At 40.4% G+C, this 273,049-nt stretch overlaps 6 protein-coding genes across 8 annotated transcripts; 2 read left to right on the forward strand and 4 right to left on the reverse strand.

Annotated features, from left to right (window-relative positions):
- Positions 1–41,912: 41,912 nt before the first annotated feature.
- FGGY (FGGY carbohydrate kinase domain containing) lies at positions 41,913–130,504 on the forward strand. Of its 2 annotated transcripts, none has more exons than XM_053469541.1 (16): positions 41,913–42,120; positions 47,829–48,041; positions 49,411–49,522; positions 53,095–53,246; positions 57,488–57,576; positions 67,080–67,195; positions 78,596–78,724; positions 81,452–81,555; positions 93,475–93,582; positions 93,944–94,005; positions 97,493–97,640; positions 99,722–99,796; positions 100,285–100,405; positions 104,167–104,261; positions 118,288–118,349; positions 130,440–130,504. In XM_053469541.1, the coding sequence occupies exons 2-16, from the start codon at positions 47,841–47,843 to the stop codon at positions 130,468–130,470; spliced, it is 1,605 nt and encodes a 534-aa protein (XP_053325516.1). In that variant the 5' UTR covers positions 41,913–42,120; positions 47,829–47,840; the 3' UTR covers positions 130,471–130,504. The 2 variants fall into 2 exon arrangements, with proteins under 2 accessions (XP_053325516.1, XP_053325515.1); XM_053469540.1 differs by lacking the exon at positions 130,440–130,504 and adding an exon at positions 119,202–119,446 and having other exon boundaries at positions 41,919–42,120.
- Positions 121,041–130,710, reverse strand: LOC128500406 (E3 ubiquitin-protein ligase RNF170-like). Its single transcript, XM_053469554.1, has 6 exons — positions 130,615–130,710; positions 126,219–126,294; positions 125,946–126,054; positions 122,077–122,150; positions 121,797–121,907; positions 121,041–121,449 (listed from the first exon to the last, which is right to left on the reverse strand). The coding sequence occupies exons 1-6, from the start codon at positions 130,650–130,652 to the stop codon at positions 121,144–121,146; spliced, it is 714 nt and encodes a 237-aa protein (XP_053325529.1). The 5' UTR covers positions 130,653–130,710; the 3' UTR covers positions 121,041–121,143.
- Positions 130,711–137,157: 6,447 nt separating this feature from the next.
- On the forward strand, positions 137,158–160,051 carry HOOK1 (hook microtubule tethering protein 1). The gene is made up of 22 exons (XM_053469539.1): positions 137,158–137,360; positions 142,110–142,195; positions 142,823–142,895; positions 143,671–143,721; positions 144,239–144,371; positions 144,826–144,893; positions 146,421–146,483; positions 148,279–148,362; positions 152,392–152,555; positions 153,193–153,333; positions 154,000–154,201; positions 154,726–154,836; positions 155,049–155,136; positions 155,377–155,437; positions 155,820–155,960; positions 156,327–156,417; positions 157,127–157,161; positions 157,243–157,325; positions 157,469–157,569; positions 158,364–158,465; positions 158,705–158,773; positions 159,187–160,051. Exons 1-22 carry the CDS (start codon positions 137,316–137,318, stop codon positions 159,349–159,351), a joined length of 2,157 nt encoding a protein of 718 aa, XP_053325514.1. The 5' UTR covers positions 137,158–137,315; the 3' UTR covers positions 159,352–160,051.
- Positions 160,052–164,636: 4,585 nt separating this feature from the next.
- On the reverse strand, positions 164,637–169,614 carry PSMA4 (proteasome 20S subunit alpha 4). 2 transcript variants are annotated; one of them, XM_053469551.1, is made up of 9 exons: positions 169,497–169,614; positions 168,637–168,661; positions 168,034–168,076; positions 167,419–167,581; positions 166,790–166,867; positions 165,996–166,084; positions 165,736–165,866; positions 165,384–165,507; positions 164,637–164,894 (listed from the first exon to the last, which is right to left on the reverse strand). In XM_053469551.1, the coding sequence occupies exons 2-9, from the start codon at positions 168,637–168,639 to the stop codon at positions 164,740–164,742; spliced, it is 786 nt and encodes a 261-aa protein (XP_053325526.1). In that variant the 5' UTR covers positions 168,640–168,661; positions 169,497–169,614; the 3' UTR covers positions 164,637–164,739. The 2 variants fall into 2 exon arrangements, with proteins under 2 accessions (XP_053325526.1, XP_053325527.1); XM_053469552.1 differs by having other exon boundaries at positions 168,637–168,681; positions 169,497–169,602.
- Positions 169,615–170,351: 737 nt separating this feature from the next.
- On the reverse strand, positions 170,352–175,161 carry C6H1orf87 (chromosome 6 C1orf87 homolog). The gene is made up of 7 exons (XM_053470343.1): positions 174,719–175,161; positions 174,195–174,336; positions 173,407–173,504; positions 173,261–173,322; positions 171,301–171,365; positions 170,921–171,101; positions 170,352–170,512 (listed from the first exon to the last, which is right to left on the reverse strand). The coding sequence occupies exons 1-7, from the start codon at positions 174,829–174,831 to the stop codon at positions 170,352–170,354; spliced, it is 822 nt and encodes a 273-aa protein (XP_053326318.1). The 5' UTR covers positions 174,832–175,161.
- A 3,374-nt stretch (positions 175,162–178,535) lies between these two features.
- On the reverse strand, positions 178,536–232,294 carry LOC128500391 (FRAS1-related extracellular matrix protein 1-like). The gene is made up of 34 exons (XM_053469524.1): positions 231,948–232,294; positions 231,527–231,621; positions 228,422–228,735; positions 227,623–227,822; positions 226,592–226,915; positions 226,251–226,359; positions 225,947–226,078; positions 223,641–223,985; positions 221,110–221,252; positions 219,089–219,282; positions 218,917–219,007; positions 217,738–217,905; positions 217,346–217,554; positions 216,265–216,358; positions 213,910–214,162; positions 212,395–212,589; positions 211,672–211,857; positions 209,450–209,646; positions 206,397–206,622; positions 205,366–205,510; positions 204,242–204,383; positions 202,072–202,267; positions 197,821–198,085; positions 192,375–192,789; positions 188,714–188,915; positions 187,852–187,996; positions 187,140–187,269; positions 184,783–184,855; positions 182,774–182,923; positions 181,540–181,775; positions 180,737–180,901; positions 179,634–179,749; positions 179,437–179,522; positions 178,536–178,768 (listed from the first exon to the last, which is right to left on the reverse strand). Exons 1-34 carry the CDS (start codon positions 232,185–232,187, stop codon positions 178,557–178,559), a joined length of 6,393 nt encoding a protein of 2,130 aa, XP_053325499.1. The 5' UTR covers positions 232,188–232,294; the 3' UTR covers positions 178,536–178,556.
- Between the last annotated feature and the right edge of the window lie 40,755 nt (positions 232,295–273,049).

The raw sequence follows: 273,049 nt of genomic DNA on the forward strand, positions 1-273,049 counted from the left end.
GTGGATCGGTTACGGGCGCTCATTCATGGATTGCAAAATTCATACATTCATGATTCCCCCCCCCTTGTTTTTATTGGGCGAGGCTGGCAGGGTTGTTAATTTGCCCCTTTAAAGGGGCAAATTCTTTTTGAAGAGGTCAGTGAAGCAAACTGCGCTTGCTTCACTGACTCCTGTATTGACATAAACGAGTCGTTTGATTGGTCCTCCCAGTGTATTGATCCTGCTACTAATATCGGCTATCCAATAGCATTAGAGAGACACTCCAGGGTCCCAGGGTCCTTAAGAAAAGGGCCGGAATGACGTGGTGGCCCCTAGCACTTTAAGGCCAGGGCCTCCTCATGGTGTAAGTGCGACCGTAGGCTCGATATGCGCATCAGCATGCTTCGTTTTTCTGTTCACATAGCGTGTGGCCGGGTACATCCAGCTACTGGCCGCATGTCGTGGCATTCTCAGCCAGCGGCCCACCAGGCACCTGCCAAATAAATGACTTCCCTTCAAGACAAGCTGCAGCTCCAGTGCTGCGCTCCAAAGCCTCCTCCGTCGTCCAACGTTGAGCACCATTGATTGGCTGCTTGAAGCACATGTTTATGGGGGTCTCATTAGAACCCCCCAGAACCCTCACAGAGCCAATGCTGGAGCTGACAGGGGGTAAGTATATCATGTGCATACCTGGGAAGTCTCTGGAGCCCCCCTTGGGTGATGAGGGTAGGAGGTCCTGTTGAGGTCCTATAGATTGTAAGCTTGCGAGCCGAGCCATCTTTACCAAATGTATCGGTTTGTCTTTGTCAGTTCTAGCTTCGTCAGACCCAGTAAGAATCACTGCGGGAATTTTTGGCGCCATATCATTATTATTGATGCGACATCATATAAATAAATAATTTAATAATAGAAATAATAATAATAAAAATAATAATATAAAATACCTGATTATTCTCACAGTCTGTGGCTGTTTGCCGCTTGTATATATTATATAGGCTTGGCTATAATACAATAGGTTGGCCACAATGTGGCATAACTTGGCACGCGCCGATGTGGCTGTCTGCGGGGTTAGGCGGAGAATCCGCATCGACTCGCAGCAGCCGGGATACGTCTTTTGCCCGGTCGGGTTTAATGTATTACTCAGCTGTGTCGGTGAAGACAGACGGCACACCATGAGTCAGCCCCCGTGCGATGCGCCGGCAGTGAAAGTGTTTGCCGGCGGGTCTGGAAGAAAGGAGCACGTTTAGAGCGTTCAGACATGATAGGGGGGTAAAAGTAGTCATCGATGAGTCGTTCGCATCAAAGTACTTCATTTCCCAGGAGACGTGGCTGCTAAATACAAACTTATGGTTCCCACACGAGGTTATGGAGTCTTCAGCCGAATCTGATACCTTTTATTGGGCCGCATTAAAAAATGTAAAGTTACATAAGCTTTTGGAACCTCAGAGGTCTCTTCTTCAGGTGGAATCATTCCGCCATAGGTTAATGTGTATTTCACATGGCGGAAAACAGCTTGGCTATGTGCCATTATATATATATATATATATATATATATATACACAATTTAGTTAGGACCCTGTGAAAAATTCCATAATTTATTTTTTATATTTCCACATTTTATATTATGAAAAATAATAATATTTAAAATAAGATATACCGACTAATACATAATAATAATAATAATAATAATAATAATAATAATAATATATGCAGATCCTGAGAACAGGAACTTATTATTGCTGTTCTCATGCTATTATTATTATTATTAATTTTATTATTATTATTATTTGATTTATATAGCACCATCACATACTGTAGTGATGTACAATGTTATATGCAGAAAGTGTGCTTCTAATACATGTATAAATATTGTTTATTTATTTTCACAACATACACCGCTTAATTTAATATATAGAACTTTATAAAATGTAAAATTGATCTGTAAAAAAAAATAGCACTTTTTCACTGCTTAAAATAAAACTATAAAAACACACCACTTTCTCCATTAAGTAATTAAGACCCCCTGCTCTTTAGTCTGCCGCTCCATCTGAAGAAGAGACCTCTGAGGTCCGCAAGCTTCTGTAACTTTTAATTCTTTTTATACGTAGGCTTTGTATTCCATTAGTCCATGGCTGGTTTGTGAGTGATGCGGACCACCTTGGATGATCTCCTTTCATGTCACCCCCCAGACACCTTTGACCCGTGAGTCACATCCATCAGTAGCATTGCCAGGAAATCCTGATACCTGCAAAGATTTAAACCCCAGTCTATTTGTTGTGGATGTTCGTTGACACATACAAGAGTTCAGCATGGATCCTGCTTTCATTTTCTTTCAACAGGGTGAACATTCCTGGCGTGCCGGTCTGCAGTCATCAGCACAAGATCACTTTCATTTACAGGAAAAGCCAGCCCACCCTGGGGCGCATTCCCACAAGGCAAAGGGGCAAAATCTGCATGTGTGTCCTCGTTAGCCCCTTACATTCCGAACTGAAGTCTCCGCTTAATAGATTCAAACATTATTATTATTTGTATTATTATTTTTATTATTATTATTATTATTATTACATCAATAACAATAATACATTATTAATACATTTATCAGTTTTATTTTATTAAAAATAATAATAAAAAAACATAGAATATTTTCTAAATAATAATAATTAATAACAACAGCATGGGGCAGCCATAATAACTTTCTGTTCTAAGGATAATGCATATATTATTATTGTTATTATTATTATTATTAAACATCAACAACAATAATACATTATTAATATATTTATCAGTGTTTTATTTGATTAAAAATAATAATAAAAAACAGAATATTTTCTAAATAATAATAATTAATAACAACGGCATGGGGGCAGCCATAATAACTTCCTGTTCTAAGGATAATGCATTTATTATTATTATTATTAGTAGTAGTAGTAGTATTATTAAACATCAACAACAATAATACATTATTAATATATTTATCATAGTTTTATTTTACTAAAAATAATAATAATAATAAAACATAGCATAATTTCTAAATAATAATTATAATAATAATTAATAACAACGGCATGGGGGCAGCCATAATAACTTTCTGTTCTAAGGATAATGCATATATTATTATTATTATTATTATACAACATCAACAACAATAATACATTATTAATATATGTATCATAGTTTTATTTCATTACAAATAATAATAAGAAAACAGAACAATTTCTAAATAATAATTATGATAATAATTACCGTAATAACAACGGCATGGGGGCAGCCATAATAACTTTCGGTTCTAATAATAATGCATATATTATTATTATTATCATTATTATTATTATTATTATTATACAACATCAACAACAATAATACATAGGGAATGGGGGAGGCAGGTAATGAATGATTAATAATTCCTAGTTCATAAGCACATACAAATCTTGAATAAACACCAACATTATGAAGAGTGTTCTAGAACACGAAGCAGTTAACCCTTAATCATTCCCACTGTTGGGGAACAATAACTCCAATAGTAACTCCACACAGAGACTTTTGTTCCGGAGGCCGCACAATGCCCGTGACCTTCTTTGAAGTCGAGCTTCAGAGAAATTCATTTTCACAACACTTTTTGTGGTTTTTACTTCTTCACCTCTAATTATTTTTTTTCCCTGCATTTTTTTAAGGTTTCTTTGCAGGGTTGTTATGCAATTGAGGTTAAGTGACAGTTCTGAAAATGAAAAAGAAATCTGTTTGATCTTTATAGTTTTTTTTTTACCAACTATAATTTGCTTGTTTGCCCTTTTTTTTTTTTTATTCCGCCTTCGCAAATTGAAAAAACAAAGACTTGCGCTAATCGCAGGGTAAACAAATATTGAGAAATTTTTGTTTAAAGGTTAAACAAATGAATCTTGGCCTTTGGAGTAAAGGAGGTTTAAAAGAAGCCTTGCATATTCGTAACACTCTCAAAGGTTGGTACAGATTACCTGGTGTGGACCGATGACATCACAACCTGACGCCTCATAGGTCATTGTTATTTCTTCTACCGCACTCTCTAGTGATGTTAAGCAAATGGACCTGAGCAGACCAGTCATTCGATCATTTTTTTTTCTGTTTATATGGCAACATCCTATCAATGCCCTGCTTCTGTGTCACATGATAATTAACCTTTTCAGGCAAAAAGTATGAATAAGAAAAAAAATGCACTTGGTTGAAAAAATATTTGTGGAAAGGGTTTGGAAAGAGTTGGAAAGCTTTGAGTGTGACTGAGCGAGGCGTTTTGTATGATAGGTGTGATGAAAGTCATTAGAAGTGCTTAATGGTTACTCGCCTTCTGTCACAGAAGGAAAAAAGCTTATTTTAGATGCATTCCATTTTAATTCATAATCTGGGGAAAATGTCTATGTGGAACGGCCCCTTTAAACATGATAGAAGTGGAACAGCACCTTTAAGGATTAAGGTACGGTCTTCTTATGTTACTATGCCTTATAGGATATGCATCCCTACCAACGAAAGAGTAAATCAAACTTTTCATAATATCTTGAGTGTTATTAATTGGGTGGCAGTTTAAAACATAACAATTTAAGGGGGTATTCCCTTACAAAAAATTACTGCAGTTTTTCTGAAGTAATACTGCAGTTTTTTGGACATGAAAAAAACTGCAATAGTGCACATTTCCCGCACTTTTTTTTTTATATTGCAAACCTACAGTTGTAATTCAATGTACTGCAACTTTATTGCATTTGTACTTCCGTACAAAAATAACTGCAGTACAGTGAAGTATACAAAAAACAAAATACTGTCTGCGCTTCTCACCCTAATAAAGTTGGCAACAAATACATAAACATAATATAAATGAGAGGTTTTGGTTATATGAATTGGCCAAAGCATAATTAAGCTCACCCGCCACGTCAAGGCACACTCTCAATAGGAGATGCTCACACTGTTTGGTAGGCCTCATATTATACATTTGTATTAGTTGAGCCTGAGACTAGCTTAGCGCACCGACATCTTTTCTTTTCCCTGTTTGTACAGTGAAGTACAAATGCAGTAAAACTGCAGTAAATGTGCAGTAAAAGTGCAGTATTGCAGTTTTTTCATGTCCAAAAAACTGCAGTATTACTTCAGAAAAACTGCAGTAATTTTTTTGTAAGGGTTGGGTCCCATTTGTCCCTTTTTGAGTAGAAATATTGGTGAATATGCTGATGTGCTCACGACGCTGTCAATTTTCTAAAATGTTTCAGAAGTTTAAAAGGACAATGGAAGGTCTCAGAAATAAATGCTCAACTATTAAAATGAAAAAAAAATAAAGATTTAGCAAATTGATGTGAAATCCTACACATGCGACGTGAATCATTTCCCCCTTTTATTCTTTTGACATGTTATTACGGCCTATTGTCTGCTAACATGTTTGACAAATGTGAGCATGACATTTTAATGTAGTTTAGAATTTGAAAAAAAAAAAGTCAAATAACGGATAAATGGTGCCGTGACTCAACAATGAAGTAAACCGCGCGCTCGTTAAAAAAAAAAAAAGTTAGAATTACAAAGCGACAGTGAGGATAATTATAACCAGCAAAATAATGACTTTTGACAAGTCTTTGCCTTAATTGGCCCGACATTTACGAAATTATAACCAGCTGTCACTAAAAAGTTTAAGGGACAATTTGAAAATTCTTCCAATACGCTTAGATTAATAGAATGATAGCTTTGGATGGTTCTAGAATCCCCTTCAATCAATCGCTTCCCATTAAGGTGTTGGTTAGAAGGCAAACCAAGACCTCCAGGTACGGTGAGTGAAGCTCAGAAGTGGTTGAGCTACAACTAAGTCGAACTCACAACCGGATACATACTCGCCCTTGCAAGCGTCCTTCTGGATGTCCGTGAGGTCCCAAAGCGCCCCATGAGCCACGTTCTAAACCAGTTCCGCTTTCTCCATTTCTGAGAAGCTGGTCAAATTGGTGTGATGGACCTGAGTTGACACCAGTTTGACCAACTCTAGTAACACTAGTTGGCAATACAGAAGGCTGAGTACAGCTCAAAAAATACTACATACATGTCAGGCGCCTACACGCCTAGGTTGCCTTGTGATTGATGGATGAGAGGAAAGCGAGGATGGAGTGTGGGGTCTATGGAGTGTGAGTAGACTTGGATCTAAATACTTTGCATCAAGAGAGACGGTCACTTAAATTATGTGAAGCCAGATGACATATTACTTGGTTGGCCAATAGAAAAACAACACTGGTACCCACTTCCAATCAGAAAAGGTTGGCCATAGTATCTTCTCCTGTGTGTTAAGCAATTGTATGAATAGAACTCTACTAGGATGAGAGAGTCCTACATGTGGACCTCACCCTTGACCATGTAGACGAGCAGAAGGGGCTGTAGACTGGTACCATGGAATCCAAATATTTTCTGGTATCCTTGGTCCATGATAGGCCTCTTACAGGTGGCTTTCTCTTAAACGTTGGTCTCCTATAACTAGACACCATGCTGATAATCATTTCATGTCAAGACCAGACACTTGGAAACACTGAGATCTCATGAGCCAGATTTTCTACCTTACTAACCCCAAAGAGTAAATATTTGGGGAAGATAAAACAATGAACAAGCTTAGAAGTCTGTCAATATTTTTTTTTATTATAATCTCTATAAGTAAAAAGACTTAAACCCGCATATGTTCCAGGTGCTCAGTTTCCCAGTTCTTAATATGAACCATGATTTATTTATTATTTTAAACATGTTACGTGCGATATAAAGGGTGACATACAATCCTTATCTACCCAAAGTAAAAATCGTTGGAGAAGAATTGGGGTGCAGGAGGGCAGGATATGTTTATAAAGGGGGGGTAATATGACATTTTGGTTATACAGTAGAGAGAGAGAGGGAGCCTTAAAGGGCCACAGCTGCCTGGTCATCCCAAAGTCTGGCCATTACTGGATCAATTCCGGTGCAAAGTTCTACATCTGGAACTACGAGTCGGCGCTGGACCAGGATGCCGTCAGTCGGCCCAGAACTCTCCTATAGTGCTATTATTTCAAAGGAGCCCCTGGAGGCAAACGACCGCGTCTCGGTCCCGCATGAGCTGCCAGCGCTCAGCTGTATTACGTTACAGAGAAGCATCCAGTTTTTGTAAATACGGACTAGACTGCACTCAGGATGAACATTAAGTATAAAGTATAAAAAAAAACTACTTTAGTGCAAGATTTTAAAAGTGATCTAATCAACATGTCAGTTTAAAGAAAATTTCTGTATGCAGTATGTAATTGTGGGTATGTAGTATGTGATTGTGGGTATGTAGTATGTGATTGTGGGTATGTAGTATGTGATTGGGAGTATGTAGTATGTGATTGGGAGTATGTAGTATGTGATAGAGTATGCATTCTTCTATAGTGGGGCTGTCAGGGACGTCTATGGTTCCTCTCTAAATTAAAAGTGGATTTTAGACTAAAATGGCCTAAAAAAGTTTTACTGATATGAAAAATTTCAGAAAATTATTATTTTACCCATCTTTATTTTTAAAACAGAATAAATGAGAAAATGAAATGCAATTTCTGCGGCACATAGCTGTGAATCTGTTCTCCCGCGCGCTATCGGTGAGTAATGCTCCTGTGATTCACAAGCTTTCCGAGCACGTAGGGACCCATCGCTAAGGTGACCCGAAAAATATTAATGATGTTTCCAGTTCAAATAATATTTTTTTTCTTAAGTGAATGTCAGATGAGATGTAATAAAATGTGATTCAGTACGTTCCGTCTGGCTCTGTGCGAGACAGCCAAGGTTCTACATGTATATATAAGTATGTGGCTCGTGTTCAGTTCTTTACTTGGAATTTACAGGATAAAAAAAAAATGAAAAAAAAGTGAAAGTGAAATATATATTCTCTGTCATACCCAATAAACTTGGATGACTCCTGAAAATACATGTTCTGAAGGTTACTTATTTTTGCTCTTTTCAAAGTAGCCACGTAATGCTCATAGAAATTAATTTAACATTATTATTATTATTAGTGTTATTATTATTAGTGTTATTATTATTAGTGTTATTATTATCATCATCAGTCATATTAATGTCTAGGTATTTAGAATATGATGTCATCAAAGTCCCTGTTGATGTAATGGTCAGGTGTCCCAATACTTTTGTCCATATAGTGTATGTACAGCATATATATATATATATATATATATATATATATATATATATATATATATATATATATATATATATATATGTAGTAGAAGTATTGTTATACACTCATCTACAGACACCAGACAGGCCAGAAGGCTTGTTTTTTCCCCAGAAATCCCATGGTGCTGCCACAGCCACAGGGGATTCTGGGTAGGCGCATGCAAATAAGGTCAACAATGATCATATTATATTATATATAATATTATTTATAATATAATATATTATACTCCCAGTATGCCTCCGGACCACAAACTTATATAAAAAGAGACCCTTCGTAAAACTAATGCCTGCGGATCCAAATGTGGAATAATTTCTGTATCTCATAATTTAAAAAAAACACTGGCATCTTAATTTTTTTTGCTAAGTAGAATGATACTAATTAACAGGAATATTTACAGGTATTTTTTTTTGTAAGTTTTTCTACGTATAAAAAGTTGACACTTCCAGTAAAAAGCCATTTTCACTTCTCCAATTCAGTAAATCCACCGTGTATTAAATAATTTAAATAAAAACGAAAAAAACATTTTTTTTTTTGACTGCGTTTACATATTATGAATTACTTTTCCTGGATCTGACTTGGCTGCCTCTCATGAATATTAAAAATGTTCACTAATTCAAAACGACAGTAGTTTAAAAAAAAAAAACAGTTATAACTTAGCTAAATTCACCTAAAAATGTCTGAAATGAGGAAATCTGCTTTGTCAAAGTACCTAAAAAATACCCTGTACTCTCGTCTGCAAAAACTATGGGAATTACAGTAACTGCCACCCACTCCAGGAAAGGCATGAGTGGTTTTATTTTACTGAGAGGGTGGTAGATAAGCGGAACAGCCTCCCAGCAGAAGTGGTACAGGGTAATACAGTGAGGGTATTAAACATGCATGGGATAGACATACGGCTCCTGAATCTAAGACGAGACCAACGACTGATTAAGGTTTGAGTCTTTACACCATGTGATCGGCCCCTTTATATATTCATGGTGTCCCTTTGCATGGCGGGGATTCTGTAGATATAAAAAGCGGATCTCAGATTAGCCAGAATTCTGATATTTAATATTATTTGACTTTGATTAATAATTAAATTCTGTATAGTAACACTCAGTGTATTATTTTTATTATTTTTATTATTTTTATTAAATGATTTCTATAAAACGTAACACTTTGTGGGTTACGGTAACTTTGTAAAGGGCGTTTCAGCTCACAGAGCACTTTATAGCGGGGCTTCGGAATCCCCCGACCACGAGCCTGAACGCTCACTAGGTGATACTTTCATTTTTGTCATAAAGGTGATATATGTAACCTGAATATTATTACATATTACAAAAAGATGCAAAAAAATACATTTTTCCAGTTTTTGTGAAATCGCTTTTTATGGAAATGTACTTATTTCTTAATATTTCCATATATGCCGTCTAGACAGATATTCCGGCGGTAAAAGGCTTGGTACAGAGAGAGCTCAGCAGTCTCCTAAGGAAATAAATACCCGCTCATACTCTAAATTGTTTTTGGGGCTTAGATGGGGTTTATGCGTTGCGCAGATCCACAGTCTTCTATGCGACGTTGCAGAATGGATTATGGAAACGGGGTCATTTGCCATACTTACAGTTTTTATTTCTAAATTCTTTAAGGTGTATAAATGGAACGGCCTCCTTGAAGAAGTAGTAGAGTTTATTTCAGTGACCCAATTATTTACTGGTATACAACACTGTATACAGCGCTGGGGGTTATATTACTGTATACAGCGCTGGGGGTTATATTACTGTATACAGCGCTGGGGGTTATATTACTGTATACAGCGCTGGGGGTTATATTACTGTATACAGCGCTGGGGGGGTATTACTGTATATAGCGCTGGGGGTTATATTACTGTATACAGCTCTGGGGGTTATATTACTGTATACAGCGCTGGGGGTATATTACTGTATACAGCGCTGGGGGGTTATATTACTGTATACAGCGCTGGGAGGGTATATTACTGTATACAGCGCTGGGGGTTATATTACTGTATACAGCGCTAGGGGGTATATTACTGTAAACAGCACTGGGGGGTTATATTACTGTATACAGCGCTGGGAGGGTATATTACTGTATACAGCGCTGGGGGTTATATTACTGTATACAGCGCTAGGGGTTATATTATTGTATACAGCGCTAGGGGTAATATTACTGTATACAGTGCTGGGGGGTTATTACTGTATACAGCACTGGGGGTTATATTACTGTATACAGCGCTGGGGGTTATATTACTATATACAGCGCTGGGGGTTATATTACTGTATACAGTTTTGGGGGTTATATTACTGTATACAGCGCTGGGGGTTATATTACTGTATACAGCACTGGGGGTTATTACTGTATAGAGCGCTGGGGATTGTTACTGAATACAGCGCTGGGGGTTATTACTGTATATACAACACGGGGGGGTATTTTTCCCTTTAAATTATAAGCAAATGTATCATAAAATGCATGAAGTTCCATTTATCAGACAAGAGGATTTCCAGTTAAGATGTTAATTTAATAGCTCGTTACCTTAAATCCATCTTTTGTTCTAGAATAATACTAGTAAGGGGTTGGCTGTAACGCAGTAGTAATTAATGATGTCAGAGTAAGGTGTTAAGTTTCTAATGCCCCCCCCCGGGTATGTTTAATACCCCTTTCCCACCTCTGATGTCTCTTGGGCAATTGTCTTACAAGCAGACTTTAACGTTCACCGGATGAGATCAGAATACACCGAAGGTCATGTGTCCAGAAAGACATTCATCTTGACTTCTTCTCATGAAGATCTATAGTGGGCAAAAGTTATTGTATGGCTACGAATCTAGACCCTGATTTCCTACCAAAATGCCGCTATAAACAATGAGCCATAAGGTTGGAGATTGGGGGCTTTCACAGCCCACCCACCCTTAGAAAAGCCGGTAACATTAATCACATGGAAGCCGAGCCTTTGTTGGGTTTTAAGTCTTTGGGTCTTGGCGTAAGTTGGCCAACAGTTTACCATGGGGGGGCATTTAGCACCCTCAAACATCTGACTTGCCCTGTGGCCAATTGATCATGATCAAATACACCATGTTGGGGCATAAACACTCATTTAGGTACCCCCCCCACTATCCTTTGGTGTGGATATTCAAAGACCGCGCCTAATAATGGTTTAAAGTAGGGCAATTACAGCATTAACATTGTGTCTTGGAGATCGACACCGGCGCTCGATGATCTTTTTTACATTTCGGGCTACTAAAAGCCGTGGTTTATTAAGAATTCCAGTAGAGCCTCGCCGGGGACTCCAGACCCGGTAGTCTGTGGGTTGTACGTTTCGCTCCGGGCTCCGAGTTCAGCTGTTGGTGGCTTCAGATGTTTGGTCTAATCCGATTTCATGAACACCCTACAGATCTCCAGCGTGGTGGCTTTATCTCACGGATGCCTTTGAAGTTCACTTATCTGAGGCGCAGGTGGCCACTTAGCCTCTCCTCTGTAATTCAATCAATGGCTCGCCCTCACTCTACTTCTTCGCAGTTTGATAATGAAGTTTAAATAAATCATGTCCCCGGGATAATAGAAGAAAGCGTCAAGAACAAGACGGGGAAAGCGATACAAGTCTCTCTGCTAAAATAACAGGATTTCTCCCTTGAAACCAGCAGAATGTGTTAATTTAACCCCTTGGCAGCAGAGAAAAGAATTCTTTTAGGAGTAAGAAAAGTGTTCTGTTGATGGAAAATCATGCAAAAACATTATTTAGAGTAAAGCAATGGTATAAAGAAGACAAACAGATAACCAATCAGAATTGGTCTATAATAACAGCATTTAAGATTACTTAGATCCATCAGGACCCATTTGTAGATCTAATGGAACCCCATTGGGCACCACGTTCTTCTTCAAACTTTATAGGGTTAATATAAAAGAACATTTCGCTTTCTACAGAAATAGCTTTAACTTTGGGGAATTTTGGAGATGGTTAATACTCCGGTCCTTTATAATAAACTTTCTTGGCGAGGAGTAATATTTCTTGGGAAGGGGCAAAACCTGAAAAGTACGTTAATGGAGAAAAAAGATGGTGTTGGAGCAAATGATCATTTTATGATAAGGTGTGAAGTGTAGGTTCTAGCAGAAGCAAGTGGATAACGATTCTTAAACACGGTCAAGAAGCCACCTTGTTTTGCCCCCTCCGGCACCATTCCATGATGAAATTAGGGCTCATTGTTGATGGTTTACTGGAAGAAGAGCAGTGATCTGTACTCTGACCCGTGCCAAGTCCATCACAGGACAAATTCTTACTTAACATACGTAGCTGTACCCTTTGCCAGATATACTCTGCCTATTTTTGCCTTCTTCTCATCCCCCCCGCCCCCGATCCCTATATTTTGCTTGCTTATTTTAATACATGTGTTACCTCTGAATATCACATCAATAAAGAAACCAAGGAAGAGACAATGGTATCATCAGAGCGAGAGACCAATTAACTATGCTGGGAGAAAGGACACATTCAGGGCATCTACTAAAAATCTCTTAAAAGGTACAATTTACATCCCCCTGCATCCCCACCAATGAAGAATGTATATAAAAGTGCCTTATATGAGACCCCCCTCCCCGCAAATCTTGCGCAAGCTAACACTTCGTCTATCTATCTATCTATCTATCTATCTATCTATCTATCTATCTATCTATCTATCTATCTATCTATCTCTCTCTCTCTCTCTCTCTCTCTCTATCTATCCATCATATGCATCAAAATATGTTCATTTCAGGTTGTTCAGGTTAGACTGTCCTTTTATTCTGATTGTAGCTGTCTAAGACCCTTAAACCACCTCGAGAGAAATAGAAACCTAGAATCGGCCCTATTCGGCGAGTCTAGTCTTAGATTCAGGAACCATATGCTTATCTCATGCATGTTTAGATTCCATAACTGTATTTAGAATCAACATATCATGACCGTTTGGCCCATCTAGTTCTAATCAGGTCCCAGAGACGCATGTTCAAAAAAATGAAAACAAAAAATAGTTTAAAATGCACCATTGGCTGACTTTAATGTGACAAGCCCAAGAAATCCAAAGTCCAATGCATCTAAGACTTCAATGGTCATAGAAACAGAATATGCTTCTACTCACTCAAAGTGTCAAGAATGTCCTTCAACAGTTCTAACAGAACAAAGCAAGAGTGGTTTGTGGAGGAAGAGCGAGAGATTTCATATATCTAAATTACTATCATAATCTCAGGAAATGGTAAAAATGTTTCTGTATCGTCCAGAAATGAATGAAACCGGATACGTTGTATCGACTCGCTGGGTTAGCCGCTATCTTCTCTGGACACATTTGAACACACGCCATCAGAAGAAAGTCTCAGACTGCTTCATGTTTTACTTGGCTCATTATACGGACGAGCCACATCATCACAAAGATGTCACCACAAATAATTTCATTAAGGAGGAACCTCCAACCATTCTTGTAGCTGACATGAACGTCCTACTCGGACCCTTGGACTCAAACACTCGGGCATCTCCATTACTATCGTAAGAACGTCATCCAGTGTCTCGTGTATGGACAACATCACCAAGACCTTTAACTCCAGTTAGATGGTTCTTTGATGGTTCACATGATCTCCTAAAGTCCATGCTCTAGCTGGTTGTCCCCTTTTGTAAAGATGGTCTGAATAAAAATCAGTAAATAAATGTAGCTGTTAACGTTGTCTTTGGCTTTGTTTCTGAAGTGACACAGATTCTGATAATTGGAACGTTTAGTTTTTTTTCTCGAATAGATAAAAATGTTACAAATTTTCCAAACAATTTCCAGAAATGAAACAATCAGCATTAATATATCAAGAGTTTTTAAGATTTAAAGTTCTAACAATAGTTAACTGGTAACCTAACTTTATCTGTTCTTTAGTTATACATCCGGTAGACTAAAGTACCCCACTTTAAGAACAGGACAGTTTTCCATCACTTGAGGTATCAGTAAAGTCATAATAACTCCTCTAGATTGTGACTTTATCTCATGTATCGGTCCGTCTTAGTCTGTCAGTTTTGTCAGACTCTTTGATGGGGTTTTAGGGTGATGGGGTTTTGGGATGATGGGGTTTTAGGATGATGGGGCTTTAGGGTGATGGGGTTTTGGGATGATGGGGCTTTAGGATGATGGGGCTTTAGGATGATGGGGTTTTAGAATGATGATGGGGCTTTAGGATGATGGGGCTTTGGGGTGATGGGGCTTTAGGATGATAGGTTTTTGGGGTGATGGGGCTTTATGATAATGGGGTTTTGGAATGATGGGGTTTTAGGATGATGGGGCTTTAGGATAATGGGACTTTAGGGTGATGGGGTTTTGGGATGATGGGGTTTTGGGATGATGGGGCTTTAGGATGATGGGGTTTTAGGATGATGGGGTTTTAGGATGATGGGGCGATGTTACATACATCAACCTAAAATTAACATACTGATTCCCAGGATGTTAATTTCAGGTTGATGTACTGGACGGACTCGTGCTCATAGTGGGATACTGTGACTTTGCTGCGTTCCTATAGCTCTATAATGAAGGGTTTGTATAATCCAGCCAGCTGTGCCTAATTTTAACTGGATTTTTACTATAGCAAATATGACAGCATAAAGCGCAGGCGGCCTCGGGAGGAGAAAGAGACGCTAACAGCACACCTAGAAGAGGGTCCTGACACCCCCCCAAAATCCAAACCAGATGTATGGACTATAAAAGAGGATTTGTATGTTAAAATATACAGTGAAACAGCCCAGGAGATCAAAATAAGCAAAAACAGACCCGCAACTAAGCAACGGAGCAAACGCAACAAACCGCGGATCAACTGGCATCAGGCGGGTCAGGATCTGTTTTATTTAGTGAAAAGAAAGGTACTTTGGAAATTGCAGAATATCTCGGGGATAGAGAAATAATCCCAAAAAAAATCATGTCACTTTAACCTTTTCAATACCAGAGGGCTGTGGTAGATAAGTGGAACAGCCTCCCAGCAGAAGCGGTAAAGGTTAATAAAGTGAGGGGATTAAACATGGATGGGATAGACATACGGCTCCTGAATCTAAGACGAGACCAACGACCGATTATGGTCTGAGTCTTTACAGCAGGAGAAACCGGCGACTAGATGGGGGCCGAATGGGGCCGATCTGCCATTAAATTCTTTGTTTCTATGGATGGGTAGCGTTGTTTCCAGATGGGTGGTATTTGTGGCTTTTGAAGTGGTAAATCACCTTATCTGCTCCAATGGAAGCTCGCGGTACAGGCGCGTTTATTGGAAAATGACTCATTTGTAAAAATATATATAAATAGATTGTTAGTTATTTGGCTACGAACCAGAAACAGATTAAACCCTAAGATGCCCTAAAGCCCTGTTTTCCAGGCACGCCTTTTTGGTGAAGTCTTGAGGTTTATCGCTTTCTTGAATATGGAGCTTAATGGTGAACTGATCTAAAACTAGAGGGTCAGACGCTTGGATGTAATGTAGGGAACAGCCTCCCAGCAGAGGTGGTAGTGGGTAATACAGTGAGGGTATTAAACATGCATGGGATAGACATACGGCTCCTGAATCTAAGACGAGACCAGCGACTGATTAAGGTTTCAGTCTTTAAAGCAGGAAAACTGGGCAGACCAGACGGGCCAAATAGGGCCGGTCTGCTGTCAATCACTCCAGATTTGCTGTGTTTCATGGCTTGTCCAAAAACGGGTAACTTTTTTAGCCTTTATTGCATTTTTTATGCGTCCCAAAATATCAGCCAAATGAGCAACAGCGAAAAAAGTGTATTTATTTTCTGACCATATCGCTGAAATCGAAATGTTATCCGTAACCTTTAAATATCGTGCCCGGCCCGGCTCGGGGGGGGGCGTTTGGGTGGATATATATATATATATAACTCACGAAAAGAAAAATCAACAGATTCCTCTAATTAACGAGCGATGAGATTGTATTATTTCGTGGTGAGTAACAGGCAGATTTCGGAGCGATATTAGTAAAGTGGAATAATTAGCAGCGATTATTGGGTGAAGAAAGACGATTCTGATCTAACGAGTGATTCAGAGGCTGCAGATGGCGGATTCCGCACAAAGTGAGCGTTTTAGGAGCTACTTGGGACCAATTCCCAAAAAATACTCTTTATGGGGCAGGGAGGGAGAGGACAGCCCGATATAATTGCTGTAGTTGCATTGCGCGGCTACCCGGTACCCACCACCCCGGTGTAACGCCATACTGCGGACTGAAACAAAACATATTATACATTGGCACCGATATTGTATGTTTTCTGACATGTTTGCACCTGAAGCAGTTTCATCCCTCTATGTGATTAAACTGAGCACCTCTACTGCGTTTGGTATCAGCACTTAATCCCCTAAACTATCTCCCACCATAACCCCCCCTTAATAATAATTACTATAACAACATTAAAAATACATTTTCACAAATATTCCGCTGTTTTCTTTATTAAACCACTTGTAGTTGTCGCCCCGTAATATAATGTTCTCAGGCAGCTGCATATCAGCCGTTTGTATGATTCTCGCTCTGTTATCTGACCCCCGATCTACTAAACACCCCGACTCATCATACTGCCTGTGTGGGAACAATAGAATGGCTCAGTCTTAATTACCTAACCAGATACTCTACTAATAAAGGTCTATGGATACATATGTATACAGCGTTGGGGGGGTTATATTACTGTATACAGCGCTGGAGGGGTTATATTACTGTATACAGCGTTGGGGGGGTTATATTACTGTATACAGTGCTGGGGGTTATATTACTGTATACAGTGCTGGGGGTTATATTACTGTATACAGAGCTGGGGGTTATATTACTGTATACAGCGCTGGAGGGGTTATATTACTGTATACAGCGTTGGGGGGTTATATTACTGTATACAGCGCTGGGGGTTATATTACTGTATACAGCGCTGGGGTTATATTACTGTATACAGTGCTGGGGGTTATATTACTGTATACAGCGCTGGGGGGGTTATATTACTGTATACAGCGCTGGGGGCGTTATATTACTGTATACAGCGCTGGGGGTTATATTACTGTATACAGCGCTGGGGGTTATATTACTGTATACAGTGCTGGGAGTTATATTACTGTATACAGCGCTGGGGGGTTATATTACTGTATACAGCGCTGGGGGGTTATATTACTGTATACAGCGCTGGGGGCGTTATGTTACTGTATACAGCGCTGGGGGTTATATTACTGTATACAGCGCTGGGGGTTATTACTGTATACAGCGCTGGGGTTATATTACTGTATACAGCGCTGGGGGCGTTATATTACTGTATACAGTGCTGGGGGTTATATTACTGTATACAGCGCTGGGGGTTATATTACTGTATACAGCGCTGGGGGTTATTACTGTATACAGCGCTGGGGTTATATTACTGTATACAGCGCTGGGGTTTGTGCTCATGTAGAAAAATATTTTTGTGAATTCCCCTTTATTATTGGGAATAATAAGAAATAAGGAAGCTCTTTTTGGGTCAGGTTTCCATTTCTCAGGGACCCCTTGTGGTTGATACTTTCTGTAACCTGAGCGTTTTTTATGTTTTTGGAAGTTTTTTTACAAAAAAAAGCCAGAAACCGGCTTGGGGTTTCACATCTCCTCGGTAGAAAACCCTCGACAAGAAAGAAGAGAAATGGGAGACATTCATTGCTGATACAGCGCTATGGAATATGATGGCGCTATATAAAACAATAAATTATATTTTAATTAGCATTATTATTAGTTTGTATAAAAAAAACAGCCTATATACATAAAATAAGAGAGTTTATTAAAATTTGAATTAAAACAAAATTAATTAAAATTCGAGATTTAAAGCCACTGCCGGCAGGTCGGCCCCATTCGGCCCCCGTCTAGTCGCCCGTTTCTCCTGCTGTAAAGCCTCAAACCTTAATCAGTCGTTGGTCTCGTCTTAGATTCAGGAGCCGTATGTCTATCCCATGCATGTTTAATACCCGCACTGTATTACCCTCTACCACTTCTGCTGGGAGGCTGTTCCACTTATCTACTACCCTCTCAGGAAAGTAAAAAAGCAATTCAGGAAATGTATATTTTCTCCAAAGCATTCTATGGTTGATGATTTATTTCATTCCCAGGAGCTGTTCTGGCCAAGCTGCTCCAATGAAATAATATCAGAGCTTAGAGAGACTGATCTGCCCACTGGACCCTCGCTGGCATCGTACCCCCCCCCCGGCACTAAAATTTAAGTTTTTTTTTTTTTTTAAAGTCTGAAAGAAATCCATTTCATTTCATGCGATGTCAGCAGGTTTTTTTCGCTGCCGTTTTTTTCCTGCTCTCTGCCAAAACGATACTTTGGCTCCTAAAATGATTACAATGTCTTCCTGCAAACGGCCGCGGAAATCTACGGATACTTTTATTTTATTACTTTCTGGAATCAGAACAGATTTACTTTTGATATAAGAGCCAATAAAACCGTCCCAATGTTTTTTGTGACTGTTACTAATTGCTGGATTTTTTTATTACACATTTTAAGATTTTTATTGAGATTTTAATGGCAAAAAAGACAATTATTATTATTTTTATTATTATTATTTATTGTTTTATATAGCGCCATCATATTCCGTAGCGCTGTACAATGGGTAGACAGGACATAACAAGTAATATATAACACAACGATTTGACTTACAGAAACAACAGGTAAGGCGGGCCCGGCTCATATGAGCTTACAATCTATTATTATTTACTAAGATCTGTTCTCTGGCGTCATTGGTGACGTTCTCAGAATCTCAGAATTTATCAAAAACATAAAAGTTTAACAGAGAGACATAGAAGCTGCCGGCAGATCAGAAAAAAAGAATTCACTATATTAATCTCTACCCCTTCTGCTGGGAGGCTGTTCCACTTATCTACCACCCTGAGCAAAGGATGAAAGTGATTATTTTCCCCCCCGCAAGATAAAAACAAGATCCTGAGTCCTGCCACGGGACAGACGGACATTTTTGTTCTCCATGCATGCTTTTTATACAAGCTGTGCCGGCAAGAGAGGAGAATTACAGAGATTCAGAGAACTATCGGAAAGTTGGTTTGTGGGGGTCACCCCTGAACCAACTGCACCACATATTATGTTACCCCCCAGTATATGGTTTTCAGGCAGTGAAAGGGTTACTCGGATGACTCCCCAGGCCTTTAAAACCTGGACTGTTCCTTTCCTTTCATTATAAACATCTTTTACTTTGTGTGAATCATCTGAACATCAAAGAAACTGGGACTCCCCCCTATAGGTTTACAACAGGCAGTAAGAGATCGGCCTCTGGGGGCTTTCCGAGGCGCATCATCGAGATTCAAATTCTTGAGGTTTCTGTAGCTTGGTAATTTAATTTCCTGAGAGGGCGGTAGATGAGTGGAACAGCCACTCAGCAGAGGTGGTAGAGGGTAATACAGTGAGGGTATTAAACTTGCATGGGATAGACATACGGCTCCTGAATCTAAGACGAGACCAACGACTGATTAAGGTTTGAGTCTTTACAGCAGGAGAAACGGGTAGAGTAGACGGGGGCCGAATGGGGCCGATCTCTGGCAAATTCTATTTTATACCTGTGATTATTATTATTATTATTATTAGTGAATACTGATAATAATGCATACAATATGTGTTTATTTCACTCTTTACCTTTCCAATAGGTTACTAACTAAATTAATAATTTAACCCTTTGGTTTCCAGGAGCACTGTGTACGCAGGATGCACTCACTTTTTTTTGGGGGGGGGTGGCAGGGAATCATTAGGGAACGTCCGCCGGCAATCCCCAGAGATTCTTTCAAATGTTTTTGCATAAATATGACGACGTCTTTAATGAAAATGTTGAAAATCACATGAAATTCCCTGCCCCCCCCCCTTCCCGGGTATTTCTAGTTTGTGTGAAAACGCTCGCTGTCTGCGAAGGAGCCGAATTTGTTACATTTCAGATTTGGAGGAAATGCACGGCCCATTTTCCGGCCCGCGGCAGCCATTAGGGGGTGTCTGTTTTGGGCCAGTGAGTTATGATTTATACTGATTCGGGGTTCTATTAAGATCGATTACGTTCCAACTCAGTATCTGACCCGAGGGGGACCTGGGAGGCCACCTTTGGCTGAAGTGACCGCCTTTGGGAACTCGTCCGTCCTGTTATGGAGCCTCCAAAAATCTGGGGTCTCCACAAGCCCCAGGGCGGGCTGACAGTCACCTAAAATCCATTAAAAATCAGCACTTTCCAGCATAATGCACTTTTTTATAAGCAGTTAAAGGATCCTTCTGCTCCACCCCCTTTACAATTTATCGACTCGCCATATCCCGAGGAAGCATTAATACTGGGCTCTAGAGAGATACAATACTTATCAACTGTCCTGACGTTTACTGCCGCTTCCTCGGGCTCTGAAGGGAATCCTCAGTTAAAACCAGACTTTGGAGTTTTGAGACTATTCATTTTTTTCTCTTTTTTACTAATCACGGATATTTGGCTGTTTTGCTGAGTACTGATCTGTTATGATCTGTGACATCATTTCACATAAAAAATATAATTATTATTTAGTGTTTTATATAGCGCCATCATATTCCATAGCGCTGTACAATGGGTAGACAGGACATAACAAGTAGTACCGGTATATAACATAATAATATGACTCACAGAAACAACAGATGAGGAGCTTACAATCTAGAGGGCCACACTTAACCATTAAAGCGCCCCAGGGTTATAGTGTATATATTTATATATTATTATTATTTATTTATTTTATTTATATATATATATTTTTTATTTATTTAATTTATATATATATATATATATATATCTTATTTATTTTATTTTTATATATATATATATATATATATATAATTTATTTATTTTATTTGATTTATATATATATACATTATATTATTTAAAGTATTGTCATTTTTAATACAAATGCTACATTTTAAAATATGAAAATTATATCCGGGATCCTTCTTGGATTAAACGCTTCCGCTTTATGTTTGATGACGGCAAAGCGGTAAAAGTGAAGTAATCGCCATAGCAACCAATTGAATGTTACTGTATAAACCTGTATCCCATGCCCTCAACTGTCCCGATTTAGGCGGTACAGTCCCGATTCTGGGTCCCTGTCCCGCCATCCCGCCTATCCCTTCCTGTCCCGCTTTTTGAAATGTTGGGAGTTATGGTATCTCACATATCATTGTGGACCTTGCGGAGTTAAATAAAGTGCCTCCAACCTCTCGCCAGTCCCTGCTCCTTTCCCCGTCCAAACAATGATCGCACTCTTGGGTGTGGGTGAGTCAAGCGTTCATTTTATCTTTGACATGCGCATGTTTAATGTTGGCGTCCAGCTCCTCGGAGCTCCTTTGTATACGCTCTATTTATAAACCCATGCCTGGATGGTACGCGTCGCCGTCTTCCTGCCAAGAGAAAAGCTTCATGTAAACTTTAGAGAGCTTTAATGTTTTGGAGCGGAGCGTCGATCACCTCGGGAAGTCCAGATCCCCCAGAAATCTTTTAGAAATCCGTCGGATGATACATTGTGTTGTTTGAAATCTGATTTGCCGTTTCTAGATGGTCTGCTACCTAAAATCCAGCCGGAAGCCAATTACTGCTTTCCAAGTAAGCAACGAGGGGCAAGAAAGTCGCACAATGTATATATGATGCTTGCGAAGCAGGCAGTGGCAGAAAGCCGTCTCACTGACTTAAACGGGCGCTCCAGCAAGTTAATGTACATGATAGCCGAGAGGTCCCTTTACATCAGCTTTCTGTTCCCCTTACCTATACATGCGCAGGGGGGGGATTTGGCACGCTATCTACTTGACTACCAGTGAGCTCCAGCGCTGACCACCAGAACGTCATAGGAGGGGGTCTATCAAGACCCTTCCGTGCTCACGCTCACACAGTGTTCCCATTGATATCAAGGGGAGCGCTTTCCTGCCAAGCTTCAAGCAGCTAATCAGTAGTAACTAAGAACCATTGGACCATAAAGGAGGCAGATGTCTGCAGCTCCAGAGCTGCAGCCTCTACCTAAAGTAAGTCTTTTCATTTCAAGGGAAGCGCTTTCCTGCCAAGCTTCCAGCAGCTAATCAATAGTGAGAACCAGTGGACCATACAGGAGGCTGTGCCTGCTCCAGAGCTGCAGCTTCTACATAAAATGGGTATTTTCATTAGAAGGCATATTAATGCTTGGTGACCATCTAAACCTTGAGGAAGTGTCGAGGGTTGTTATCGCAGACGGGGGGCCAGTTGATGGACGGACCTGTAAGCAGCTGCATAAGGTAATTGTACAGTAGCCCAGACAATGGCCGATTATTCTTCTTTATCTTGGTTCACCGTCTCGTTACTTCGTTGCCAAAATCCTGCGCTGAAAAAATACCTTTGACCACAAAAGGTGTCTCCGGTCTCTTGATCAAAGCAGCCATTGTTGAGAAACTATTTGGAAGGAATTCGCCCATCGAAGAGCGTCATAAAAAAGGAATGATGCTTAGCGGACTGTAAATTGATAAATGCTGATAAACAACGGTAAAGGTAAAGTCATAACGCAGGTGAAAAGGACGAGGAGAGCTAATGAGTCGTAAAACTTCAAAACAAGGAGTCAGAGTTATTAAAACGATAACCCGCAAGTATACGAGCGATAAAATCCGGCCTAAAGTCTCCTAAAGCAAAGAAAAATAGATTTCCTTAAGATTTCTTTAAACATTAACCATACATACCAAGAGATCTGATGGGGCAATAACAAAATCACTGATTCCTTTATCTGATTAAGATAAATCAGTATCCCTGTTGCGTGTGACCAGTCCTTCTTTGGGTTCCTGTACCCCCTTGTTCCTTCCCTGACACACCTATTACCTGATGCTTCTTGATCCTCCCCTGATACCCCTCTTCCTTCCCTGATGTCCTTGGTTCCTCCCCTGATACCCCTCTTCCTTCCCTGATGCCCCTTGAACCTCCCCTTATACCTCTCTTCCTTTCCCTTAGGTCCTTTTCCCTCCCCTGATATCTCTCTTCCTTCTCTTGATGTCCTTGGTTCCTCCCCTGATATCCCTCTTCCTTCCCCTGATGCCTCCTTTTCATCCCCCGATACCCCTCTTCCTTCCCCTGATGCCCTTGGTTCCTCCCCTGATACCCCTCTTCCTTCCGTTGATGCCCCTTGTTCCTCCCTTGATGCCCCTCTTTTCTAGGAGCCCAGAAAGTTTGTTAGGAAAGGATATCATGCTGTGGGATTCGATCCAGGAAGGACAGCTGATTGAAATGTAACCAGTTTTGGAACTCCAGGTAGTCAAACGCTCGAGCCAAGAGTATGAGTCTTAGATAGCTGGCTAAAAGAGTTCCTGGACAGGAGACTGTTTACTGTATCACGTAGGTCTGTTCACTAACGTTCAGGTTGTCCGATGGGTTAGAGCGATAACACAACCGATCTAACTTTAAATTACTCGACTAAGTCACCTTGAATGAAGTCAACTATCCAGGAAGAGTTGATGACCCTCAGGTTTGGCATTGGGAGTCACTGTGTAGCTGCCAACAAGCAATCTTCAGCTGAGTCTTATTTTTTTTAGACATCTGTTGAGTTCCACTTGAATTCTGTGGCGTTCGACTTTTGAGTTTGTCATTCGAGTTGGCCATGAGTCAAATCTCTGCCATACAAATTGGTCTTCAAGTTTCATGTTGAGTTTAAAAGGAAGTTCTGAGTCAACTTGGCTTCCACCGTAACTTTATTTTGTTACGTTGGAGCCCTTTATCAACAGAACTACTCAACTCAAGTCCGTTTTCTGTGTACAGATGATCTGTGTGAGCCCCGGGAAGCCTAAGAGGAGCAGAGTAAGGTTATAAGGGACCATGTGTCCATAATGTGTCCATAATGTGTCCATAATGTGTCCATAATGTGTCTATAATGTGTCCATAATGTGTCCATAATGTGTCTATGATCTCCCCAAACAGCCCAAGGAGATATGGTTCCCCGGAAGCCTGATCACCCAATAGGGCAACCTGAACCCGGCTTCTGGAGCTGCAGCCCTAGACTAGAATATGCCACTGGCTCGTAGCTTAATTACATGTTAATTCTAAAAATTCTCTAAACATTAACCCATGAACAGAAGTATTTAATGGCGAGTGTGGCTTTGGTCAAATGGCCTTTGATGCGGACTTGGAATTCTGGGCAATTTGATACATATTAATGTAACCTTAAAGGGACAGTAGCAAAAACGATGGCTGTTCTATGGAATATGGAATATTTTTCTCTTTATAATGTAAGTTGAAAGTAGTATTTTCTGTTTCATTAACCCCTTCTGTCCCACAGGACAAGTTATTAGAATACCCCATTTTAGGGACCAGTTTATCAGTTTTTTTTTTGACAAATGATATTTTTGAGGATAGATTGTCAGCGTTGTGACTCATGCTTTGAAGTTTTGTGTAAAGGGTTTCCCTTGAGAGTGTCCAATAAAGATAAAGATCTTCTCTGCTCCTTCTCACTTTTATACTCAGTGAGGGTTCGGATTAACTTTCTCAGCAGATGGCACAAAGAGCACTCAGTGTAATCACAGTACGAACAGACAGAACATTTATCACTCTCCCTAGAGGAATCTCTGCCCCCTGAGCTCTTTGATTTGGGGCCGGAAGCCTTATCTGTGCGCTTTATTTGCAGTTCCACATATAACCACTAGGGTGTCAAAAGTAACATATAATAAAGACATAGAATTGTCTCCTGCTGTAAAGACTCAAACCTTAATCAGTCGTTGGTCTCGTCTTAGATTCAGGAGCCGTATGTCTATCCCATGCATGTTTAATACCCTCACTGTATTAGCCTCTATCCCTTCTGCTGGGAGGCTGTTCCACTTATCTACCACCCTCTCAAGATCAGTGTCTCCATGTAAAAATGATGTGCTGGTTTGTTTTTGTTTTTTTTGGGGGGGGGGGTTCTCTCTATTTTGGGTTTCATTAGGGTTAAGTTTGAAAACCCATTAAGTACTTTTCCACTCTTTTTGTGTATGACAAATATGATAAACCTCTCCTTTTAATTCAAAGAGAAGTGAGTTAAATGACCTTGTGCATTGGAGACGTCAGGCGCTGCTGAACTTTAAATGATTTTCAATTTATTTAATCATGTTATGGAAAGAGGAGGATAATTGCTGCATTGAGATTGGCAGACATTGTGGAGCAAGGACAGTTCGGAGCTGCTTAACAAAAGTGGATATTGACAGACGCCAGCTGTGGGATTCAGAAAACAACCACATATGCACAGCATTGAATACCGAGTAGTTCCAGGTTTATATAAAAACGCATGCCAATAATGATGTAACTGAACATTATTTACTGAGAGGGTGGAAGATATGGGGAACAGTCTCCCAGCAGAAGTGGTAGAGGGTAATACAGTGAGGGTATTAAACATGCGTGGGAAAGATATACGGCTCCTGAATCTAAGACGAGACCAACGACTGATTAAGGTTTGAGTCGTTACAGCAGGAGAAACGGGTAGACTAGACGTGGGCCGAATGGGGCCGATCTGCCGGCAGGTTGTATGTTTCTATTATTAAGATAATCTGTGAGTGTCCGGATCTCGTTAAGTAGCAACGGCTTTAAATGTAGCAGGAATTGGGGAAGAAAAGCCTCAGCAAAACACGTGGCAAATACTGGAACTATACCAAGCAAGACAAGTTCCCAGAATCTAATGTGGGATTCCATTCTTGCAGCTGCAACGGCCAACTATTATTCTTTGAATGTTGACATTTATTATTATTTATTGATTTATATAGCACCATCATATTCCACAGCGCTGTACATTTACTTAATGGGATACAAACACTTTATTTCCTGCTCCATGGCTGAATACTTTCACCAATTCTGCTGGACGACTATTCCATGCATCCACAACTCTTAAAAAGTCCTATTCTAGGTCGTAAGCTTGTGGCAGGACCTGTCAGTTCTAGTTTTGTCAGACCCCTTGAATATATGGACTGTATGTACTATATAAATATTTAAAATATAGTATTATTATTATTATTATTATTATTATCTGTTTTAATATCATTTACTATATAAAAATTGTTTTTGCGCTTCTATCTTTTAATCCTCTGAGTGCCTTCTCAGCGCACATATCATTTTATTCCTTTTTTTTAAACCTTTCCCTAGCTTAGTGCCAACAATTAGCTTTTTCTAATAACTGGGGGGGTGGTGGTGAAAATGCTGTGTAATTTTAGAAATGTCTGCTTAAATTTTAAACATGGGTATGCGAAGCTGCAAACAGATGCAAATATACCCACGGCGGAGAATGGCCGTGATGTGTCATAGTGTGGGAATGAGGGATGCGTTAGAATGAACGCGGAAAAAGGGTCAGGAACAAAGCTGCATCTTCCCACCGAGTTCCGTCCCCGGCCTCCATCACACTGGACCTCTGTACTTGTCAAACCTCGTTTCAATCTGTTCTTTCGCAAACGCCTCCTTTAGCAGCGGAAGGTCAGAAACAATTATATTACGGCCCCCGGGGACTTTTTCCTTTTGTCTGAGAAAGCTTACAATAAGATTTTTGTTAGTCTCTTTTACTTTTATTGCATTTTTTTTTTTGTTGTTCCTTTTTGGTCATGCAGATTTCTAACAGAATTAAGCCCGAAAATAAACTCCATATGGATATTTGGAGATTGGAAATGTAATTTTGTTCAGGGACTTTCCAGATGAAAGTTCAGCCAGTCACCGGGCGCAATCCAAGGATGGAAAACCCCTATTTTTCCTCTCGTTTTTCTCAGACTTAAAGCTGCACTCGCTTTGTTATTTTGTTATCGTTATCGGGATGTTTATAAACATTGAGACTTTCGAAACAATGTATCAAGATCATGACTTCTTAAAGGGAACACGTCGCTTTATTTCATTTAAGAATGTTCAGCCTTTTTAGAGAAAGAATAGATTTTAGTTACTGAGTTACTTTATAGTCAGTTTTTAACCGCAATATGTCCGGCTTGGGGAGAGAAGAGAGGGAGGGGGGATGGGATAGAAACATTTAAATACATAAAGGGGTTTAAGTACAGGAGGGAAGTTTATTTCAAAGGAGGAGAAATGTTAGAATAAAGAGGCCATAATCTAAAACTGGAGGGCCAGAGGTTTAGATGGAATGTAAGGATGTTTTACTTTACTGAGAGGGTGGTAGATAAGTGGAACAGCCTCCCAGCAGAAGTGGTAGAGGGTAAGTTAAACACGCATGGGATAGTCATATGGCTCCTGAATCTAAGATGAGACCCACGGCTGGTTAAGGTTTGAGTCTATGAGACCAGATGGGCGGAATGGGTCCGATGTGCTGGCAGCGAGTACAATACGGGTTATTGTTTAGCGATTCTGTGCAGGCCGGTGTCCTAGCCGTGTGTTTCTGAACGCGGGGTCGGGAGCAGCTGTCGGACGCGGCCCCTGGTACACGCTTTACTAACCCGCTGTGAATCAGCACATTGTCATGTGACCGCAGAGCGCTCGGAGCTGAGTCACACAAATGCCTGGAATCACGGCTCACCGGAGATTATTCCCAGAAGCCCCGCGGCGAGCGGGCGCAGGAACACTTTACCTGAAACACCATTTATCCTACAACCGTAACAACGCATAACGGTTCGTATTTACTAATTCATTGCCAGAGAGGATGCGTCAGTCACTAAAATACCTTTTCCCAAATACATTTTATACATCAAATGATTCTACTTAAGAAAACGGTACATAATTCATTCTCGCACCCTCCCTTAATACCCTTATGATTAATAATAACCCCCAACAATTCGCCCCGAATCTTTCATTTCATTTTCGTTGTGAGGTTTGAAGGGTTAACTTGGTATCTTCAAGTTGTTCCCAGTTTGCCCCCAGCTTAGCTTCCGCGCCGAGTCCCATTAGAGATCCGTACTCACTCAGTTTAGCAAAGTGTTTCAAAACTGGGATTATGCATACCTCCCAACTGTCCCATATTCCATGAGCTAGTACCTCATTGGGCATCAAGAATGCTGGGGGTATGGATTATGTTAAAAAAATAGGGAGTTTGACCTCGTTAAGTCATTTATACGTAAATAATGAACTCTGCCGCACTAAAAAAGCAATGAGTAAGTGCTAGGAGGCGCGAAACGCATCAGACAGCATTTTGGCCCCTCTTTTGCCCTCTGTGATCTTCTTATAATAAACGAACAATCTGACACGACTGCCTTTTTTAAAGAAATAGTGATATTTCTCTAGTTACTCACTCCCCCGCAGAGCCTTTCTATGTGAAACTCTCTGCAGCAAACCTAAACACCATCATTTTAATATAAAGGCATGTTAATGTTTACAGCATGGGTGGGGGTGGGGGTTGAGTGTCTGGTTGTGTTAGTGTGAGTGTCTGTGTGTGTTTATATGTGTGTGTGTTAGTATGGGTGCTTGGGCATGTTAGTGTGAGTGTCTGGGCATGTATGTGTGTTCCTGTGTGTTAGTGTCTGGATGTGTGTGTGAATGCCTGGTGCATATATGTTAGTGTGAGTGTCTGTGCGTGTGCGTGTGTGTTTCTGCATGTGTGTGTAAGTGTCTGGGTGTGTGTGTTAGTGTGAGTGCCCTTCCTGAGGCCAGGCTCTGGATCTGCCCCATGGTCTACAGCAGAGTTTGACCCAACAAACAGTAATCCACCTTATATCAAACATTAATATAGAGAATATGATATAAATAATATTGAATATAATAATTAATAATATAGAATATAAATCACATTTCAAAGTAAGAGAGAGAAGTAAACGGGGAGCAGACCTCCTGGTTTGTCAGAAAGTCAATGTCTTGGATTGTACTGGAAACCAGCTCTGCAAAATCCTCCTCATACTGGTTTAGCGAGCTGGGTGCGTTTAATTGCGAGACCTTCCTATTCCACGGACAATCCTGCCTCCCGTGTAAAATATTCATAGGCATGTCCGCTGAGTGATTAGGAGGGAGAACGTGTAATCGATGCTCGACTTGATTATGTGCCATAAAATGCCTTCAAACTGCTTTTAAGAACCTGCGTTGAATCCGCAAGGTATTGGATTTCTGGCGTAAACCTGCGCTGTAGGGCATCGTGAAGGCCTGCGGTCGGTGTCAGTGCGCCGATTCTGTGAAATGATATCACACGCCAGAGACGAGAAGCACTCCATAAACACGAGGAGAGGATTTCACTCGCGATTTAAAAAAATAAATAAAAAATGGGGGGCGCACGGAAATATTTGTTAAAAATAATTTTAGGTTTTTGAGACATTCTCTGAACCGACATTCTAGATTCTTCCGCCGATATACAAAACATTCATCATATTCTTTACAGCTCTAAATAAATAAATAATATAAATAAATAAAAAAATCACGTATCTGAGGTAGAAGCTGCAGCCCTCCAGCTGCAGTGCCCTCTTCTTCCATTCCGCAAACCCATATAAGTTGATCCCGAAGAGGGGAAAAACCCTACCAGTCGGACTCTCCCGGGATCAACGTTCCCGTGTCTGCTTTTACTCGTGATAACCCCCCGCATGCATTTCATATCCAGACAAACATCCAAACGGTTTATGAATAGATTGATCGAATTGGCCAAAAACGACTTCACAAAGTAACCGCCTGACAGTAAAAAGTCATTCGGCGGTTTATTTATGGGGGTCGCAGTAATTACAACACCCCCTAGAACGTACCCCACATGCGTCACGTGTCCCGAACATTGGAATATGAGGTCATATCCCGGTACCCGGCCTCTAAAGGGACACAAGTGCTAAGGAGGCCATGTCAGGTAAGGGCACAGACCTCCGTGGTCCAAACATCAGGGAGCCGGCCATTTCCCAAGGATGCGATCCACCCTTTCTCTGCCGCCGCCCCGGGTCGCGCTGGGGGGGAGAACGTCAGAACGCGCCGCTGAATATGTTTTCTTGCTCGCGCATCACACCTGCCCCCAACACACCCGCATCGTCTCCCGAAATACCTCAATAAAAAGTGCAATTATAGGTGTTAAGTTTACAATATGTTTTTATTAGCGCCGGCTTACGGGTCCCTTTTTTAAGACCAACATCTGGAAAGAATATAAGAAAAGGATTTTTTAGGCTTTTTTTTTCTTTGTGCACCAGAAATCTATACTTTTGGGGGGGGGGATGCTCGATTTGTTGCTTCTGTTTTTGCGGAATGATAACGCGGCGCGTCAACTTTGAGTCGCGTTTCTGTTGAACGTGCCGGAAGCTATTACCATAGTAACGAGGGACACCGTAATGAACAGAGCCAACGGAATGGCAGCAGCTTCCATGAAAGTAAATATGAGGGTTCAATTAGAAACAAAATGGACAGAACGTTTGAGTGTTTATCTAACATCTAGTAACGTTCTCGCATATTGGTTTAAAATATAAGGAAAGTTCCAGAACCTCAGAGGTCTTTTCTTCGTTAAATCCCTTTAAGTGTTTAAATGTCTCTAAACTTTTTCTGTGGCCCACTTTGTGTGCAGGAAGCGGAGCCATCATGTTAACTTCCTGTGAGAGAGCAGCTATCTTCCCTGCTGCTCCCTCACTTCCTGTTCTTAGGCCTCTTGATTGGATTATTTCTCTTCTGTTCTTTAATTGCTGATTGGTCACTCTTTGTAAGTGTGTGAGAATAAAGAAGGAGCTGCAGCTTCTCTTAAAGACAGGTGGAGAAAAAATCATTTAAAGCGGACACTCGGCTACCATATGTATTAAAATTAAGATGTCCCTTCAGTGATCAATCAGCTCCACTAACACCCCGCTGTCTCCTTTTTTTCCAAGCAAGAGGCCATAATCTAAAACTAGAGGGTCCGAGGCTTACATAGAACAACATTTTACTTTACTGAAAGGGTGGTGGATAAGTGGAATGGCCTCCCAGCAGAAGTGGTAGAGGCTCATACAGATCCTTTCATCACAGTTTTTAATGTTGCTTTATCGGCTACAAGGTGACCTTTGCCGAGGGTGTTACTGTGTACGGAGTCGTGGGGTCACGTTACCGGGCGATGTGAAATGATAGCGCCGCATACACTGGATCTAATTCTGCTTTCTTCCAGAACACTATGTACCCAGCCTGCTCTAATCCCCAAAGCTTCTGCATCAAATGGGTTAACGGGTAGAAGCGAGAGATTAGCGGGACTGGAGTCCGGGATGGAGGGCTCAGCTCTCGAAGATCTAAGTGTGGGGGGGGGTTAAATGCCTGGTTCTGAGATTAGAGGATCCCCAAACACTTCAGACATGCTTAAAAGAATTATTCATACATGCGCAGCTGTTTATTCCCACTTAATTATTTTCATAGAGTATTAAAAACACTTGTGCAAAGATACTAAAACATCTGTATGAGCGATCATCGTCCGCCTTGGAAATTGGGGGGCATTACAACATTTTTAGGGACCCCAAGTGAAAATTAAAGGGACAGTCTCCTCTTCCGTGGTTCAAGAATTCTTAGTGCTGATTGGCTGCTTGGAGCAGGGAAGGGTCCTGCAGGATCCCCCACATGCATGCATGGGGCCACACAGCTATCATACGCATTAAAGTGCATTTCATGGCTGGAGTGTCCATTTTAAGCAGAAATTACTTTAAAAAATTAAATATATTGAAAAAAAAACAAAAAAAACAAGTTGTTAAAACTTCCATATCCAAAATTACACACTCTGATCAGAATTTTAAGGGTAAAAGTTTTTTTTTTGGAGGGGGTTTTTGTCTCCATATCACCCCCTACCCTTGTAATTTCTGCATAATGAGGGTGACACCCAATATAAACATGTTTATTTTGGGCTGATTGATTATTTAAAAAAAAAAACATTATTACATAAAAAATAAATGAAAAATAATTTTTAATAGATGGGTAAACTAGTTTGGAGGTGCTTTACGGAGAATAGAAAATACAACTATTTAAGAATGTTATGGATGTTAGTGGGAGTGGCTTCATGGTAGCCCCACCCACTCCCTACCCAATTGTTTGAGTTAAAAAAAAAAACAAAAAAAACTATTTTTTAATAGACGAGTAAACAAGTTTGCCCGGCTTTACAGACAGTAGAGACTACAACTCTTTTAGAGTGTTATGGATGTTAGAGGGAGTGGCTTGAGGCTAGCCCCACCCACTTCCTACCCGTTTTACCCGTGATTCGCCCACTTCCTGAGGATTGTGCAGCTGAAAAGCCTTTTAGCATTTCTTAGCAGCTTGGGTGGTATCGATAGTAATGAAAGGGGTTCTAACAGGAGCACCTCTGTATTTTGGGGGGCCCTAAGTGAAAAGATTTAGGGGGCCTTGTCTCTAAGTGATGAAAATAATAATTTTATCTAAGCAAAGTAAAAACACCATTACACACAGGGAACGCCCATCAACCAATGGGGACCCTAAGCATCTGCTTTGCCATTTTACATGGTGGCGCCACCTATTGGTGTAAATGTGATCTTGCTGGTGGATATTGTTTTTTAAATAACTAACTTGCCTTCCCACCTACATTGTCCAGTAAAACTCTTTATACGTTATCAGCAAAGTCAATACTCAGGGCTGGACTTCAATCCCGGCACTTTAAGGTCAGCCGTCACTAATTTACATACCCAATAGAGACTAATTCTGTTGCCATTGAGTCGAAACCAAAGATCAGTTTGGGGCAGCAAATTTCTAAAAGGTTTTCCCCAAAAATGATGATGGAGGGACAACAGATCCTTCTACACCCATTGTTATGCCATTAACCCCTTAAGGACAATGGGCGGTCCCTAAACCCATTGAAAACAATGCACTTTGTCATTAAGGGGTTAATATCATATGATACGACCTCCCTAAAATGAAACAAGGAACATTTTAATCCACAATAACACAAGAAAGTATACAGATTTGTTTGAAAAGTGCAAATGTGATGTTCTCGTTAGCGTAACATAATCTACGGCTACCACGACCATGGAAATATGATATATGAGCGTTATTCTAAAAGCCTAAAAATAATAAAACAGAAAATATATATTTAAGCCGCAGATTGTTGGAACAAAAGACGAAGGGAATGGACCACGTAGGGTGGAAAAGCAAAGCAGCTGGTTTACTTACTCAGACTGGTTGGATCTCTGCCACGTTCCCTCTCCCACCCAGAAAACCATCTGGATTTTTAAACATTTCTTCTCATTATACCGGTATATTGATAACTGTTTATCGTGTTTGGTGTCTAAGAATTCATTTGGAAGGAACCCCATATTGTGAAGCCATGAAAAAAATTAAAAAAAAAAAAGCCCAGACTTACAGAGATAGCATATGGAAACGTCACTCTGAAATAAACAAGCTGATTTTAATCCTAAATACTTATTATTGTCGTTTTATTTAGGCTAACGAAGAAGAAGAAGAAGAAGAAGAAGAAGAAGAAGAAGAAGAAGAAGAAGAAGAAGAAAAAAAAACCAGTAACAGGTTGTCAAGAAGGATTTTTATCTGCTTGGGAATTACTACTCATACAAGGATAGTGTGTAAAGATGGGCTGCTATGTGTGTTTTGTAAGACAAACAGGCTTGGTTGCAGACAGGCTGGAACACGATATGCAAGCTGCAAAGATAACATAATCTAGGGGACACTCCCAGGTACTTATCCGATTGTTTGCTTCATCAGCATTTCTTCTAGGATGAACACCAGCTTCAGAGGGAGTGCAAGAGAATTTTATTAAAAGGTTAGCGCTTCGTCGTGACTTGAGCCGGGTGTAAATGGCAAAAACATTCTATATATATATTTATTATGACAAGTTTCCACTCCATTGGAGCTCCCAAGTGGTTACCGCATCCCAGTCTGCAGCTGAGAGTCTCTTTGGGTATCAAATTGAGTGGGCTTTTTCCTCTCCTGGGTGCGATATGCATCTCTATTCCTCTAGCCACACTCCCAACACAGGCGGCTGTCTTTGGACACCTGAATTGTTGAGGGGTATGTCAAGGTTAATGGCTAGAGCTCGTTTTTAACCCCTTAATGACAAAGCCCGTACATGTATGAAATGCATTGTTTTCAATGGGTTTAGGGACCGCCCATTGTCCTTAAGGGGTTAATAAAGCCACTACCAGGTATCATTTTACCCTTAAGGGATTTAGAAAAATAATAATTGCTTTTGTTTATGCAGTTTCATTTATAAAGCCATTTCCCTGCTGTTTGTATACACATTATCGGGGCTTTTAGGGCTGTAGAACCCTGTGATACCCTCATACCCAGCAAACATTCTGACCTCCTAGAAAAGAGGGACAAAGAGGAAAGAGGGACTGACCAAACTAAACAGGGACACATTGGAGGTATGGGTATATCAGGGAAAATCAAGGTTTCCATCAATTCTTGGAACGTTCCCATTTAATTTGTCGAGCTCCGGATCTGATTGGTCTGTTAACTTGGTGTTTGTGCTAAAACTCTCTGGTAGTCTTTCCCGACAGTATGTCTATATAACCTAAAAACCTATTCAGAACCCTCCAGACGTCCAGTGTTTGGGAAAGACCGAGAACTACAGTCTTTGTGTGAAGTAGAAGTCTATGTGCCAAAAAAAGTTTTTTGTATTTTGTTAAAAAAAAAAAAAAATCTTCCGTTATTAAAAAAAATAAAATAATAATGTTAACAAAAATATCTTGGATTTCATATGTTTTGCACAGGCAGGAAGAAGCAGGAAATGTTACAAGTCTCTTGTTGAAAGGGTTAAATGAATTCTTATTTCGCTTAGAAAATTTGGTTTGCACCTGTACGACCCGGTATAATATATAATATATAATATATAATATAGTATAACTTTTATATTTTAATATTTTATATATTGGGCATAATATAGCTAGAATTTACAAAAATAATACAGAAATAAATACTAGTTTAGGTTTAATACATATGATAGCTGAGAGCTGAGAGAATTGTGCCCCCCCCCCCCCCGGAAATGCTAGAATCCCCCCTCGATATGCATTAGCCACACTGTCCTGCCACTGATTGGCTGCTTCTCCACTTGTTTAAAACTGAACCTCATGGAGGTTGTGATTGGTGGCAGCCTGTGGCAAGGCCAGCGTTATCCAATGAATTTCCTGTTATAGCTTTCTCCATAGGGGAGATAACTTAATGGGGAGGAATAATCACATAGTACACGTTAAGACGGCTGCTCCAGTGGTATACAGATAAATACAGTGTGTATTCCTTATTTTAATTTATAAACCCGGCTACACAATGAAGGATTTGTGAAAGTGACAGAACGGCTTTAGGTTTTCAATGCCCCAAGTCTTCTTCCAACCTGATACTTCTTTCCATTATATTCACGCTATCACACTTATTTTTATTAACATATTATGACATCATTTTCTGGATACATTTTAGTTTATTTATCTTTTTTTTGTTGCCCCGTGGCTATTATTATGCAAATTCAACCAATTTTCCCATCTATTCTCACATCCCGAAATGATCTCACCCTTCGTGATCCAACAGTCACCTCTCTTCAAACCGAACACGAGTCGAGATTTCCGGTTTCTGTTGTTTTTTTTTTTTACCTGTTAACTGTTTTCTTGATCGATTTCTTTCCTGATTTCATTTTTTTTGTGTACTCAGGATTTGCTCCAGGTCTCCAGGTTTCTACCCCATTTTCAGGGCCATTCTTAGGGTCACACTGTCTGGAGCCGACACACAGTTTATTTTACTCTGATTTAATGATGTCTGAACATCCCAACTGGTGCTCCTCTTACTCCTGTATCACAGATCGGATCCCTGCTTGAACACAGGTGACTTCATTCAGAATATCTTTACCTAGTCATGGTTTGCATAAGGAACAGTAGTAGAATTATTTGGTTTCCTCCATTAGAGAGGTGCCACAATAACATACCAGATTACATTTCATGCCCATCTGGGCCTTTCTCAAGCTTGATACAATAGACACAGTTTGGGTATAAATAGATTAGTTGTGATAGGAGGTATGTACACACACGTGTGCACAGCACCCAGGCTCTGTGGTAGTTAAGAATGTGGAGGTGTGTGAGTGACATGGTTGATCAGAGAGTGTGTGTGTGCATGGATGTATAAGGTGTTAGAGTGAGTGTGTGTATGTGTGTATGAGCATATAGTATTAGCACGAGTGTGTGTGTTACTGTATAGGATACGATTCAAGTGTATGGTGTTATTGTGCGTATGAGTATATGGTGTTAGCATGTGTGTGTGTGTGCGCATGTTACTGTATGATGTTAAAGTGTGTGTTTTTGTACGATGTTAGCATCAGTGTGTTTGTGTTAGTGTAGGTGTTAGCATGAGTGTTTGTGTGCATGTATGGTGTTAGAGTAGGTGGATATTTAGATAAAATAAACACTTCTAGAATAACTTGATGCTTTTGTAGGTGATTTTATGTATTTATAATAAAATTGCTTCAGTTTGCCCCGGTAATTGTATCAAAGCTGTCTAATGACATAAAGACATAGGGGGGGATTGTAATTGCCCCTCCAAACATCTGTCTGCCACTGGCACTCCAGACTTCCATTTACGCCTCAACTACTCACCGAAATAGTTACTTTTTTTTTTAAAGCGGGTTGGGTGTGAAACGCTGATGGATTTTTACCACGAGCCTAAATTCTAACAAGTGACAAAACCTGACAGTCCACACCCTGAAATGTCTTAAGGCTAGAACTGTTCTTATTAAATAGGACAAACATTTAATCCGAATTTCTAGGTACACTGAAATGCCAAGTTTTTTTTTTTTTTATTTTATTTAATATTTAATAAGGTTTTGGAACCAGACTCACGAGGCTTTGCCAACGTACACTGGCACCAGACGGCCCTCCAACGGGTCCCTTCACCAGATACAATGTTTCTGTTTCCACAAATTCCGACGTTTTCGGCGCTCAATTATTTCCATCTTATTCTTGCCCTTTCACAATGTATTCATCATAGAATCCTCCGGAAAATCAGCCCCATTCGGCCCCCGTCTAGTCGCCCATTTCTCCTGCTGTAAAGACTCGAACCTTAATCAGTCGTTGGTCTCGTCTTAGATTCAGGAGCCGTATGTCTATCCCATGCATGTTTAATACCCCCGCTGTATTACCCTCTACCACTTCTGCTGGGAGGCTGCTCCACTTATCTATCACCCTATCAGTACCATAAAAATGTATTAAATTACTTATAAGCCTCTGGCCATCTAGTTTTAAGTTATGACCTCTTGTTCTAACAATATATCGCCCCCAAAGATAGATCAGGCTTTTTTTTCTGAAGTGTGGCCTATAATTAGGATGAAGGACTCACCGAAGGAAATGCTGCTCGGGGCTCTCTAACTTCTTGTGTTCCCTGAATGTCCATGCAGAGCGCGCCCTCAAAGTCAGCTACAGGAGACAGTGAGTTTTTAAGACTTTAAGCTAGTTTGCCATTTTTTGCCGTAGACCTCAATTTACCTGAAGGAGAAATTTCATTTACTGGGGAACCTCTGCTGGTATCAGATTAAAAATACTTTATTGAAATATATTAAGCTGTTTTCATTTTTAAACCCGTTTGGTTTTCTGGTAGCTGCATATTAGCCATTTGTATGAGTTCTCACTCATACACCCCGACTCCTGTGGGAAACAATAGAATGACTCAGTCTTAATCTCCCACCCAGACACTCTGACTAATAAAAATCTATGGAGGAATAGACTCCATTAGCATTGCCATAAAGCATCAGCTCAGTGTGGTGTTTGAGCCGGGAAAGTCACCCAAAATATCTCATGACTGACAGCACCGGCGGCTCCAGATCTGCAGATAAAGGGAGTTTATTGGAAAAAATGAGATAAAACCAGGTTTTTGTCAACATTGACATTCATTACTGTATACAGCGCTGGGGGTTATATTACTGTATACAGCGCTGGGGGTTATATTACTGTATACAGGGCTGGGGGTTATTACTGTATACAGCGCTGGGGGTTATATTACTGTATACAGCGCTGGGGGATTATTACTGTATACAGCGCTGGGGGTTATATTACTGTATAGAGCGCTGGGGGGTTATGTTACTGTATACAGCGCAGGAGGTTATTACTGTATACAGCACTGGGGGGGTTATTACTGTATACAGCGCTGGGGGGTTATATTAATGTATACAGCGCTGGGGGGTTATTACTGTATACAGCGCTGGGGGTTATATTACTGCATACAGTGCTGGGGGTTATATTACTGTATACAGCGCTGGGGGGTTATATTACTGCATACAGTGCTGGGGGTTATATTACTGTATACAGTGCTGGGGGTTATATTACTGTATACAGCGCTGGGGGTTATATTACTGTATACAGTGCTGGGGGGTTATATTACTGTATATGGCGCTGGGGGTTATATTACTGTATACAGTGCTGGGGGTTATATTACTGTATACAGCGCTGGGGGTTATATTACTGTATACAGCGCTGGGGGTTATTACTGTATACAGCACTGGGGGGTTATATTACTGCATACAGTGCTGGGGGTTATATTACTGTATACAGTGCTGGGGGTTATATTACTGTATACAGCGCTGGGGGTTATATTACTGTATACAGCGCTGGGGGGTTATATTACTGTATACAGTGCTGGGGGGTTATATTACTGTATATGGCGCTGGGGGTTATATTACTGTATACAGTGCTGGGGGTTATATTACTGTATACAGCGCTGGGGGTTATATTACTGTATACAGCGCTGGGGGTTATTACTGTATACAGCACTGGGGGTTATATTACTGTATACAGTGCTGGGGGGTTATTACTGTATACAGCGCTGGGGGTTATATTACTGTATACAGCGCTGGGGGTTATATTACTGTATACAGTGCTGGGGGGTTATTACTGTATACAGCGCTGGGAGTTATATTACTGTATACAGCGCTGGGGGTTATTACTGTATACAGCGCTGGGTTTTTTGCTCCACAAGAAAAATATTGTTCAACATTTATCGGCAAAACAATTATATTTGCTGAAAAACAAAAATCACACACTACAGTTCGGGGAAATTAGTGATGGTAGAAGGTGGCGCGGTGAGGTTTCCCATGAATGTAATGGCGCTGAAAGTTGTCAGTGTGAAGGAATGACAGATATTCCGGCTGAGGACAACGTTCTCCGGCTGCAAACATTAATAGGTAGGATTACGAAATGAGAAAAACATGATTATAAAATCTCCTTTAATCCTCACCTGTCGGGATTAGAGGATAAAGAGCCGTCTGGAGAAACAGAAAAAGCAATTAAGTTCCGTCTTGTTTTAACTAATTGCGCTCGGGTCAAACAAATCCATAATTTTTTTCATTGTTGTCTTTGCTTCAGACAACACCAGAGGGCCCTGGAAATAAAACTGATTTCTATTCCGTGTCTGATTAACGAGCTGCCGCTTTGTAGCTAATTGATAATTAATATCGTTGATGCGCAGCTTTTGTGTAGCTGATTTATTGCGTATCTTGACCACAGAAAAAGAACATTTCAAGTAGAAAAAATGTGTTACCTGGGAAAAATATCAGAAAAAAACAATTCCAGGATTTCTGCAAAAGGACAGACGCTCCCCTTTTCATCCAATCAGGGAAGAGGGTTTGCCCAGAGGCTCCGCCCTTTTTGCAGAAGTGCTCCGAGATGGCCTGGTTAACAGGGCGGATGGCGGGGAGAAGCGGACCAAGAACGAAGACAGAAGAACAAGAAGAAGCAAGAGAAGAAGCTGAGCTGCGGAAAAGGAGACAAGGGCACACAGAAGGGAGAGAGGCATTGAGAGAGAACATGAGAGAGAGTGAATGAGAGTGTTAGACAGCCTGAGTGAATGAGATTGTTAGAGAGCCTGATTGAATGAGAGTGAAAAAAACCCCAAAGAAATTAAAATTCTCGGCTCTCTCTGAATTTTTTGTTTGTTTAGTTGGGGGTCCGCTTCTTTTCGGACATTCGTACAAATTTTTAAAAAATTTCAAATTTCATTAAAATTTAATATGAATCCGAATGCACAATTCTACTCTCCAGCTTCTTCTCTGATACGACTGACCTCCGTGCAAAGGCTGTCCAGAAGACTACAAAGACTCCCGACCGCCAGACTACGCTTGGCGACTTTTTTTTGCATTGGACGTTAATTGTAACTTAAATATGTCACCAAAACAATAAGATTTACTGAAAACCAGAAACCTCAAGTTACACGTAGTTTAGATAAGGGGGTTTTATTTTATTAAATTATTACTCATATAGGTGGTTTTAGTCAGAAACACCCAGGGGAACAAAATGTTCATATTTCGCCAACATCTCCCAATAACATTGCGTGAAGAAATCAGATTTTTTATGCCCCAAGGGTAAAAAAAAAGCACTAGGACAAGAAAAATCCTCAAATAATGTAAAACTATTTCACTATTTTAAGACTGACACATTTTTGGTCCATTTTATTCTTCCCAGACTTGTATCGATTTGTATCTCCATCTCTACCGAGTTCATGAGATAATGATTGATGTCTTCCATCATTTAATGTATCGTTGTATAAAATAACACGGAAAATATATTTCAAATACTTTTATTTTTTAAAGGGTCTGGGCAAATATTTAAGTCTGTTTTCCTATGAATCAAGGTGGATTATGCTGCTGCTACACTGCGTTCATTCATCATTCATTTGCCGTGACAAGAAAAAAAAATGTATATTTCCACCTAGGTCATTCCATTACAAATAATATGGGTCAGCGGAATTCTTGGGTCTTTGATTTCTAATGAGACTGTGGGACTTTCTTTTGAAGCCGAGGCCCATGCTTGGAGACTTCTCAGGACTGGGCAAAAATTGGGGCGGAAAAATGTATAATGTGATGTTTCAACTGACTTGCGACAGGTGAGTGATTCAATTGAAGAAAGACCATCCATAAGGGTTGTAGTTATGGCCCAGAGGTTTGGAAGAGAGTTGAACGTTCGATTCAGAGTTTTCTACCTGTAGCTCTCCCTCCCCTGGGGAAGTGGCTCCATTAGGGTGCAGGGATAGCCGCGCATGAGGGGTATGATAGCCATGGGAGGGCACTGCTAGCCTCGGGCAAGGTTATGTCTATCCCCAGATAGCATTAAATGGGTCGGGAGTGGAAATCCATGTGGGAGGGGCTCGGCTATACACCATTCCCTTGCCCCGGAGAAAGAGGAGAGTGACCCAGAGACCCAGGGAAGCAGAGATTTATCTGGAGGCTCCAGGTCAAACCCGGAGAGTTCCCAGGTACGACGGGGGGCAAGACTTTAAGTACAAACCTTCTGCCACCCAAGGAGCTTGGGGGGGGGGCAAAAGCACAGAGGGGGTGCTGCGGAACAATAAAGAGGGAGCAATCACTTAAATGGCCCAGAGCTACTAGATGCATTAAAGTGTATATGACGGCTGGCGCGCCCCTTTTACTGAAAGTCGGGGTAGAATGATTTTCAGTACTTTGATAATTAAATTTAGAATTTCAGGTTCTTTTCAGTTTTTTTTTATTATTTTATTATTTTCAGGGTTTTTTTTTTTTTCTCTGCCCCTAGGGTGGTGATTAACAGCATACACTGTTTCTCAAGTAATGATTCCACTCTCGATAACGTGCAAACAATATGTCACATGACGGATTTTAAATAATGTTTAACTGCAAAACAAACATCATTCCGCCGGGTCTTTGCCAAGTTTCATCAAATTTCGTTGTCAAAGCAATTTTCGGGCGCGATTTTACATTTTCGCTTAATTAAACAATTAAACAACCTCGTACTGCGACCGGGATATCTGAATGCGCTAAGTGTAAGCGTGAAAATCTGGTTTTCTTGCTGTGTTTATTTAAGGAACCATTCAGGTTTCGAACAAGATAATACAGGTTTGTTCTCAAAAACCCTTTATAAAAAAAACAAACAAAAGAGTTAAAGCTAAGCGTAGATTAAAATATATCTGTTTTTTTTTTATTTATTTTTTTAGGCATTTCAAGAAATTTTAAGGGTTTTTTTTTTTTTAAAGAAAAAAAAAGATGCAACTTGAGAACCCTGGATTATAGAGTAACTTCGGTTTGCAGGAAAAGAGAATCAGAGCCAATCGGTGATTTCGTAAAGTTGACCAATCAGAGGCAATCTTACAGAAAAAAAAGAGCAAAATCTCCAAGTCTTCAGAACAAACACTGGAACCCAGGCAGTGATACATTGTTACTTTTGCCTCCTAAAGATAGTAAGATTTCTGTACCGGCAAGTAAGTGTTTGTGATACGGTGACAGCTACTTAACTGATTCACGATAATTTAAATTTTACGGTAATTTTATTTTTTTTTTTTTCTGAATCACAACAAAAACTGAATCATTTATTTACGGGCGGGTTTCCAAAAACTGTAAATAACAGAAATTAGATTCTAATATTTTTTAAAAAAAAGATAGTAAAATCATTTTTGTTTACTTACCAAGAATAAGAATTTTTAACCCTTAAATGCCAGATACGTATTCGAGAACAAAAGAGCTAAAGTACTCTTAACAGTGCTGCGGAGAAAACATGTTTGTAGGGTAATGGAGGCTGCTCATCGCCTCCTGTGTCGACCAACAGCCATTTTACCCGCGTTTCACGTGCACGAGAGACGTATGTTAAAGAGGGAAGATGCCCGCTTACACCCTGGCTTCCTCTGAACATAAGAGGACGATGCAGATTGGTCACAGACCGATCAGCGGCTTCTCTTAGAATACAAAAAACTATATTTCCAATACGGCTGCTTGCTACAATGGTAACACAAATTACTTAAAAGTGCCCGCTCCATTCCCACCCAACTGTAAACCCCCCATACCTCAATTTATAAATAATTTTTTTTAAAAAAATTGAAATAAAAACACAGGCAGACAATGTATTTTTTATTTTCTTGAACAAAAAAAATATAGCTGATGAGCGTTTGTTGACTGTAACACTCATCACTCTCAGCCAGGGCATTGATGATAGTGGTGGGAGTCATAGTCCTTAAAAGCAGATATGCCAGATAAGTGCAAAAAAAAAAAAGGTATTGTATACCTACAATTTGTGCTTTTAGTACAACTACGGAATTTAACCCCTTCCAGTATGAGCCTGGCCAGCTCAGCACAGCCTCCGCGAACCGCTGCGCCCCCATTAAGACACGGAGAGCCGGGATATGAGGTCACACCCTGGCGCTCCGTGTCATAAAGACACGGCGCATCTTTTTAATGCAGGGATAAACGGGGACGGCTGGGGGCTCCGCACATCTCTGCCCTGACAGAACCTATTAGGAGGTTACATACCAGAAACGTGCCCTCTGTGGTGATAACTAAAGGGTCAATGTCCTCCATGGCAAGTGGAAAAGAAAAACATTCTGGATTTGGGTGACCGGGTCGCATGCGCTTCTCCTTTCTGTGTTCCTAAGACCGGTCTGAAAACAATATGAGACTGCGTGGACTCCATTAGTCGTTAACGTATGTTCGTCTAAGCAAAGCACATGTTTCTCGCAGAATCTGTTTTTAACTTGGGCAGAAACACCGAAAAATAAATAGTTAGTAAACTTACACCCCCCCCCGACCAATCTGTAAATCAATCTGTTTAATTGCTTTAATGAGCGTTGGCTTTCATTCTTCTCCTATCAGCCAAAATTAATTGTCGGCATCTTGACCACCCAACACGTGCATTCCGACGCTCGGAACGGAACATCGTGCCAATCCATTGTGCAAAGTATTGTTACCATTTGGGTCTTAAAAGTTTTACACAGCGGGTATTCTGTCGTCGGGACTTCGGGGGTATTTGACCGGTGCTCCGAAGCACAGCATGGGCAGGTTTACGAGAGAAGGTGGACTTTATAATTAATAGGATTTAATTGCATGATTTCATCGCTGAAGGCGAGGTTCTGCAAATTAAAAGTAGTATTTTTGAATCTGATACTAGTAGCAAAAAACCGATTGAAGTTCCGCTTTAAGAGGACCTCTGTGGAACATCTACTTAACCCGAGCTGTCCAAGATAATAAAATGATTAATAGAGGGTGTGGTATTAACAGTCGAGACGGAGAAGCCACTGGATCTTTCTAATTTCTATCCGTACCGTGTTACGGGCGCTTGGAAGAAGGGCGCCGTCGGATTTAATCATTTTGAGTGCTAATATATTTTATTGGCTCTTTTCCTGCAGGAGATAATGCTTGGGGTCAGTAGATTTTAGTCCCCCGTGGAACGTCTTTTGCAGACATAATAATTAGGCATATTTGACCCTTTCACCGACGGAGAAAACCGAGAGTGATGAAGATCTCAATGTCATCGCTCGAGTTTCTCGACAAATTGTTATTGAGGCAAAAAGATGTCATCTGATTTATTTCTGCGAAATAGAGAGATATATTTAAACGGTGGACCCTTAATCGCTGGGATAGAATATTAAAGAGATATCATTCCTTTTAACTATTAATTAATTAATTAATATATTAATATATCTATTTAAAGGCCAAAAACCAGTACTTATATTAGATGTTGGAACTTTAGCAAAGCGCAGTTTGTTAAGATCTGGTTCCAGGCTAACCTGACCCGTTCTTAAACCTATTATATAATTATTATAATAATTAATGAGGTTTAAAAATGTAAATATGGCAAGTATGTTAAATTATGAATATATTTAATTGAGGAAATTGGTACTTTTTTGACTTCCCTCTCAGTCCCTTAGTATAAAGATTAAATATAATTAAAGGTCCAATTTTCATGGTAAATGTATATTGGAGTCTATTTTGCATTTTGCTGCATGCAGATTGGTGCAAGTATTCATTAGTTATTAGAGCTAGAAAATTAGATGCCTGTTGCATTTAACTCCTCCCCCGGCTCCATCTACTGGAAGTAGGGAGCATACCTCAGTATGCTTCTTCCACAGGGCACATTTTAACCAATGGGAGCTCAGCTTCCATTGAAATCAAATGGAGGAAGCAACAGCAGCAGTTTTTTTACATAGTATGAACACTCACACTATATAGTATGAACATTCATGCCGATTTTGGCTTCTTGAAGCAGCCACCAACTGGAGGAAACGCACTCATTAAAGTCAATAGGAGTCCTTTCAGCGCATGTGTGCAGAAGTCTCATTAGGCTAGCTTTAAATCTCACGCAAGCCAGTGTAGTAGCCAAATGCATCTCCTACAAGACATGGAGGTGGGACCTCCCAGGGTAACCCATGCAAATGCATAAAGAGGAGGCAAATGCATAAAAAAGGTTAATTTCAAGGTGACACTCAGCCCGAGTTGGCCATCTGGCACTCCAGGCAAATGTTCTGTAGGCCACTGGCCATCAGCAACCCATACTCACCCAATCTACCGCTCCAGCAGCTGGATTTGCTCTGCCGAGCACTATTTGAGCATAAAAAAATCAGGTGGCCGCTGGCCTTAAAGTGCCAGGGTCACCCCATCGTCATATACATTAAAGTGCATGTGATGGCTAGAGTGCCCCTTTAAAGTCTAGATCTTTTATGGGACCAGGGATGAGATAATGTATTGAAACATTTGTTCTCCGCAGTAAGATTCCACAAATGATACAAATTAGTACCAAGATGGATGAAAGATATAAGACAATGGACGCGATAACGCACTGGCCCGTATTGATTGAATCGCTACAGTATCAGACGGCGTTTAGCATGCAGACGGGATTATATTCTATCTTCTGTGTCCTTTAAACAACCCCTGTGGCCCAAAATGCACTTAACATGCAAGCAAAAGAGCAGGAAAAAAATGATTAATATTCACTTCCAGTTTATTTCAATCTAACATTTTAAAAATTGCGTCTCTGGAAGGCTGACAGGTCCATCTTAATTAAGATTCATTATACAGAGAGTCTCTCTATATGGAGGTCAGCGAGGCTTGTTTTGAAGTCTGCGACCGGCCCTGTTTTCTCCTGGCTTTCAATCAAACTGAAGACGAAAGACAGGGTACATTTCCAAATTGATTTTTTTTTTTTTTTTTTTTTTTATAAATTGCACTCTGTGCCCAGGATCCTGATTTAACCCCTTAATGACAAAGCCCGTACATGTACGGGCTCAAAATGCATTGCTTTCAATGGGTTGTGGGACCGCCCATTGTCCTTAAGGGGTTAAAAAAAAAATAGATCCAGACTTTTTACGTTGGCCAATTTTCAAATGCACGCTCTGGGTGATGGATGCGTTTGGATACTAGCGGGGTTTTTTTTTTAAGCACTCAGCGCTAATGCAGTATATACACTTAGTATATTTGGCTTGCGGTGTAAAAATACATCCTGGGTATTAATAAGTCTCCAAGACATGCATGGAAAAGCTTCCAGCTTTAGAAACTGTCAACATGAGGCTTTTTTTTACTGTCATAGAATCCTACAGAATTTTAGAATACAGTGTATGGGGCTTGGAATAGCACAGCCATAACTAGGTCTCTTGGCGCTGGGGGCGGAGGTCCTGCCCAACGGTGTTGTGTGCCTGTGCTCCAAAGTGTAGGGCTACAGTGGATGCTGGGTCCCCAATCTTCTCCTTCGGGGGGGCTGAAACCATGGAAGGGCACCCCCCTAGAGGAGACCCTCTGAATTCTGAAGGTGGGGTGGTGGCCAGAGGGAACAGCCCCCCAAAAAACAGAGTCTTCGGGAACCCAGCTCCACCGTGGCCTTTTCAGTGGACCAGAATTCTGGGTCAAAAAAATCAAAATCCACAAAAACAACTGTTGGTTTCCTTCTCTTTTTGACATTTTGAGACGTATATTTTGTAACCCCTTTCCACCAAAAAGGGAATAATTCGGTATCTATAAATAACAATTTAACAAACAGATGGACAGTCATTTCCTTGTTGTGTCTCAGTGGAAATAAATTTGCTAGCCTAAGACATTTTTGTTCATAATTTGTTTCTAAAAATTACTAAAGCAAATAGAAGAACTAACAGATAATGCACTTCTTTATTGTTACAAAAACATGAATAGGAAACGCCCCGTTGTTTTATCTGGGTAAAAAGTGCTGGATTTGTGAATATGGGTGCATCAGATTTTTTTTTTCAAATAGGAAAAGTGAATGTGTGTAAGGACGTTCTACCTTACTGAGAGGGTGGTAGATACGTGGAACAGCTTCCTAGCATAAGTGGTAGAGGCTATTACAGTCCTGGAATTTAAATATGGCTTCTGAATCTGAGACGCAGAATAATTACGTATTTAAATATTGGGTTGAGCAAACCACACCCCTAAATGTAAGAATTGTATATTAATTAACAAAAATGTCCCTTAATTTAAATATATATGTATATATAGGTTTATGATAACATTAAATGCATTATTTTTTTTAATACATGATTATGACATGATTAATACATGATAGTTAAAACAACAGATATAACAATATAACAATATATAACAATATAACTATATATAACACTATAACTATATATATATAACAATATAACAATATATAACAATATAACTATATATATATATATATAACAATATATAACAATATATAACAATATAACTATATATATAACAATATAACAATATATAACAATATAACTATATATATATATATATAACAATATATAACAATATATAACAATATAACTATATATATAACAATATAACAATATATAACAATATAACTATATATATATATATATATAACAATATATAACAATATAACTATATATATAACAATATAACTATATATAACAATATAACTATATATATAACAATATAACTATATATATATATCAGATCCCATCCATGGGAAAATTTTATGGGATGAGTCAGTGTTCTTTTTATATGAAATTACCATTTCCAGACGTTGCTTATAACGCCCAAGTAAATAAGATTATTCTTTATTTTTTATTTTTTTCCCGCTGCTGCCCAGCCAAAATAAATGATAAATTATTCAAATAAATGAGAAATGACTTGGTATAAAAGATACGGCTTCAGCGGCAATTGGTTGTGAAATGCGTTTATTTATTTTTTTGTGTAGGTTTGACAGAGAATGCAGAGTGGGAAAGAGGAAGGAATCTCTTACTACGTGGGTATAGATGTGGGGACGGGTAGCGCGCGTGCGGCTTTGGTCGACCAATTTGGGACCGTGGTGCACCAGGCAGAAGAACCAATACAAATTTGGGAACCTCATGCCGACCACTATGAGCAAGCATCTAGTGACGTCTGGGCGGCTTGTTGCCACGTTGCCAAGGTAACACTCTTAAATATTACTATTGTCATCCTTATTATTATTTATTGATTTATATAGCGCCATCATACTCAGTAGCGATGTACAACAAATTAGTGAAAATGAACACTTACGGGAAATTAAGTCTTAATGTGTGCATTTAAGTTATTTTTTTGTATTTTTTTAACTTTTTTTATGTGAAATGTATTTATTTTTTGAATGTAGCTTTATGACTATAATATTAACCCTTGCATGATCACTTAGGAAGAATTAAATTCTGTTTTATAGAGTTTTACGTGAAATATGAAAAGTTATATTTTTTTTATGTGAGCAGAAAGCAATGGAGTATAAAACAAAATGTTTCTCGATGTTCCCCGGGGGGGGTCACTTTTTATAGAAATGGGGTATCAGTGACATTAAACGGTCCCTTTACCGTTTCAAGTTCAAGAGCTCAACTGGGACCCTCAGCTGCTTAGACGATAATGCCCACCATCGCTTGGGCGAGTTATTGCCCCGGACCACCGATGGGGCTGCATCTTGCCAAACCCTGATCTGTGACAATACTTAATATCTATAAGGAAGAAATATGAAAATAAGCACAAAGATTCTGCATCCCTTTAGGAAATCCGCCATTAAATAATTCATCGCCTCTCCAGTACACGGGGCAGCTCGCCATACACGCGCTATCGATTGTTCTGTTACATTTTTAATGAGTGCACTTTGTTGAAGCGAGACAGTTTGTACGTATAAGAGTGCAGAACCCGATGTTCGTTCTTCGATTCCAAGGGATGCCTATTTATATATCCGCCATTGTCGGATTTGTCCGTCTACCTATGAGGTCTCATTCTGTTAATTAATATTTTTATTCTCCCTTTTTTTTTTTATATATCCGCCATTGTCGGATTTGTCCGTCTACCTATGAGGTCTCATTCTGTTAATTAATATTTTTATTCTCCCTTTTTTTTTTTTATATATCCGCCATTGTCGGATTTATCCGTCTACTTATGAGGTCCCTTCTTCTTTCTGTTAATTAATATTTTTATTCTCCATTTTTTTTTTAATTTATTTCTATACACTAATCTCCACCCATTCCTTTAAAAAAAAACAGGCAATGGTTTATGTTGTTTTTTTTTGCTGTTTAGCCCAGTTTTTTAAAATGTTAGTACAAAAAAGACAATTTGAAATGAGAAGAAGAAGAAGAGGGACCTGCATTATCCCCTTTTTATTCTATAAAATATTTTCCTTTCTTTGCCGGTAATTTGTTGGAATCATATAATATCACGTAATGGCCTTTAATGTACTTTCAGAAATCTGGTCAATTTATATATTTATTTAAGAGCATGTATATATGGTTTATGGTAACTTTAAATACATATTTTTTTTTTTTGTACAGAAAGTTGCCCAATTTGCAGGAAGCGGACACATTCGAGGACTGGGTTTTGATGCGACCTGCTCCCTCGTGGTGTTGGATAAACAGTTCCGGCCGCTAGCGGTAAATGCTGAAGGTAACATAAATCTCATAAGAAATCATTTTAGTAACATAAACTGGCTCAGCGTCAGTTGTGAGGATGGGGAGCACTGCGAGGTGTGATGGTGAACCCGGCAGTGTTTTCTGGCCACGGCCGACCTTGTGGGCAGCGGGGAACATGGGCCGTGATCTTCCCTGACCTGCCAGCCAGGGAGCTGTATTATCGATGGTTGTCTGTGCTGCAGCTTCCATGTGACCTCCCCGCAACGCTCTGCCGCTAAGCACCACAAGGTGGATCTTCTAGTAAGGTGGGCAGGTGGTCCTGGCCCCACCAATCCTACCTCCAGACCAAACGCCACAATACAGGAGTCCCAATTTTTTTTTTTGATTGATGTTTTTTTTTTGCTCTGAAGGCAACCAGGGAAAAAAATATAATTTATTTAAAACATATTGCGATACTTTGTTAGCTATAGAAACAGTTTTTAATCAGTCAAAAAATATATAAAATTGCATACAATTTTTATTATATTATCACATAATATTCGTGACCCTCTGTCCGGTTATTTGGGAACAAAAATCTACAAAATTAACCATCCTTTGTTTTTTGAAGGTCTAACTAGAATATCTTCAATGCTGCTAATATTTAAAAAAAAAAAAAAAAAAAAAAAAAAAAAAACACTAACCATGGGATGGAATCAATTAATCATATAACTCACTAGCTTGGATACATAATTTTTTTAAAATGTTTACATTTACTGTATTTTTTTTTGTTGTTTTGTTCCAAGAATTTAGTAATTACTCTATTTCCAAAAAAAAAAAAGAAAAAAAAAAAGGAATATAAATTCCGTCAAGATATAATTAATTCTGGCGAATTCCACTAACATGCTGGTGACCTTTAATCCTGAGTTGTTTACGACGGCGTACAATTTTGTCAATTATTTAATAACGTTATGCCCTTATAATGCCTGAATCAATACTGTACTTATGGAGAAATCTATACCAGCGCTCTTAATTTATATACAATATTGCTAAAAAATGACATCAGCTGTTCTAGAAAACAAAGCGTTCTATTATCCATTAAGGGAACGTAAGATTCCCATTTCAGGGCTTTTTGCTTCTGTAATGCATTATACATGTGACAGTGACGGAGCGATGGAATATGCTACATACAGCCTGACCGCGGATACATGGCGTGGTCAGAAGAGGATTAAGATTCCATGGGACAAAATGCAGGGCATCGTTAAGGCCGCACACGCGTACACCTATCTGACACGGGATATACAGAAAGTCCCCGAGTCACAGAACTGGATCTCCTCATCATACTGCCTTCTAAACAATAGAATGGCTCAGTCTAAATTATCCTGTTGGACTCATCAAGTCTATGACTTTCATTAGCATTGCCATAAAAAATAAACATCCGTGGCCACCAAGTCTGCAGAAAAAGGGAGTTTAGGGGGGGGGTGACACCAGGTTTTTGTTACCGACCGACATTACTGTATACAGCGCTGGGGGTTATATTACTGTATACAGTGCTGGGGGTTATATTACTGTATACAGTGCTGGGGGGTTATATTACTGTATACAGCGCTAGGGGGTTATATTACTGTATACAGTGCTGGGGGGTTATATTACTGTATACAGCGCTGGGGGTTATATTACTGTATACAGCGCTGGGGTTTATATTACTGTATACAGCGCTGGGGGTTATATTACTGTATACAGCGCTGGGGTTTATATTACTGTATACAGCGCTGGGGGTTATATTACTGTATACAGCGCTGGGGTTTATATTACTGTATACAGCGCTGGGGGGCTATTACTGTATACAGTGCTAGGGGTTATATTACTGTATACAGCGCCGGGGGGTTATATTACTGTATACAGTGCTGGAGGGTTATATTACTGTATACAGCGCTGGAGGGTTATATTACTGTATACAGCGCTGGGGGGGTTATATTACTGTATACAGTGCTGGAGGGTTATATTACTGTATACAGCGCTGGGGGTTATATTACTGTATACAGCGCTGGAGGGTTATATTACTGTATACAGCGCTGGGGGGGTTATATTACTGTATACAGCGCTGGGGGGTATATTACTGTATACAGCGCTGGGGGGGGGTTATATTACTGTATACAGCGCCGGTGGGTTATATTACTGTATACAGCGCTGGGGGGTTATTACTGAATACAGCGCTGGGGGTTATATTACTGTATACAGCTCTGGGGGGTTATATTACTGTATACAGCGCTGGGGGTTATTACTGAATACAGTGCTGGGGGGTATATTACTGTATACAGCGCTGGGGGTTATATTACTGTATACACCGCTGGGGGTTATATTACTGTATACAGCGCTGGGGGGTTATATTACTGTATACAGCGCTGGGGGTTATGTTACTGTATACAGCGCTGGGGGTTATATTACTGTATACAGCGCTGGGGGTTATATTACTGTATACAGTGCCGGGGGGTTATATTACTGTATACAGCGCTGAGGGGTTATATTACTTGTATACAGCGCTGGGGGGTTATATTACTGTATACAGCACTGAGGTGTTATATTACTGTATACAGCGCTGGGGGTAATATTACTGTATACAGTGCCGGGGGGTTATATTACTGTATACAGCGCTGGGAGGTTATATTACTGTATACAGTGCTGGGGGGTTATATTACTGTATACAGTGCTGGGGGGTATATTACTGTATACAGCGCTGGGGGGTATATTACTGTATACAGCGCTGGGGGGTTATATTACTGTATACAGCGCGGGGGTTACATTACTGTATACCGTGCTGGGGGGTTATTACTGTATACAGCGCTGGGGGTTATATTACTGTATACAGCACTGGGGGTTATATTACTGTATACAGCGCTGGGGGTTATATTACTGTATACAGCACTGGGGGTTATATTACTGTATGCAGCGCTGGGGGTTATATTACTGTATACAGCGCTGGGAGGTTATATTACTGTATACAGCGCTGGGGGGTTATATTACTGTATACAGCGCGGGGGGTTACATTACTGTATACCGTGCTGGGGGGTTATTACTGTATACAGTGCTGGGGGTTATATTACTGTATACAGCACTGGGGGTTATATTATTGTATACAGCGCTGGGGGTTATATTACTGTATACAGCGCTGGGGGGTTATATTACTGTATACAGCGCCGAGGGTTATATTACTGTATACAGCGCTGGGGGTTATATTACTGTATACAGCGCTGGGGGTTATATTACTGTATACAGCGTGGAGGGGTTATATTACTGTATACAGCGCTGGGGGTTATATTACTGTATACAGCGCTGGGGGGTTATATTACTGTATACAGCGCTGGGGGTTATATTACTGTATACAGCGCTGGGGGGGTTATATTACTGTATACAGCGCTGGGGGTTATATTACTGTATACAGCGCTGGGGGTTATATTACTGTATACAGCGCTGGGGGTTATATTGCTGTATACAGCGCTGGGGGTTATATTACTGTATACAGCGCTGGGGGTTATATTACTGTATACAGCGCTGGGGGGTTATTACTGTATATAATACAAAGTATATATATATATATATATATTTCATGGTAATAATGTCTATGTTAAGGTGATCGCCGTAGAAACGTGATAATGTGGATGGACCATCGTGCCGGATCCCAGGTGAATCGGATTAACGGCACGAAACACAAGGTGTTGGATTATGTCGGAGGCGTGATGTCGGTGGAAATGCAGCCTCCTAAACTTCTCTGGTTAAAGGAAGTGAGTTTATTCATCTCTAACTTCTCAGTATTTCTCAATTTAGAACATTTAAAAAAAAATTACTAACCAGTTGAATATTTTTTTTATAAATTATTAAGTAATAATAATATGTATAATTAATTTTAAAATGTAACAATTAGAACTTTGTCTGCAACCAAGTAACTTAATAATTGGTCTGGACTCTTTGAAATTAATCAGTTTCAATAATTATTTGCATATAGGAAAGAAAATGCATAGATATATGGTACTTCCTTCATTACTATAGTGGGTGGTATATAATTTGAACAGCCTCCCAGCAGAAGTGGTAGAGGGTAATACAGTGAGGGGATTAAACATGCATGGGATAGACATACGGCTCCTGAATCTAAGACGAGACCAACGACTGATTAAGGTTCGAGTCTTTACAGCAGGAGAAACGGGCGACTAGACGGGGGGGCCAAATGGGGCCGGCAGATTCTATGCTATGTAAATCAATAAATAATAATAATTGTTCGTATAAATAAGGCTGCTCGTTATTCCGGCTGCTCGGATTTTTTTTTTTTTAGCTTTCCGCTGGCGCCTTTGTTTTTTTTTTATTCCTCCAGCCGTGGTCTTTAATGAAGGCCAAATGTAAAACAGTTTATTTTACCCTTAAACTGCTTACAATCTGCCTTTTTTAAAAAGAAAGCATGGAGCATGTAGTTAGTATGAGGTGCAGACAGGTTAAGGTCACCGGTAATCACTTCCTGAAGCCAACCCTGACAGGTTCATGTTAATGGCCCATAATTAACGCCGTTTTTTTTCTCTCTCGGAGGGTGGATATCAATTGTCTGACTCCATTTTCTCCCCGCATTACTTAGCTGGAATAAATCAGTTTTCCCTGAATGCTCGAGTGATTTATCGCATGAAGCTCCCTTTGCAGAGTAAACATATATTATATTATACGCTGGCACTCGGGTTCATTTTATTGCCAATGGCTGTAAAAGTTGTGTTTATGTGCGTTCGGTTAACCCCTTGCCTCCTAAAACAACAAAGAATTCTCCAGGGAGGTGAATAAAGTAATTTGGTATCCGCGTATCGCTCTGCCGACGCACGCAGGTTTCATGAATATCTTATAGTGGATATAGAGGCGAAAGGTGATCATTGTTGACCTTATTTGCATGCGCCTACCCAGAATCCCTTGTGGTTGTGGCAGCACCAGGAGATTTCTGAGGTAAAAACAGGCCTTCTGGCTTGTCTGGTATCTGTAGATGAGTGATTAATAATACTTCTACTACCCCCTTAATGTTAAGCGGAAGGGTTTTCCATCACCTTTACCCTCCATAACGTTGGTTATTGGTATGAATATCTAATCTCTTAATTAGTTATTTGGTATATAGAAAAACATTTTAGCGGTACTTTAGCGTTACTGAGTGGAATCGGTATTTGCCCCTTTTATAAGCAGAGGAATCCTGATGAAGGGTGTAAAGGAAAGAACGGGAGAAAATGGTGGAGAAGGATCCCCAAATACAGACTTTTTTACGTATCAGGACTTATAAAATGTAGATGGCTCATAGCCCCCAGCTTCTGCGCATGAGTAGTGACGCCACAAAGGCCTCCAAGGATTTGCAAACACCTCCCAATAGCTCCCAAGTGTCTGGTTTTCTGCAAGACAGACCTGATTTCGGGCAGTATCCCTCCGGCCTGATGGGCAGCTCCGCTTAATTTGGGCCGGTCGAGGAGATCATCTACTCGGCCTAATGAGCTGAGAAATTGATGGAGTTGCAGGCCTCAATCATAGCTCCCACGTGGCCGCCTCACCATGTAAAGTTGCGAACTTGGTTATGACATCACTAACTCGTGAGGGCGTAAGATAAGCGCCCCTGACCCCAACTATAGCCCCTGCTCGTCTATAGGCACACCCTGTTATCGGGCGGTATGAAACATTGTTCAAGGGATAGTTTAATATCCTTGACACCCCCATAACTATGGGAAAGGGGCACATGCAGAATCCCCCCCATAACTCTGCAAGGGACGCACCACCCAGATTTAAAGGGACCATGCAGTTAAAGTGCGGATGACGGCTGGAGGGTCCCTTCAAACCGGAACTGTCACTTCGGCAGATCCTGTCTATATATTATTAACATCACCCGCAAAAATGTTAACAAAAGAGACGGTAACTTTGTATCATTTTAGCGTTTAATAAATGTCCATTTGGGTAACTCGTCCTCCCTATTCTACTAAAAGTCTCCTTGGCCAAGGAGCGGAGGAAGCGCCCCGACCGTTAATAACAACCAAAGCATTTGTAAGAATCTCTAATTATGTTTCTCAGGCCGGCTTATCTCCGAAATAATAGACGTCTCATTCGTAAGACCGTCACATAATTATTTATTAAGATAAACCCCCCTACCCCCCCACACCTCCACAATGGGGCATTTTAGTTAGACAAAGAATAGCCGTGTGTTTAGGACTCCTCGTAGCAGCCGATAAAGTCCTTCTATCTCCCGTTTGGCTGACGTGGAGTCATATATAAAGATTTAAATATCTAGCAGCAGTTCCATCACTCGGAAAGCTCCAAGCTGTCAGGCCTCCTGATAACGGGGTGTTTCCATCCAAAATGATTATTTCTTTAAGACGTGGTCGCAGTTAATATCCCCTGCAGCCCCCCCCATATGCCCGACTTCTTTGAAATTTAAAGACCCTGCGCCAGACTTTTTACAGGTTACTATAGATACGTTTGCGTCTTTTAAAGATGATGTTCCACCTGCTCGCCTAATAAAACCTTCTTTTAAAACTAAATAAAGCAGCGTCTACGTCTTCTTATTTTTAATGCCTCTCGACCATTACATGCGATGCAAATCATTGCTTCGATCTCTGCATCTTCCATTACTTTTTGCATCATCTAGAAACATAGAACCTGCCAACAGATCGGCCCCCTCCGGCCCCCGTCTAGTCGCCAGTCTCTCCTGCTGTAAAGACTCAAACCTTAATCAGTCGTTGGTCTCGTCTTAGATTCAGGAGCCGTATGTCTATCCCATGCATGTTTAATACCCTCACTGTATTACCCTCTACCACTTCTGCTGGGAGGCTGTTCCACTCAACTACCACCCTGTCAGTAATGTAAAAATGGATTGCTTTAACCCCCTTGGGTACTCCAAAATTGGCAGCTCTTTATTCCAAGGATAAGGAGAATTCCATAGATTTGTGAGGCTGGAGTTCTGTTTCTTTTATAACTTGTAATAAAGCCGACGGAGTCTTCAGCTGAAGCCGATACCTTTTATTGGGCCAACAGAGAAAACATATGAGGTTACATTCATCTTCAGAAGCTCAGAAATTACTTCTTTGGAATTTCCCACTAAAATCGTCATTTTCTCTTGGGCCAATACGGCAATATGAATTTTTTTTTAATAACTAAAAGACACATATTGTGATCGGCACTATTGGCAAACATCAGCTCCTGTTGTTTGGAGTTCAGCGTTATGGGGGGAACCCAGAGATGGAAGATTATCGGTGAGATGTAAGGTCATCTCACATTCAAGTTTTACAAGATTCAGACTAAGACGCCGGAGATGTCAGCTGAAGGAATAAATAGAAACTGCCCCCCCCTTGGAGGTTTCGGTTCTCAGTACACGTGTAACTACAAAGAGATCACGGTAAGAACATGGACCGGAGGGGTAGAACACTTCTGAAGGATACCTTGAGGTTGCCGGTGGACAACCCCAGAACTTGTGTAGCATAAACCCAACGATGTAGACACAATGACAATGCGTATAATAATAATAATAATTCAGCCTATTTCACAAATGGAGACTTTCCTTATTTAATTAATTATTGGATAGAAACATTTAAATACGGGAGGGAAGTTTATTTTATCAACAAACCCTTTTATGTTTTTATTTATTTATTTATTTATTATTTTTAATTATTTTTTCTAATTATTAATATTTTTTTTTATTATTTTTTATTTATTTATTATTTTAAGGTTTGAGGAAAAAATAAAATGGAACCCCAATAGTATTGGATTAAATCCCAAGTAACAGATGTCTCTCTGGTTCTATAATTGACTTTATGCCGATTCATACTTTTTTTTTTAACTTAACCCAGAAAATGTACATTTTTCTCATCCGCAAAATATTAAAATCCAATATTTTCGACAATGTCTTTTTTTCTGGATATTTATTAAAAATGTTAGAAATTGATACATCTAACGTGATGACAAAAGTTTTTTGGATTGTCTATGTTCTGGAGTTTTTATTGAAGATTTTTTTTCCCTTTTTTAAAAGAACTTGCGCAAAGAATGTTGGGATAAATCTGGACAATTCTTTGATCTTCCCGACTTCCTAACGTGGAAAGCAACCGGGGTCCCGGCGAGGTAGGTTTTCCACAACGTCTGCATCTTTGGTTTAAACTTTACTATTACCGCGATACTGGCAAAAAGTACACTTTTTAAAGAAAAAATATCGTGGTCTTCGTTTTAATCATGTGACCCGTGTCAGCTTCCTCTCGGATCTTACGCTATAAATTGGCTTCTGTAGAATTTCTATGACAAAGTCCACTGAGTCAGGAAGCTAAGACTCGCTTACCCAATGAATCACAGCTTTACCAGTGTGAAAAGGATCAATCCATTTGTAAATAATACACCAAATTAATTAAAGTAAAGCTGTATTTAAAGGGGAAACTGCTAATACATTTTGTACCTAGTATCAGGTTAAAGGTTTTAAACATATTGGGCTGTTTCCTTTAAAAAAAATAAATTCTACTTTTTGCCCCATATGTTTTTGGGCAGCTATCTACCCCCCTTCCCCTTATCACTATCTACCCCCTATCCTTACTTACCTTGTTGCCGGAGTCCTGCGGTGGGAGCGGAAGGCGTCCGTCTTCCCGCTCTGCCGCGGTGCGCGCTTCACAGCTGAGCGCCAGAATAATTCCGGCGCTCAGCAAGGGGTGAGTGAGGGGCGCCGAGCGTTTTTTTTTTTTTTTTGTTTAACTTTATTTAACATCCTCCATGTTAAATAAAGTTTAAAAAAAACCTTTATTTACAATGGAGGATGTTAAATAAAGTTACAAAAAAAACAAACAATGTTTTAATTTAAGTCCCAGACGGTGCCCCTGTTGCCATGGCGTCCTGTGCGGCCGTACAGTTCGCACACCCCTAAGGCCGGCCCTGATGCCAACATGCCTCTGTGGGGTTATATTACTGTATACAGTGCTGGGGGTTATTACTGTATACAGTGCTGGGGGGGTTATATTACTGTATACAGCGCTGGGGGTTATATTACTGTATACAGCACTGGGGTTATATTACTGTATACAGTGCTGGGGGGTTATATTACTGTATACAGCGCTGGGGGTTATATTACTGTATACAGCGCTGGGGGTTATATTACTGTATACAGCGCTGGGGGTTATATTACTGTATACAGCACTGGGGGTTATATTACTGTATACAGCGCTGGGGGGTTATATTACTGTATACAGCACTGGGGGTTATATTACTGTATACAGTTGTGGGGGGGTTATATTACTGTATACAGCCCTGGGGGTTATATTACTGTATACAGCGCTGGGGGTTATATTACTGTATACAGCGCTGGGGGTTATATTACTGTATACAGCGCTGGGGGTTATATTACTGTATACAGCGCTGGGGGGTTATATTACTGTATACAGTGCTGGGGGGGTATATTACTGTATACAGTGCTGGGGGTTATTACTGTATACAGCGCTGAGGTTTATAATCAAGTAGATTTTCCATAGGACTTTTCCTTTAAGTTAAACAAAATCATTTTAAAAATTGAACTGTTACTTTAAGTTGGTTTGAACTGGGGAAAAAAATCATTAACGTGTTCATTTGAATTTTTGCCCAAAACCGATGAAAATCTGCATCCCTGTAATTCGATCCAGAAAACCTCTGGTCCCTTCTTTAAACCTTAAATCCAATTTTCTCTGTTTTGCTGAAACAAGATCTACTTTGTCTTAAAACTGCACAAGAGACATTTTTTCCCCTTTAAAACTAATCTTCATTTATCATTTTACTGATCTTCGTAGAATGCTTACCGTGTCTGTTATCCGAAGCCAAGAGATTAGTTGCATGGAAATAAGGAACGATTGTTTTATGAACTTGAAATTCTATTGCAGGACTCAGCTTTTGAACAGATGTCTACAAGTAACCATAATCTTCAATCATAAGAACTTCCCATTTTACTTCCTTGCACAATTCTAATCAAATTAAAGGGAGCTTGACAACCGTGATGAATACAAAACTTTTTTTTGGCATCTTTTTTCCAAAATATATTTATTCAAAGGAATCCCGATTTAATTCATGTTTCCCTCGGTCTTTTGCTTTAGTTTTTTAATAACGTTACTGTTACTGCTTAATCCATGGAGCTGAAGCAAGCATTTTGCTGACCGCAGGCAGATGGCTTATTTATTTGCCTGAAGGGTCGTGGCCACAGCCTGCTTCTAATTTTAGAAATATTTGAGCCCAAAAAGCACGTTTCAGTCCCAAAGGCTTCCATGTTTTCTTCACAGACTGGCCCTTTAATGATAACAAACTAATAAAGAGTACAGAAAGTATCCAGGAATGGCTGGGCACGGAGGAGGCAATTGAAAAAGTTTGGCCTCGGCTGGTGCTTCTGCAGTCGTTGCCACGCTCGGCCAGGACTTGGGCCAGAGCCTAATTTGAGCTTGGCTCAAAGAGAGTGGAAAAGCGCAGGTTGGAGCCGAGCTGGCCCAGACATCTCCTCCACTTGGCTGGCACCAACAATAAAATTGTAACGATAAATGGCAATGAGCCCACTGCACAATATCCATACTGCCATGAAAATAGAAATAGGCAAACTTCTTCTAGTGGCCCCACCAAGCCCAGTTGTACATGTCTCCTTGGTTCCACTCTAACCCTCACCATGACCCATGGTGATATCTCCTTCATACTGTGTGCTACACAGGGCCCAAGGGACAACTGTTGTTGGCTCCTAAAGCAAACAAGGGCCAAATAGATCTAGTAGTGGTTATTACTGCCTAAAGCCATTGTGACACCATAGTGGCCCAAGATCTTTAAATTAGGGTAACCAGTAGGGCAGACCACCCCTTCACTTCCATTGCCACTCTTACTGTGTCCGCTTTAGTATTTTGGTACATATGGACCACTGCAAGGTCTTTCCTTATGTGGAAAGTCAGTGGGGCTCAGCTTGTGGTGTCCCATTATGGTGGACTCTTCTGATCCCAGACATGGAGGAGATCCCACTCAATGCCCACGTTGTAAGTTATCCCAGATGCCTCTTGTGGCCAGATTTGGAACTGCACATTTAAAACACAAGACCATTTTTATTCTCACAATAAAGTTGTCCAGATGGTATCAAGATACCAAGATACCCCATTTATTTTTAACCACCTTTACAGTGTTATTATCTCCCAAAAATAATATGTAGCATCTGTTGCCTCCGTGTTCGTCCCTCCCATCCATCGAAATGTTTTTCCTGACACCTACTCCCTACTGTGATCCTCAACATCCCTATATGCATTTTTGAACCTCATTTCCCAAGATACCGAGCTGTTAAGTAACATTTGTTAATGGTACTCAGTGTTCAAAAGTGTTTTTAGGTGGAACAGACGGAATTGTCTCTTCCTTTGTTGGGTTGCGAAATATCTTGATACAGTGTCTTACCCTTTGATGTGGAACTGGTTATATTCATCGTATGAGTTCAGAAACTGACATAATCATATAATCTTATATTTTTGGAGCTTCAACACTCTATTAAATCTTGTCCCTTGTGAATCTCGTTCCTTTTCAACTTCTGCGTCTGTTTTATATCTGATTCGTAATAACAATAGCTGAACAGCTGGAGTCCAATTCCATCCTTACCAAGCCTATCATAGCCGGCCATTATCCTGGGGGGGAATAAGGACTCTAGATTTTGATCTGGGCTTTATCATGGTTATGTGCCTTAAAATGTGTGCGTTCTTTACGTTTTTAACGCATTTACATTATTTTCTAATATCTGTAGCTGAGAAGGTCATGTGAATGAGCTGTCCTGAGGCAGGGTGACCTTGGGAGAACAGTGTTTGTTTTTGTAAAATATAGTGGTTTTGTTTTACTGCTTTTTGCATAAAATCCCATTAAAATGCCACTAAACATTGCAAATATCTTTCTTAGTTATTGAAAACAATTTTTTTTTCAACATTTTTTTTAAATAAGCTATTAAACTTGGGATTTTAATAAAATAGCATGTACTTTAGAAGTTACAAGCTGCTTTCTTTGGATCTGATTACTAAACATCAATGAAGTCCTTAAAAAAGGTCTATGGGGAGAGGACTGACCAAGGACCATTTAAGTCCAGCCATAAAGCAATAACCTCAATGTAGCTGGTGAGTAGTGAGTCCCACTCAGCTATACCATGACAATATGAGTGGCTTTCTAAGCTCACAGACCACATATTGATTCTTTCTTTAGTGTAAAAAAAATAAATAAATGAGAAAACAAAAAAATATTTATGGTCTGAAACTATGGTTTTGTGTGTTTTTCATAAAAGTTTTGTGTGCCTTCTTAAAGGAACACTCACTGTTCCAACAGCACAGTTTACATCTTTCCCAAAAAATATATATTTTTTTATATTCCAGCTTTCTGAAGCATCTGGGTTTTATTTATTGTAACTACTTTAGATTGAATTAAAACTTTATAAAAAATAAATAAATAATAATAATAATATATATATAAAAAAAAATATATATATATATATACATACAATATATATAGATATATAATTTTTTAATATATTTGAAATATATTTTTAATATATTTAAAATATAATTTTTAAATATAATTAAACGTAAATAAATTTCATATATATAACAAATAATAATATATTTAATACAAATGTATTTGTTACATCACTGCAGCAGTAATGTCATGAAAACATTGAACACTAACCTTTTTATCTTATTTTGCAAATGCCAATCAAATCTTGCATCATATGGAAACTATTAAAAGTTACTAACTGACACAAAAAAAGTATATATTTAAAGCTTTATCAGAGGATATATGTAGTTTAAAAAAAAAAATATTCCATTAACCATTGAGTACTGAGGCAGATCATTTGCACGGAATGGGTTAAAAGGAAGAAATATTGGTGCCAGAAGCACTGGAAGAATATTTTGTATTGTACTGTTCTCCGAGTCGAAAGCCAGACAGGTCACACAGAAGATGGAGGGGGAAGCGTCTACAGATATTTCGCTGGCAGCCGGCCACCAACGCTGAACTCCGGACCAAACATGAAGTCATCATATAAGATTGGAGTCCCGCTAACTAAGCCTTGGCAACGGGGCTTCATATGAGAAACTAAAGACTACTCGATGAACGGTTACAAAGAGCGAGCGGCATTGGCCCCGTGTTTTAATATAAAGCACAGCCATGTTATATTAGAATGGATTTGTTTCTGATGGATCGTCCTCTCGCCTTAAACAGACCAGCGGAGCTTTCTTCGGCTTGTTCAGTGGAAACGTTTCCATGTCTTGTGGTGCGGTTTAGTACTTTGGGGAAAGGGCGATAGCGACTGAACGTAGTATTTTGTTAAATACGTTGATTTGTGGCTACTTCTTTAGGAGTTTTCTGCTTGGAAAACCTGTGCAGAAGTTTCAGTTGGTGCTAAAAAAAAAAATCAGCAAATTTATAACTGACATTGCCCCCCCAAAAGTATACAAATCTTAAAATCATCATTTTTTGGCTTATTTCTACAGACTGTACTTTAAAACACATAGGTACCTTTATACAATGACGGTTCATAAAGGGTGATTTCACTGTCCCATTAAATATATTTTGCGCATGTACGATGTGATTACCCCCTGGCGGATGGGAGAAGGTGTTGTCTGTCCCGGGGTCTCCCAGGAGGTTATCCGAGAAGCTGTGTTAGCCTTAATCTTCAGGTAATTAGTGTCAGACTAATAGTTTAAGTATTTACGGCAGGCTGAGCTCTCCCCCTTATTTTAATGACGCAGTGAGAGAAATCTAAAATGAAAGCGATGGGATTAATATACTGTATATCGGGTTAATATACTGTATATCGGGTTAATATACTGTATATCGGGTTAATATACTGTATATCGGGTTAATATACTGTATATCGGGTTAATATACTGTATATCGGATGAATATACTGTATATATCTGATTAATTTACTGTATATCGGGTTAATATACTGTATATACTGTATAGCCGTATGCCTACCCCATGCATGTTTAATACCCTCACTGTATTACCCTCTACCACCTCTACTGGGAGGCCGTTCTACTTATCCATCACCCTGTCAGTTGTAGAACAAAGGCAACATAAAATAATTTTATTTTCCAAACAAATGTGCTGTCATTTGTACACACATTATTGTTGTGGTGCTCTGATACATACTGTTTCTATACACATTATCGGGGCTTTTAGGGCAGTAGAACCCTGGGATACCCTCATACCCAGCAAACATTCTGACCTCCTAGAAAAGAGGGGACATCAGGGGAGGAAAGGGGGCATCATGGGAGTACAGAGGGGCAACAGGGGAGGAAAGGGGGTTTCAGGGGAGGAGAGAGGGGCAACATGGGGAGGAAAGAGGGACTGGTCCTCCTAAACAGAGACATTGGCAAGTATGCTGGTGCATTCTGAAAAATTCTACAGCAATAAGTCTGGATACATTGTTTTTGATTGTGGTTGAAATTACTAAAATAAAATCCTGGGGCCGATGCTCCTTTAACATCGCAGATCGGTTGGGGGGCTTCAGCTTTGTCCCTCCACTTGGGGGGCTTTTACTTGAATCTTTAATGAAGCCACGAAATGCCAAAACACCGTAAAGCCGTTTCCCCGACATTATGCAGAGGAGCGGATTTTATCTAATAACGGGGAATATTGAAGCTCAAACTTCAAAGCCCATTCATTCGGCGGCCGCGAACGTAATATCATTTAGCAAACCCTTTGACCTTTAAAATACGTTCTTTTTCTGATCCGTCAGAAGCTTCTAACAACAGGATCCAGGACCCCCGGCCTTAAAGAGTTCAGGTAATTGTCCGTGTATTGTGTCCATTCTTCATTTTTTTTGCTCTTAAAATAAAACTTGAAAGGCTACCTGATACAGGCGCCTCTCCGATACGCAGAGCCCTTCCACCCCCGCTGTACGGTTTAAACAATTATTAACAGAATTTGATGGCTCATTCATCTTAAAAAAAAGTCAAAATTTGGTTAAATGTCATGGCAGGTCCTCTTCTTTATTTATATATATTTTTTTTTTCTCAAACAATGTAGGTTACAGTCCGGGAATGCGATAAAAATGCATTGTGTTATATAGCGCCATCATATTCCGTAGCGCTGTACAATGGGTAGACAGGTAGTATAGGTAGTATGTGACATAACAATTTGACTTACAGGTAAGGAGGGCCCTGCTCACAGGAGCTTGCAATCTAGAGGTTTTAGTTGCAGTTTTTACAGAGGTAACAATTATATTCATTTCCTTTGAGTTCTCAAAGTCCTTTCTGAACGAGCGCCGCGTAAAAAATCAGGACTTTGTAATAACCTGCCCAAAGTACATCTTCCAGCCTTCTCAGAGCGCCAACACCCAGTGCTATTCTAATTGCTGGCACGCGCTTACGATAGCCTTTTATAAGAATATATTACGCGCCGAGTCCCCTAAACCAGACAAATCCACGGGGAAAACCATAAAAACAGGTGAAACCTCACCACATTGTCCCAGCTCTGAAGACCAGAACATTCTTTCTTAAGGGGACATTCTAGCCATGATATTATTATTATTATTATTATTTATAATATTTATTATTATTTGTTATTATTAGTATTATTATTACCTACTATGTGGCGGGGAGGTCTAAGGAAAGCCGCTGGGCAGGCGTGCGGAAAGTGCTCCTATTGGTTTTAGTAGCGCACTTTCCTGAGAGTGATTGGCTAGTGTATATGAATTTACTGGGGCAGATCGGCCCCATTCGGCCCCCGTCTAGTCGCCCGTTTCTCCTGCTGTAAAGACTCAAACCTTAATCAGTCGTTGGTCTCGTCTTAGATTCAGGAGCCGGATGTCTATCCCATGCATGTTTAATGCCCTCACTGTATTACCCTCTACCACTTCTTCTATTGGGTCTCCTTAATTAAATCAAATGTCTAATTTATATACAAGCTAAATACCAGACCATACTTTATATTATCACCTACTCACCATAATTAATGACGCTGTGACCATGCGAAAATTGGTCACGTGATTTATTCCCTAGGCAGTACCCTAAAAAAAATTTTTTTTAAAAACGCCTAAACTGAGCATGAAAGGGTTAACTATCTATAAATAACATATCACCTTTATCTAATTCACTAAAATAATACCCTCAGGCAGCCGGTCCCGCCAGACTGGGTCTCCTATGGCACATTGTAATGTCGGAGTGACAATGTATCTCTCTTTTTTTAAGTATTATGTATCTGTTGGAGAGTTACTAAGTTACTGTTAGAAATGAATAGTTTAGGAGCTCATTCTAAAAATATGGAGGGATGTCCCCATTCAGTCCCTGCCCACCTATCATGAATTCACGAGATTAGGTTTAAAAAAAAAATAAAAAATTGCTGTTAATGAAAGCAGTCGGATGTTGAGATTCAGCAATTCCTAAATTATTAAAAATAATTATTAGCATTGAGAGCGTGTTCTGAAATAGTTAATTCTTGAATGAACAGTAGATCAAACAAGCTCAGGCTGGGAGAGACCCGACACGTTTCGCCTTTCAGGCTTCTTCATAAGCAAATTGTATTAATTGTATTAAAAAAAAACAAAAAAAAGTCCATTATTCTATAAAATTTGCGTTGTGTTCCATCCCAATGAAACGTAAATTTTAATCGCGCCGGGAGTCCCGTCTCCGCAGCCCCAGGTGCTTCTGTAAATGTGTTTTGGCCTGAATAATACATTAACATATATATTTGAAATGATTCTAATTTAATTATACGTCTTACTTTCATCCACTGAAAACGCAGTGTTTGTGCGGGCGCAGCGGGGTGCCGGAGACTCGTGAGTCCCGTCTGGGACATCTAGACCATTAGCGCGTTTTAGCTGATCGCTCATTCATATTTCTCTTTATTTGCCACTTAGCCGTGCTGAAAAATTCATGAACCCAACCCGACAGACAGATCCATACCCACATAAAGTCATTCGCCGGCAGCCCCTTGTATTATCCGGATTACTCGCGGTCTGGTGACGTTTCGATAAATATACACAGAACGGAGGACCATTCCGCCTAATTCCCCCCTAAATTGGGTGCATTGGACAATCTATCAATTTTTCATGATTTTACTTTTTAAATTAAATTTAAAATATTAAGCCTAAACGTGTTTAGATAATATTTTCATACCTGGTAACTGTCCGGATTTTTTAATTTTTACCCCAGTCTCAGGGTGAAGGGGCAGATTCCCGAGGTCAGGCAATCTAGAGCTGCCTCCTTCATATTCTACTCTGAATTAATGATATCTGAGCATCCCAAATGGTGCTTTTCTTACTGCTATATCACAGCTGGAATCCCTGCTTGAATACAGGTGACTTCATTTCAAAAGACCACTATTAGAGCTATTTATTATTTAGTAAATATGATGGAATCGTCATGATGGACTATTAAATGGTTGGTGACTTACAGAGTCAACTTGTTTAGAAATCCATTGTTGTATTCAGCACCAAAGTTCCCGTCGAGCATATTGGGCAGCTTTCACTAATGGTTCCCCATTTTATGACCATCTGAGGATAGAAAGGTTTGAAACTTCTGCCCATTTGGGCTTTTGAGGATATTTTGGGGTTGGAAGCACCTGGAATAATATATATATATATATATATGAAAGTACCTTTCTGTGTTTTTTTCAATCTATAGATCTTTTTGCACGCTGGTCTGTAAATGGACCTACTCACCGGAAAAGGGCTGGGATGACACTTTTTGGAAGGAGATTGGATTAGAAGACATTCTTGAAGACAACTATGCAAAAATAGGTACGTCCATGTTTTACATGTTACAAGCCTCCTGGGTCATAGTAATTTGATTGGACCTGACACTACAACACTATGTAACGAGAATATGGTAGCCCTAGATTAAGTCTACTGCGTGCTTGATACCAGTCATGGGCTAGGGCTTCTATGAATTGACCTCTTTGGCTCCTTCATGCCCTTGAAGACTTCAGTTCTTACTCTTTCTGGAGAGGGACCAAGAAGATCCAGCACTACTTTGGTTTTACATATCCCTTTGGGAAGTGTGGCCCCAAAAGAAGAAGAAGACGGGAACCCAATGGTCACCTTACAATGGCAGAGACATCTTCAGTTGTCTTCACTAGTGTGGTTAAAGCACTTTACCTTAAATCACAATAGTTCCATAGGTAGCTCAACTGATTTCCTTGAAACCACTCAACCAAGGCAGCTTGAAAACCCATTTTAAACCCAACGCACGACCCTACTCAAGTTGACCGCAAATGAGCCAAACATAAAGTTTGGCCAAGTTGACGGCCAAGTTCTCCTACATTCCATCAATTACCAAACAATGATTTGAAAATATGCCACGGAGTGGTAACGGCCACTTGCTTCTAGATACTAATTTTTGGGGGAACGATAACATTGATGATATAATAGTCATTTTAGGGTATTCTGCATTGGTTTTAGGTGGAAATATCCATATTTTCTAATTCTGCCCATTATTCAGCGGCACATTCTGTAATTCTTTGTGAGCGTTCGACCTAAAACACGACCAGAATCTTTGGCAGTGACAATCTTAGACTTTGTGAATTGGCTGAATATGGGTCTTTGTCTACACCCTACGAAAGAACAAGGTTCAGAAAAATACGTAATCACTTCTGTTCAACATAAATTTCCAGCCTAAATCTCTGGATTTTATTCCTGTTTATGTTAGAAATTCTTAATTTCGCTACGTAGACTATTTCATAAACAAATAGCCCTTTAACCGAAGTGATATTTAAAGGGTTAACCCTGGGGGTCCTTGGACTGTTGACAACTATTTTATTATTGGCGAGTTTTTCTGGCTATATATATATTTTTTATAACCGCAATTTTTTATTTTTTTTGTAAAAAAGGAAATTTAGCAGAAATAAAAAAAAAACTGAAATACATCTGTATATGTGTAAAAATTCCAACAAAGGCCAAAAAATACAATTTTACAATTAATTATTTAAGAAGTCTCAATTAGATGACAATGATGAATTTCTACATAAAAAACTTTTGAACAGCTGGAAGACTCAGCATAGGAAACAAATAATACTTATTAATATATCTGTGATTTAAAGGTGCTGTTCCACTTGGATAAAAGATAAATTGCAGAGCAACTGAACCGTAGCCATTTAATGTTTAATTAACCTATCTGCGGAAGAACTTAAGTTTACCATGAATAGTTGGGATAGAACAGGTTAATAGTGGAACCGTTTTTTTTTTTTGTTTTTTTTTACTTTACTGAGAGAGTGGTAGATAAGTGGAGCATCTTCCCAGCAGAAGTGGTAAAAGCCAATACAGTGAGGGAATTTAAACGTGTATGAGATCGGCATATGGCTCCCGAATCCAACGACTTTTTTTTGCTATATTACTCTAATAATAAATGTTAAGGGCCTTGAAACTTCTTTATTTAGCTTGTAATTAGCCAATTAACTATAAGAGCCATAAATAATGTCCAGCGCCTGAAAATAGTATTTTAAACCCTGGGAAAGTAATAATGACCATTAAAAAAAACCACCCGGTACATTTAAACAGTGTCCCTTTAATAGTCCGTTAACAAAGGGTCCATCTAACGGGTAGAGACTCACCCAGTGCCATTATCAACCGGTTCTAAATTTAGTCCTCATGAAAACCCTAACTTGTAGTGGCTCTTAAAGACAGCATTTTTAACAAAGTGCCCCCTTTGATCTATTTCTGCACTCCCCGCAATTAATAATGACCACGGCAGAGTTGTAAACACAATCCGGACTGTGCTTCTATTGTGCGATCAGAGTTATACAAGGCCGTGTTTACCAGGCGCATTATTCTGGACAACTCGTTCTCCATGATTTCATCGTGTATCATCTCAAACCAGAAAAAAACACACAATTAAAAAAAAACAAAAAATCTTTTTTTAAAATTTTTTAATGGTTTTCCATCAGGGCAGCAGGAGTTTACTCTGGGGCAGAGAAAAATTTCAAAAAAAAATCATATTGGCGATCATCTGTCCGGATGAAAAGAAATATTAACCTTGTTTAACCAATAAAAAAAAAAAAAAAAAAAAAAATATTAGCTGAAAGCAACTAAATAATAAAATAATTTTATTTTATTTTTTTTAAATTTGCACAACATTCCGACTTTATTTTTTATACACTACTAATTAATATAACATTCTTTTGGGTCAAAGTCCCAGCTTTAATATTAATTTCTGATTGACTGCTCCTATTTTTAGTAAAAAAAAAAAAAACCCATTTTTTAAAAAGTTAAAGTTAATTTTTTTAAACCTTCTTAGAAAACCCAACAAACATAACAAAAGTTGTGTTCTATGGCAGTCAGAAAGGTGCTAAGGTGGGGCACTTAAATCTTTATTATCTGCATGTCTTATACTAAAGGTAACGGTCCAGCTATGACATCATAGTAACGATCCATTCTCATACTGGTTCCTAACCGCCTTCCTTAATGAGCTCACTAGGAGCGGTATATATTCTCAATCTTTTAGAGGTTAAAATTAAAGTTAACACAAAGTTAAACTCTATGGAGTCCACATTAACACCTCTGTTTGGAGTCGGGCGTTACTTTTATGGTCTACATTTTTAAATTGTATGAATCACATTATTTATTGCAATTTCTTTAGTGTTTTTCTTGGCTCTTTAAACTGAGGCTGGAGAACTTGTTCGTTTTTAGCTTTGTAGCATGTTTTAAACAAATGACAAAAGGGCTATTTAGAAAAGGACTTGGAAGAAGAAGCACCAGAAGGTTGGCTTTCAAGATGTCTTCTCACGTTCAGTGCCACCACTGGCTTCACGTCTTCAGAAATATATATTCTTGGAGTCTGTTCGGCAATTTGCCTCAAACAGCCCAAATGCAGCCCAATAGCACAAGCAAGAGGGGCTCGTTGGGCTGTGGAGTTTAACATCTGGCAAGAAGGTTGGTAGCTCCCAGGACTTTTCGTTTTGGAAGAAATGATCCCACTGATCCAGAGGGATGCGGAGAAAGATACAGGCCAGGCTAGGTGGGTCAAATGGTTCTGGTCTGCCATTACATTGATTAGTAATGATGATTAGTAGCGCCTACTCCATAAATTTGGGCCAATAACTGGTTTTATCCATGAAATGCCTCTTGCTGCCACAGGAAGAGCCTTAAAAACCATGCAGTTGGTCACTACTCTACTGAACATTCCCATTGTGGCTTACTGGGTTACTTCTGTGCTCCTTCTATGGACTTACTAGACCAGCAGTGTCAGTAGTGGCTACTGGCTAGTAATATTTCGATAGAACAGGCCAATATGCAATGAGACGTGAACTTTGACCCTCATAAGGTGATAGATGCCACCCTCCTAACCAACATTCGGTTTCTCATCATGGGATCATGACCACGCTGGTTGCTCTGATAATGTATGTGGGGGGGGGGTTGTGACAGCATAGCCCCATTTCTGTAGTACATACAGTTGCCAGCAGCTGTGCATTGGAAGCCATGGCTGTCGGGACTGTCCTGGCAGATTCGAGACGGCTGGCAGCTATCGTACAGCAAACGAAAAAAAAAAAACTGGCGCAAACACCCAATCCGTAGCAAATAAAACTGGAAAAAAAAGGCTTTCTTTGTACTGCGCTTTCAAGTGGTTTACCAAATCACATTTCAAAAGCATTACTGTCATTTTACTGTTCTCTGTAAAAAAGGGAGGCTCGGGATTTAATTTATGCCCATTTTTTTCCACAAGGAAAAAAAAATTTGTGTAACATTGCAAGTCTGTGGTATTACATTCATTTATTTTTTTATTGCGTTCTGTACAAAGGACTTCTGTGTTTTGGCAGACAGGTCACTGGGAACAGAACCATTTTTTTTCCTTTTTTAATTTTTTGTATTTTTTTTGTCTTTTTGGCATATTAATTTTTTTTCACAGCTACACAGCCAACTACGATTATGCTGCCCCGAAAAAAATAAGTTCATGAGGGACAGATAAAAATACTGTATTTATTTAATATGCCCCGGCGTGTATTCAGACCCCCTGCCGCGACACTTTTTATTTATTTTTTTATTTTTTTAATCTTTTTTTTAACATTCTGGCCAAATTCTATTAAATATCAGTAAATCTTCACTTCTCGTATTCCCCTCACAAAATGTAACCAATAAGTGTATTGTTGTCTGTGGGGTTTGTTACGTCTGGTAAATATCTGGTTTCCGTGACAACCACATAAAAGGTGGAGGGGGGGTCAGCGACATAAACACACTGTACTTTCTAAACACAGAGCACGGCAAATTCCAGATTAGGCTTTGAAATGCGATGAAAAGGGAGGGGGGTCCAACTGTACTTTCCTGCGGTAAATTTTGTGCCCCAATAACTCCTTTTTTGATCAAATATAAAATTGTCAGTGGAAAGAAAACACTCAATTTTAACCCAGTCTAAACTCTTGAGGCGTGAGGCTGAGCGCTAACTTCCATTTTCTTGTGCATGCTGGGTTTTCTTTTTTTACGGTTAATTGCGCGTACAATTTGCGCTTTATTGTGTTTAACCCCTTGGCTGCTAAGCCATTTCACACCCTGGTGCTAAGCTAGTTTTCGGCATTTTGGTGCAGCTCACGTTTAAACGTGTTTCAAGTAAATTTCTTGGGAATAAACTATACAAACCATATATTGTTTTTTTCAGCACACCCAGCAGATTCCAAATATACCATTTTTATATGTGTATGTCTCAATAGGTTTGCAAAATACAACCAAAAATGGGAAAAAAGTGTAATTTTTCACTTCCAACTCAATAAAAACTAGTTTGTAATGTTATTTTTCTAAACTCTAATATCAAAACCTGTGTTGCTAAATATTTGTAGTAGGTAACCGGTCTAAAATAAACAGACATTGAGAACAGAAGACTGTGTTTTTCTAATATTTTATTGCTAAAAGTTAAATTTACTAGACTATCACAAAATTCATCTTTAAATTTAATGCATGGCTGCCGTCAATTAAACAGCTCTAGCTGCCCGGGATGTTAAAATATGCCAACAAAACTATATATTTTTAGAAACTACACCCCCAGCCGCAGCAAATGAGGTCTTATTTGTATTTGTATCACAAATCTGACTTGCACAATAAATAAGTGAATATCACACAAATAAAAATAAAAAATAAATAAAATTAAAAGGGACAAGTTCATTTATGTCTTCCGCACTCCAGGTTTGTCCTAGAAACACATGCAGCCCCTCATTTGATGCGCCAAGGGGTGTAGTTTCTGAAAATATATACTTTATGTACCATAATTTAACTTCCCAGCTGTCTAGAGCTGTCTAAATGCAGCCATCACCCCTAAATGTTTTAAGACAATTTTTTAACAAGATTCTCCAATCTGCCATATCTGAAGTTAAAGTGGTCTAGACATCTGGGAAGTTAAATTAGGGTACATAAAGTACACATTTCAAGAAACTACACCCCTTGGAGCTTCAAATGAGGGGTTACATGTATTTCTAGGTTAAAAGTTAAGTTCACAGATAATGATGGAATATGTCACTTTGGCTAGAAAATATGTTTTTTTCTAACCATAGCGACATGTTCATTTGTGTCTTGCGCACTCCAGGTTTGTCCTAGAAACACACGCAGCCCCTCATTTGATGCGCCGAGGGGTGTAGTTTTTGAAAATATGTACTTTTTGTGCCATAATTTAACTTCTTACGTGAGCAGTAATTCCACGTCAAGGCTTCAACCCTAATTACTGACCATTCACACGCCTTTCATATCTCCATTCACTCACAGAAGCACACACCATACTTTCCATACATTCACTCGCAGAAGCACACACCATTCTTTCCCCTAACAATCCCAAAGAGATGATCGTAAAGGGAGAAAAAAAATCACTTTTACAGCAAAAATAAGTTTTGCAGTAAAAATGCAAGGGGCTCCAGGGATGACATGGTTAACTTACGTACTACAGGCTATACGGCTGATTCGGCCATTTTTAAAAAGGGAATGTGACTTTTTATAGCTGTATGATCGCTGTGGTAACATTGGCTACCACATTTAGCTAGAATACTTAAACTTTTTTTTTTTTTTAAGTTAAACCAGTTTATGTTTAGATAATTTAATTTGGGGGTCTCTAGGCAATTTTGATCTTTATTTATCTGCCTTTAGAGACCCCCAAATCATTTTTTTACTTTTTTTGTACATTTTTATTTTTTTAACATAATATTTTTTATTCTTTTTTTACAAGCATTATACCGTTGGAAAGGTGAGGCGATTACCTTTCCAACGGTATATGTTGGGGGTATGTAGCTGCTCAGATGCCTGAGATACGGGCATCTAAGCAGCATGCCCCCCATACCGTGAAAACTGACAATTGTCAGTTTTCAATAAAGTTGCGCGGTGACGTCATCGCGCCATTACGCGCGACGTCACCGGCCGGATCGGGTGGTCCCAGTGATGCCCTTCAAAATGAGGGGCAGATCGCCGGGGTAGGTGGTGATGGGGGTCCACAGACCCCCATCAAGGTAGGAGAGTGCTAGCGACGGCATGGTGCCGTCGTTAGCACCTGACTGGGACTGCTAGCGACGGCACCATGCCGTCGTTAGCAGTCAAGGGGTTAAAGAGAGTTTTCCACCCAGAAACGTGTATCTTGGATGAGAGCCCCCTAGGCCTGGCCTAGTCCAGCACCCCAGCTGCCCCCTATTACTTAACACAATGGTCGCTGCCTACCAAGCTCAACAGCAGGATATGATGTCATATCCCGCGTGCTCCACATGGCGTGCGGAGTAAAAACACTATGGAGGCCCTGCCGGTTGGCACACTGCTCCGTAGTATACATGGGATGGTTACAAGGGGGATCTCCGAGTGGTGGCGCCCAATAGGGCGATGTGCCCCCTGTCACTCCGCACAGGTGCTGCCTCCCCCCTGAAAATGGCACCCTAGACCAAGTCGCCCTAGATGAGAAAAGGTCACTGATTCCACCTACCCTCGTATAGTCATACACTTTTATAGGTGGATAGAACATTATAAACATTACGGAATATCGATAAGGAGCGATTCAGATACAAAGTGTTAAAAAGAGGGCAATTGTCAAGAATATTCCGTTGGTTATTATGGTGATTGCTCAACATTCACCGATTTAAACTAGAAACGCACTTTTTTTGGTCCATTTCTTCCTATTACTTTTAAATACGTAAACCCCGTCCAGAAACGATTCATCAAACACATCACAATCTTCTCCGGGAATTCTTTATGACCCGGCAGTCATGTGAGGCAAAGCGAAGGCGCCGATATGTTGAAAGGCTTTTTTCCATAGCGGAGTAAAATGGTAGCATACAATTGGGAACTAAAGATGTCTGAGGGAATGTTTTGTGTCCCTTTTACCCCCTTGGGTATTTCAGTGTGTTTCTGAGGAGCCACAAGAGACTCAGATACCCCCCCCCCATGGCCGTGACCACTGGGTTGTCTACACCTGACTTCGGAAGATGAATTAGCTGTCTATCGCGGGACAGGTAAACGTGCATAATATTTCATCACGTCTTGGGTTGACCTTTTAAACCAGATCTAAGTGGAAATCTGTGGGTTTTTTTAAGCTGATACCGTGACGTCTGAACGTTACACGGAGATGTAATCAGCATTCAGCAGCTGGGTGTCACGGACTGGGTCCAAGCTAATGGCTGGAAGGACCCAGCGCGCCCGATGTAGTTTGCAGGAGTCACGATGCAGCAGTGGAGTCTGGGGCAGGGCCTGGTTGCAGGGTGACCACACTCGCCCAGGCGTTGAGCACCTAGGAAGTGCAGCCAAACACCAGCGCCCTGATATGGCAGCAGATGGAGTCCAGAACAAAACGAATCCTGCAGGCACCCTGGAGCAGGCATGAAGCATAGCACACGGATCACGAGCAGGATGCTGCAGGCTGGGAGAATGGAAGCTAAGCAAAGGGTTAATAGAGCAGACACAAAACACAGAAAGGGAAAGGGAGACCAGGCAAGAAACATGATATGAGATGTACACAAGAAGTGGCTAGAAACATAACATGAATAGCATAAAGAATAAACAGGCACAAGACGAGGAATAAACATAACTAGACAAGACATACATAGTACAGGGCACAACAAAGGACAGGGAAGAAGGCAAGGAACACAGGGGAAGGAGTGAGGAGCCGGAACCCTCGGACGCTTCTCCTATAAGCAAGGATAGGACATATTAACAGGGACGTGGGGAGAGGAGAGAGGAACCGGAATCCTCAGATGATTCAAGGAAGAAGGGCAAAGGTACATAAAAGACACACAAACATGAATACAGAAACTAGCCTAGGACTACATGATAACTATTGGAGATTCCGTCACATTATATGGCCATAGTATGCTTAGCCCACCACTACGCCAAAGTACTCCAATGACGGTGGGTCCTAACGCTAATCCCTGCAGACAAGATACAAAACAAACCACACATGTAAACAAAACACAGCACAGAGACATACCTTAGACTGCAGACTGAGACTGAGACAAACAGAACACAGGTGGGGCACACCTAATAAAGGAAGCAGAGCTGAAGCAAAGAGCCGGAGCAGAAGCAAGGAATGGAAAATAGAACAAAGCAAAAGGAAATCCAGGAATGGATCAAAGCAAAGCAGAGAAACTAAAGCAAGACAGAAATGCAGCTCCGCAGCCAGGGCAGAACGTAACACTGGGAGTCTGCTAGCTCAAGGACAGATGGCTGACCGTGGCACAGACTCCTGCCATCAGACCATGTCCTATCTGGAAGCCTGAAGACAAAAGTGGCTAAAAAGTCTTCTTCTCCTTGGACCACAGGGAGATGCCACCCGTTCCGAGAAAAGATGGCTGCCATATTGTTTGGATAGCTGTTTCATTGTGTTGTGGGGCAACATTAATGCAAGAGAAATAGAGTTGAATAGCCCCCCAAAAATGTATGAGACGGGCATATTAGGGAAGAAACCCAATGGAAGGGGACAACTTAGAAGGGGAGAGAGGCCACAGGTGTATTGGGGCATTTTCCGCCCCGTATCAATAATGTGACCCCGGTGGACCTTGTGTAGGGCGACCATTGGGTTTGTAGTGGTCCTTATTGTGTTTCTGTTCTACCGCGTGTGTACATCCCGTGATACATGTTTATACTTCATGCAGCTGACTCCGGGAAGAAAAATGCAGAGGCAGCAAAACACGCCGTAAGCTTCTGTTAACCGCCTTCCAGCTGTACGCTCCTGGCCTGCTGGGAAAACACGAAACTCAGCTTTCGACTGTAAATAGATTTAGAATATCCTAAAAAAAAAGAGTCACAAGCGTATTCCTGCTCCAAACCCACCGGATAAGATCGGGTCACTATTTCCTCCCCTAACTGAGGCTTTTGTCTCTACTTATCCTGGAATTGCCCCCTGACACCCTCTTAAGTCTAAAATCAACTTATATTTAAAAAACAACTTTTTTGTTTTTGTTTTTTTTAAAGACCAATAAACATAATTGCAATAAATTATAACAACCCCCAAATGGCCAATATTTGTGTATACTTCCTGGAACCTGTTGAAATCATACAATATACCCCCCAACACCTTTGTTGGGGGTGTGGCTTGAGGTACGGAAGGGTGGGGCTGGAGGCAGGGCCGGCACAGGATTCTCCGCCTACCTTACCCGAAGAGCCACATGGGAACCGCGACGGAGGTGCTGCAACAACACAGAACCTCCATTAATTTTACTTAACCCTTTGTAAGACAATACAATAGGCATGTGAAAAAATACACTCTAATAAATAGCCCCACGTGCCCTTTTCTCCTCTGCTCTTTTCATGGTATGAGGGTATCACAGGGTTAAAAAGGCCTAAAAGCTATAATAATGTGTATAATTGTGTGTAAAATGTATGTTTTTTTAAAAATAATTATCAAGCACTATTTTTAATATATTTTTTCTGATCTATAATATATATATAGTCTTTATCATATTTTTTTTATAGATTTTTGAAAAATGTTTTTTTCGGGAACTGGAAGTCAAAGATAACTGGACTCCGTTGACTGTAACTTTACATTTTCATTCTGATGTATTTTTGCACCGTGGACAGGTTACGTTAGTACATATCCTTATGTCCCTTTTGCAATGTATACAATACAAATTGCATGGACGTGATTTATCCAAAAACATCTGGTTTCCAACCTCATAAGACCCTCCTGTTGCACCAGAAGTCATTCATCAATTGGGCGTATCAGTGCTAAAATATCATGTGTTTTTAGAAGGATAATCCCGTGGATTGCTCAATGATATTTCAGCTGCTCCGCTGAGTTTGTTTAAAGGGAAACTGTCACTTTTACAGATTTTTAATGATTTGACTTTTTTATTTATCAATCAGGACAACTAATTTATTGGTGTAAAAAATTCACTTTATGCAAGCCAAGATCTGTGTCTCAAAGTAGAATAAGTAACTTTATCTGATCAATTCCATATGCTGAAGTTCTCTCATTGCTCCCCATCCCACCCTTACAAAGGCTGCCTGAACCAATCAACAACAATCAGCAACTTAATAACAGGAGACAATGGCAGGGATAACCTCATTCTAATCGTTAAATATTTTTAATATAGAACTGGAAAAATTAGTCTTATTGAAACATCACATATAGCAATGTATAAATAAATACTATGTATATATTGTGCTATTAAAAAAAAGATATATTTTTAAAAAATATATATTTTCGTCTTAGTGCTGTGAAACTCACCAAAAATGTAATTATAAATATTATAGTGTAAAAAAAAAGTGATTTTTAAAAAACATTTGCGTATCCACCCATTATTTTATTTAGCAATTTAGATTTATTATTATATTTTTTTATATCCATGCTATATTTTGCACAATAAGGACATCTTGGAAAGCTTTGTAAGAAATAATGATGATTCTGCATGTGAACCTTTTGCCAATATTATAGGAAGTTCAAAAAAAAATACATGCAGCAGATAAAAATCTCAACGTTAATAAAAAATATTAAGAAACATTGACCCATTAATACATTGTTGAAAAAGCAGACAATGGTAAGCATTTTCTTATTAATAACTTCAAATTCTCGCATGCATTCCAATTTTATAGCGGTGTGTAATGCATAAAATTCAGTGAGTATAATCAATTGGAAATATGTGGTTTTGGGGCAATAAACACTTTTTTTATACGTGATGATAGATGCCAACAAAATACAGAAAAGGTCTGCGTTCCTTCTGTTTATCAGGCTGAAGAGTAGTTATTTTTAATCTGTCTGCCCAGGAAACCAAGTCCGGCTTCCAGGAGCTCCTATAGGGAACCGTCTGACATCTGAGGCTGCCAAGGATCTCGGCCTTCCCGAAGGAATCGCGGTGGCTGCTTCGCTCATCGACGCGCACGCTGGTGGGCTCGGTACGTATAAAATCTACAAAAAAAAATGGAGTTTCCATCGTCACTGCTGGAATATTTCTGCCTGTCTTTCCTTTATATAGAGTAGAGGAACTGAAAAGTTTAGGAGCCGCGCTAGAACATTTCAGGAGCCCTGGCTGCCCCTTTCAGTTTCTGCATCGTCCCCTTACCAAAAAGGTGCAAATTAACTTGTTACTGTTGGGAAAGGTACACGAAGGTCCCTTAGATGCCTTGGGTCTCTTTACATCCATTGGACCTCTTTTTAAAGCTCCCTTGCATGGCTCCGAGGGCTACAAGGTATGATGTCACAATCTGACCATGGCCCAGAGCGAGCAAGTAGAAGACGTGTCTACATCTCGTAGACTTGATAACTTCTCGCTTCCCATTTTCTAAGACACCTAATAGTGTGTGATCTCTTCGGCGAGACTTCACGGGTGGTGTGTTGACTTTGCATCACACTGCCGGCCCCCAGCCCCAACCAATTCTTTGACATCTATGCATTCCGCAACCCTGGCTACAGTAACATCGAGAAAGAAGATACAATGTTCCGCCGTATTTTCTTGTCTTCCTGTCCCAGAGGTCGTAGAGCTGGCAGTCCCATTGGGTCTGGATACTGCTGCACCTCTAATCGGTCATATTGTGTAAGAGCAAATGGCATTGGGCATCAAGCCTACACATTTCAGATGCTAGAAACAATCTACCTATAAACCTATAAGCATTTAGGCCACTGTAGGATGTTAATTCATTCCAGCAATAGAACTGTGCACACAACTAAATAATAAAACAATAAAAATAATAATAAAAACAGGCTTTTATCTTGCTTGAGATCGGATGTTAAAACCTAACAATAGAAATATAAAATCATTATTAATATTAATAAACATATTCATATATGAATATTAATTAAAAAAAATATGATTATATTTCTTATATTATATTCTTATAATATTAATATTACTAAAATATAATAATAATACAATAATAATATAAGAAATATAATAAAAATAATAATATAAGAAATATAATAAAAACAATAATATAAGAAATATAATAATAAAAATAATAAAATAAGAAATATAATAATACAAATAAGAAATATAAGAAAAGGTGGTGTTTCATTCCCTGGAGTTAACTGTGATTAGAAAACATTGCACGACTACAAAAAAAAACACAAAAAAAGATTATGTCTGTTGAAAAAAAGTACATGGGAATATGCTGAAATGATTACAATATTTTGGAAAATGAATTCCACCGAGACCCGCAGAAAGTTAAAGGTCTGCTTTGGCTAAGGAGGTGCTGACAAGCTAAGGATATACTAAAATTACAATCATTTTTCCAATAACACAAGGGGGTGAACGGGCACCCCGGCGGCGGCGGCAGGCACACACTGGGTCCATAGTTCACATCCAGCTGCATTTTAGGTATGTGTAGCAGTTAATCAGGTATTTGACCACAGCTGTTCCGCAACTGTTTCTTTAAATTAATTGGGGGGGGGGGTCCACAAGGGTCCACAAGGAATGCTTATTCAGCTGTTCTCATTAAATCCAAATCAGTTATTGTGGGAACCGAATACGATCCTGCGAGCAAAGGCCAGTAATACCGACAAGCACTTTTGTGGTAATAACACCAGGTAATATCTTCCTCTGGTTTAACTGGAGATAACTGGAAATAACACAAGAAAAATAGTCGCGCAAGATTGCGTCGGGAAGAAAAACAGAATGTTAACCTAGACGGGAAGCGGTAATATCAGGACTTGCTCGATACTAAATAGGAGATTACAGGATAAAATTAACTGTCACCGTCCCGGATTTTAGGATCAGTAAAATAATTTATTTGACTTATGTTTTCAAGTTTAAATTTTTTTTAGATTTTTTTGTCAATTTGTATTTTTTGAGATATTTTGTTTAAAGGTTAACCTTATAGAAGCTGGGATTGGAGGCAGCCTGTGGCAGGGTCAGCATTATCTAATCCATTTCCTGACCTGATGTCCTTATCCCTTTTCCCCGCCACCTTTACAAAGGCTGCCTGAGCCAATCAACAGCAATCAGCAACTTAACAGGGCGGAGATAACCTAAAGTCAGCAGTCTGCATTCATAAAACAAACACGTAAAGGTTCTTCAAGGAACGGCCCAACGTCTGGAGTTACGCTCAGGACCCCCCCCATGCTATACGTAATGAAACTTCCTAAAATGAAGGCAGGCAACAAACATAAATTCATTATCCAAGCGGACAAAGCCACGCGTTAGTAGGAATGGAATAAGCTTCACGGGGTTAAATTTGCCTGCCGTCATTTTGGGATTGATAATAGTGTGGTATTTAGTGTGGTATTTCACAGTGTCAAACTCATGGACCTCCCCCCATACTTGCACAGGTGCCATCACATTGTTCATCACATTGTGTTGGCTTTGATCGGTCACCGCCGCTATCTCTCTTTCACCCCGGCGAGAGCTTAAACCTCCGATTTAAGGGGAAAAAAGGTCACCAGAGGACGGCGGCGTCAGGTGTCCCCCCCGCTGATGGTGTCATCTCGTGCGGTTTTGCCCCCTAGTGGCGCCACTCACAATAACCCTAGCTGCCCAACTGGGCTACAACCCCCAAAGATTTAGGGACCTTGTAGCCAAAACGCACAGCCCTTGCCCTATACGAATGCTAGTTCTGCATATCAGACCCTGCCAGTTGTCCGTCTGGAGCTACGTATTGACTTCCCTTTATTATTATTATTATTACGAGGTGTGATTGGAGCAGATGTGAAAGGCCATAGCCTCGCTTGTGAAAATCAACCAATCACGTCCAGGCTGGCGCTGATCTGCGGAACATCTTCTTGTCACATGGCGGTAAGTTTTTCCTAAACAACCGCCGATTTCTATTGTTCGATACGTTCTGTCCTGAATTCACCTCGGACTTTCCTCTAAGGAAACGTCCTGTAAATTTCTGCAACATCGTATCGCATGTGAACAATAACACCGCATGCTCCGGATCGGCACTAAAATAAATGTTCCGTGTAGAGTTTGTATTTCCATTCCATGTTTTTATTTAGCATGCACATAAATATCTGGAATCAGAGAACGTTGTGAATACAAGAGGGATTTGAGCGAAACTCCCAACGCACGGACGTCTGGTTTATATTTCTCCGCGTTTGGAAATGAGAAGTGTTATTGCAGATGGAGAAAAGTCTTCACTTTTTACAAACTTTAAATGCCCACGGCGCTCTCGGCTCATATCACTCTGGCACCCAACGGGTTAAGACACGCGAACGTGACCGGCTAGGGATGGGTAAAAGTTTTGGGGGAAAAAATCATGTATTTAAAAAAAAAAAACCTCTCTTACCTCTATAAATTCCTGCGAAAAAACTGAATTACAAGGAAATAATAATTCCAATGAATAGAAAAAAAAATGTCAATATCATTTCTAAACAATAATAATAATTTTCTATATTTTTATTTGGTGCTGGAGTATAGAGGGACTGCCACTCTCATTATCTCAGCCGTCAATCGCACTAGACGTACCGATGAGAAAATAACCCCCCTCCGACCCACGTTAGGGAGCCATCCTATGTGCTTTAAAGAGGGTCTATTGATAGGACTGCTTTCCATACACTCCTTCAAGCAGCCAATCAGCGAGGACAATTCTTGGTCCACAAAGGGAATGAGAAGCTGCAGCTCTGCAGCTTTAGCTTCTCCGTATGGGATTTAAATTTATTTATTTTTTTTCTATTTTTTTCTATGAATTTACTTACAAATTCTTTTCATATGTATATTTTATTTAGGGAGTTCCCTATACGTTTTAAAGGTCCAGCCTTCTCCTGGGATATTTTAATAGTGTCTGGGTTACTTAGTCACGAACGTATTAAAACTTGATTTCGATTACACTCTGAGCACACCCCAGCCCGCCGGCGCTCATACTCTTACCAGAGGTTTTCCGTTCTGTCCGACGCTTATTTTGTCTCGCTTCAATCTGGCAAACGGACAGGACTTGTCACGTATCGATGTTTGGGAACGAGCTTCTAGACATGACTGAGAGTCACAGGAGCATGTGAGCCTTAATGCCTCGCTAATGGTAATTACAGTGGGAATATGAATGAGCGCTGTGTGAATGAATACGCATTAGGCCATTGGGAACTTTGAAGAGACGGCTGAACGTTCCAGACTGGACTATTTATTTAGCATAAACCGCGTGATGCTTATAGTCTGCAACGCAACCCTATAGATACCGATATTCCATCTCCACTTCCACGGCTGAAGCTCCGATCAATGCCTCTTCTGTACGTCCAAGCCTGCAGCCTGGTTATGGTCAGTCCCTTCATTCCGGGACGTAAAGGACCCTATTTCATACACTCATTCGGTGTTTCCTCCTTACTCCTGTGATTAATACCCTACAGATAATATATGATGTTTTTCGGGCTCAAGCGAACAGATATTTCACACCTGATGTTTCCTCAAGATCAAGGGGTCCAATAAAAGTAACTTTTATGGCTTATGTGTAACTTATTGATCCCTAAAACATATTAGATAAACTTTACTAAGAGAGTGGTAGATAAGTGGAACAGCCTCCCAGCAGAAGTGGTAGAGGTTAATACAACGAGGGGATTTAAACATGCATGGGATAGACATACGGCTCCTAAGACGAGACCGACGACTGATTAAGGTTTGAGTCTTTACAGCAGGAGAAACGGGCGACTAGATGGGGGGCCAGATGGGGCCGATCTGCCAGTAGGTTCTATATTTATATGCCTACTGACCCCCAACTATGGCTGTACTTCATATTAATACAGCGTTATAGCTAGTAGTCCCCAATATTTATACCAAGCCTCAATCGTCCCACACATGGACTATCCAGTAACTACAGGGTCCTTAGAAGAGCGGCTTCTCGTGGCACTTGTGGCTCAGACAAGCTGAGCGTCCCAAAGCCCTCAACACCCTTAAGAAATGGAACAAAAAAAGGGACTTTCTTGAAGTTTTGAACGTTAGTGTCAATTAGTTAGCAAAAGGAATATAGTGTGAGAAAGAGGAGTGGCACAGGTGGAAAACGAGCATATTTGATTTGGACTAAATAGGCTCGTTTTTAGCCAAAATACAGTCTGGTTACAATAAGAAAGTCTTTATAAGAACATAACGAGGCGATGATGTATATGGGAAGTCTTCAAAACTGACTACGGTGCAGAAGGTGTAAAGAAGATGATAAAATCCTCAGTGTGAGGCGGAAGGAAATAAAGCCCGACTTGTAGAGCCAGGTGGCGGATAGATATTGGCAGTGAAGAATGATACGTCTGGAGGACAATCTCTTAATGCTGGGGCTTGACCGCAGGTGTCCTCCGCCAATGCACTGCTAAGCCCATAGGGATGTTCAGCTTGGTCGCCAAGTCTATAACCTCGCTCCTTTTTTGGGGAAAACGGTCAAAATTAGCGTTTGAAGAACATCATTCTTTCCCTATGACCCTGATAGAGACTCTCATCAGATGTGTGGGACATCGGGGAGAAAGCCAGGAACGTAAAGTGAGGAAATGTTGGGCAACAGCCTCTAAGGTGTGACTGTCCACCAATCGAGGGGACTAGAAAAATTCAGAAATACATTATTATAAGGTTATTATATTAATAAGTGAAAACTTTCCAAAGCTAAGACAGACTGAGAGGAACAGCCTCCCAGCAGAAGTGGTAGAGGGTAATACAGTGAGGGAATTTAAATATGCATGGGATAGGCATATGGCTCCTAAACTTTACTGGAAGATGGAAAGGAGAAAAAGTATACTTTAAAAAAAAAATGTAAATTAATTGTTTTAAAAGCACTCGATTCCTTTAGTTGTGTAACAAATTATTTAACACATAAAAGATACATTTTATCTTAAATCAGTGAGCACCTGACCTGGTGTAACCTGTTACATCGCTTCTAGAATTGTGAGAGCAACAAAGTCATTTCTTATGTATCAAAAAAAAAAGAAAAGAAAAAAAAAGTTTCGTCTCTCCTTAACCCCTTAATGACAAAGACCATACACAGGCTCAAAATGCATTGTTTTTAATGGGTTTAGGGACCGCCCATTGTCCTTAAGGGGTTAAGGACCCCCAAATAAGCATTTGTTTAACGTTTTTGATGTCACTTTCCTAAGCCTGCCTAGACCCTGCCATCTTTAATGGAACTGCAGGTCGAATAATCGTATCCCTTTTTCCCCCAACCCCTCGTTTTAGGACGTTATACACAAATTAAGCATTATCTATGTTTTAGAAACCCGCCTTGAGTGTATACCATGGGAGCAGCCACAGTAACTTCCTCTCTGTGATTATTCCTCCCCGTTTAGTTATCTCTCCCCTGTGTTTAAGTCGCTGGTCGTTGTCGATTGGTTCAGGCAGCTGTCGTAACGCTCTCGCTTTCCCTCAATCTTAAATAATCCCACCGATCCACAAACAATCAACCATAAGTGATTTTGGTTGATGACAGCAGGTCCCCTTTAAGGCAGAGCGGCCCTTGAGTCCCAACAAAACCCCCTTTGTGCGATGGCCGCAGGAGACGGGGAGGGAGAAGGGGCTCGTTCCGCGAAGGAAAAAAATTAAAAAAAAAAAAACAACAATTCTGCCCTTTTTTGTAGTGGTTTTGGCAAATAAAACAGGCGGCTGTCAGAAGGAATTTCAGTAACATTAAACAAGGGTGAGATGTGGCAGCCGAGAGGTGGGAATCGTCTCCAAGGTCCTTCGCGGGAAACATCTGAGAACTCCGAGGGCCTGACGCTGGACGGGTGCCCGTTGAAATGAAACGTCCGCACAGCCTTCTGCTTCTTGTACCCAAAGTTACAGTTTGTTGTATACAGCGTGTTCTTACCTGGACTGCTCTGGGGTTATCCGTTCCAGATACAGAGAAATAGCTCTTCGGACTCTGAACTATTGATATATTTTTCACAAAATGAACAAAAGGAAGATTTTCTTTACTGAGAGGGTAGTAGATAAGTGGAACGGCCTCCCAGCAGAAGTGGTAGAGGGTAATACAGTGAGGGTATTAAACATGCATGGGATAGACATACGGCTCCTGAATCTAAGACGAGACCAACGACTGATTGAGGTTTGAGTCTTTACAGCAGGAGAAACGGGGCGACTAGACGGGGGCCGGAGGGGGCCGATCTGCCGCAGGTTCTTAAAATTATATAAAATGAGCGGCCGACCGGAAAGAAAAAGACGACCCGGTGTATGACGGGAAACGTGTTTTATTTTGCGGAGGAGATGACTGATTATATATAAATAGAATATATTAGAATTATTAGAGGGGGGGCGTGTTGGTTACCGAGTTGGTGACAGAATTTATTGAAGTTTTATTAATTTTTTTATTTTAATTACTAATAATATAAATATATATATAATTTTTATTGTCAAACTGTAACTGCTTTATAGCAACCTCAGGAGACAGGAATATTAGGGGTATAAAAAATCTTATCGCCATAGCAACCGATGGAATAATTCCTGCTGAGTGCCTTTTGAAACATCCCCCAGAATCACTTTTCATAAATAACCCCTATTAATTGATCAGGCTGATACTACTATTTATTTCATACCACTCAGGTGTCCCTGGTTAGGGCAGACAGTCCCTCCCCTGATGTCCCTCTTTCCTCCGGTGATGCCCTTCTTTCCTCCCCTGATGCCCCTCTCTGCCCTCCCCTGGTGCCCCTCTTTCCTCCCCTGATGCCCCTCTCTCCCCTCCCCTGATACCCCTCTTTTCTAGGAGGTCAGGATGTTTGTTGGGTATGAGGGGATCGCAGGGTTCTACAGCCCTAAAAGCCCCGATAATGTGTATAGAAACAGCAGTATAAATAATCTGATGTCACCTTCTTCTTCCTCGGTTCTTCTGTTCCCGCTGGCAGAAGAAATTAGCCTCCAGTGACGCGGAGGAGTAACCTAATCAGAATGAACTATTACGCACACCACGAAGAAGAGCCCTCTGAGGTTCCAGAAGCTTATGTAGCTGATCTATTTTGGTCCAATGAAATTTATCAATTTCCATTAAAGACTCGCATCATGAGACAAATAATTAAAACGTCTGCTTGCGGCACCAAACCGATGAATACATTTATACATTAATGAATCCCACTGAAAAACGTAACAAATTGGTTCTTTTTAAAAAAAACTTGTTTTATTATTATGTATTGATTTCTATAGCGCCATCATATTCCATAGCGCTGTACAATGGGTAAACCGGACATAACAAGTCGTATGTAACATACAATCCCTGGCCAAAGGAGCTTACAATCTATATATATATATAAGAAACAGTAAATTTAAAATAAATAAAATCCTCCAAAGTTTCTGACCCTTTTATATTCTCATCGCTAACATCTCTCTGAGCCAATAACATGATGTGCTTTTAATTAAAAAGTCTTTTCTGTGAAGCGGGACAGCGGGTTCTAGAAGTGGGACAAACTGTTTGCGGCATGTTTACGTCTTTTGCCAAATAGATATCAATGTTTTTGTTTTTTTTAATGAGGGCTTTTTGGCTTTAAATGTTAAAAATAATACTTGACTTTTGGAACAATGTTTCTGCTTATTTGCATGTGTCTGAATATTATATTGAGAGGCTGGTGGATAAGTGGTACCGCCTCCCAGCAGAAGTGGTAGAGGGTAATACAGTGAGTGGATGTACACATGCACGGGATAGGGGTATGGCTCCTGAATCTAAGACGAGGCCAGCGACCGTCTTTACACCATGGGCAGACTAGACGGGCCGAAGGGTTCTTATGAGCCGTCAGATTGGATGTTCCTATGAATGATAACGGTCTCCTGCGAGACAGCTGTCATTAGCCTGATTTAGACAGCCGTTGGGAAACATTGTGGGTTTGCTGCCAGCTCTTCTCAGACCGGAGACTCGGGCTGTTTACGGATCCGAGAATGAACGTTGTGAGCCATGTCTCGATTCTAGGTCACATTCAGTAAAGCCGGGGCTGGCTCGGACTACCCCTGAAATGTGATCTTTCTAATCTTACTCTCAGCCCGACCAACAAGAGCTCGGAGTGATTCTGGGCTCTCGGCGTCCCTCTCCAAAGTGTCATTTCACAAACAGGACTATTCGGCGATAAACAAAGTGATAAACACAATCATTCTGATCTCTCTCGGCAAATGAAAACAGACTGGAAACACGTTTTGGGAAAGAGCCTCCTAAAAAGGTTAAGTTTCACGTCCCATTACTTGTGATAATCGTCTGTCTAGGAACACCTTAAAGGGGAACGGCCACCATTTTTTGGTGGGATAGCTGTGTAGCCAATAGGGTACCCAAGGTGTGCTTAGCTCGTGTTTGGTGGAGCAGTGAGTTGGAGAGTTTTGAGACCTTTTAGCCATACTTAGCTTCAGTACAGGACCTGACACCACGCGTAACCTCCATACGTGTATGACGTATGATACATGTATGATGCAATGCATGCTACATTTTGTGCAGCATCACCGTTGCGGAGCTCCAAGGTCCTGGAGGCTTCTAGGTCACGAGGGAAGAGGCCGGAGAGTGCGAGAGGTGAGTGTTTTTGATAAACCTCCAAAGGACTTTAAATAAAGGGTTAAGTTTGGGCAGCCCTTTCTTGGTAATACGCCTCTTCACGCAAGGGGCATCTGACATCATTTGCGGACTCCGTACTTACGCGATGATGTCACACACTACGTCGTATGCAATGTCGTTCTTGTGGTCTTCAGAGCTCCAGGAGGCTTCTAAGTCTTAAGGAGAGGACAGAAGTGTTGCAGAGGATCATGGGTAGGTGAGTAATACCAGGCCTGCTCAGGCTACTCATAGCCCCTCCCTCTTTTTAGGGGAGTGGCTTAGCGAAAGGCAGAGCTAAGTGCCAACATAGGCAGAGCTAGCCCCAGATACCTTATATATATATGGAGTGGGAGGGGATTAGGGCGGGGAGTGGGCGTGCCCATACACCACTTCGCTACTTAGAGACAGACCACGATGACCCAGAGAAGCGACGCTTCACTCTGAGCCTCTGGGCTAAACCTGTGTATTATTATTACTATTATTATTATTATTATTTATTATTATTAAAAGAACATTGGACAGAGTGATGGGAGTTACATTTTTCCCTATAGATTTTGCTTTCGCATAATCGCTTTAACCTATTGTGAGCCAAACCGATACCCTATTCTTAATATCACGCCGGCTCTCTTGTATAACCATGTGTGCTGCAGTGCTTAGTATACCAGGCCCTGTTTTACCCGGCCACCACATCCTCACTGGCTTTGCTTTGTGCCCTCCAGGGTTAACCTTTTTTTATGACTGTTTGATTTCATATTAAATTATGGGAAGCCAATCCGGTTATTGGAGCGGCGCAGGACCAGCGCCGTAACCGGATTCCGTGAATAATTATCTCCCGTATATTTCAGACCAATAAACCCGCGGCCGGCTAGGAACCCGAGGCTTTCCAGTTAATTGATATGCCTCGTTATACCATTAATGGCCGAAATGAAATCTTCCTTTCGGGGGTCCTGTGCGGATTCCGATTGATCTTTTCAGCCCAGTAATGACTCAGATATTCTAACTGGAAAAAGGTCAGCGGACACATTAGAATCGCTGGATGTGATTCCTGCTAAGCACGTGGCTTTAAGCAGCTTGGACCGAGCAGCACATGCCACGTGAATCCCTTGGCAGAGAGTAGAGGTTCACAACGGAGAAAACATTTTTATTCTATCAGCCTCGGGATTTTTCTCAGAAGACGTCTCCGAATGTTAAGAAGTTATTGCCAGCGCAGGCTACTGTAAATTCACGTTCGCGCAAGTGGTCGCGTTTGGAAGGAGGGGGGTCCACGTTCCGCCCCCCAACAGTTCCTTTTTGATGAATGAGTTTGAAATGTGAAAGGTCGCAACTCGAGAAGACAAACGTATTCCCGAAAGCAAACTCCAAGAGGTTACGGGGAGTTCAAGGAGCATAGAATTTGCCAGCAGGTCGGACCCGTTGTGTCGCACTTTACGGCCGTACGTTGTTTAGCCGGCCACTACGTCAAAGTACCCCGATCTTTGTGACTCCGACGTAGCCCTGACATGACTGTATTGCCAGGAGCGGATGTGTGTATAGAGTTAGAGAGTGTGTTGCTGTATGGTGGTAGAGTGTGTGTGCATGTGTTAGTGTACGGTGTTAACATGACTATATTGCCAGGGGGCGCGCTAATGTGGGTGCATCCAGACACCTGGTAACCGAGACGCCGGCGGGATCACGTAATGCGTGTTACTTAACCCTGTAGTAGTGGGGTGGCAGTAGCTCCCATGGAGAGTCCGAGGTGTAGTGAGGACAGGGCTCGATACAAGGTAAGGGGAGCTTTATTAACCCCTTAATGACAAACCCCGTACATGTATGGGCTCAAAATGCATTGTTTTCAATGGGTTTAGCGACTGCCCATTGTCCTTAAGGGGTTAATGATGGGAGAGGATGTGTATATGCATGTATGTGCAAGTGTGTGGTGTCAGAGTGAGTGAATGTGTGTATGGGGTTAGTGTGTTGCTGTATGGTGGAAGAGTGTGCATGTGTAAGTGTATGGTGTTAGTGAGCGTGTTATTATATGGTGTTAGTATGTGCGTGTGAGCCTGTATGTGTGTGGTACTGTATACTGTTAGAGTATACGGTCCTAGAGTGTCAGCGTAGGGTTAGGGGTGCCGGGATGGAGATAGTATGTGTATATATGTATGTGTATGGTGTTAGAGTGGGTGTTAGCACGAGTTTCTGTGTTTGGTATGTATTTCAACAGGGCGCAAAATTAAATACTGCACCCATAATCTGTCTATTAGTGAATGAAATCACTAGATTTTAACCCTTTAGATGAGACCACTTAGTGGCCCAATGTTCAAAGAGTAAAAGGCAGAGCTGCTTAAGATCTTTCAATGCCTCGTCTTCAGATGTAACTGTGCATTATTGCAGGGACTTTTGAGGTGTTAAACCCTGTCAACATCATCCGCTAAAAGCAATCAATCTCAAGCTTCCCGAGGCAATATTCCTTAGGACCAACAGGGAAATATCCATTTGTGTTTTAACTCTTTAGTATTAGAGGAATGCACTATGTACATGTCACCAAGGTATATATCGCTCTTTCCTCTGACACATGGGAAAAGAAATGTATTTTGTACCCCCCCCCGGGGGGGGGGGCAGCAGGGTTTCGGATAACCTAATTTGTGTTGACTTTTCCAGAGTTAAGAAATATTTTTCACGTGTGAGAGACACAAAAATGTAACATAAGCAGAAACATTTCACTTGTCTTAATGTAAATAGAACGTTTTGAACGTTTACTTTAAGGACATCGCTGCAACATGAGCCTGACAAGTAAATAAGCCCTAAAAATCCAGTGTTTATAATTGCAACCATCCCTCTGATTGCATATAATTGTTCTTCAAGTCAAAAGATTTTGAGAAGGGAAAAAAAACCACCACAGAAACTATTCGGTGGGCAACCCAAGAAGACCCTGCCAGCTGTTCTACATATAGATACGTATCGGTTTGGTGGGGATGCATTCTCGACCCCATCAACGTATCGGCCCCCAAGGATGAGGCCTAGTACTTAGGCGATCAAGCGCCTCCAGTGTGCCACTGCTCCATTGGCCGGTAGGGGAGATGTCTTCTCCAAATGGACCACTGACGCTATGGAGCACAAGGATATGATGTCATATCCCGGCGGTCGGCACTAATGGCGGTTGGTGTGGAGGGGGGGCGGCTGGGGGCATTTGTCTAGGTCAAGCCAAGTATAGTTAATACTAAATACACCACTCGTCAACCCTGGCAATCCACAGATACGACTGGCGGACTCAATGACAACCCAACCGAACTTGAGAATAGACCGGGAGCCATTGGCTTGGTCCGGTGTTATTGAGTGATATCGACTTATTTCATTACCTCTTTAACTCAACAGACAACTCAAGAACTGACCTGACCTGAGGAGCTGGCTCTTAAATGTATTTAGTTTTTAATCACTGAAGGTATAATATACGGTATATATAAATATATAGTGTTTGTCGAGACAGATTCCAAAAGAAACATTGTCTTCAGAATGACAAAGCATAGGCGGCCTTTTATCTTTGTGTCTGTTACCTAAGAATTGCATTAAGTTCTGAAGTATGTTTAGATTGCTTTGAACTGATCTGTTCCAGTCATTCAGTGCCGCTTCCCCCTTTTTTTCTCTTTTCCAGAAAGCTTTTAGACATAATTGGAAGAATTGTATTTATCCAATATAAACACTTACAGATGGCATTCGCCAAACTAAACAATCATTTCAGGGATTGCCTAATTGAACTGGTTTAACAGCGATGGATCGTTCTCCTGCACATCATCACGTAAAAGAAACGCTAAAAAAAAGACAATCTGTTACATTTTCACCTGAATATAAGATATATTAAAGGGAGGCTTTACATAATTTATCATCGCCGACTTCTTTTGTGAAATCGGTGTCATTGTTTTAGAGATAAAGTAAGAGATCATTTTATTGAAGCTTCATTTTTCAGGAAATGTTGGGAAATCAGTGTTCTGTCCTGAAGTTCTCTCGTCTCTCCTCACCCGACCTTTACAAAAGCTGCTTGAACCAATCAGCAACAATCAGCAATTTAACAAGGGAAGAAACGTTGACGTAATTGATGTACCCTAGCGATTTCAAGGCTGGATTGGTGTCTGGACATTAGCCCCGGCCGCTCGTTCATCTTTGTCGTCTGGTTTTGTCTCGTTCTCTGTTACGCCTTAAGACGCATTCCTAGGCGTGTCTCGGCACACTTTGGGCATCTTGTGTGGCGCCTTGATGTGTCGCTCTGCGTACGTTCTGAAGTCTGGGCATCACAGTCTAGTATGGCTTTTCACACCCAGAGGGCTATTTAAACCAGATGCAAGATGTTTAGCGCCCATGTAGTGAGCCTTTCATAGAACTTTTGGGTGCCATTTTGTTGATTGATTTTCTAGTATTCAGGACCTTTGCTTTACTTGTGACATTGCTGGACACCCGCCTCAACCTTTTTAGCCTGATGTCAAGTTTGGGCTGGTATTCAGTCTGCTTGACCCTTTGTCCTTAGTTTTGTAGAGATTTCCTTAGCTTCTTTGTTGGGCGCACCTACTAAGTCAATGGAGGCTCAACCAAAAGGGGCTGAAGACTCTCAGGGTCTCCTAAGTAATCTCAGACCAACGATCCATTTACTGTCTTAGAGACTGTCACTATCTGTTAGCACAGTGAAAATTAAACAATGATAAGAAAATATTGCAGCGACATATTGGCTATCTCTGGCACTATAAACATGGCCAATACTCTTCAACAAACATTATAATGTGGATGATCGTTCAATGCCTGGACCATCAATGAAGGGGGTCAACGTGCTACTGGAATGTTGATGATAGGCAGGAAGATCCTTGTTGTATAAAAACATGTGTTTTTTTGTCTCATTTTCCTATTGGTTCCCTTTATCTACCTACCTTATTCTTATTGGCTCTTAAAAGTTCCAACAAGCCTTAGTTATCTACATCAGGGAGCCACAAATCTAGTCCTCGATGGCCACAAACAGGCCTAGAATTATGTGTAACTTCACCTGACAACTATGAATGTTTAATTGAGATGTGCTCAAGCTGGGATTTCCCAAAATTGTGTCGTTTTTGCATCCCTTGAGACCCAGGAGTTGTATAACATATATCGTTGAGTAGATCAGAGCAACTGATCCTTTCCGCCTTGAGGATTTCCCTTTTATATCCTGGTGTTCCTCAACCCAATACAGTTTAAGTTGCAAAAAATGTTGTATTATTAATACTAATAGCCTAATAATTGTGTTTTTTTGGTCACACATCTAGATCAGCAAGGAGCCAATCTTTGTCCGTGGGGTCTGGGGGCCATACTATTCAGCCATGGTCCCAGGGTTTTGGTTAAATGAAGGCGGTCAAAGTGCTACTGGAAAACTGGTGGGTCTTTTTTTACCTTCTTACAAAATAATACACACACTTTAGTCAAACGTAGTATTATTACCAGTTACAAAATGACGATTGTTATGTGCAAGACAGTATGTTATTACAATATATTTTAAAAAGTTAGAGTAACCCATACAGTGTTCTATTCTGCATCGATAAATTAAATCAAGTATAAAAAAAATAATAATAAATAAAGAATTTTATAAAAAAAATTATGACTCTGTTTTAACTAAAATCGCAGATGAATAAATATTTGCTGGAATAATATGGGATTACTGTTCTGTGATTAACCCCCGTGATGAATTGATAGTCATGGTGGTTAGTTTTCATACTTTAATATGCGTTTCTTTGCTAGATTGATCATGTTGTAAGGGGACACGAGGCATTCAGAGATTTACAGCAGAAAGCCGATGCCAGGTCAGTGCTGACTTTTTCCTCCTTAACGCCTGGAAAATACTTCTACTGCTACAGTGTGGAAAACATTAACAGTCGTACATTAGCTGCAACGTGCGAGGGTTGTGCTCAAGATGTTCTTGACTCTAATTACCTTTGTCTTTCACTGGTTGAAAGTTTTAAAAAAATAAAACATTGGAACAATAGATAAAAGGCATTAAAAAAACCCCAAAAAGTTTGTATTTCTAGAGTCAGGATATGTTCCTCTCCAAGTTAGAATAGAGACCTTAAAAAGCTAAGAGCCGTATTCAAGGGAGTCCTTGCACACCAGAAGTCTTCTTCACCGTGTGATTCGACCGGGAGAATCTGATTCTTGAATTTTCTCTCTTAAATCTTCAAAAGATTTTTACATTTTAAAGTCCCACCCAACTATGAGAAGTAACGCAATGTAACAGTGATAATGTTGCATGGTGTTCTTTGACTAAAGGTGAATCGTCTGCTTGGACCTTGCTATATGTGTGTTTAAATGTTTCATCTTTCTAAATTCTGATGGAAGAACGTTTAAATTCTTACACTTAATCCCACAGATTTCCCAATCTAGATACTGAATGTGGAAATAAACTCTATTTTGACGGCTAATTATTTTTCAAGGTCATCATTTTTTGGAATCATGAAACTCCAGGAACTCATCTCTGTGCCTATGTTATATTCTTCTCCATAATAGTTATCACCATAGACACCTCTATGAAATGTGATGTCGAGGATCCTCAGAAATATGACATCATACAATCCTCAAAGCCCCAAAGGCTATGAGATAACTTTATCTCCATAACTCCATTACATGATTTGTCGCCCTCTCCAACGTCCCACCTTCTATGACTTGATCATTTTAGGGTCATGGACCTGGGGTGGTCTTGGTGATGGTTCTCAAACCTCACAACGCAAAGTAAAACTCGGGTGATCCAGTTTGTTCTAGAGAAATATTAAGACATCTGATCGATGTTATGATATATATTCCTTGATGGCGCAGGCAGCGTAGGATGTGGCACAGAAACAAGATGGCAGACGCATTGAAAACGAGAGCTTGGTCTTGAGGAGGCAATGGGACCGGTTGCAGAAAACGTAGCCCCTGGAAACATCCTAACAACCAGAACCTAATGGAATGAAACATATAAATATTAGTACTGTGCTCGTATTGTTGTGCTGCTAACGTGTAACAATTATAGCATTTAATTCTAATTATTCGATTACTAAAACAGTTCATCGGGCGTCCTACGGCTCGTGTGTTTTTGTAAGCAGACTCTGCATAATGTACGGAGTTAAAATAAACCACTGGACGTGTCTAACGCCTCTCAGCTCAGTTTCGCTGGCTATACATTAAATAAACAGTTCACATACATGCGTGATTACAGAGAGGGCCGACGGACGGACCTTTAGGAAAAAAAAACCTAATTGGAAAAAAAAAAAAACAATTAGATCAATTTGGAACGTTTTAAATTAGAACAATTCAGTTCCAAGAAGGCCGAAGGTTTAAAATGATGTGAGCGGTGATGTGAATGAGTTATTTTAATGCCTTCCAAGTGATTCTGAGCGATGGACTTTGATAGGGCGCACATGTTAAGGGATAATTGAAAAAACATGTCGTTAAATGACTGTATTTAGAGAATAAATATACAGTCGCTGGAGGGAGTCAGAAGTCAGCCTGGTGAGGAGATGCCTGGTTCCCTCCGGGGGTTTCGTACAGTTTTGCTTTAAAACGAGACAACGGCCGATCAATCATCATTAAGGTTCCGTGCTGTTTTTTCTTATTTTTAAATGGCCTGGCTAGGAGTTTCCAGAATGGGCTCGTGATTATATGCTGAACCCTAAAAGGCGTGGCGAGAGAGAGCGGTAAAAACTCCGCCATGATGCTGAGGGGGTGAATGTTTCAGTAATGCTGGCAAACGACTACAAATATATAAAAAATAAAAAATAGTCTTGCATTTATTATGCCTAAACAGTTAAAAAAATAACATACATTCCTTTCAAAGTCCCAGTTTTTTTGGCGCCTGTCCCACTATCCCATGTAGCTGCCCCGCTGTCCCACTTTTACCGGTAGTGGGAATCGAGGGCCGGTTGGGGAGGTCTTCTGATCTACCCTCATCGTTATAGGGACCTCCGTCGATGTTCCCACAAGGCAACCTCGCGGCAGCTGACCATATATTATATTAATATATTATCTACAGAACACCCCCTATGTGTACTTTTTACTCCAGAAAGTTCACTCTTGAAAGGTTTGGCTTTCCGCTCTTTTGACGGTAATACTCTGAGCCGTTAGTGGACGCTCAACCTTACTGGGCAGATTGAAGCCGCAGTTTCGGTTCCTCTGTGTAAATGGGAAGTTCCGTTGTATTTTTATTTATAAATACTGCTGTTTGAACATATTCATGTTCCATGGTGTCCTGTTTAAAAATACTACTAGAGTTCTTAAATTCAGATGTCCTAATTTTTTCACTTTAAAAAATAAATAAATCTTATTTAAATCTATAATTTTACAATGTTACTTTAATGGAGATCTTTCAGTTTGATGAACTGAACTGAGATAAAACAATACTTGAACCTATATAAAACAATTAATAATAACAATAATAATATAATTCCAACAATGAAAACTATTTATTATATTATTATCTTTATTTATTGTTCCATTTTTAAGTTATTTTACTTTAATTTAATTTTAAATAAAATTTTATATCCTATTCAATTTTAAATTACATTTTTCAATCCCGCTCTGGTATCCACCAGGCACCTCGTGCTCATGTCTTTATTTCCCATGTTTCCCCCCGCCAGCGCAGACTGCATTGGAATCTTCCAAGCAGGAAGTTGTAACCCACTTCCTGTTCTCTCCCCGCATTGCGCATTAGTGTCTAGCGCTAGAGATTGTTTACAGCCGTTCAGGTCCCTCCGTAACGCTATTATCGCAAATATCTTAGACCGAGGCAGAAATGTAAACCACATGGATGGGGCAGCAAGATGGCAGCTCCTACATTCAACACAACAGTAAATAACATTATAAGGAAGAGAAAATGAAATTAACATGTAGGTGTAAGAATTAGGGATATATATATATATAATTACTAAACCCTTTACTAAAAACCACAATGATTCCAATTCCTATTAAAATTCAAAGCCACGAAGCAGCTATTTGCTTTACATTTAAATACATCTTACCCAAGAATAAATTAGTTTAATTTGAGGATCAATTAATTGCGGTCCGTTTTGTTGACCCATACTCAGCATTTTCCGAAAAGACCCTCCGTCTTGCTAGACAATAATAATAAGAAACTCCCCGGCTAGGCAATCAATGGCCCTCGCTGAACGCCGCTGATTGCTAATGAAGGCATCTTTGGGTTACGGGCTCCATGATTAAATCATCTCTCCTTTGTTGCATTTTTTTTTTTCCTTTTCCAACCCAGATGTACAAATGTTTACATTCTGCAGAATAAACTTCTTTTTCATGTTTTATTTCCAGAGGCCAGCATATATATACATACTTAAACCATCACCTGGATCAAATTAGAAAGTCTGAGCCGGTGGGATTTCTTGCTGCTAATTTACATGTTTGGCCTGATTTCCACGGTAACCGCTCTCCTTTAGCAGATCTTACGATGAAGGGCATGGTAAGGCACTTATACCATAGAAATTATTATATAATACAATGTAACAACTGATCCTTCAGACTAGCAACATGATAAATAGACAATAGACTAAAAATGAACAATTTTGCCCCAAAAAGTAGATTCCAATGTTGATTGCATAAAAGAAAGTTGTAATCATTTGGACTTCACTGATACCTTGAAGTTTATCGACTGACTTTACCTCCTTCGTCCAAAGCACTGTAGTTTGTATCATTTGTTATGGAGATTCGCCATCTTTTGTAAACATTTTGTAAACATTTTGTAAACTTTTTGTAAACTTTTTGTAAAGTGTATTTATTTAAATGTCTTTCCATTTTATTTTTATTGTCATTTTTCTATACACCAATAATTGGCCTCCCCTGGTCTACCAAGGCAAGGTCTACCAGCAGTTTTTGGTTTAATTCATAGAACACTGTTGGGGCGGGGGGGGGGTATCCCCAGGTTAACACACAACACTTTGGCCAACGTTGAATAATGCTTGGGGTATTTAGCTAAACTCCCACACTGGTGAACTTGCGCTTAACTCAGTGATAGCCCTGGGCAGCCATTGGCTTTAAAGCGCCAGGGCCACCTCGTCATCGTCAGTCCAACGTTGCCTTCAAGAAAGATACCTTAGGGTCAATTAACTGAATTAACTATTTAACTCATAAAAATGTACTCCTACATGTGTCGGTACGCAGCCTATGCCATGAAAGATATTACTGGGTCTGCGACCAGCCTCGTTCTCCTCTCCCTGCTCACCTGCTCTCTTTTTTTTAACGCCCCCTATTACAGTAGCTACGTATACTGAAAGGGTTATTGTAGAACGCATTTTGCTGAATTTTGTAACATCATGGAACCAAAACGCAAATTATCCATCCCATTTCCACTCACCGAGCTCTAGAAAAGTGGATGATTGTCTGAGCGAGATATAGCTGTGCTCCTGGCTACGTCTGAGACTGCCAGGTGCTGTCTAGAAAGTCCATTAGGATAACATGTCTAGACTCGCATGATACAAACCTGTGTGCAGCTGCCCCATAGACTGAACTGCTCTGTGAGCCCTCGGAAACAATATCAGAGGCCGGGGGCGCTCGTAGAAAGAAACGTTACAGTAAATTCAATTTGACGTGAGTCTAAATGGCGCTTTCACTCTTCTGCACGTGCTGGCCTTTCGACTACTTCAAAAGTTACAGTTATTGGTGAAAAGTAAACCAGAATTCATGCGCGGACAGATGTACTCGTTTATATATAAACATTAAAAAAAAAATAGACGTTATATATCTCCTGAGGAACTGAGATGCTTTTATTGAGTTCAAGAACTTTCTTCTGTCAACGCAACTGGTTATATCGCATTACCGTTGAGTAGAAGAGCTTCAATGCCGCTTGAGCAGTTGAGTTGTCTCGCTCGATTTGGCAGTTGGGTTCACGTTGGCAGTTAAGCTTCGCTGAACTCCGTCAAGTTGTTCAGAACTTCCCTTTTTGAGTGAATATATCTCCTTTAGATTGTAAGCCCATGAGCGGGGGCCCTCAGGAGCCCACCATTCGTGCCAGGAACTACACTAGGGCTAGATTGCAAGCTCACAGGCAGGGACCTCAACTCCTGTAGGTGTGAATGTATATTTATTATGTGCGTGTTAACCACCCCGTTTAAATTCGACGGCACTGCGGAATATGCTTAATTAATAATAAAAAATACTAAAATTAATAATAATATTAATAAAAATAAAATTATTATTAATAATAATAACATTAATAATAATTATGTTAATACCACTGTGATTTATTCATGAGAGTTCACATAACTTATTATTTTTTTAACCATGTTTTAAAATATTTACCATATGCTTGGAAATAAGGGGGTAAAAGAAAATGTATTTATTTTTTTGTCCATGGATGCCCATTTTGCCTTAAACTAGCCGTACGGTATGATCAATGTCCCATCACAAAACAAGAATCCCTCCTGAACCAGTTGAAATTTAAATAAAATAATTACAAAATAAAATAATAATGAGAATGAGAACCACTGGAGGGCAAAAAAATCCCCTTTCCAATTATTTTTTTAAATTCTTTATTTTTTTTTGCAGATAGTCGGCCTGACGTTGTCTAAAGGTCTCGATAATCTGGCTCTTCTGTATTTGGCTACAGTCCAAGGAATTGCGGTACGGTAAATTACGGTTAGCAAATGCATTTTGTTTTTTTTCTTTTGAAATGGATAACCCAAGAGGAATAGTAATATTATCCGCAACCTGACATACAAACGCCGTCACATCAAAGGGAACATTTTTCACATTACATTCCTTTTAATGCATTAGCGTATCTGTGGCGGCTGCGAGGGGTACAGCGGCTACCTAACCCCTCGTCCCAAAGAGCTCAGGAGAAATTGCCCCACACCTGCTGAGCAGTTGCGCCCCCCTTTGGAATACGTGGGATCCTCGTCTAATGCTGCTGTCCCTTTTAACGCCATAATCCGAAACATATTTGGCTCCGAGTGTTTTCCCGCTGCCGCGGTTTTCTTTGTATATATATTCAAAATAAATAAACGTCGGATACTTTCAAATCGGGAAAACAATTCTCCGCAAATGGCTGACTTGTTTGTTCTCTTTTTTGTTTTTTTGTGTTTTTTATTTTTTTTGCTCTGTTTTTCTAGTTGGGAACGAGACACATTTTAGAAGCGATGCAGGCGGCGGGACATCAGATCAGCACTTTGTTTCTCTGCGGTGGGCTCAGCAAGAACCCCCTGTTTGTGCAGATGCACGCTGACGTTACCGGTAAGCCGCGCGGACGTAAAAAACCTACATTTCTTATCCATTGTATCATTCCCCGTTCATTTCCACTCCATTTCCAAATGGTGATTGAGGCACCTCGCTCCATACCATCCAAGTGCCCCTATTTAGGAGGGATGGTTCCTCCTCGGGACCCAAGTCCTTCTGCTTCTCTCGCCTCCTCTTTGCAGTAAGTGTTACTGGCGAAAATTACAGACGAGACAACATTTTACATGATTAAAGAATTATTTCTGGGAAGGGTTGGGGCGTTCATCGGCACTGGGAGCAATGCTTCTAATGAAAAGTATTTAATTCGGCAGAGTTGGTGGAACGTAACCTTTAAGTTTTAATAGAAAACCTACCTCTGTTATGGTCTGTGAGAGGAAAGCTGATACCTTGGGTAGCATTGGGACGGCCCCTGCTTCAAAATTTTAAATGGTCCAGGAAAAATTGCCCCCCCCAAACCCCCCCCCCCCCCCCCCCCCGACGGGCCAAGTTGCCCACCTGCCCCTGGGGTAAGATTGCCTTCTTGTTTTCACATCTCATGTTTTAAATGTCTACCTAGCCCTAAGATTTTTGTTGTTAAGAGTTCCTCTTTGCGTCGGCACACAACTACTAGCGTTAGAGGCTCATGCGCGGTCTAAAAGATCAACGCAGCATTATAGCGGAAGGAACACATTTATCCAGCACTCTCCAAAACACGCTCCCCAAAAAGCGTAATAATAGCCATAGCTGACTCCTTCCTATTCTCCCCCGATGTGATCATATATAAAACTCCCAACTGGTGCTTTTGCTCCCAGTATGTTATGGTTGATATCCCTGCCTGAATGCAGGTGACTCAATTAAGTCTAACCTTAAATAATGGCAAGTCAAGGTTTCCATGAGGGCCGCTATTAAAGCCACTTAGGCCACACATTTGGTGAGTCCCTACATAGAATCTTCACGATGGGCTAATAAAGGGTTAATATTTCCATAATCTCAGGGTCAAGTAATTTATGAAGTCCCCAGGTATGGTAAAAGCGGCATACAGAAAGAACACACGACATTTTAATATACATGACGCTGACCAGAGCCGGAGATCAGTACATTCACACCGCTGGGATTTGGAGATCAGAGATACAAGGAGAAAGAGGAGAACGACGAGGTTCTGTTTTGGGTGGGGATCCTGACTTTTATCAATTCCCCATCACTTTTATCTTCCGAACACGACTCAATTCTTCACAGAACCTCTTTGACTCCCTCCGGTGGAATTTCGCCTGTGGATGTGGAAATATTTCTATTTGCTAGGAGACCGAGATAAAACGTGAGGCTATTACAGTTTAACGAGATAATTCTCAATGATTAACCAACGCAAATATGCCGGAACACCGCCGGGATTCCCCCTTCTTCCATTTAGGCTGTGAGAATTTTTTTCCAATGTGGCTTAAAATTTCTGAGCTCTTATCAGCCGTGTTGTCTGGTTTATATTATATTCTGGGAAGTGCCAGTTTCTTTATTATATATATATATATATATAATAATATAATATAATATATATATATGTAAATATATATATATATATAATATATATATATAATAAATTGTATCTATAGTCAAAGTTCTAAATTGGCTCATGATTACAGCTCCTGTTCCACCTACTCTGGTGAATGAAACACTTTTTAAACTAAAACTAAAACTTTGTCACAAATAATTATTTAACCATATAAAATCCTCCCTCATTTTTTGCCAGGAACACTTAATTGTCATGTGACACAAAAGCAGGCGCTGATAGGTGGTTGCCATACAAACAGGAGATATAATAATAATTAAAGATCTCAGATGACCAGATTTCCGGATGTAATTCACGGGAGATCATTTTACAGACTGTTTTAGTTATTATGTGTTATTTTTATTTTAAAAGTGACTATTTTAGTTATTATGTGTTATTTTTATTTTAAAAGTGACTATTTTAGTTATTATGTGTTATTTTTATTTTAAAAGTGACTATTTTAGTTATTATGTGTTGTTATTTTTTTTATTTTACAATTTACACATTTTCAAAAATGTTCAAAAAGTAACTGTTGGCTCGAACAGAGTATAATATAACATTATATATAATCAAGTTAGGGTCTCAACATCAGAATATTCTTTAGTTTGTGATTATTATACAAGTTGGAGGAGATTTTAGATTTTGTTGTACCAAATGCATTTGGTTTTACATGGCAAAATATTTTTCAGAAAAAAATGTATCTTTTCATAAAAAAACTAAAGTTTTCATGCAAATGATATGCATGTTTAGTTTTGTTTCAGGCTTCGCTATTATTATTATTATTATTATTATTATTAATAAATGTAATACAAAATTGAGAAATTCAGCAACATCAAACATATAACATTCCATTTTGATTTCTTTTATTTATTGTGATATTATTATTATTAGTAGTAGTGTTACTATCTTTTTTTATATAGCACCCACAATTCCCGAAGCGCATCTTACAGTCCCTACATTCAAAGGGTCTGACTAATCGTGATGATGATTGAATTGTCTTCTAAAAGTGAACTTGTTTTTTTTTTCCCAAGAAGCATATCAGTGATCTGAGAATGCCGTGTAGAAGCTTGTGCTCTGCTGGGTTTCATTGTATGTTCGCTACCTTTCTAAAAATAAGCAGAAAAACATGAAAAGAGAGTTTGTTGGCTCTGCTTCTTATCAGATGTCCGATTGATGAACTCATTAAGCTGCCAAACATCAAAGAGTTGGGGGGGGTCAGAAAAAGCTGGCTGGGGATAGGGGTCAACCTAGTCTAGTGTCGTTTATTCATTCAGCGCTATCAGGTTCATCTCTGTGCTTTTGTGTGATGTTATTGGTTGTGTAGATTGTATAGCAGAAGCTGCCATATGATTACAGCTATAGGCAGAAAGTATCAATTTCTAAGAAATGAATACATATTGAAATAACATTTTATTTCTTCCCTTTCTTTCTTTTTTTCTCTCTTTCCTTCTCTCCTTTGCTCTCTTTTTCTTTCTTTCTTTCTTTCTTTCTTTCTTTCTTTCTTTCTTTCTTTTTCCTTCTTTCTTTCCCTTTCCCCTTCTTTCTCTCTCTCTCGCGCTCCCTGTTCCTTTCTTTCTTTGTTCATAATTTTAACTAATCTTCAATGTAGTTGTAAATCAAGACGCTGATTCCCCTGCTTCTGTTCAGAAGTTAAGTGTCAAAAGCGATGCAGTCGCCATAGCAACCAATGGAATATTAAGACCCTGCTTTTCTCTCTCTTCCTCCACATACATTATGCCTGCGCAGCGCCCCCTTCTGGAGGGTGCAACTTCTCATTATCATTGTTGGTTTTACAATGACCTTATCTCCAGTACGCCTCTCAGATGGCTGAACAATGAGCTGGAAAACCGATAATGGTTTATTGTTTAATCGAGAACCAAACCCTGGTTCCTCCGAGGGTATAACTCTACATGTGTTTGGCTTCCTACCGGTTTATGACTTAGAGTCCCATACTGGTATGTCTTGAATTGGAAGAGGCTTCATGAGGTTAACTGGCCCACCACTTGAAAAGACCACCAGCCTTTATACATAGAGACATATGTCGTCCCTCCATGCAGGATCTCCCCAGCTGGCCCTTGGTCCCCGGTGCCCTCAAAATCTGTACAGTGAAGCAGCTACCCAGGGCTAGTGCCTGAAGATGGGGACTGTCCCATGAAAACCGGGGCTGTTGGGTGGTATGCAGCCATGTATAACACTACATTTCACCCTACTAACTGAGATGTCATTGTATCTTCTCCAGGGTTGCCAGTGGTTTTGTCCAAAGAAGTGGACTCTGTTTTAGTAGGAGCCGCCATTCTTGGAGCTTGTGCGTCTGGCGATTTTACGTCCGTCCAGGTATGACCCCCCCCTACTGGTCAGAATATTTTAATGCTTTATTTTTCAAGGCCCCTCTCGAGATGATTGACACCATAGTCAACAGAATATTAACTATTGCATGATTTGTGAAAATTGCTGCGTAGATTTTAATAGTGAGCAATTGAACTCCCTATGCGGGGAATTATTTTAGGAGAAAAAAAAGTGATAAAAAAGGGTTTTATTATATGCCTAATTATGCCTTATTCGGGAACTGATCCCCTGGAACCTATAGTCGACCATCACGGCACAAGCTCTGTTGTCAGGACTGTCCCAGCCAATTCAGGATGGTCGGCAGCTGTGTCAACAATTTTTATAAAGTGTTGTGTTTATTTCACCGTTATTTTAATGCAAGCGAGACCTTATTTTTTTTACGCCTAAAGAAAAGGAAGGCGCAATAACAACATTTGCATGGGACATTCAAGAAAGCGAGGTTTTCAAGAAGCGACAACTCCGCGTAAGCCGCACAAACCCAATTACAGTCACTTTCACGTAACAGATTGTAAAGAAAAAAAAAAAGTAAATTAAAATAAACCTTTTAATTCTAAACTTAAATCACTGGCGCTCCTACATTCCATTAGTCATATTGGCCTCAAGAGGACCATAAGTGAAGGTCATCCAAATGCTGGTTAACCTACTGCAGGCACTAACGTGATTTATGGACACTTACTCGCTTATAGCTGTTACTGATGGGAGTTGCCGTAACCCGGGATAGATTTAAGAACTAAACAGGTGCAGCAGCAGTTAAAGGGCCGCGTAACTCCTATAAAAACAGTTTGGGTACAAAATACTAAAAAAAAAAAAAAAAAAAACAAACAATAAAAACCCCACCATTATTTTAAAATATATTAAACACGTTTGGTTCAACGGCGACTTTCAGGTCAAGGACATGGGAGATTTCACGCGTTCGGTAAATTAGGTCCCGCATTCGTTATTTAATGTAACCAATAAAATGCATTATATATTTTAGGATGACGTGGATTTTGGTTCAAAGATTTTTAATTTGGGAAAAAAAACAAATAAAATACGCCATTTTTGCATCCAGGAATGTTTGAAAAAAATATTAAAGAAAAACCCCTCCTAATTCTTCACAGCAAATTCACCAGCTTTGCCCCAAATAGCTTGTAAGTTCCACCTTTGTCCCCAGCTTATCAGTGCCACATTTGTCCACAAACAGCATTTCTGTGCCATCTTTGTGCCCTAACAGCTTGTCTGTGAGAACTTTTTCCCAAAACAACCTGCCTTTGCCATCTTTGCTACCAAACAGCTTGTCAGTGTCCCCAAACAGCCTGCCTGTGCCATCTTTGCCCCCCAAACATACTGCCAGTGCCACTTACCTCTGTGCTGTGTGCAGACTGATGCAGAAAGTGGATGTGATGTCACTTCCTGCATGCTGAATCAGGCATACACTGATCATCCAATCGGATGATCTCTACGTTCTCTGTGACGCTAACTGCTGGGTATTACCCACACCTAGCGGCTTTAGAGGGGAGGACAAGTGGTCGCAGGTGCTGCCCTAACAGACAAAAATATAATTTATAGTCAATCCTAATTATTATATTTATTATTTATTGATTTACATATCGCCATCATATTTAGGGGCGCTGTACAAAGGGATTTACTTAACTATGTGGTTCACCTTTTAACTATTAAAGAGGGGAGACTATATGTAATCAAAGCCAAGGTCACGATACCCGCCCTATATTGATCTGCATTGTAAAGTTGACGTGACGATTGATGCGTTTTGTACGGTACGCGGGACACAATGTTTTCTCGCGATAATTATTTCCTGATGAATATGTACTGACCTTCGTGCAACCTCACTAATTACTCGTTTCACAACCAGAAACTCGTCCGAAGGCGACGTGTAAAGCAGGTTTCTTGCCGTGGCGGATAATTCAATTGCCCTGTAATCACTTGATAACTTCAGTAAATTGTTTGCGAGCCAAAGGTCTGTCGATCACTCGGGCCCCTCTAGCGTGATAAATGAATTTGTACTTTATGGGGCCGCCTGGCATTTATCTATAGGCTTGAGCTTGCTGAAAAAGTACCTTTGTTATCCTAAAGTAAGCAAACCAGAGCCATTTCTCCCGTCTCAGTGCTTTTTTTCCCAGCGTATTCAACTATTTGTTAAAAAAGTGTTTTTTTTCATTAAAAAGAGTATCCTTAACACATACAGGGAAGGTTATACACGTGGTTGTGAACGTGGCGGTTGGGTGAGTTGTGGTGAGCTGCAGTTTCATGCATTACCATAACTGGGAACTCTAGATTTTATCGTAGGGACTCGCTAATGGTGGCAACCATGACTTGTCAGGAGGTAAAGATACTCTGAATAAAGTCACCTGTATTCAAGCAGGGATTGTAGCTGTGATAGAGCAGCGAGAAAGGGACCAATCAGCATACTCGGTGGCCCTGAGAACCCATGAGAGGTAGACTGTGGTCGCTTGATTCGTTTAAGTCCTAAGTTTCTGTTATATCTGCATGTTTACGCCTGTAAACATTTTTGCCACTTGGCCTTTTTGACTGTGTGGACTCGGAAAAGACGCTTTTGACTTCAAATCAGGTGACCCTCTGAAGTGGCATGAAGTTTGTGTTGGATTAAGCCGGCACTCAGGGGAGAGAGTCACAAAGACAGTAGTATTCATTCCTTCTGACGGCGAGTCTAAGGGGGAAGCAATCGAGTCAAAGCAAGCAGACCACAATTACCAGTTTCTCTCCTAGAAAAGCGGACGCGTTGCCGACCCCCCCCCCCCATATTTAACAGCTACGGTTTTTAAACAAATTGCAGACGCCTTGAAAAAAAGATGGATTTAAAGCACAGAGAGTGCCAGGAAAAACGACACGCAAACCTCAGCGAATCAGGGGCAGGCACAGGTGTAACTCCCATCATGCTCAGCTGGTCATTCCTGGTTACAGGACTGCTAAACTATTTCTGGAAATAAAAGCTGAATTACTTCCCAAAACATACAGATGGAGCCGAAAAGGTAATTTACGCTGTAGGACTCGCAGCAGGAAAACTACCAAAAACCCTAAAAGAATGAGCAAATCAAGGTGATTGGTCCATATTATTCTGTTATTGGAACAGGGTTCTAGAGCAGCTCAGAGTTCTAGAGCAGCTCTGAGCTAAGGACTTTAATGTGTGCCTGGATTTGTGTCCCAAATACCCCTTTGGAGGTGTCATAAAGGTTATCTAAAGGGACATTTAGTTTTTATTCTTGAATCCCATATCAAAAGTGTTGGGAGCGTTTCTTAACCCTTTCAGCGCTACGGGATGAGGCGGTGTGCTAACAAGAAACCTTTTAGTACCAAATGATGGTGTTTTTTTCCCCATATTTTTTTTCTTGCCTTAAAATCTAATGCAGCGTAGTCTCTCCAGCCCTGGATTTACGATGGGATGCTTCTTTTCATCAGAACTAAAACTGAATCAGCAGCTTGGTCTGATTCCAAATTCTAACCGCAGAGAGAACGGAGTCCAACTTCTTCGGCTGAGACAAAGAATGTTTATCCAATCGAGTTATCGTGATGAAAGCTAAGGTTGTGCATTTGCAGAAGTAGATGCACGTGATCAGTAAGTGTAGAAGGGGTCCTTAAAATCCGTCCCCGTGGAAAATGAAGTTATATATACACATAAAACTGGTGTCTCTGTCGCAGAAAGGCTGGCTGAGAGTTGGGGGAGCTGTGTTCCCATAACAGGTGCAGAGATATAGACAGAGGCCACGCATCGAACTCATGCCAAATATCTCAATTCTCGGAGTGTCTGTATTCCCCCGGGGCAGAGACAGACGACAGCTGTACATAACCGGTCGGGTATTTGGGAAGAGACGGTATTCTGTACCGTATCTGCGTCTGCGACAGAGAAGGGCGGAGGAGAGTCCTGTGCGAGTATTGCATAAAATATCAATTTTCCAGTTACAAAATTGTACCAATATGTAACAATTTTTGGGGTCTTCCTAGTGACTTTAGACGTTTCCAAGAACCGGACAAATGATAGTATGGGTAAAAGAATTGAAGGTGATATCTGTACAGAGCTTAATAGCGACTTCTGCCGGGTGAAAACGTTGGAAAACACTAATGTGACGGTTGCCAAGGAAACCTTATGTTTTTGTCTGCTTCCGCAGCAACTCCCACATGGCCAAAGACCAGCATGATATTGGGCGGTAAACTTGGTGACATCACCATGTGCGTTTTTCCTGAAGTGTAGCGCGTGTTGTCATGAACAGTCATGTGACATAAATGCCTGAACTCGTGTTGCAAACCGTCCCTGGAACTCAACTGGAAACATGCATTTTCACACTGGAGTTTCCAAGAGGGGGAAAGTGCCACTTTTTGCCGATTTTTTGGAAATGGGCGAATGTTTTTGTGTAGCCCTACACTGGACTTCCTGTAGGCCTTAGATGAGGCTTTTTGTTGCCTAATGCATACTTCCCAGTTTTCAGCAGACAGTCCGCCGTCTCGAGTAGCTGCCCCATAGTCTAACTTTTGTGACCAGTGGTGACCAGTAGGGACCATAGGCCAACTGGGGAGATCCTCTGGTCTTCCCTGATTATCTCATGCAAAGATCCATGGAGGTCCTCCATTGCAGCTCCAACATGGCCACCTCATGATGCTCTACAGCTGACCTCCAAGAGATGGCTCTTTGGGTATGGTGGACCAGCGGCCTTGACTCTGGCCGCACTCACTCCCAACCCTACCCACTCCTGCCTCTAACCACAACCCAACACAAGTGCCCCAATTAGGACCTGAAATGACATTTTGGGGCCCCGGGGAACATATGTCTACATTTATGTAGAACTTAGAATGTTGGACCCTTTCTGTGCCATTCATGGCAATGCATCCCTCGGCTCTTGAAGAGTTAAACTATGTTTTCTCCACCACATGTTTTTCCAGGTAACAAGGGATCAAAAAAATGCACGTTTTTTTTCTTTTACAAACCAACAATTATAAATCTTACGCCCCTGACAGCTCAAACAGATGACTTGTCAGGTGTTTTCATATTTCGCTTGGGTCTCATATAATGCGTTTCAAAATAACAACTAAGTTTCCAGGGAGATCTGTTCAAAACCTGGGACTGGAAGATTTTTTTTTATGTTTTTCTTTCCAAAGCACATTAAAAGTGTAGCCTGCAATCCAAAATTATTTATTTTTTGTTCTGTAAAATTCTCCTGAGCGGTTCCTTTTTATCACAGCGCCCTCGTTTGGATGTTACGGGAATTACACTGTGTTTTTATATCTCTTCATACGGTTGTGCATATTGTTTCTGATTTGCAAAGGTAACAGAAAAGAACATCAAGTGTATCATATGAAGCGTTCTACTGATACAACAGGGTTTGTACATAAACGGGCGTTCTGGTGCAAAATTTAGTACAATTCAGAAAAAAAGCTCACTTATACCCCTTTGCACCAGGGTTATTCTTAATAAATTGGAAGAAGAAAAATACCTAAAAATCAATGTTGCAGAAATTCCACGTTTGTTACAAATTACAATCCAACATTAAGCATTAAAAAGAGCAACATATAATATTATCCTATAGCAACATAGTTACATAGTTAATTAGGTTGAAAAAGGACATAAAGTCCTTTCCATTGTGTGGAAATCTGTTGATAAACAGGACTATGCATAGGACGCGGGGTCACACGTTTAGACCGGAAGAAAGGAGATTTAGACTAAGGCAGAGGAAAGGGTTTTTTACAGTAAGGACAGTAAGGATGTGGAATTCTCTGCCTGCAGAGGTAGTTTTATCGGAGTCAGTACAGACGTTTAAACTGCAACTGGATGGATACCTGGAAAAACATAATATTCGGGGATATAATCTTTAATTATGGGGAAGCAGCTTATTGATCCAAGGAGAAACCTGACTGCCATTTTGGGGTCAAGAAGGAATTCTCTGGTTAGTGCAAAATTGGAAAGAGCGAAACTGGGGGGGGGTTGTGCCTTCTTTTGGATCAACAGCAACAAATCAACAGATATAGGAAAGGCTGAAGTTGATGGACGCATGTCTTTTTTCAGCCTATATAACTATATAACTATATAACTATGTAACTAATATATTAATGTCATCTCAAATGGGAAAAAAAATCCCTCTCGACGTCGGACTCTCCCTCGATCAACATTCCCTTATCTACTTTTACTCGTGATAACCCCGCATGCATTTCATATCCAGACAAACATCCAAACGCTTATTGAATATATTTATTGGCCAAGATGGCTTCAGATGGCGTCTATTCCACAATTTAACCCATTTGGAAACGTCTTTGTGACTAATATCCATATCTGGCGCTTTGGGTTCCATATTTTACCCCCAGTGATAGGAGCGGCCCTACCATTTTGGTGACCAAGGCCAAGGCCACCATAGAGGGGTACGAGGTGTTGCCACAGGTCTTTCTGATCACTTTAGCGTGGGAAATCACATGTTCCCGGATTATTCCTCCCTAGGAGATCACGGCCCCTGTTTTTTTTTCCGCATTGATTGCCACTGACTGCAAAGCCCTATTATTTTAAGACTTGATTCCCCGTGCACGTTCTGGCTTAGCCAGTTGTCAAGCCGAGCGTGGAGTGCCTGCATCGAGCGAAGGATAACACAGATATAACGAAGCTTTAAATGCCGTCCTCTTCACGCCAACAAGAAAAATATTTCTGCAATTTGCTGATAGAGCCCACAGGGGGGATTGAGTTCATGGAGAACTCCCCGTGATTCATATCCAAATAATTTACCCTAAATAAAGGATTAAAACGGTTTAGTGCCATCTCAAACCCCTAGTGCTCAGTCGGACTATCTGTGTTTATGCCCCGTGTCTTTTACTGCCCTGCTTTAACATGAACAGCTGATATATTCCACTTACTGCGCAAACAGCATGGCGGCGCTTAATGCCCCATGGAAAATCACCCTATTGGGTAATACACCCCCTACTGGTGGTGGATCTACTGTACCTATGACCTTTGAGGAGACCAGAAGATCTCCACTAACCGGCCCAACCGTGTTGTGAGAAGGAGCAAGAAATATGTACCCTCTGTATCTGCCCCAAAGATGCCCCTTAGACTAGTTCTGTACCAGGGGCTGCCACTGCTAATGTCTTTTGGTTGCTATGGATACTGCACCACTTTGTATTAGAACTGGTCTTCCTATATAACCACCAAAGGGTGCAGAATTTACTGCGTTATATTAAGTATGGTAATTGGAAGCATTAACCCATTTAAGGCCAGGTGAGCAACAATGCACCACCTTCTGTTATTTGAAGGGTTAAAGCCTTCAATCCGTGAAGATTCTCCATGTTTTTTTTGCACACACAGATGCATAATGGAGTCTTTGCTATTTAATACTGGTAAGAACTGGACGTGCGCTGATTAAATATTTAGGAAGACCAGGCAAAGAGCGTCTGTGCTATCGGCAGAACCGTGGGGGATAGGAATGGATTATGGGGGATGCCATATTGAATCATCACAGAAGAGAGTCCGACAATGGAAGCAGACAAGGATAATTTGTCAGGATTATAGCTGACAAACCACCGCCTGAAATCTATACAGTCAATCCATATAATCTCCGGGAGTTTTAACAGTGAACCTTTACAGCTATCAAACTGTACTCAGGCCCCGAGAACAGAACACCGAGAACCCGCCACGGATTAGACCAGAAGCCGGCAGGAACCCATTAGTCCCAAAGAAAGAACAAGACAGTATCCTGCCCGAAAAATACAGGGACTTAATGAGTATTACCCATTATGGAATTAAATTTATTGTATTACCGTCATTTTTTTATTTTAATTATTAATTAAAGGTGGATTTCCTCGGTAACGTTAATTCACTCTGACCGTTCCAACTAACGGGAAATGATCGGAGCCTACTATACGTGCGAGTTGGGAGATTTTCTTTTTAGCTGGAAATAAACTCTATCTTTTTATTTTTAAATTATTGTAATTATTAAAAAATATTTCAATTATTAAAAACACACTTTAATTGGCCTTCATCGATATTCTGGTGAATAACAGATTCATTTACCCCGGGGAAGCTGGGATATGTGGTAAAAGGCAGCAAAACTAGAATAGCAAATGAAGTACGTCTAACCCCAAATTTAAATCATGCTCATTCATGCGCCTAAACAAACATTCCGAGCTGAGTTATTATTATTTGCATAAAGGTTGTACAATATAATGAGTTTGCAAACAGGCTGGCATGCAGAGGACTTACTCTGGGAGACCCTTCAGTCTAAAAAGGAACCCGGACGAAGAGTAGAGCGGATCACCTCTGTGCCCTTTTCTTTGGGTTATCACGAAAATATTTCCCAACCAATTTAGAGCCATTTATCAAGATGCCAAAGGGAATGTTTTGTGAGGACATACATTGAACAGTCCCTTGAATGAGCAGAAGGAACATTCCGCCGGTGGGGTTATACATGCATGAAAGATGAGATACAGATTGGAAAGAAAGGGATTTTTATTAGGATAAAATAAACTGAGACTCCCCCCTCCGGCTGGACTGGGGGTATCCATCACATACCTGTCCAGAAACGCCAGTAAATCTTTAAGATTCACGTGAGAACGAGGAGCTGTCCAGAGAACATTATACCCCTCCTAGAATTCTGCCACTTTACATCTGGAATTTCTCAATCTCTACCAATTACCCTCCGCCAAATCCTTAAATCACGTCTTTTTCCCCCGTCGGCGGAGACATACGAGTACGGGAATCACCTTCGCCTCGTATACGCGGCTGTTCATTGCCAGTAGAGTCTTTCGGGGGACTTCTATCAAAGTTCTGATGTTCAACTCGCTGTATCAGATTTAATGGAAATTCACTCCATATCTGCCAGACTTTTGATTCAATTTCCTTAATATGATGAACCATCTCTTAGATATCATCTTATATAAACCCGATCTCCTTGCACGTAAAATGAGTCATATGTGAATTTTAAATGGGCTGGAAAGTTGGATAAAAATTTGGACTCAATTGTTTATAGAGAGCCAAACTGTAGCTGCTTTGTTATCCGTCTGTAAGACCAACGACTGATTGAGGTTCGAGTTTCTACAGCAGGAAAAACAGGCGGACTGATCTTCCGGCAACTTCTATGTTTCTATATATTACCTCTAGATTGTAAGCTCTTGCGAGCAGGGTCTTTGTTCCCTAGTATATTCATTATACCAATATATTGTCTTATTCGTCTTAGTGTGACAGTTGTAGTTGTGTCAGACCCTGTGAATCTATGAAGTGCTGGAATTGTTGTCGCTTTATAAATAAAATATAATAAAAAATCAAATAAAATAATAATAAAATCACAATAGATAGAAGGACCCAAAAATGTTTTGTCTTTGGGTGAAGTAGTTGTGCTGGAAGAACAAGAGCAATTTGTGATACATTATGAGCCGGGTCATTGTTTATAAGATATATTCCTGCGTAATGTCACATTTGCAGAAGTTCAATCTTTCTCTTTATTCTTCGCTACACTTTTCACACAATTTCTTTTTTTTTTTTTAAACGTTGCACGGAAAGCCTTCAGATGATTTCAAACTGTTAAATGTAGAATATGTGTGTTCTTCATAAGGCTTTTCTCTATTGGATCTGAGGAAGAGACCTACTGGACCTACTAAGAACCAACTGGGTCCCTCAACTGGGAACCTAACAAGAGAACATTTAAGGGAATTTAGACCCGAAGCAGCCCCAAAGTGCGGGAGAACTTTCTTATCCATTCTCGTAAGGAGCTCAGATAAATATTTACTTGCGCCGCTCGCTACTACGTATGCCCGTAAGATCTGTTACTTTTATTATCTATTAACCAGGCAAGACGAGAGTTTAGATTGTGAGTTTGTGACGATGGGGCTGATTTAGAATGTCTCAATAATAATTCAATCATAGGGGGGTTTCCTCCTCGAAATTAAAGCAATATATTCACAATTACAGTAAGATATGTGCCTTGTATTCATTTACATCATATAATTAGCAGTATGAAATCTGAATACAGACGCACAGAACGATGTACATGCATCTATTGCGTCTCTATAATGTCAACCATCATATGCCGTTTAATGCAAATAATAGCATTAAATAATTTTCATGTTTTGCAAATAAAATTTTCATGTTTTGCTTTTGTAAATGCTTGGGGGGGGTTCTGCAGGATCCCCCAAATGCATTTGCCATTTTCCCAAACCCCTAGCCATGCATGGCTGAACAAAGCTTCCCGCACCTCCAGTCAGCACCAGCAGTGGCATGCGTAGACATGGCCCCCATTGATTTCAATAGGAGCACTTTCCTGCTACTAATTGGCTACTAATTGGCTGATTCAAGCACCCAATCAGTAGCAAGAGTAGTCAGATGAGGAGTAGGGCAGCTGCTGCAGCAGGGCTGCCTTTTCTATGCCATAAAGTTGACTTTTATTTTTTATTATACATTCTTCTATAGCTCGGGTGCCCTTGACATTAAACTGTCCCTCGAAACCGGCCCTGCTGAGGTCTATTGTTCCTTTAACTGGATTTCTCCAACGCTGTGTACAAATATTTAAACGGAACCACTTTATATTTGAGAAATAGTTTACTTGCCAACACTCCTTAACTCCGCCAATATTTTTTTTTTATAAAAAGGTATTCGTGTTGTCGGACGCACAAACAGATTTCTCAAGCATCGGGTCTGTTTTAAATTGCCAAATATTATCGTTCCTTGTGAACTGTGTCCATTCTGTAAATCTCACATTCAGGGGAGGAACAGCGCGGATCCCGAATCCATCCCAGATGTGAAGCCGCACAGTCCACAGACATTAATCCGCCGCTGGCAGAGGGAAATGTGCTTTGTATTTGCTCAGTAACTCCCGGCAGATGCAAATATTTACGGCTCTGTATCCATGGCCTTCAATGTAAACATTTTTTTTTTTGGTTGGAAATATGTTGATACAGTGTATTGTATTACCCTTTCCCGACGCAGACTTGCCCCGGCTTGACTACAATAACAATAACAGAGCAAGGGCTGGAAAAAAAATGGCCATCTCTAAAAATGGGTGAAAAGTAGTGTAAAAAAACATTGTTGTAGCATTGTAGTTTTTGTCAGCGTATATGTCACGTGACAAGGTTTTGCCCGTCTTTAAGAAGCAGAGCGCTGGGTTATGACGCCATGTCGTGTCGCGCCGTAGCAAGGATGGGAGATGAGGCCTGGGGGGGTGCACCCAAGCCTGGAACAACCCACAAGGTAGCTACACCACTGGTTACACATAAACTTTCACTCTCTTTCTTGCTCATCAATGTGTCGGCCATGAAAGCAGCCCCAAATCTTTTTTATTATTTATTGTTTTCTAAAGCACCACCATATTCCACAGCGCTGTACAAAAATCTTTCTCATTGCGGTAAATACATGTTTTAAATAATTTGCCTAATCTATTCATATATTCACTGGTTTGCACGGCTAAAACGACTAATTGAACTTGTCACCTTAACAAAAAAAGGTAGACATTACACAGTATCAAAGGAGAGCGCAAAAGCTGGGGGATGTTTTTAATTTTGGCAGAAAACATGGATCTTGGCAGAAAATTATGCTTTATATTATTTGATACAGCTTTTTTGAAAACGTAGGTGTGATTTTACCAACCCTGATCCATATAAACTGATCTATCAATCCTTCTCTTTTGTATATGTTATTATTATTAATATTTATTGTTTTGTATAGCGCCATTGTGTTCCGTAGCGCTGTACAATGGGATAAATGTTACTGTTTGTGGTTTGTAATCAGAAATCTATAAAAGATGCTCGCCGACGGCTCTGCGAGGATGAAAAATAGTTCTTTAATCATCTCAGATTTCAGCCTACTCCCATTTTCTAAGGGAATGCATAATACAAGACTTAAGACCACAGGAGATGTCGCTGATAGGCTGGTAGGCTTTGTTGCCATAGAAGCATACAAATCTCCTAAAACACATGTGTTCTTTCTATGGGATTGAGATAATATAATAGATTTTTTTTAATAGTTTTTTCCCTGCCATTTCTATAGACATTATTGGGGCTTTTAGGGCTGTAGAACCCTGCGATCCCCTCATACCCAGCAAACATTCCGACCTCCTAGAAAAGAGGGGGCATCAGGGGAGGAAAGAGGGGCATTAGTGGAGGAAAGAGGGGCATCAGTGGAGGAAAGAGGGACATCAGGGGAGGAAAGTGGGGCATCAGGGGAAGAAAGTGGGGCATCAGGGGAAGAAAGAGGGGCATTAGCAGAAGAAAAGGAAAGAGGGGCATCAGGGGAGGAAAGAGGGACATCAGCGGAGGAAAGGGGGGCATCAGGGGAGGAAGAGCGACATCGGTGGAGGAAAGAGAGGCATAGGGATTTGGGAAGAGTCCCTGAAGAGGGACTATCCCCAGCCTCCATTTGTTCAGCAGGGTGTTTATGCCTCTGTCAGTTCCAGTGCATGCGCGCACAGTGTTATTGCCTGTATTACCAGTATTTATAAGTGAACCATCACTTGTTTACAAAAAGAAAGGCATCAATGGGACAAAAGCCATTTGCTTCACTGATGCCCGGAAAAAAACAGTCCCTTTAACCAGTCCCAGTGACAATAACCCTTTTCTTGTTAGAATTGCAGATGAATCAGGGAACGGGGTAATTATTAGAAGATATTGTGACTGAAGTAGCCGCTTACCATGGAGGTCATTGTTTACTTATTGGTATCTATTTAAATCTCGACATTACTAAAAAAAAAAAAAAGGATTTTAAATATCAAAAGGGTCTTCATTATGTACTCCGCAGCATTAACCCCACGCAGTTTTGCGGTGACCCAGGCTACATGCGCAGGCTTCAGAAATCTCAAATGGCCAGTGATTATTTTTAGTAAAGGCTTTGTGACAAAAAAAAAATGACATTAAAAAGAAAGAATATAGATATATTTTTTTCGGTAAAGAATGATGTCTTTGTATGAAAACAGTCCTTACATTCATCCTGCGGACAATGTGTTCCTATTTCAGATTTCATTTTTAACCTGTATGTGGGAGTTAATAGATCGCGTTCTGTTTAATGAAGTGTCACAAGAGAATAATAGACGATATTATCCAAAATTAAATCAGCGCGTACAAAATTAACATCTAATTATACAAGTGAAACGGCAAATTGTGAAATAATAATAATAAAATAAAAAAAACAGCTGATCAGTCCCTTGAAGAAATGTTGGAGCAAAATTTTTGTTTAAATTGTTTAAAGGGAATTGCCCGTAAAATTTAGGTGTCTTTGCAGTTATGCTCAGATGCAGCCAGTATTTTTACCCTATGGGTAATTGGAATTAACTCTTCGATGAGGCTACATTTGTGATTCTTATCTCCCCGGATCACTGCAATTAATCAACTACTCTTTAAATTACAGTTTTGTGTTTTTTGTGTTTATTTATATAAAATATATTTTTTTTTAAGGCTAATTATTTTATGGGTTTTTTTGCGTCAAAAATTTAAATGAAAACTGAAACTTGCAGGGGAGGGATGTGGATTTTTTCTTCCTCTTCGGTGATTGATTGTTATTGCACCTGTGTGTGTTTTTTGTTAATGGCTAAACCCCCTGACCTGCGAGAAGAGCTTGATGGGCTTTAGAAACGCATTGGAAAGTCAGTGAGGTTTCTTGTTCTACATTCAGGCCGAGTGCCTATGACATCATACCCGGGGCAGATCGCTTATTGGGGGAGCATTCTCCCCAGTGCGCCACCGCTCAATGGGCCAGCAATATGGCAGACTGTGCCCATTGTGTGTGTCTGGGGGAGACTACTGGATGGTGTTGTGTGTGGGGATGAGGCGCTGCCAGAAAGTATATTGTGCGCATAGAGGTGAGGGGTGCCAGTGTTGTATGAGGAGGGCAGAGTGAGGGGCTGCTGGATTGTGTTGTGTGTGTGTGGGGGGGACTCAAAAGAGACAGAGAGAGAGAAGGAGGAAAGGGGGAGAAGAGAAAAGAAAGAACTGAAGCTGGAACAGAAAATGCTGCCACCCACCATTTTTTTTTTAGACCTGGGCAGTTTTTTTTATTACATTATTAATTATTACTCTACTGTTCTAAAATATATTTTTCCGTCTACAGGAGGCTATGGAGACAATGTCCAAAGTGGGGAAGGTCATTTTTCCCAATGAACAACACAAAAGGTGAGATCAGTTTGCCGATTAGCTGCACTCCCTGTCTGCGCCTACGGAGTCGGCGGACTCAATGTTTATATCGTCTGTGTCTGTAGCGCGGGGTTCCTAGCAGGGATTTAATACACGACGGCGTACCGGTAACCTGAGGCACGCGTGTGGTTACAATGTTTACTTATCTTACGTGATACTTTGTACCGCGCTGTACGGCGAAGCATTGGTGAATCATTAGCGCCATCTTCAGGCCGACAGAACAACAGCCACGGATCTTGGAATTTTTGTCACTTTGCATCCGTCTTTCAATTTCACAAAATGCTTCTCATTAGAAACAAAAACCAGAAATAATACATTTTCATTAGTCTGAATAATAATAGAAATCATAGAATCCCAAAATGTGCCCGTTTCCCCTGCTGTAAAGACTCAAACCTTAATCAGTCGCTGGTCTCGTCTTAGATTCAGGAGCCGTATGTCTATCCCGTGCATGTTTAATACCCTCACTGTATTACCCTCTACCACTTCTGCTGGGAGGCTGTTCCACTTATCTCCCACCCTCTCAGTAAAGTAAAACTTCCATTATTACATCTAAGCCTCGGCCCTCTGTTTTTAGATGATGGCTTCTTGTCCTTAAATCCCTTTTATGTTTTTAAACGTTTCTCTCCCATCTCTCTCTTCCCTCTCCCCAAGCCGGACGTATTAAGACCCCTTAGTCGTTTTAGTCGCCTCCTCTTAACTCTCTCCAGAATCTCAATATCCTTCTGTGGATCGGGGTCTCCAGAACTGCCCCCAATACTCTAGACGAGGTGTGACCAGTGACGGCATACCCCCGGCATTAATGATCCTCGTGACCTTATCTCTTGTTTACAGGTTTTACGACAAGAAGTATCGGGTGTTCCTGAAGCTGGCGGAACACCAGCGGGAATATCGCGCTATTATGGGAGATCTTTAATCCAGGCGTGTGGCGTGTGACGTGGCCAGAATCTCATCGACACAAAGAGGACTTTTTAACCCCTTAATGCATTGTTTTCAATGGGTTTAGGGACCGCCCATTGTCCTTAAGGGGTTAATAAACCGATCGATCGGATCGCAGGATATGAATCATGTATCAGAAATACGTAAACGTTTCTTATTAAAGCTGATTTGCACAGAAATAGCGAACGCCCCGACCGATGACCGCCTCTCGTCACGCGATTGCCGGGATGGTTTGGGATTAAAGTTCTCCGTGGGACTGACTTGGCAAAGTTAACATCTTTAGCTGTCAATCAAAACATCCCCCTCTAGATATCATACCCCGGAACTTTCTATTCCTGAGTTTTATGGGAAATAATCACAACATTTGCAAGCTGCTGAGGTCACAATAAGCGCAAAACACTTTTGTTTCACGAAAAACAGAGGAACCGGCAAACGTTTCCCTCCGTCCCGTGCGCTGCCCGTTCAGACTGCATTGTCGCTCTACGTGCGAGGAGCAGGTGTCCCTGTATTGTGCTCCACAGGATTTCCAGCTCCTGATCCGGATCCCACGGGAAATCCAAAGTAAAAAAGTAAAACATAACCGTTTAACCAGCGAGCGCCCAGCAATGATGTGAATAGACCGGAGTAACGCTTCGCCTGCCGCGTTTAGTACATTTTGGAGTATTTTTTATCCCGCGGAGCATTGCTTGTACCGGAGGGTTTCCAGCCACATGTAGCTTCTGGGTTATTCTATATCAACCTATACGTTATCGTAAAAGTGCTTCGTCGGGAGTACCTGGGAAAAGGGTGAATTGTTAAGGGGGCTGCAGCTTTCCCCCTAAGATGCGTCGTCAGCACTCATTAGCACCGGGCCAATAGATGCTTGTTTTAGAAGGAACGTCCCTAACGAGCTACTCAACCTACGGATTTACGGGGTAGATTGAGGATTGAGGTGTCATTATGAGACGGCTCTCATTAGAATCATATCTATATATATATATATAATGGTAGAAAACAGTCTACCCGAGATCGCATTTAATGCACCAATTACATTTTTCAGCTATGACACAGGCGGTGATGTCATCAATATGACTGTTTGTCTCTCAGATGGAAGTTTATTTTATCGTTTCCCAGGCATATCGGATGTTGCACATTTGGCAGCGGAATTATTTTAACGACCCGTAAAACTATATTCCTAAATAATGCACTTCCGAGATGTTTTTGAGGCGGCCGTGTACGGTGACGTTCGAGCGGAACGTCGAAGTGTGAATTTATTACAAAGGCACAAAACGTCCGATATTAATATTCAAAATAAATATATTTTACACTTTGTAACATAAAATACATCCAAGAACAATGTTTGCTCTGCGGTACTGGAAGCGATATGCGATATTTACAGCTATTACATACAAAAGAAATCTGGAGTTTAATGCTAAAGTCTTTGCCTTCGAGGAGAGATTAAAGACGAGAACAAATTCAATGCACATATGGGACAAGAACATGTTCCCGGGTTCTATGATCTTGCGGTATATACTTGATCCGCTACTTCTGCCTCTTCCTATAGCTATTCACATACTTTACATTGTCTATAAGACAACCTGTTCTAATCCCATATAGCCAAGATCCCTACAAGACAATCCAATCAACCATCTTCGACTGGAGACAATACAGTATCCAGATCCAGAAGGATTCTAGGATTCTATCTCCATAAAATATACACCGAGCGTCCGTCTTGGTCCAGAGTCTGTATGTGTCTACAGGACCTAACGCTACGTGTTCCACATTGAATCTCGATGTAACGTGTTTGCCATGCAGACGTTTACAGAACGCGCTGATCGCATTGATTAGTGGATTTTGTTTAATACTCCGTTAGGTTGCTCTGGGGCGATGAGTGGATGATGTTTATCCCCTCCGACCTGAGCTGCTGTAAAATGTTGATTGTGAAGATCAGGAGAATGAAGACCACCACTAAATCATCGATGGTGCTGAGAATTCCACACAGAGGGTCCCGGATCATGTCGAAGGGAGAAGATACACACAAGATTGCGCCAAAGGAACACACAATGACTCGGAGGCAGAAGATCCAGACGAGTCCACCCAACGTGAAGAGTCTTCTCATTACAAGGTGTAGTAGGGATGGAAGATCAAACAGGTAGTCTGTGACCTACAAGAGAAAATAGGTTTTACTATCTCCGGACCGACGTTGAGTGTGCAATGTAAGGTTCTGTGTGCAAGAGCCAAGCCGAGAAACAATGTCCCACCACCTTGAAACACTCGGAGGGCCACAGGACACTTGGGAGGTATGAAAGACCATTTTTTGGGGTCAGCAAGACCCACCGTTTAGCTTGGAGAGCTGCAGCTGTACATCCCAACTAACTGCAAAAGCCAATACACCAACAATGGATAAGAAGTAAGACATGTCTGAATTGCATCGAGCATCCCCGCTAGCAGCGTCCGACTGGCAAGGGTTGCGGTGGAATAATGTAAAAGGACTCGTGAGACGTCACTTACTGGGCGCCGTTTCCCGGAGAAGCGGTTATTGTAACGCCGGATGTCCTGCACGATCTCTCTGCTCGCGTTATCCTGCTGAGAGTCGCAGAACTCTTTATAGAGGAAAACAACCTACGAGCCAAACACCGGAAAATAGATTTCACTACAAATGCGACAAATCCGCTGAACTCCCTCAGAAACACGGATATCGCGGCACACGGGATCCATTTGGACCCTCTTCATCGGCAGCTAACGCCATTCTTAGCGGATATCCCGGTATGTTTCATGAGATAACGCTCACCTTCTGTCTGCAGAGAGGGCAGCTGACGGCGCCTAACCACGGGTCGTGCTTCCAGTACTCCACGAGACACGATCCTGAAACACAGAAACGCGACCGAATCGTAAGTCAGAAGTCCGAAGAGTTTATTGATACCGCTGTGTGAATCATCGGTAACTGGTTTGGATCATTTTCAGTGAAAAAAGTGTACGTTTGAGGAATAAAGTCAGATTTTAGCATAGCAGTCATCTTGTAGTGAATAAGTACATTTTCACGTGACTTCTTCGACACTCTTGTCTCGGCATTGTGGGCGATCTACCGATTATTATTATTATTAATATGATTATTATTAATAATAATATTAATATTAATGATAATAATAATAATATTTATTCCATACGGCCCGACGTATATACATTTGTACGGCGAGTTTCCTGTGAATTTCCTGCACATGTTTTTCTTTAAGAATGTCATAATGAAGGCACAGCAGCTGGGGAGGAATTAGGACAAATTGGTTCGAACATTTCCTGTAAATTCATAATTGTTTTTTTAAGGCGCGCTCTGTAATTTGCCGTTCACCTGGCCCCTGGGCCTGTCATCACCAACGTATTATTTTAGTGAAGGAATATTTAACCTGACCCCGGGCTGTGGATGGGAACCCAGCTGGGTCAGACACGACAGTTTACCAAAACACCATTTTGTCTGTATGAAGGATTATCGTGGTAATGATGTCATCCGTCCTTAGCGTCACTGTGTATTAGAAGGACTCTTTTTAACAGGGAAGCATAAAATCTACAATGCAGGGCAGCTGATACATTTTCATTGCCCAATTCTATTTAGCATGGTGGCGACCCTAACCTGTTCTACTCAATACAAGTAGGGTGTCCACATCAGGGACATACACACACACACACTACATACACACATATACACTACATACACACACACACTACATACACACATACACACTACATACACACATATACACTACATACACACACACACATATACACTACTGCTCAAAGGCTTGGGGTCACTGAGCTGTTTTCATGGGAAACCAGGGCATTTCTGGCAGTAACATAATTACAAAAGAGGTTTTCCAATCACCAATTAGCCTTTTAAACTTAAACTTGGATCAGCAAACACAACGTGCCATTGGAACACAGGAGTGATGGGAGTGATAAAGGGCCGTTGGAACACAGGAGTGATGGGAGTGATAAAGGGCCATTGGAACACAGGAGTGATGGGAGTAATAAAGGGCCATTGGAACACAGGAGTGATGGGAGTGATAAAGGGCCGTTGGAACACAGGAGTGAGGGGAGTGATAAAGGGCCGTTGGAACACAGGAGTGATGGGAGTGATAAAGGGCCATTGGAACACAGGAGTGATGGGAGTGATAAAGGGCCATTGGAACACAGGAGTGATGGGAGTGATAAAGGGCCATAGGAACACAGGGGTGATGGGAGTGATAAAGGGCCATTGGAACACAGGAGTGATGGAGTGATAAAGGGCCACTGGAACACAGGAGTGATGGGAGTGATAAAGGGTCATTGGAACACAGGAGTGATGGGAGTGATAAGGGGCCATTGCAACACAGGAGTGATGGGAGTGATAAATGGCCACTGGAACACAGGAGTGATGAGAGTGATAAAGGGCCACTGGAACATAGGAGTGATGGGAGTGATAAAGGGCCTCCGTAGATTCCATTAAAAATCAGCCGTTTCCAGCTACAATAGTCATTTACAGCATTAACCCCGTCTGCGCTGGATTTCTGATCCATTTCATGTAATTTTAATGCACAAAATCTGCTTAGATCACAGAAGGAGGTGGGAAGCTGAAGCTCCATAAGATAAGTAATTCCATATGGGTTGTTTGTTTAGGGGGCTCCCTGGACCGTCCCTTTAGCTAATAGTTTCCGTATGATTTATTTTTTTTACTTTTTAGGGCTCCTGGAAGATGGTCACTTCGTGCAGCCCTATTGGACGACGCAAGGATCAGCGGGGTCGCTCAGTGGGATGCAGTGCGGGGCAGGGGGCAGCAGGGGGCGCTGTGCCCTGAAACTGCCCCAAGTTCCATCTACGAGCTGCCAAAAAGCTGTAAGCTGAGAGTTTATAAATAGTTATCAAGGCGAACGGGAAACTTGTTCAATCACGAGCTCTTTTTGGACTGTTTCTGGTCAGGCTTCGCCGGGCATCCTGCCATCGCCGCGCAGGCTCAGGTGATGCAAAGGAAACAAGATAAAATTTAACCCCATGAGGTGGATTTTCCCAATGACCCAATTAACGTGCCATCGTCAGTCCACAATTGACTTGCACTGTGTGTGTTGGAGAGCCCTGTTGGCCGGGTCTCAATGCTCTGTCATCGTGACAGTTCCTCTGTAACACTGACACTGTGACCTTGTGACTGACCGATGGCGGCCGCGCCAGGAATGTAGCGAGAGATATAAGCGGGTTTCTAACCCTTATCCGCTGATGGGTTATCTCAGCTGCTGCGGTCCACAACTCCCAATATGCCCAGGCAGATCTGCTGCCTGGACTTCATGGGATTCAGGATACAGAGTAACGCGGCAAACAGAGCTTCTAGCCGAAGGGTGGTCTAAAGGGCAAATGCATATGGGGGCATTCCTGCAGAATCCTCCCCGAAATGCATTTTATGAACTTAGGGTGTTCACTGTATCAAAATGCAATAAATCCTTTAAACCGATCCAAAAGAGGATGCAGCCGGGCTGATAATCTGACATTACGCTCACCGTTTCCTTCTATCGCTTTACAGATAACGGTCGCTATTTATAAAGTAATAATTCCTGGGGCGAAGTTTAATATTCAACTTTCGCCGCTTGTTTGTTTTTGTGTAACTGTAATTGGCAAATTGTTAGGGAAACAGCTCTCTGGCAGAGGTGGCCTCGGTAAAAATAACACTTGGTAAAGTAATTAGTGAAACTGGTGAAATTGAAGCGAATACAGCCGGATCCTCTATGGTCGGCGACCGGCTTCTGCGTAGGAATTAGGGTATTATTATTATTATTATTATCTTTTATTTGTATAGTATGTGGCACACTAAGATTTTTAGGATGGCGTCAGGAGCCACGACGACCCCCTATACATCACTGAAAGGCTGGAATGCAGTGTTGTGACGGGCTGGCTGGCCGTGCGGATGTTGAAACTGTTTCAGCCTCTTCCTTACTCGCAGATCATTAATGTACACACGGCGGGGGTGTGTGTCGGAGCAGCTCTGTGATTGGCTAACGGGCTCCAAATATTGCACAACGGCGACATCCGATTCAGCGGTCGCCTTTAGAATGTCACGGGACGCGAGGATTCATCGCCAAACGGGGTTACGGTGAAACAAAACCTCACGAGGAAGACAGAATTCGAGCAAAATGTATTAAGATCATAAAATCTGTCTTTAGAATCTCAGGGTAATAAAACTCTCCAGCTTTGTTGCTGACACCGGCGGTTACATAAGAGGTTCCACCAAAAACTGTATGATCACGTCTGGCCGGGTACCAACCAAGCTCATCGCCTTAAATTTGCCAAGATGGTCAAGACAACCTGACTTGAGTGACGCCTTACTTGGCAAATATCCTACTTGTTTAGACAATCAAACTGAGTGTTGTTCACAACGTAAAAAAGGAGAAGAGGAGTCGTTAGGGTGGAACGTCCCATCACCATACCTGGGAACTCTCCAGGTTTGACCCGTAGAGAAGCACAACTTCTCTGGTTCACTGGGTCAACACCCGAACCCTCCAGGTTGTGGGGTCTTGATGTGCCCCAGTCCCTGCCCCTTTCTGTTTTAATTGGGGGTGTTCCCCACGATGTCAGTATGATGTCACACGTGCTCGGGTGTCCTGGGTTGTGTGCAGATTTTTATGATACATGATTTAGATAACTTACCACAAAATAAATGGCCACAGTTGGTCTCCACGGGCAAAGCGGCCGTCTGCAGACACACGGGACAGTTTAAATCCGTGTGGAAACGGGGCTGACGGCATTTGTAGGCATCCTGGAATCAGAGACAGAAGATTTTATCCGTTAGTTTAAAAAAAGACATTTTATTATTTATTTATTTTAATATATAGTTTTCAGATCTGAAGAAAAGATATTTATTTACATTAAGGAGTTAAATCACACACACGGAATACGGCTCTAATAGGGCTTACGACTTACTTTTGGATCTGCGCAATGTAGCGTCTCCTTCTCCTTTTTTTGGAAATCCATATCGGGTTTATTCACACCGAAGAATCTAGAAAAGAGTGTGCGTGCATGAGCGACACGGTTCCGCAGAATATTCGTAATGTTATATCGCGCGCTACAGGTCTGGGTTTGTATCCGCTATTTCCCCACCAGTGCAGGGGTCAGGCTTACTGGGCTGCAGTCATTGTTAGTCTAAAAGGAAAAGCCGGAACAGTTTAACAAATCTACGTATTTACAAACAACCAGAAGAACGACTACAAAGGTCTCTTCTTCCGAACCCGGCAATTACATAGCGCCTTACATTCCAATTAGCCAATGAGGGGAAGTTTCGCTTTAGCGGGTGAGGTTAGAAGAATTTTTAGGTGACGCATTGATGCTATTTATATAATTGTTAGACGAATAATGTATTTATTTAAAGGGACACTCAAGCCATCGTATGTACTTGAATGCTGCGATAGCTGAGTGTCCCCTTAATGCCTGGAGGGACCCCCGATACCTCTCTCTCTTCTCCTGCCCTCCAGCTCCTAGGCTTGGAGGAGATGTGTATGAATGGGCATCCAGCGCTGGCTCATGTAAGAGTTCCAGTGGGGTCTAATAAGACCCCCGGAACCATGCACAGAAAGCACTCCAACTGATTTTAATGAGTGCTCTTCTCTAGCCAGTGATTGGCTGCTTCAAGCAGCCAAGACAAGCACAAAAAGTCAGTCAGCCACTCACGAGCTGCAGCTTCTCCTGAAGGCAAGCGGCTTCTTGTTATAGTTTTAATAACTGTATATTCAATTATCTACTTTAACATGCATTGTAAAAAAAATCTCTATGATAAGTAAATCGTGATAATGCATGTGAGGTAATAGCGGGAAGGGCGTGTCGTAGAAGTACAAAGGTCTGTTAACACGGATACATGTCACAAGTCACGATCAAAAGACCCTGATGACCCGTGTCTACACATGCTTAGTTTATAAACATTACAGGTTGGGCCAATGTCATGACTGGCTGCCTGAACAAAGGAAAACGGATACAGCCGGACTACTCCAAAAGAAGATGGAGTCTTTAGTTGAAGTTTCTTTTCCTATTGGCCCAATAAAAGGTATCTCTGTAGTTATACTGATGGGGAAAACCATGTTTATATTCATTCATTTAACCTGTAAAAAAAAAACTTGCCTTTGGCTAGGTTTCCACTTGGGTTTTTGTCCGGCGTTTTTTTCTTGATGAAAAACGCCAGGAAAACTGCCAAGAAAACTGCCACTGCATTTACCTGCGTTTTGGCGTTTTTTCTGCAGTTTTTTCTGGCGTTTTAGCCTTTCTGTGGAAATTGCTTTTTTTGAAAACAAATGGAAATCTAGCCTAAGGCAAGGTTTCCATTTGGTGGCGCTATTGGCGTTTTTATAGGCGTTTTTAGCAAAAAAAAAACCAAATGGAAACCTTGCCTTAGGCTAGATTTCCATTTGTTTTTTTTTTGCTAAAAACGCCTATAAAAACGCCAGTAGCGCCACCTGGCGTTTTTTTTTGTGAAAAACGGCTGCAGCCAGATGTTAGCTGTAATTCAATAGGAAATCGCAAAATGCCATTTCCACTTGGCGTTTTTCTGTCTGGCGTTTTTTCAGTCCTCTTTGGCGTTTTTCTGCTTTTTTGGGCTCTGTGGCAGTTTTTCAAAACTGCAGCATGTTGACACTCTTTTTTGCGTTTTTTGCAAGAAATCTTGGCTTTTTTTCTCCAATAGAAGTCTATGGGAGAGAAAAAACGCCATGAAAAAGCCATGTGGGTTTATTGCCTTGGCGTTTTTTATGGCGTTTTTTCCACAGTTACAATGCAGAGGATGGACCCAGTATCTGTGTGTCCTACGAGAAATAGGCTGAAAACAAACAGTTTCACACAAAACAAAGTCCTGGACTGGTTCATATTGAATTTTACACCATTTGGAACAAACATGCCATTACAAACAAACATACGCGACCGGATCCTGCGTGCCAAAAGCAACAGCAAACAATTTGCACCATCATTTGGGGCCAATCTTCCCAGAGGAGCAGACATTCGGAATAAAGCATGCCTTACAAACCACAGAAAAGAGACAAAAGGGTCTACCAAGTAAATGACATCAGGAGAGGGCAGATACTTGCCATTTATCCTAATCCCTTTTAGCTGGGTGAAACTTCTAACTTGTAAAGGCTGGAAAAACTGCCTAAGGTCAAAAAAAGCAATTTCCACAGAAAGGCTAAAACGCCAGAAAAAACTGCAGAAAAAACGCCAAAACGCAGGTAAATGCAGTGGCAGTTTTCTTGGCAGTTTTCCTGGCGTTTTTCATCAAGAAAAAAACGCCGGACAAAAACCCAAGTGGAAACCTAGCCTTAAGGAGAAGCTGCAGCTAATTGGTTGCAGAAAAGCCAACAATTAGTGGCAGGAAATCAGCCCTTACGTGGGTTTTTGTTTTGTTTGTTGTGAGCATTTGCCGAGCCAGGGCTGAAGCTGACTGGTGGTAAGTCGATCATGCGCAAGGAGATGTTCGTCAGAACAAGGGTTATAGCTGGCAGACAGGCACAGGGGCAGATGCTTATGGGGGGATACTACAGAATCCCTACCTTTAAATTCAAGGGGGACACCATGAAAATGTAAAGAGAACACTCAGCCATCGTATGGCGGTTGGCGAGTCCCAATAAAATTACTGGGTTTTTTTTATGAATAATCATTAATTTTCTAGAGTAAAAAAAATTATCAAAAAATTGATTAAAAAGTAAATTTTATATAGTGCTCAATTCGATACGTTATAAACTTCTGGAACCTCTGCAGTATCAGGTGAAGTTTACAAACGCCGGAGATATATTCCGCAAAATGTTTATTTGAATTTTGGGAATGAGGGGGAAAAATGCGCATGAATGGGAAATCCTCCTAATCTATTCTGGACAAAGGACCACATTTATTATTATTTATTGATTTCTATAGCGCCGCCGTATTCCGCAGCGCTGCACGTAAACCAGGAATGCGCCATCATGTTGACGATAGGGAACGCGCTCGGAAATATTTATTTGTTTATACAAAAGGAAATAATGCGTAATGAAACGATCGCGGGGTTTATTACTTACTAACGACACAAACATTTTATCGGTTTATTGCTAGACTGGGGGAGGCAATATTGCCTTCAAGGGCAGCTCTTCACCTGCTGCGGGACTGCAAATCTCATAATGCTCAGTCAACCACGGATCTAAGGTGGCTGAGGGTTATAGGAGTTGTAGTTCTACTGCGGCTGCCTGCTGGCTACATTTCCTACGTGTTGGTATTCCCATGAACAGGTGGCTGTAGGTGAATTATCTGTGATATACGTTGAATATCACGGCATTATCTGCGGTCTGCGGCTTTCGTGTTATCTGAACTATTCGGTGAAAGTACAATCTTACTGGTTAATGAAGAGGTTAAGCGTCAGTGACAGTTTAATTGTTTTGGAACGATGTAGCTGAGATAAGAGGCTTCAAATTGCGTGTATTTTATTTGTTATTTTAGTAAATATATATATATATTTGGAGAGGTTTTCGCGTTGGAATGCATGCGTTGGAATGCGCCACGTCTTACTGTATCTGCACCAATCAGGCGCTCTTGCATTAGATGTATAAGAAAGACTAAGAGACCTCAATATGTCCGGCTTGGAGGAGAGAAGAAGAGAGAGATACAATTAACTAAGTACAGGAGGGAAGTTTATTTCAAAGGAGGAGAAATGTTACAAGAGACCAGAATCTAAAACTAGAAGATCAGGGACTTAGATGTAATGTAAAGAAGTTTTACTTTATTGAGAGAGAGGTAGATAAGAGGAACAGCCTCCCAGCAGAAGTGGTAGAGGTTAATACAGTTAGGGGATTTAAACATGCATGGGATAGACGTACGGCTCCTGAATCTAAGACGAGACCGACGACTGATTAAGGTTTGCGTCTTTACAGCAGGAGAAACGGGCGACTAGAAGGGGCTGAAGCGGCAAATTCTAGGTTTCTAAAACAAAATCAAATTCTTCAGTTTCTATGGTATATGGAAGAATGGTACATATAGAAATGTGTATTCCAGAATGTGTGGTGGATGCATGGAATGGCTCTCCAGTGTGACTGGTAGCTTTAAATGGTCTAAGGAAATTTTCGGTTGCTTGGGATAAACAATGGGCTATGTCGATTAAGGAAATACATTAAAAATGTTTGCTTTTTTTTTTCTAATAATCAGGGTGGAAGAAGCATCTGTGTTTCCAAAATGAGTGCCAAAAAAAGATTTTGAGCACAAATGGGAAAATAATTTACATTTTAAATAAAAAAAACATGTTTCTTGTAATTGTCATAAACCGATGTGAAAAGTGGATTAGTACATAGAGACCCGTTACCGACAGACGAAATATTCCTACCTGGACTCTGATGAAGGGCAGAGAGCGTGGCTGCACATGCTGGCTTCTGTATACACTCAGACTCGCACGTCTTGCACTTACACCATCTGACAGCAAACTGTTGTAATGTAGAGTCATCGGACACAGATCTAACCGCAAGCTTTATTAATTATTAACCGGATAAACTCGTGTCAAGGTTTTAATAATAAAACAAATCCTCCAAAAATGGGTTAAGAAAAGAGCCACGTGGTAAAAAATAAACAGAATGTAGCAGTAAAGTGATTACACGCGGGAGACGCATACTTTGTTATGGGTTAAAAAAAGGTAACTTTTAACAGAATCCTGAAATATTCGATCTATCAACCATTAACGCGATCATTTTCATGTCACAAGTATTGTGATCATATGACATTTGGGAAGTTCTCCTTCTGCCCGGCAGGTAATGTGCAAGTCGGTAAACGATTGGTGAATACTTCTGGTAAATTGCTGCTGATCGCACGGAACTGATAAATCTCTCCAATTAATAAGTGTTTAAATACAAAAAAATTGCACAACATCCCTATTCCAATGAATATTTGTGTTTTCTTTCAAAAATACCTGTTTGTCAATTTCATTGTCAAGAATAAAATAGAAAAATATATATTGATTGTGATATCTGGCATCCTAAACACAGGCGAGGAAGCAAGTCCATGTTTGGACTCCCCTTTTCATTTGGGGTGGGCTCCAAGAGATTTCCCCCAAAGGGTGAAATACCATACAAAACAAATTTGAGATTAAATACGACTCTAAATTTATCTCAAACTTGCTTTGGATGGCTTTTCCCTGGATTGTAAGATCCCCGAGGCCTCATAGTTCAATCAGCTTTTTGACTTTATTCCATCTTCAGTCCCAGCTGTTCAGGGCTGCCGACACTATAGGATCCTTCCATGCATTTGGTTAGACTATGAAAATATATAGAGGCCCCTACCAGGGCCGGCCCAAGACTTAATGCCGCCTGGGGCGAAGTTTAAAATGACGCCCCCCCCCGCCGATGCCGTGGCGGCGGCATTTTAAACTTTGCCGACGCCATTATCTACCCTAACCCCCCCTGTTTAAAGGTACTTACCTTTAAACAGTCCTGCAGCGAGTCTCCCTGCTCTGCCACGGTGCCGGCTTGTAATGCTGAGCGCCGGAAATTGACGTCACTTCCGGCACTCAGCATTACAAGCCGGCACCGAGACCGAACAGGGAGACTCGCTGCAGAGGAGAGAGAGAGGGGCGCCGAGCGGGTACTGACAGCTTGGTAAGCGAAAACCACTCGGCGCCCCTCTCTCTCCTCCGCTTAAAAAAAAAAGAGCTTGGGGCGGCAAAGTGCCGCCCCTTCAAAAGTGCCGCCTGGGGCAATTGCCCCAGTCGGTTCCATTGTAGGGCCGGCCCTGGCCCCTACGTTATATGCATTAGGTGGATATGATGGCTGGGGGACACTTTAAATTCTCACAGTAAGTATCCTATTCGTGTTAATAGTCATTTTTCAAATTATTTTTTTTCTAATGAACCAATAACCTCTCTGATTCATTTTTCAAGTTAAATGCATCAAAAGACATATTGACCTTTTTTTAAAAAAAAAAAAATATGCCTGTTACCACAACAAGTTTCATGCGGTTTTCGGTGCTTCTGCACTACACGTGACCTGGTTCGCTAGCAGCATGCTCAGCGCATGCATGTACCTGATGTGAAGTGCCAGGCTTGGTTTCCTGCCCACACATTAAAGCTAAACTTGGCTGTGCTGTCAGAACTGAGCCAATTTGCTTAGCCAAAATTCTAATAATTATTAAATACCCAAATTTCTTTTTAAAAATAAAATAATATATATATATATATATATATATATATATATATATATATATATAAAAAAAATAACATAAAATCAATTAATTAATTAAATAAAATTCACGCATTACCGATTTAGCACTTTCTGATGTACACTTGGAAAATACATTAAGGTCACAGCGAGTAACTCCAAGGTGCATAGGGATTCACAGGGCCCTACTATAACTTTTGTCATCAATTCTTGACTTCATTTCCAGCCAGGTCTGTTTTCTAAATATGCTCCCTGAGACTAAATTAAACCAGTCAGACCAAGTCACTTACCCATAAGCTAGCACTTAGACGAAGGCACCTGAAAACCTGCCTCGCTGGATGGACTGGTGCAGCTGTGACCAATGCAGACATTTGTCCTGCTCTGTGGAACACCCATGAATCAATGTTTCATCGGATCCAGCTTGGTCCCCATTGCAGGTAATGCATTGGCAACTAACGTGGGGAAATTATGGTAATGAACCTTTTCAAACAATGTATCTTCTACCTTAAAAAAATGTAATTGATTGTTCCTTTCAATTTATTTATATAATGTTTCCAATTTCGGTATTTAGTTCTTTTTTTCTGTATGCAGTAGCAAAAACATACAGAACAATCATGCAAACCAGGCTGTGAATAAACTCACTGAGAATTCTGCTGGTTTAGAAACATCTGAAGTTTTAGCTCTCTGGAAAAGAAATCCCCATCAACATATCAGTGTGGTCCTATCACAAGGTCAACGTAGCACCAAACCACACAGCAAATTACCCACAAACACAGGAATACACTGTTGCCTTATTCAGCCATTTGTTGAGTCTGTCTAGCATCCTCCTAAGGATAGGATAGGAAGCAGGTCCACATCTGGGTTGAGCCCCAAAGGGTAAAATATGCAAAACAGGTATCAGGTTAACTCACTGAGGACGTAAAGCTGCTTAATAGTCAATCCTACGGTGCATCACCCCGTAAATAAAAATACATATATTTGTTTGCTTAGAGATGTTCCTGTGACCTTGGTATAAATTAACCTTCTGCTTAGGACCCCATGCGACAGGTGAAAGTGGTTCCTATAGCTGTGATGTAAAGGGATCTGCTGATGAAAACTCCCACATAGGGAGGATTAATAATTAATTAATTAATATATATATATATATATATATATATATATATAAATAAATAAATAATAAAATAAATAAATAAATGTGTATGGGCTTGTTAGTTTCCTTATACAGGGAACGTTTGCCTCACGTTTTGGTTCTAGACTGTACATTTTTCCGGGCATGTGGTAAAATCAGGCCTTTATGTCAATAAAAAGTTTTCTTCTGTAATGGCACAAATGGGATACACCATAAGACAGCCGTCTGCCCTTGATTAGTTCATCTCAAACTCTCCTGGGGCTCACCCCAAGTAAATAGATGAACATAACCCTCCTGTAGTTAGAAGCATTGCAACTAAAGCCAAAGAAGGCTGATGTGTGTGTCTGTGAATGTCGGTTTTTTTGTGCAGAGAACATTTGTCTTGTGTTTCTGTTCTGGATCACCTTTATGGTGGTATTGGACTGATATATTGATGGAATTTTTACAAAGAAGCATCAGCAATCACATCTTACAGTAAAACATTTAAATCAATCCAATATGCTTGTATCTATTGGTCGGTCTGAATGCCACATTAGTCCAAACTGTCTCTGCTGTAGCAGAGAGAAAGCCCTGGAATCTTTTCCATCACACCCTTGGCTTTGGTGAGCTTGTAGACCAGCCTAGAGGACCACAAGTCTGGTTTGATTCCCTCCAGTAAGTTTTCTTTCACAAGCTTGGGAACATCCTGGCAAAACCAGGGTGTGCATAACAATCATATAGCTAGAACTGTTCCACATATCCCATTTCAAGCTCCTCCACAAGAGAAGAAAGTAACAGTGAGACATAGGATTTCCAGAAGAGCCATTTGTGTCAACAGCTGATAAATTGGAAACACCTTTACCATTATATATTTTACTCTGTCCACTGCGGAGATCCAGATGAAGTGAGAAACTGTTCTGGTGATGATGCAAAGCAACTATAGCCAAGGGCAAAGCCATACCTCATGACACTCCATAAACTTGATAAAGTGCTTATGCAGTATATAATTCCACATTATACTGAAATACATTATTTCAATGAAAAGTTACAAAATCCTTCCCTGTACAGCAAGCAAAATAAAATATATTTATGCGAACTATGAAAAGATCATCTCCAAATTTAAGTTGCACAATGTTTCAATGCACTTTGATTAAAGGTGGAGATATGCAAATAAACGCACAAGCAACCAAATGACTGACACTTGGTCCTTTCCTTCATCAGTTTTGGGACCAAATGCAGCTATTTCTAGTGAAAATGTAAAAAAAAAAAAAAGTCAGGAACAAAATTCATGGCGCTTAATAAGAATCTACCCATCAGCCAATGGACTGCCCAACAGATAGGGACAAACATGTTGGGAAGGAAGCACCATGTGTTCCATTATGCAATTAGGCGTAAGCATCAGTTTTTCTCCACCGCCTTCAGGGACATACTACATTTGATCTTCATCTATATGGTGAGAGACTGTTTGAAGCTTCTTAGATCTTGTGTATAACGGCTTATTGGAAAACCGCTGGACAGCAACTGAGACTAACAAGGAATTATTGTTTTAACGCCCTCATTTCATTATGGAAGGCGAATTCCAACAGGTTTCTCTAGCGAGAACGGCTGAGCAGACCCTGTATAACTGAATGGGTTATGAGAAATGTGATGGACCAACCATGGACCTCAGGTTGTCCCTTTTCCGCCAAGAGTGACTTCTTCCTTCAGGGCAAAAATCCCCCCCAATCTGTCGGCAATATCCCCAAGCAAAGTAAAGGGATATCGCTATCCAGTACCCAAATAACCAGGCAAGACTAGTCTTTAGGTACAATAAGAGGAGAACTGATTTATTTTAGACACAGACGGCTGGATATATCCAGCAAAACACACATTAACATAAAACAAGATACTGGGATACAAACCGCCCCCTTAATCTGCCTCCCACAGACAACAGGGGCAGTAAAGGGATTAACAATACAAAAGGATACAGAAGCCACTAAAATAAGGAATACACATTATCTTCATTAGATTATCTCCCAGACCTTAGTGTAAATAATAAAAATAATGTTTTATTAATAACACACAAAAGGATAGCATTAACTGAGGGGTATGGTGACTCTAGGAACCATCACAGTCCCAAACTATAGGAACCTCAAATCTGCTTCCTTTAGAGGTTCTTGATTTGGATAACATGGCATTCCTTCCCAGGGCCCATAGTCTGTAAGAAGGAGGCTGGTGTTCAGTCCCTTCTGGGAGCCCATGGCATGGGGGCTTCTGTGACAAGAAACCTCGCTGATTTAATTATACAATATATGGTCCTTCATCATGTATAGATTAAAGCAAAAGTTCTCATATCAACTCTAAATTTATCTTTTGAAGCCTGAAATACTCGTCCCCAATCTTTGTCTTCTGGGATGGCACTACCTGCAACGGGAACATGCAGGCCTCTCCTGGGCCTAAGACAAAGGAGAGCTGGAGAACCCACAGAGGTTATCAAGGAAAGTTAGTGACCAAATGACAATTCCTCCTCCCAAGAAAAAAACCCGAGCCTTCAGTCACCATATCAGGTGCCCACAAAACTAAAAAAATGCTTTGTGAAAATCTTTTTACTAAATATTTATTGTCTGAATTTTAGACCATATTGTCTGATACAATACACAATGCGACACAGTGCATGAGGCATCAGGAGCCTAACCTCCCAAACCAGCCATAGGTCTCACCTTATTAAGGCTGTGGTGAGCAAAAGGTCCTGTACTTATTAGAGCGTAAAACCAAGCTTTCCCTCTCTCACGGGTACTTACTTTATCTCAGCCAAAAGACTAGGAAGCACAAACTAAATTGTTAGTACATCTGGGCAGTGAATTTGTTAGAATGGTTTTTATTTACCCCGTTTAATTTATAAAGCCATCTCCTGCTGTTTCTATACACATTATTGGGGCTTTTAGGGCTGTAGAACCCTGTGATACCCTCATACCCAACAAACATCCTGACCTCCTAGAAAAGAGGGACATCTGGGGAACATAAGAGGGACAGAGAGGGACTGTCTCCTGTGAACCCTGACACTTGGGAGGAGAAAACTTGATGTTGTCGTTTTTGTGGAGCCCTAGTAGAGACACTATTTTGAAATATGTGTCGTTATCACTAAAAAAGTAACAATCAAAGGACGGAACAGGGGCTAAAACCCGGACAGTTAGCATCCATTCCATAATAAGTTGTATAGCTTCTATATAACGCCGTCATATTAAAGACGCAGCTATAGTGAAGCAGTCCGCCCCTCAGCCCGTAGCACACGGCGGAGTAAAGGTTAAACGGATAACAGAAAAGCCAAAGCCCGTAGGAAATTATATACCGAGCCCCCCACCATTTCGCTCCCCGTTTCCCGCTCAACACTCTCACAGACGGTTAAAAATACGCAGCTCTGGTAGCACCGCCCCACACCACAGTCTATGCCACATTTCGATTGGCTCGCGAAATGTCCCACGCCCCCTTATTGGCTCAGCTCTACTATACTCGCCCGCAGAAATATTTGGGGGCGTGTACACACCTGCCAACCATTGGAGGAGGAGCGAACGCTGCGGGTTGACAGGGGGCGTGCCCACGTCCCTATTCCCCAAGTAGCTTACACTGAAATTACTGCGTAGCCCCTTGAGAAAAAGAGACCTTACGTCAAAACCAGGACGTGAATTGTGTGGGCTCCTTATGTCACCTCCCTCCTTCCTTGTTCCCAGGTAAGGTCAAGGGGACCGAGCTGACGGAGGAGGCGGAAAAGGAAGATCGACAATTCCCCAGGAAGACATGGCCGGCAAGGAGAGCGAGCTGTGCGACAGCCTCATACTCTGGGTGAGCGGGGTTCTGGCTGGGGAGCTGAGGGCTGCTGATGACGTCACACGGGGGGCAACCTGGGATGTATAGAGACACCTGTATGGGGTAATAGGGCCGGGATCAGCACCAAGGGCAGGGCTTTACGTCCCAAAGTGGGGAGTTAAAAAGAGGAAGCCTAAAATCTTGGGTATCACACGCACATGTATGTTATTTATACACATGTAATATGTACCTCTTTCTAAATGTCTTAAAGAATGGGAACATATGAGTATTTTACGTGACAGTTTATTTACTAATTTATTTATTTAACTAGAGTTTTCCCCGTATTTACTAAAGCGCCGGTTTCATCGGAGGGAACCGCAAAAAAACAAAAACAAAAAAAACATGTATAATTCCCACGCTAAATTTTAGGGGACATTTTACAATTACCTGTAATTTTTCACTTCTCAGCATCCTTAAAAAAAAAGAAGGGTCCATCTAGTCGCCCCGTTTCTCCTGCTGTAAAGACTCAAACCTTAATCAGTCGTTGGTCTCGTCTTAGATTCAGGAGCCATATGTCTATCCCATGCATGTTTAAATCCCCTCACTGTATCACCCTCTACCACTTCTGCTGGGAGGCTGTCCCACTTATCTACCACTCTCTCAGTAAAGTAAAACCTCTTAATTACATTACATCTAAGCCGCTGCTGACTCTTAGTCTGATGGTAATTTTCAGATTATACATTTTTGAAACTTTACAAATATTTTTGAAACCGTAAACATCCCTTTTTTTGGTCGTAATAGATGCATTTTCTGGTTTCATTCATTATTGACGTCACATCTTTTAATAGATGAATAGTCCGTTCACTAGAGCTTCAGAAATGTAATTGATTATTAATATATATATATATATAAACATAACATAGATACATATTTTTATCCGGGCAACACAAACTAAAAAAAATAAATACAATTGACATTTTAAGATATTTAAAATATTGCACGGATTCCAACTTTTTTGTAAAGCAATATACTAATGTTACCACAATTTTATTTTTATTTTTTTCCATGACACTGTAAATAATAGTAATAATAATAAAAATAATCATAATAATAAAATTATTAGGAATAAGTTATAATCTCTCTAAAACAGTTAAAATGTGCTTCCCAAATATTGTTGACACATCCCATTCTTGGTAATCTCTATTTGTATTTGGCATTTATTTTAAGCACAAAATTTGTTATTTTGCCAAACTGAACTACGGTGTTTATGGATCAAAGGTGACCCTGGTACTGAGTTTTTTTAAAAAAAGCGGTGTTATTGCTATAGCGACCAAAAGAATGCACATCCAGATTTTTATACATAATCTCCCATGTTTAAAAAAATGTTGCCATGTGATCTAGGAATTAAAAATAATAATAATATTTGTTAAATATGTTTCATTTTTTAGACAATAACATTTGCAATTTTTATTAAAGTTTAAACAGAAGTACTTTCCATAAATCTGGCGTAGAACGCTTACAATATTTCCCTTATTCCGGACATTGAAAAAAGTCTTATATGAATGCTCGTTATATCTGATGTTTTTGTTAAAGGTTAGTTCTTTGCAAAAGTAAAAGTAAGGCTAAAAATCTTTTTATATATAATTTTAATTCTATTATAATTATTAAATTATAATTTAATTTAATTTTAATAATAAAATAACAACTACATTTTTTTAACAGTTGCAGTTTTATTATGTCAAATCTTGTGTCCTTAATCATGCCATATATGTGTATTTTTTTTTACATTTCTGTTGTTTTAATCAAATTATATCAACTCATTATATACATTTTTTGCGTAAAAAGGCACTTGACTCCACCTCTTTGTACATTAACCAGTTCATCACCACGGGGTTCGATCCTAAACTGGACCGATACTGGGACGGTGGTAGATACATGGAAATAATGGGTCTTTAGTGGAAGGTGTCACTGTCTATTGGTGATATAGATTCACAAAAGCTTCTGAGACCTCAGAGGTCTTTTCTTCAGATGGGATGACAGTAAATCAGTAATGCGGGTCAATCGCTAACAGCTGAATTGTGGTCCATATGGTGTCTGAAGGGCCAATCTAGTTTTTCTTACGAAAGTTGGACCTTCATACCCTATACATTCAAGAGTAGGGCTTCCATGTACGCAGATAAAGCAGCTGCTTAGGGCCCCTATTGGTCTAAGGGCCCCCCATGGAAGAGGCGAGGTACAGATTCCTTTAAACATCTCATCTATCACTATAGTGTACCCCATGATTCCTTTGTTTTCATCAATTGCACTTTTCACTTGATCCCCCCACCGGTATACATTCAAGTCACTCTTGATTGAATCATCCTTTAATGGCGCCTACTCCCAGCAAGGGAGGAAAGCCTCATAACAAATAAATCATACATGAAAGGCTCTGCGCGCCAGCCGCCAGCTAATAATCCCGTCCTTCCTAATATTAATGACAAAGCTGTGATGGACCCCAGGGATGAAAACCCTAGAAGTACTTTGTGCGCTTAAATAACTCATTTATGAGAATGTGACATCATTATATCATAAAAACCGTCATCAGGAAGATTTAGCATTTTTAAGTATGACACGTTATGTACACATTTCTAAACTCAATAGCTAGTGTACACACACGCTTTAAAATATTGTGTGCAATATATTACAATTTTTACCTATTTTTTTATGTAATAATATTATTTAGGAAGCGGCAGGGCCCTCTTGACTTAATGTATTGTTTAATAATAACGTGGGGCATTATTATGGCCATCCTGACTTGTAAATGTTGGATCGTGGCATGTTCATACCTGGGAACTCTCAGGGATTAACCCAGAAAGTCTCAGGGTTTTTTGCCCTATTGCAGGCTCCCCGGGGGAAATCTCAGGGTCACGCAGTCATTGGCTAACTCATTCATACTCTTCATTGATCTGATGGTGTTGAAGGCTCCTAATTAGTGATTTTGTTTCCAGTAAGTTAAGGTTGATATCCCTGCTTGAATGCAGGTGACTCCAACAAGTTAAAAGTTCCGACGAGGACCAGCATAAGAGCCATTTGGGCAACGCATTTGGCGAGTGGCTACATAGAATCTTCACAATGGGCTATGAAAGGGTTAATATTTAAAGAGCCTCAGGGTCAGCTCGTTTAACATGCATGAAGGTGATGCTGTTGTGTGTAAATGTTTTTTTTTAACGTCTATATAAAGTTTGAAGACTTTGAACGCGTTTAATCCGAGCGCCCGACCTGCAGATCCTGTTTGAACAGGGTGTGTTCAGGATCGGAATAGTAATGAATTTTGGAAGAGACGTCTGTAACCGCGCCGGGTCCTTCCGACGTGAAATGAAATTCATGAAATATTTCTCATAGCTTTACCTCCTCACGCTTTCATTTTGGTGAATTTAGGACATTACGCAATAGTTATAGACGATCCTGGAATCCCATTCCCTGACGCAGCCGATGAAAACGAGGCTGTTTGGCATGTTACGGCAGGCGGCTTTTGCTCATTAAAAGGTTGACGTGTCTAATATAATGCTAATCATCGGCCGGTTCTGAAGAACAATAGCTGTGTATGAGGCCATCCATGTCTGAAGTTATTGTGGGTTAATATTGGGTGTTTCTCTTTTAAAATGACTATAATTGTGTTAGCATACCTCCCAACTGTCTCGGTTTTCACGCAGCTGATTTTTAGTAGCTGTTCTCCCCTGATCAGCACAGGGAGCTGTAAAATCCATGGAGGTCAGTGCTTTTATCTGATGTGGCCACCTTGCGACGCTCTGAAGCTGAGTGCCATGAGTTGGCTCTTCGGATAAGCTGGGTGGGTGGCCATGCCTCCCGCTCCAATCACCGCCATTGTTGCCCCTGCCTTATGCCACACCGCCCAGCACAGGTGTCCCAATTGTGGCTCCTGAACATTTGAGGGGGTATAGGTTAGCTTCAGCAGCGGACTTCCCTTCTTGGGAAGTCACCATTAGAAGACATGGGGCATTCACCAAGGGAAGGCGCAACACGGGTAGAGTTTGGGGTTTAGAAGGATGGTGAGTACTACAGGTTGTAGCGTTTGGAGATGCCTCACTCATTCCCACCGATTGAACGTTGTCTTCTCCAAATAGTCAATTGCAAAGCCAAATAAATGTCCCTAACAGCCGAAGTATGTGAGCACCAAAGCGCGTGATACGTTTAGCGACCTATAATAAAGCGACACGTCGGCAATGAAAGCCAAGCAAGCGAAGGAACGTTTGGAAGGCCGGAGCATCGTGGAATCATAGATGAGCGTCAGGCTGTCAGACACAATCCATGTGACTCTGAATAAGACATTTTTGTCACTTGTCTCCCCCTCGCGGTCCTTCCTTTCCGAAGAGCCGGGTCCGTGTTTAAAAGCCGTGGAGTTTACACATACGTTGATCGTCATGCTCACTATTTAGATAACGAGGGACAACTGCTTAAACTCACGGCGACAGAGTGAAGATTTTCGTTCTCTAGGGCCCTGCGAAACTCAAATTTTGGAACAATTCAAACTTTGAATCAAATTTAAATTAGAATGGAATTCTATAGATTAAACCTTTAAAAGACTGTAGAAATAGTAATTCACAATCAATTTTTTTATAAAAGAAAAAAATATATATATAACCTTCCAAAACATAACTTTCCAAACTGTTCCAAAATGCCTTTCTATTATCCTCTTTTTGCGGGGCATGCGAATAGTAAATGGCACGCGCTGTATGATCTGTCTCACCTTTGCGTCTAACGTGTCCCTTTCCTCTCCCGTGACAGCTGCAGACATTCGACACGGCAGCTCCTTGTAAGAATATCCAAGACCTCTCCAGCGGCGTCACCATGGCACAAATACTCCACGAAATGTAAGTCAAATGTCGATTTGGGTTACCGACAGGTGCTATATCGTTGTTGCAATTAGTCAACATCAGATTCCCCCCCCCATCCGCTGTACAGAGCCACAGCATATGAGGGCGCTATCTACATTTAATAAATAATCATGTCTGTGACTTACGAGGAGCCTGGGATGGCATCATATATCAATCAGTGGCAGGAAAGCGCTCCCATTGAAATCAATAAGAGCATTTTCTGTATGTGCACATGGGGGTCTTAATAGACCACACAGCATTCTCTGAGACAGCTCTGGAGCTGAATTGTGCTAAGTATATAATATACAGGGCCCAACAGGGGGGGGCGAGGAAAATGCCTATGGCGGGGATTCTGCAGAATTGCCCCATGTGTTTGAAAAAGCAACACCACAAAGATTTAAAGGGACCACGCAGCTATCATATGCAATTGTATACAACGGCAGACGCGTCCCTTTAAAAGTAATATTTTCTATATTACACCAAATATCTAAAATAGGATTTTTAGAAAAATTCTCTTAAGCACGCATAAGCTCAGTATTTAGGCAACAAGGACCCAGCCGTGGATGGAAATTCTAAATGTATGAAAATGAAAACTAAATAAGAGGTCTTTTTGTCCCGACGCAGAGACAGCGCGTGGTTTGATGAAACCTGGTTAACCCGCATTAAAGACGACGTTAAGGACAATAAAAGGATAAAGGTGTGCAGATTTTATTTTATTATTTTTATTTTATTACTCATGATGAACAAAAGCTGCTGCTTTCCACTCGCTCAGCATAAACGCGTGCGAAGTAAAGTTGTGTCTTGATGGGCGTTGTAGCCCGACTGTCAAAATGTGCCTGTGTGGTTGAGAGTGATAGGAGCAAAAGTCCCACAGAAGTTGGGGGCACACAGAATGAAGTCTTTCAGAATTTAACTACAAAAAAGCACAGTTTGTTCAGAAATGACAGGTTTCGGGTCGTAATTAGTCATTTCTACCCCCAACATTAATTTTGTTTAACCCTACATAATGGTGCTTACAGAGTCAAGGAATTAATATGTATTTGAAACCAACCTCATGCTTATATCTTGAGATCAGCCATCTTTACTTCCTGTTCCAAGGATCTGCATGATTTTTCCTCCCCATGAAGTCATCTCTCCCCAAAACATATATAGACTCAACAACAAGCACCAGGCGATAGCAGATTTAATAATAGAATTCCCGTCCAGCTTCGGGGATCGCTGCCAGAGAGTATTGCGTAACCTTTACAGGTAGAGCTCGGGCCAGGTGGCACGCGGCGCGGCACGTCGGAGACACTGAACGGGCAAATATACAGAAAATAGTCAATTCTACGCAAACTCACACATTTCTGAAAGCATATACGGCAAAAAAAAGAAACCCCTAGATCTGCGCCATAACACGTCATGCTTTATTAGGAATTAGCAAAAAAATAAATTCATACATTAAATCAGATATTTTTCCTTGTTTTGTTCAGATCAATAACCTGAAGAAGATTTTGCAGGGAATCGTCGATTATTACCGCGAGGTAAGAGTAAATCTGTCGTGTATCTTGTAATCGTGTCTTTTTATATATACAGGATCTCGAGTCATACGGCGGCTCCTCTATTCCCGTGTCACAGCTCGGTTTACACGCATGTTGTATGTCATTGCATCATCCAGGCTTTATGTGCTCGTGTCTGTAACCTTCAGATCGGCGCGATATGCAGTTGGAGTTTATCTGTGTATTATGGTGTGCGTGTGAATGAGTGTGTGCTCATGAATGTAAGTGTATGTGTGCCCCGGTGTGTATGAGTCCACTCCATGTTTACTCTTGTATCTTTGAGATCACGTCTACAATGGCCATATTTTTTACTTCCATGTATTGCTTTTGGCTTTTTTTTATACTAATTGAGTTCTTAAAAGATTGGGTTGCACATAAAGTTATTGTCGGATAGAAACGCGCTTATCAGTAGATCTTAGAACATTCCGTGTAGAATTCTTACATCAACATAAAGTCATTAAACCAGTAAGTGAACTGTCTTGTTTTTTTTTTAATTCCTCAGTTTCTAGATCAGAACATTTCGGAATATCTGCTTCCCGATCTGAATCAAATAGCAGAGCGTTCAGATCCTACAGAGATGGGACGCCTGCTCCAGCTCGTTCTAGGCTGCGCTATTAACTGCGAAAAGAAACAAGGTAACCCGTGTTCTGGATAATGGCGTCTTACCCCCCTCCGCAAGTCAAAAAAAATATCTACAAGTGGAATTACAACCTCATGTATGAACGTACCTATACCCCCTAACCTCTACCCCCGGTGAAACGTGACGCCAGGGGCAGAGCTTGGGAGGTCGAGCGTCACTCACACTGGCAGTCGGACTACTACAGGGAGGGTATTAAACATGCGCAGGATAGACATACGGCTCCTGAATCTAAGGCGAGACCAACGACTGATTAAGGTTTGAGTCTTTATAGCCGGAGAAACGGGCAACTAGACGGGGTCAGCTTGATTTGCCAGCAGATTCTGCTTCTTGTAAAACCTCATTTCTGTCCTTAACGGTTGAACCGGGATAACTTTTCCTTTTTAACTTAAAGTTAAGCGTCTTTATTACGTGGCTCTTGTTCTAATATGAACCACATTATTGTATTACAGAGCACATTCAGACAATAATGACGCTGGAGGAGTCGGTGCAGCACGTCGTAATGACCGCTATTCAGGAGGTAAGCATTATCTTAACGCCGTTTAGGAGATAAGCCGCGCAGATATTCCGCCTCTCGTCGGTTTACGTATAGTTGGCTGGTCTGAATTTTTTGAACCCTTGTTCCCGTGATTTATCTCTTATCCCACACACTCCCTTTTTTCTTACTCAACCCAAATATTCTGTGCTGTTAACAGGAACAGTACAAAGTTTAATATGTATGATGTAATATGGTGACATCATACCAAACTTTATATGCAAAAATCAACCTTAGGGCAGAGTCTGATTGCACACATGTCTGTCACTCAGAGCGCGCATTTGTAATAGAACAAAACTTGGATCAACGAACACAACGTGCCATTGGAACACAGGAGTGATGGGAGTGATAAAGGGCCATTGGAACGCAGGAGTGATGGGAGTGATAAAAGGGCCATTGGAACGCAGGAGTGATGGGAGTGATAAAGGGCCATTGGGACACAGGAGTGATGGGAGTGATAAAGGGCCATTGGAACGCAGGAGTGATGGGAGTGATAAAGGGCCATTGGGACACAGGAGTGATGGGAGTGATAAAGGGCCATTGGGACACAGGAGTGATGGGAGTGATAAAGAGCCATTGGAACACAGGAGTGATGGGAGTGATAAAGGGCCATTGGAACACAGGAGTGATGGGAGTGATAAAGGGCCTCTGTACGCATATGAAGAGATTCTATTAAAATCAGCTGTTTCCAGCTACAATAAGTCATTTACAGACCCATTTCATGTTATTTTAATGGACAGATTTTGTTTTTCTTTAAAAAAAAAAAAAAAGGAAAATTTCCCCCAACTTTTGAACGGTAGTGTAAGTTGGTATTTAGCTAATTTTGTCCCAATAAACTCCCTTTTATCTGCAGACCTGCAGCCGCCGTTGCTGTCAGTCATGTGATATTTTGGGTGACACCACACTGAGCCGATGCTAATGAAGTCCGTTCCTCCATAGACTTTCATTTGTCAAGAGTGTCCTGTTGGGTGATTAAAGCTGAGCCATTCTATTATACCCCAGAGGCACTAGATAAGGAGTCGGGGTGTTTAGTAGATCGGGGGTCAGATAACAGAGTGAGAACTCATACAAATGGCTGATATGCAGCTGCCTGAAAACATTATATTATGGGGCAAAACATACAATAATTTACTTATAAAAAACAATAAAAAACTTTCATCTGATACTAGTATCAAAAAATTGTAGGCAGTTTCCTTGTAAAGGGGGCCTGGACCTTCAATTAATTGTGGTATACAGCAGTGTAGCGAACAAATGATATTAAATCTACTGTGTCCATAGATGCTAAACACATCAATAAATAATATAATACTAATAATTTATTCCCCAACAAGCTCTACATCTCAGCTTCCTAATATGCCTGTAAGATACGTCGCGTGTCCTGTGCAGATAACGCACCGACATGTAAGGGAAGCTGCTGCGGGAGAAGCTGACGCTCCATAAACCTCCGCGAAACGGATTTAATTACGCCTTGGAACGTAATATTTATATAGCTTTCTGGAATGTGTTTTACAGCTGATGAGTAAAGACACCGTGGACTCCCCGTCTCTGGACTTATCTGGGGATCTGGAACACCAGGTACACACTCTAATGTCACGTTAACCCTTTTCATGCCACGTCGGACAGACGCTCACCCTTAACCAGTGAAGTATGGAAAAGCGCTTTCTGCAAAGATGTTTTTTTTTTTTTTTCCTTGAAAAAAGATAAGCTGTGAAATTTGTTTGGAAAAGGTGTGTTACATCACAGATACCCCCCACCCCCGGTCAGGGTTATTTTTAACCCTCAACTATACTTTCTCTTACTTTTTTTGTATTATAAAGTTTTGCTGTCCTTTTAAAAATAGACAGTTTTGTTTAAAACGATACTATTTCTGTAAAAAAAAAAAAAAAATATCTGAATAACCGGTTAAACTGTCTGAAGTCTTGTATGTAATGTATAGCTAGCATCACCGAGCCAGTGCTGGAGCTGAATGTCCGTGAGAATCCCCCCATGCATCTCTAAGGGGGAGGCCATCATAATTTAAAGGGACCCCCCAGCTACCGTTTGCATTAAAGTGCATATGATGGCTGGAGTGTCCGTATCATTTTCATCATACTAGTTCATGAATCTGCTTAGTCCTCAGAAATGCGTGCATGATGTCACTCCTGTGATGTTTATATTACCACCTCTCCCTGTCTCTCCCACACCCAGAGTTAATCCACTTCACCTTCCCAAATATACACATCAGTCACGGTAACAACATGCGGGGCTCATCATACCCGGTTACTTGGTGTCAGTTACAGCGATTATTAGTCCTTTTTATCGTATCGGGTGAAGCTGTTGGCAAAAAGTAAAACACGGCGATGCCTCCATAACTCATCTAATGAAACGCTACGCTCGTGTAAGGCGCTTTGTTCTACCCCTTGGTTGACAAACAGGGAGAGGCGTGTTAATGTGTTTTATATTATATTATTATATAATAATAATATAATAATAGCAGGGAATGGAAAGGTTAAATTACAGTTATTATTATCAATATTCTTTATCTTTTATGTATTAGGTGATAACATATTCCCCCCGGCCAGTGAGCTTACGATCTAGCCTTATGGCACTTTCATACAAAGTGGGGGGGTCTCCGAGGGCTAAATATTTGTAACTTTTGCCCCTACAGAATAGGGGGATGCTGCAGACCCCACTATATGCATTTGCCCCTTTCCATCCACCCCAGCTAAATGCTGCGCAGGAGATGGGGGGGGGGTAAGTGCTCCTATTGGTTTCAATAAGAGCACTTTCCTGCCACTGATTGGCTGCTTCTTGCAACCTATCAGTGACTAGAATTGTCAGACCTTGGAGGAGGAGGACAGCTTCTGCAGCAGGGCTGCATCTTCCATGGAAAATGCTTTATTGTTTCCTTTTTAAAGAATGCTTATTAAAGTACTCACAGAGGGTATGGGTTACTCCCAGAGTACTTTAATTTACATTCTTCTGTTGTCTTTTTTTAGGGGGCGAGAGAACTCGTATAATTATTGTGCCACATTGTATGGAATGTACAGGTAACCCCTAGACAGCGGGGGGGGGGTATATTATTTCAATCCGGGGATAGTTGTGGCTGGATTCTATTACCTTAGATACATTTTGCCCCTGATAGCTACTCTCACATAGACTGCAACAGAAGAAAAAAAATGAGATCAAGAAATGATACAATTTATCTAACGTAACAGAATCCGGACCTTTTCCCCGATTTCTGGAAAAATACAATGAAAAAAATCTAATCCAAAAAATCCTGCAAAAATTTAAAAAAACAAAACACAGAATCACCGAGAGGGTATAATGATAGAAACTTTTCTTTATTGAATTCACGGCTGTAATAAGTTTGCTTTTTTATGTATTTTAGCTGAAAAGAACCCATGAACTTCTTCAGGAAGCGCAGGCAGAGAAAGAAGAGCTAAAACTCCGATGCCAAGAACTAGATTTACAGGTAAGAACAGAAGATCTATTGAGAAAGATCTATCGGGGGGGGGGGGTGTTATAAAGTGTATAAAGTATAAAGATGTATAAAGTGGCTATAGAGGCAAAAGGTGATTATTGTTGACCTTATTTGCATGCGCCTACCCAGAATCCCTTGTGGTTGTGGCAGCACCATGAGATTTCTGAGGGAAAAACAAGCCTTCTGGCTTATCTGGTGTCTGTAGATGAGTGATTAATAATAATACTTCTACTACCCCGGGGATTTATAAAGACGCCATCAAAGCGGCCGCATCCTATTCTTATCTGCCGTTGGCTTGTGCTACCTTTTTAATTGACCCAATGGAATCAAAGTGCGCTCGGTGCCATCACCAGTGCCAGCCGCCTCTCAAACATTCAGAATGTATGATCGATTTTAAATATGAATATTTAGTTCCATATATAACGCCTGTGAAACGTACCTCCCAAGTGTCCCTGCTTAGTTAAGCTAGTCCCTCTTTAGTGCACGAATCCCTGTGCCCTCCTCCCCCAGCCAATTGCCTCCCCTGATGCCCCTCTTTTCTAGGAGGTCAGAATGTTTGCTGGGTATGAGGGTATCGCAGGGTTCTACAGCCCTAAAAGCCCCAATAATGTGTATGTGAATTGGGTAAATAAAATAAGTCTTCTAATTTATTCTTACATTTATGAGAATAATCGGTAAATTGTTTCAGTGATCAGATATTTGAGCTAGAATGCATCCTAATGAAACATTTCAGGCAAATGTTTCCTTACACAGCATATAAGTAAAATATGGTATAATATCAATGATGTGATATTATATACTTTTCATAAATATATAATATAAAGGGCCACTGGGACACAGGAGTGATGGGAGTGATAAAGGGCCTCTGTACGCCTATGAAGAGATTCCATTAAAAATCAGCCCTTTCCAGCTACAATAGTCATTTACAACATTAACCCCGACTGCGCTGGATTTCTAATTCAGTATATGTCCAGTATTTTAGTGGAAAAAAATAGCTCTTCTTTCAAAAACAACGAAATGTCTAGGTGACCCCAAACTTTGAACAATGGAGTAGATATATATATATATATATATATATATATACGGTCTATAAATTCCCTACTGTTTATATTTTAAAAGTCAAACACATCGTGGCCCTGGAATCATGCCTGCTAGTTAATGAGTAATTTTAATCAGACATTAAGATCGCGTGTGCCAATAGCTGTAGCCTTGCTCCCACGTTTAGATCAATCGGTTTGTATTTGCTGCCCTTGAAGTGGGACACGTCCGGATTTATCAGGCCCCTGAAACTCGCCCCCCGGTTTATAACCCCATGAGCGGCTCTGTGCTGATACTTTTACAATAAATATACCAAAATGCTAGCCTTAAGGGAATATATATATATATATGAATTTGGACGTTAAAGGGAACTCCTATGAGGACATAAATTAAGGTTCACTCTTACCTTACTGGTAAGAGGGGTACATGTCTCCCAACTGTCTTGCTTTGTGCGGGGCAGTCCTGATTTTGCCAAAGAAACATTGTTTCCACGATGGAACCTTCAGAAGTTCATCTTCTTCTTGGCCTGGGCAGCATCCCCACCGGGTCCCGGCCATAGGAAATATTAAGCCCTCTGTAGGTATCTTGACAGTCTCTTATAGAAAAAAAAAAAGCAGAGACATCACCCAAGCCTCGAAGAAGATGAACTTCAAAGTCTACGCTGAGACTTCTTTTAAATCTGAAATAATTCTTCACCAATTTACTCATAAGGTCTCGGCCATCGGTGATGCTGCACCAGTAAGGTAGGTTATGGTATGATGTAAAACGCAACCAGTAACCGCATCAAAGTTAACAAGTTGGCGTCTGTCTCTGATCACGTTGGCTTTCACTGCTTTTAATGCACTCTAAGGCCGTCATATTTAAAAACATTAACGTGTGTCTCCCCCGTGTCCCATGATCCTTGGCTGGTCTGAGATGTAGGTCATACCTGGGATCTCTCCGGGTTTTTGCCCGCCCCAGCCGTTGGTCTCGTCTTAGATTCGGGAGCCGGATGCCGATCCCATGCATGTTTTAATCCCCTCACTGTATTAACCAGTTAACCCCTTCTCAGCCGGTCCGCTGGGGTCACTCGCCAGTGTGTTGCTCAACCTGTCTGACTTACTCCCAACATCTCGTGGGGGGGCCGAGAGAGACTCGACAAACATTTAATTCTCTGACCCCTCCCCCACTACCCCTTCTTTATGAGTTACCCTCAAATTTAGCTTCTACGCAGGCTGACACGATTCAGCATTTATACATTTTATTAATTCTACCAGCGTACGAGTGTCAAGGACCATCCCGGAGCAGGTAGAATTCCTATATATCTATTTTTAATTGGCCAAAAAAAAGTGATTTATATTGTTATGAATAGCCCCGATTTTGACACTAGCGCTGTGGCACCCTTTCTGCGCCCTCTGTAATGTGACACGTTCTCTCCGTGGCCGATTTATCTCACCAAACAGATCTTATGCAACCTACATGCGCGTTCAGTTCAAACAGGATCTGGCTGCCCCTCGCTCGCTGTTATCACCTAAAACCTTTCGACTGAATAATCCATTAACGTTATTCACTATTTTCTGTGCAGACGCACGTTACGTCCTATTTCATAATTATATATTATTTTGTAAATGGAATTAAAGTCTGTGACTTATATAACAGAGGTTCCTGAAGTGCTGAAATATTATTATAGAAGGGAGAACCTTGTTATATAATTAATATTTATAGGGGAAATTCCATGTTTTGAAAGCTTTACAATAGGCATTGAAAACAGTCTTTTCTAAAGCATTTCAGGTATTTCAGGTATTTAATATGATTTTAAAGGGACACACCTGCCGTTGTATAATGCATGTGATAGATAAGAGGTCCCTTTAAATTTGGGGGAGGGGTGATTCTGCAGAATAAATAGTGTTCAGTCTAATGCCATCTAGTGGCCAAAGAACAGAATGACACAAAATAAGGGGAAATCTGTACCGATGGTGTTAATAGGACGCTCCAGCCATCATATGATAGTCGAGAGAATGCTGCTGACGGGGGTCTCTTCAGACCCCTGTGTGCAGGCTGCTGAAGCTTTAAGAATTCAAGCCACGATGAAATAATAGGTGAGTTTATTACGAATGCACAGGGAGAAATCAGACATGGATCAACCCAGATATTTAGCCAATTAGTGATTTCGCTATGAGTAACTTATTTTTCTCTGCATGTTACATATTCGAGCGTGCCTCCTAACCAATAGCTAAAAAAAGAGATTATTTAACGTCACACAGGAGTGATAAGAAACGTCTGTTTTTAGTAGAGAACCAATTAACTCAAAAGTTTAAAAGCATTTGCCAGATTATTAAGAATTTAGAGCAAAACCTGGTTCCAACTATCTCGATTACCCATTGCAACAGAAGTTGGGACACATGAAGACAAAATTGAGTTTCTAAAGCAACATGGCATCTTGGCCCAGCCTTCCCCAGAAGCCCCTACGGTCCGTATCTCTCACAGCGCACAGAAAGCTCTCCCATTGATTTCAATGAGATCTCTTTCCTGTCACTGATTGACTGTTTCAAGCAGCCAATCAATCACAAGAATCCTTAGACCAAGGCAGCTGCAGTGCTGCAGATTCTGCTTCAGGTAAATACCTTCTTCCATGCTGTGCACCAACACACCAGGCCGCCTTGCAAGGTAGTGTCATGTCAGTAAGAGGTAGCGTTCCATATGCCACTCGACTACAACTCCCACAATCCTCCAAGTGGCAACCATGGGATCAGTGTTCTGACAGAAAGTTGCTGATTGGACTTCATTTGATTGTTGAAATAATATACTATTATTAATAATGATATTCTTTTATTGTACCCAGAAAGTGATTATTTTTCCTAAATATTCCAAGTGAAAAATTCCAAATAACTTTGACTTCTTCATATACAAAACAGGGATTCTTAAGACATTTAGGATCCGGTCAGTTTGGGGTTTATGTTTCCTGTACTGTTACCATAAATTAACCATCTAATTGCTGCGTAGGTGGCGGCTCTCCAGGACGAGCGGAACAGCCTGTTGGCAGAAAACGAGCTTCAGAACGAAAAAATAAACCAGTTGGATAACTTTGATGAACCCAGCACGGTGGTGGCAAAGAAGTGCTTTCAGATGCAGATGCAGCTGGAACAGATACAAGAGGAGAATTTCAGGTACCCGACCCTTTAACGGGCATCAGATCTGAGCGCCCCGACGCTGTTCCTTCAGTTGTTCCTTGATTTGGTATCGGAGCTCGGGATTATTTTTATTGAATGATTTATATAGCGCCATCATATTCCACAGCGCTGTACAATGGGTAAACAGAACATAACAAGTAACATATAACATAACAATTTGACTTACATAAACCCCAGCTCAAACAAGCTTACAATTTAGAGGTCTTAATATATATATATATATATACAGTGTATATATCTATCTATCTATCTATCTATCTATCTATCTATCTATCTATCTATCTATCTATCTATCTATCTATCTATCTATCTATCTATCTATCTATCTATCTATCTATCTATCTATATATATATATATTCAGGGGTTTGTCCTATCCTTGATCTCCCTCCCAGGTCCGAAATGTCATTTGTTTTATTCCTATTTATTATTTATTATTATTAATGTATTATTATTTTATTCCTTTTTTTGCTCTTTTTCACATTGTCGCTAGTCTCTGCCGTAGAGCAATTCTGCCCCAAATCCGACCTCCTTGCACTCTGTATTGGTAAGCACCGGTATATTTCTCTTCCTTACGTGAGAAATAAAAATCCAGTTTTTTTCCTTTTGTCGCAGACTCGAAGCCGCGAAAGATGATTACCGCGCTCACTGCGAGGAGCTCGAAAAACAGCTGATTGAGACACAAAACAGAAACGACGAGCTGGCGAGTCTCGCAGAAGAATCAAGAGCGCTGAAAGACGAAATAGATATTTTAAGGTATTGGACGGCTCCTTGTGTGCAGATTAATAGTCAGCTCTTCTGCATTGCAAAGGCAGCACAGGAACATTCTAGAAGAATATGAGCGCTCAACGCGCATGGACAGCATACACCTAGCATACGTGTGATTGGCGGCCGATCAGCGTTTAGATTTCTGTAGGTGCTCTTCCAGCTTCATTGGATGTAGGCTGGGGGAAGAAATGAGATAGATGAGTAAAAACTGAATATATGCAGCAACATGTGACTCCAATATACATTAAAATAAGGCTAGAGGGTCCCTTTTGTTAGCGGTGCATGCACCCTCTCGGAAAAGCCGGTAGGTTAAGTTGGTTTGCAACCACCCAATCGGCTCGTAGCTTGTTGAGTAGTTGCAGTTTCAATGAGCTTCCTTAGCGGCAAGAACTTGGTTAGCATTAGATATTGTTGAAGTCAGGTGTACCTACTTTACGAAGGGCCAGCTTGGGCCTTTTTGTTGGAGAAGCGTGCTGAGGTTGGCCTTTCGTAATGCACATTGATGCAGGTGAGTGGAAAATCGATAGGAAACTCCTGCTTTTGATGAATAAAGCCCGAAGACGTTACAACGAGCGTCCTAAAATGCCACTGCTTGCTCTGAGACCATTAAGCAGACAGGTAATACTGGTGATATTTTTGCCGCTCTTCCCGTAGAGCTGCTGCCGATAAGGCAGCGAAACTGGAGTCCACCCTGGACTCGTACCGGAAGAAACTGGAGGATCTCAACGACTTACGCCGGCAAGTGAAATCGCTGGAGGACACCAATCTGATGTACATGCACAACACAGTGAGCCTGGAAGACGAGCTAAAGAAGGCAAACGCTGCTCGGGCACAGCTGGAAACGTACAAGAGGCAGGTAAGGATCCGTGCCGGGAGCCAGGTGTCCGGGGGCCTTGAGTGGCTCTGCAGAACATTTCCGTGTGAAACCCTCTGCAGAACCACGTGGCTACTCCCTATTGAGATTGACTCTGACAGGCTAGTGTTCGGTTGGTCCAAATATGACCCAGAAGGGATCAATCCTGAACCCTGCTGGTAGGGAAGAATACATTGTGCCTGTGCATGCGCAGCTCCAACAAATGAGCCAGAAGACGCGCTATAGCCATCATGGAGAAACTGATGCCTTCACTGAACAGCCAGGGGGAAATAAGCCTCCCAAGCAGCTTCTCTTACCTTCCTCACCCCATCCAGCTGGCCCAAGAGGAGGCGATAGAGGCAACTTTAGAATGTGAGTTGGTGGCAAGTGGTGTCGCTTTGGGAAACATCTCTACCAATATTTTGCCCGTGTTCTCTATCCCGAGCTGCTGCTTCTGCATAAAGTTTTTTTAGCTCGCGTTTGGATCTATATTCTGATCTCCTCTGTCTTTTCTGACATCTCCTAAGGTTCAAGATCTTCATAGCAAGCTTTCCCAGGAATCCAAGCGAGCCGATAACCTGGCCTATGAGCTGAAGCGATTCGAAGAGAAGCAAGAGGCTTTACAGAAGGAGAAAGAGGTAACGTCCGGGTGCCCGAGGCCAAAGCCTTTCCCCAAACCGCCGTAAGAAATTCCGTGGTCTGTTTGGAACCAGGCACTCCACGGAGCTGACAAAAAAAACATAAAAACCTGCTTAAAAGATCTCAAAATGATCTTGGGTGGGAAACGGTGATATTTTTGTTGACAACCCACCCAAGATCTCCCATTTGCTTTTTTTTCATACTTTTTTAGAGAATTATAGTACAGCGCGATGCCTTGAAAGAGACCAACGAGGAGCTGAGATGTTCCTTAATGCAACAGGACCAACTTAATCACTCAGGTAGGAGACCCCACTTCATCCCGCTGGAAACTGGGGATCCAAGCTACTCACAGCACTCGCGTCGGGTCTTTTTTCTGTAGACGGCTTTTGTTCCGTTAATAGATTCCTTACCTCTTCCATCCTGAGCCATTCGATCGTTGTCTTCTAGTCTAGACAAGGGTTGGGTTTACTGGTAACATCCAGTTCACGGATTTATTCTCCACTACAGGTATTAATCACGTTTTGTCTTCGTTGTATTAGGTGAATCCGGTGTGAAAAATACGGACAATCTCGCTGCGGAACTTTTACCCGTAGAATATCGGTAAATAACTATTTTCGGCTCATCGATATGCCTTATTTTAGAGGAGATCTCCTGGTCGCGTGTCGGCTATTAGAGTCCCGGGGGGGGGGGTTGCAGCCTTGTCCTGTTTAATATTGTTTCATTATTTATTTAAAGCGTCCAAGTTAGTTTGGGTCGGAAGCTTAGCTCAGGTTTAGACCAGGGAACAGGAACTTTAGGGGTTAGTGGTATATTAAATGGCATGTATTAAATCTGCCCCTGCGTTTCGGGCATTATACTGATCATAGGAAAGATACTGAGGTTTGCCCCCCATGGTGATAAAAAATAATTAAATAGTGGGTTTTTTGCCCAGTATTTTCAATCAGACTTCATTTTTACGTTTATCTTTCACTTCTTCCCGCAGAGAGATGTTTATAAGACTCCAGCATGAAAATAAAATGCTCCGGGTGCAGCAGGATGGCTCGGAAAACGAGCGGATCGCGGATTTGCAGGTTCAGCTGGAAGAAAAGCAGCGTAAGACGAGCGAGCTGGAAACGGAGAACAGGTGAGCCGGGAGTCGGCGTTACGCCCTATTAACGCTTTACCGATATTAAGATATCGTCTCCAGAAATATTTATTACAAAGAAAAAAACACAAAACTGTATAAATTCTGGTACAAAGTTTGAAATTCTTTCCACTGTAGCAACCTTTCTGGGTGGTCCGTGTTGATTTATAGAATAATACCTATTGTAATTGTAATGGCCACTAATCAGTTAAATGTTAACGCAGATATTATCACCTGACGACAGATATTGCACATTTTTGAACGTTGGTATTATAAAATGCTTGTAGTTGAAGTCGGTTAGAGCGCACGGAGTGTGCGCAGCGTGAATGCTCTCAGGGATAACGCTCGCTTCTTCCGATCAATCAGATTGAACCTGAACCGCATCGAGGAGCTGCAGCTTCAGATCGCCGACCTGCAGAAGACTTTGCAGAGCGAAGGAGAATCCGAGGGCGCCGGAGTGAGTATCCACACGGAGCGTTAACGTTTATAGCGGGTCTGTAACCTCTCCAAATCCTCGCCTCGCTGCTGGCATCTGGATTGCACAATTATTTCTGTTAATTTATTCCATGTATGTGATTCAAACGAATGTTTCTTTGAAACCTCAGGCGAAGGATTCTTGGAAAAGGGGGTATTTGGGGCAGAACAAACTAGTTCATTTAAAGGGACGCTCCATCCATCATATGCAGTTTGAAGCATGTGATAGCGGGGGGTTCTTTAATCTTCATTATGCCCCTTTTGCAAATGCATGGCGGGATTCTGTAGAACCGCCTATATGTATTTGCTGCTTTGCCTCTCCTTGCTTACAGAAGGGGGTCTATAGAGACCACCATGGACATGCATGGAAGCACTCCCTTGTCACTGATTGGCTGCTTAAAGCAGGCAGTGGCAAAATCATCAGATCACAGCGGAAGAGGGTATCTGTAGCTCTGCAGCTTCTCCCTAAGTTAAGGGATTTTTTATTTTTATAGAATACATATTAAAGTGCTGATGAAGTTGCGGGGGAGAGAAAACGGTCCCTTTAAGAGACCTTCATTTCACGATTAGAAGAAGAAAAAAAAAAAGGTTATATTCAACTCTGCTGTGATTTGTACCTTAATGTGTATTATTTTCATATTCAGATATATCGATGATTTACTTCTGGCTAAATCTGGTTTTATCTGTTTCAGTCCAACATGCTCAAGAAGAAGATTGAAGCCCAAATGTAAGTAATCGTCCTGCAGTACCGTAATAAGGAGTCTATTATTCTTGGGAAATGCCGGCTAACGGTCTATGTTCTTCATAGGGAAAAACTTAAGGAAGTTCATGACGCGATAGAGACCAAAAAGGAACTTCTGGATGACCTGCAGCCGGACGTGAATCAGGACAGTAAGTAGCCCGGAACTCTTCCAGCTGATATTCAGGTTTCTACGTAAGACATTTAACTAAAAACAAATAAAATGTTTTTGCTTATTTTTTATTTGTAACGTTTGGTGCTAATGAGTAATAAGAGATAACGTTCTTCCTGAAAGCTCAAAAGGTGGAGGAACTCGAGACAGCCCTGCGGAAGAAAGACGAGGACATGAAAGCCATGGAGGAACGCTATAAGATTTACCTGGAGAAAGCACGGAATGTGAGTCTCTCGTACCTGTCTAAAACATCAATACAACCTCGCTTCGTACAGAACCTGTCTCATCACAGAACCTCAATACTTACAGAACCTGTCTCCTCATTGGACCGCACTCAGTATAGAACCGGTCTCTTCACAGAACCCCACTCCATACAGAACCCCACTCCATACTCTTCACAGAACCTCACTCCATACAGAACCTCACTCCATACTCTTTGCAGAACCCCACTTCATACAGAACCTCACTCCATACAGAACCTCACTCCATACTCTTCACAGAACCTCACTCCATACAGAACCTCACTCCATACAGAACCTCACTCCATACAGAACTGGTCTCTTCACAGAACCTCACTTCATATAGAACGTGGGTCCTGATTGGACCACACTCAATACAGAACCTGTTTCTTCATAGAACATCTCTACATATAGGACTTAACTCCTCATAGAACCTCATTCCACATTTAACTTCACTCCCCGTAGAACCTCATTCTATGTAGAATCTGTCTCTTCATAGAACCTCATTCCGTATAGAACCTCATTCCGTATAGAACCTCATTCCGTATAGAACCTCATTCCGTATAGAACCTCATTCCGTATAGAACCTCATTCCGTATAGAACCTCATTCCGTATAGAACCTCTGTGAACCTCGCTGAACGTAGAGCTCGGGTTTTATAGGACCTTGAGGCGTGCAGAATCTCCTAAATCTCCACTTTTGCCCCATCGAGGCCGTCGTTCGGAATGCCGGTTCTTGCTCCTTTCTGTGCATTGATTTATTTGCACGTTCTTTCCTCAGGTCATTAAGACGTTGGATCCTAAATTGAACCCGGCCTCGGCTGAGATAATGCAACTAAGAAAGCAGCTCACTGAAAAAGACCAGAAGATATCCCGTTTGGAGGTAAAGATATTATTCATAACCACGTAGCGTCACGGCAATAACAAAAAAAAACATTTTAAATGGATCTAGTGATACTGAAATCATATACCTCCCAGCCCTCTCCAATGAACCCCTCTGCAGTCTTACTTCACTGTATCGAAGGAGCACTGTGCACCTGCCACGTCCCTATAAACACATATCTGCCTTTTTCCTTTTGTTATCTCGCATGACAATGATTTTTTTTTACAATCCGTGTTCAGAGCGAGTGTCAACAAGCAAAGCTGCGGGAATACGAGGAGAAGTTAATAGTCACCGCCTGGTACAATAAGGTAAGACGACATAGAAGATAAACATCAACTCTACGACCTCTCAGTTCATACGGATCTCCCGCACCCCGCGCCCGGGCAAAAGGGGGCGATTCGGTGTTAAAGGGGCTGTTCCACCTACTCTACTAAACGCTCATAATTCACAACGTCTCGTCTAAGAGGTGCATTTACTAACGAGATCGTTTGTAGGAGAGCAGACTTCACCATGCGGTGCTTCTGTGTGCCGCTTAGTACTAAATCTCCTGCTACTGATTGGCTGCTTTAAGTAACCAATTACTGGCAAGCATTCACGGGCTGCAGAGGAAGTGGGGGGGCTGCAGCTTCCTCCAAATAAAAGTGGTTTGTTTTTTTTGCATATAAATTGCTTTTTTGGGGGTCCCTTTAAGGACTGAAGATAAAATATGTTGTTCTTGCAGAGCATCGAGCACCAAAAACTCGCCATGGAGTCCCGCTTAGCTGGCAGAGGAGGAAAGGATTCTGTGCCGGGATCCGGGGGGAGATCTTTCCTCGCCCAGCAGCGGCACGTCACTAACGCAAGAAGGAACATTTCCGTGACTGTTCATCCCGCGACTCCTAACTAGACGTGGGGATCGCGCATGACCACTAAGTGCACTTCGACGTAATTCCTCGCATCTTCCGCGCGACGCCATGAGAGAGAGAGACTGACGCAGACCATCGACAATCCCGCCATTCCTACCCCGCACTGCACGGGGCTCGTAAAACACCATTTGGCTTATTTTTTTAAAAAAGCTTCAAAATTCAAGAATTTTTAAAATATATATATTTATGTCATAGTTTATATATGTGAAAAGACAAAAAAAATGTTTTATTGGACATCCGCAGATCATTTAGAAAAATGTATTCTAGTTTTAACGTCCGCACTGCTGCTCGGGGTGAAGCTCTTACGGAGGAGCAGTCGGTATTTTTTGTTACTCCTAAGATCTCTCAGACATTTACTTTTTCTGACGCTTCTTGCTGTTACGGTTCAGGGGATAAAACGCCTTCTGCGCTGCTACATCCTTCATCATGGAGCTTAACGTCTCCTTCAGCACCATAGAGAGAGACCATAGAGTTGAGTAACTCACTGAGAAGAACAGAGCGTCCCTATAGATGTCATCGGTTTGACCCGGAGGCTCCAGGAATCTGACGCGATTAACGAGCCCCGGGGGGGGGGGCGTATTTTGATCTCCAGTTGGGTGGACTTGTGTTTTAAAACTCACCCCATGCCTAGTATATTTAGTCTGGGTCTGCCCCCTATGCGTGATTAGCCCCAGCCGGGCCATAAGGCGGGGCGTACAACCTGCGGCCCTCCAGCTGCTGCAGGACTACATCTCCCATACTCCTCTGCCAGCCTCTTAGCTGAAAGAGCATTATGGGAGATGTAGTCCTGCAGCAGCTGGAGGGCCGCAGGTTGGACATCCCTGCCATAAGGAGTAGTCATTCAACCCTCCATGATCCAGGGAACGGCAGCGTACAAGAGGCTTTATCTGCTAAAACTACCAAACGAGCAAGAATTATGAGAAAAAAAACTGAGTGTGTTTAAAATACCATAGATATTTATTTAGCAAGTATTAAAAATAGTTATTACTCGCCTTTTTTTTTAACCCTTTGAGTGCCGGGGAGGAGTGCGCCATACACATGGCCTCCGCTTCCCCGTCTGCGCTCCAAAGGTTTTATATGTTGGTTTTAGTGTTTTAAATTATTAAGTTGCTGCGCAATGTAAGATAATAAGAATTTGTTTTTAATCTCTGTGTTAAGGTTAAGGGTTTTTTTTTTTTGTTCCTGGCTAAATCTGAATCTGAGGAACATTTGTTAAGTGAAAGCCATCGCCTAGCGATTGTTTACATTCATCAGCACGCGGCTTCTGCGTCTTGTCAGTAATTCAGACAAAAAAAAAAAATATTAAATCAGGTTAGAAAAATGTTAAAGCAGAATTTCATCCGCTAAATAATGCTTGTAGCAGCCAATCGGTGGCAGGGAAGCCCTAACATTGAGATCAATGGGAGCGCTTTCCACGCATGCACATAAGGGTCTGATCAGATCCCTGCTCGTTGTGTTTGCCGATCCAGAGAGCTGCCTGGCGGTAAATATATCCCTTCACAGGACAGAGCAGGAGGACGGGGCGAATGTACACGGAATCCCCCCATACATTTGCAGTAGTGACCCCCCCATAAATGTAAAGGGAGCTCTCAGCTATCATAAGCATTAAAGTGCACATGACGGCTGGAGTGCCCCTTTAGCACCTTCATTTGCATCATTCTATTCTTTGGCCACTAGATGGCATTAGACTGAGCGCTGTATGTTAACCGCTACCTCCTGCTTACGCACAGGTTTAATATGTTTTTGGTTTATTTGCATCCAATAGCATTCTTGTTTTCGCTTAAGGCGATAGTTTTGTTATTATATAAACCGCCCTATTCAGGCATTTTACATCTCCATATAACAGCAGCATTAAAAGACCAAAAGAGCAAGTGACGGAATGTCAGCAGATGTATAGATTATTGAAGTGGATGAGAGGCACTGGATGAAGTCCGCAGAGTGCTTTATTATCAGCTAACCTGTCTGGAGAGTCATGATTTGCACAATATGCAAATAGAGTGATTCAAATTTGCATACAGGGACGGATGCTGGTATGACAAAGGTATAGCTATATATATATGTACATGGTATGATTGGTTTTTTTTCTTTTTGATCTATACATTTCCTTGTACAGCAGACAGTTTAGGGGATCCCCTTAAAGTTTTGGAGGGATCTCTTACTGTAAACTGTTAACACTTCTCAAGGCGGCCCTCATCGGCACTTCCAGACACCAGTGTGAATTACCTTAATCTTCCAATTCACATGTACTTATTCCTTTATTCATACTTAATAGAAGAGGGATTTACAAAAAAAGCTGATTGTTCCATATTACCTGTTATTTGGTTGTATTAGTTTATTTTTTAATTAAGGTTGCAGTTCCACTGAATTACATCTCTGCTTTAACACAGGTGATCTTATCAAAAAGCTACATATGCATAAAATGTTTAAATCTTTTTATATATATATATTATATGAATGAAATGTCTTGAAGGTACGTAGTGTCGTGTCTATCTGGAAAAGAACCGATGTGTTAACTCATTGTGAGATGATGTCATCACGTGGCACAGGGCAAACAGGTTTGCATTTCTGTTGATCTGTACACTTACCAGCACAATGTATAGGTTTACATTCCATACAGCAGTCTCAAACACTCTAAAACAGTGTTTAGATGACTTTATCCCAAGAAGGGGATACACGCTACCTCCCACCGTCTAACCGCCTGCGGTCTCTGCCAGAGAGTATATTAAAGGTGCTGTCCCACCTGCCCTGCTTTATTCAACACTTCCATAAATACAGAATCCCAGGCTATTCCCATTCAAAACGGTGCTTCATTTATAATTGTTCAGGGAATGCTTAATTGTCACGTGACACAAGCAGGAAGTTATAGTTGGTTACCATAGAAATGGAGGCTTTAACCCTCAGGTCTAGCGACCTGATAATACACTGCATCAAAATGAATCTGTTTCATAGACACACATAAAAAGCTGGGGTATCGACGGACCTATAACGCCTATGATTCTCAGCCAGCACAACTGAACGCATTGAATTTGACAGCAGAGAAGAACCTGCAGTCTGTATAAAAGTATTAAAGTTTTTGTATCATCCTGAAAATAATCTCGCGTTGGTTATTTTGGGTCGGTTTGTTTTATGGGAAGAAAAGAATTGCTGTAACTTGAAATATAACTTTTCAAATGAAATTCCCTTTGTGTGTATTTTTATTTCATGATTATGAACGAACCCACATTTCACTAAAAGCTGACGATATACATTTAAAGAGACTCTCCCAGAATGAAATTGCTTTTGGCGGAATTCTATAACTGCAGACATTAATTTTAGTAGGAATGAACTCTTTAGTGACAATATTTTTTACATTTATTATTTATCTATGTTTTATATATGGCTGTCATATTCTGTAGCGCTGTACATTTCAGCAGAAGAGCATTTCTGATGTTTTCATTACGTCCACCAAATTATAAATTGTATATATGAGGAATATACAGGGATATAACGGGTTATAAGGACGGGATTAGTTATACGGGGGGAGAGTATATAATATAGAATATGAGGAATATACAGGATATAACGGGTTATAAGGACGGGATTAGTTATACGGGGGGAGAGTATATAATATAGAATATGAGGAATATACAGGGATATAACGGGTTATAAGGACGGGATTAGTTATATGGCCGGAGAGTATATAATATATAATATGAGAAATATACAGGGATATAACGGGTTATAAGGACGGAATTAGTTATACGGGCCGGAGAGTATATAATATATAATATGAGGAATATACAGGATATAACGGGTTATAAGGACAGGATTAAGTTATACGGGGGGAGAGTATATAATATAGAATATGAGGAATATACACGGATATAACGGGTTATAAGGACGGGATTAGTTATTTGGCCGGAGAGTATATAATATATAATATGAGGAATATACAGGGATATAACGGGTTATAAGGACGGAATTAGTTATACGGGGGGAGAGTATATAATATATAATATGAGGAATATACAGGGGTATAACGGGTTATAAGGACGGAATTAGTTATACGGGGGAGAGTATATAATATATAATATGAGGAATATACAGGGATATAACGGGTTGTAGGGAAGGGATTAGTCATACGGCTGGAGAGTATATAATATATAATATGAGGAATATACAGGGATATAACGGGTTATAAGGACGGGATTAGTTATACGGCCGGAGAGCATATAATATATAATATGAGGAATATACAGGGGTATAACGGGTTATAAGGACGGAATTAGTTATACGGGGGGAGAGTACATAATATATATAATATGAGGAATATACAGGGATATAACGGGTTATAAGGACGGGATTAGTTATACGGCCGGAGAGTATATAATATATGAGGAATATACAGGGATATAACGGGTTATAAGGACGGGATTAGTTATACGGGCCGGAGAGTATATAATATATAATATGAGGAATATACAGGATATAACGGGTTATAAGGACAGGATTAAGTTATACGGGGGAGAGTATATAATATATATGATGAGGAATATACAGGGATATAACGGGTTATAAGGACGGGATTAGTTATACGGCCGGAGAGTATATAATATATAATATGAGGAATATACCGGATATAACGGGTTATAAGGACGGGATTAGTTATATGGATGGAGAGTATATAATATGAGGAAGATACGGGATTCGATATACTGCCGGAGAATATAAAATATATAATATGAGGAATATACAGGGATATATCGGGTTATATTATATACTCTGAATTGAAATATATTTATTGTAGAAAAATATATTTCACACAAGCAATCAGCCATCAGAATCCCAGCTGAATCAAGTAGCGGAGGAACAGTCGGCACCTACAGGCTTTTGTTCTCTGGGGGACCTAAAAGAGTCAAACATCACTTTATAGACAGGACCTTTATTTATTTATTTATTTCTTTTTTTGAGCGGCTAGTAGTGAAGAAGCTTTAACCCCTTAATGACAAAGCCCGTACATGTACGGGCTCAAAATGCATTGTTTTCAATGGGTTTAGGGAGCGCCCATTGTCCTTAAGGGGTTAAGAACATGTTTTGGGTCTTAAAATAATATAAATAAGGACTATTTATAAAATATTTACAGAAAAGGGTTAATTGTGGGTAATTAAGGCGACTGCACAAGATTCGCAGCCAGAAAGCGGCCAAATCCTAATCTTAAAATTCTAAAACAATATTACAAAGAACCAAACAAGTGGAGGATTCTACCAGTAAAGATTACAAATAAAAACTAGTTTCACTTTTCTTTTTATTTAAGAATTACAAAAAAAAAACCCAAACTGCTGTAATATATAAATGTGCGCAGACATTAACATTTTTTTTCTTCACGAAGTTCATTTGTCTTTTTCTTTCTGTTCTTTTTCCTTCTTCTCGCGTTCGATTTTCGCTTCTTCTTCTTCGTGTCGTTTTATTAGTTCTTCTACTTCTTTCTGCCTCAAAACCCTGATCTTTGTTTTTCCGTTCTCTCTTGTCAATGTGGCGATTTCCACTGAAAATAAGGTGAGATGTGAGCGTAAATCATCTTCATTCCTGCGATAAGACTTCTCGCCGTTACATTGTTCCTTTTTATTTACGATTTATTTATGCATTTTCTCCAACATAAACCAAATTTTCATTTTTCAAAAACCAAGTACAAAAAATGATGCACTTTAACCCAATGTTGCCCGTGACGGGATTGTCCGTTACAATTAATTTTCTTCTATGGAACCGCGCTAAATGCTTTATAGAAGGAGGTCTAGTAAAGTATCTCTGGAAGCAATTGAAATACAATAAATGATTTTAAATAAAGAATGATTATATTTATATATTAATACGATTTATCAACTTTTCATAGAAAATTAAGTGTTTCTCAGAATATACACTTTGAAGCAAAAAATAATATTTTATTAGTATTAATAAGTGAGAAAAGTTAATTTTTATTTAAATAAATTAAATGTCCTTTCGCACGGGAGGATAACGCATTTCACAGGCCAATTACCTTTTTCAGCAGACAATTTGCTAACATCCATGGTCTTGTTGAGGACTTTAACTGCTAAGGCAAGCGCTGACTTCAGAGTCATCTCGCCTTCCTTGTAATCCTGTTTCAGCATCGACACGGCTGCCTACAAAAAAAATGAATGATAACCACTTGTTTATAAGTAACTACCTATAGAATTTCCTCAAGACACTTTAATGCATGTGATAGCTAAGAGGTCCCTTTAAATTTACCCACTGCCCCCTTTTAAAGTACGTTCACGCATTGTACTGAATCAAGTTTCATTGCCTGACGTCACATAGGCCATGACTTCCCACAAGGCCAGTAGAAATGGGCTCATCCACGTGGCACTTACCGCGCTGTTATTTCCGATGCACGTGGCTTTCCATCCTCCGTAATTGCCGCTGGGGTCGCTCTGGTACAGCTGAAAGCCATAGTGTTTGTCCCAACCGATGTAAAGAAGAGAGACGCCGAACGGGCGCTTCCCTGGGGGGGGGGGAAGCATAAGTGATCGGCCAAAATAATGTAACCTAAAACGCCCATCGTCCAGTCACTCTAAATTGGGCTATAAAAGAATATCACAACAGAAAAAGATCACGAGAGGACGCTAATCACCTCCAAACTGCGTGTAAGCCTGTTTGATGTCACAGAGAGCGGTCACCAGCTGCTCACAGGGGATCGGCTCCTGGTACTGCAGCAGGTACCTAGAGCACAATAACACGTACATCGTCACCTCCGCGCATATAACACAAAGACATATACTACTGTTCATAAGTATGGGGTCACGCAGCTGTTTTCATGGGAAACATTTACATTTTGTGCTGTAACAATAATCGCACAATTTAAACTTAAATGAATGATGGGAGTGATAAAGGGCCATTGGAGCACAGGAGTGATGGGAGTGATAAAGGGCCATTGGAACACAGGAGTGATGGGAGTGATAAAGGGCCATTGGAACACAGGAGTGATGGGAGTGATAAAGGGCCTCTGTAACCCTACGAAGAGATTCCATTAAAAATCAGCCGTTTCTAGCTACAACATTTACAACAATAACCCCATCAGTGCTGGATTTCTGGTCCATTTCATGTTAATTTAATGGACAGAATGTGCTTTTCATTCAAAAACAAGGTAATTTCTAAGTGACCCCAAACTTTTGAATACTGTTGTGTTGCTTTATCAACAGACAGCAATTAAAATATAGTAAGCAGAGCCTACGTTGTGTATCACGTGTGTTAATAACACATACCATAACGCAGTCCGTACCGTCACACAGCCCATGACTTACTTTCTATTGTACGGAAATATAGGACTCACATTTTATTTTTAAAAAGTATTGATTAAAAAATATATTTATCAATGCCAGTTAACCCTTTGCTTCAGGTCTAAACATGCACAGAATCTCCCCTTACCTTTGAGCGATTAATCGGAGTTCATTTGTCAAAACGTTGGCATCTGACGTGATTCCAGCAACACTGCAAGCCATATCGCTGAAAGACACGGAATAAGAACATGACATTCTCCCCGCTAACACAGACCAGGAAGGAGCCTGCGAAGGACAACCGCGTATCTGAATATTAAGCTGTGGGGTGTATTCACTAAACAGAGTCTGCTGGGGATTTCAACATTGCAGCTCCTTGATATCAATATGCAAAGTAATGAGGCCAAGCCCAACGAGCTGCTACTGCAGGAAGGGCCACTCTGGCCCTGCACGGGTTAAATCAGTGAGAAGAAATCCCCCCACATTGACTACACATTAAATCACGCACAGTAATATCATGGAGGTGCCAAGACTCTCCTCAAAAGCACTGGGAACTCTGAAGTGGAAGCTCTAATGTAATGTAAAGAAGTTTTATTTTACGGAGGTTAGTAGATAAGTGGAACAGCCTCCCAGCAGAAGTGGTAGAGGGTAATAAACATGCATGGGATAGACATACAGCTCCTGAATCTAAGACGAGACCAATGACTGATTAAGGTCTGAGTCTTTACAGCAGGAGACGTCGGCCGTGTGTTTCTATGAACGTTCCTCCGTATCACTCACTCATTCAACTTGTATATCTTCTCTGAAAAAAAGACCTCGTCGAGGAGCTTGTGGATGTTGCGTCTCTCGGCGGCCAGCAGAACGCCGTCGTTTGCCAAAATTCCCAGGCAGGTACCGGCGTGACCGATGGCTTCCATGGCATATTCCACCTGGTACAGGCGCCCTGGGAAAAGGAAAAGATAAAATTACTGCAGCATTCTGCGAAATACAAACATTTCTTACTTTTTATTAAATACTCCGGTATTTCTAAAAATTATGAGATCATTTTACCGGACCTGTGTTTCAGAGAAGATGGGGGGAGCGAGAAGACGGGGGGAGCGAGAAGACAGGGGGGGAGCGAGAAGACAGGGGGGGGAGCGAGAAGACAGGGGGGGGAGCGAGAAGACAGGGGGGGGAGCGAGAAGACAGGGGGGGGAGCGAGAAGACAGGGGGGGGAGCGAGAAGACAGGGGAGCGAGAAGACATTTTCTTTAAAATGGCATAAAACTATCAGGATGCCCCTATAATCAGTACAATACGGTAAATAAAACTAAAACGTACTGCCTGACGGAACCGCGTGAAAGTGAAAGGGAAAGTAATAAACGCCAGCAATGTTTTATATCTGTAACGAGCGTACCTTCCGGGGAGAATATGGTCGTTCTGGAGTCATACCTTCGAGACTGTCAAGGAAATAAAAATGATGTAAATAAATGCAAAGTTTCTCTCAAACCGACCGCCTTAAATATTTTGCTCGAAAGTAGTTGAAATAAATGAAATTCAATCTGTTACACCTTCTTAGAGCGCAGCGTCAGCTGCTGTATTATATAAACTACATAAAAAATAACATTTTTACTTTTTATCTCTGTCTTTAAAGACAGTTGACATGACTAGTCATTAAACCTTACGGAGAGGGTAATCTGCCTCCCAGCATAAGTGGTAGAGGGTAATACAGTGAGGGTATTAAACATGCATGGGATAGACATAAACGGCTCCTGAATCTAAGACGAGACCAACGACTGATTAAGGTTTGAGTCTTTACAGCAGGAAAAAGGGGTGACTAGATGGGGGCCGGATGGGTCATAGGGAATGGTGTACAGCGCCGCATATAAGACAGGCGGACAAATAATTGGATTCCTTAAATGCCTTAAAACATTTTAAACCAAATGAGCTCAAAGCGGTGAAAGGCGCCCCCCGGCCTGAGCGCTCGTACGATCCCCCCGAAGCTCCCCGTCACACTCACCATTCTGCCGTCTATCCGGGGGGGTCTGCAAAACAGAACACAAAACTGTAAGACATGAAGAGTTACACGCGACGGCGTATCATAGATCACTGCGCATGAATGCGTCCAGACAAAAGGGGCTTATACACTAAAGGGAGAGTTGTGTTTCGGCTGATTGCTTTGGCTATACAATATGGGGGGTAAACCCCAGCAGGGCCAGCCCTGAATCATGTATAGTTAAAGCAGAGAGATTTCTCCATTCTTCTCACTGTTGAATCCTACATTAAGCACCAGCCGCTTATAATGAATAGTGAAGCGGGGGAGTCGGGGGCCACAGCTCTCCTGCCGGCTCTCCCCGAAGAGACCCCCCCAAAGTCCCCGACCCCGCAGAGCAACCGGGCTGCAGGTCCAACAAATTCCGCCAACCATCGGTGACATTAACCTGCTAAATAATAGTAAATCAGCCCTGCGGCACGCGAAGGGTGGGTTACACGCGTGTCATGGTCAGCAGAAGTAACCCTTGAAGTGCTGGGTGGCTCCATAATAATCACTTCTTAACACAGAGGTCAGATTTACAAGATTTTTAACCCATTCAGTGCCAGAGGACACACGCAAAGCCCTGCTAATAACACAATGAAATCGCTTTTACTCAAGAAAGGGTTAATCCAGTGCCCTATATAGGTCTGCTGGAGAAGCCTCACTGTGCTGTATGGCAGTGGTAGTGCTGACAGGAATGGGTTTCCCGGCAGCGGAGGCAGAGAATGCATTGTCATAGTGTTCCGGACTGGGATACCCAGGAGGCCTGGTTGGTCCTATCACCCTAAAGCCCGGAGGCTGCAGTATCCGGGGGAGCAGGGTGTCGTGTGCCCCCGCTGTCTCACCGTTAAGAGTAGGTAGTCGGTCTGTGGAAAGTAAGGGGTCTCCGGCAGCCGGCAAAACAGCACAACCCAGAAGCACACAGACTTTCCGCTATGGCCGCCCGCACATGCGCACACAAGCTCCGCGTCTGGCAGCGCCGTGACGTCCGCGAGAAGAACGTCAGCGCGCCGCAGCAGTATGGGCAGAGGCCAGAGTAGCCATGATAAGCTTGGGAACACAGAACGCGTCGAGTACTAAACACCAGAGCTAGCATTAGGCCACCTAACAGTGTCTCCATTACCTATTGTACGTTCATCTTCTCGGGGGTCACCAGGCAATACGCTTGATGCTAAAAACATGGCTGCAGTGGTAGAGCAAAAATATCATAGCTGAGGTTATTTATAAGGAGCAGCTCACGCTTCTGTCTGGAGATGCCTGTTACTCGGACGGCTTATAACTTATGATCTTTGGCCATTCGAAATGTTTAAAAGTTTTTGAATTTCCATGGGGGGGGGGGTTGCACATGCCACTTCCTGACTTATTTTGCGGAATCTTATAATCAGGAAGTTGTCAGGAAGCGCTACTCAGTCCAAATAATAAAAGCTCCCTTCCATCCTGGAGAAAGAAATCTCACGCACCTAAACGTCTTTTAATGCTTCTGAAACATTAACAGATATATTTTTATTAAAAGTTATTTATTTCCTTTTTTTTATATAGAAAATGTTAATTAACAACACGTAGCTCCATACCGTCTAAATCTCTGCTATTTGCATTAATAATAACATATTAATCAAGGGACCGCTTCTGATGAATGATCACAAATTAAGGGACCTGTAATGGGTAACGTCCTGACAATGATGTCTACCGTACATCCCCATTTATAGCTCCTTCAGATACAGTAGCGCAGGCTCCAGGAGAACTCCCTGTCCCGAGTGACACTTCTGAAGAGCTTCCTCAATTTTCTCGGCGCTCAGACTTAAGCGGTAGATGAGGTTGTAGTTGTGAATAAGTCTCTTTGCTCTCTCCAGTTCCACCAGTCCTGTAACGCAATTCGGTCTCAAATTAGGTGTCTTTGCAATTAAAAAGTGTGCTTAACCATTCAAAATAGGTCATTATCAGCATACCACCCTCCTGGAGAGGCAGGGCTAGCTGTGTAGAGGTGTGGTTAGCCATATGTTGGGCAGCGCTAGCCACACCTGTGGGCAAGGCCAGCCCCAGGCTACCTTAAGAGAGATGAAAGTAGGCGGGGCAGTGGGCAGGGTAGTGGGTGTGACCAAACGCTGAGTGACCCGGAGACACAGAGAAGCTCCGCTTCACCCGGAGACTCCAGGTCAAACCCTGGGAACGTACATGATGTATAAGGGCGCTGTAATTACGCCCTTTGTTAATTAGGGGTTAATTTTCCTACAGATATTAGCCGCTCACACGTTTATTTCATTTATTTTACCGCTGTTTTGGATTTCACAGAGCTGAAGAGCATTTTCTAGTTTCTTGAAGCGATCTATCCAGGGCTCCCGGTCATCGGAATTCCGATCTTCGCCGAGATGTAAAGCAGGCTGGGAAAACGGTCTGACGTTTGGATTTAGACATCTGCTCGTCAAGAAAGAACGTTCCTCGGGCTGTTCATCCTGCGAACGGATCGTTATAGGCATAGAATTATTTATCCTATAATATATATATAATATATTTTTTTTGTGATATAAAATGTTATAATGGGGTATATTTCTTTGATGAAGGTATATTTGCAATATTATCTGACTGTACGTAATGTGCATAAAATAAAGACCATATATCGCACAATTTTCTCCCTATTTTGATAACTAATACCAGGTTATCATGTTGAATAATTTGCGGCCCCTCGCTTGTCTCTGAACCGCCATCTGTTGAATCCCCTTAAAAAAAAAAGACAAGAAAAAAACTGAATCAAACAACTTTATTACAGATTATAGTTCCTTAAAGGGACAGTATCATTTATTAACATTTATTAACACGTAGACCTCTGTATTAATGATCCTTACATGTGTTCTAAGTAGTCAGTTTAAAAAACATACCTAAAACATACCTAAAAATAGCATTATTTTACCATTCCTAAATAATGCAGTATTGTGGCTGTTTAACCTTTTCTGTCCTTTAACACTTTGACTGCCAGAGAGTTCTCTCCCCACCTATAGGATTCAACTTTTTCTAAGGGAAAAATAACCTTATAAGTTTATTTAGAGTTTGCATGTATGATATATATAAAGGATCCATCATTTCTACTAATAGAACCTCATTGAAATGTTTACACTGAAAAAGAATGTTCGCACGCCCTACTCTACGTACATCACGATGACATCATGATGACACTAAGCGCGAACTGCAGTGGAGAATAGGTTATTCGCATCTGGTGGCAGATGGTGATGTCATCAGTGAGTCAACCAATGAAATCTGTTGAATTCCATTAACCGTTCTTCTAGTATAACATAGGCTCTCTTTTCTGTGTCAAGTGGTCCCGCTTTAAAAGCAATTATTGTTATTTTATATTGATTTATATAGCGCCATCCTATACCGCAGCGCTGTACAAGGGGAGAACAGGACATAACTTGCAGCATGCAAAGATAGAGCTCAAGGAGCTTACAATCTAGAAGGGTCGTTTTCCCAAAAATAACAGCTGTAGTTCCTAATAAATATTTGTACATATTTTTGTAATTTATTATTTCACAAGGACAATCCCTCGGAAAATAAGAACATTATTATTTCCTAATATATGTTTTTTTTTTTTCCTAAATAATGATTTTTCAGTAGCTTAGCCAATGAGACATAAGTGTGATTTATACAAAACGGGACAGATTGCGGTATACATTTTTAATGATGAAATACATAAATAATCAGGATGAATGAAGTGCGCGCAAAGATCATTTGGCAGCTACTGTGTATCCGAGCAGATGGCGGCCGGTTCAAGTCCAGATTTCGGAAACTGAATCCATTCCAGCTCTCGCAGAAGCGCCGAGTCTCACAGACGCCGCGCGTCGCTATCAGTATGCTGCAGACAGTCACATCTTGCCTCGTAAAATACTATCCTCTGGTTTAGGAGGGCATGGTGGGGTGGGGGTGGGGGGGAATGGGGCATTTGCCGCACTTGGAAGTGGAAATTTCATATGGTAATAGAGATCGGTTCCATAAAAATCATTGTGCATCATAATCATTTTGTGTTTCTTTTTTTATGGGACCTATATATAATCGGGGGTCCTCTTATCAAGCTAGATTGTAAGCTCTTTGAGCAAGGCCCTCCTCACCTGTTGTCTCTGTTAGTCAATTTGGTATGTTACTACTTGTTATGTCCTGTCTACCCATTGTACAGCGCTACAGAATTTGATGGCGCTATATAAAACAATAAATAATAATAATAATCAAGCCCCTACCCCTGTATGAACCATTTATGCCATTACGGGAGCATCAGTATGTACAGATCATTTTTTAGGTTATTTTTTTTTAGGCTGGAATGATAAAGCATCATTTTGTGATTGTTCGATTACATTTCATCAGTCTGTAATAATGTATCGTTAGGTCTGTTTATACGACGCCAGATATTACACACAGGATTAGATCTGGTAAAAGTGTAAGAAGATGCACTTGAGATTCTTTGTTGACGGTGGCACTTTAGCTTTAATTTTACCCCTTCCTTCACAGGACACATCTGGGGTAACAGCCACTAATAGAAGATAAAGTCATAGCCAATATATCTCCTACGAAATGTTGCCCCTATAAGTAACAAGCAGTATATATACGGAAAGAAAAAATGACCTACGTCTGCCTGGAACATGGTCTTCATTCTTAACCTTCTTCAGCAAGTCAATGAACGCTTTCCACCTAGGAGTTAATAGAAAGTGTGTAGCTGACAGTGGCCGGTGGATAGATTTTGATGTTATAAAAAAAGTGATAGCAACAATTTACCGAATTTTTCCTCTTTCACTGTAATTTTTGTCATTAAGAATGGCTTTCAGGAGGGCGGCGGAAATTGCGACTCCGTAAGATCCACAAACAGCTTGAAACTAAAAGAGGAAACATTGTTACTTTGGGTGGGGGCTTTTTCATCAGTCGTTCTAGATACATTTAGTTGGTTCTTTTCGGAAAAATAGGTGTATAGTTGTACCCAGGGCCGGCCCAAGACAAAATGCCGCCTGGGGCGAAGTTTAAAAAAGTTTTAGCAGTTTGCTGGTCTAGACAAGCAATTGTTGCTGCCCATCAATCTAGGAAGGGTTATAAGGCTGTTGGAACACAGGAGTGATGGGAGTGATAAAGGGCTGTTGGAACACAGGAGTGATGGGAGTGATAAAGGGCCATTGGAACACAGGAGTGATGGGAGTGATAAAGGGCCATTGGAACACAGGAGTGATGGGAGTGATAAAGGGCCATTGGAACACAGGAGTGATGGGAGTGATAAAGGGCCATTGGAACACAGGAGTGATGGGAGTGATAAAGGGCAATTGGAACACAGGAGTGATGGGAGTGATAAAGGGCCATTGGAACACAGGAGTGATGGGAGTGATAAAGGGCCATTGGAACACAGGAGTGATGGGAGTGATAAAGGGCCATGGGAACACAGGAGTTTACAAAATTAACCCCGTCTGCGCTGGATTTCTAATCCATTCCATGTTACTTTAATGGACAAAATCTGCTTTTCTTTCAAAATCAAGGAAATTTCTAAGTGACCCCAAACTTTTGAACGGTTGTGTATTTACCTTTTCAGATGGCAGCAAACCACATCCGGACTGATCCTTCTGCACTAAGCTTTTTGTTAAGGACTCAACGCCATGCAATCCACTGAATTCCTTTGATGTTTGGGCAATGATATCTACGTCTGCTTCATTTTCATCCAGAGAGCTAAAAAGGGAGTAAATCGCAGCACATTATACAATAATATGAGGTCCTTTAAAATATATTTTTTAGTTGTGAATACATAATCATACAATATACACTTTGATGCATGCTTAATTCCTCTTACTGTATTACCCTCTACCACTTCTGCTGGGAGGCTGTTCCACTTATCTCCTTCCCTGTCGGTAAAGTAATATTAAATGATTTAACGCCTCTTTTTTTGCTGATGTAATAGGCGTCCATGTCAGCGGCACACACAGACCACGTGCAATAACGCAGATATGGCAATAACCAATTGGAGGGGACATTGACCGGTAACAGGGGACCTCTGCCATCGAGCCATGAGATCACTTTAAGAGCATGAACCCCTTTTAAACATTTTGCTTACCAGGTTGATTTGTCCGCTATGTATCTCACATATTTGCTCCCCACGATTTTTACAACTACGTCTGGAATTGGGTCCTTTTCTGTACGAACTTTCTTCATGCGAGCGATGGGCATAAAAATCCCCCAATAATGGACGCTCTATATCTAGCTTCGGTGAAAGGGAAAAGAACCTTTGAGATACACCTGAGACAATATCGTGTAGCAAATGATTACGGTCTCAACAGCAGGGAAAAAACTCACTAGACGGGCCGAACGGGTCTGATCTCTCGGCAAATTCTATGTTTGACAATTCAAAAGCCTCGCTTCTCAGCCGATGATTGTGTTAAAGGGACAATGATGTTGTGTTGATCGCCCTCCTACCGTCTCAGTGTGCGATTAGGAAGCCTTTATGTTCCTCTTAACGTAACATATGAGGCATCTTCCTCCGTTTCAGTTGAGCTTTCTTGGTAATTCCAGCAATGGAACAATTGGTTTTACTGTTGGGTCCTTCCCAGTTATTCCAGTTACTAAGGACGCAAGGCGGGGAAGGTAAATATAAAATCAGACACACGCTGCCGCGTAACAACCACACGTGGACAGTGCATCACTGGCTGAGCACAGGCCTTTTGGTTTAAGAATGTCCCTGCTTAACCACAGGTGTGATTAGTACAGTGCTAACCTAGGAAGGGTGGCCACCGCCGATCTGAAAACTATCCCTGTATAGGGGTTGTGGAACTTGGCTAGGGTGACCATGGTTCCCCTAGCCAATCAAGAACCTGTATTGAAAATATTTATGCAAGGGCAGCAATTATATGTATTTTTATAATTGTATGCTGCTGGCTATGATCACCCTATAATGGGGGGATATTTTATATGTTGCTACGGTAACTAATTTTCTGTAGCAACATATAATTCCCACACAAAACGGAAATCTAGAAATCTGGTGATTAAAAAATGTAATGATCATAATTATTAAGGTGTCTATTTTCTCAGATGCCATGTTATATACCCTGTTCACCACTAGGTGGCAGCATCACCCATTGATTTGATCACCAATAAATTAAATGTTTCAGAGGAATTGATAGATTGTAGAATTGTAGAATTTGTTGGTAGAAAGGAATTACAAAGCTTGTTCTTTCTCTCTGTTTTCTACATAAAAAATGGCCACATTTTCTGAACCAGCAAACTTTTAAAATAAAGAAAATAAGACCCTTTCAAAACGTTAACCCAATTATTACGGATCATTAATAATTTGCATGGGCTCACCTGTTATAAGTCTATATAGAATGGATCTAATTATTGGATCTTTTAACGTAGAGTCTCGGATAGGCACTCATTCGGCACAGAATGTAAAATAGGTCACCTCTAGATGGTGTCACCCAGAAGATCTGCCCTTTTTAAAATTTAGATTCTCCTCTTGCCCAATACCACGTGAATCTGCCCCATTAACTCTTACAATCTTCTCCTTGGCTCTCAGAATCTGCCCCTTCATCCGGAGAATTTACCCTTCTTTTTGCACGGCGACCCAATAAAAGCTATCAACTACAACTAAACACTCCATCTTCTCTCCTCTCAGATCTTGGCCAGAACCCTTAGCCCTGAAAGTCTGCATAATTAGTTTTGATCGGGAATTGCCGTATATTTCACTATTACAGCCCAAGAGCAAGTTCAGAGCAAGGAATTTCAGCAATCCTCAAGGTGGCCGTATAGGTGTAAAAGACACGTAGAATGTGAGATTATGGCGCGTGTCACTATATAGCTTTGACCTTTTCAAAATTCTGTAACACGACGGACCGACCGGTTAATACAAGGCATTCATTTGGGGGTCTATAAAAAATATATATAATCTGAAACATACATCAAATATATTGTTAGCAAAAAAAAAAAAAAAAATCAAGCGTATGAGTTGAGTTTGAATACCTTTGATAACCGGGTACCGAATTCCAGCAGTTTGATAAAAATGACCAAGATCTTTCTGGAAGTCACAAAGATGGTTAGACCGGGCAAACAAAGATTGGTGGATGTGGACAGTTGGAAGTAGCGGGGCAATAAACCATTAACGTAACCGTCCCAGTAACATTGTTGCGATTTGCCCCCTCTCGGGTTTTTTGCTTGCTAGTCTCGTGGCTGAAGACCACGCGTAAAAGCAGATACAATGTTACGACTAACAAGCTGTAGCGGTTCATCCATACAGATCATCATAGGTCCAAATGGGACGGGGTCCCAAGAAACGAGGACAAGTATCTCCATCTCTCTTGTCCTGCTTCTTTAATGAGATCAGGTTTATTTTGGGGTACATATATCTCTCCCCCAACTTATATTAGTTCTTATATTATTATTATTATTTTTTATTTTTATAGCTACAGTCTGGATGACCCAAACAGGAGGATTTGCAGCCTTCAGACCGGCAACATCACCCACCGCCATATTGTCCAGCATATTGTGGGACCGGAACATTAAATGCCACCACAATATGCTGGACAATATGGCGGTGGGTGATGTTGGGTCGCATGAAAAGCTTACATGTGCGTGAAAAACTCTGCCATTGCTTTTGCGTGCGCTATTCTGGGACTAAATAGACAAAATGTAAAAAATCAGAGCTTGACGCAAAGAGCCCCTGACAACCACAACAACAAAAAAAGTGATTTATTCAGATAGATGAAGCTCAGTAATATTTTTTTACAGCCAAAAAGTGAAAAGTACAATGACTTATGCTTACTATACATCTCTTCACAGTGCTTTGTATCTAATGTGTAGGTAACAGTAGCCATCACTTCTAAACGAGTTGGTTTCCCCTGTCCCTGGCAATGAAAAGGTTAATAATGATGGCCTAAGGTTTCTGATGGTCTGGATGTATTATGGGGAGCAAACAGAGGATCTGAGTAATTATGACTATTTTTTATTTGATAATTATCTTATAATATGCCGATTAATAAGGCTTTAGGCTGCCGTCTCCGGCTCTTCTGCTGAGAGAATATATTACGGCCCGCGGGCGAGATTTAGTTGCTCTGCATTCTTGGTTAAAGTGACCTTTTAAAACGCGCCGGCCGTAAATCCGCAGTCATCACTTTAGTGAATATGCTCACAAGCCCCAGATGAATACACAAGGGTTTTGCCTTCATTCATGCTCTTTGTAAAACTCGCCTAAGCGAAGCCACTCGAGACGACATTATGAAGACCACCGCAGAAGAATGGCATTGTTCGAGGGGTTAAATACTTTCAAAGGGTCCAAGTCCGAGTCTGTCCAGTTCCTCACCGTTTGTGGGTTGTTTGGAGACAATTTGACACTCATGTAGGAGCGGAAAGGGCAATTTAGGGGCAAAAGAGTCAAAATGGAGAGTTTGGATGAGGACTGGTTGAATGATAAGGATGTCCCTGTCTCGGGTCCTTTGGCGCAGGGCCACAGATCTCAACGAGGACATTTTTGCTGGAGGTCTTAAGAAACCGAAATTTGCATGGCTACAAAACTAGCCTAAAACATGCTTATTTGGGCAAAATTAGGTAATTACAAATTCTGTCTTCTTTAAGGTCTGTGGCAAGAACCAAAAATGTTATCAAACTTGTTTGCCCCCCCTAAAAAAACACTGATTTGTGATTTATTGTAACAGTTTTATGATAAAGCCTGAAATGTGAAGAATTTAAGTTATACAATTAAGAATTTTGTGTTGCAATAAATATACCGTAAGACACCTTTTTTTGTCTCACTAAGACACTCTTGAAATGGTACATTAAATGCAAACTTCATGTTTTATGACGTTACTGCGCTTCAGGGGAGGAATAACACCAGCCTTGCCTTTATTACATTGAAATGGTGGTGGAATCATGTATTTCCAATATGATAAAGAGGGGAAGAATAGTCTTTATTGTTTCATTAAAGGAAGAGAGCAAATATATCGCTCTTTGGGACCGGAGTCACATCTCCTCGTCACCCATTCCTTTCTTCTCCAAGCAAGAACACATCTCCCTTCTCCAGGTTCAGCCAATTGAGGTTCCACTTGTTTTAGAGTATTAAAGGTCACTGGTCGTCCGTTAGTCCAGGACCAACCTGGACTGTCTTCTTCAGACTTCATCCCTAAAATGAGAAAGAGTATTTGAAGACCCTCTGCCAACACCATGGATGAGCCCAGTATTGAGACGAGGCATGTAGCTAAAACAATGTAGTTCCTTTTCCTCCCCTGATGCCCCTCTTTCCTCCATCTGAAGCTCCTCTTTCCTCCATCTGATTCCCCTCTTTCCTCCATCTGATGCCCCTCTTTCCTCCATCTGATGCCCCTCTTTCCTCCATCTGATGCCCCTCTTTCCTCCATCTGATGCCCCTCTTTCCTTCATCTGATGTCCCTCTTTCCTGCCCTGATGCCCATCTTTCCTCCATCTGATGCTCCTCTTTCCTCCATCTGATGCTCCTCTTTCCTCCCCTGTTGCCCCTCTTTCCTCCATCTGATGCCCCTCTTTCCTCCATCTGATACCCATCTTTCCTCCCCTGATGCCCCTCTTTTCTAGGAGCTCAGAATGTTTGCTGGTTGCTGAGGGTATCGCAGGGTTCTACACGATTCGTCTAAAAGCTTTACTCACCTAAATAACTATTAAAAAGCGACATTAAAGTCCCTGTAAAAATAGTAAAAGTAAAGTCCTACCTTCTGCCCAAACTGTTTAAGACAAACGTTCCCTTCTTTGTCCATTAGAAATGTTGGGAGTTTGGGGACAGAGGTTGAATAACAAGAATATAATTTATTTTCTTACCGATCCAAAATGGCCTTTTGTCTGCGTATTTCCAGAGCCATTTCATCTCGCTTTCTGAGTTCACGCTTGTTAAATGACCATTAAATCTGAAATATATATAAAATATTTATATTAAAAATATATATAAATGACCAATCTTGGACCAAATTCAACAGAGATACAGTAACGGTTTAAAGGAATGAAATCAACGTCTTTACGCGTCTTTGCAGGCTCTTTCTGCATCCTCCCAAGTGGCGTTTCGTTGGGGTTGATGATGGTAACAGTATCCCCCGTGACGAGTCCATCCCGACGGGCATCTCCCGGCCATTTCATCCTATATGCAAAATTAAACGTACGGTTTATTTATTGAGTTAAAACACAAAAACTACATTAATATAACTAAATATTCAAAATTTTAATTATTTCATAGGTCATCTCTATGTGCCTAGAACTGACGTTTATTATATCTGCCGAGGACCCCCTTTCCACTATACGTAATAGGTAGATAGGGGGTTTGGGGGGTAGTGGGAAGATCTTTAAGGTATGTTGAGTCTCCTCTATAATAAGAGTTGCATATATATATATATTACGTGTATAATGAAAATGACATAATCATTGCTATGATCCTGCGGGTGTTCTCTGTATCGCCCCGACCTGCCACATTATACACGACACTTATCCTAATTCCATACTCCTACCCTTAATTGGAACCTTAATGCCATCCTAATGTCTATATTCTAGCTCAAAACTCTAGATCCTAACCCTGTCTACCCTTCGTTGACACACGATTCGTTAGCTTTACACGGCGGCTTTTGTCGAACAACTTTTTTGTGGCTTTTGAATGTTGTGGGGGTTGAATGTTGAGTGTTTTGGATGTTGTGGGTTTTGGATGTTAGTGCTACAATGTAACATTTTATCATGGGGACAATCCAAGTACAATGGAGTCGGGAGAACAGGTCTAGATGTTAGAGATAAAATGGAGCTGGAGAATTCAATCCCTGAATTGATGGTGCACCGTATCAGGGTCTTGGTGGTTGTCCCATCCAAGAAAAGGGCAGCGCATAGAGATACTTTGTAAATAACAGCAGAAGGACTTCGCAAGTGATTGAACTTGAGGCGTGGAGAACGTCACTCAATCAAACTTAACACCAAGACAATGTTTTCGGGATGCAGATTCATGGTGGGATTGTTCACAGTGAGGGATATTTGTGATGTGTGGTTAATTAGGAGGGAACAGTGGAGATCTGTCTTTGATTAAGGGTTGTAGTGTTAGGGCATCCGTTGAAGACACCTTTGGCCACCACCCCACCTGTCCGCTCACCTGTTGGGCTTCATCCTTTAACGGAAGCTGGGAACCCAAAGCAGCAGAGAAACCCCGGAACCCCTCATCTCCGTTTGTGAGGGCCAGCGACGCATCAGGTACCAGCCACACGGTGCTTCTCCTGACATTCTGCTGGGGAGCGTTCATAGACGAGATCCCGTGATACTGCGTCAACAAAAATTGCCACCGCCATTATTAAACCGTCCAAACGGCCGCTACTCCTCGGCTAAGGTATAAGCATGTATAGACTGGGCAGAAAATACTAAACCTCCTATAATTCACAAATCATACGCAGCAGACAATTAAAGAATGTCTCTGGAATAACGGATCTGCATTCAATGAACACGTACATCATCGTTACAAAATTTACTTAAAATTCATATAGTTTGGGCATTAGATAAAAAATATATACTAAAAAAAAAAAATGGATGTTGGCAGGTAGCTGAAGAACAAGAGCTCATCAAACCTGTTACGGAATGATACAAGCGCTAAGTACGACTCTTACCGGCCCTTCAAATAAAAGCTTTAATCTCATCAGAGAGCCCGTGTCATCTTCATCACAAGTTCTAATTAAATAGCCGCCGGGGCTCAAATACTCTTAAGAGGTAACGTGAACCGATAGCTCAATTTATATCAACCACTTAGAAAACCTAGATGGCGGTAATTAGATAATTAGATTTGCGCAATAATCCATATAGGTTTTTCATCTGCTGGGAAGAAAACTATCAATTAAGTCTGAGTTATACCTTCCCATTTATAGCCTGGCTTATTAATGCCGTTCTCAGAACGTTAAATTAACATACAAGGACGCTTTTCCCGGCGAGATGCAGATGCTGCCCCGGCGGCCGGGGGGCCAGATCAGTGGCGATGGTCGGCGGCAGACGGGAGAGGCGGCTTCGAGGAGACTGTCCTGCTCTATTAGGGAGTAATATTTGGCTGAACTTCCTGGACGTCTGGATTGTTCCGCCGACCCCGTGTCTTCTTGAAGGATCCGGAGACATTGTATCTCCTGTTCCGGATTCTTGCAACCTGCACTGACCTGTTAACAAAAAAAAAAAAAAAAAAAAATTAAAATGATTTTATGCCATTTCTTTTTCAATCGCAACATAAAAAAAGAACAAAAATATTTTCCAAATAATAAAAAAAAAAATAATAATAATAATAATATATATTTTTTTCTGATTCAACCCATTTTAGGATTTTTAAAGAAGCGTTTATATGTTTTCATGTCTTCAAAATGGTAAAAGAGATTTAATTATGTAAATCGTGCTTTCTCATTTACACCAGAAATGTCAGTGGTACTGGAATAATATGCATTTTTTTTAACATTTTTTTTTATGTGTTATTAACATAATAATAATAATAATAATAATAATATATTTTATAAATGATTATTATATAATACAATGCGCAGCATATATTGTAATTTTCTCAAATCTTAAAATATTTTTTTTCAAAATTGGTAAATACTGAGTTTTCACAAATAAGTGGGACAGCCTCCCGGCAGAAGTGGTAGAGGGTAATACAGTGAGGGGATTAAACATGCATGGGATAGACATACGGCTCCTGAATCTAAGACGAGACCAACGACTGATTAAGGTTCGAGTCTTTACAGCAGGAGAAACAGGCGACTAGACGGGGGCCGAATGGGGGCCGATCTGCCAGCAAGTTCTAGGTTTCTAGATCCTTAGCCACAGGGTGTCACTCTTGGCTAGCAATTGGCCAAATCACCGGAAATCTCATGATGTCTCGTCTACGGGACACTTCTGCTCGTTCTCAGATCCACATCAGCCGTTCTTGTTCATTTCAAAAGCAGCAGATGAGCTTCAGCCATAAAATCGAACCCCCCCCCCGTCCCACAGATTATTGCACCTCAATGGGAGTCACAGAGGGGGAATACACACACTTACCCCCACCCTCCCATTTATACATCAGATACACACACTTACCCCCCACCCCCCCTATGAATAATGTCTCTATAATAAACCTTATTTTTAGCCATTTCTGGCTTTTTTTTGCCTCAGGGGGCGGCCTCACCTCCTCTCGGATCCACGATATGGACTGTCGTCTCTTTGGTCTTTCCCACTATGGCATTTTTGGGAGATTTTACTAATACCTTGAAAACTTCACGATTTTCTTCCAAGCCATCATTTTTAATATAAACATTCCAAAATTTAGTTGAAACGCCTAGAAAATAAAGTAGAAGAAGATTATCCCGGGGAACCCAATCTGTGTCCGACATTTCAAATGAATGGGGATCGTGGGAAATGTGTCACTTTTTTTAAAAAATTCACGAATTTGAAATACATTTAGCTGGCATTGTATAAAAATCGCACGTAGATTCGCAGTTTTTTCTGTACAAACTGGCTTTATAGCGCTTCCTATAGAGTTTAATTGAATGCTGACCCCTCGGCGAGGACCACACCGTTGATTTACGAGAGCTATTTTATTTTGCTGGAAATCGTCGAGATGAAGAAGTTAATGACATACCGGCAATTGGATTATAAATTACAGATCAGCAGTTATTTGGAGCGGTCGGAGCGGCCGCAGTGTTTCAGAGCGTAGGGTTGGCTATAGGACCTGGGCAGATAACGGGGTGACAACGTAGGACTACAACTCCCACAATCTCCACCGAGATGGCTGTAGAGCAGGGGCGCCTTAAAAATGTCGACCCATTCCCACAAATACCCTCCAGCGCGAGAGGAGAGGGCTTACTGGGGATGGTCAGTCCTTGGTCATCCAGTCTACAGCAAGGAGATAACCAGTGGAACAAACCCTTCTCCTTATCCATATGCGCTTTGAGCACAGACATTGGAAGTGGAGAGTTATGACATCATAACTCAACATCTCGGTTTCCAGGCTTATATATGAAGAGTAGAGGAAGAAAGATTCATGTTGGTGGAGGTGTACTTGTCTCAACTCAACATGGAACCACCAACGGAACCACCAAGGGTTTCAGCCCAACCAGGCCCTACTTGGGGAGCCATTGCTTCAGCACCCAACAAGACTCTTATTTTTACACCACTGGCTGGGGGTGATAATTCAAGACATATATATATATATATATATATATATAACATATACATACACATTGGGGGCCACAATCATGGTGAAAAAAGTCAATCCAGACCAGCTGAGTCTTTCCAGCACACGCTAACCATTATTGTCTATAGGTGGAGGGGTCATAGAGGGAGCACCAAAAGGATACACTTAAAATTTGACATACTTTGTTAAGGAGGTGGATTTTTGGTTTTAGATCACTAGTTTTTGATGAATAAGGAACATTCTGACCACGTTAAAGAAAAATACAATGAATCGACTACAGAGGTGTGAATTCTCTGCATCTCTCCTACGCGACATATTTCTAGAAAATCCCTCTAATTGTACAGATTTTCAGACGAGTAATATAATTACAAATAATTTGCCCAAATGGCTAATAACGCCGCCTTCCCCCCCGCGCTGGTTTATAGAGTCGCTCGATTCTTTTCCTTTAGTAACTCTCGTGTAACACCTGCGACACCAGTTCCTTCCGCTCTCCAAAACAGATGTCCTCTCGAAGTCCTGATGAGTCAAGCGATCCCCTCGCTTTCGGTTTAATGAATTTTTATGTTCCCTGCTGAAAATCAAAGCCTCGCGCGTCGGATAGAGCAGAAAATAAATAACGCCGGCTAAATGAAGAAGGACGGTCTTAAATACCGCATGGTATCCAAATTATCGTCACGGCAACCGAAGTGTAATTGGCAGGCGCTTTGCGAATTGTCTACACAGTACGGGCTACGAGATGGAACGTTTGGTCCAAACGTGGATACGTTATTGCGCTAAAGGAGAATGTAGCAATTTTAATAATTTCAATAAACTCAAACATATAAAAACTTTAATTTTCAATAATATCGCGTAAAAAATATAATTTCTCTTCCTGGACGACCCGTTTGTCAGATCACGTGACTGGCTTTACAGCGGCGCCAGATGTCCTTTTTTCATTAAAAAATCTCTTTTTTTTTTAGACGAGGTTGAAAATACTTTGTAGATAAACATTTTTCACCTACCCGGATCGAACTGCACGAGGCTCGCACTGCTGTGAGTAAAGTCCAGTCCGGATTTCGCCGTGAGCTCCTGCACCTGAAATAATAAAACAGAATTATTATAATTCCAATTATTGTTAACTTAACTATTTATAGTCATTGGAATTATTCCAGGAAATCTTTCACCAACAATTAATAGCTAAAGAATGCCATCGTCTTCATAGACAGGTTTTAACTGCATGCTTACCGCGCGAAAGAGTAGTCACGAGTCTCAATATGTATATATATATATACCCTACCTTTCAAATGATTGGGGTCGCTTGGGAATGTCCTTGTTTTTGAAAGAAAAGACAATTTTGTCCATTAAAACAAAATGAAATGGACCAGAAATCCAGCGCAGACGGGGTTAATGCTGTAAATGATTATGGAAATGGCTGATTTTTAATGAAATCTATTCATAGGCGCAGAGGCCCTTTATCACTCCCATCACTCCTGTCTTCCAGTGGCCCTTTATCACTCCCATCACTCCTGTGCTCCAATGGCCCTTTATCACTCCCATCACTCCTGTCTTCCAATGGCCCTTTATCACTCCCATCACTCCTGTGCTCCAATGGCCCTTTATCACTCCCATCACTCCTGGGTTCCAATGGCCCTTTATCACTCCCATCACTCCTGTCTTCCAATGGCCCTTTATCACTCCCATCACTCCTGTGCTCCAATGGCCCTTTATCACTCTCATCACTCCTGTGCTCCAATGGCCCTTTATCACTCCCATCACTCCTGTGTTCCAATGGCCCTTTATCCCTCCCATCACTCCTGTGTTCCAATGGCCCTTTATCACTCCCATCACTCCTGTGCTCCAATGGCCCTTTATCACTCCCATCACTCCTGTGTTCCAATGGCCCTTTATCACTCCCATCACTCCTGTGTTCCAATGGCCCTTTATCACTCCCATCACTCCTGTGTTCCAATGGCCCTTTATCACTCCCATCACTCCTGTGTCCCAATGGCCCTTTATCACTCCCATCACTCCTGTGTTCCAGTGGCCCTTTATCACTCCCATCACTCCTGTGTCCCAATGGCCCTTTACCACTCCCATCACTCCTGTGCTCCAATGGCCCTTTATCACTCCCATCACTCCTGTGTCCCAATGGCCCTTTACCACTCCCATCACTCCTGTGTTCCAATGGCCCTTTATCACTCCCATCACTCCTGTGTCCCAATGCCCCTTTATCACTCCCCTCACTCCTTTATCACTCCCATCACTCCTGTGTCCCAATGGCCCTTTATCACTCCCATCACTCCTGTGTTCCAGTGGCCCTTTATCACTCCCATCACTCCTGTGTCCCAATGGCCCTTTACTACTGCCATCACTCCTGTGCTCCAATGGCCCTTTATCACTCCCATCACTCCTGTGTTCCAATGGCCCTTTATCACTCCCATCACTCCTGTGTTCCAATGGCCCTTTATCACTCCCATCACTCCTGTGTTCCAATGGCACGTTGTGTTCGCTGATCCAAGTTTAAGTTTAAAAGGCTATTTTATGGTTAGGAAGCCCTTTTACAATTATGTTACAGCCAGAAATTTCCTTGTTTTCTCAGTAGACCCCAAACTTTTGTATATATATATATAAAGCCAGTATTTTTGTTTATTCCCCAGTAAGATTATTTCCCAGTAAAGCCAGAGATTAAGACGCTTTTGGTACCAGGTTCACTCAATGCTTGGTCGGTTCGGCTTATCACCGTCTACCAGACATTGGCCAGTTTGTTATCTCCGATTTAAATATCCCTTACAAACAAAACCAGCACCGAACTCATAAAAATAATCATCCAGGGTACGGTGACACCTTTCAGGATTTGGCACGGCGAAATAGTGAGCCTCGTGATGGGTCTGGAAGACCCTCCAAGCAGTCTTAGTGAATGTCACCCAAATAATGCCATTTATCAGACGGTAACAGAAATATGGAACGTGGCTTCGGTTTATTCAGTGCCAACTAGGGACAAAAATGTACCCTCAAAAACACGCCTTGCCCAAAAACAGCTAATTTCTCTACTTTAATAAGAAAAAAAGCAATTTATAATCTGTAAAGTGGTAAAATCATAAATTATTCTTAGAAGTTGAAAATTTTTAAGATTTAAAGGTTTTTGCTGTGCTGAATTAACCCCTATTTGTTCCAATCTCTTCTAAATCTGCCAGAGCAGAATAGCTGCAAACAAGGGACGATGAATAATGGGGAGGAAAAAGCAAAACAAGTAAGTGATAGAACAACATTATATGTATATAAGAAACATGGAAAAAAAGTCATGTATCATTGAAGTCAATGACATATTTTTGAAGATACTGGTTTATTTCACTAATTATTTTTAGCTACTTTTACCTACATTTATGCCAACAAATGCCGGATCTTTACTGCCGCCCGTCCTGATTAGTTTCACGGCCAAGGTCCCGAAGTCTTCACAAATATGATATGTCGGCTCTGCTAATTCAATCACAGACCATTTCATTTCAAACCTGAAAGAACAGCAGATAAAAAAATACCGATTGAGGATACTGAGTGTGCGCGGCCGAGAGCGATACATCCGCTTGAGTGTTCATCTGTGAGTTTGAGTTTGCGTCGCTGTGGCTGAGAGTGTGCGTTCGGCGTGGTCAGTATGAGTGAGCGACTTAATAAGAGGTTGTGGGGTATAATGAAGATGGTCGTAATGGTAAGAACCCCACAAATATGTGCCTCAAAATTATGGCACTGTGAGATCAACAAAGAATGGGACATTTTAAAATATATTTTAAACTTATGATATTTTTCAAGTTGTACTGATGGACATAATGTTGGTTTTAGGTTTTAACTCGCTATTTCAATTATTTTCCACAAACATATTGGCGCAGTGTCAGGATTATTTTTTATCGTGGGGGATTTGTTTGTTACTAGCACAATTTTATCAATATAGATATTAACCCCTTAAGGACCATGGGCGGTCCCTAAGCCCATTGAAAACAATGCATTTTGTACAGGCTTTGTCATTAAGGGGTTAATTTATCATTGTAGGGAGACATTATACCGTCGTCAGTAAAATAGAGTAAAATTGGTAAACTTACATTACTGGGGGAATTGAATTTCCTGCCGGGTCGGAGAGTTTAAATTCAAAGCTGTCGGAATTCACTCCAAATGACGGGTTTATGATGTACCGGATGACTCTCTGGTTTAGCTCTCTTTGCGTGAAGGAAATTCCCACGTAGTCCACTAAAAAACACAAAAAATATTCCAAATATTACATCAAAAGTCAAACGCAGCAATATCATAGGATGGAGCCTTTTTTTTTAATTTTTAACATTTTTAAATTTTTTGGATCCAGAAAAAGTTTAGAAATTTCCTTTTAATTACAAGGGTTTCTTTATGATTAGAATTCAATCTCACAAAATGTGAGGTCATTTTTATTTACCAAATCCTCCTTAAGGGACAATGGAATTTCTTACACATAAATCAAAATTATTTTTATAGGAAAGATGGCGAATATGAAAATATTGCCCTACAGTGATTAAAATACTATAATAATTAATTATAATAATTTTAAAAAATATTAAGCATGTTGCATATATGTTAAATGGATTAGTATAAAATCTTTAAAAAAAAATTCTATTTAAAAATATTAGTTGAAATCTCTTCTGATTGCGTTGCTGCAGAAAATAGTAAGCTTGGGTCTAACCAAAAATATCGCTAAATGGATACATTTGGTTTTATTCACGATTAATGATAGTATTGATCGGTATTTATGAGCGGTACGCCCATATGAATGGATGGATTGGCAAATGGCCGGTGGAAATTTGGCCATGGGGGCATATAATATGGGGGGACATATTAAGGAAATTCTCCACTGGTGGGTGTGCTAAGGGCAGATTTTGAGAATGGAGAAATAACTCGGCCAACTCCGAGCTGTATATATAACGTGTGATGAAATACTTGTTCTAGTGTTTTCCAGGTGGCCAAAATACGGGGTTCGTAGGACCGTGTAGACCAGATCCTCATCCTCACTGTCGGGATCAGATGCTTTCAGGTTTCTGGAAGTAATCAAGATGGAGGCTCTCCCGTCTTTTGTGTTCTCCACCGTGGTTGGGGTCTCTTTGATAAGTATATTTGGAGGAAGTTTATCCACGTGTTCCACCTAAGCAGATGCCACAAAAATAAAACATTCATTTACTCGGACGCGGTCCCATCTACTCGGAACTTTCACTTAGACCTTGGCTGTTAAATCAAAGTAAGTGATGGTTTAAACATAAAAACATAAATTGACGTTTTCTGCTGCTATGGCAACACCAATTTGATCTATCGGTGTCTTCTACTCATGTTACATTATGACGTACCAAACAACTAACCTGCGGTTTTATGAGCAAGGAACTGATTGACAGTTTTTGAGGGTGGGCTTTCCAAATAATCTATTTAGATGTTTAGAAGTGAAACATTTAATCGTTGGAAAGGCGCTCCTAAAATATTCATCCATCTCCGAAAATAGGTATTTTGTCCCCACTGTGGACTCTCCTACCCGGAAAAAACCTGGTTCCTGGGTGTGTCAGGAAAAATGGGGGACCCTTCGACAAGGCGTTCCTATCCGTCACATCTCAACCGCTTCCCATGACAATCCACCCCACTCCTTTTTCGGCCCCCTTAAGCACATAGATGTAGGGTTTACTCTGTTTCTGAGCTATATACACTCAGAGATTATACATAAAGATGTCATGTGAGGTCACAGCGCGTGAGAGTTAGCGGTGGTTTCCGCTCACTTCTGCTACAACGGGGGTAGGCAAGAAAAAAAAAAATAGAAGTTGTCACGGTTACAGCCACGGCTGGGATTTCCAATATTCCATCCAGGTCTCGTTCTAGAGATCTTAACATTTGAGGCGACAAATAAATAACTAAATCAATGACAAAGTGGCCAGATAATCCCAATTCTGGCCTTTACTAAAAATACTTATTTTTAAAAAAAAATTTTTTTACATTGGTAGTTAAACTAAAAATATTATATCCAAACCTAACAATGACAACCGTTCTATATCTCATCCAAACGATGTTACGTATCTCAAAAACTCCAACGTCATACACTTTCTGTCCAGGAATAGGGGGTCAAAGTACATTAAACCCTATAGCCAATATTTTCTAAATAAAAAAAAAGTATACTTTGGGGGCAAAATGTATAAATAGCCCATGATTTAAAAAAAAGTGTTCAAAATATTTTCGAAAAACACAAAAATATAAAAACAATACCATTAGCACGTGCATATGTTCGCAAAATATCTAAATAATGAAGAACAAAATGGGTTTGTTGATCCAAAATTGTTATTTAGTAATTTTTTTAGTTATTTTTGTTACTGCAGAAAAATTTAGCAAATCTTTCAAAACTTTATTTTTTTACCTTTTCAGATAATTTGCACCTCCCCGAGGACGCTCACCTTCATGCTTTGTCCAGTTAATTAGGTGCTTCGCTGACTGCGTTCTAACTGACAGCTCTCTATGTGACGTTCTACCAGAACTGATTAGTAAACTAGGCCACGAATATAAGGAATATGCCGTTCCGGCAGCCTCTCCGTTAACTCTTTGTGCCCTTTTACAAAAAGACTCAGATATCAGATTAAAAATTAAGTGAGAAAATGCACAACATCTGGAGAAAAAAAAGATGCGTATTCTTATCTGAAATTAAAATTAATTTAAATATTAAATATTTTAATACAATGTAACCTATAAAATTTTAGCTAAAAATAATGTTAATGTTTTTTTGTTTATTTTAAAAGTTAATACGACTAAACATTCCATGTTTTTCTTCTATATTAACATAAATTCTAAATTTTTTGCAATAAATATATTTTTTTTAAATAGGTGTTTTCTGTTATATAAACAAAACATTCATTTTGTAATTATATTATTTTATTTTATTTTTTTGTGTATTTCAAAGAGTTTTTTTTTAACCTGCTTTCAAACAGCAAGTTAACAGTTAAGTAGTTTAACATTCAGCATCTTTGCTGTGGGACCTCCACTCACCGGGGAGATGGTCCGACAAATCTTTCCAAAACATTGACTCCTGAACTTTTGCCAGAGGTGCCTGTCTCTGGTGACTCTGAATGCAGAATTACTCGACGTGTTAGACCTGTCAGTTCTAAGTAAGCAGTTTAGTACGCTCAGTATTTATTCCTGGTGAAGAGTAAAAAAATGTAAAAAAGCATCCCTTAGCATGAAGTCGTTTATCAATGTCTAGCGGGCACCAGATAAAGATAAAAAAAAAGATAGAAAAAAAGATACAATAATCATATATTCAGGCAAAACATTATACTGGAATTAATAAATTTATAAAAAATAGAAAAAAATCCCTTTGGAAGAATTCTTGGGTTGGTTGAGTTGTCTGTTGGTGCTAAATTAGGAGGTGCGATGGTTAACTCCATGTGTGCTTCTAAAACTAGTATAGAACAAAACAGTTATAATAAAAATAAAAATTCTTTAAAATATTTTTAGCCCGCTTGTGTTTCTAGTTGACTTTAAAGGCCAAACCTCATGTTTGCGTTCCATCTATGAAGAAGCTTAGATAATGAGAGACTCTGTGCCGTCGGTGATAAATTTAAGACGGTGAAGATGTGTCACTGCGATGTGTTACAGCGAATGAATGTCCACAATGTTGGCTTATAACAGAACTACCTTATAAATCACGGGAATGTTGTCGCGTAAACGCCACGGATTATCCAAGGTGATGTTTATGAAAGTTTTACTCAAAGCTCGTTCTTTCTTACAAGTCTTGAAAGAAACTTTTGCCAAGAGTTAGCTTGGTCGGTGACCAATGCGGTTTGGCTCTATGCTGCTTGAGTTTGCCTATTGCACGCCCAAGTTTTGTTTTTCCTTATTAAAGAAGAATATAAAGGGGTATAATTGGTTGTAAGGACAGGATTAGTTATCGCCTGTTGGTCCAATGAGAAATCAGAGGCCATTTTGAAGTCAAGAAGGATTTATTTGAAGCATTGGAAATGGCTTCAATGTGGGTTTTTTTGCCTTCTTCTGGATCAACAGTGAGGTTGAACGTAATTCACTTTTTTCCAACCTAGATTACTCTGTTGCTTTGTTGCACGTCGGGGCTATGGTTGGTAATGCTGGCCAGCAGGATATTTGTACCTAGTGAGATTGCCCCAACCAAAAATAAAGGTCACGGAAAAGACTGTAAACTAAGGTTCTCAAGATCTCCTAGGAGGACAGGGGAGAGAAATGTACTTAACAGTCAAAGTCATGTGATTTTTTTTGGTACACCCATTCCTTTAACCGAAATCTGCCATCTGAAAAGAGTGATTTTTACATCCATTTATTCACAATTTCTGCAGTACTTTACATATGTCGAAGCCTTCACAGGAGTTAGTGTAAAAAAGGGTGAAATTGTGCAAAATTGGTAAATCTTTCGGAGAAATAACAACTTAATGACGTCAAATTTTGCATCGTTCATCATTTTTTGTAGGGAAACGCTTAATTGTCATGTGACACAAAAGCAGTCTCTGATAGGCTATTGCCTTAGACGCTGAACAAATATCTGAAACGTTTCTGTATTTTGTTATCATATATAATAATAAAATGACAGATCGAATACCGTTACTCTTACCTGTATCACAAAGACGACAGCATCTTCTTTCATCCGGCCATCGACCAAAAAGCCCTTGTTGGAGTTATCGGTTGCGATGAAAGAGAAACGGTCCACCTGCCCAGCTCCTCCATAGTGTTTGTAGGACAGATGCATGTTGTTCACATCCGTCTGGGAGAAATGGTTCTGTTGCATAATCCTACCATTCAGGTAGAGCTGTCCGTATCGCGGGTACTCGATGAGGGTGTAACTTAGTTTCTCTACGGGGCTGTCTGGGTCCGTGAGTTGGAGAAGATTAGATGAAATCACCACGGTGCTGCCTTCCGGTAACCGGATTCCCTTGTTGATGAGTAACGTTGGGGGAATTTGGTCCGGATGTTCGATGATAAACTCCATGAAACCGTCCTTGGCCACCAGACCATTACTTACGGTGAAACTACACAACATAACGTGGAATAACATAAAAAAAAACATTAAATGTTACTTTTTGCAACTGCTTCAGCAGGAAAAGCCACCCAAGATACTCCATGACTGACAACAATGGCGGCCTCCAGGTCTGCAGATAAAAGGAGTTTATTGGAACACAATGAGATAAAACTCATTTTTTTGTCAATGCCGACCTACGTTACTGAAAATTGAATACCGTAAAATATCTTTCCCCTTCGGTTAATTTATGGGGTTTCCTAAAACACATGGAGTGGAGCCATAACTAGTAGAACGGTGGGTTTTATTGGACAGTTGGGGGGGGTTCTGTAATGTTTTGAGTTGGGGACAGAACTATCCCTGGCGACGTCAGGACCTCTGAAAAATAGGTTGCCAATATTGGAGACTTTTTTCAAGGGGCATGTATGTAGGGGAGCAGTGCAGAACTTGGTATGACGAGGTGGCCATGACACTTTATGGCTGGCAGTCTCCAAAGGACGTAAGTATTGGTAAATTAGAATGTTTCCAGGCAAAATTTTAGATGGCTAAATCCAAAACTAATTCATCTGTACAAAAATATTCACAATTAACTCATCGAGACATGATAACATGGAAATAGTTTGACCTACATTGAATTCCCACTCTGGAGATTCTAACATTTTAGTTCATTTGTGCCGTTATAGAGGAATTTTATCCTCACCAGCTTATCAGACTAATAAAGCCCATAAAGAGGCCATTAGAACCCAAAATCTGAGCAAATTTCCTCTGGACGAGGGAACCAGCAGCCCCAGGCATATGTTTCGGCCTCTCCTGGGCTTCATCAGCGAGGTGTTAGGTGAGCAAGGAGGTCCATGTCTGGACTCACATTTCCACTTGAAGAGTCCCCCCAAGAGATTGACAAAGGGATTTAATACGTACAAAGAAGAGCAAACATTCCATAATTAAAAAATATATAATATAAAATATTTAAGTTTTAAATAAATAATATAACAAATAAATACAGATATATTAATTATCAGCATACTTGGCTGCTTCTTGTTTCTCCCTAGTCATATTTTTTTTGTGGGTTCACTTGAGCCATAAAGCTTTTGCTGCATTCTTCTTCCTCCCCGTTCCATTGCCGAGAAATCTGTTAAATCCGTCACTTGTCTAATTGGGAACAAATTTGTCAAAAAAAAAAAAAAACCCTACGTTTCTGGCAGTTTGTCCCGTTGCAAAGTGCTGACAGATTGGAAGTTTCGCATGTGTTGAGCAGATGGGTAAGTTAAAAAAGAAACAAAACAAAAAAAAAAAAAAGCAATTTATTAAATCACCTGGAACCGGCAGCTCCGTTCCAAAAAATAGTGGAAATGAAATATAGCGGGGCATTGTACGGGAGAGGGGAGCTGGCACTCGGATTCACCAGAAGGTACCAGATACAAAACACGATAAACATTTGGAGAAGACGCGGCTGTGCTGCCGAATAATGAGCCAGTATTTAACCTAATAAAGCGCGCCCCAAGAAATTCGTTTCAATGGGTACGGCGTCTCCGTGCGCTTCTGTTTAAATGTAAAAAAACCCGATTTTTTGGCATCTCTTGAAGGTGATGTTTGTGAAGCAGACGCGTTAACCGCTGGGGGAGACGATGCTGGAGGAAGGGGTGCCGGCCGGCGGTGGGTGGGGGGGGTATAGAGGTCTCTTTATGTGAGTTAATAAGATGAAAAAGCCGAGGGTGTTGATGGAGCCGCGCAGATGGTACCATCTCTGGCAGATACTTAGCACCTAATCGCTTTCGCGTGCGCCGTCTCCGTATATCCAGGGCATGCGGAGCCCGGCGCTTAAATCAGAGCATACAGAAGTAACACGAGACCCCAGAAGCAACTGAGAGACAGCATTTCACGCGGAGCGTTCGATATTAATCCTGATAAACTTGGCTATAATTGCTGTAGCTGGGCTGATTTCAGTTTGTCTGCATGTTTATACTGTATAGTAAGGCGATATATTTATGTATATATATGTTATGGAATATATATATACAGCCACAGTAAATTCATAGAGAGGATCTCCCACCGATTTTTGTATTCCATGTATCAGATTAAAAAATTAGTTTTTAAAAATATATAACCCAGTTGCAGTTTTTGCCCCATAATAAAATGTTTTCAGGCAGCTGCATATCAGCCGTTTGTATGATTCTCGTTCGATTATCTGACCCCCTATCTACTAAACCCCCCGACTCCTAGCACACTGCCTGTGGGGAGAAATAGAACTGCTCAGTCTTAATTACCCGCCCAGACACTCTGACTAATGAAAGTCTACGGAGGAACGGACTTTAGCATCGCCATAAAGCATCAGCTCAGTGCGGTGTTTGAGACGGGAAACTTCCCCAAAATATCACATGACTGACAGCAACGGCGGCTCCAGGTCTGCAGATAAAGGGAGTTTATTGGAACAAAAAGAGATAAAACTAGTTTTTTGTCACCACCAACATTACTGTATACAGCACTGGGGGTTATATTACTGTATACAGCGCTGGGGGGGTTATTACTGTATACAGCACTGGGGGTTATATTACTGTATACAGCGCTGGGGGTTATATTACTGTATACAGCGCTGGGGGTTATATTACTGTATACAGCGCTGGGGGGTTATATTACTGTACACAGCGCTGGGGGTTATATTACTGTATACAGCGCTGGGGGGTTATATTACTGTATACAGCGCTGGGGGTTATATTACTGTATACAGCGTTGGGGGTTATATTACTGTATACAGCTCTGGGGCTTATATTACTGTATACAGCACTGGGGGTTATTACTTTATACAGCACTGGGGGTTATTACTTTATACAGCACTGGGGGTTATTACCGTATACTATATATATAATATCTACAAATAACCAATGTATGTATGTACTAAGAATGTTCTGTTTCCCAGCGGGAAAAGGCATCTTAACTACTTCTTGCAGAATTTAACGATTCCCCGTCCTCATTATATCTTGTTCATGTTTTCAATTTTTTATATATTTTCATTATTATTATTATGCTTTGTTGTATCTGTAGCAGGAGGGTTATTTTGCAAGTTACAGGGGAGGACATGCAAGTTCACATGTAACTTGTATTCACTGATTTGCCCTCGCCTGTAATGTGCAAAGTGTAAAGTCGCACTTGCAAACAATTCACAGATTAGTGAATCTGCAAGTTTTTTGCAAGTTTTAGCATGCGACTGAAATCGAGTTTGATCAGCCTAGTTAATCCTTAACTCGACTGACCAACGTTTTAGTGAACATGCCCCCATGACTTATACATTATGAAGGTCCAACCCCAGTGAGCTTCTGCTGTAGAAAAAGCTTGGCTAGCTCTGTATAACGCATAGTTAAATCTGTGAGATTGTTTTCAGTCTCCTCACCCATTGAATCATACATTATACAGGGCCAGCTCAGCCCTTCTAGCTGGAAAAACCTGTCAGTGTTGGCCCTTCTTGGAAAATAAATTGGGTCCTTTTGTCTACTTTTATTATATCACAAATTAACATAAAGTGACAGTAATGGTAAAAGATAATTAGTTACTAACAGCAAATTCCCTGTATCATTTGGCTCCAACGTCAACCAGGACTCCTAAGTCTAAGTGCCACCATGGGCGCTGGCATTACACAGCCACACTAATTAATTAACATTTTATAATATTTATTTTATATATATATATATATATAATAAATATTATATATATTATATCAAATAGATACATAAATGAAATATACGTATTATGTTTTTATACTTTTACAATAAATAATCATGCGATAATTCCTAGATTATTTAATTTATTTAATTATTTAATTACTAAATCGTATAGAGAAGGAAGATACGGTCTGAACATATTTCACTTGAAATAAAAATATATTTTCAGCACCGACAAAAATATGACTATTGTGTCTCAGAGTTATAATAGCCAGCATATGTTTTTTCCCCCCAGAAGAAACTGTGTGCCATCTGGATAACGTCTTCTTTAATTTCACTAAACAGTATTTACAGTTTCGTGAAATAAAAATAGTTTTCATCATGAAAAATGTAAACACGGAACGTTCTTATGTTTGTGGTATATTTTTAAGGATTTGTTACGTTTGCCATTTTATTAGTTCCAGTGGACAGCAGCTGCTCCATGACTGGGTGCTGTTGACCCTGTTGGGCGATCAGACTCCCAGGGGTGCCATTGCTCCATGAGCCGGTATGGGGGTGACAGAGATCTCCCTTGTAACCATTTAATCCCGTGCTGCCCTCGGCTTGACCGAGTGCAGCTCCCCCAGCCGCCCTCTCCTCGTCGGCACCTCCATAGTGTAAGTGGGCCGGTTGGGGAGATCAAAGATCTTCCCTGTAACCGGCCCATTGAACAGCGGCATCCGTGGGCCTGATGACCTAAGTTGGCTGTTGAGGTAAGTAGTGGACGGCGGCTGGTCAGCTGCCCTGGGTTGTAGAAACCCTTAAAGGGGCTATAAATCAGACAGTATTAAAGCTTTTCATACACAGCATTTTTGCTTTAAGAGCATCTCTTCCTGAGATATACCTGAGCAGGAAGCTGCCGTAATAACTCACAGGAAGTACCATGCGCTGATTAAAACTGCTTCCCCCAAGTTGGTTGAAAAAGTGCACAAGCAGTTTAAAAATGTTCTCTTGACTGAGAAAAGAAAGTTCCTTCGAGGGAAGCTGCAGTCCCAAAAATAGTCTTTTTTTAACACCCATCTTGGTTTTTTACATTCTACATGCATAGTAACCAATACTATTTACAATTTTAAAAAATATATATTTAACTACCACTATCATATGTGTGTACCGCAAGTTGTATTTTAATGAGAGGGTGGTAGATAAGTGAAACAGCCACTCAGCAGAAGTGGTAGAGGCCAATACAGTGAGGGAATTTAAACATGCATGGTATCTAATCAACACTCAGTTCAATCAATGCTAGGTGAAGGTGTTTTTTTTAGCTAGAGTTTCAAATTAAATACGTCACAATTGACGGGTTTATCCCATTTTGCACCAGAAACCCATTTGTTTAACCCTTTCTCCGACCTCACCTGAATGAATCCTTTCCGGCCTCGTGGCTATTGTCGTGAACGTAGCAAACCTTCTGAGCCGCCACGTCCAACTGGCTGAAACTTGAAATGGGGACGCCGGGATAATTGATGTACTCAATCTGACCGTGCACAGGTGGCACAGAGACGGCATACTGCAGCTTCCCTGGCTTGCCAGTGCCATCTGTTGCCAAAATAACATCTGTGATTAAGGTCACCCTGTCACCTTGTTTTAAAGTTACAGGCCTGGTGAGTAGGACAATGTCACCTATGGAAAAATAACGAGAGAACAGGAAAGAGTGGGTGAAAATAAAGAAAAAAAATACAAAAGAATATACAGATTTTATGTCGTAGATTTTATTACAAAATATATGTTTTATTTAACATATACTAAAAGATTATTAAACCATGTGCCGGATATCATAAAATACCTGATAGAATTTAGATAAAAAACCTATATTTTGGCCACATAAGTGTCCTTTTTAGATCGTTTGCCATGTGAGCCACATCCCACATACAGTGTTATGCCTGCAGCATGTAAAAGAAGGCATCGCTTTAATTACGTTCACTAGAATAAATGCTTTGTTTCAAAATACAGTTAGTCTCTGTTCCTCTTCAACAGACTCTTCAGCTGCTGAGGAATTAAATCTGCTTATTCTTCTGATTTTTTATTTTTTTTAAAAAAAGGATGGACTAATAAAAAAACATTTTAAAATAAGTAAAAAAAAAATTAATAATAATAAATAAATAATAAATAAATAAATAAATAAATATATATATAACCCATTGTACAGCACTGTGGATTACGGTGGTGCTATATAAATAATAATAAAAAATAATAATAATTTTAACAAATATATAGCCATCACTAGAATATAGAATGTTGGGGATTCTGTTTAACAAATAAAAAGAAAAGGAATTAAAGGAAATACATTAACAGTAAAATATACTAACAAAAAATGTCAAGGCTTACTTAAAATATAAATAATGTCAATATAATGAAATATAAAATGTCAGGGCTTTCTGCATATTCTGCCTCCTACTCCCTACCCACTTATGTCTTAAGGCTGTCTGAACAGCACGGACCTCTACCCCTTATGATGCCAAATATCTTTACAGCAAGATGGCATAAAGAGAAATCATTAGGATCGTTAGGATGACCACATACAGAAGACACAGTAGGAGATCCCAATAACTAACTAGCAAAACCAATTAAGGCAGCGTCCCCAAACTGACCCTTAGTTATTTAAGGTTTAGTGGGTTCATTGAGCTCATGTAACCTTGTGTTATGTGATCTTGCAGAGGTAGTAGACAGGCTGAGGATCCACTTAGGGTGAGTTTCATGAGGGTGTGTGTGTTAGTGTGTGTTGGGTATGTTAGTGTGTGTGTATGAATGTCTGTGTGCAAATGTGTCAGTGCGCTTCTGTGTTAGTGTCACCCAACTAGGGTTCAGGGTTATGTGATCTTGCAGTAGAAGCATGGCAGCTTGCCCTATGTGAGCTGAATTGAAGACAGGCTGAGGCTTCACTTAGGGTGAGCGGGTTGCATGAAGGTGTTTGTGTTAGTGTGAGTATGTGTCTGTGTGTGTATGACAGTGTCTATATGTATGTTAGAGTGAGTGTGTGTTTGTATAAGTGTGTGTCTCACTAATCCCTCCTCTGTTCTTGAAATTATGCCTTTCTCTCTTCTCTTCTTTCCATTCTTCTTTTCTCTCATCCCACCCATCTTCTCCCCTTTTTCTCTTTTTCCATCTTCCTCTTTCTTTCTTGTCTTTCTTACATCATCTATAATTCCTTCATTCTCTCATCTCTCTCATCTCTCTCTATTTTCCCTTTCATCACTCTACCTCTCTCTTTCTAATCTCTTCTTTTCTGTTGTCTCCCTTTCTCCTCTCACTTTTTTCTTTCTCCTTTCTCTCTAATGAACCAAAGGCTGCGCAGGGATTCACTTATTATTTGGTATCCCTAACGTACCTAGCCTTTGTAAGAACATTTTAAACATTACGTCAATAAACCCACGAAGAATGAAAAGATACAATTCACAGTATAGAATTTCACTGGTTTTATAAAAAGAGAAAAAAATGAAATCACCATATTGATTTAATTTGCAGGTTGTGTCTAGATCATAGGCTCCTGCACCTTATATTGTAACACCGGCTGAGAGTTTGGGATTTATACAATCTCTATACATTTTAGATTTTTGTAGGGAACAAAGCATTGGATTTCTTATTCTTCTTTAATACAAATCAACATGCAAATTTTGTTAGGATGGGAATCTACAAAGGTCACTTTATTGTGTTTAAAGAGCAATTTAACCCTTCATTGTGGCACAAGGTACCCCAAAAAAATGTTCTTTTTTTTTCAGTGTTTATTATAATTTTGGCAACCGTTTCCTTTTGCCATTTTCCATGATGCATAAAGCGCTCTGATGATTATTTGGAATTAATGGATTATGTCAAGTGCCAGTTGGCTCTCATCTGGGCAAATAATAATAATAATAAAAATAATAATAAAAATGTAACAAATGCAGTGGTTAGCTAATAACGAATGTCTCAGCTGTAGCCGAAATAAATTAGATGCATTTAATTGGTAGGCTGCAGTGCCTACGCTCTTTATTACAATGTCTCTTGTTGTTTTTTATGATGTCAGGGTACGTGGCAGACTGACAAAGTGTTTATGAATCACGGTTTGCAGATGGCACTCCTGGTTCCTAGCCGTTATGAGAACAAGTAGCCTTACAAATCAATAGAGGCTTTTGCCAGAGAAGACTCCCGGGAGAGTCAGCAATATTTGAGTTCCCGGTGCCAATCTCTCCCTGGCAGGGGCATCATTTCACAAACCCACATTCAATAAATGACACACTCCGAGCAGACATGTAAGACTTCTAGCAAACACTGGCACCATTACATTGTACGCTGCATCTCCCACAATCCACCGGGACAATGGTCATTGTAATCAACAGCTATTGTGTTCAGTGCCAGAATACTCCTGTTCTTGCTTTTCGGTGAACTCAAGTAGCAATATCCTTTTTTTTTTTACCTTATTTATTTTTATAATTTTTTTATTATTAATAATAATAATAATATATAATAATACAATTCTAAAAATAATGAAAGAAAATCAAATGAAAATATTAATAATAATAATAATAATAATACAATTCTAATAATAAAGAAAATCAAATGAAAATATTAATAATATATAATAATACAATTCTAAAAATAATGAAAGAAAATCAAATGAAAATATTAATAATAATAATAATAATAATACAATTCTAATAATAAAGAAAATCAAATGAAAATATTAATAATAATAATATATAATAAAACAATTCTAATAATAAAGAAAGGAAATCAAAAGAAAATATTGATATTTACCAAATCTAACAATCTAAGCTTTTGTGTTACTTTTAAAAAAAAGAGAATGTCACCATTTGATTTTTTTATATTTTATATTATATAAAAATAAATACATTAAGGAAATGGATTCTGCTGCAATGATGTTTAAAGTCGCTGCATCATGGATAAAAAAATAATTTTTTTGTAGTTGCTCATCTTGAGTTTGAGGGCTTTTATCTGTCTAAAGGTTTTAAAATTAACTGTTAAATTATCTATTAAACTAGAAGGTATTTTAATTTGCTCATCTGCAAGTCATTATTGTAGACAGACAATTCGATTTATGCGGTTGGTGCGCTGATTCCTTAAAGAGGACACAAGAGTTTTCCTTTTGTTAAACGGCTATTGTTACCTTCAAAGCTTAATTTCTGAAAACTAATCTATAACTAATACTTTGTCAACATGCGCAATTATATTTGGAGATATTTTGTTTAAGCATTAACCTCTTGGAAGCTGAGATTCGTTAGAGCAACAGGCCAGGCATTATCTAATGTCTTGTTGTAAAGTTCTCTGATCCTTACAAAGGCTGCCTCAGCCAATAAGCAACAATCAGCAACTTAATAATAGGAGAGATAACATAGCGATAATCTCGCAGCTCTTAAAACAGGAAATAAATATGGCTGCCCTCCTAATAATTACTTGCAATTCCACATTTATCCACCAGGGTGCATAGACTTAAGGCAGGAGCTATATCCTGAGTGGATCCTTTCTTTGCTCCTTTTTACTGGCTTTTAATGAATTCCCTTTCTGTAAATGTGTTTTGGGCAGGACTGGTTAGTGTGCGCCGAGCCTGTTGTCCTGCGGATAAGTCTAAGACTGCATGGCTGGATTTGCCCCGGTGAATGCTGACCTCTTACCTTTCTCTAGGTTCTGAACAGAAATGAAAAAACTTTCCGGAGGAGATTTGTTCCCTCCGTCCGTCACGAAGAACCGGAAGCTGTCGTGGCCCCTGCAGCCAAGGATCACGGTGTGGAAGTACCAGATACGGTTCATATCCACATCGTCTTGTGTAAAGTTCATGCCGGGGTGAAGTGTCATCCATGCCGAATCCACCTGGGGAAACGGAATAGATTTTTAAAACATTCTAATCATTTTTTTTCACCTATTTTTTTTCTGACCTATTCTGAGCTCAGTACAACGTAGAAAATTAAAAAGTCACGCATCTGTATTCTAGAATAGTCCAGAGAGGAATTCCATTAAAGGTACAAGTAGAAGGATTCTGCGCTTCTGTGTTTCCTTCAGACTTGGTAGGAAATAAACATTTACAAGTAAATTGTCGATAATTGTAAATTTTTGGGAAAATTGAAATTTTTTGGGAAAATACACATTAATAATTCATCATGCAGTAGAAACACGCTTTGGATCAGCAAAATGTTTCCCTCTCTGAACTAACGCCCAATATTTGAAATGGGTAAAGTGGACTATTTTGAAAGGGTGTGGTTAGAGGCGGGAATAGAGGCGGGGCTATACCAAGACTTTTTATGTGCCTTTGTGCCCTATCGCTGGGTATTTGTATGTCTGAGTGGGGCATTTAGAAGAAGAATAATGTATTTTATTTACCCCGTTTAATTTATAAAGCCATTTCCTGCTGTTTTTATACACAATATTGGGGCTTTTAGGTCTGTAGAACCCTGCGATCCCCTCATACCCAGCAAACATTCCGAGCTCCTAGAAAAGAGGGGCATCAGGGGGACCTATACTACACCATACTTCTATACATCTGTTCTAGGCCAAAGCTCTAAATGTGTAACAGTCACCATGGTAACTGACGTTCCTGCTGATTGCTCCACATTCACCAACAAAACTGCTCTTAATAATACGGTCCGTTTGACTTTTGCCTGTTCTTTTTTCAGTTTTAATTGACGTAAAATGTAATTGATTTCAGAATCGCACCCCCATATTGTTTTTATTTTGAGGATAGTCACATTTGTCCAATTTATTTTCTTCTGTAACTTCTGGAAAATGAAAACCACAGCCGAAGCAGCGGCTTGGCGCGATTTCTCACATATGGCCAAGAAATCCCGAGATAGGTTCAACTTCTCTCATTACTTAAAATATTCGAAGTGAAGAAACGCCATCTCTAGAATAAAAAAAAATAGAGCGAACTACCCCACAGCCAATAAAATGTCCTATTCTGGCACCTAAAACATTTTCCGAGTTTTTTTTGGTGCTAATTTATACTTTTATACTTTCTTTATATATATATATGTATATATCTATATCTATATATAGATATATATCTATATATAGATATGGATATATATACGTGTGTTTTTTTATATATATGTATATGTGTGTGTATTTATATATCTACATATATATATATATATATATATATATGTGAAATTCTTGTATTAATGAGATATACATTTTTATTTGCTCTGGGGCCAAAAATTATAACTTTTAATATTTCTTTTTCCACTTTAAGCTCGGCCATTATATTTTACAACTTTGTGATTTTTTTTTTAAAGATTATATGGTGTCGTAATAAGATTAGCTTTCAATGGCATCTAGTGAAATTTACTTTATTTCAACATTTTGAGAATGCGCCCTTGATGGTTTAAATTGCTTAAATCTAAAGTTTTTTTTATTTTATTCTTGAGTTTTGTTGGTTAATGTTGAGAGCAAAAGTCAAACTTCATTAAACTACAATATACAACACATATAATAATAATAATATTACATTTCTCCGGATTCTTAAAAAAAACAATGTATGCTATTTTTGTTGGAGACGATTCCTTTTACTTGGCAACGTAAATAGACGTCTAATGTTACATAAGCTTTTGGGACCTCAGAGGTCTCTTCATCAGATTACATCTCATCTTCTTTTGGGCTGAAACAGTTATTTTCACTGTACTCAAAAATGAAAAGTTAAGTGTTAAAAAATATTCCGAAAAGACCTAGAATATGATGTATTTTAATTAAATAATTAATTATAGAGAAATGGCCCCAAATAAGCTGCTGGGATGTTAAGTCATACAGAAATTTAGTAATTTAGTAAATATATTTATTTAATAAAACGCAGACCTTTAATTTGAGTTCTCCAAATGTCGGGACATTGTTGATGATGTAATAAATAGAATCTCTCGGAGAATCTTTATCTTCAGCTTCCAAAGCGACGCTCGATATAACTTTATTCTCAGCGACTTCTAGTTCCAAACCGCCATTTCTTGTAAGAAAAGAATAAAAGTAATATTAATATGAAATATCGCGAATTAGTGATAATAAAGCCAAGTTCAGATTATAACTGATAGGACTGACCCGCTGCCGAACTTCTTAAGGGTGCAAGCTGTCCATCATGAGCTTAAAATTAAGTTTTGTCTTTATAAAAGAAAGCGCTGATTGACAGGTCCCCCCAAGAGATTCTGCAGCAGCTGCGGTCTTTTATGAGACTGCCCATCAACAGAGAAGCGGTCTCTGGTGATGGTCGAAATCATTAACGTCTCACCAGCTTGGAGGGCGATTGTTCCCTTGAGACGGACGCCAGACTGTTTCCACCCCCCCCCAAATAAAATGCCCGCGTTCAATTTACAGACTTGTAAAGACCAAAAACACAATTAAGTGTAATTGGAGTGGAAATTGATAAGTGAAAAATAAAAAGGATTCATTACGATTCTACTGCACAGGTGTTTGATTTATTGGTGTAGATCCCAAACAAATCCCAATCAGACAGCAATCAGCGATAGAAACACAGAATCCGCCGGCAGATCGGCCCCCATCCGGCCCCCGTCTAGTCTGCCCGTTTCTCCTGCTGTAAAGACTCGAACCTTAATCAGTCGTTGGTCTCGTCTTAGATTCAGGAGCCGTATGTCTATCCCGCGCATGTTTAATACCCTCACTGTATTACCCTCTACCACTTCTGCTGGGAGGCTGTTCCGCTTGCCTACCACCCTACATTACAGCCTAGCTTCTGACCCTTTATTTTTCAAAAAATAGTGTTAAAAGAAGAGTAGCAATTTAATTGGACCAAAATATTTTCTGTTAGATAGTATTATATATATATATATATACACATGTATATATATATATGTATATATATATATATATATATATATGTGTGTGTATATATATGTGTGTGTGTGTGTGTATATATATATGTGTGGACATATGTGTCGTACTGAAGCATCTAGTAATCATGTTTGATACTTAACCTTGTAAGACGAGGCACTTCATCGTTGACGGGTATGACATGGACATGTAGTGTGTCTTGGACTGTGTGTCTGCCATCTGTCAGCCGCACAGTGAAGTTATCCCGGAGACTATCGGAGTCATCGTGCATGTACACAATCTGCAGTCCTACCAGAAATAAAGAGCGATCATCTATTCAGTCTTTCTAAGAAATAGTTCATTGGCTCGGCAGATAAATCACCCGTTTTCAAAGCAACTAATCGCAATTAGACATGCCGGGTGCCTCGACCCCTTTATCTGCCTATATAAAGTTTTTTTTCATATATATATATCACTTGGTTCTAGGGCTCTTCAATTGCATTACTGGTTGATATGCAAAAACACTAGCTGTTAAAGAGTTAATTAATTTTACCATGGAAATTTTTATTGTAATGGCCAAAAAACGCTAATATTGAAAATGCACAAGAAAGGCAGAGGCTTTTATTGTATATTTTTGGTCAAGGCACGGCTTGTCGTTTTATGAACCAGTAACCAATGGTGGACTAGGCAGAAAAATGGTTAATAAAAATGATGTCATGGTGGAAATTTGGTTCTTTGCAAGGCATCAGCCATATATTGTTAGAAGTTAATGAGTTGGCTGGCCATTTACAATTTTTTAAAAAAAAAAAGTTTTTTCACCAAAAACAATAGGGTGATGTACACTAAACCAGTGGTTTGCAGTGACTTTGGTCCTCCAGCAGAGGACGTTAACAGTCTACGTTACACCGAAGCCGGGGCATCAGACATCTTCCGAACTGGAGAGAAATTGTAAAGGATTAAGAAACACAAACCAGATCCTAAAATCACCCAGGACTTTCCTCTGATGGAAGCCCAAAAAAACCTCTCAAAGCCCAACGGGATATGGAGAGGTTGTGTTACGGTGAGGCCGTGTGACGGCAAAGATTAAGACACCGCTGAGAGATCGTTGTTTGTACATCGGCCCATGGATGGTCCATTTGAGAGACAAGAGATGGAAGCAATAAAGAGGCCAGCTGACCGGGCTGTTGGGACAAACCTTCTCGGAGTTCATCCAAGGTAAAGCTGTGGATCCGGAGGTCTCCACGAAGTACCGCCGGATTCAGCTGTTTGTAAGAACTGATATTTTTGCCATATGCGCCGTTTAATAACATTCCGTGCGCAGGAGGGATTATAATGGAGAAGTTTAATGTGTCCGGCGGGATGTCCAAGTCTTCTGCATTTAACATGCCTGGACCTAGCTCGCAAATGCCCCCTTCAATTATCTAGGTGGGAAGAAAAAGAAAACAGGTTTTCTTATTGAAAAAAAAGAAAATTCTGAAATAAAAAAGTACACCTTTAACTGTTAACCCCCCAGAATAAACATGAGACTACGTAGGGAGCCAACTTGAAGGCATCTTGGCATCTAGGTTGGCGTTTTGGTGGGAAGGCTCCTCCTTGGAGACGTTCCTAGGCCAGTTACACGGAATGCGTGTTGCGGAACCCTTAAAAACCAAAACAATATTTCTCCAAAGTTACTCACGGAAAGAAAAACAGAACGGGCGCATGAAAAAATAAAAAGATACATTTCCCGTATATTAACTGTACTTCGTTCTCTGTTCTTCTATAAACATTTGATATACTAAATTTAGAAGCTCTGTGTGTGGCACCGGCGTCTTCTCGTTTTTTTTTTCTTTTCCAATCGATTCTGGGATTTGCACCAGCTGAGAACCACATATGGAGGCTGGGTTTTAATATGCATTTATCGTGTGCCAGGGAAGTCTGCAGAAAGACATGTTCTATTTTAACGCCGTGTGTTTACACGTTGCGGTCGGCACGACTCACTGGAGGCCGATGATGATCAAATGGAAGCCCATCTCCGAACCTGCCGGTGAAATCCTGTCCTTCAAGCCACAATATTCTGTACTTAATTCCTCTTCACTTCTGCCTTACAAGTATTTTTAGGGGGGGGTTTAATTATTTTTTTAGATTTTTTTCACCCCTTACGGGGTCCGTGAGCTTATAGAGACGCTGGAAAAGTTTTAATAAAATAAAAAGAGAATCTGAAACGTCTTTAATGAACTAAATAATTCATCATTAAATTATGAATTCTATAATAATTACTTAAAGGCATTGTGGGTAATAAAAAAACATTAAAAAATATAGTAATCCATCCAAAAAAAAAAAAAGAGAAAACAAATAAAAAATTCAAAAGGAGCACTCTTGGCGTCAACATTACTCATATGCAAAAAGTTATAAGCTTTCCGCACCCTGAGAAAAACGAGTCTTTTTCCTTCTAAAAAAAAAAACGAGGAAAAAAAACAGAAAAAAAATGAGATTGGCTACACGTCTAAAAAAAGTGTAAAATGTCTGCCTCTTTCTGCTTCAAATCAACCTACAACTGAGTATAAATTATAATGTTATTTATTTATTGTTTATTATATATATATATATATATATATATTATATATATATTATATGTTTAAAAATGGATTTTTTTAATCATAAAAGTTCTCCGGGTTGAAGTTGAAAATTAAAGAAATCTAAAAAAAATGCTATTCTCGGTAAAATACATTCTATATAAAAAAAACCTATAGATAATGTGTCCTTTTGAACATAAATATAAAAATATATATATAAATATATATATATATATATATATATATACATATTTATAAATATTTATTTATTTATTTCTAATAAACGGCTCAGTTGGATTTATTAACAAAAAAGCTTAATTTAAAAGCTACTCCATGTTACATTTGCGGAATTACTTTGTCCTCGTTTGTGTTCTGCGTACTTTTGATTAAGAAACGTTTGCCGATCTATCGGAGGATTCTAATCCGTAGAAGAACGGCCCTGTTGGGAAGGAAGAGACAGCTAATCATTAGCAGCTGTCCTGAGGCATGTATGAAATAAACACATAATCCCGTCCCGGAGCAGCAGGTGTCCGCAGCGAGGACCCCACCACACATCTGAGACGGGGAGAGATGAGTCCGGAGCGATGCACACTCAGCAGAAACAACCCCAAATGCTGCTACACCAAATTAGTTTTTTTTTCCTGCTTTGAAGGAAAATGGCAGATAATACGAAAACTACGCCTGGAAAAAGAATCTTAAGGAAGATTCAGATGTTTTTTCTGCAGCCAAACCCCACAGGCAGCTTTTATTTAAAGCTCTGGTTCATTCTAACTGCAGTCTATACAAGGGATGGACCACTGGTGGGATTCGGTTCAGATGATCATTGTGTAGACAGTGTTCAAATCTTTTAGCGTTATCTATGTTTGGGAACGGATCCACAGACTGGGCTTGAGAGGGGCACTCATACTAACGCACCCAGACACTCATACTTCCAGACACACACACACACTTCCAGATACTTACACTAACACATGCACACACACACTAATGTACCCAGATACTCACACTAACACACACACACTTCCAGACAAACACACACTACCAAATACTTACACTAACGCACACACACTAATGTACCCAGATACTCACACTAACACACACACACTTCCAGACGCACACACACTACCAAATACTTACACTAACGCACACACACTAATGTACTCAGATACTCACACTAACACATACGCACATCCAGACACTCACACACTTCCAGATACTCACACTAACACACATGCACACACTAATGTACCCAGATACTCACACTAACACACATGCACATCCAGACACTCACACTTCCAGATACTCACACTAACACACATGCACTTCCAGACACTTACATCACTGCTGCGATACTCCCGAGGCGTCATGCAACTCACGTTATGTGACCCTGCTCAACCTCGCCTCCTTTTTTAAACTAGGGGCATAAAGGGGTAAGTCCAGGATTCAGAACGTACCTCTTTATCCCTAGTTGTGAAGCATGCCCCGTTGCCCCCCTGGATCCACCCATGTCTATGTTTTTCTTTTCCACCCAACAATGTTTTTCTTGATTAAATAATTCAGTGGGGAAAAAAATGACATTTAGAATAACAAAAGCGAGATGTTTCTACCCCCTTGTTTGGGTACAAAGGGTCAGAGTTAAGGTAGGTAGGTCGCCCCCTCAATTCATGGGGTCTTTATAGAAAAAGTGCCTCACCGTGATGTTCCTGACGTGAAGCAGTGGAATTTCATCGTTTGTGGGTTTAATAATAATGTAGAACGGCATGGCCATAGACCTCTGGATCCCGTCGCTGACCGATACCATGAAAAAATCTGTGGTGGGCTCCCGTTTTTTATGGTGGTTCTGCACATATTGGATGTGCCCGGTGCTGATATTCCAAAAGCTAAAAGAACCTAAATTACCGGGGGGGGGGAACATTCATTTGTTAACAGTTATACATCCAAATCTTAGTCCGACAAAAAACTATTATTTTATATTGCAATACTAAAATAATACTAAAATAATAAAAAAATATATATATATACCGGTATGTATGTATATATATATATATATATATATATATATATATATTCAACAAAAAGCCTATTAGGTTCAAACTTGTTCAATTTGCTTCATTCTGACATTTGTAACAATGAAACATTGTAGCTAACATATACCAGTATATATATACCGTATTGGCTCGGATATAGGCCGCCCCCGTATATAGGCCGCACCCTAAAAGTTTGGTGCTTTTTTAAAGAAAAAGTTTTTTTTCTTTAAAAAAGCACCAAAAAAAACATGCTGCCACTCTGTCCCACCCCCCGAGATATGCTGCCACTGTCCTCCCTCCCCGAGATACGCTGCCACTGTCCTCCCTCCCCGAGATACGCTGCCACTGTCCTCCCTCCCCGCGATCCGCTGCCCTCCCTCCCTCCCTCCCCGAGATCCGCTGCCGCTGTCCTCCCTCCCCGCGATCCGCTGCCGCTGTCCTCCCTCCCCGCGATCCGCTGCCCTCCCTCCCTCCCCGAGATCCGCTGCCGCTGTCCTCCCTCCCCGAGATCCGCTGCCGCTGTCCTCCCTCCCCGAGATACGCTGCCGCTGTCCTCCTCTGCCCCCCCTCCTCGACTTACCGGAGCAGACTCCCGGGTGTCTTGCGGGGCCGGCGAGGGACATCTACGCAATACGCGTATGCAACTTCCGGTACCGGAAGTTGCATGCGCGTATTGCGTAAATGTCTCCCGCCGGCCCCGCAAGACACCCGGGAGTCTGCTCCGGTAAGTCGGGGGTGGGCAGAGGTAAAACGCTTAGATAACCTCCCGTGCCGGCACCCCCCCCCGTGGGAAGTGCTGGCAGGGGAGGCTGTCTGAGCGTATCGGGGAGAAGGATGCAGGTCCCCTGCACCGCTGCGGGGGATCTGTATCTTAACCCCGCTGCCTGCCCGGCGCCCGGGACTACATGTCCCGGGCGTCGGGCGCTAGACCCCGAATATAGGCCGCACCCCCACTTTAAGAACTTAAAGTGGGGGAAAAAAGTGCGGCCTATATTCGAGCCAATACGGTATATATATATATATATATATATACATACACACACGTACAGCCTTGCTTAATCCAATGGAGGAATGTAAATATTATTTCTTTTTGAATGAACCTGGAAATTTCGCATTCAAAATACTCTCGATGATTCTATAATCAGCAAACATTGACCACGCTGTGAATCATCCCAAAGTATCCCAAGATACACTTAAAATAAATATTCATCCCCAATAGAAGTGCCTCGGGGGGTTATGGGCATGGATCGGACACAATTTAAGTTATATGTCAAGTATAATAAGTCTTTTAAGATAGTGTTTTAAAAAAAATAAAATGAAATATTACATTAAATATTATTAATTTATTTATATTATTAATAATATATTTATAATTTATTATTAATTATTAATTATTAAATTATGTTTCTCATAATCCAAAAATAAACACTTTAATTCAGCCTGAACACTAATTAGAGTAAGCAAGTAGGTGTAAATTAAGTTAACTATTGGAAAATATTTATTTACACGGGCCGTTTAAAAAGCTTTATACTTAAATTGTTTCTTTTAGGATTCGATACCCAAAATTTCATGATGGATGGGTGCTGGGTACATGATGGATGTAGCGGCTCATTTTTAACCAATTCGCTATTCATGGAGCTTTCTCAAAATTATCCAAAAATTGTAACTCCGTTGACTTAATGGGGACCAGGCTTCGGAGCTTAACTTAGTGCAGAGGGTCATCTCCGAGTCGGTCCCTCCAACTAAGATGGATCTGTAGTTATCTTGAAAAACAATGCATTTTGAGCCCGTACATGTACGGGCTTTGTCATTAAGGGGTTAATATACAAAGTTGATAATTCTGGAGCGAAAATTGAAGGGACAATCATTCTAAATATCCGGATCTTACTTATGTTTATTTCGGATGTAGCTTTCTCGGATCCGGGCATCGGGACCGTATTCTCGAGGTAGCCATACTTTGGCTGGGTCTCCACGACAAACATCAAGCTCTCGGACAGAGTATCAGAGTCTGAGGCGTTAATATGCTTCAGCTGGATGACGGATGAAGATCCTTCATATACAATGAATACGTCCCCTGAGAAGATAAATACCGACGTTTATATACAATTAGACAAATATACAATTGTCTAAAGGCTGTCTTGTACAGCGGGCGATTACTTTCAAGGGATCCATGTATAAAGTGGATATAGAGGCAAAAGGTGATCATTGTTGGCCTTATTTGCATGCGCCTACCCAGAATCCCTTGTGGTTGTGGAAGCGCCATGAGATTTCTGAGGGAAAAACAAGCCTTCTGGCTTGTCTGGTGTCTGTAGATGAGTGTTTAATAATACTTCTACTAGCTTTTGCCTCATAATATAATGTTTTCAGACAACCGTTTGTTTGAGTTCTCACTCTGTTATCTGATCCCCGATCTACTAGACAAACCCCTCCGACTCCTTATCATGCTGTCTGTGGGAAACAATAGAATGGCTCAGTCTTAATAACATAAAAACAAAATTTCTGAGGCAAGTTTGAAATAGGATAAATAAAGGTATAAAAAAAACTTTTGATAATTGTAAATTGTGCAAGAAAACAATCTGAACGATGCTTTTTTGTGTTTTTTTATACTTACCAATATTTACAACAGGCTGTTGATTATTAATGGGCGTGACGGTAATATTCAGATCGTACACGGGAAGGCTGACGTGAAGCGGCACCGGTGGGGGGAGGGGTCTCTCAGAACAACATGGATCCTTCACTTTAGGTTCTTCATCAGAGACAATTAATGTCACAACGTCTACATAAGGATGGGCTCCAATCTCACCGGCTATGGGAAAAAATATAGCTATTATTATTATTATCATTATTAATAGTATTATTACAGTTACTATTATTATTACTGTAACTATTCTTTTTTATCACTATTGCTATTATTAGTATTATCATTACTATTATCATTATAACTATTACTATTATCATTATTATTATTATTATTACAGTTACTATTATTATTACTGTATTATTACTGTAACTATCACTATTGCTATTATTATTAGTATTAATATTACTATTATCAGTATAGCTATTATTATTATTATTACCGTTGCTATTATTATTATTATTACTGTAATTATTATTTTTATCACTTTTGTTATTATTACTTTTATCATCATAGCTATTATTATTACTATTATAGTTATTATTATTATTATTATTGTTCTATATTGCTCCAATAATTTCCATACATTCAAAAGATCTAGCAAAACTAGAACTGGCACGAGAACCGATACATTAGGTAAAGATAACTGAATTGCTCTAGAAGTAAAAGTTTAATAACGACCCAAACTATGAGAAAACACACTGAACTTTCCAGGACAGCAATTCATTATTAATAAACATTATGCGGCTTGTAATTAATGTCTATCTTTCTTTAGTGTTCTATTTATTGTTAAGGTTCAGGGATCACATGACTTTAGTCTTTCATATTTTTAGGTGTATTATTCTGAGTGGCAGGTGGCGATTTAAAAGGTGCTGAACGGCAAACTCTCTTATGTCATTATGACGCTACAAGATCTGATCTGCCACCGGATCCACAGTAAGGGAAAGCACCCGGCCGTATCAGCCACCGGCCCACCGGGCATTTACTTGGCATTTCAATTGGAGAATCTGTATTTAACAGACTTATCCCATAACCGTCAAAGGGAATCAAGTTTGTTTTTAATGATTTTTTTTTGCCGCTTGCTCTTCGCTGGGGGGGGATCTAATATTAGGGTTAAAGTAACAATCATTCATAATGATAAAATGATTAAAAAAAATGGCTGGCTCCATGTAAATTTAAGCCCTTAATGACAAAGCCCGTACATGGACGGGCTCAAAATGCGTTGTTTTCAATGGGTTTTGGGACCGCCCATTGTCCTTAAGGGGTTAAAGGGACGACGCAGCTACCATATGCATTAAAGCTCATGTGATGGCTGGAGTGTTCCCCTCGAGTGTGGTTCATCTTAATTAACTTGCATTAAGCTCAGCAGGGATCTCGGTAACAATGTAACCTTGCAAGTCAATCCCAATCTGCCCAGACAAGTGATTTAAGTCATAATTATTATATATTATTTTTATATATTTTTTTTACTAAGGCTGTGTTGCCTACCTGTGTGAATGTAAGAGATTAATCCCTGCGTTATATCGAGCTGGCTGAACCGTTCCACAATCACCCCTCCTCTTTGGATCATGCCATACGTCGGAACGCGGGCGATCATATACGTCAACCCTGAATCGTCGCTGTCGCTGTCGGTCGCATAAAGGTTTTCTGCCGTGATAACAACATGTCCTCCCTCCGGACATTCCAGGCTGGACTTCAGACCCGTCTGTAGCTCTGGAGGCTTATCATTCACTGGGGTAATCTGAAATAAAAACATTGTATCAATCCAGATAGCATAAACAGTCTCGTTGTATTAAAGACTAAAGATTTTCACAACCGTTGTGGACTTTTGTGACTGTGGGTGATGTTCTGCATTTGGTGAGGAAAGCTGGAGGCCTGGGCGAAGGTATGCTTTCAGAAGAACGTTCCTATGGAACCATCCTGTAAGGTAAACTTGGATCCCAATGATCTATCGCGCTTAGTGCATACCTTATTACATACGAAGAGATATAAGAAACCCCCAAACCAAGAGTGGACAGCGGCTTAATAACCTCTTAGCTCACTTGTGCCGTTACAGAGAAACGATCTCCATCTATTTATCGGTTTGATACACTGTATTTCTAGAATTTACACTCAAGGAAAATTGCCTCCAGACAAAGGAACCAACAATCCCAGGTGTACATCAGCCTTGATGGGTCTCATCAGTGGGGTGCAGTTGGTGCCCCTCTAAGTATAAGAGAGCAAAGAGGTCCACGTCTGGACTCTCCTTTATGATTGGTGTGAACTCGGTTGAGTTGTTCTCATACCTCTTTGTATGCAGTTGGTCCCTTTGGGGATCTTTTGGGAATCACCCTAAGTCTAAAGGTGAGTCCAGACAGGGACCTCATTGCTTACTTGCACATAGAGGGACACCAATGGTACCAATGGTACAACTGAACTAAAACACTGAGTGTGGACGCACCGTAGGGCAGTCTACTTAGTTGTTTTCTGGTCTCTGTTGAGTTCTTCTTTTACCTTGCATGCCAGCACATAGATCACCCTTTAATTTTTATTTTTTTAATTTACTGAAACCCACCAGTGGGTAAATATAACTTTATAATTCTGTATCAAGACAAACATCTGATTTTGTCTTAAAAGCTATAATTAATAATGGGAAGCCTTTCACAGAAGCAACTGTGCAATGACATCACATCCCGTATTTCATGGGCTGCAGTCTTTATTGTTTTTGTTTTTTTATTAGAATTATTTAGAACAATTCTAATGTTTCATTATGTCTACTATGTTTTGTTAGTTATAAATATTTTCCCATTACAAAATGTATTAAATGAGAGCAGATTTTACGTAAAACATGAAAACATACTAATTATTTTAACTTTGGGAACAATTAGATTTTTACATATTGTTCTACCAAGCAAAATATATATATATTTGTGTGTGTATATATATATATATATATATATATATATATATATATATATATACACACACACGTTATATGTATGTATATATATATATATATATATATATATATACCCTTTATATATATATATATATATATATATATATATATACATATATATATATATATATATAGAAACATAGAAAGTGACGGCAGATAAGAACCAGTAGGCCCATCCAGTCTGCCCAACCTCTGGGTACTTTCCTTTAGTACCTGCCCTTATCCTATATCTAGCTTGGCCTTATGCCTATCCCATGCTTGCTTAAATGACTTTACTGTATTAACATCTACCACTTCTGCTGGGAGGCTATTCCATGCGTCCACTACCCTTTCCGTAAAGTAATATTTTCTGATGTTACCATTATACCTTTGCCCCTCTAGTTTATGGCTATGTCCTCTTGTTGTGGTAGTATTTCTCCTTTTAAATAAACTCTCTTCCTTTACCTTGTTGATTCCCTTTAAGTATTTCAATGTTTCTATCATATCCCCCCCTGTCCCGTCTTTTTTCCAGGCTATATAGGTTAAGATCCTTTAACCTGTCCTGGTATATATATATATATATATATATATATATACACACACAATTTATATATTTATATATATATATATATCTAGAAGTCAATTATTGTCTGGCAACATTCCGAATTGCTACAAAAGTGGCAATTTTATTGTTTCCCATTCTTTTATATTTTAAATGTAAACAGCACCAAGCCCCGCAGACTGTTTAATGCGCATCATTAGCTTCCTAATTGCAAACATTGCAACGCTGACAATCCGAACCTCATTCAGAAGTGTAAAGGTTAATTAAGGTACTTGTTGTACGATGTATCAGGACCCGGATAATTATGGCTGATGGATCTGCTGCGTTCGTATATAGTTTATTCCGTGTCTGATCTTGGATTCACCTGCACTTTCAGCTCCCCATCTGCAGTGCTAAATCCATCTGTTACCGAAAAGACCACCGTGTCCTGAAACGATTCGGAATCGTCATGCTGATACCTTAAATAAGAACGCATTAATATTAAAAAGGCATTTAGAATACTTTTTTTTCATGTTTATATCGGTGGGATTGGAAAAAGAATGGTTTATATCAGTGGTTTCAAAACCAGCCATCAAAGAAACTGTGTTAGTCCCGGATTTCGGGAAGATCACAAAACTGTTGAGTCAGCAAAAATCTGAAAAGTCTGGAATTGGAATTTAGGGAGGTTCGGCGGACGCGGCGCATGTTCACTTTTTAGACACTGGTTAATCTGCATGTAGGAATGTTTTTTTTGGGTGAAAATGTTTTTTTTTTCTATTTTTGTGCATCCTTTGGATATACGGAGTTCTGTGAGGTCCAAATCCGAGTGAAGATCCTTATCTTTCATGTCCAAATGTTTCTTTTAGTATATAAGTAGAATCTACGCTATGCTTTTTTTGGGGGGGTGGGTGGCCACCAGTCTGTATTTTAGCTGCATGGGTAACTGCTGATGACATCCTAAGAAGTAATATGTTATATTCAAGTATTTAAAGAGTTAATGAATATTGCTATTTATTGGGATTTCAGGGTCACTGATAAATTGTATGATTTCTCCTTTGACCATTCATTGGAGCACAAAGTCAACAAAGAAATATCTTATTTATTTATGATAATATCTTATGGAAAGATATTATCATAAATGTTGCTCTAAATAGCGCTGTATACAGTAAAAAACAAACAAAACAGTGCTGTATACAATAATGTCAGTTTATCTCTTTTTGCTCCAATAATCTCCCTTTATCTGCAGACCTGGAGCCGCCGTTGCTGTCAGTCATGTGATATTTTGGGTGACTTTCCCAGCTCAAACACCACACTGAGCTGATGCTTTATGGCAATGCTAATGAAGTCCGCTCCTCCATAGACTTGTGAGGTAAGAGAAGGTGGCAGAAGAAGGGAGAGGAAAGGAACAGGATAATAATAATAATAATATTATTATTATTAATTAATTAATAATGTGTAGGAATTACCTGACTTTAAAAGAGTTTAGCTCTTCAAGTGTAAATATATTTCCTTCCGGAATCACAACGCCGTGCACTTCCACGTTTCCGTGCCGGGGAGGCACTTTTAACACAATTCTCAGGTCCTCGTTTTTAGTGTCCACGTCAGTAATTATGAGATTTTCTCCAGTAATGAAACAGCTCGCACCTTCCTCTGTTTTGATTTGATTGGTGAAAATCTGTAACAATAAGTGTATCAATATAGTAACGGGTTTGTAAACCACCTCTAAAGGCACATAAACAACGAGTGATGGTACATTTAATGGCTATACCTGTAAATAAAGTGGGGGTACAATAATACAGTCATATAGTAAGTGGCGGTGTAATTAATCTGATGAGTATGAATTTTCCGACATACATACCTTGGGTGCTTTATCATCCACTGGCGTCACGGTGATATTAAAGATGAGGTTAGATAGTCGTCCGCCATGTTGGTCACTAACCGAAAACTCAAATTGCACTAATATTGGGTCAGGGCCAATATCTTCTATTGGAGGCATATATACCACTTTCATGTGGTTTACTGCTTGCTACGATGTGAAACAAAAATAGGGTAAAAATATCAGACCGTATAGGGGTTAAAAAAATCAGGAACAGCCAATTTATTAAAATAAATATCTGGCCAGGTTTAGCTACGAGATTCAGTCTCACGGCTGCAGGGGGCCGTTGGCCTTAAAGAGCCAGGCCCACCTTGTTATCCCCAATCTGGCCCTGGAGAGGTCAATGTCTTCAGGAGACGATCCTCTAATGTAAAATAATCAAGTCTTTTTGCTCTAATACAGTAAAAATTAATTATCATTTTCAATTCCATCCTGGAGCAATATAACAAACGTATCAAAATGAACAGTGATAATGTATTTAAATTATATACCCATAGTATCTCAGGAAAGGAAAAACATCTGTTTAAATTCTATTTTATTTACATTTTCCTCATTATGAAGAATACGGGGTGCATTTCCTGACCCTACTTTAGGTGAATGTCTGTGATAATTGAAATAAAAAAGAAATGCCCCTTACTTTCATTTTAGCCCCTTAATGACAAAGCCCGTACATGTACGCGGGCTCAAAATGCATTGTTTTCAATGGGTTTAGGGACCGCCCATTGTCCTTAAGGGGTTAAAAATCTGGTCATTTTAAAGAGACACGCTAACTATCATAGGATCTTTATGGTATAGGATAGCTGAGCGTCCCTTTAAATTTACCGCCCTTTTAAATTATTCCACCAGCTTTTAGGCTCGTAAGAAAAGATGTATCTGCACGGAACCTACTGCCAGGCAGCTCCAGCACTGCCTGGTATGAGAGTTCCAGGGGGGTCTAGTGAGACCCCCATGCTCATGTGCAGATGTCAATGGGAGCCATTTTCTGCCACTGATTGGCTGCTTATATCTGCACGAAGACCAGACCATGTATGGTCCATCCAAGCTCTGGAGCTGCAGCTTCTCCTAATGGGTATTATCGCCATGCCGTCCATTATTGGTATCAGATATTGCCCAAGGAGCTAATGAATAATAGTTTATGATGTAAAAGGCAGTAATGCTTACCTGTGTAAATGACGTCAGCACTGGGATAGATGGATCCTTTCTAAGACTATTTGGGGAATCCACAGAGATAAGACGTCCTGCGTCAGGTAGACTGCAACATAAGACGGGAATATGAGTGTTATTGTGGCGGTTTAACAATCGTTGCCCGGCGGCTGGCTTGTCGGACACGTACCCGGGCGTCCAGGAGAAGCACGGCGCCGTCACGGTATAGACTATCTCACTGTCTGGGGACTCCGTGTCCGTGAAATGCAAATTGTGCTTCGTTATTCGCACGATCTCTGTTTCCGTTACATAAATGTGTCTTTTTGTTCCTTCTGCCTCTTTTGGCAACTGATCCTTGACTGGAGTGATATGAATTATTACAGCCTGAAAAATAAATGGTTTGTGGGGCGTTAGGAATCTATTGCTTGGTAGATCAAGATGGATACTAAAGTTTCATAAACTGGTGTTGGAGTGTGGTGGACGTGGTGCATAATATAATGCTTTCAGACAGCCGTTTGTGTTCTTGCTCAGTTATCTGAGCCCCAATCTACTAGACAAACACCCCAACTCCTTATCATACTGCCTGTTGGATACAATAGAATGGCTCAGTCTGAATCCCCTAGTCAGACTCTCTAACTAATGAATGTCAATGGGGGTAATGGACGTCATTTGCATAGCCATAAAGCATCAACTAAGTGTGGTATCTGTGCAGGGAAAGTCACCCACGATATCACATGACTGACAGCAATGACGGCCTCCAGGTCTGCAGATAAAGGGAGATTATTGAAACGAAATGAGATAAAGCCAGGTTTTTGTCACCGACCGACATTACTCTATACAGAGCTTGGGGTTATTACTGTATACAGCGCTGGGGGTTATTACTGTATACAGCGCTGGGGGTTATATTACTGTATACAGCGCTGGGGGTTATATTACTGTATACAGCGCTGGAGGTTATATTACTGTATACAGCGCTGGGGGGGTTATATTACTGTATACAGCGCTGGGGGTTATATTACTGTATACAGCGCTGGGGGTTATATTACTGTATACAGCGCTGGGGGTTATATTACTGTATACAGTGCTGGGGGTTATATTACTGTATACAGTGCTGGGGGTTATTACTGTATACAGTGCTGGGGGTTATATTACTGTATACAGCGCTGGGGGTTATATTATTGTATACAGTGCTGGGGGTTATATTACTGTATACAGTGCTGGGGGTTATTACTGTATACAGTGCTGGGGGTTATATTACTGTATACAGCGCTGGGGGTTATATTACTGTATACAGTGCTGGGGGTTATATTACTGTATACAGCGCTGGGGGTTATATTACTGTATACAGCGCTGGGGGGTTATATTACTGTATACAGCGCTGGGGGTTATTACTGTATACAGCGCTGGGGGTTATATTACTGTATACAGTGCTGGGGGGTTATATTACTGTATACAGAGCTGGGGGTTATTACTGTATACAGTGCTGGGGGTTATTACTGTATACAGTGCTGGGGGTTATATTACTGTATACAGCGCTGGGGGTTATATTACTGTATACAGTGCTGGAGGTTATATTACTGTGTACAGCGCTGGGGGGTTATATTACTGTATACAGTGCTGGGGGTTATATTACTGTATACAGCGCTGGGGGTTATATTACTGTATACAGTGCTGGGGGTTATATTACTGTATACAGCCCTGGGGGTTATATTACTGTATACAGCGCTGGGGGTTATATTACTGTATACAGCGCTGGGGGGTTATATTACTGTATACAGTGCTGGGGGTTATATTACTGTATACAGCGCTGGGGGTTATATTACTGTATACAGCGCTGGGGGGTTATATTACTGTATACAGTGCTGGGGGTTATATTACTGTATACAGTGCTGGGGGTTATATTACTGTATACAGCGCTGGGGGGTTATATTACTGTATACAGCGCTGGGGGTTATTACTGTATACAGCACTGGGGGTTATATTACTGTATACAGCGCTGGGGTATCCCTGCTCTGTGAATAACAGCCATGCAGGTAAAGCTACATTTTGAGTTTATCTACGTTGTTTCTTCTACTAAGAGCAGAATAACCTAAAAGGCATTTTATTGAAGGCGTTTGATATTTACTGATAATTCATTATTAAGACAAAGTACCATAAAATGATTCCTTGTGCGTTCTGTAGCAGTGGCTCTCGGTGCTGATCTCCGCTTACCTGTTTCTCTGAATAGTTCGGAGGATCGTGGCTGTCTGACAACGTAAATTCGAAGGAGTCTTGGAAAACCTCTCCCCCAAAATGATTATAATAGATGAGGCCGCGAAATAGATCCCTCTGCAGAAAAGAAGACACCGGGGCCCCTGAGCACATGAAGAGAAGTAAAGACTATTTATTATATTGATTTTTAAAACCTTTTTATTTTTACAGCAGTGAAAAAATTATGGACGACCTTTTGTGTATTTTTATGGGTATTTTTGGCAGATCGGTTAATTTAACAATTTAAAAAAAAATGTAGAACAGTTTTTTTTTAAAACAGAAAAAAATTGAGAAGAAATTGATTTTGAATAACTATTATTGGTTTATGTAAATACTTATATTAGTATATATATTAAATATATTATACTGAATATTTATACAATTCCCTATTAATGAGAATTATCTTTTCCTAATTATTTTTATATGATTTGACAGCTATGTTCAGAGGTAGTGCTACCATATGGGTAGATCAAACAGCTGCTTAGGGCCCCTGTTGGTCTAAGGGCCCCCCAGGAGCATGCAGGAAGGATGAGGGCCGTAACTTACAGTACCTGGGGCAAGAGGTGCAGCAAGCTGGGGGGGTTACACTAAAGCTCCTCAATGTCAATGCCCCTCCTGCCCCTCCCTTACAAAAAATTACTGCAGTTTTTCTGCAGTTTTTTGGACATGAAAAAACTGCAATACTGTACTTTTACTGCAGTATTACTGCACGTTTACTGCAGTTTTACTGCATTTGTACTTCACTGTACTGCATTATTACTGCACATTTACTGCGCTTTTTTTTTTTACTGCAATTATACTGCATTGTACTTCAATGTACTGCAGCTTTATTGCAATTGTACTTCCGTACAAAAATAACTGCAGTACAACTGCAGTACAGTGAAGTACAAATGCAGTAAAACTGCAGTAAATGTGCAGTAATACTGCAGTAAAAGTGCAGTATTGCAGTTTTTTCATGTCCAAAAAACTGCAGTATTACTTCAGAAAAACTGCAGTAATTTTTTCGTAAGGGCTTGGTTATGGCCCTGCAGACTCCTCTTTCATTTATATCACTAATAATCTTGCTCGTTAACATATTGTAATAATTGTGTATAATTATCCATTCTCATTTATTTGTACTTAAGCTGGTCCCCCAAAATAGTTTTGCTCAGGGCCCCAAAAAACTCTAAAGCCACCCCATATCCATGAAGCTACTAGCCAAATCCCCACCGGTATCCCAATAACCTCATATCATAAATCATGCCCGCCCCAACCTTAGGGAATGGGGGCAGCCATCATGTACCCCAATATTACCAAATATTACCGCTCCAGCTTAACATTGTAGCAAATATGATCAAAGGAACATTCCCATCGCAAAGAGCAACAAGAAGCAAAATGTTTAAGAAAGTTGCCTTTTTTTTTTCAAAAAAAATGTATTTTGTAGGACGACATCAGCATTTTTACTCTTTAACCCCTTAATGACAAAGCCCGTTTTCAATGGGTTTAGGGACAGCCCATTAAGAATTGGACAGCCTCCGGTGGGAGCAAATGCAACCTGCCCCTACTTTTACCCCATTGTAATTCTACAGTATCCACAACCCCCGGGCGGGCAGGGGGGGGGCGTGGGGTTTGATCAGGCCAAAGGTTTGGGATGCTCTGCATCCTGCGCCTAGGGGTGTGTGAATTTGAAATGTGGTCCTAGTTTTGTTTAGAACTCACAAGAGGTCGAACGTTCAAGGTCAGGTTACTGTTAGTCATTTTCAAAAAGTCTAATACCAAACAGATGTTCTTTTTTTTTTTGCATGGCTTTCTTCTCACAGGGAAATCGTGGTCCAAAAATAAACTCTTCTTAATTAACTTCCCCAAAAAATGTGCAGGTCTGGGGCGCTACGCTTTTTTGACTACAATCTTCTTATTTGCAAATCGCCCTAAATTAACTACATCGTTTCCGTCCGCTTCCTTGTAAGAAAGAAGGATTTTAACGTTGAGTTTTTAATTTAGGTTTCAGTACCTGTGTCATCTGAAGACCCATAGCTCCCGACGCTGTAGTCCTTTTACTTACAATGTCGGCTTGTAAAGTCTAATAAAAAATATTATCGCTTAGATAATGTTTTTGGCTAGTATGTTAAAACAAAATCTATTTTTAATAATCATAATTCCTACTGAATTTTACAAAGAAGGGGAATTAACTCCAACTGTCTACCTTGGCTATATCATGGGTATTGAAGACTGACTTCAAGAGTTGGGTCAATACCCTTTCTACGTACAATCATAAAGTCAAGAACGTTCTAGAAAGATACTTTAGTGGATGTAATGCACCCTTTTGGTTCTGAAATCTTCTCAAAGAGCTTGCAATTATTTTGGCGTAGATCGAGACACCATGCAAAGGGACACCTTCAACTTTCTTCGGCCATCTTTGACGTGGTCTTCAGGAAAGGACAACCAACTTAATTTCTACAAACAAAAGCTCCCCACCTCCGAGTCCCACCTTGAAACGTCGGAACGCCCCTTACCCGTGCTTTCAGAAGAGTATCTCTTTACCAGTTCCCCGGCTTTCGGTGCTGTTGTGATGTTGTAAAGGACATAATCGTCGCTCGAGTCCAGGTCGGAGGCCATCAGCATGTCTTTTTCTATAAGGACCGCTCCCCCTTCTACAAGCTCAAAACCGACGTTGGTAACGAGGAATGGAGGGCTGTCATCCTTTGGGAGGATGTTTATAGGAAATTTATGGCGAATGCTGTGTCTTCCGTCGTAAATTCGGAACACAATATAGTCCTTAGTGGAGTCACTGTCGTCGTGGTGATATCGTACATGTCCATTCTTAATGTCCTCTACTGTAAATACGAATGCTTTTGACCCTGTATGGAAAGATAAGAACTTGTTTAACCCCTTAAGGACAATAGGCGGTCCCTAAATCCATTGAAAATAATGCATGTACGGGCTTTGTCATTAAGGGGTTATTTTGTCCATTCCAATACGCATTCCATTCTACAGCTTGTATTATAGTGTCCATACCTGGGAACAAAGGTGGAGGGTACCTGGGAACAGGGTGGTTGAAGGCTACCTGGGAACCGGGTGCGTGGAGAGTGCGTGGAGGGTACCTGGGAGCATGGTGGGTGGAGGCTACCTGGGAACCGGGTGCGTACTGGGTGTGTGGGGGTCTCCCTCTTCAGGAGGGGTGGTTTCATGAGGGGTGGGGCTAACAGTGTATGTAGACGAGGCTAAGAGTATATATGCGCAGTTATCAATGCATGGGACGGGGCTTGCCCCAAGCAGTATAGAGTAGCGGGAAAGTGGGCGGGGTGGGGGCAACTAAACATTGCTACCCCTGTCCAGAGAAAGAGGAAAGAGGTCCAGAGACTCAGATTCAAGCTCGAGAGTTCCCTGGTATGATTACACCATTTTCCTCTTTTATACCACTGTTTTAATTCACCAAGACTGTTTTCTTCATAAGTTAGTTAATTTGCTTATTTAACAAAATATTTCTTTATCATCTATACAAATAATAAATATATATTAATGTATTCAAACAGTATTTTTTTAAAAAAAATTTGCAAATAGGCTATTTAATACTTAAAATAATTCATGCAACTCTTTTTCAGTTGAATTCTTGTTAGCTGTAAGCTATTTAACATATCATTTAATTGAAAAAGAGTTGAATTAAGTATTTGATGATGAAAATATTTACAGCTTCTGGGTGCTTCTTAAGAAAATATGAAATTAAAATACGGGGATAGAAATTAAAAACAGTGAACGGAATATAATTACCGATAATAATAATAATAATAAAAAAAACACTATAAAGTCTAAAAACAATAAAAAATTTTATACTGATGCAAAAAAGAATTAAAAGAATAAAAACAAAAAGTTATTCCCAGCTGTGGCTTATTAACATTGATAAATTGAGCCTACCGGGCACAGTAATCAAATTAAAACTCTTTAATTCTAAACAAATTATTTAGAATATTTGTGTTTGTGCCTGGTAAACTTCTAATTATGTAATGAAGCGGAGCCACACGTTCTCTGCTATCAAAACACGTCCAATTCGTCCAAATTTTTGTGTTTCCAATTTATTGATTTACTGTTGGCTGGGAGATTTTATTTTTAGCTGTAATTAGTGAGTTAATACAATGTACAAAAATAAAGAAAAATGATTAAGAAAACCAACAACTCATAATAATAATAATAATAATAATAATATTTTAAACCATATAATAGCTGCCCCCATGTGCATTTGCCCCTCTCCCTACCCTCCCAGCGATTTTCTCCGGGCAGGAGATGTGTTTGGCCAACGTTTCCATGCATGTGGTATCTATGCTCCAGTAAGCTCTGGCACCAGTGTCTAATTGGGACAATGAAAGTGCTTTCCTTCTGCCAATTGGCTGCTCCAAGCAGCCAATCAGCGACAAGAATCATTGGTGCTTGGATGATACGAGGAGCTGCAGCTTCTCCTTAAGGTAATTGACTGCATATTAAAAATGTCATAAAGTACACATACTGAAAACGTCTCCCTATTCTGGGGGAGTGGCTTTATGAAGAGGTGGGGCTAGTTGTGAATGAAGGCAGGGCTAGCCACCCATAGGCACCACCCATTATCGGGGAATGGGCCCCTCCCCTGCCTAAAGAATGAAGAAACTGACCAGGAGACCCAGGGAATCAGAGCTTCTCACTGGAGACTCTGGGTTTTGCAGATATGTATATAAGTATATACTGTACTGAATTATTATTATTTCTGGAATGGTATATCCTGGAAACCTCATTTATTAGATAGTGGTATTTATTTAATAACAAAATTTAAAATTATGCATTATTTTCTTACCTTTATTTGTAAGGCGTCCGTGATTCAAACCATCAACAATGACCAGTCGAACGGCCTGTAAATTATCTCTGTCAACAATCTGAAATTCTTCCCACGTTATAGGCCTAGATTGTCCTTCCAATAAGGTCAGTCCTGGGGTTTAGACACAGAAGGTATAAGGCATGCAGTTTCGGTGGCTATTTCTAAAGGAAATCAACGGTCAAGGATGGGCAACATTTTTCTTAAAATGAGCAAACTACGAAAAAAAAAAAAAAAAAATTCCTCCTCCAGCAAAAACATCTATATCTAAAGCGAGGGTACTTACCCATATTCCAAGCCACCTTTGGGGCGTTTGTCTCCGATGTCCGTATAGAGAAGTGGACCATTATTGGAGAGCTACTCACAAAAAAACTATCGACAGCTTGAAATTCTACCTGCAAAAACCCAGTAAAAGATCAAATTACATTTTTGACATTGATATTTCCGAGAGATCCTGATTGAACTCTATATCCGATATCTCAAGACATGTTACCCCCCCCAAAAAAAAAAGAGAGTTCTAAAAGAAGTAGATCATAGAACCTTAACGGTTCTCGTCAATTATCAAAATAATTTCCTAAAAGGAAATACCCACAGCCGGTTGAAGAATGATGATGACCTTGGTCTTACCTCGTAATTTTGTCTCTCAACATGGGTAACGTTGGGGGGCTGATAGGCTATTTTCATATTGTACAGGTCACCCCATGTAAAGGAAGTGATGGTTTTTGTATGGTCGTCCACATGGGTAATAAATCCAGCCGGCGGGGGTTTGGTGATTTGAAAAATGAGCCTGCCCTTTGGTGTTTCGTCATCTTCTGCGTCTATAGTAGCCGTCGTGAGCGGGGTCAAGATAAATTGATCAATTTCCAATATAAACATGGGCATGAAGGCTGCCCGGGGTGGGGTATTTGGGACGGCACCCTTAATTATTACCGGAATCCATATATTTTGCACCTAAAACAAGCATAGAAGTTTAATTAATGGAATCTTCAGAACTACTGATTATATTTATTCCATAATCTGAAAATAAAAATTAAATGCTACCCCAATACTGACGTGTGTTTTCCATAAAAATCGAGAAAAATATATTTCTGTATGTGTCAATATCGGAGATGTCTTTTTCTATACGTGCAGGAGTGTCATATGGTCTTGAATGGCACTTTATTTGTTCAGTGGCATATTATGGCGTAGGTCGACTAGGCCGAGGCCTAAGTCATCAGGTCCATTGGGGCGGGGGGCAGTAGCCCCTCTACAGCATAACAGAAAGCCAATGGACCCATTGGGCAATTAGGCATCCATATGGCTCAATGGACCTCCCCAACAAGCCTATTAACTCTATGGCACAGTCCCCATAGTTTTATTTTGCCCAGAGGGAGAGGGGCAGTTGTTGCTGCCTTAGATTAGGCCTAGGACAGTGTTGAGGGCAAATATGGCGGTGTCTGGCTATACATGAAATGTTTTATATCCTCAGCATTATCAGCTCGGGTAATTCGAACGCAAAGTGATAAATCTGCAGCAGCCAACTCAAAACTACGCAATACGGCCTAGTTTTATATCCTATGGGTTTCATTTCTTTATATGTAAAAGAAAAGATGTCACCAACTCTTTAAAACTATAGAACTTTCCCTACTAAACGAATAGTAAATGAAGCTCGCACAAACCTTTAACTGTTTCCTATTTTCCCCAACACGATATTCGACTTGAAGGGGGATATAATCGATATCGGGCGACGGTGGACTAATGTGCTGATATTTTATCCCCATTTGCATAAAATCGGCACAGTTTGCTTTCAAGAATTTCATTTCCTTTAGTCCGACGTGACATGCTTTGTTGCCGACGCATTCGACTTTGTCTTGTCTGTCTAAGGAGATACCGCATATTAAATAAAGGCAATGATGTCGACGTAATGAGGCCAAAGAAGCCATAAAAATATTGTTTTTAAATAAAAGTAAGTAGAGGTTTAACAAACGTGATGTTTTCATTTTCAATTATTCGTATGCTAATTTAATGAAAGAATAATGTTTTGGTGATACAAGGAAAATAACCTTTACAAATAGCAGGATCAATGGTTAGCCAAAATTGTACAAAAAGCTAAAAAAATATCCATCTGTTTAACGGATTCATGGTGAAAAAATGATGCTATTAAAATATCACAAATTGGCGAAATAATTTAATACTTTATTGATAAAAATCTTTTTTACAACTTTATTTAAAGCGTCATGTAGAATTGTAAAAAGTGTGGCATTTAAGAAAATGTAAAAGTTTTAGAATTTTTCACCAGATATTTAAAATTTTAACCTTTAATAGTTCAAAGGACTAAATCCCAATATTTTTATTTTATTATTTTTTGGAAGATCTGTGTTTTTATACATGAAAAGAGGACAAAGTTTTAGTTAGAAGAAAAAGTAGATAAAATTGTTTCAAATATATTTTTTTGGGGGGAAAAAAAATCATACTCACAGTTTCTGACTCTAGGAATGAGTGAATGAGATGCCGACGTATGCCTGACTTCTCGTTTGGCGTCCTCTATCACAACTTGGCCAAAAGCAGGAAGAAGTAGTTCGGATGACAGTGTTTTGACGACACAGCTTGAACCCAGTTTTTCTAAGTTTGGCTTGAAAGAGATTATGTTTTTGTCGACGGGTTTAGAGGACACCCCATAAAACTCAGGAACCTCCAAAGAGTATTGTCCAAGGTAGGCAATAGGTGACAACGGCTCCACAATTTCCACTACAACCACAAAGCTCTCCACCATTGTCTCCAGTTCCGAAAATCTGATTAAAACACGCGCAATGCGGAAAAAACAATATATCAATTCATTATTTATGCAATATGTTATTCACCAAATTGGAACATTTTAAAGAGTGGTATAAAATCTACTTAAATAACCAAACTATTAGATATTAGATAAAACTGTACTTCTGAAATAAATTAGGTCAAATAAGTTACAGAACCTGCAAACATAATGAATTACAGTTATTTTTTTATTTAATCAATAATAAATGTATTGTAATTAAAGTAGCGTAAATATAAAAATAAGAAAAATAACACAATACAATCAGCATACAAAAACCTCCAATATATTATTTATATATACAATAAAAATAGAGGTTTTATTTATATATACTTTTACTTTTGGAACTGTATTTCCCTGATGTGATGTATATATTGATGTTCCAAAATAGTGAAAATACTAAATTCCTCGCGTGACTACAATTTGTATTAATGGTACAATATAATTTAAAATATGTTTTTTTTTAAAATTACTAAATAAGGCTAAAAGTTCTAAGCATTTCTATAACATAAGAAGGAAATAAATAAATTATGGCATAGACACTTGAACATCAAAGGAATATTTATATTTCTTGTCTTAGAAAATCCTTCAATAATAAGGAAACTTTCCTTCATGAACATTTCCAGAACAGGGGGTTCCAGGAGCCCCAAAATCACTCGGGGTAGGTTCCTCTGTGGAATAAATCGCATTTGTCCTGCTACATTTTGTCTCTCTAATTTTGGTTTTCCTAACTCTACTCTTATGACAGCAGTTACCAGAGGAATATCACGTCACACCCCAGCCCTTACAGTCACGCCCCCGAGGAGCAACACTAGATAAGGAAGAGGATTGTGAGCCAAACTTTAATGCTTCTGATTGTGCCTCTATAACAGGAATATATGTAAACATGGTGGGAGCATGGAGGGGAAGGGAATGTGGTTATAAATCATGCCTATAAAAGACCTGCTTCCAGTTAATCCATTAAAAGTCACCATCCTGGAGAAGCAATGGGATCATTGAATCATCCACATACAGGTCCTACCCGATTTGGGTTTTTTGTGTATAACATACGATTTAAAATACTTTTGTATTCCTTTATCAATGTTGTGCAGACAATTTAATCTCAAATACATCTAATCTATCTTTTTTTTAAGTTGTAATAAAGCTGTTTCTCTTATTGTAAAATTAGTAAAGAAATTCGCAAGACTTTCCAGGACATTTCAAATAAAAGAATTTCCATCGTATCAAAGATTTGTTTGATTTCCTTCCTTTCATTTTCTTTGATTTCCTTCCGAAACAACCCCAGGAAACAGAATGAAACAATCTCGCCGGAGGAAAACATTACCAACCGTTGGTTAAAATGGTAAAAAAAAAAATTAGTTTTATTAATATCTACAAATAAAACACGTTTTTAGAGCATTTCAATGTCAAAAACTGACGGCGAGGAACCGGAATGATTCTTTTTTTTATTACATATTCCAAATGACATGAAAATCACTAAAACAGGGCTGCTTTTGTTTACAAGCTGTTTTTTTCCTATCATTTATCCGATCTCTTTTTTTCCCCTTAAAATCTTTGACATTAATAGGTCATAAAGATTCCTCTTGGCGACGGATTTAAACACGGATTTGAAATACCTGCGTTACAACGAGTACCGTGATTCAGGGTCCCCCGGGTTTAACGCCTGCAGGAAATTAAACAGCTTTTGATATTTAACGGAAATACGTTTCTTTAAACATCCTGAAAGTGCTTTGAATGGAGGGATTTGCGCAACTACACAAACAATCGCCTCTTTTTTATTACACCTCTTGGATGTTAAATCGGATATTTTTCCATGATTACTATTTGGGATTAAATACACCGTTAAGCACAGCGAGCCTAGGAAGGGAACCCGTGTGAAATGATCAGTAATATCTTGGACTATTTAATAAAGAACACGAGAAAGAGGTTGCTGTGATTTACGTCGGGTGGGTTTGGGGTCTCCTGTGGGTCGAGCAGAATTTTTTAAGGATTTTTTTGCTGGTCTGTATAACTAATACAACGATTTATGAGTCCCAATCATAATATTGGTCGACCAAATGGAACAGGAACAGGCTTTCTAGGTTCTGGATTCTGAATTCCTGGATCGTAAGGAGTTATAGACCCAAGAAGCTTGCAAGCAGAGGTTCTATGGGTATGCAAGCCTAGGCTGGCCATCAAGCACAAGGGGGCAATTGCCAGTGTAGAATGGTGGCTACCACTTACATCTATGGCTGGTTCTGTCCTTTACTGTGGAGCCACTCGCTGGATACACATCGCCATACGTTGCCAAAGCGTAAGAGCGCAGCGCGAGGCTGAACGGATCCATCTGGCAGCCTCAAGCATTTCATCCTCAGTCTATCCCTATATAGAAACAGAGAACCTGCCGGCCGATCGGCCCCATTCGGCCCCCGTCTAGTCGCCTGTTTCTCCTGCTGTAACGACTCAAACCTTAATCAGTCGTTGGTCTCGTCTTAGATTCAGGAGCCGTATGTCTATCCCATGCATGCTTAATACCCTCACTGTATTACCCTCTACCACTTCTGCTGGGAGGCTGCTCCACTTATCTACCTCATTAATATGGATGTTTGGCATGGAGCATATGAGTAAAGTAAAGTTTATTCTTAAGAACCTATTTCTTTTTAACAGGTTTGTATGTATCAGAATATAAAATGTGTATTAATAATATTATTATAATTATTATGAATATTATTATTAGTTCTCAATTGATGATAATCACCAGACAGATTGAACGAAGCAAAACGTGGTTCTACCTGTATACTCGGAGTATAATGTGATCTTCGTCCAAAATCGGGGAGCCATTGTGAGTGTATTTAACTTCTTCTGGCAAGAACTGGCAATCAAATACCTGCAAACAGAGGTGAGGCACGGTGAAGCCCAAACACACAGGACTGGAAAATAAAAACAACTTTTGGCCCCTGTCTAGTCGCCCGTAAAGACTCAAACCTTAATCAGTCGTTGGTCTCGCCTTAGATTCAGGAGCCGTATGCCCATCCCGCGCATGTTTAATACTCTCATTGTATTACCCTCTACCACTTCTGCTGGGAGGCTGTTCCACCTATACCACCACTCTACTACCCTCTCAGTAATGTACAACTTCCTTATGTTACATCTAGGAATCCATAGTATTGTCTCATTTAAGGGCTAAGACACATAGACATATTAAAAGAATACCTGAGGAGAGAGTTTTCCCACTTTTTGGCTGATAGGTTCGTTCACGACCACCTCAACCTTACATTTGTCTTTGTCGAGGGGTACATCAAATCGCAGGTCCTTGTCGGTGATGAATACGGATTGTCCTCTTCCAACATTGACAACGTTGTTGACATGAACAAGACTCTTGGCGGCCATTGAACCACGGCCCATTGAGTGGAAGAGCACAGTCACCATTACAATGGTTCTCATGGACGCCATTTTGAATCAAGGAGACAGGAATATCTCCACGAATCCGCTGTTTAACCTGATGGTGTGAATGAGATTCTAACCAACCAAATCAGTGATTACATCCAGTCCATCAATAAATATCAGTCCATTTCATCATATTTTATAGGCCATAACAGTAACTCCGCACACTGAACAGGTTTTGAGAAACGTTGCCTTTTCTGGATTTGTAGACTTGTTAAGGTTACCAGGAGCAGAGAGTTTTTTCAGTTTTCTGAAAAAAAAGCAAAAAAGAGGTAGAATTGATAAATTACCATGCAAAGCGCCCCCCCACCCTCAAAAACGCTAATTCTGCACCAGTATTTATTATGTGTTGTGTTAACATACTGTGTTAATTTTGTGGTCTCCCTCATAGTCGTGTTTAATAAATAAAATGTATAATAAAAACGTATTTCGCAAATTTTATGTCACGTCAGTCTTCTCTTAGGTCTGTTTTATCTTATTTCTCTTTTTCTGCTCCACGAATATCTTATTTCCTCTATCTGCCCTCTTATTACCCCTTTCCACTCTAACAGTATATTTAACAGTCTCTCCTTCAGCCCTCTTAAAGCCGGCAACCAATTCTTCCATCGTCCCATGATTCTGCCCTCCCTGCCCCTCTCCCACCTGCCCCTCTCCCACCTGCCCCTGTGCTCTCTTAAACCCTTAAGGACAATGGGCGGTCCCTAAACCCATTGAAAACAATGCATTTTGAGCTTTGTCATTAAGGGGTTAATATATAGAACGGTTATCCCCTGACCCATTTACACTTTCATCTCTTATCCAGCAGAGGGCGCCACCCATGGTATCCTTTACTACCCACTGCGCTGTGTAAATATATATAAATAAAATATTAATAATAATAATAATAAAAACAATGTTGGCCAATCTTTCACACGCTTAATTGCCCCTAACAGGGTCTCCCTGCCACATGTGATGATGCTGAAAGGAATAGTTGTTGAGCACGCAATAATAAGTGTTAAAATATGCTTGAAATTAACAGAATTCCATGTTAAAAACTCTCTAAGTAGAACACCATTAGTTTATAAAGCAGGACAGAAAGACAAGAAAGCACAGTGGGACTTCACCTTTAAACTGAGCTAGCATTGCATCGACCCCTACTTATTTATATTGAACGTGGGTTCTTCTAGAGTTAACCCTGTGTTCCACAGTAGAACCAATAGGGTTTTTTTTGTTGTCTTCCTGGCACACAGAGGGTTAAGAGAATGACAACTAAGACAGCGTTCGGTGACGAGAGTCAAGTCAGCATCTTCCGAAGCTCCCAGCGCACCCGCAATTATGGAAATAACTCAAAGTAACATTATCAGTTGGAATGGAAACACATGGGCATGGTTCTGTTGGCACGCGCATGTTGGCTATATCCCTGGCACTGAATTTCAATGGAAATATGCACTAATTACTTATTTATCACACGCTTGGACCCTGGCTTCCAGATTTCCTTTTTTTTTTCTGGAGTTTGGTGTAGTGTTAGTAATTGATCTCTGGAACCCCAAGCCTACTTATTGAACTCAGGACGTATAAATTATTTAATCCAATCTATTTGCTCGAATGAGTCCTGTCCTCAAAGCTAAAAAGAAAAAGAAAAAAGAATTCATGTAAAAAAAAAGCGAGAGTAAGGGAAAAACCAGCTACACGTTATCCTTATATCCATCGATGGATACGGAATGGGAAAAGTATCCCCCGCGGTGAGTTCCAAAGCAGGAATTTTAGGGGTTAAACTTAATATTACATGATTTTTACTGTTCTAAGCACTATATTGTGATTAAAAATAAGCAATAAATCTGAAATAAAACCCCATTTTAGCCTTCTAAACTTCATTAAGTTATCCCTTTTCCGCATTAAGTTGCTGATTGTTGTTTGCTGGCGCAGGCTGCCTTTGTAAGGATGGCGGAGAGGAGAAGGGAGAGAACGTCAGAAGACGTCCATTTCATTTTCTCTGCCTCCTCTAGAGGCAGAAGCATGGAAATCCTGGGCTTTTATCTCCCATTTAGTAACCATAGAAACATAGAACCTTCCGGCAGATCGGCCCCATTCGGCCCCCCGTCTCGTCGCCCCTTTCCCATGCTGTAAAGACTCAAACCTTAATCAGTCGTTGGTCTCGTCTTAGATTCAGGAGCCGTATGCCTATCCCATGCATGTTTAACACCCTCACTGTATTACCCTCTACCACTTCAGCTGGGAGGCTGTTCCACTTACCTACCACCCTGGCAGCAGAGCAAAACAAGGTCTTATCTCGTTCCATTGGGGTTATTAATCGAAAACACTAATCCTCCAAGAAGTTTCACCAGCAATAAAGACCCAAGATCAAAGTTGTTTTGGGCTAAAAGCAGGTACCTACATTTCACATTTAAATGACCAATAAAAAATGTGCTTTTCTGCGCTAACCCTCTGTATATAGGGGGGTCTCTCTCTTTCTAAAAAAAAAAAAAAAAAAAAAAAAAACATCTTATGTGCTGATGGGCTCAGAATTCCAAAGATAAGCTCGGAGTGAATAGGACATGCCTGGAATTCTTGCGTACCTGAGCGCCCGGGGCATGCAGGTGCGCCGGAAACCCGATACGCCTGTGTACTGAGAAAAAAAAAAAAGGCACACAATCCCTTTCTGTGTCCGCATTCACCAGAAGAAGAATTCTTTGTTGGTAGCAAAACTTCCAGCACAGAAACTAAAATATATTTGCAAACTAAAAAGGAAAAATTCCCCTGCACAAAAAAATAAATAAATAAAATTTAAAAAAATGAAATAAAAATATTTTGAAAAATATTCTCCATAGGACCCAAATGACACATTTATTAAATATCTAAATATTAAATATATTAATAAATTACTAATCGTGTTATTATATATATATATAACTTTTATATATATAAAAAATAATAAATAAAAATGCTCTTTTTTAAATAATGTTTCCTTATTTCCCCGTATTTTTTGGAAATGCAGAATGTTCTCTATAGTTGTAGCTGTTAAAGCACCTACACTTCTGAATTAAACACTTTAAATGATTCTTAAAATTTTGCCTGGTTGATGATTTTTTTTACTGGGAACACATAATTGTCATGGGATATAAAAGCAAGCGCTGATAGGCTGTTGCCATAGAAACAGAAAAGATGGACAGCAGCGAATTGACAAAAATAGGTTCTAATATTTTTTTCAAATTTAATTTTTTGATTAAAAAAAAGAAATATAGTACATAAAAGCAATTTGGTCAATTTTTGTTAGACCTTAATCATTATTTGGTCCTTGGTTTTGTCTTACATTCAGGATAGCCTTATAACCTCTACCACTTCTGCTGGAAGACCGCTCCACTCGTCCATCTTGGTAAATAAATACTAAATTGCACAATAATCCCCTGTTTTCAGACGATGACCTCATACACTTGTATTTCTCCGGCTTTGCGATGCACTTCCTTCCTGTACTCTGATTAACCCCGTTATTTGTATACATCAAATGTGTTTGTATAGCATAGTTATTTTTTCATTAGTGTTTTTTTATGAAATTGCTAGGTTTAAGGAAGTTTTACTTCACTGAGAGGGTGGTGGATACATAGAACAGCCTCCCAGCAGAAGTGGTAGAGGGTAATACAGTGAGGGGATTAAACATGCATGGGATAGGGATACGGCTCCTGAATCTAAGACGAGACCAACGACTGATTAAGGTTTGAGTCTTTACAGCAGTAGAAACGGGCAGAATAGACGGGGGCCGAATGGGGCCGATCTGACGGCAGATTTTATGGTTGTTTAAAAAGGTCTTTGAAAGACAAAACACCATATTTGAAGAAACCGGCGCAGATCCTGATGGAACGTTATTCGTAATTGTTCCAAGTTTAGCTTTTTTTCCCCCCGAAAAAAAATAGTTTTGAATGTATTTTTCATTTAGTGAATTTACTGCCGTTCCTCATCCTTTGCGGCAAATAAATGGTTAAAACTCCAGCGGACTCCGGAATAAAATTATCTGAAGAACGAAATTCCTCCTCCTGCCAGAGAACATCGAAGTTCGACGACGAAGGCCAAAGCCAGAAGGAATTATTATTTTTATGTAAAAAGCAGAAATTCAGCCAAAAATAAAGAAAAAAACTAAAATAAATGCAAAAACCTACCTGAAAATCTGATTTCCCGACTTTCCCTGCACGCGCTCCGTACCCTCACCTTCACGTCAGGACCAGGACGCCGGCCATGATTTGCTTTTTCTCGGGACGTCTTAAAAACAAAAGGACCTTAAATGCAGGAAATGGGTCTGACCCTCCGACTCGCCCCGCGGTCTGCCCCCCAGCCACAGATGTTACTGATTCCTCCAGATAGCGATCCCTTCGCTCCAAAAACAGATTCCGAGGGAGAAAATCTCAACAACAAAAAAATTAGCTATGCGTTCACCCCCCAAGTGTCAGCACCGGGGAGGAAAAAATGCCATTACATTATCTATGACAATCTAAAACTTGCTCGGGGGACGGGAGCCGGAAATAGAGTTTTAAACCGGTAAAGATTTGGTGATATTACTGATTCATTGATTATTCTGTCTTTCTTTGGTACGTAACGCATCATCGCGGCGCTGAGGACACCCGCAGTATCCGTGGTAATAGCATTTTTTTCTTGGACATTTTCAGCCGTTTTTAAGACGAGCGAATAAACCTACCAAGTCAAAAACATAGAAGTGAAATATCAGTGTCGCATACTTCCAAACAGTCCTGGTTTTCGTGGGACAGTCCCAATCTTCCAGTGCCGTCCCCGGGTAACTCCCCATTGTCCCGGGTATATGTTTAAGGCTCTGATTGGTCACTAGCGATGGAACAAAAAATATTTTTCCTGTATTCTAATAAGGGGCGGGAAATTCTGATTAGGTTGCATGCATTGCGACATGGGCATTACATCACGGGCGTGATGTCAGCATCATGACACGCTCAACACTCCGGGAAGTAAACATACTTCATCATAGATGCTGTGGAGTCGGCGAGCGGATAGTCGCAGTTCCTGTCCTACTTCGTCGCTTCCCGGGGGAATTCTTAACCCGTTTAGCGCTGAACGCAATGATATTATCATTATTAGATTTGTATTATATATATATATAGAGAGCGCCATCATATACCGCAGCGCATCTTCTTTTAGCATAATGGCAGCCCAAAATACATTAACGGTACAATCCGTACGCTACGTTCCCGGGTGAACAAAAATAAATCCCGTTGTACAGCGCCGCGGTCTATGATGGCGCTATATAAATCGTCAAATAATGATGTAATAAGTACAGGTGTATCTAATTAATTGTAACATTCTGAGTACGTTGCCATCCCAGCTGCAAAGATACTTTTAGAAGAGGTAAGGTATCGGTGTGAAGGTTCCAGGGGCTTGTGGGGCATTTAACCCCTTAAGGACAACGGGCGGTCCATAAACCCATTGAAAACAATGCATTTGAGCCCGTACGGGCTTTGTCATTAAGGGGTTAAATAAGACATATTCTCAGAACGGTGTGTGATGTTTGTTGAGTTGTTTTTCTTTGGTTCTAAAATATTCAACACAAGCGGCGATCAATCGCAGCAAAAGGAATTGTCGGACGAGATCTGCTTGCCTTTATCTGGCTACGAGGCGAGCGAGCTCCGGGCCGTGTACCTATCTCTGCGCGCCGGCGGCGGCTGCGAGGCGCTCTGTGTTCCTATGCGATCTCCGCGTGCCAGGACAGTAAAAAAGAAAAGGCCGGAAGGCAAATGCCTTTGTTGCGATTCCGATCGCTGTGTTTCTGTAGGAGTGCTAAATGCCGCCAGCTCCGCTGAGCCAACCAGCCGCCGCCGAATATCATCCGAAACAGGAGAACTCGCCGAGACGCTACAATCATAGAAATGCAGAAACAATGAATCGGCCGGCAGATCGGCCCCCATTCGGCCCCCTGCCTGGTCCGCCCGTTTCTCCTGCTGTAAAGACTCAAACCTTAATCAGTCGTTGGTCTCGTCTTAGGGGGTAATTGTTTCTGATGATTTAAAAGTAAGCAATAAAGTGTTGGAAAAAGCATCGCAGGGTGCTGGGGTGTACGGCCGGTGGCATTATTAGCAGGAAGAGGGGGGATGTTCTGACACAGATCTGGAGACCCCGTTTCCAGAAGGTTATTGAAATGTTGGAGAGAGATCTGAGGAGGGCGACTAAAACAGTGAACAGTTTGGAGGATGCAAGTTATCAGGAGAATCTAAGGATCTCAATAGGGAGACATAACAGAGAGAGGTGGGGGATGGGAGAGAAACATTTACATACATAAAGGGATTTAACAACCCTTACAAAAAAAATTACTGCAGTTTTTCTGAAGTAATACTGCAGTTTTTTGGACATGAAAAAAACTGCAATACTGCACATTTACTGCACTTTTACTGCATTTGTACTTCACTGTACTGCAGTTTCACTGCAGTTATTTTTGTACGGAAGTACAAATGCAATAAAGCTGCAGTACATTGAAGTACAACTGTAGGTTTGCAATATAAAAAAAGTGCAGTAAAAGTGCAGTATTGCAGTTTTTTCATGTCCAAAAAACTGCAGTATTACTTCAGAAAAACTGCAGTAATTTTTCGTAAGGGACAGTACAGGAAGGAAGTTTATTTCAAAGAGAAATGTTAGAACAAGAGACCTTAATCTAACACTAGAGAGTCAGAGGCTTAGATGTAATGTAAGGAAGTTTTTCTTTACTGAGAGGGTAGGAGATAAGTGGAACAGCCTCTCAGCAGAGGTGGTAGAGGGTAATACAGTGAGGGGATTTAAACATGCATGGGATAGACATACGGCTCCTGAATCTAAGACGAGACCAATGACTGATTAAGGTTTGAGTCTTTACTGCAGGAGAAACTGGCGACTAGACGGGGGCCGAATGGGGCCAATCTGCCGGCAGATTCTATGGTCTTGCATCCGGAAAAACGGCTAGATGGGCCCAACGATTCTTATATGCCAATAAATTCTATGTTCGATTTCACGAGCCGTACGCCGATCAGATGCATGTTTGAATTCCCTCGCTGCATTAGGCTCTAGCGATGTCTCTCTACTATTACATTAGAGACAGTAATGTGAAAAGCACATTTTATCATGACTGTTCCTGTAAAGTCGGCTGTAATACGACCCACAAACGAGACTGATCCGTCCAATAATATAGCGGAGTTTAGTCGAATTTAGGAATTTTATCATAAAGTAAAACAGATGTCTGCGTGAACCGTGGCACCGGCGGCGCTGTCAAGATGTGTCCGGATATGTTTTATTTGGCAAAATATTTCATCACCTGTGCAAATTATGATCAGATTCCCGAGAAGGTTATTTGTCAAAACGTCAGACTTTGAGACCACATCACGTCTCTACACCTGATTGACCCGAAACACGTTTTCCTTAAAATAATATGTGTGAAGGATTTACAGATTTCAAAAAGATTCAGTCCTTGATGGATCTTAAGGTTTTTTCAGTTTTTTCTTTTATCGTCCTTGTGACCTTCAAAAGCCGGTAATAAGTGCTGACACAGATATTATTATTGCTTTGCATTAAAGACAATGCTATATTTTGCCTATGGGTTTTTTACTTCCAAAATGCATGATTTTACATTTATCAACATTGAACTGCAACCACCATTCTTGCACATTTCACTTAGGGGTAGTAGAAGCATTAATAAATACTCTTCTACAGACTCCAGTCAAGCCAGAAGGCTTGTTGTTCCCTCAGAAATCTCATGGTGCTGCCACAACCACAAGGGATTCTGGGTAGACGCATGCAAATACGGTCAACAATTACCCACCATAACTTATGTCATTGATATTACTTGGTTACCCCAAGCCTCAAGTATTACACCCATATCACAGCCTTGTGCTGATGAGTTCCATTAAGGACAAAACAGCTGTCCATGAGCGGTGATCTGGCTACTGCACCTTTTCCCTGGTTTTGTCTAAAGGCTGTCGTGTACAGCGGGCAATTACTTTCAAGGGATCCATGTATAAAGTGGATATAGAGGCAAAAGGTAATAATTATTGGTCTTATTTGCATGCGCCTACCCAGAATCCCTTGTGGTTGTAGCAGCACCATGAGATTTCTGAGGGAAAAGCCTTCTGGCTTGTCTGGTGTCTGTAGATGAGTGTTTAATAATACTTCTACTACCCCCTTAATTTTAGTGGAAGGGTTTCCATCACCTTTACCCTCCATAACTTATATAATGCTAATTTCATTGAATAATTAGTGATTTGGCTTATATTATCAGCAATGTCGTTGTAGACCTCTTCATTGACTGTGAAAACCTCACCTTTTAAACCTTTTAATATTTCTAATTATACCTTAATATGGTGATTTTGTTTCTATAGCTTGTGTCATGTCCAATTAAAATACAATTTATTTGTCAGAAATATAAAGTTTATTGAAGACAGGGTGAATCTAAACAAAGTATTCTTTATTTTGAAAAGAACCGATAATGTACCGCCATGAAGGCATTTGCCAGAAATTGCAAAGTTATCTCCCTGTTGCAAGGCTTCTTCATCAAATAAGCAAATATCCCACTTAAATATTCATATATATTTTCAATATGAAGTGTTGCTGCCCTCTTTAGACTATAACTTCAAAGGGTCGAGGACAGATCCGTTACGAAATAACCCGTTATCCTCAAATGACCCAACTTCTATTGTGTTTGGTCCATTAAAACTCCAGATGTTTCCGATGAAGTCTGTGGCTTCATCCCACGATGGTCCAGGTGTTTCTCCATCTCATCTCAGCTGTGGACAACATGACAGCTCCATTGGAGAGAATCAACACAAGGTCAATCTCAAGGTCAGAAGTAAAGGAACCAGCGGGACAGATGAAAAGCTATAATATGTGACATTGCCAGGGCTGTAGATACAGGTGCGAGGAACCGGAACATTAAAGGACCTTGAAATGTGTTCCTCTACTGCCAGATCATCAGGAACAGGTCCATGTTTTGTCTTTTGACCTGATATAATAATTGATCTCAATTCACCATTCACACCGTTTCATGATTGCCTTGTTACAAAGTTTCAAGATAAATATTCAATCAAACCAGGACAGCTACGGTATGTGGATCCTCAAGAGGACATCAGAGCGCTCTGGTTTGTGTCTTGCCAAGTTCTCTCGAACATTGACTTATTTCTCTGAATACAGTAAGCCCAGGTCTCGCTAGCATACGACGTGAAGGTTATACATACACAATCGCAGGAACGCAGAGCTTACATTATAAGGATAATCAGGCAAGGGTTGCAGTAGATGGACGTAATAATGAGTGATGACCAGAAAGTTGGCAACTTGCTCGCTTTAGTTTTAAAAGTTAGGTAGCTGCCCTGACCCTCACACCAAGGATGGTAAGGTTCAGTAACTCTTGCTGTGGGTTTAATAAGCTTATTTGTTAGAAACATGCAGGATTTTAAGTTTTTTTAGTTCAGTCTGCTTAATGACCCACAATTTCACATGGACTCCGATCCGCCATAGAAATCAGTACATGCATTGATAACGCTCAAGTCTAAGGAAGGATAACTTAACTACTAGGGAGCACTATCATATACTTGGCAGGTGGAACTGTCACCGATGTCAATGGGGGCTTAGTGCAGGCTGTGTACTTAAGTATGCTTCCTGATTCTGTAGAAACAGGAAGGGGAGGGGCCAAATAAGACAATAGTGTACAATAAGAGCCAATTAAAAGTGAGTACATGCACTGAACAGCATGCGGTAAAAGAAGACCAGAAAGACCTTCCAAATGAATGCGCATACAATTCTCTACTGAAAAAGGCATGGAAACAGGTTTGGTCCTCACAGACTTCACAAATTACTGCACCTTTTTTTTCTATTTAAGTCCAAATTTTTTATTTTGCCAGAAATGATAAAATAGGCAAGTACCGGTAATATCACAAATGACCATTTTTGTTTTTTTATTTTATTAATTTTATTAATGTGGATTTATTATTATTATTTTTAAGCTGTTAAACATTACAAGATATAAAGCAAAAAAAGTAACAGAACAATCATCTCTCTCGCTTCTCATCCCCCAGCAGCTCTACAATAAAGGGAAGATAACCTAATGGGGAGGAATAATAATGTCGATTCTGAGAACAGGAAGTAAAAAAAGGCTTCGCTCATGGTTTACAAATATAATAGGTTTGTGCTTTATTTCTTTAATCTGTTACATAGGTGTATTTAGCGTACTGAGCTATAAAATGAAGGATTTGTGAAAAAGAGACAAATCCGTGTAAATTCTTGATTTCCGAGCCCGAAAAGCCATATGGCGTCCATAACCTTCCAAAACACGTGCAACCGTTTTGTATGTTTCAAAACAGCATTTTTTTTTCCAACGAGACCTTCATTTCCGTCCAAAACAATCCTTAATATTCCAAAAATCACGTTTCTGCAAGAGAACGCATTGGGTTCCGCCACGGCCAAGGGACCCGCATGGCAGGTGGCACCTGAGGTGGCTTCACGGCTTTGCCAGTCATCATGTCCTGGTGCTTTGCAGCTGTGCCCCGCATCAGATGGGGCTGGCGGAGTCTACATGCTAATTAGCTTCTGGTGAACAGAATTTTCCAAGCGGAATTCTCCAAAAATATATTTTTTTTTTCATTTTTATTTTTATTTTTTTTTGCTTTGCGAAGCTGCCAGTTGGGTGTTCGATTAAATCGGGGACCGTTCTAAATCGGAACGAGCCTCATTCTGAGATAATAGTGCAATCCAAAACTCAAAGCTTAGAGGGTGCTGCTTACCTTCTTATGGAAAAGGGGAGAGGGGGGAGAATAAAAAAAAAAAATAAAAAAAAAATCAGGACCTATTAATTTGAGCCACGGGAACCATCTGGTTTGGAAAACTAAAGGCGGATTTAAATTTTAGATTTCGGCTTCCTTAGTGGAAGTTTTTTTGTTGTTGTTGGTACATAAAAGATTCTTTGGCACGCGTAAGTGTAATATGGAATATTTTATGCAGGCGTATTAAAGCAAATATAAGATCTGGAGGGGGAGGGGGAATCGGAATAGGAAAGCATTAGTGTCTGGAAAGATAAGTCTATCATATTTGCAATGTTTATGAAAAAAAGGGGTAATGAGCAGGAAATTGCACTGCGGGGACTAATGTAGTCCAGAGTCGCACAAATACTTCTTTAGGTTAAAGAAAATATGACCTAACCGAGTCAACATTGTAATAACTATCCGGAAAAGTTTTATTTGGCTTCTGTGCGTTGAGATCTCTCCTTATTACACATCCCGGCCAAGCCTGCATTTCCACAAACGTTATTATATTTTAGTCATTCCGCGTTCCAAGAATCTTGCAAGAGGAACATAGAAATAGGAAGCCATCAGAAAATATATACTGTTACAAGTTCAACTTTCCAGCCGGCTCACAGCCTTTACCTGCTGTTGGTGGACAACGGGCGCCATGACTTTAGGATTATGGAGAGCAACCACCTGGCTGGTCCCATTCTAGATCATCTCAAAGGACTTCACCAGTGAGCTTACCAAGAGCATTGATTTGAGATAGTCAAAAGAATATCTTCATCGTTATTGATTTGCTGAAAAAAGACAGATTAAATCCAAATTTGGTGTGCCTACCGGCATTAGTTTGTGGATTGTGGGTTGCTGACTTGATAACATATTATCAATACACAAACTGAAAAGCCAACTTGTGTCAGGCTGCTCCTGGATGAGTGGCATGGCTACCTCTAGAAAACTCTTACCTGTCCCCGTAAACACTCGGCAACTTATTATGGGACCCCTAGGGGCCCCCGAGTTGCATGCCTTCCAGATACGGAGGCAATGCACCAAAAAATGAAAGGCATTGTGACGTTTAAGCTCCATATTACTATAGGGTAAGTTGGATTACTTAATTTAACAGATTTCTTTGACATGCTTAAAAAAAAGATATTTTAACAACAAAATATCTGTTAGATATTTGAAATGCCAAATTATGTTGCAAGAACTCGACGGAGAACGGACAGCAACTAAAAAGTCTGTCCAACGGAGCATCATTGCTGGAGTTCTCATGCCTCTTTCAATATGCAAATTCTGCCTTTTGGGGAGGGGGAACTCTTTGGGATCACCCCAAGTGAAAAGGTGAGACCAGACATGGACCTCCTTCCTCACATGTACCCAGAAGGATAACGGCAATTGGCAATGGCAGGGCTTGTTGGTTCTCTCATGTAGCGAAAGTTTTGCATCTGGGCAGCCTTTTTGAGTTGGATCAGGTGTCAATAGAGACTTTCTCTGTAATAAAGCGCATGAGATGGGACTCGAGGCATATTAAAGCAGACTATGAATTGCTGTTTGTTTAGTTGCTTTGTATAGATCCTTATGAGAACCTGTGAAGATGTGTTAAGTATTGTTGTGGAAATGTAGGGCAAAAAGGGGTTCTCTAAAGTATTTGGGAAATGTTCATGTAAGCGGATGACATGGTTGTTGCGCTGCTTCAAACGTTGTTAGTCATTGCATAGAACTTGGCGGCAGAAAATAACCTTTTGGTCCATCTAGATCTTGCTGTCGTCTTAGATTCTGGCTGACCTATGCCTGTCCCAAAGATCACCCCAAGTGTAAGGGTTCATACATGGACCTTGTGCATAGATGGAGACCAACTATGTTCTTTGAGTGAAGCCCAATAAAGGCTGAAATATATGTTTTGGGTTGTTGGTTCCCTCATGCAGAGGAACTTTGCCTTGCAATTTGTTTCTAGATTGCCTTTGTGGGTATGATCAGACTAATAAATAAGGATATTTTCTCTGCAATTATACAAGTGAGCTAAAGCGAGACACGCTGTAGGACAAGCAATTACGCTCCTGTCGGTTCTTGATTGAGTTGTTCTCCAAGGATGACCCCAAGGATACAGATTAGTCCAGACATGGACCTCCTTGCCCATTTATGCCAAGAGGGGCACCAACTGGACTGATGAGGCCCATGAAATGTATGTCTGGGGTTGTTGGTTCCCTCATTCAGAGGATATTTGCCTCGCAACATAGTTCTAGACTGCCCTATGTCGATGGAAACATTTTCTGTAACGGTGCAAGAACCCTTGTTGGGACCTAAAGTGGGGGTGTATTGTATATGTTTGTGGAAATGAACCCTTGCTTCAGTATTGAATTTGCCGGGGTATCGGCCCCATTCGGCCCCCGTCTAGTCTGCCTGTTTCTCCTGCTGTAAAGACTCAACCCTTAATCAAATGTAGCCTTTGTGTTTAAGGAATAAAGAATTTAGACATTCGGTCTTGAAGCGGGGTTTTTTATATACAATTAAAATACACCGAAGCCCTACAAATACGAGCAATAAGAAGGGCCCTTCGGTTGCATTATTTATGAATGCTTTCAGCTATTTATATATTTTTTTACAAATAGAACATGCGTGCGTCTGCTTGCGTAGGTTTGGCTGACATATGGGATTAGAGGATTTTTTTTTTCTGAAGGAGGTGTTATATATCACAGATGCATCCTTTGTGCAATATGGTGCGTTGGAGATAATAGCTGGCATTTGTTCCAAAATATCTGCCGTATCCTTTTCTGCATCGCGGCGAAATGATCAAAGGCAAACATTCCGAGCTTTGATATCGTTTCAAACAATATCGCAGTGACCAAATGTTAGCGAGACGATTTCAGATTGGATTGTGACATGACCATGATATAGATTCGGCGAGGTGGAGCTGTTCCGTTTATCACTCATAGAACATTATCTAAAAAAATAAAAATAGTAAAAAAAATATATATATATAAACTATTTATTAAAAAAAGCCCTTTTTTTAAACCTGTTCTTAACATTTTTTGTTGGTAGGTCAGAGCCTCATCTTTGGTATGCTAGGTCAATTTGGGGTGATCGTCTAATCTTGCTGATGGCTCATATCTGGGTAACCGGCTTGGCGTAGACTCCATAGACCGCACGTTGCACGGCTTTAAGACACGGACCACCTAGATATGGCGTCATATCCCGGCACTAGAGGAGACATATGGGTAAAAAAAATGGGGTGAAATAGAGTTAATTAGGTTAAAAAAAGACATATGGTCCATCTAGTTCAACCATTCTACAAACCCATATTAGTTGATCCAGAAGAAGGGAAAAACCCCACCGAGACAGTAACGTCATCTCAAAGGGGGGGTTCCTTCTTGACGCCAAGGCAATCGGACTCGCCCTGGACATTAACTTATATACTTAGTCTAAGCAGAGATCTGCAGAAATATTGTGTATCTAATGGGTGCCAACATATCTAACGTCCAATAAAGGTAGACACCTGTGTTTGAAGGACATCAACAAGGAGCCGGAGAAATATTGGGGTGATTCCCCTAAAAAACAAAGCAGGGGACGGTTTAGTAATTAGGGTTTAAAATCAATATGTTCACATATCTCCGAGAATACTACGGAAAATAAGTTATGCCAACGAATCGCATATTTAAAACCAAGCCTATGGCGCGAGCAAAAAATAGCTCAATAAAAAAAAAAGATAAAAACGACGCGGAATGCAAGCAGTCAGCTTTCTCTGATGTTAATATTGTACTAATGTTGCGATATCGTAGCGGCGATCGCATTAATGCTTACCCTGCCGCGTGCTCCAAGGCCGTCCTGTACATTTGCACCAGACGGAAGTAATACCGAATTATGCAAATGGGATTTATTTGGAGTAAGGAATCACGGACCAGTCGATAATGTTTATGCATTAAGAAAGGGCACTTCCTCCTGGAAGAAATATCCCTGGAAGCCGATCGCAAGCGAACGTTTCTTCACAGACGAAGGGCTGGGCCCTCGCAGCGTAATATATTAACATATTTCCACATAATTAGTTTATTTTCCACTTGAAATCAGAAAAAGATTCGACGTTGCGCTCCGTGCCCCGGGACGTCGCATGCGGTCGAATCCTCACGCGTGGGTTCGTATCGTTGAATAATTAGCAAGAATTAATCTGTTGAAATTACATTTTTGGGGGAATATTATAGAACTCATGAATAGTGTATGGAACAATCAAGTAGATTAAACCGGATACATGATTTCGGAGACCCAGACGAGAGACTGCTTGGGGTCTGCTTTTTAATCAATGAATATTCAGCTAGAAGGATCCCAAAATTCCGTGAGGGCTTCTTGCAAGCTTCAGTAATATTCACCCAAGACATGCTTCAGTAACACGAGGGTGGGAAACAATGGGAATCGTCTAAATATTAGAAATTCTTCATATTTTTTTTTGTTACCATTAAGAATTATGTATTTTATTTGCACAGTTTAATTTATAAAGCCTTTTTCTGCTGTTTCTATACACATTATTGGGGCTCTTAGGGCCATAGAATCCTGCGATGCCCTCATACCCAGCAAACATTCTGACCTCCTAGAAAAGAGGGGCATCAGGGCCGGACAGAGAAGCAAGGGGGGAAAAGGACATCAGGAAGAGAGAGGGGGCACAAGGAGGTAAAAGGGGCATCGGGGAAGGAGAGAGGGGCACAGGGATTTGGGGTAACAAGAGGCACTGGATAAACTAAACAATGACAAGGGACCAGCAAAGCCAAGCGTCGGTCCCGATCCTGCCTCATGTACATATAACCACACATGCACACTCTCTCTCACTCTCACACACTTACACTCTCACTCACACGTCCACAATTACCTGGAGCCCGTCTATGTTACATGATGGCTGTTCCTGCTTAAAGAATGTGGACTGGCCCTTGTGCCACTTTTACCCTCCAGTGCCAACCTGCCTTTGTTTGGCAAATATTATGCGATTAAATACAAAATAATAGAACATTATTTATATCCCAATTTTTTTTAAAGTTTTTTTTAAATAGTTTTCTAATTTTTGGAATATTTTCTGCGTAATATTTTTAAATATAACAATAAAAAAAATTGTGTTATTTTAATGGAATATTGATTTTGACCAGAAATATTTTACCATCGCCATGCGTATATTCAAAAATGTTGGCTTTCACAAAAGGTAAATTACAAATTGTAATTAAATACCTGCAAATCACCAGTATACTTACATATATATTGCAAAGAAATAAATTAAAAAAAATATATATATATATAAAAAAATCTATTCGCTATATATAGTTAACATCAAATTTTGAAATAAACAGCTGCCTTTGTCTTTTTTTTAACTAATGTATGAATTCATTTTCCCCAATAACCTTGTTGAGACAAAGTTGGCTTCCAGAGCTGTATTATAAAAATGGCCGTTAGAGTTGGCTCGAATTTGGGTTTTAAAATAGGAAATTCATGGATATGATCCAGTGCGCTGGCTCCCAGTCTTTAAAATACAGAAGAAAAATGCAAATGGAAAGTCACAGCCAGCTGGTATCAGGGATAGGCGCAGAATGTGTCAAAATATTGGTGACTTTCTCCATTTGTCAAGCAACATGGGGAAAACCTGAACAGATTGCAAATACACACTTACAACAGTTTTATAATACTTTTTTTTATATCCGCATCAAATCGTATTGTTTTATTAGTTCGTATCTGCCGTTCTATAACGAGTGAAATAATTTTTCATGTTAGAATTTGAGTATTGCATAGTTAGTGTGTGTGTGTGTGTGTGCGTAATTTGTGTTTTCGTTTTAGTGTGTTGTCTTTGCATTCAAATAAAATAGTTGAATACTGATTTTGGGGTGGAAAATATCTATTTATATACTGATAAAATGCATATATTTATATAATAATAATAAAATAATAATAATAATAATAATAAAATAATAATAAAATAATAATAATAATAATAAAATAATAATAATAATAATAATAAAATAATAATAATAATAATAACTATAATATACAATATTTGCATTAAATGGAATCATATGCATAGAATCCTGGTCTTTTATCTCCAAAACCATAGAAACATAAAAGAAGGACCAGTTTTAGGTTTATTATATTTATTATTTGTTATAACATTTCTTCTCCTTTGAACAAAGCTTCCCTCCTGGTCTTTTATCTCCATAACCATAGAAGAAAGATCAGTTTTAGGTTTATTATATTTATTATTTGTTGTAACGTTTCTTCTTCTTTTGTATGTTGGTAAATAATGAAGTTTTCATACATATTCTTTTTCTTCTCGGATGAACTTTTCTTGTTATTTGCACAGATTTTTGCCTCTGACCCGCAGCCTCCTGGACCCAAATTATCCGAAGCGATCCATAGAAAACTTTGAAGCGTGGATTTGCTAAGCAGCCCGGAAATGTCAAATCTGCATACATCTTAAGCGACTTGTTTACCTTGGAGCGTCGTGTCATCGACTTATGACAATTGTAGCTTTGGATAAGTGACTCGTTTTGCATATGTGACCGGCGGACTGTCACAACGACTCAACTCAGACTTGTTTGAAAGAATCAAAGAGATGAACATCCGTGTCTGAAATTAGCGACAAGCTTAATCGGACTTGACAATGGTATCTTTTTTTGCGTTGGGTCAGTAGTTATTGGGGCTGGCGAGGACAGATACTGCCTCGAAGCTTTAATAAAAAATGAATATTTAAATAGTTCATTATGCAAATGTGCCCCGTACCTGTCAGTATTAAGTAAAAGATCGTTGGGGGCTGATTGCTAAGGTTTTTTTGCTAAGAATGCCCCCCCCTCGATGAAGTGGCCTGAAGGAAATGATATTCAAAAGTCTATCGCTTGTTTGTGAAAAGTTTTAACGCATTACGTGGGTTCTGTTGCTGTGTGCTTGTGCCTGTCACATAAAGACAGGGACATTTCTTTTATACCTAATGGGACAGGGGTTGAGCATTGGCCCCTGGGCCCTTCCTAGCCCAATATTACTTGACTGCTATGAAGAGATCTGTGCATCCGACAACGCTTCCTCCTTCGCCGACTGTGTTCCACCTGTTGTTAAGCACAGGATTATGACATCATATACGATGCGTAGGCCACGAGGACGCTTTAGTCAATAGCTCGGTGCCGGCAGGCCCACAGGCCTCCACCTCACACTCCTGACTATGGCTGCTGTTAAGAGGACACCCAAAATAAGAAGACCCCTAAAATAAGAATGGACCCAGAGAATCTACCCCCTTTGTCTTGCTTTAAATACAACCCTGGCAGTAGTTATACAGAAATTAATGTTTGCTTGTGTTTAGGAGGAACAGTCCCTCTATGGGTCCCAAATCCCCGTGCCCCTCTTTCCTCCCCTGATGCCCCTCTTTCCTCCCCTGATGCCCCTCTTTTCTAGGAGGTCAGAATGTTTGCTGGGTATGAGGATATCGCAGGGTTCTACGGCCCTAAAAGCCCCGATAATGTGTATAGAAACAGCAGAAAATGGCAGACAATGCAGACGTAGTATTACAAAACTTTTTTTTTGTTTAATCAAAAATCTCTTTACCCTCTGAGTGTCGCTCGCGCTGATTTCTGGTTGGCAGACCCCCTACAGACGATCTCCTATACATAGGGAAAGCAGCCCAGAGTTAAAAAGTTTGGATGGACGAGTCGGGATTTTTCAGCCACAGTTTCTCAGCGTTAAGAAATTCTTGCCAAGTGCTGGCAAATTAATATTCGCTGGAAATTTGCCTGAACAATTGCTGCTGTTTTCTTTATTTAAATTGGGGTTTTAAGGTTTTTTATTTTTTTTTTCTATGCAAAACCGTGATTGCATCTACTCTGCAAGTATTAAGTAGGCCGAGACTATAATTCTATTATCTGAGACATCAGCCCTCTCTCTTTGGCTTGTGGTGAGGCTGCGCCCATCATTTTTTTTGTTTGCATGTTCCCTTGCTGTACACGATATCGCCCCCAACATTTTAGGGGTCCAAATTAAACGTTTTGTGTTCCCCCGACGGTGCACAAGGGGTTAAATACATCTCCGACTCTGTTTTCCGAGTCCTATTTGGTACCCCCAGGCCGGAAAGGTTTCAGGAACCAAGATCCAAAGCAGATGTCATTTCCAACAATCCTATTTTTCATATTTATTTTACCCAAAGCTATAAGAAAACAGTCAGGCCTCTGTATATTCCTTGACCTTTGAGTACGTTCTACTTCCAGATTTATTTCGCGTATTTGGCGGGAACCTCTTTATGTCTGAGCACATGCCATAGTTCGATCTAAGTTCTCGTCAATCCTCTCCAAATTATTTCTCGCTTCTGTCCGTTCAGTGGGTTCCTTCCCAAGATTTCCTCTAAGCCCTTTATCAGACCTCTTCCAATTCAATCGTTTCATTCATGGCTTTTCCTAAGCCGTCTAAGTTCCACCCTCCGATTTCACTTTGTGTCTCTTCCACTCAACACGCTGCTCCCCTCAGTGCATCGCAACTCATGCAAGGTATCGTAATCGGCCTACTAATAATACGCTTACCAGCTGCACTGATTAGCGAGAAAACTAATTCTTCTGGTCCCGTGATCTGATGCAGACTTCTCGGTGGGATAATATGGGTTAAACCGGCCCTAAAACAAGACTATATGGCTGATATTCGCATGTTCCTCCCGCTGAGGGAAATAGAATGTTCGTGGATCTGTGAAAAGGGATTAACATTCTAATTACAATTTACAGTTACTTCAAAATTTAGAGAGAATAAAGGGGAATTGTTGATTTCTAACAGAAACCAAGACCTTCCCAGAGTTCATTGCAGGTTCTTGAAGAATACGGAGCATGGTTGTCCACCGTCGTCTCGGCTCACTTCATGAGAGTAAGAATCGTGAATGTTTATGAAACAAGTGGAGCTGTAACTGGGTGACAGAAGAACCAAATAACTCATCTGTAAGAGTCGTCTAGAGGGACGTTTGTTTTAAAATGTAAGCTAAGGTGGATAAGTTATAATTGTGACCGCCACCAAAAATGGTCCTCCGCCCAACTCAATGCAGTGATGTTCTCCAAGACCCTGAGAAATCCTGGTCTCAATTACTGTCTTTCCTGGTCAGCAGGAGTATTAGATCTTATCGAGAATGGTCATCTTGAGGAGTAAGGACCAACTATTCCAAACCCTACTGACCGTTAGTCTCTTGGTCCACCTCCAAAGCAAGATGGAAACATCTTCTCTCTTTTAGGCTTAGACAAGGGCAGATGGGCGACCTGGGCTCAGGTTAAAGGGTCCATAGCGACAAATACAGGTTTCACAACACGGAACAGATCAGTAAGACAAAAATATGACTTGTGTTAGACATGGACCCTTCTAAATGGTCTTACCAAGGACCCCTAATATTCTAGAGCAACATTTGTAACAATTTCACTTAAAAAACTAAGGAATAAAATTTGTATTTGTTGAAGTTTATCCAACTTCAAAGAAATATTGTAGATTTAACAGTTTATACAATACTTACTAGTCAAAGACATTACATCATAAATATTCCCTCAAATAATATTGTTGCTCCATGTAGCAAGTGTGATAAATGCACTACTAAATATATATATATATATATATATATATATATATATATATTAAACAGTAAGAAAACACCATTTTTGTTTAAAGTTCTATAAATTATTTTTTTCAACACATTTTTAAATAAAATGTATTTTGGCTAATGTGCCTGATTTTTTGGCTGATAATCAATTCATATTCATTTTTCTTTTTTTTTATTTAAATCTGTTAAAAATCTATTAATTTCTGCAGTAGTATATTATAAAAAATGGAAAATTGATACTGATTATAAAATGTACTAAACCATTAGGGACACCACTAATTAAAAAAAATCATCTCATGAGAATTTTTTTTCAATTTTTTTTTTTTTAAATTGTATCTCTATAATGGAATGCTTACGTTTCGACCCTGTGGGGTCTTCATTAGAACAGAGCTACAAGCACAACAAAGCTAAGTACCCCACCGCCGCAATTGTCCATTTAGACAAAGAAAATTTCAGCTTCACTGAACGGAATTTAATTTTAGGAAATTGAGAGTTAACCAAAAAAAAAAAAATGGACATGAATACAAAGTTGTTATTTCTCATTAAAGAACCACTATATTAAGAGGCCGATACCCAGCTGTGTTTGTTTAAATAAAAGTGTGATTTAAATACCTCCTACAGCTACGTTTCTACCAATGAATAAAAGATAGAGCCAGGCTGCCCTTGGTTGTAAGACTCTGGGATGGAGCTGACTCTGAGATTTATTGTTCTACAGAAGGAAGGAGGAAATATTCAGAGAAGACCACACACCAGGCGATTGCGTTTCACATCTGAATCTTCGCCACTAATAGATTTCATCCCACTAAGATCTGTGGTCAGATTCAGCTGTGCTAACACCTAAAGTAACCACTTCAAAGAGATGAGGAACAGAAGAAAAAGAAATTACGTTGTTGGTACATCAATGGGTCAAATATCCTCCGCTCGGCAGCTGAAAGTGTTAATGAGTTGGTTGAAGGGGTCAGTTTTTCAAAGTAAGCGAAGGGATGAAGGATGTGCACCAGAATAGGATGTTCCCGACGCGTTTGTTGTTAGCGGGTAATGGACAACATTCCAAGAATGGAAGTTCCATCATGATCCTAAGATATACAAAACAGATTTCATACGACTATAAAACTCATTGAATGGGGCTGATCTGACGTCAAATGCTATCTTCGCACAGTACTATGTATGACCGGCCTTGGTAAGTTTCTCCCGCAGGAAGCGTTGAGCTGACCCTTCGAAAAGCCCAGTCACAAATATTGCATAGCATTAACTATGCATTATGCAGGGTCAATTCAGACCCTTTGACGAGAAAATCAAGAGCCTGACAGCAGCTGCGATATGACTTTATGAGGAAATGGGGTGGGTGCTATAAAGACAAAATGGCTGCACACGCGTAAAATTAAATAACAACAAAAAATGGAAAAAGAAAGTTATAACGAGTTTAAAAAAATAACGCAAGTTTCCAATTAATATGATACTAAAATTAAAGCCAGATTGGTAAAGGTCAGTGTTGACTCTAAAGTTGAAGTTCCCAAGGAAGAACATTGATTTGGGTCATTGTTCCATAACTGCCCCTGAGTGAGATCCTCTGAATGTGACATGAACAGCTTCTAAAAATGCACGCAGATCAGACAAATTCTATTAAACCACAACTTCTATGTCCCGTGTCACGGGCTGGTTGACCAACATGGCTTACTAATAGATGGTTGCCAGGACCTTTAATATTCTTGCCTTTTCTTCAACCGCCAATGCCCTGTCTGTCATACTAACACCGCGAGGGTGAATCTATGTTTTAGGGGCCCTTACTAAAAATGTAAAGTACAACTGATAAAAATCTAATCTTATTGTTTGTGAATGGATAAGATACATTGTAGCGATATAAATGTAAGAGGATTCCGTGCTTCAGTCTCAGAGGGGGCCCCTTGGACCAGTAAGGGCCCTTAATCCACTTAAATGGTAGTGCCACCTCTGTAACGTCCACAACATTTACATAGAAACTCCAAATGATTTAGAAATTACAAATAATAATAATTTTCCCATATTATAGCAGGCGATTATCCGTGGCCCTCAGCCCCACATGGTTAGAATGATTCGTTTTAGCTATTTCTCCCATAAGAGATGATTAGTAGGGATTACACGCCAGCAGCCTACGCCGTACATGTGTGTGTGTTTTATTCCTGTTTATCTCGCTACGTGCAAATACGGAACGCGTATGGTTATCCCTGTTTCAATCTGCTGCCCGGTCCCACAGATCTAAGCGGAGGATATGTAGAATCTGGCTTTTCTCTGGCCAAGCGAGGAAGGGACGGCTGCCAAGAGCAGCTGAGGACTGAAGGATTTGGGAATGTCAAAAGGACTGGTTTGTGCTGGCTGAGTTAATCTAAATAACACAGACGCCCGGAGTAAAATATGATTTCGACTGTAACTTTAACCCGTTGCGTGCCAGCAAGAAAAACGCCGCATGATGTTTAAAGGGTTAATGTTCATATAAACAATATATTAAAAAAGTATTTCCTTTTACATATTTTTATCTATATATAAAAATCTCCAAAATTGATTTCGAGACAGCGTGGTTGGGAACAGCTGCATCGCATGCACTCGATGGATTCTCCTCTGGTGTAGACGGGGTTTAGGATTGAATTGACCGTAAGAGACTGACACACAACATCCCCCCCCCCCCCCCGTTGAGACAGATGGTCCTTGTGGCATCCATTCTGGTCATGCATGGGTGACGGTGCCTGCCAAGAGCTCGACCACCTCTATTTTTAAGCACCCATGTAGAGTTATCTTGTATTGATAAACATGCCCATCGTCATAAATCGCTTATATCTCCAAGGACCAGCGTTTGTAGGTAAAGGGGGCATCCATAATGTATCTAGCAGTAATACGTAAATATTCCACCCCATCAGGACCAATGACCCTACAGAAGAAGCCTGTCCCATTTCTGCCCTAAGCTTGGCCTGCCTCGACCTAAGACTTACCATGTTGACCATGGTCATAATCATTCTCCTGATGTCATCACCATACCTGGGAACTCTGCGGGTTTGACCAGGAGAACTTCAGGAGAAACACCTGAACCCTCCACTGTGATTGGTCCTTCATATTCCAACATTCAGTTACCCCTGGTTAAGTGACTATGTACCCCAATATATTGTCAGTTTTAGAGTTTTTCATATAAGTTTAAGTTTAACTTGAAGCTTTTTGGTGCATCTTTTTTCATAACATGTTTGGGGCCTACAGAAGTAACTACACAGCATAGTTATTATTTATCAAAGTCAACATTTAATAAAATTATTTTGATTATCTGACTTTCAGAAACCGCCTGATTCTGCACATTGGCAAAGACGAGTAACGTAAGGCTTCCTAACACTTGGCTGTTTTAGTATCATGTGACTATTGTATACATGTACTGCACAGCATGTAACGTGTTCTCTGCTCCTGGCGGAACACATTACAAGATTCTACGGGAAGCTTTCCGTCTGTGTTTATGACACTTCTTTGTTTTGACAGCTTTTATGGCGGATTTTGGCTAGATATCACCGGAAATATTTTATTATAAAGTAATAGGTAGTACCGGTACGAGCCAAACCTTTCTCTCTACGTGTTACTCGAGTCAAGAGCTTCCAAGACGAGCTGGAATATTATTCTGCCAAATGCTTCGTAATAATTATCAATATTATTATCAACACTCTTCAGATACACATGCATTAGATTTGCTTCCTTTTAGTATAGAATTAAAATTTTTTAAAAATTAAAAATTTGTTATAGAAAACCATTGAATTTTCTGACAGATCCGACCAATTAGGCCCATCTAGTCGGCCATCTTGTCATACTCAAAAATCAAAATTATTTGATTATTTCTTCAATTAATTTGTTCAATATGGCAGGTAAGGTAACAAAAATCTCTCATCTTAGATTCAGGAAAATGTATTTTTGGGTGATGCCCGTAGAATTTTTTTTATTCGGTTAATTAAAATCCTAAAATCACAGATATTATTTGTTGATTTTTCTTCTTGATAAAATGTTGTTTTTTTTTTTTCTTTGGATCTATGAAATGCAAAGAAGGGAATGAAAAACGAAAAAAAAAAAAAAAAGAAATCTCGATAATAAACCAAAAGATTAGAAATCATGAGAAATGTCATCAAATTAAAAAAATGAATCTTAATTATCTATGATTAGCCATAACAATAACAAGATCACATAAGACTACAAGAGTGATAAGTACCCAATGGTTACGTCTGCTGAATTTATAAACAGATATCTTTTGGCAGGAAAATCAAAGAGTCCTCCACAAGGCACAAGATTCTGGGCTTGGATCCATTCAATCTGTGAATTAATTGACTTGGTTTGAACTCTACTGTTTTCTGTTGGAGAATTCGCTGTGAACATGTTGTACATATCTCAGATATCAAATAACAAACGCGCTGAAGCCAGATACTGAATGGAAGCCAGAAATTTTTTTTTTATTAAACTTTTTTTTTTTTTTGAAGCGTTGGAAAAACCGAACACAAAAAAAAATATAAAAATCACAAATGTATCCCTAAAGGTTACGTTAACACAGTTTTGTTGTTGAATTTTGCACCTGCTTCTAGGGAAAAAAATCTGGTTATTTTGAACAGGTGATGTAGAGTTGTGATACAAGGACTCTACGAGGAATATGCATGGAAGGGTGTAATTAAGGTAGTAAGTGTGTTAGTGTGTGTATGTGTGTGCGTCTGGGTATGATAGCATATATGTGTGTCTGGGTATGTGTGTGCACCTACCTATGTTTGTGTGTTTCTGGGTATGCTAGTGTGAGTGCCTGGGTATGTTAGTGTGTATGTATGGGTGTTAATAAGCTTGTCTGTACATGTGTGTTGGTGTGAGTTTCAGGGTGGTTATTAGTGTGAGCAGGGCCGGCCTTAGGGGTGTGCGACCTGTGCGACCGCACAGGGCGCCATGGTTGCAGGGGCGCCTGACCGGGACTTAGATTAAAGCATCGTTTTTTTTTTTTGTTTTTTTTTTAAACTTTATTTAACATCATTGATGTTAAATAAAGTTTAAAAAAAAAAAACGATGCTTGAATCTAAGTCCTGGTCAGGGGCGCCGAGCGGTTGCTCGTGAAGTTCTCGGCAACCGCTCGGCGCCCCTTACTCTCCATGACTCCGTCGCGGTGCCAGCATCTCATGTTGAGCGCTGGACTATACCGGCGCTCAACATGAAATGCCGGCAGAGCGAGAAGACGGATGCCTCCCGCTCTTACCGCAGGACTCCGGCAACAAGGTAAGTGGGGGGGGGTAGTTTGAAGGGGCAGAGGGGGGGTAGTTTGAAGGGGCAGAGGGGGGGTAGTTTGAAGGGGCAGAGGGGGGGGTAGTTTGAAGGGGCAGGGGGGGGTAGTTTGAAGGGGCAGGGGGGGTAGTTTGAAGGGGCAGGGGGTGGGTAGTTTGAAGGGGCAGGGGGGGTAGTTTGAAGGGGCAGGGGGGGTAGTTTGAAGGGGCAGGGGGGGGTAGTTTGAAGGGGCAGGGGGGGGTAGTTTGAAGGGGCAGGGGGGGTAGTTTGAAGGGGCAGGGGGGGTAGTTTGAAGGGGCAGGGGGGGTAGTTTGAAGGGGCAGGGGGGGGTAGTTTGAAGGGGCAGAGGGGGGGGTAGTTTGAAGGGGCAGATGGGGGGGGGTAGTGAGGGGGGGCGCCAGAGGAGTAGTCCGCACAGGGCACCACAACGCCTAAGGCCGGCTCTGAGTGTGAGTGTCTGTGTGTGTGCATTAGTATGAGTGTATGTGTGCATGTATGTTAGTGTGAGTGTCTGGGAGTGTTAGAACGTATGCCTGGGTGTGTAAGCCTGAGTGTCTATGTGTGTGTTAGTGTCAGTGTCTGGTTGTGTGTTATTGCGAGTAGCTATGTCAGAAACAGCACTTACCCCATGACGTTCGCGGGTCCTCTGCCTTCCTGCAGGCTCTGCTTCTCGCGGGGCAATAATAAACTACCATCCTGGGTTGTCTTAGAGCGTGCCTCTGCAGATAAGCATGTTATTCCTGAGTCCTGCACCAGTCCTAACATCTGTTATCTGGACCTCTTAACCCATTGCTGACCCCGGCTTTTTCTACCACTACGTCTCTGTTACCCTGGACCTGTTTACCCGTTCCTGACCTTGCCTGTTCTGCATCTTTCCTGCTGGCCCGGCATCTACTCAACTCTTCTGGCTCAGGTTGGCCCCAGTGTGCCCCTGGGCTGGCCAACAATCTAGATATATTAGCAAGTTTGCGTGTGTGTGTGTGAGTGTCTGGATGCGTATGTGTTAGTGTATGTGTGCATGTATGTTAGTGTGAGTGTCAGGGAGTGCTGGAATTTATGTCTGAGTGTGTAAGAGTGAGTGTCTGGGTGTGTGTTACTGAGAGTATCTAGGTGTATTAGTAAGGTTGTCTGGGTGTGTTAGTGTGAGTGTTTGGGTGTGTGTGTGTTAGTGTGAGTGCCATGATAAAGGCTGCAATGGGTTTGCTGAAACGTTGACCATTATTTTTTGTATATTACAATAAATGAATGCTTTATTTTTGTATAAGACCGGAGAGATTTGCCTGCCCGTTTGTGCGTGACTTTTCGTTTTTTTCTAGACATACATATAAATATATAAATAAATATATAATTCCCTTTTGTGAAGTGTAAATGTGTCCCGATATGTCAGTGTCATTTAACTGTGAATTATTGAGGGTCGGGGCTTTCTTTCACTGGTTCATCAATAGGGCTGACCTTTTCATAACACATTGTAAAGACAGGAAGCCAAAATGTTAAATTTTGTCTGCAAACACATGGTTTAAAAAAACATTTTTAAGGTAGATTTGCACAGACTTGGGTAAATGCAGGTAAATAAGCAAATTTTTCATTTAAAAAAAAAGGAAAATTAATAAGTGACCGGGTTCTTCTTGTTTTCCTGTAGTACATTTAAAGCACAAACTTTTATTTTGTGTATGTTTGCGTCAAAAGTGTTTTTTTATCTTTCCTCGGTGGAAAGTCCTCAGTGGATTTACTATCACAGGAAGCCACACAGGAAGGATGCCACTTTCACCCAAATACATTTTTTGACGCTGGGTGGTCTGCTGCTGGTACAGGGGTTACGTGACCAGCGTGGGCGATTTCTCATGCCCCAGTTCTCATGAGGTTCACGTTCTCCCCAAAAGCTTCTCTTTACTTCTGACTTCCTGATTATGCCTCTCAAGAAGATGACATTCCGAGATATTAAATGTGTTGTCTCTCACTCCACTCTCTCACGTTCTCTCCTGCTCTTTAACACTCTCATTTAATCTCTCTCACACTCTCATGCTCTCTCGATGTCTTCCTATCTTCTCCGCCAACCGTTTCCCTGTCCCCGTCTCCTTTTTTTGCAGCTCTGCTTCTTCTCTTGCTTCTTGAAGGCCTCCCGGAGCTCTTCTGGAAAATGGCGGAGTCTCTGCACACCCGCTCTCCCTCAACTGGAGAAACTGGGGGCCTGTGCTCGCCGTGGCTCCTTCCTTTTGCGGAAGTACTTCACTCAGCCAGACTAATGTGCACGTGTGTTAGTGTGAGTATCTAGGCATGTTTGTGTCTGTGTGTGTTTTAATGTGTGTTAAATGTCTAGCTGTGTCAGTGTATGTGTTTGAATACATTAATGGGCATGTTAGTGTGAGTGTCTGGATTTGTGTGTTAGAGTGAGCCCCCAGCTCTTGAGGTCAGGCTCTGCTCTGTGTGTATTAGTGTGAGTGTCTGGTGTGTGTATGTTAGTGTGAGTGCCCTTCCAGAGAGCAAAGAGTTGGCTTGGTGGCTATGGTCTCCTTTTTGTGCATATTTTGGGTAGCATGAAAGCTCTTTCAATTTGTGTCAACTTTGAGTGATACATTGTGGCGTTGGGGTTCATTTGTGTATTAATTTCATTTTTTATTTTTACATTTATCATAGTATATAATGGAATCTTGGCATTATTGGGGACCATATTCATAATGAGCTAATCTACTGCACAGCCAACTGGTGAAGAATGAAGAAGATCTTAGCTTTTTTTCTGTAGAATTTTAATTAAAAAAAAAATAATATTAATGTTTTAATCCTTACTTCTTGTTCTCTCTTTTTATAGACAAGCAGGAAAATGCAAAACGGTTACGTTTTATCATAAAACCTTCCCGGGCTGTATGTGTATCCTTCTGACGGAATATGAAATCCACGGTAACCAAATAAATAAATCACTATGACAGCGATTCCTAAAAAATATTTCATAAACATCATAACCGAACATGAGTTGTTAAACAGAAAAGTACAACATGACATCAGATTAAAATATTTTAAAACAGCCTTGAAGCCACCAGTCAGCATGAACGATTATATCCGATAAAAGGTTAAACTACATTTACATGGTTTTCTTGCAGATTTCCCTTATAAATTGTGCAAAGTGCTTCCAGAACACGAAAAGTCTGCATTTGCTGTTTCCTCAATGAAGCGTGAAAGGAGCGTTATCTATTCATCCATATAAATATTGTTCATTCGTGTCTCTAAAGTACTATTGGATAAATAGGGGAGGGGGGCGAATGTAACCTATTATACCAGCACATTTGATATCATTCAGCTCATTGTATTTCAGATTTGACCTTCATATAAGCGATGCCGCTTTCAACACATGTAGGCCTTGGGCAGAAATGCACTAACGTGACAGTGGAAATGAACACAATATGTCGTATGGAGCGCATAACTTCACCTATACATCAAACATAACTTCACCTATACATCAAACATTACTTCACCTATATATCGGTGAAACGGTACTTTACCGGAAACATGTTAGCCGACACAATGAGGTACCAAAGGCAAAAGTAAAAAAGAATACTGACCCGCTGTCTTTCAGGAATTGTATCATGGATGGCGTCCCATTACCTAAAGCTCAACATCTCCAAGACTGGAGTCCTGTAATCCACTCTCTCCACAATTACTGACATCTCTTTCCGTTGACTACTCCACTATCCAACCGACAGACCAAGTTTGGCGCCTTGGTGTCACACTTGACGCTTCGCTCCTTGTAAGCTCACAATAGCAGGGCCCTCTCCTCCTTTTGTACCCGTTTGTTCTTGTTTGTAATTTTAAATGTATCCTACCGTAAAGCACTACGAAATCTGCTGGCGCTATATAAATAAATGTAATGCAATGTAATAAGATGGTTGAGTGAGTGTGGTGTTAGAGTGTATAGGTGTGTTGACGTATGATGTTATAGAGAGTGTGTGTGTGTTAGAATGAGTGTGTGCACATGGCGTTAGAGTGTGTGGATGTTTGCTATGGTGATAGAGGGACGGTGTGTTAATGTATTATGTTAGTGTGTGTTAAAATATGCTGTGTATGCTGTAATGTAAAGTATTTGGTTGTTGGTACATGGTGTTAGAGTGTGTGTAAGTGTGTGGTGTTACAGTAAATGTCAGTGTATGTGTGTGTATTAGAGCGAGTTTGTGTCATGGTATGCAAGTAAATTATGTTAGGCGTCAAAAAATGGGGAGTCCCATTATGCAATATGTGAATATTATTATTTGATTATTAATTGATTATGAACAATCGCTTAATTTTAAACTGATCAATTAGAAACAATACTCATTAGATAAAGGCAGTAGCTAATAAAATTATTGCGTTATCGATGCCGGCAAGTATAATTTTTAAGAATTAAAAGCAAATAGTCTCTGCTGCAATTGAAGCCCACATGTCCCAGGATTGTGCCAACGTCCTCCAATTACATCAGAGGTTATAACCTGATCCCTACTGTCTGTATCACTCCTATATACATTGTCTTTTTCCATGAATTGCTATATAGTTAGAAAATCTCTTTGTATGGCCATGAAATATTATCCTCAGGGCAAACACTTGTCAAATATGGGTCCCTCGGAGACATTCTGAATAAATTCTCCTGTATTCAAGCAGGGATTCCCGCTGTGATATGGCAGGGAGAAAAGCGCCAATCGAGATGTTCAGATATCGGATTAAGGGGTCGGCTCCATACTGTGTCACCCTAAGGATCTGCCCCAAAAATTCTGAAACCTCTATAATGATTGTGTGATTGTAATTCTTGCAATATCTTTTATATTATAAGCCCACTGTACAAGTATGTCTTGTTAACATTTGTTAATAAATGCAATGTATTATCATAATTATTATTATTATTATTATTAATTACAGATTACTTATGGAGCTTCAGCTGATTATCATAAATAAATATAAGATGTACTGATAAGAAAGAGAGTTTACAATCTTTTCATTTATCCAAAGCATAACACAAGACCAAGTAACGTTAAAAGTTTTTCCAGATTAGGGAGAAATGGGCAAACTGTTCTGTCCTCTGTTACGTAACACGTCTTTCCAAATTCATCATGCAACTTTTTTGCAAATAAAATACATTTAGGTTTTATATATATATATATATATATATATATATATATATATATTTTGTACCCACTTTTTAACATTTTTGTTATTAATTTTTATTAGATTTTTTATTATTATTTAATTAAAATCGCTTTCAGGTTCTATTCAAATGCATCATAACGCTTTATATATTCCCGTTCCTACAATCAGAATTTCCCAAATTGCCTACTTTTAATATGAAAAAAAGAAGGCGGCGCGTCGTCACCCGTTCCTGTAATTACAGCCCTACCGTTAATTTTACGGACAACCCAACTGACGACATATGGCCGAACGATGTCGGTTTAGTTTTGGGTGGATTTTTTTTTTCCCCAGCTCAATTTGGAATGATATTTTAATTTATTATTCTGATAAGAAAGGCAAGTGGTTTTTTTAGTGGTTACAGAATCGTGACTCACAGGACTGTCCCAGATGCTATTGCTGGCGCTTTGAGAACAGATCTGGAACATCTTGTCTTAGATACACGCCAATGCCCATGCATGCTGCCTCTATCCCAGAGGACAGACCAACACCTGCTGCTGGCAGCATGCCGTGCCTTAAGGGAGCAGACGTTCTATTGCTGTTGGGTGATAGGACTGAACAGATTCTAGATTTCAAGTAAACTGGCTAAAGGTACCCTGGGGCACAATGAACCCTTCCTTCACCCCATATGGTTTAATTTCCTTTTGAAGATGGCATGCTTAGTGCTACGCATACAGAGCATCCGCGATTATATAAAACTCTCTCCGTGTAACTCGTTCCCGACAATAGTCCTTTTCAGCTGTATAACGTAGTCCTTATTTACGACGGGGTCAATGTAGTGCTAATATTGACAAAAAAGTAACAGTGAGCCTGGAAGATGGCTTGCAACGGAATCTTGTAATATTTCACCCGGACGCTCGTCGATGTATGCCAGCTGCAGCCCAGGCAGTCTTAGTCCGACAACCAGTTGATGGCTGCTGGGAGTACAGTTATACTGGTGTTAACATGGAACGTAGCAAATGTTCCACACTAGCACCCTGACTTACAGGTTTCAACTCACCAGTAGAGATCCTGCGATGTACCGGGACACAATATGGGAGAAGGTTGAACGACGCTCAGCGCCACATGCCTTTTTAAGATAAAAATCTGTCTGTCCAAGGATTACTTTCCAGAATCGTTACTATATCTAATTTGTTAAGGAGGTTCTATATGAACCCTGGTTTTAATTTCCTAATGCACCTATAGATATAAGTCTATAGATTCTAAGATTCTAAGATTCGACTTTGGCAGTTGGGTTACGGGTGATACAAGGTGACTCGACATCGCCTCATTAATATATACTACCAGTCCCACCAATAGGCCAAGATCCGAAATGCTAGCCTTAGCTGCACATACCACAGCACAGTTCTTGAATATGGATTAAGCCAGGAATATCTATATCACAAACATTAAAGCTTATTTTTTTACAGGCGTTAACTAACTATGGCTTTCTTTTACTGTACCATCCAAAAAGAAGATGCTCCTGAACAACAGACAGTTGCTTCATAGCCTACCATATCATGCATCCCCAATAAAGAAAATAACCCCTTTCATGACATTACAGAGAAGCATACTTAAATCTACATATCAGTCAGATGCTGCCCAAACAGACAGAAACAAGACCCAATCAAAAAGAACCAACAACCCCAATCGCACCACCTTGCTACTTTGCCACCTTTAACTCTGTTAACAAATCACAGTTGATAATGTTTTATGTATGGGATCAAGGAGGTTCCTGTCTGGACTCACCTTTACACTTGGGGTGAACACCAAGAGAGCCTGAATGGTAAAATTCTGTACAAAGAGAATATGAGATGCTCACCAAGATTTCATAGTCTGTCCTACGGAGCATCCCTGCTTGGGAGCATCTAAAATTTTAGTTCTCTTGTGCCAATGAACAATACATACATCTGGGGTTTTTGGTTCCGTCATGCAGAGGAAATTTGCCTCTCATTTCGGTTCTGGACTGCCCTTTTGGGCGGGATCAGACTCATATGTAGATTTTTTTCTCTGTAATGGCACGAGAGCTAAAATTTGAGATGCTCCCAAGTTGGCCCAACTTGGGCAGACAATGAACCTGCTGTCTGTTCTTGGTGAGCATCTCGTATTTTCTTTGTTTGTCATTTCACCCTTCAGGCATCTCTTGGTATTCACCACAAGTGTGACAGTGAGTCCAGATGTTGACCACCTAGCTCTCTAACACTAAGCGATACTGTGGTTGTAAGTACTTTAAGGTTTTGGCTGGTGGTTCTTGTATGAAGATGAGTAGTCTGTTGTTAATGGTTCTAAGCTACCTTTTCAGGTGGTGGTGTTTTTCTCCTGTGATGGAACTTAAATTAGAGAGGGTTACAGGTAGGGGTGCAGTGTAGAGTTTCATATGCTTTTGTATCGCTTTAAGGATATTTTGTAGATGTCAGCCTACGCTGTCCCTTTAAAATCGTGTAACTTTGTATCTTTTCAGTGCCTCAGTTTCACTAATAATAAAGGCTTCTGACAGCATTCAGGATTCATTTTCTCTTTTGTTACCGGTGTCCAGCTTGTACGCCAGCTCTTGAACCTGTTATGGATCTTCATTGGTCGAAGCGGTGGTTGATCTGATGGGTTGAGTTGGTCGTTGAGTTGGCTTTTTGTTTTCTTAAATTAAAGTCGTCTCACTTTTCGGTTTTATATGCCCAAGGGACACATTTAAAAGCAGTAGCCATAGAGATCATAATGAGTTTAAATTATCAAGGGTGTTCCGAGCATTGTATATGTTGCCGGAATAATTTAATATCAGTAATGATGAATGCATCGTGTTCTAAGCCTGATGAACTCTTAAACACAATATTGCAAAGATAAACTTTCCTCTGGAGCCGAAGCTATATTTGCTGTATTTATATTGGAATTAAACAGCTATTTTGTGATATTAAAATATACAGCGCTAAGGCAGATTGCCAATGGGTCTTATCTGCTGGCAAATTCTATGTTTCTATAAGGACAAGAGTTGACTGCTACCATTTATCCCCGTAATCACTTTATTCTTTGCTCTTTTACCTTGATCCAAATGGCGTCCCAGTGTTTGCGTACTGTACATCTTAAAGTGTTTAAAACATGATTTTCAGATGTTTGTCATATTAAAATTACTACTATGTTAGCCTTTTTATTATTGTATAGCTCACAAAGAGAGGGAGTGGTTGAGGTGTGGCTGGGGGAGGGGCTTTAAAAACTTTTTACATTTTTATTTACATAATTTATGTAATTGGCATTGAATGGACATTTTAAACGTTTAAAGGGGAAATAATGGCTTTCTCAGAATGTTAGATGGTATTTGTTCTAACAGACATGTTTAAAGCCAACCTAAAGAGCAAGTTGTGTTTTCGTAAGTAGTTGAGTTAATGTCACTCGTGACACCCCGGTCAGACTGACTCGAAATGGGATTCCTGTTGAGTAAAACTCAATGACTGCCCAGTTGTTCCTCAAGTTAGTTGCTGGTGTCTATCTTATAAACTAACACTTACGTGGTATGTAAATCCATCGGTCAAGGCGATGGTTGATCTGAAGGTTGAGTTGTACATAAAGTTGGTTTTCAAGTCACCTACCATAAGGCCAGGATTCAGAACAAGGTAGAAAAGAAAAAGCACAGGTAAAGAACCAACATGCAAAAGTTGAGCTTATTAACACCATATCGTACAGAACATGCTGCGCAAAACACTTTTTTTTGCTTCTTTCTTTCCATATAAGCTCCCCAATGAACCAATTCATAGAACACCATTGACATTAGCTCAGGCCAGAGCAAGGTGCTCCATGTCTGGGCTCACCTTTACACTTAGGGTGAACCTCAAGAGATCCCCCGAAGGGTGAAATGCCATACAAAAAGAGGATGAGATGCTCAACAAGAACAGTCACTTCTTATGCCTAGAGGTATAGAAACCGCACCCCATTGACGAGGGCAATGAAGGCAGAAGCGTACATCTGGGGTTGTCAGTTCCCTCGTGCAGAGGAAATTTGCCTCCCATTTCAGTTCTGGACTGCCCTTTTGGGCGGGATCATACTAATATGTAAATTTTTCCTCTGTAATGGCACCAGAGAGCTAAACCTTAAGATGCTCCTAAGCACCATAGGACAGGTATTAAGTGGCTGTCTATTCTTAATGAGTATCCCATATTGTTTTTGGATTGTATCTCACCCCAAGTGTAAAAGTGAGTGCAACCATGGACCTCCTTGCTGTCTTGCTTCTAGTCGTATATCAACTGTTTCCTGTTGAAAATGTAGTGGGAGGTTGGGTAATATAGCTGGGCCTGCTGGCTCTTGGCTTTTATCCTACTTTTGTAGTCTTACAAGACTTAATAATGTAGTTAAGAGTTATAACACAGGGCTAGAGAGTGATTGAATAAGGGAAAATGTACAACTATAATGTGCTATAATTGTGCAAAATTGCATGCGGAGAAGAGATGCTGGTCAAAGATCACCGAGGTTTTCCCTGTTTATTAATATTTTATTGCAAAGATTATAGTAAAACAATGGAATATAATTGTGGGTTTGTAGGTTCATTGTTTGCTTTAAGGGGTTATTGGACTTATCCCAGGGATGTGAGCATATGGTAGATGATATTTTCTGAATGTTGTAGCAGAATGTTGGAGGAACTCGAGTCTATATTGCTTTTCAGAAGAAAGAAGATCGTATGAGAAAATTATAGAAGTTCTTCCTCTGTCTGGCCGGCGATACGAGATGCCAATTGTCCGATTCTAGGAGAGCAGAAGGAACGCGATCTTGGCCAAATGTACTATCAGGGCAGATTGGGTGGGAATTGTGATATTTTTACAATGTAACAATCTCTTCTGCACCGGGGGGTTGATGGATAAAGGAGAGGAAGTGACCTCTTGGTTTTGGGACGTGTAGGTCATTGTTAATGCCGCGTTGAGTGATGGAGACCTCATTGAAAGAAGTTAAGCTGGGGATGTGGAAGAAAGGAAATGAATAAGCTTTCAACAAGACATTTGAGGAGGGAAAGCATGTAAGGACGGTTAAGAAGCAATGTATTCTAAAGAGGGGAAGGTCTTATATTCCATCTGTCACTAGCGGCCATTTTTTTTTCTGCTTAGGTAACAAATACGGACTCCCTGTCACAATATTGCTTTGTTGGGGAAGTCTACAAGTTAACAAGAAGAATGGACAAACATGGGAATTCTGGATCCTCAACAATAGAGGGTCACAAGTAGGTGAGGCGTGAATGGGAATTTTTGTGTCCTTCATAAAGAGGTTATGCACTAAAGCGTAAGCTTGCGGGAGACTTTAACATAAGTACCACTTAGGTGGTGGTTGTCAACTACTGGTTAGGGGTATGGGAAGCCAATAACCCATCCCCCCATCCATTAACACACATATAGACACTAACACACCTATATTGCACCTTCACAGTGCAAGCTGCCACCCTTCTACCATGGGGTAATATCATGATGTGCTACACAACCCCATTGTCCCCCACCTATGTGATTGGGTCGTAGCAAATTGGGCTTCAGTCCTGTCCTGTCTGGAGAATTAGGACTGTCTCAGGAGACAATTGGCCTCTGGTCCAGCCCATCCCTGGGTCACCCTATGTAATGCATATGTAGATCATTGGGGGAGCTCTCTAAACTATTCTTTCTGAATTACCCATGCATTATGCAGGGTTTGGTGTAAACTTTTTTTTTTTTTTTTGGTATTTTTCCAGCTTTCTTCGCGCACATATTATTTCGACGTCCTAGACATCAAAACATTGATGATTGATGAAAACAAACAAGACACAAAAAAAGTCTGAAAATATGTTTTTTTGTTTGTTTTTTAACACATAAAAAACAGTAATGTCTGCTTAAATGTGTTAAGTCCTTAAAAGAGACAACAGCAACCTGCTGCGGGAAAAAAAAGTTTTTTTTTTGTTGTTTTTTTTTAAAATCTATAATACATGAGTCAGGTATTTAAAAAGAGGCTACGTCTCCCAAAAACACAGAGTATTTTTTTATTATTTTTTTTTTCTGTGGCTCTCCAAGTAAAACAATGAGCCTATTATACAAACATTAAAAGAAATTTTAGAAGCACCCCCTCCTTATTAGCTGTGGACATTAGAGGGTCATTTAGAAAGCCAGACATTTTTTTAACGTTTTTTTTTTCTTTTTTATCAAAGACGTCCTGAAAAGAATCCTTTACAAAAGAGGAGCAGTGTGAACCGGGGGGTAAAATCTTAAAAGGGTAAGATCAGAAGTGTCTGTAATGCATATTTTTTTAAAAATAAATAAAAAAAACCCCGTTCCTTCAATATACCAACTGTATTATATATAAAACACCCATTCATGAGTGGGAAAAAAGGAAAACAATATGTTTCTCCATATGCTTGAGACGCTCGATGCTACGTATTTGCATAGATAACGAACACCTGTTTTCTCTTTTAGATAGGGGAGTGGTGGGAAAATTTCCTTGATTGGTTTGCTTCTTCTCGGTTTCATTTTATTACCATTATTATAAAATACATATTGTGATCAATTTGCCGTATCCTTTTTCCAAGAAGATTTTATTTTTCGTTGCTCTTATTAATTATTGTTCATTTGATTGTTTATAGATATATTCTAGAAATTTTCTAGAATAATGAGCCATGTGTTCATTTTTTAACTTAGAAAATGTGCCATGCTATGGTTTCAAAAATGTTTTTTTATTATTTTTTATTATTATTCTTATTATTATTATTATTTTTTATTTTTTTTTGATGAGCTCCTCAATTTTTAATTACATATTATCAGTAGTTCTTTAGGTATTCTGTGGGGGGAAAAAAATATAATATAATAATTATATCATATGACAGCAGGCTTGGACTGGCCATGTGGCATACCAGGCAAACGCCCAGTGGGCCGCTAATAGACATCTTACCACATGCGGCAGATTGAGCTCCTAGAAAAGAGGGGCATCAGGGGAGGAATCTGTAGAGTCCACTACCTTTTATGTTCTCCAATAAATAAGGACCTTCTCCTGGTAACATTATGATTGTTGCAATGATTTATTACAGCATTCTTGCACTTTCTACATCTACCATCCATAGTACTGATAATTCGTTCCGCTGGGTGTCTTTCCACCGGTTTAGTAGCAAGGTTATTGAAATCCGACACACAAAAAGCCTTAGACCCTCTTTCCCTCAAACGTCTATACCAGGTTCAGAATCTTGATTCTTCAATTCCAGAACAAAGCCGTCTATTGTCACGGAGCGGAACGTACAGTCTCTCCGCATTCCTCCTCTTACTTGCTGAAACGTCCGGCCTTGCAGGGCAGTCAGTGCTTTAGCCATCTCCTTGGTTTTACTCCATTGCCCAGACAGTGATAATAGATACTTTGTCTTCAAAAGAGAGATATGCATTTGTGTTTTTTTTTTTTGTTCTATTTTTTTTTTACCGTTTTCTATTTTCACAAGCTTTTTTTAAAAAATAGTTTTTTAACACGTCTGTCACAGGAGCCTCGACGACTCGGAGAGCACCTGGAGACTATATTTCCCATTTTAGAAGGTGGACCCCTGCATTACAGAACATGCTTCCAGCAGGCGACAGTGGACACTAATCACAGGACAATATCTGGTTCTTTGCTTGGATTTATGTTTAAGTCACAATGTACCTGATTAGGGGTACAGGGCAGCAACAGTGAGAGAACCAGAGCTCTCTCGATTCCAGTTTCCTCCTGCCTGTCTGACCAATATTGGTTCTGATGGCAAGATTGTATAAGTTGGTGTGGTTTTCTGTTATAACTAATTTGCATATTATCTGCATATTGCGGTTTAAATATGGTATGATGCATGCTGGTCTTAACTCACCTTAACTCTTAACTCCTCAATAAAGTTAGTCCCTGTTTTACTTTAGTACACGGTCTGTCTTCTTATTGTCCTATATTGTGTTTTTATTGGGGTTGGGGTTTTTTTGGGGTGTGCACTTTTGGCTTTGATCAAGTGAGTACCTGTGAGGGTGGGAAAGCTTGGCTCTCTGCCCTTATGGTCAGGGATAGCATAAAAGAGCCTGAGGTATTATAATGTCCACAGGGTGGATCTGCTGGGGCACTCGGCACTGTGATGAGTGCGTGGGGGGCACACTCTTTTTTCCACTTTGCACAGGTTGATAAGCAAGTATTCACCTTGGATCCCCTCATGATGCACCTTTTTTTATACCTGCTCTTAAATTGGCTGCCAATTTGGCAGCCATTGGCTGGGGCCTGTGATACTTTCACTCGCACTCGTTTTGGCACCGACACTTTTCAGTTTTTTCAGATTCAGAGCACGATTGATTTCAGGTTTCGGATGAGTTAAGCACCATTGGGTTTTTTTATGTAAAACGAGATAAAACCAGGGTTTTTTCAATGCCAACCAACATTACTTTATACAGCGCTGGGGGTGAGGTTATTCTAGTATACAGCGCTGGGGTTTACGCTCAAGAAGATTTTTTCCCATCGGACTCCCCCCGTTAACACCTAGAGAAAGGAGCTCCTCCAAGGTCACAGACAGCAGCGCGGATTCCAGAAGTTCCCTTTTTCTCCAAACTTAATTGAATTAGTTTTTTTTTTATATACTTCCTGGAGTTAATTGCCATCAGTAGTCAGCACAATAAAACTTCCAATGGGAAATGTCTTCACACCTTATCGTGGTCTTGCTTTGGGCCTGGGTTCCTCATAGATACCCCGCTGTCACCTTTTGCTTACGATCTCTTTGAAGTGATGATACGCGTCGGGCTACGCCGATTATATTTGTACTCTGTTTTTAGCCTTGCAATTAAAACGTGCAGCTGCGGAGGTATAATTATGCGGCTTAGTTGCTTGTGACCCACCGCCATTAAAGGGGATTTCTTTTATCTTCTGCTAATTGTTGGCATGAGGCATGTAATAAAACCAAGAGACCACTGATTTATTTGTTAACCTGCAGGTAGTTTTTTTGAAAAGGGGAGACTTGTTGGAAAGGCTCTGCAACCCTAATGGAAGACAGCTGCAGCTAGAAGGGAATAAATTAGTCTATTGCCTTGGTGACTTTATTACACGTACAGGGCGAGCCGTCTGCCGGCTTGGCATTTACAATTCTGTTGTTTGTGGGAAAGGTAGAGACGCGAAACACCTGGTCTCCTTGTCGGAAAGAATGAACCGTAAACCGCGCGCGGCCAAAAGTTTTAATGCGCAGACAGACGTAACAAACACTGAGAGAAAACAAATGTTAAAATACGAGTAAATCTTATATGACAGATCTTTTTATAAAATCCACACATAGGTATGTGTAAAAGTTTACATATTCTTATATATATATATATATATAAATGTGTGTGAATATATATATAAATACTGGGGGAAGCGATTTTCTGTTGCACAGTTCACTTCCTTACTAATATGTTAACTTCCTGCTCAGAAAGTATACAATGCTTGATGTATAACAGGCATATGTTAACATATTAATCCACGTAAAAGTGTAAATGTTATAGAATTATATACTTTTTTTTAGGAAATTCAAAACATTTTAGAATTATACGCGGTTAAAAAAGCTGAAGCCTTTGGAGTCTTTCGAACCGGCATGTGGCTTCTCGTATCTTGGCCAAACATTCGCAGGTTATATTGTGCCGAGGTGGGCAACCATGAATCATTTCAAATCAGGATTTTTTTTCTTACTTTCGGCAGCTCTTTTATTCTACCGTTCTCGTTTTTCCCCCCTGGCTCCTGATCCCAATTATTGCCCCTTGGGGCTTTACCGATCTCCATGGAAAAAAAGTTGACTGTTCCCTCAATATCACCCTCATTCACTGTTCCAGCAATTCCATATCCCTGATTTTATTTAATTCATCAACTGCTCAGTTTTCCATGTTGTTTCCCCCATCATTTTGGAACTTGCCCACAGCTGCTTGTAGAAGTCCATACCTATTAAATGTCACTACTGTGGAGCATCTACATCTTCTCCAGTGTTGGCTCCAAAGACCACTTGAACTGGTGCCACCTTCTTTCCATATTTTGGGTTATTCTGCAAAAAAAAGTGCCAGTCCCTACTGACAAACTATTCATTCTGCTAAGTTAAAAACCTCAAAGAAAATTGGGGCAACTCAACACTCGTCCGATCTGAGTAGGAGCGATCCACCCAAACTTTCCACATTGTCATGAGGTCCACATTCACTTTTATGGGATCTATTGGAAGCCCACTGGAAAGAAATCACATATTCTGGAGAATTAAATGCATTTCACATTAAACTAATAAGACTACATCG

Source organism: Spea bombifrons, chromosome 6 (genome assembly GCF_027358695.1).
Source record: "Spea bombifrons isolate aSpeBom1 chromosome 6, aSpeBom1.2.pri, whole genome shotgun sequence".
Lineage (NCBI taxonomy): Eukaryota > Metazoa > Chordata > Amphibia > Anura > Pelobatidae > Spea > Spea bombifrons.

Excerpts from the sequence above, each read along its gene's own strand:
- FGGY (XM_053469540.1), top strand. The coding sequence starts at position 47,841 with ATGCAGAGTGGGAAAGAGGAAGGAATCTCTTACTACGTGGGTATAGAT. Across the intron at positions 57,577-67,079 it reads GCAACCGGGGTCCCGGCGAG|ATCTTTTTGCACGCTGGTCT; the intron begins GTAGGTTTTCCA and ends TTCAATCTATAG. Across the intron at positions 81,556-93,474 it reads CATCTTCTTGTCACATGGCG|ATCAGCAAGGAGCCAATCTT; the intron begins GTAAGTTTTTCC and ends TCACACATCTAG.
- LOC128500406 (XM_053469554.1), bottom strand. The coding sequence starts at position 130,652 with ATGTGCAGCCACGCTCTCTGCCCTTCATCAGAGTCCAG. Across the intron at positions 126,295-130,614 it reads TGCCCTTCATCAGAGTCCAG|ATTCTTCGGTGTGAATAAAC; the intron begins GTAGGAATATTT and ends ACTCTTTTCTAG. Across the intron at positions 122,151-125,945 it reads CTGTGGCCATTTATTTTGTG|GATCGTGTCTCGTGGAGTAC; the intron begins GTAAGTTATCTA and ends TCTGTGTTTCAG.
- HOOK1 (XM_053469539.1), top strand. The coding sequence starts at position 137,316 with ATGGCCGGCAAGGAGAGCGAGCTGTGCGACAGCCTCATACTCTGG. Across the intron at positions 155,438-155,819 it reads CTTTTACCCGTAGAATATCG|AGAGATGTTTATAAGACTCC; the intron begins GTAAATAACTAT and ends TTCTTCCCGCAG. Across the intron at positions 157,570-158,363 it reads ACCTGGAGAAAGCACGGAAT|GTCATTAAGACGTTGGATCC; the intron begins GTGAGTCTCTCG and ends TTCTTTCCTCAG.
- PSMA4 (XM_053469551.1), bottom strand. Across the intron at positions 167,582-168,033 it reads GACCATATTCTCCCCGGAAG|GGCGCCTGTACCAGGTGGAA; the intron begins GTACGCTCGTTA and ends TCCTTTTCCCAG. Across the intron at positions 165,867-165,995 it reads GGCTTACACGCAGTTTGGAG|GGAAGCGCCCGTTCGGCGTC; the intron begins GTGATTAGCGTC and ends CCCCCCCCCCAG.
- C6H1orf87 (XM_053470343.1), bottom strand. The coding sequence starts at position 174,831 with ATGCCCATCGCTCGCATGAAGAAAGTTCGTACAGAAAAGGACCCAATT. Across the intron at positions 174,337-174,718 it reads ATAGCGGACAAATCAACCTG|CTCTCTGGATGAAAATGAAG; the intron begins GTAAGCAAAATG and ends CTCCCTTTTTAG. Across the intron at positions 171,102-171,300 it reads TTATTCAACATGATAACCTG|GATGAACAGCCCGAGGAACG; the intron begins GTATTAGTTATC and ends ATCCGTTCGCAG.
- LOC128500391 (XM_053469524.1), bottom strand. The coding sequence starts at position 232,187 with ATGGCGTCCATGAGAACCATTGTAATGGTGACTGTGCTCTTCCACTCA. Across the intron at positions 205,511-206,396 it reads CTTGGATGAACTCCGAGAAG|GACTGCAGATTGTGTACATG; the intron begins GTTTGTCCCAAC and ends TATTTCTGGTAG. Across the intron at positions 178,769-179,436 it reads CAAAAGGCCATTTTGGATCG|GGATGAAGTCTGAAGAAGAC; the intron begins GTAAGAAAATAA and ends TTCTCATTTTAG.